The sequence below is a fragment of the Leucoraja erinacea genome, chromosome 5, assembly GCF_028641065.1.
Source record: "Leucoraja erinacea ecotype New England chromosome 5, Leri_hhj_1, whole genome shotgun sequence".
In the NCBI taxonomy this organism is placed as follows: Eukaryota; Metazoa; Chordata; class Chondrichthyes; order Rajiformes; family Rajidae; genus Leucoraja; species Leucoraja erinaceus.
In genome coordinates this window covers 37,548,728-37,837,085 of record NC_073381.1, presented here as the reverse complement: position 1 = coordinate 37,837,085, position 288,358 = coordinate 37,548,728, and positions in this window count along the sequence as shown.

Here is a 288,358-nt window from a genome sequence, read left to right as displayed (position 1 = left end):
CAGGATGCTGCAGTCTTTGATCCAGTTGTAGGATCCTAATTGCTCTCTTTTTAATTTATCCAAACAACTTTGGACTGTTATAAGAATACAAGGAACAGGCCCTGAAGCTTATTCCACCATTTAATAAGATCATAATCAATTCCGTGTTGGCCTCTGCAATGCTTTACCACTCACCCAATATTCTGTGACTCCCTCGCAGTGTAAGTGCCTGTTAATCTCAGTTTGGAATAAATTCAATGATTGCCTCCACAGTTTTCAGGGATAGAGAATTCCATAGATTATTGAAACAAAGAGAGCTCTACTTCAACTCCATCTGAGATTTGGAGAGCCCTGATTTTGATGCTACACCCCTAATCTATCTATATTTATCTATACATAACTAAAACTCTGATCTTGTGCTTTTCCAGTTTGCACGGTCTTTCTATTTGTGCAAAAACAGTACACGATAGCGCTACGATTTTTCATCAGCTCACTCACCATTCTCCTTTGCTGCAAGTGCACCAAGTTTCGTTCCGATCGGTAGTATATTGTAAAAGTAACAAGGTTTAAACGTCATAAAAAAACGTGCGTGTGCAGAACGATCCCCTCTCCTGCCAGTCAGCGTCGTACGGACTGATCGCTTCTCCTGTCACTCCCCCGGACGGTCCGCCCCTTCGTGCGCCATCGCATCTTGATTGGAGCTCTTACTGGACACAATTTTCGGAGAGACCGGAAGCAGCCTGGCCCGGAAAGAAGTCACCGATGTCACCAAACGGAAAGCAGAGAGTCTGATCCTGGCAGAGGAGAGCGACCAGCGCCCGCTGTGATTCCAAAATGTACCGCCATCATAATGCCCCGCCACTACAGCCCCTCCCCTTCTGGTCCCTCTCGCTGGCTACTTCCCCCCTCCCCCGTGATACCCCCCCTCTCCCCCCATGGCTCTTCCCCCGTCTTTTCTCCGAGTTCTCTCCCCCCCCCCCTCCCCCTGTTCCCGCCGCTGGTTCCATCCCTCCCTCAACCCCGGCTCTCCAACGCCCACGGACCATGCAGTTTATCCGAGTTTTGAAATTTTCGTTGATCACAAAATTTTTCACCACTGAGCGTGAGAAATTTCTGATAAGCGTGAGGCCGTGAGAGTTTGCTTGAGGGCGTGAGTCTCACGCTCAAAGCGTGAGAGTTGGCAGCCCTGGAACATTGCACTTTGCAGCAAGCTGGTCCCGGTCTGGGCACTGCTTATGTTCACATTAGAAATGTATTTTTTGTGAACAATTTCTCTTTGTTTGTTCACCTTCCTTTGATCATCCATTAATGTATCAATGAATTGTGCCTTTTATACATACACAAACAAAATAAGTTGTATCAATTAACTTGCATCATGACACCATGCTGCCTCCCACCAGAGTATTGTTATTTATTATTGCAATAGTAAAAATGTACAATCTGGTCCACTCTGGGTCACAGATACCTTTATTGCAGGCACCTCAAGGCACATAAGAGAACTGCCTATGCTATTACTGCAAAATTATTTAAAATTACTGGAAGGATAACTGAACCAAGGTAGCCTAATCTCCAAAATATCCACAGTGAGGTTCTGGTTGCACACTATTATTCCCACAGGGCAGGACACATTGTTCATCTGCCCAATACATGATTCTAATCCAAGCTCTGTTGCAGGTAGAGATTCCCAAGTGGCAAATAATAAATTCACGGATGCACTCCAAGATTCCTCAAAGGAAAACATGCAGCATTGCCACTGACTCTTGGGAAATCTCTGGTCCAAATATTTCTTAAAAAGCAGGAGCAATTGAGATGGGAAAAATATGAAAAATAACCGCAGATGCTGGAAATCTAAAATATTAACATGTATCAGAAAATCACAGATGCCCTAGCTAAGCAGTAGAAGGAATAAATCACCTCACAAACTGCCCACACATGCAGTTGCTACGCACCTCCTAGCCTATGTGTGGAATAGTCAGCAATTCCCACATTAGAATAGAATAGAATAGAATGCAATTTATTGTCATTCAAACCTAGGTTTGAACAAAATATCATTTCTACAGCCTTGTTAGTTGCCACAGAATTCACTACACATTGCAAACAAGCCACAGTCGATCCCAAGAGGCTTAAAAATATAAATGCTTGATGTCAGACACCCTACACATCTATAATGCAGCTTGCTCATTTCAAACAATTGGCCAATCCTCCCATCCGGATCCAGAATGTTAATATTGGGGCCACATTTTTATGAATTGCTCTCACGAGCCCCCTGTTGTGTTCACAGCCCTTACTTTGGTACTCGTGGCTATCTCTGTCAGCTCACCTGTTACGAGTCACCTAGCAAGAACTTGAGGTGGGTGGAACCAGCCCACCACGGACATGACAAATTTCCATCCTGTTGTGGAGCTAAAATCAGCTTTGCCTAAAGTAGATGGAGTGATCTGATTAAACTGAGGGATATGGATCAAATGCAGGCAAACATGACTAGCTTGCAATGGCATCTTGGTCGGCATGAACAAGATGGGTTGAAGGTCCTGTTTCCATGGTGTATGACTCTATGGCTCTGAACTGGTTTTAAATGACGTCCAAAACTTTTAATGTTTCTGTCTTTCTCTTTTATTTCTGTCTCCATCTCATTTAACTTGAGAAATACTGGTTTTGAACTCTCAATTTCACGCTACATTGATAATATCACCATCAATCCAAAGCAAAATTGCAAATATAACAAGCATATCAGAGTGCAGTCAATCATATTGATACCATAGATCTGTTAACCGGGACTGAAATCTGGGAGATTTCGACATGGAGTAAAATGCAACATCAGTGGGAAAGGATTACATTTGTACTCATTATGCATTCACAGCAGCAAGAGATGTTGACTAGCAGCACAAAAATGCAACGGATTTTAGCAGACGGAGGTAACACCAAATTCTGAATCTTACTATTCCCACTTCAACTTTGTACAAGTACTATCCAAACATGAAGGATCTGCAGTTTGAAGCATTATTTCTTGATTCTCCCGCCACAGATGCTGTCTGATCTGTTGAATCTTTCCAACAATTTGTTTTTATCTTAGATTTCTGGTATCTTCAGATTGATTTTCAAGTCTTATTCTGCATCCTGATTTTTGACATATGTTGTCAAGTTTTATGCAAATAAAAGACAATTCTATGCTCCTAGTTCTAAATAGCTAAATTTTAATTCTGGATTGGTAATTAATAGATACAGGGTAAATACCATTTAGTACCAAGCTGCGGTCCTAACAATGCTCATGCTGAGATTATGAATGTTCATGACAGATTACTGTCAGTGAAAATTATGATCTAAGTGGTATATACTTGGTTGATTGGCACAGTGTAAAGGCAAGTAGCAAGGTTGATCTTATTATTACTCAAAAATCAAAATGGAATTTGATGCAGATTTGTCACCTCTGGGTTATTTTAGACAATGTTTCTCATTACATAAAGCTAACAATTTTTTTTACACAATTCTTATTTTTTTCTTTAAATCAAACTTATTTTTCATTTTCTTGAACAATTCTACAGGCTATATTTTTTTTACAGTCAAGAAGAATCCAAGGCAAAGTATGTCAAAAAACACTGCACAAGTTTCCACACATAAGGCCTGCAAAGTAATCAATAATATGAATTATATAGCAGTAATATAAATCACTTTCAAATTTGGTTTAACAGATCACAAACTTTTCCATACACTAACTAAATCACAACATAAATAGGAAAGTAAATCATAAACTGAGTTCACAATTTCGATTTCTGTTTCTATACAAGCCCCTGAATATTTTTTTCAAGGTTTATTTCCTAAAGATTAAAATCAGGCTAACAATGAACATTTCTGTCCCTTCCTCTTACCTGCTCAGTGTTAAACAACCAATGAGAGGTGACTAGGGTTACCAACTTTCTCACTCCCAAATATGGGACAAAAGGTCAAAATAAGGGACAAATGCAGACGGCAATTCGTTGACCGACTCGGCCGTGGCTGTGTGAATGATGAGTTGGCCCGGGTGCTGGACTGCACACAAAGCCCAGCCGGTGGGCCAGCTGAAGAGTTTTGGTCTGGGTGCCGGACTTTGTGCGCCGAGTCGGCACCCCATCCAACTCATGAACCGATGATTGACCATGAGAAGGAGGGGTGGTGGTGTTGGCGGTAAGCGAAGGTCGGACAGCTGGCCGGGCTGCCAACTGACCGGGCCACGGGCGAGGCGCTGCTGCTGCTGCACTCCATGGGCTGCATTACGTCGGGACAGGTGAGACGGGGCAGGACGCGGCGTTCTGACCCGACAGTCCCCTCGACCCGTGTAGTAGCAGTCAAATACAGGACAAGGGCAGTCCCGTATGGAACAAGCCAATTTAGCCTAATATACAGGATGTCCAGGCTAAAATGGGACAGTGGGAAACCCTAGAGGTGACTGCAAGATATCTCCAATGAGACCTTCTGGATGACCGAAGAACTACAAGCCTTGTGTAGGAAGGAACTGCAAATGTTAGTTCAAACCAAAGAAAGACACAAAATTCTTGAGTCACTCAGCGGGCCAGGCAGTATCTCTGGAGAGAAGGAATGGGTGAAGTTTCGAGTTGACACCCTTCTTCAGCCAAGCCTTCTCCCACATGCCTTGTTCCTCTCTGCACATTCAACTGAACAATGCCACATGACCCACAAGGTTGTCATGTGATCTCACTGATTGTGATAGGTTGCAAATAGCCCTCATTTTGATCAATTAGCAAGTATAGTCTTTGGGCTGCATCATTTTATTCATTTTAATTTACTGTGATGAATTGTGATACAAGACAATTTCTTACCTTACATTATAATTAAAAAAAAAATCCAATAAAGCAATTCCACCCCAAATGCCAAATATGATGTACATGCAGTAAGCACTTATCACACTAATTTTCCCAGTTGAAATGTAGATTAATGTATTTATGCAAATATATTTCTCTTACATATATCTTCAAAAGAAATGGATGTTTTAAAGCTTGGTTTTCAATTTAAACAACAGTATTTGAGGTCTATTTTTTACATATATCCTAACTCGTTATTTTTTTACCTTTTGAAGCAATGGAATTATTTTATTTTGTCATGTTTGATGAGACTCAAGTACAAAAGATGAAGAACATGTGCTAATCAGTATAAGGCACATGGCTTTAATAAGAAAAAAAAACAATAACAAAAACTTTTCATTTGTGAAATTCAGTAAAAAATGAAAATGCAGAAGAACATTTGCAATAGGCAAAAACAAAACTAGAACATGGAACAGTACAGCAGGAAAACAGGCCCTTCATCCCACAATGTCCCTGCTGAACGTAATGCCAGGTTAAACTAATCCCTTCTGCCTGTACATGTTCTACATCCCTTCATACCTAAGAGCATCTTAAATGCCACTATCTATTTGATTCTACCATCACCCCCACAGCACATTCCAAGCAGCCACCATTCTTTGTGTAAAAACTGGCTCCACACAGTAGCGCAGCGGTAGAGATGCTGCCTTGCAGAGCCAGAGACCCAGGTTCGATCCGGACTACAGGTGTTGTCTGTATGAGGTTTTGTACATTCTCCCCGTGAGTTTTCCCTGAGTGCTCCAGTTTCCTCCCACACTCCACAGACCTACATATTTGTAGGTTAATTGAGTTCTGTAAATTATAAATTGTCCCTAATGTGTAGGTTAGTGCTAGTATGTAGGGTGATCGCTGGTCGGTATTGACCCGGATGGCCAAAGAGCCTGCTTCCACGGTATATCTCTAAAATATCTCTTTTACATTTTTTCTCCTCGCACCTTAAAGCAATGCCCTCCAGTCTTTGATATTTCTAGCCTGGGAAAAAGGTTCTAACTATTTACCCTATCTTTGTCTCTCATAATTGTATATGCTTCTATCAGGAATTGTGGGAGGCAGAGCTGGTGCTCTCCACTGATCTGAATAAAAGTGCTTTAATAATTTAAGAATATTTTCATGTAGCGATTTACTGCAAAAATACTTCCAACTCTTTCTAATTTATGAATTAGGTAAACTTAATAGCAATCAATTTTTTACAGATTTTTTAAACATTCTCTGATGGTGTTTGTAATGCTTAGAAATATTGATGTGTTTTTAATGGGTTTTAGCTTTTAATTTATTTTCAAGTTTTAAATACCCCAGAAAGTTGTGATGCTCTCAAAGATTAAATTGGCAGCATGTCCGAGTATGCCTCAGCTGAACAAAATCCAGGCAATGGTGTCAGAGTCATAGAGATATACAGCGTGGAAACAGGCCCTTCGGCCCAACTTGCCCACACCGACCAACATGACCCATCTACACTAATCTCACCTGACTGAGTTTGGCCCATATTCTTGTAAATCTGTCCTATGCAGGTTGTGGGAACCCATCCAGGTTACCGAGGAAGTGTCTTGATATCAATAACCCCATGGTCATGCAGGAGAGCAATTTTCTGACACTAGTACCAGGTGACAATTGTACCAGGTACAAGGATTAAATAATAATACGATGCAATTTCTAGATTTCATGAAACAGAAGCTGAAAAATGAAATATGCAGACCAAGCAGCATCTGCAGAGGGAGATTTCATAAAATCTTTGCATCAGAAATGAAGAACCAAACGTGCTATACTTTTCAATTAGTTTTTAGTACGGTGATGTCTCTAGCTTGTCTATCTTCCAATTGCCCTAGAAAATATAATGATTAGCCACCATTTTAAATCTGTGGAATTATCTGGACTAAAATGGTGAAATGGAACAAAACATTTCTCAAATTAAAATTACAATTGATGGACATCACTAAGCAAGAACTTTATTTTGTTCTGTGTAATGTACAGACGTAGGTTTTCCTGAAGAATAACAGGGCATGCTACAATTCCAAGGAAACAGCAGATTGATAAACCGTGATCTGAGAGAAAACAAAATACCTCAACTTTTGTGACAGGATAACAACAAAAAAACATTTAAAGATAGCAAGACCTGGTAGCTAATCAAGAAATGATCGTGCAACTGATTAATCACCAACACCAGTGGTCAATAGGGATAAAAAATGGGAAGTATGAAAAATGGGACTGTGGCAGTTGAATCTGTAGTCGGAGGACGAGCGCATGTCAATGCAAGAAAGTATGTTCAACACAAACTGACCATCTGAAGAAATACAACATGAACAGAAGGTTTACGTGATTTGATTTATGTGGGTAGAATGGATAAAATACACCAGCTCTAACCAGTCTTGCAAATAATGAGTCAGTTGCAGATTTATTTAAACAGGGATGAGTTTGAAAAATAACAAATGCTTTTTTAAAATCAGGACTAGATTTTACATAGCAACAGATGTCTTACAATCTTGTAACTTTGATGAAAACATATATCTTCTGGTACATTCTCTCTAAGAGCTGATATACTTTAGCATTGCGTTTACATAGAACTTGGATATATAACAGCACATCTTAGGAGCAAGGCCTTTGGCTCAGAATGTCTCTGCCAAACTTGATGCCAAATTAATCTAGTCCCTTCTGCTTGAACATGATCAATATCCTTCCATTTTCTGCAGATTCATGCACCTGTCTAAAGGCCTCTTGAATGCCACAATCATATCTACTTCCAAAACTATCCCTAGCAGCAAGACCCAGGCATCTACCACTCTCTTCCAGAAAAGCTGTCCCAACACAGCTCATTTAAAATGTTCCCTCTTACCTTAAAGTTATGGCCTCTAATCTTAGACATTTCTGCCATTGGAAAAAGGTTCTCTGTCTACCCTATCTATGGGTCATCATTTTATAAACTTTCATCAGGTCTCCTTGGTGAATACCAATGCAAAGCACCCATTACGTGTCTCGCCTACATCCTCTGACACCAACGCAACTTCATCCCTGAGTGCTCCTACTCTCTCCCTAGTTAATCGTTAATTTTTAATATATGTGCAAAATGCTTCGGCTTTCTCTTTAATCTGATTTTCCAATAACATTTCATGGCCTCTTCAGGATGTCATAATCACCCACTTGAGTTCTTTCTTGCTTTCTTTATGTTCCTCAAAGCTCCGGTCTGATTTCATCTTTCTAAAACTTACATGGGCTTTCTTTTTCATTTTTAACTAAATTTACAACCTTTCTCATCACTCAAAATTCCCTTATCTTGCCATCATTGTCTCTCCTCCTTACTGGAAACATGCCAGTCGTGAACTCTGATCAGCTGGCCTTTAATCAACTTCCACAGGTCAGATGTGGCCTTCATCAGTATCAGCGGCTCCCAATTTACACTCCCCGTCCCTGCTGAATAATGTTGCAATTTGTCCTTTGTCTGAACAACTCCTCCCCCCTCCCCCTCCCCCGAACCTGCCAAGGTCCAAACTAAACTTTATTTATACCCATCACACAAATATTTTGTTACATGGCTCAGCAACAAAAATGTGTTTGATAATGCTCCATTACATTATCTTGGACCATTACCGCTACCTTGCACTACTATTATTACCATATTGAAGGCTTTATAACTACTAAAAGTCCCAAAGGGTGTTTACTTTAGGCAGTATGTCTACTTTTATTTTCCATTATTACCGATCTTAGTGTAGTGCAGATGTTAGTATGTACCAGAGATAGACACAAAGTACTGGAGTAACTTAGCTTTTTTTTAAATTGAGGACCAGCTTGCCTGACCCATTGAGTTACTCCACCATTTTGTGTTTATCTTAAAACATATGGAGCTGTGATCACTGTTCCCATACCACTGTGCCAATGAAATGCCAGTCTCCTGGCCTCGCTCATTGCCCAATACAAAGTCCAATATGGTCTCTCCTCTAGATGAAATCTCTACTTACTGTTTCAAGAAAGCCTCTTTGATACACCTAACAAATGGCACCCCTTCCAAGCCCTGTTGCATTAAGAATATCTCAGTAAGTATTGGGGAAGCTTGTCACCCAATATGACAACCCTGTTGTTTTTACATCTTTCCCCAGTCTGTTTGCATATCTGTTTCAATGAATATAATATGTACTGTCATCATGTGATATTAACAATGAAAAAAAATGGAAGACTTTGAACACTTACAATGATTTCTTTACTTGCATTCTTGCAATTGAAATTACAAGGAGTCTTCATGCCAGTAATAACAACAGCAATGTTAGTGAGACTTTGATCTACTAAAAAGCTGCCATGGAAAAGATTATACGCTGCTGACAATCTCCACCGCAAAGAGATAAAGTCATGTATTATAATATCCTGATCTTCTGCAACATTGACTGCATGCTTAATGTCTAGTAAATACCCTGACTGAGTTTGAATTAGTTGATTTAATCTGCAGTAGATAAAACCGCATTGAATGCATATGCATGTCCTCCATTTTCAGCAGTAGAATCACAATAGTTCAATTGACAGAGATTAGTTATACTGTAAAAACCTACATAATTTCTAGCTCTACTGGGTTAAGGTTAGCCCACCTGATGTGGTCTCATACATACAACTTTTAACCGTTTGAACTCATAATTTTGAGATTATGAATGAAGTAACATATTGTAGAGGAATCCTGCTGGCGCAGGCAGGTATTGGACCCGGCATTCAGAAGCCGCGGTCACGTGACTCGGGAGGGGCTGCTGTTTTCGCCCGGTTTCGCTTTCGCACCACAGTTGTTTGCTGACCACCGTTGTGGTCAGACGTGTTTGCAGAGACCTGTATCCCAAGGAATTCATCGGAATATTCAATTTCTACCACCGATTCAACCCGTCGGCAGCCGCCATCATGCGGCCGTTGTTCCAATGTCTGGCAGGCAAGCCTAAGGACCTGGTTTGGTCCAAGGAGGCAGGAGTAGCTTTCGAGGGGGCTAAGACCATGCTGGCCAACGCCACCATGCTGGTACACCCTAGGGTATCGGCCCTCATGGCTCTCACCATGGACGCATCGGACGTCGCGGTGGGTGCTGTCCTCGAACAGAGGGTATGTAACCGCTGGCGTTTTTCAGCAGGCAGCTGTGGGCCCTGGAGATCAAGTACAGCTCTTTCGACCCGGAGCTCCTCGCACTTTACCTAACGATCCAACATTTCCGTTATTTCCTAGCGGGCCGCGAGTTTACCACATTCATGGACCACGAGCCGCTCACGTTCGCTTTGACTAAGGTGTCCGATCCCTGGTCTGCCAGCCAACAGCGGCACCTCACCTACATATCCGAGTTCACTTCTGACATTCGGCATGTAGCGGGGAAGCTGAACGTTGTGATCAACACGCTATCCCGTCCGGCGGTCTCTGAGGCTTCTGCTTTAAACCTAGGTGTGGATTATACGGAGCTAGCAGCAGCCGAACGGGCCGATGCCGGCATGGGGGATTACCGCAATGCTGAATCAGGCCTCAAGCTGGCTGAGGTTCCTTGTGGCGCTGCAGGTGGACGAGTCATTTGCGATGTCTCAACGGGTAAAGCCCGTCCGATTGTCCCGATTGCCTAGAGGCGTCGGATTTTCTACACCATCCACAGGCTAGCTCACCCGTCCATCTGTGCCACCTCTGCCCTGGTTGCTTCCAAGTTTGTCTGGCACGAGTTATGAAAGTAGGTCGCGGCTTGGGCCCGCGCTTGTATCCCCCGTCAGACTTCCAATGTGCAGAGGCATGTGCGTCCGCCCGTGCAGGACTTTGCTGTTCCAGACAGCAGGTTCCTGCACATCCATGTTGACCTGGTGGGTCCCTTGCCGTGTTCGCGTGGGGCCACTCACTTACTAACTATCGTGGATAGGTTCATCAGGTGGGCCGAGGCAATACCGTTAACTGATACCTCTGCTGAGGCTTGTGCCCACGCTATTGGCTCCAATTAGATCGCTCGTTTCGAGGACCCTTCAGATATTACTACCAATCGTGGGGCCCAGTTCACGTCCTCCCTGTGGTGTACGGTGCGAAGTTGCACCAGACAACCGCATATCATCCAGAGTCGAACGGTTTAGTTGAGCGTTTTCACAGACATCTTAAGTCGGTGTTGAAGGCCCGGCTCACCGGCCCTGATTGGGTTGACAAGTTGACCTGGGTTCTCCTAGGCTTCAGAACTACCTAAGGAGGACCTCAAAGCCTCCTCGGCCAAGCTGGTTTATGGCTCGGTTTTGCAGGCACCTGGGGATTTTCTGCTCGCCACCCGTGATCAGGAGGTTTCGGTTTCGGCGGTGGTAGCTGACCTTCACGAGTGGGCGCGTGCGTTGGTCCCGGTTCCCACTTCCTGACACGGGTCGTCCGCGGTGCATGTGCCTACTATGTTACGGGATTGTGCTTATGTTTTCCTTCGTAGGGATGCTCACCGCTCGCCGTTGCAGGGTGTACGAAGTTCCTTACAGGGTACTAGAGACTGGTACCTCGACGTTCGCATTGGATATGGGTGGTAGGGAGGAGTTTGTCTCCGTCAGCCGCCTTAAGCCAGCTCACGTCAACAAGGATAGCCCGGTGGCATAGAGTGCATGGCAAACTGGCAGTTTTGCCGCACTCTGCACCAGTTACCTCCGGTTATGTTTCACCGGTCCCCTCTGTTACGTCCCTCCCTCATTCGCATTTGTCACGTCCCTCCGGTTCTGTTTTGCTGGTCCCGAATGTTATGCTCGCCCCGTCACCTCGGACTACACGTTTTGGTCTAACCGTCCGGTTACCCGTGCTTTTCCATACCGCGGATTCTGGGGGGGGGGCATGTAGTGGCGCCTGCTGGCGCACGCAGGTATCGAACCCGGCATTCGGAAGCCGCAGTCACGTGATTCGGGAGGGGCTGCTGTTTTTGCGCGGTTTCGCTTTCGCGCCACAGTTGTTTGTTGACCACCGTTGTGGTCAGACGTGTTTGCAGAGACCTGTATCCCAAGGAGTGATTGTCTTATTAAATCAGTTCAGAAAACATGGTTGTCGCCTTTGCATCTGCAAAAATATGAACATAATCAAACAAAATGTCAACGACAGATAAGATAATTACATTGCATTCAAATATGCACTTTTTTTTGTTTGTCCCAAAAGTTCCCTCTCCTGTGCTTTGATATATATTGAGCCATAGAATTTTGCATGCCAGTCACATGTGATAATATAAATCCATCTTTAATCACCTACTTTTGAGGTGACTTGTAGTCAATAGAAGCCTGACCTCTTGTGTATTTCCTATTGCCGCTACAATTACTTTACATAACTTAGGTTCAATTTAAACTATTCTGAATTCAATTCAATTACTGGTCACAGGTCTCTTGTCGATTGAGTAAATCAACACAATCAATTGAGGCCTATTCACAATGCAAGATGAAGACCGTTTTCCGGCAAGTCCACTTGCTGTCGGATGCTCAGTGGCAACGATTCCTCAATTGCTCTGTTGATTAACTGTTTTAAGGAACAATTTAAGTTCTGAGTTATGTTGATAAATTTGTGCAAAACAGGGACAGAAAGTCCCCAAGCTAAATCAATTTGACGTTCAATGTTCTCTGTCTTTGTTATCATCCATTGAATCGCACCAGTGATTAAAATACTGTGATCGTTTTATTATTTTATTTGATAATGTCCATGTGGTGCTTGATTCCGAACCTTTATTATCCACTCCCTCTAGTTCTGTTCATAACAACTCACACCTCTGATTTTGTGAATGTTGTGATCGTTGGTCTACATACTGACAAGGTTATTAATATTTTGTCCATGTTCTCACTCCCTAACTGCTCCCAATGACCATATAACCTTGTTTACAGAGCTCCATGCTCACCATTCTTCCACCCGATCCACATCATCACATCCGCTCCCCCCCCCCCCCCCCCCCCCCCCCCCCCCCCCCAACCTTCTTTTGTCTCCTTTTCAGCTGTGATGAATGATCTCGGACCTGAAACATGAACTGGTTCTCTTCCCATTGATTCAACCAGACCCGCCGCATCTGCTCCCAGGATGAGACGTTACACACCAGGGCATCGGAAATGTCCTCGTTCTTCAGGGAACGGAGATTCCCCTCCGCCACCATAGATGAGGCCCACACCAGGGTCTCATCCATACCCCGCAACACTGCTCCCTCTCCCCATCCCCGCACTCGCAATAAGGGCAGATTCCCCCTAGTCCTCACCTTTCACCCCACCAGCCGGGAAATACAACAATTAATCCTCGCCATTTCCGCCACCTCCAACGTGACCCCACCACTCGCCACATCTTCCCATCTCCCCCTATGTCTGCCTTCCACAAAGACCGCTCCCTCCGCAACTCCCTTGTCAATTCATCCCTTCCCTTCCCTCCCGTACCATCCCCTCCCCGGGCACTTTCCGTTGCAACCACAAGAAATGCAACACCTGTCCCTTCACCTTCCCCCTCGACTCCATTCAAGGACCCAAGCAGTCGTTCCAGGTGCAACAAAGGTTCACCTGTATCTTCTCCAACCTCATCTACTGCATCCGCTGCTCTAGATGTCAGCTGATTTACATCAGGGAGACTAAGCGGAGGTTGGGCGATCGTTTCGCCGAACACCTCCGCTCAATCCGCAATAACCTACCTGAACTCCCGGTGGCTCAGCACTTCAACTCCCCCTCCCATTCCGACTCCGACCTCTCTGTCCTGGGTCTCCTCCATTGCCAGAGTGAGCAACACCGGAAATTGGAGGAACAGCACCTCATATTCCGCCTGGGTTGCTTGCGTCCGGATGGCATGAACGCTGAATTCTCCCAGTTTTGCTAGCCCTTGCTGTCTCCTCCCCTTCCTTAACCCTCGAGCTGTCTCCTCCCATCCCCCCGCCCTCGGGCTCCTCCTCCTCCCTTTTTCCTTCCTTCTCCCCCCCCACCCCCCATCAGTCTGAAGAAGGGTTTTGGCCCGAAATGTCGCCTATTTCCTTTGCTCCATAGATGCTGCTGCACCCGCTGAGTTTCTCCAGCATTTTTGTGTACCTGCTGGGATATTTTCTGGAACATTATACACAGAAACATCGTCTAGCTACTTTTTTTGATTTGTCATATAATTTTACAAATGCTTTATAGATATTTATAAGGCTCATCATAGTGCAGACTTGCAGCTTCTGTGAGTTAATCCATCACAGTCACCTACAAAGCTGCCTCATGACAACATTATCTAAAACCATAACCTTGGTTTCCACGTGTGTATGCTGGTGAAACCCAGTTCTGTCTCATCACGTTCTGCTTGAACCCTCCATTATCAATATACTTTCAGATATCCAGTATGGACAGATGGAAACTTTCTCCAACTAAATATTGGTAAAGCCAAAGCTACCTTTAGTCTCCATTGCACACATCATGGACTCAATCTGGACCGGCGCGACATTAACCGCCTCAACTTCTCCACTCTTCTGTCTCACACCAATCTCTCCCCCCCCGAACGTTCAGCCATCGACTCACTCCGCAACAACCCAGACTGGGTTATCAAATCCGCCGACAAGGGAGGTGCCGTGGTAATCTTGTGCGTCGATCTATACAAAGCTTAGGCCACGCGCCATCTCTCGGACACCTGGCCACCATCTCTAGCATCATCTCACGCGCACCAGGCCACCATCTCTCGCACCATCACTGACTTCATCCACTCCGGCTGCCTGCCCCCCAAGCCTCCAACCTCATCGTTCACCAGCCCCGCACGGCCCTATTTTACCTTCTCCCTAAAATCCATAAACCTGACTGTCCTGGTAGACCCATTGTCTCTGCCTTTTCGTGCCCTACCAAACTTATTTCCACATACCTCGAATCCATCCTGTCCCCCCTGGTTAAATCCCTCCCGACCTATGTTCAAGACACCTCCGTCATCTTCGGGCATTCCATTCCATCTAGGCCCCCATCCCCTCATCTTCACCATGGACGTCCATTCACTCTACACCTCCATCCCCCACCAGGATGGTCTCAAAGCCCTTCGGTTCTTCCTCGACCGGAGAACCAACCAATACCCGTCCACTGATGCTCTCCCCCGCATAGTCACAAGTTATTGAGCTGGTCCTTACCCTCAATAACTTTTTGTTTGACTTCTCCCATTTTCTCCAAATACGAGGCGTAGCTATGCGCATGGGCCCCAGCCATGCCTGCCTCTTGGTAGGGTACGTCGAACAATCCTTGTTCAATACATACCAGGGCCCCATCCCTGACCTCTACCTCCGCTACATCGACAATTACTTTGGTGCCACCTCCTGCACCCACACACAACTGACTGACTTCATCCGCTTCACCACTAACTCCCATCCGGTACTCAAATACACCTGGACCATTTCCGACACTTCCCTACCATTTCTTGACTTCACTATCTCCATCGCAGGTGATAGACTTCTGACCAACATCCAGTATATACTCACTGATCCCCATGGCTATCTAGACTACACTTCATCCCACCCTGCTTCCTGTAAGGACTCCATCCCCTACTCCCAATTCCTCCGTCTATGCCGCATCTGCACCCAGGATGAGGTGTTCCACACCAGGACATCGGAAATGTCCTCATTCTTCAGGGAACGGGGGTTCCCTCCCCTACTATAGATGAGGCTCTCACCAGGGTCTCTTCCATACCCCGTAACACTGCTCTCTCTCCCCAGCCCCCCACTCGTAACAAGGGTAGAGACCCCCTAGTCCTCACCTTTCACCCCACTAGCCATCCCATACACCAAATATGACCGGGACCGCCATTCCGGGCTCCGATTTTTAGTGGACACTGGGGCTAAGCTCAGCATCTTACCTCCTTCCGGGGTCGATACCCATGCTGGTAAGTGTGGCCCCACCCTGACCACCATCAATGGCGGCCCAATCCACACGTATAGTACTCGCACCATTTCCCTCGTCTTCGACTCTAGCTGTTACTCGTGGCCGTTCACGACCGGTGATGTCTCCCAGCCACTGCCAGGTGCCGATTTTTTACGGGCCTTTTCTCTCCTGGTTGTCGTTGGGCATGCGTCACCGCGTCCCGCGGTTTCCTCCAGCCCGCGTCTCGGATCGGTGTTGGATGCAGATGGTGTGTACGCAGATGGTGTTTCCGGAGATCCTGATCCCTCAGTTTCACTTGGCCGCCCCTAAACATGGGATTGTCCATCACATCCTTACCACCGGCCCTCCGCTTCATGCACAGGTGCGCAGGCTCCCACTCGACAAGCTGCGTTTGGCTATGGAGGAGTTTCAGCGGATGGAGGATATGGGTATTGTGTGGCGCTCCATCAGCCCATGAGCCTCCCCACTCTATATGGTTTCCAAGTCGTCCGACTGGTGGAGGCCTTGTGGGGACTACCACCGCCTTAACACAGTCACGACCACTGGCCGCTACCCAGTCCCGCACGTCCAGGACTTCATGGCCCATTTGGACGGGGCTACAATATTCTCCAAGGATTATCTGGATCCCCATCCACCCCAATGATGCACCCAAGACCGCCATCATTACCCTGTTCGGCCTGTTTGACAGGTTGAGGATGCTGTTCAGTCTTCAGAATGCCACGCAAGCTTTTCAGTGGCTTATGGACATGGTTAGCCGGGGGTTGGACTTTGTATTAATTTACCTGGATGACATTTTGGTTGCCAGCCGCTCTCGCCAGGAGCACTGTGCGCACCTCCGGGTGCTGTTCCAGCGCCTCTGGGAACACGGGCTCGTTATTAACGCCACCAAGTGCCAGTTAGGTCTCTGCTCCATTTCCTTCCTCGGGCACCATGTCACCCCATAAGGCGCTACCCCTCTCCCCGGCAAGGTAGAGGCGATTCGGCCGCTCACCATTAAAGGGCTCCAGAAGGGTTCGTGGGGTGATTAATTTTTATCATCTTTCTGTGCCAGCGGTGGCCTGGGTCATAAGGCCTTTGTTCCAGTGCCTGACAGCAAGCCACAGGACCCGGTGTAGGACGCCGAGACCACGGCCGCTTTCGACGGTGCGAAGGAGGCGCTGGACTCGCGGGCTGTTGCCCCATCCACCCTCACTGTCGACGCTTCGGATACTGCCGGTGGGGGGGGATCCTCGAGCAGTTTATCGACGGTTGCTGGCAGCCGCTTGCCTTTTTCAGCTGGCACCTGCGTCCCCGTGAGCAGAACTACAGCGCTTTCGACTGTGAGCTTCTGGTTCATTATTTGTCTGTTCGGCATTACCGATATTTCCTGGAGGACCAGCCCTTCACCGCGATTACTGATCACAAGTCCCTAACTTTTGCATTCACGTAGATGTCTGACCCCTGGTCTGCTCGGCAACAGCGGCACCTGGCATTTGTCTCTGAGTTTACCACTAATTTCCAGCACGTGGCGGGCACGCTTAACCAGGTCGCTGATGCCTTATCTCATCCTGCGGTCCATGCCGTGCTGTCCGTGGCCCCAGGCATTGATTATTCTGGGCTGGCTGCTGCGCAACAAGATGGGGATGAGATGATTGCCTATTTCATTGGTGTTGGAAGATGTCCCACTCAGACCCATGGGAGTGACGGTCCTACGTGATGTCTCCACCGGGCAGCCGCAGTCCATCGTCCCTGCGGGTTGACAGTGGCATGTGTTCGACTCCATTCACGGTCTAGCCCACCTTTGCATCCAGCCAACCACTGCGTTTGTGGCGGCCAGGTTCATCAGGCATGACCTCCGCAAGCAGGTTGGGACCTGGGCCAGGGTCTGCATTCCCTGCCAGAAGTTCAATATATGGTTATATGGCATGTACGTGCACCGCTGCAGGATTTTGTTGTCCCTCAACACCGGTTCGAGCACATTCATGTTGACCTGGTGGGTCCTCTGCTGCCGTCCCGAGGTGCCACCCACCTGCTCACGATTGTGGACCGTTTCACGAGGTGGCCCAAGGCCGTTCCGCTTCCTGACACCTCCACCGCAACTTGTGCTGGGGCCCTCACGGCCCACTCGGTAGCACGTTTTGGTGTTCCCGCTGACATCTCTTCGTACCGTGGTGCTCAGTTCACCTCTGCCCTGTGGTCAGCCATGGCTCAGCTGTACGGCGCTCAGCTACATCATGTGACTGCGTACCATCCTCAGGCCAACGGATTGGTTGAGAGGTTTCACCGGCATCTGAAATCCGTATTGAAAGCACAGTTCACGGGCCCGAATTAGGTGGAAGAGTTGCCCTGAGTGTTGCTGGGGATCCACACGGCCCTTAAGGCGGATTTGGACTCGTCTTCTGCAGAGCTGGTGTACGGACGGCTCCCCGCTGCGGGTGCCTGGTGATTTCCTTCCTGTGGCTCAGGGGCCGCAGGAACCCACTTTGTCTGTGCTGGTGCACCTTCGCGAGAAAGTGGGTGGACTGTCTCCTGTTCCGACCTCTCTCCAGGGTGTTGCTGCTTCTTACATTCCGCCTGCGCTCAAGGACAGCCATTTTGTTTTCATCTGCAGAGACTCACACCGGAGTCCACTGCAGCGGCCTTATGAGGGTCCTTTCCGGATGTTACGACCCGGTGTCACGACATTTGTTTTGGATGTCGGAGGCCGAGACAAGCTTGTTTCAGTGCCCCGCCTCAAGTCTGCCCATCTGGATGCCGACAGCCTGGTGTGGTGGCCCAACCCCGGTGTAGAGGTTGTCCACTAGCCATCCTGCTTTCGCCAGTGGCACCTGTTGTGCCTGTTCCGCCTGTTCCCCGTCTCCACTCGGCCTGGCCACCTGATTCGGACTCCAGCTCGTTTCCTTTCCTCTGGTGGGTCTGGGGGGGGGGGGGGGGGGGAGGGGGGGGGGGGGGGGGGGGGGGGGGGGGGGGGGGGGTTGAGTACATAAGCTCAACTAGCCATGCGTTTTTTACGAGTTTTGGTTTTGGTTTTGTGAATAAAAACTATTTCACTCTACCTGCCTGGTCACTTTTACTACCATAATTAAATAGGATCAATGCTCATTCACATGCCTCAGCTATTCAGATGGCTGGACGCCCTGAAGCAGCCTGGGGCCTGACTGGATCAGGCGCTGCTCCAAGAGACAGGGCGAGCGGACCATACATGGCCTGCAGCGGTACAGAGTGGTGGAGGACACCTACCACTTTTCTTGGCCAGCAAGGACAATGGGCCTTTATGGCCAGCTGCACTTAAAGCAATTTGAACTTTGAAAAAGGGTGCCAAAACCTGGTGACTCTTGTACATCATCTCAGTGGACTATTTCTGTACACTCTGTACTTAATCTAGGATTGTGCTTGTGTATAAATACTTTTCTGAACTATATGCAAAAATATATTTCTCTGTACCTCGGTACATGTCACAATAACCATTGCAACAAAGTCATAAAGATCATTGAACTCATGCAGGTAAGGACATCTTGTACACCTTCATAAAGGAAAAAAAATGTTCATGAGATTAGTAGAAATTGGGAAATTGGGTAAACAGCAAAAGTAAAATACTTGTGTTATTGCAGGTACAGTAAGATTAACTTGACATTTCAACAAAATAGTAGTGACACAAGAATGAACAAGTATAGTGACACAAGAATAGTGACACAAGTAATGAACTTAATTCCCACATCATTAATTCTCTGCCTCTTTCTGGCAATACTCTGAAACGGATGTGTACATTGGAGCCACGCTTATCCCCGAGATGAGCTTTGAATCATATATCCAAGGATGTCGTCTTTGAGGGTAGACACAAAATGCTGGAGTAACTCAGCGGGACAGGCAGCACCTTTGGAGAGAAGGAATGGATGACGTTTTGGGTCGAGTCCCTTCTTCAGACCTTTAATCTCCATGCCACTGCTCCTCTCTGCCTCTGCTTGAGTGGATGTTCTACTGGAAGTCTGATCCATGTCTTTGCTATCCCTATAGTTGACTATTTTATCGCAGTCCTATAGCAAAAGGATTTGAGTATAGGAGCAGGGAGGTTCTACTGCAGTTGTACAGGGTCTTGGTGAGACCACACCTCGAGTATTGCGTACAGTTTTGATCTCCTAATCTGAAAGACATTCTTGCCATAGAGGGAGTACAGAGAAGGTTTACCAGACTGATTCCTGGGATGTCAGGACTTTCATATGAAGAAAGACTGGATAAACTCGGTTTGTACTCGCTAGAATTTAGAAGATTGAGGGGGGATCTTATAGAAACTTACAAAATTCTTAAGGGGTTGGACAGGCCAGATGCAGGAAGATTGTTCACGATGTTGGGGAAGTCCAGAACAAGGGGTCATAGTTTAAGGATAAGGGGGAAATCTTTTAGGACCGAGATGAGGAAAACCTTTTTCACACAGAGAGTGGTGAATCTCTGTAATTCTCTGCCGCAGAAGGTAGTTGAGGCCAGTTCATTGGCTATATTTAAGAGGGAGTTAGATGTGGCCTTTGTGGCTAAAGGGATCAGGGGGTATGGAGAGAAGGCAGGAACAGGATACTGAGTTGGATGATCAGCCATGATCATATTGAATGGCGGTGCAGGCTCGAAGGGCCGAATGGCCTACTCCTGCTCCTATTTTCTATGTTTCTATGTCTATGTCCTGGTCAGTCTCCCTCAACCTGGCCTCCTTCATTCTGCCCTACATAACTTGTATTCACTCTGCTGCCTGTCCCCTGCTGACATTGTCCCATTCACCCAATTTGTTTTTGCTTATGGATTACATTGACTCACAGTTAATCATATCTCAGTTTTAAAATTTATTTCCCAGTTTTTAATTCTATCCCTGGCCTCTTCCTTCCCTTTCTCTGCACTCCCTCCAATCCTTAAACTCACATGTCTGTGCTCCTCTAATTCTGGCCTCTGGTCAACCCCTGATTTAATCATCCACCATTGTGAATAGAATTGAGAGTAGTCACAGCATCCAATCCGTTTGAAATCCCCTCTTAAGTCTCACCATCTCCTTTCTTCTTTAAATCCAACCTATATCAAACAGCTTGTCTTCACACAAGTATTTTGTGACATGTTTCAGCAACAAAAATGTGTTTGATAATGCTCCATTACTCTACATTGGTATTACCACATTGAAGACATTACAACTACTAAATGTCCTGAAGGATGTTTACTTTAGGCAGTATGTCTACTTTTATTTTCCGTCGTTAAAAGACAAGCAAAACAAAAACAAATTACAAGCACCCATGCGCTAGACCAGAAAAGCATAAATATCGGTTTAGTTTTAGTTTAGTTTATTATTGTCACGTGTACCAAGGTACAGGGAAAAGCTTTTGTTTGCATGCTATTCAGTCAAAGAAAATACTATATATGATTAGAATCAAGTCACCAACAGTGCACAGATAAAGGATGAAGTGCAAGATGGGAGGCCAAGTCCACACTAGCTGATGAGAGGACCGTTCAGTTGCCTGATAAGAGCTTTGGTTAAACCCCCCAGAGTGTCAATGATGAAACTGGTGGCCCACGGTGATGCAGGTAGTGCAGCTGCTCCACTGCTTCACTAACACAACTATTTTTCTGAATTCTGGCGCTGCTTAAAATTTGCATGTTATCGAAATGTGTTTTTCCAGGATGCACCAATTCCCCCCCGTCCCCCAAAAGACATGTTATTTGTTTGGTTCATTGGCTGCTGTAAATTACTGCCTGGGGTTGATGGGTGGTAAGAGAATATGTGGGTGGGGCATTAATGGTCACATGCGAGAGAGGTTGTTGCAGGAGAATGGTGGGAAATGCAATTGAAAGGTTTTCTCTGACACCCAGGCCTCCTTCTAAGTCATAAAGAAATATGAAACCAATTTATTTTTTTAATTGAGAACGCATTACTCCTGTAATTAAATGCCCACAAACATTATGGCAGCATATTGATTTGAAGCTTTCGGTTTTTGAAAGTGCTATTTCATCTTTACAAGCCACACAAATAAAATCATTATAAATATAAAGCTGAACTGAAACAAAAGTAACTTGCTCTCCTCTTTGATAAAAATGTGGGAAACACTCAGCTGGTCAGGCAGTGATGGGCAGGGGAGAGAGAAATAAGTTCATGTTTTAGGACCTAGTTCTTTCTTTGTTCTGATGGGAGGTCAACAATCTGATGTGCCCATGGCTGAGCACCTGAAGAAACACAATCTAATTCATCGAATGGGATGTGAAAATAGACAAGACAGTTTCCTCCGGGGACACTGTGGGAAGCTAGAAAAACGGGCGGCACGGTGGCGCAGTGGTAGAATTGCTGCCTTACAGCGAATGCAATGCCGGAGACCCAGATTCGATCCCGACTACGGAGTTTGTACATTCTCCCCGTGACCTGCGTGGGTTTTCCGTGAGATCTTCGGTTTCCTCCCACATTCCATAGACATACAGGTTTGTAGGTTAATCGACGGTATAAATGTAAATTGCCCCTAGTGGGTGTAGGATAGCGGGGATCCACGATAGCGGGGATCGATGGTCGGCGCGGACCCAATGGGCCGAAGGGCCTATTTCAACGCTGTATCTCTAACGTAAGCTAAACTAAACTAAATTGCATGTGCCCTGGCTGAGATATACATCATCATGAGACATGGGTGAGGTGCCGGATGACTGTTGGGTGGCTAATGCTGTTCCTCTTTTAAGAAGAGCTGCAAGGAAAAGCCTGAGAACTATAGCCCAGTGAGCCTCACATCTGTGGTAGGCAAGCTACTGAAGAGGATTCTGAGGGATAAGACATACATGCATTCAGATAGATAAGGGTTGATGCGAGGGATAATCAGCGTGGTTTTGTATGGTCATTGTTCTACTATCTGCTCCTCCTCATCTGTAATTACCCATTCCTTGCCAGGCTTTGGCTTGCCCCTCTACTCTTCCAACTTCCACTCCCCACCCCACTGTAATCATTGAAGAAGGGTCCCAACCCGAAAAATCACGTATCCATGTTATCCAGAGATGCTGCCTGACCTGCTGTGTTACTCCAGCACTTGGTGTCTTTTTGGAAAAAAAACAAGATGTTTTTAAACTTGACTGCAGCCATAGCTTGGTGGAAAACTTAATGCAACAGCCAGCAGGATTTCAAGTTTAATACAAAAATTGTCATGTTCTTAGGAATAGCAATATATTGTTTTAACAGTCACTGTGAGCTATGGAATATGTGGTTAATCCCAGGAATGTTTTGTTTAGAGGTGGGTGGATGGTGTTTAACAATGGTGCAGATTAAAAGGCTGGGGCGATACTTTCCTCAACTTCTTGGCTCACGAAAAGGGTTGGGGAACCAGTAAAACTTTCCCACAGGTGTACTTGGCTGTATTTGCTGGAAATCCACAGTAACATATGTAAAATAATTTCCTGAGGCTTAGGAATCCTGGGTGTAACCAATGAGACATTTGTAAAATAATTTCCATTTGTACTAATTACATTTTCTTAGGAAAGCCACTTTCCTGGAAGTTTCCCCAACCTCTTGACTTCTCACCCTTCAGTAAAATGAGTATAGAAGCTGGGATGTAATGTTAAAATTGTACAAGGCATTGGTGAGGCCAATTCTGGAGTATGGTGTACAATTTTGGTTGCCCAATTATAGGAAGGATGTCAACAAAATAGAGAGAGTACAGAGGAGATTTACTAGAATGTTGCCTGGGTTTCAACAACTCAGTTACAGAGATAGGTTGAATAAGTTAGGTCTTTATTCTCTGGAGCGCAGAAGGTTAAAGGGGGACCTGATAGAGGTCTTTAAAATGATGAGAGGGATAGACAGAGTTGATGTGGACAAGCTTTTCCCTTTGAGAATAGGGAAGATTCAAACAAGAGGACATGACTTCAGAATTAAGGGACAGAAGTTTAGGGGTAATATGAGGGGGAACTTCTTTACGCAGAGAGTGGTGGCGGTGTGGAATGAGCTCCCAGTGGAAGTGGTGGAGGCAGGTTCATTGGTATCATTTAAAAATAAATTGGATAGGCATATGGATGAGAAGGGAATGGAGGGTTATGGTATGAGTGCAGGCAGGTGGGGACTAAGGGGAATAAATAAATAAATAAAAATTTGTTCGGCATGGACTTGTAGGGCCGAGATGGCCTGTTTCCGTGCTGTAATTGTTATATGGTTATATGGTTAAAAGGCAAATATATGCGGTTTTAGTCCATTTCCGGAAAAGGTTTGGAATATTTCTCCATTTAACCACCAACGAACCTCCCATTAATTCCATCTGCATCTAAACTATTTTCTTACTTATGTTATAATTTCTTACCGCACCCCAGGCCTCCCATTTCATAGCTTACTCTGTAAAAAAGGGTGCCTGATGGTAAGGGAATACAGAATCAAGAAATATAGTGGACTCTGATGGAATGACGCCAAATTAATACAAACCCCAACCACCCTAAGTAATTATTTTGCATGATTTGGATAAGCATCTAAGAAAATGAGATAATTCAGCAAGTTTATAACGCTAGGAAAGAGATCAAAAAATTGAATAGATTAGGATCTGCTGTATATTGTAAATAAAGAAATAATAGATAGGAGATGAAGGCATACTTGAGCAGTGACTGAAACCTTTGAAGGGCATATGCTGGGCTAAGAACCTCCTGGATTGCACACTCCCTGAGATGGCCACCTGACGGATAAAAATCAATCAGCTTACTAGCTGGATGGCCATCTGGCTGGGTCGTAAGAGGCAGGCACGGTTGAGCTCTAAATGAGCTGTGGCTATGTGTGTTGGTATTAAATACTGGACAGGATGATGATACCTCAGTGGGCACCATACAATGAAAGTCTATGGGCTAAAGAACTGCAATGATGTTGAGGGAGATGGGCTCAGTAAATGCAATAGTCCCAAGGTACTCAATAACTGGGTGGCACAGGAGAGCAGCGGTGGAGTTGCTGCCTTACAGCGTTACAGACCCGGGTTCAATCCTGAATACAGGTGCTGACTGTGCAGAGTTTGTATGTTCTCCCTGTGACCACACAGGTGGTTTCTGGGCGCTCCGGTTCCCTCCCACGTGCCAAAGATGTACAAGTTTGTAGGTCAATTGACTTCTGTAAATTGTCCCTTGTCTGTAGGATAGAACTAGTGTATGGATGATCATTGGTTGGTGTGAACTCGGTGCGCTGAAGGATCTGTTTCCATACTGTATCTCCAAGCTAAATCCAAAAACTAATTACGTAAGTAGAGAGACAGCAGTCATTGACTTGAATCACTTCATGCGTGTTTGGAGGCAAAAAAACCCCAGGCCATAGATAATTGTGAGGAATGGTTATAAATGATAGCCCATATAGGAAACAATGACGTTGAGAGTAGTATGGGTTGGTGTTCTATAGTCACGGAATACAAGGCAGAGGATAAAAAGAAAGCCTCAATATGTAATAACTCTATATCTATGCCACCAGTGCAGGATGGGTATGATATGACAGGGAAAGTGTGCCTGAATAATTGGTTCTCCAAATATTTATCTGGGGGAAATTACAGTTGATCCATGAGGAAAACAATCAGGCAAAGAAACAAAAAAAAGAGGAAATGCCAGAAATACTCAGCAGGCCAGGCATCATCTGTGAAATGTGAAAATAAACAACATTCCATCAGTTTTGTTTCAGATTTTTAGCATCTGCAGTTTATTGCCTTAATCTGAAAACCTTACTGATAGAGTGGTAGTGCTTTAGATTGCCAAAGCAGGCAATGGTCATATGTACACAGTAACAATGAGATTTAAGAAGTTAAATTACTTCAGAATACCAGAATTTAATCATAGTACTATTAATAATAATGTTCATGGAATATATCTAGTAAAACAATAATAATGTCACAGTGATTGCTTTACACGTTGATATCCATGTGTAGTCGACTTAAATTGAAATTCTTTGGGCTGATAAAACATGATGTAAACTAAATGATAATTTAGCTTAATAAAAGAAGACCAAATGTGATGATCAATGGGTGCTGGAGATGTTCTGGTAAAATGTAATCAATAAAGGAAAGGTTAGTACTACTGCGAAGGAAGGAAGTAATTTTGAAAGCGATCACATTATATAGGGATTAGATAATGAGGTCTAGAATAATGAAAGGAGCAAAATGAAGTGGCATATAAAAGGTGAAAATCACATACAATTGCAGAGCAAGGCCAAATGAAGAAAAATGTATTCAATGAATGTTGAACAGTTTATCTTTGAAATTATTTCATGTGTTTATCCTTCACAAGAAATATAACTACTGTAAATCCAAACTGGAATGCAATTGACAAGAATACATGATGGAATCAATCTATAATATTTGTAATTACATTTCTTCCAGTCTAATTTAACAAGGACAGACAGTAAGCCTGTTTACTTGAATGGGGTGTGTAGGAAGGAACTGTAGATGTTAGTTTAAACCAAAGATAGACACAAAATGCTGGAGTAACTCAGCGGGGCTGGCAGCTTTTCTGGAGAGAAGGAATGGGTGACGTTTTAGGTCAAGTTCTTGAGACAAGCCTTCTTCAGACAAGTTCCTTGTTCGACCTGAAATGTCACCCATTCCTTCATTCCAGAGATGCTGCCTGTCCCACTGAGTTACTCCAGCATTTTGTGTCTATCTTACTTGAATGGGGGTAGTGTCCAAGTGATCCCAATGCATTGTTGAGGGGTTGCACTGTCCAATTTCTTGTCTGCCCTCTCAAACCAAAGTGAAATACGTCAAAGAAGATCAACTATTTCAAAGAGCAAGTGCTTTTCCCAGCATACTGGCCAATACCCATTCCTGAATCTTCTAAAAAACAGCTGCTCATCAATCTCATTGGTCCTCCTGAGCTGAGACTACTTACTTTGGACACCATGTTTTTCACATTGATTCTGAATCTCCTCGTATAAAATGGCTTGGAATGAAACTAAGACAAGAAAATTGCTATGCAAATTCAAAGTTTTTTTTTCAAAAGCCTATGGTAGGGTTTTGCCAGGGAACAGCCTGATGCAGGAGAAAAACAGATATTTTGCAGATCTTTAATTTGCCCCTAATAGCAGAAGATGTGGAGGTCAGACACCGGAGAAGCAGAGTCCTCAGGTAAAGGCTTGGGAAAATAAACCATTTGCACGATCCATGAGATGAGACTGGAGAAAAAAGTCAGATCAGAGCTGTGCCAGGCAGATGGAGAATATGAACGGAGATGAAAAAGGCTGCAGAGAGGTCAAGAAGAATACAGACAATCATTCTCTCGTCATATAGGATGCTATTTACAATACTTAGTGCAACAACTTCAACCCAGTAATAAGAAGAAAGCAGACTACTGCCAATTTCTGCTTTTGCTTTAAAATGAACCAGCGGTAACACATTCCAGTGAAAAAAAAAAAAAATTAATTTGGAATCAGGCAAGAAAACACAGATTATTGACCAGTTTTAGCATTTGAAAATTTATTATTAAAATCCATTTAAGTTGTCTAATTATAAGGTTATTTTAGTCAAATATATCTTACTTAAAAATGCCAATTGGAAATTTATCTAAATCATTATATTAATCGGTAAAAATCTACTTTGCTATTAAGCTATACAATCTCTTCTCATGGATGTACTTTAATATGCTCTAAGACGGGAACAAAATAAAATGGTTGGTGTACTGATATATTCATCAACTCTACAGTGCAAAAATGCACAATGTACCCTGTGTGCCAGTTGTGAAATAAAGCACATGCCCTTCAAACAATAGAGTGCAAGTTAATTTGTGCATGAGGACAATTTCCATGCAGGTGATCCATGCCAAACTCTCCAGATGCTGCTGGGAGAAGGCTTATTAGTTGGCATAAATGCTACAAGGCTCTATGTATTTAATGGGTGGATTTAATTATCTTCTTTGCAGTTGTGGACAATAACCAAGAACAATTGAGGGGGGGGGGCAGGGGTATTCAACATAACGCCTAAATAAGCTTGTATTGTTTAACATCATATCTGCACCTAGAAAATTATATTTGACTGCTTTGGGAAATGAAAACTACTCAATTGCAAATTCTACATTGATGTGCAGTCTTACGGGGACTGGAGGGAGAGGGTTTTGTGTCCGGGTTGGTATTCCTACCCTGCACCTGCCCTGGTAAGAGGTAGTGTAAATTGCAATGAGAGCAGGGTAAAAGGTGTTAATTGTGGCTCTTGTTCACGCTCAACAAGTCTCTCCCTCTCCGTTCACCCCTCATTCTCTCTTCCTCCGCTATTAAACTCCCTTCCCTCTGAATCCCCTTCACAAACCTATCTACTATTGTTCCCCTCCTTCTCTCCAACTCGTCACTGACTCCACTCCCCATTCCCTCTCTCCTGTTGCACTCTCCCTCATGCCGCCCAGCTCCGTCTCCCTCCTGTGCTACTTCCCCTCTCCTTCGCTGCCATTCCCAGCCTCATGATCTCCCACCCCGAACCAACACGCTCTGTTCTTACTTTATCTCCTTCCTACTCTCCATATCTAGTCCTGTCTCAAGCTCCTTCTGTCTTAACCTCTCCTACCCAACTCACTGAAATGTTCAAAATTGTTCTGAAGGGTAGATATTTCCCTTGCCAAATATATCTAAAAACAAGGTCATCCCAACAAAAGGAGCCTTCCACTCAAGATAGCAATGAGAATAAATTTGTTGAACCAGGCAGCAGTGAATCTGTGGTGTTCTCTACCTAACTGAGGAGTTCCGTCTCTCAGAGAGGTTCAAATAGTCATAGACTTTTAAATATAAAGATTTAAAAAATGATGTATTTCCTCAGATAGAGACGATGACAAACAGAAGAGGATTGGCAAACATGGCTCCCCTCCTCTCCGGAATAGCTATTGCACTTGACCAGAATGATGAACAGAAATGCGCCTCAAAATGAAACTGAGGTGCCGCAGAGACTTAACAGACTAGCTGACAAATTAACCGTGAATTCTTTGAATACCTCAAGAGCAGGGCGGGTTTATTCTATTAAAACCTGCATCCCTCTTTATGAACCATATCGCTTGTCTCATGCACTTGCAAGGACTAGTGTCCTAACATCAGACTGTGCCACCATTGCAAACCAAGCATGCTTTTGGCACGTGTCTATAATGCAGATAGAACTATGTGTATGAATGTTTCATTATGCTTATTGCATGCTATAAACTATTGATTACAAATCATAATTCATTTGTGTCATATAGCTCACAAAAAAAACATGTACCGCTTGAATTAATTTCTTCTTGATGTTTTGTGAAACTGCAGTTCTGCAAAATAATATTGGCAATGTTTTAAGCAAAACCTATGGTATGATTATTTCAATGTGATCTCAGTCAGAAATCTTCAACATATGGACAATTATTATTGATGTGGGCAGATGGCGTGAGACCGCTTTTCATCTTTAAAACAAATAAGTATGGTGAAGTAAACTGTTATATTTAACAAACATGTGATCTTTTTGTGTAATGATCTTCACAACAGTTAAACAGCCCTGACTGCAAATTATTCCATTCAATGTGTATTAGATTGCAAGTGTGTTAATGCTTATATAACGTGCATGGTTGAAGTTCTTCACACTAATTATGCTGAAAAACCCCACAGGCCTCCCATTTTGTTCCTTCTTCCTCACCCCCTTTCTTCGAAGCTTTAAACTCACTTTAACCTTCATTATTCCCAGTTCCAATGACTTTTAACATTACATCTGTTCCTCTCTCCCCAGATGTTGCCTGACTTGCTGAGTGTTTCCAACATTTTCTGTTTTTATTTCAAATTCCCAGAATTTGCATTATTTCACTGGGGATGTAAGGAATTCAGAATATTCTGAACATATTTGGGCTTTCATGGATGGAAGCCATAGACATTCATAGCGATCTGAACAAAGTCTGAAGAAGGTTCTCGACCCGTAACATTGCCTATTTCCTTCACTCCAAAGATGCTGCCTCACCCGCTGAGTTTCTCCAGCATTTTTGTCTACCTTGAACAAAGGAAACAGTAATGTCACATTTTGCCATTCGAACTGCACAGACATCATTATTATATGCAAGGTTATAGAAATCACAAGTTAGTTCTCAAACCATACTAAAACCTAAAAGGTATCTTTGCTACTGCAATATGGGTTTTTTCAGTCTTGTAAGTAAATACTTAAGGGCATTTTATTTTCTACACAATACTGGCTGCTTTCAGTGATATTACCAGAGCCAGCCACAAGTTTGCAACCATGGCTCATAATTTTCATTTGAATTTTAACTCAAAACACTGCAGTCTCCTTCTTGCATGTCCAAAAATACCATTCTGAATACGAATACTTTCTGGTATAAGTTGCTGTAAGTTTTGTGAATCGACATATCCACCAAATGTGGCCATTTGGCCTGTTTTGCATGTCATTGAGGATGGCATGTGCCTTTAAATTTTAGACTGCTCGTTATATTGTGCGTGGGATTTATGACGTGTTTTTGGGCGTCTTTGGAGCTTAGATGCTTGCGCAGAAGTTTAGTTTTTAGATTAGTTTGGAGAGCCATGGGGAAGGTTAACCCTTCTACCATGTAAGATCATGTAAGATCATGCGGGCCATATGAGAGATCTAAAAGAGATCATGCCAGATCTTGCCAGTGTAACGGAAGAAACTTGGATGTATTTCACTGTTTTCTATCAACAAAGCATTTATTTGTCGAAAGACTGTGTTTTGAAGTCATATCTGAGAAGAAGCTCTGAAGGTCTCTGTGAGTGAGCTTGCATGCGTTTAGAAGACACCCCCTTCAACCATGCTCATCCAAATAGCGGCTAAGGTGATAATTACCTGAAAGATATGATAATCTGCCACTACAATTGGGGAAGACGCCGGGTTTGGCAATGACTGAGCCACCATGATACGAGGCAGAGCTGGAGGTCTCATGCTTATCATGGCGATTATTATTTTCTCCTGTGTGTGGGTGCAGTTCCTCATTGTCTGTGGGGAGGAAGAAGCACTGGTATCTCAGGCTTGCCCCAGCTACTTAGTTTTAGCCTCAGCTGGCTGTCTAGTGCTTCTTCCCAGCAACCCAGTCATGACCACATCGTGGCGCTGGTGGTCTTGGATTTTTCCAGTGTGTCTCGGAAGCACAGCTAGGACAGCTGGGGGGGGCGGGCACAGCTGGGGGGCACTGTGGGGGGCGGGCACAGCTGGGGGGGGGCAAAGCAGCTTATTTGCACAGCTGGAGGGGGGGCACAGCTGGAGGGGGGGCACAGCTGGAGGGGGGGGCACAGTGGAGGGGGGGCACAGTATCAGTGGGGCAAGAAGCTCTGACAGCTGGAGGGGGGGAGGGGGGGGGCACAGCTTGGGGCACAGCTGGAGGAAGACAGCCTTCAAGGGGGGGGGCACAGCTGGAGGGGGGGGGCACAGCTGGAGGGGGGGCACAGCTGAGGGGGGGAACAGCTGGAGGGGGGGCACAGCTGGAGGGGGGGCACAGAGGGGGGGCACAGCTGGTTTGGCACAGCTGGACACAGCTGGAGCACCTGGAGGGGGGCACAGCGGAGGGGGGACAGCTGGAGGGGGGGCACAGCTGGAGGGGGGCATGGCGAGGGGGGCATTGGAGGGGAGGGGGGCACAGCTGGAGTGGGGGGCTCAGTTAGCAGTGGGGGCTCAGCTGGGGGGGCACAGCTGGAGGGGGGGCACAGAGGGAGGGGGCACAGCTGGAGGGAGGGGCACAGCTGGAGGGAGGGGCCAGCTGGACTTAGTTTTGGGGCACAGCTGGAGGGGGGGGGCACAGCTGGAGGGGGGGCACAGCTGGAGGGGGGGGGCACAGCTGGGGGGGGCACAGCTGGGGGGGGGGCACAGCACAGTGGAGGGGGGGAACAGCTGGAGGGGGGGGCCAGCTGGAGGACCACAGCTGGAGGGGGGGGAACAGCTGGAGGGGGGGGGGCACTGGAGGGGGGGGGCAGGCGGGGGGGGCACAGCTGGAGGGGGGGGCACAGCTGGAGGGGGGGGGCACAGCTGGAGGGGGGGGCTGGAGGGGGGGGCACAGCTGGGGGGGGGGGCTGGGGGGGGGGCACAGCTAGCCAGGGAGGGGGCACAGCTGGGGGGGGGGCACAGCTGGAGGGGGGGGGCACAGCTGGAGGGGGGGGGCACAGCTGGAGGGGGGGCACAGCTGGAGGGGGGGGGGGGGCACAGCTGGAGGGGGGGGCACAGCTGGAGGGGGGGGCACAGCTGGGGGGGGGGGCACAGCTGGAGGGGGGGCAACAGCTGGAGGGGGGCACAGCTGGAGGGGGGGGGGCACAGCTGGAGGGGGGGGCACAGCTGGAGGGGGGGGCACAGCTGGAGGGGGGGGCACAGCTGGAGGGGGGGCACAGCTGGAGGGGGGGCACAGCTGGAGGGGGGGCACAGTTAGCAGGGGGGGCACAGCTGGAGGGGGGGCACAGTTGGAGGGGGGCACAGCTGGAGCACAGCTGGGGGGGGGCACAGTTAGGGGGGGCAGGGGGGGGGGGCACAGTTAGCAGGGGGGGGGGGGCACAGCTGGAGGGGGGGCACAGCTGGAGGGGGGGGCACAGCTGGAGGGGGGGGGGCACAGCTGGAGGGGGGGCACACAGTTAGCGGGGGGGGGGGGGGGCACAGTTAGCAGGGGGGGATACATCTAGGGACCTTCTTCTTCTTCTTCTTTTCTTCTTCTTTTTCGAGTTTTACGGCAGCCGGCATCCGCAATGTTGCATTGCTGCCACATTCTGGCTTAATTCCACAGTACTCATGTCTTTATATTGACGGGCCTTCTTTCCCTGCTGCCTGGGTTTTATAAGGAGTTGGTTGACAAGGTTCAGATGGGCCATTCTGATGACAGTTAATTGGACCCAGCTATTACCAATGATGTTGAGGGTTGGCCTCTCCTTGCCTGTCAGCCTAATGATGGGGATCAGAATGGCATCTCAGGGAGAAGGCATTGCCACATGGGTTAAACGTGAGCAGGTGGGACTAGTGTAGATGGGCCATCTTTGTTGGCTTAGGCAAGCTGTGCCAAGGGGCTGGTTTCAGTGTTGCATATGGAGGAAATAATACATTTTTTCTTCCCATTTACATCCAATTTTCCAATAATCTGATGACAATGTCTCTCTAAATGCTACCATGCTACTCTGTTTGCCACTGAATCTGTGAAGTACTTAAGTCACCACAAATGAAAAAGATTGCAAGATGTAAATATTGGGGGTAACTCTGATTGTTTTTTTTATCGCTCCTGACTTTCCACTGGGTGGCGCTTTGATGGCAGCCTCGCCTACAGTCTGTCTGTCCTTTTCGTTATTTTTATTTTTAGTGTGTTTAAAAAGTATGTAATTAATGTTCTCTGGTTTGTTTTATGTGGGGAGTGGGCGGGGGGGGTCGCTGTAAACGTTTTTCAATCTCTTACTTTGCCGGAGATGCGATTGTTGCCCGGATTGTATCTCCGGTCGCTCTGCAGCCAAACATCGTGGAGCTGGAGGCCTTGTTCGGGACTGACTTTGAGCCCCAACGCGGAGCCGATTCCTTGCCTGGGGTCAACACTCCAACCGCAGTCTGCAGATTTTGCCATCGAGGGCTTGCAGTTTCAGGTTGAGACCGACGTCGGGAGCTCCAAAAACCGCGTGACATTCGACTAGCCCCAAACCGGGGTAGATCGCCTGGCGCAGGGAATGCGGAGGAGTCACTGTGGTGGATGTGATGTTAAAATGTATTTTGTGTGTTGTGTTGCTTTTTATTGCTATGACACATGACACAAAACTGGGTGGCAAAGTGATGATACAAAGGTGGGTAGCAGTGTGAACTGTGAGGAGGATGCTATGAGGATGCAGGGAGAATTAAACAAGTTGGGTGAGTGGACGGATGCTTGGCAGATGCAGTTTAATGTGGATAAATGTGAGGTTATCCACTTAGGTGGCAAAAACAGTAAGGCAGATTATTATCTGAATGATGTCAAGTTGGGAAAAGGGATGTACAAGAGATCTGGGAGACCTTGTTTATCACTCGCTGAGTAAGTATACAGGTACAGCAGGCAGTGAAGAAAGCTAATGGCATGTTGGTCTTCAAAACAAGAGGAGTTGAGTATAGGAGCAAAGTGGTACTTCTGCAGTTGTACAGGGCCCTAGTGAGACCACACCTGGAGTATTGTGTGCAGTTTTAGTCTCCAAATTTGAGGAAGGACATTCTTGCTATTGAGGGAGTGCAGCGTAGGTTCATGAGGTTAATTCCCGGGATGGCGGGACTGTCAAATGTGAATAGAATGGAGTGGCTGAGCTTGTATACTCTGGAATTTAGAAGGATGAGAAGGGATCGTATTGAAACATATAAGATTACTAAGGGATTGGACATACTAGAGGCAGGAAACATGATCCCGATGTTGGGGGAGTCCAGAACCAGTGGCCACAGTTTAAGAATAAGAGGTCGGCCATTTAGAACAGAGATGAGGAAAAACTTTTTCACCCAGAGAGTTGTGAATCTGTGGAATTTACTGCCTCAGAAGGCAGTGGAAGCCAATTCTCTGGATGCTTTCAAGAGAGAGTTAGATAGAGCCCTTAAAGATAGTGGAGTCAGTGGATATGGTGAGAAGGCAGGAACGGGGTAGTGAATGTGAATTATCAGCCATGATCACAGTCAATGGCGGAGCTGGCTCGAAGGGCCAAATGGCCTACTCCTGCACCTATTGTCTATTGTATATTGACTGTATGGCAAATGAAATTCTTTGCATGTTGCAAAACATACTCGGTTAATAAAATATGATTATGATTATAACTTTCCTCTTCAATGAAGTTTTATCTTATCCCGCAGACCAGAGCATTTCAGTTGCGTGCAAGTGATAAATGAAATGTAATTTCACTGCCAGTACACTTAATTTGTGAATGGGAATTTTTCTCATCCTGCTCACACAATAAAACCATAGGACCCCAGAAGAAAGATTTGCAGATCATTCAAATGTCTTTTTTTTGCAATATCCCAAACCAACACAGAGGATGGTTATAAGTCTAAACAAATGCGTGAGCACCAACACTCTGTGCCAACTCCAATCTGTTGTTGCGGTTACTTTATTCTATGGTGATCTTTTTTTGGGACTCACTAAGATGCACATCTCCACTCAGTGCAAAAGGATGTTGGATTCTGGTGTTATTGGAAATAAAGGATTTACTTTCTTGTAGCCTTCATCTAGATGCTGCTCACAGTCTGGGGAAGATTATTTCTCTCTGAGGTTTTATGCCTATCTGCACTTTATTACTATCAGTTAGAATCATTATTTTCCTCTGCTTTGCCAAAGAGCTGAATGAGACTCTTGTAAACACAAGGAGAACCTTGACATTTATGAACTGAGAGTGTTCAGGATTGTGTTTAATAATATAAATGCAGTTTAAATTTGATGTAACATGTTTATAAAAGGCTTCCTTTAATTGTTTCAGAAAACCTATCTCTAATTTTGGTGCGCTTTTCTTTTACACTAATACAAAGCATTGCACATTCCACGAGATCAGTCTGAAGAATGGTCTTGACCCAAAACATCACCCATTCTTCACTCCAGAGATGCTGCCTGTTCCGCTGAGTTACTCCAGCATTTTGTGTCTAGATTCCACATGAATTGCATTGCCTTGTGTTTTAATGGTTTTGTGGGCAGTAAGTTAAGATGTTATTTCTTATATAAATTGTTATATTTTCAACCGGGATAAACATGAAGCCAATTAGTGCCCTATTAACATTTAGCGGGGATTAAAGTCTTCAATGCAAAAATCTCACCAGTTTAATCTCCTGCAGAAAGCACATACCCAGCAGATTTTCTATCGCTCAGTAGAAAGTGAAATATTACACAGAAAATCGCTTTTCGTGTTGTTTTTTTTATGTCATGAACAATAGAAGGCTTTCCTACATGTTGTTATGGTGTTATGAACGCATTAAGAAAGCCACACACCTAGATTTTTACACCTAGATTTCTGCTTTCCAAAACTGATGCGAAACCATTAAAACGAAACCCTCCCCCAGCTCAGTTCTGATCTCAAAGGAGAAGGCATGGTGATCTCAGGCTTCCCTTGAGAAGAAGTACTGACGGTCTCAGGCATATCCTGGAGGCTCTGCTTTGGGCTTAAAGAGGTTGTGCTGGCAGTTCCAGTCTTATCCTGGCAGCTCAGCCTTTGTCTTTGTGTGTGGGTGCAGTCCCTTGTTATCTGTGGGCAAGTAAGAGGCTCTGGTGGTGTCAAGCTTGCCTGGGCCACTCAGTCTAGGCATTGGCTGTCTAGGGCTTCTTTGCAAAAACTCAGTCTTGACCACACAATGGCATTGGCAGTCTCAGGATTGTTCCAGTGGCTCGGTCTTTTTCAAACCTGCGCCCCACTCTTGCTGTAATGCCCGGGGGGGTTTATATGGAGTAGGTTGACGAAGTTCAGGTGGGCCATTCTGATGGCAGCTTATTGGACCCAGCTGTTACCAATGATGCTGAGGAATGGCTTTCCTTGGCCCGTCAGCCAGTGATGGGGATCAGAACAGCATCCACGGGAGGGGTGCTATCACTGCAGTTAGTGGCTCAGCTCAGTTAAAGTGCTCTCTCCTGGGCACCACAGTGAGAAGAGGGAGATTAGTATGATGAAGGGGTGAATACTAATACTAATACTCAAATTTTGGAAACATACATCAGTCCCTACTCTTAAGATGTGGATTATAAACATGTCCGAGACGCTACATCTTGAAAATATTAGACTTGCCTTGGCAGAAAAACCAGATCATTTTTCGAAGACATGGACACCCTTCATTGATTTATTACAAGTGTGATGCGTGAGTCTCAAAAGGAAGCACAAAGTCCAGTGCTTTGAGAGGCACCTTTCATTATGTTCCTCCCAGTTGTAGGGAAGACCAAACAAGAGAAAGATGGCACCCAAACCCCTGCCTTTAAACCTTCTGGTTAAGGACCGCCTCCGGACTGAACCACTCCCGGGCCGAGGGGTTTGACAGTATGATGGCGCGACCCTTGGGAGCCGCCACAGGACCCCTCCTCCCCAGAACCCGAGGCACGAAACGCATCGGCGGGCGCACGACCCGGCCGGCCCGCGTGCAGAAGCCAGCAGATTGAGGGGTTGGCGGAGGCATAGGTGGAGGGACAGGTCGAGGGAATGGTCGAGGGACCGGCGGGAGGACAGTTGGAGTGACAGGCGGAGGGAGCCGTGAAAAGGGGGCACCCTCGAGGCTGGTCAATGTCCAAGTTTGCCGGCTTCAACCGGTCAATCGACACAGCCTCCGGCTGGCCCCCCATGTCAAGCACAAAAGTCGTCTGCCCATGTTCCAGCACCCGGAACGGGCCCTCGAACGGCCTCTAGAGTGGCGTCCGGTGGGCATCACAGCGCAGGAAAACGTATGGGCAGTCCCTGAGGGCTGATGGCACATGCGGGCGAAATGTCCCATGGCGGGACGTCGGGACGGGTGCGAGCCTGCCAACTCGCTCAGGAAGGCGCTTTAGGGTGTATGAGGGCGTTCCCTGCTGCCCCGGCGCCGACGGCACGAACTCCCCGGGCACCGTGAGTGGCAACCCGTACACGAGCTCCGCCGATGATGAGGCCAAGTCCTCTTTAGGAGCAGTCCGAATGCCCAGCATGACCCACGGCAACTCGTCCATCCAGTCCGGGCCGGAGAGTCGCGCCTTCAGCGCTGCCTTTAGCTGCCGGTGGAACCTCTCCACCAGACCGTTAGCTTGCGGGTGGTAAGCCGTGGTGTGGTGTAGCCGCACCCCCAGCAAGCGAGCCATGGCTGACCACAGCTCGGAGGTGAACTGTGGCCCCCCCATCTGAGATATGCGCCGGCACCTCGAAGCGAGCAATCCAGTGCGCGGACAATGCACGAGCGCACGTAGCCGTTGAAGTGTCGGCCACCGGAATGGCCTCCGGCCACCGCGTGAAGCGGTCCACCATTGTGAGAAGGTGGGTGATACCCCGTGATGGCGGGAGAGGCCCCCCAATGTCTATGTGGAGATGGTCGAATCGCCGGTGAGGTAGACCAAACTCCTGGAGAGGCGCACGGACATGGCGCTGGATTTTCGCCATCTGGCACGGAATGCAGGTGCGAGCCCAATTGCCAACCTGCTTGCGCAGACCGTGCCACATGAAACGAGCGGCCACTAGTGCCGTTGTCGCCCGAATTGATGGGTGAGACAGTCCGTGGATGACATCAAAAACCCTCCGGCGCCAGGCGGCAGGGACGTTTGGGGCGCGGTTGACCGGACGATACATCGCACAGGATGGTCGCTCCTCCAGGACCGAGAGGGACATCCTCAAGGCGGAGGCCGGAGATGGCAGTCCGGTAGGCGGGCATCTCATCGTCCGTGAGCTGTGCCACTGCCAGAGCAGAATAGTCAATTCCGGGCGCCACCTCAAAAACGGCGTTGATAGCGGGGCGGGACAATGCGTCGGCCACCCGGTTCTCCTTCCCCACGATGTAGCGGATAGATGTTGTATACTCCGATATGTAGGCCAATTGTCGCTGCTGTCGTGCGGACCAGGGGTCGGAAACCTTTGCCAGGGCGAAAGTGAGCGGCTTGTGGTCTGTGTAGGCAGTGAACGGGCGGCCCTCCAGGAAGTAGCGGAAGTGGTGCACTGCCAGGTACAGAGCCAGGAGCTCGCGATCGAACGCGCTGTATTTCCTCTGCGCGCGGTTGAGGTGCCGGCTGAAGAAGGCCAGGGGCCGCCAACCTCCGCCCGTCAGTTGCTCCAGCACAGCACCAACCGCCGACTCCGAGGCGTCCACCGTGAGAACAGTCGGGGCATCTTCCAGCAGTACGGCTCGAGTCAGGGCCTCCTTCGTGCTGCCAATTGCAGCCACTGCCTCGTGGGTCCATTCAACGGCTTTGTTCTGCCCACCCGCCAGGAGTTGATACAGAGGCCGCATGATGTGGGCTGCGGATGGCACGAAACGGTGGTAAAACGCCACCATACCGACAAACTCCTGCTAGCCGCGCACCGTGCGTGGGCGGGGAAACCGACGGATGGCGTCGACCCTGTCAGGCAGGGTAACCGCGCCTTGCGCAGTCACGCGGTGGCTGAGGAAGTCAATCTCGGTCACCCCAAAACGGCACTTTTCGAGGTTGATGGCCAAACCATGTTCGCTGAGCCGCTGACAGAGCTGCCGAAGGTGGGCACAGTGCTCCTGCTGCGAGCGGCTGGCCACCAGGATGTCGTCCAGGTACACAAATACGAAATCGAGGTCGCGACAAACCCCGTCCATCAGGCGTTGAAAAGCCTGTGCGGCGTTCTTGAGGCCGAACGGCATCCGCGTGAACTCATAAAGCCCGAATGGCGTGATGATAGCCGTCTTGGGTACATCATCCGGGTGGACCGGGATCTGGTTATAACCCCGTACCAGATCCACTTTTGAAAATATTGTGGCCCCAGCCAAATGGGCGGTGAAGTCCTGGATGTGGGGTACGGGGTATCGATCCGCTGTTGTTGCGGCATTCAGCCGTCGGTAATCCCCGCAAGCCCCCGCTTGCCTTAGGGACCATGCGGACGATCCCCAAGACCTCCATCATGTGGAATTCCTGCCGTGCCAGACGCAGTTTATCTGGCGGCAGTAGGCGCGCTCGTGCGTGGAGAGGTGGGCCGGAAGTCTGGATAAAATGTACCACTCCGTGACTGGGGGTCGATGACCGAAACTGTGGTGTCAGGATGTCCGGGAACGCGGCCAAGATCCGCGCAAAGCGGGAGTCCACGGACGACAGGGGCCGTCCCACCAGCTGATCCAAATGCAGCATGATCGGCTCCATCGTAGTGGCGTTGAGCAAGCGCTGACGCCTGACGTCCACCAGGAGGGAATGCGCCCGGAGGAAGTCGGCCCCGAGCAATGGCTGGGAGACATCAGCAATGGTAAACCGCCACGAGAAATGGCAGGAGCCGAAAACGATCGGGACCATGCGCACTCCATACGTGCCGATGGGGCTGCCATTCGCCGCTTACCGGAACGAATGTCGGCCAGCGAAGGGGGCAGGACGCCGAGCTCCACTCCAGTATCAACGAGGAAGTGGGTCCCGGAGCGCCGATCCCAGGCGAAGAGGCGGTGAATTTGGCCGGCCACCGCGGGGACTATTGGCAGCCGGCCAGGGCATTTCCCGGGAACGGCGGCATTGTCGGCCAGCGAGCGCTGATGGAAAGGCACGCAGAGCTCGCTACTTGGATTTGCCTGCTCAGGGCCTGCACCGCGCTGGACGCCGATCCAGGCGAAAGGGCGGGCGGTGCATTTGGCCGCTCACACGGGGGGACTATTGGCGCCGGGGAATGCCAGGACGGCTCCAGATCGCATTGGGGGCTGGCGGCATTGTGCTGCAGCACCCCAGCCGCGCTGATGGAAATAGCACCAGCCAGGCCCAGGTGTTGGTGTTACTTGTGCGCTTGCCTGGTCCCTGCTGGTGTGCCTGCAGCACCCCAGCGCTGAGGAAATGCAGGTGCAGTACCCCTCACTGCCACTGGGGGTAATCGAGCAGGCCGTCGGGCTGGAACTCACACCTTCCACAGCTCCCCCGCTCCCCCGCCCCACCAGAGGAAATCGGGAGCTGCCGGGGTGACGTCATCGGCGCGCCTGCCTACGGCCAGCGCATTGACGTCATCAGGGTGTGTCAGCCTCAGCGCGACCCCGTCTCTGCTGACAGCCAGCGCGCTGACGTCATCAGGGCACGCCATCCACAGCGCGTCGGCGCGCCTCCCGAGGGCCCTGAGGTCAGCAAAGGAGGCGTCTGTGAGCTGCAGACGAATATAGGCCGGCAGCAGATGCAGGTATGTGTACTCGAACAACAGGCACGGCGTGTGCCCATCCAGTAGAGCCACCATCTCCTTTAGGAGGCTAGATGGCCGTCGGTCGCCTAGGCCCTCCATATGCAGGATCCTAGCAGCACGCTCCATCCTGCTTAGGCCATAAATCTGGAGCAGGAGCTCCTTAAGGCCAAGATATTTATCAGTGTCCGGGGGGGCTGTGAGGAAGCCCGTGACCTCTTCAACCGTGTCCTGGTCGAGGGCCCCCACCAGGTAATAGAAGCGGGTGGCATCGACCATGATGCCCCGCAGGTTGAACTGGGCCTCCGCCTGCTGGAACCAGATGAGCATCCGGGTGGTCCAGAAGTTGGGCAGTTTCAACAAGACCGCGTCCAGAGACAGGACCGGGCCGGCCTGTGAGGAGGTAGGGCTTTCTCTTCTCTCCATGATGATGCCAATGGAGCGTCGGGGGTCACCAATGTGGTGCGTGGGTCTCAAAAGGAAGCACGAAGTCCAGTGTTTTGAGAGGCACCTTTTATTATGTTCCTCCCGGTTGTAGGGAAGACCAAACAAGAGAAAGATGGCACCCAAACCCCTTCCTTTAACCCTCTGGTTAAGGACCGCCTCCGGACTGAACCACTCCCGGGCCGAGGGTTTCGACAGTATGATGGCGCGACCCTTGGGAGCCACCACACAAGGATAGTATGGCACAACACAAATTTGGATTTAAATCTAATTACGGTGAGGTGGGTGGGGAGGGATGTGAGGCAGGTATATATCCACTTTTTTCTTTCTTTCTCTTTTTGTCCTTCTATTGTTTTAATTTTTTCTATTCCTCTCTTCGTTCTTTCATGTATTCACTCTTTGGCTACACCACTTTGGTAGTCTAGGGGTTCTATCTTTGCACATTTCACTTTTTCTCTTTCTTGCTTTTTCTTCTTTCTTTACTTCCAACTATAGCTAAAATGTTAAAATTAAATCTGTACAATAACTGTATAATAGTATATGCCGTTGGTTCTATTTTTTGTACATTTGCTTTTAACAAATAAAAATATTTAAAACAAAGAACAAAAAAAGATTCTTCATGGAGGCTGCACTGAGCTTTAGTCCACCCTCCGCATGTACTCCACAGTGCAGAGATATTGGTGATCTTTCTCCTGCTGTCTGCATACAAAAGCAACACACAGGTTTTAGTGAAGATAAAATCAGTGACCCACAAGAGACTCTTTACATGATGCATATTTGACTTCCTCTGTAATTTTCTCCATGTTTAATTGTAGGTGAACAATGATCACAACCAGTTGCTGCATTTCTGTTGCTATGTCAGGATAATATATCGTTCATCTTGATAACGTCATAATGAACACAGAGTACAATGAGGCAATGATATCCACACTGGAGTGCATCACAGCTGGAAATGCCTGCTCCACTTTCCTGAAGGTGCTTACCCTTTAAAACATGCATAAAATGCATTGGCGTATAAAACAAGAAAAAAAGGATTCAACGTCAAAGCTGAAGTGTGCAATAATGGCTCATTTTATTGAAGAGCTCTATGTTTTTTCTCTTTCAGTCCCAGTATTTTATAGGAACAATTACAATGGAGTTATTTTATATCTAAATGAGAATCATGATGCAAATGAGTTAACAAGGGAAGAGAAAGGAAGCGGGTGTATTGCATGGCTACTGAAGTTTGCAGTTAAATTACTCTAATGAGTTCCCTGGTGATATAACTGTGCCTGTGATAGTGGAAAAAAGCATTGGCAAGGAAAACATCGATCTCAATTAAAGATAAAAGTTACACCTTCTGGAATATAACTTGTCAAGCTATCTTCTCTCTTGCTGCAGACTTTCAACTGAACAATTATTATTTTAAATGAGTATTGAATAAGGGAAGTTCAATAACGTAACTGAGGCACCAAATGGCAAAACTGTGCAGTTTACAAAGTAGGAACAATGCAAGGCAAGTCAAATTGAGTTTATTTTTCATGTGCACAAGTACAGTGAGGTACAGGTATAATGAAAAGCTTGCCTGCAGCAGTATCACAGGCACATAGGCTCAGACAACACACAGAACATAAGTTATATGTAAAATTATACATAAATTGTCCAAAACTGCGAAAAGAAAGACTGCAAAACAAGATGCTTGTGTGAAACATAATAAAAACAAATACATGGTAATGCAAGAGATGGTCCATAGTGTTCCATTGCTGAGGTATAATTAGACTGTGGTTCAAAAACCTGCTAGTTGTAGAAAAGTACCTCCTGCCTGATGGTAGCTGTTAGAATGGCCTTTGATGTTGAGAATCCATGATGATGGATGGCTCCTTGTTAAGGCAGCGCCTCGTGTAGATGCCTTTGATGAGTTCTTCATTAGGATGGAGAGTGACGTAGTTAATTCAGAAACAAGGGTTCTGAACTTAAAGAAAAGTAACTTTGAGGGTATGCGACGTGAATTGGCCAAAATAGACTGGCAATTGATTCTTAAAGGGTTGACAGTGGAAATACAATGGATGGCATTTAAAGACTACATGGATGAACTACAACAATTGTTCATCCCAGTTTGGCAAAATAATAAATCAGGGAAGGTAGTGCATCCGTGGATAAAAAGGGAAATCAGGGATAGTATCAAAATAAAAGATGAAGCATACAAATTAGCCAGTAAAAACAGCCTACCAGACTGGGAGAAATTCAGTCCAGCAGAGGAGGACAAATGGCTTAATTAGGAAAGGAAAAATAGATTATGAAAGAAAACTGGCAGGGAACATAAAAACTGACTGCAAAAGTTTTTTATAGATATGTGAAGAGAAAAAGATTAGTTAAAACAAATGAAGGTCCCTTGCAGTCAGAAACAGGTGAATTGATCATGGGGAACAAGGACATGGCAGACCAATTGAATAACTACTTTGGTTCTGTCTTCACTAAGGAAGACATAAATAATCTGCTGGAAATAGCAGGGAACCGGGGGTCAAATGAGATGGAGGAACTGAGTGAAATCCAGGTTAGTGGTGTTAGGTAAATTGAATGGATTAAAGACCTATAAATACCCAGGGCCAGATAGGGTGCATCCCAGAGTGCTTAAGGAAGTAGCCCCAGAAATCGTGGATGCATTAGTGATAATTTTTCAAAACTCTTCAGATTCTGGAGTAGTTAATGAGGATTGGAGGGTAGCTAATGTAACCCCAGTTTTTAAAAAGGGAGGGAGAGAGAAAACGTGGAATTACAGACCAGTTAGTCTAACATTGGTAGTGGGGAAAATGCTAGTCAGTTATTAAAGATGGGATAGCAGCACATTTGGAAAGTGGTGAAATCATTGGACAAAGTCAGCATGGATTTATGAAAGGTAAATCATGTCTGACAAATCTTATAGAATTTTTCGAGGATGTAACTTGTAGTGGATGTGTTATATCTGGACTTTCAGAAGGCTTTTGATAAGGTCCCACATAAGAGATTAGTATGCAAACTTAAAGCACAGGGTATTGGAGGTTCATTATTGATGTGGATAGAGAACTGGCTGGCAGACAGGAAGCAAAGTGTAGGAGTAAACGGGTCCTTTTTAGGATGGCTGGCAGTGACTAGTGGGGTACTGCAAGGCTCAGTGCTGGGACCCCAGCTATTTACAATATATATTCATGATTTGGACGAAGGAGTTGAATGCAACATCTCCAAGTTTGTGGATGACACGTAGCTGGGGGGCAGTGTTAGCTGTGAGGAGGATGCTAGGAGGCTGCAAGGTGACTTGGATAGGTGGGGTGAGTGGGCAAATGCATGGCAGATGCAGTATAATGTGGATAAATGTGAGGTTATCCACTTTGGTGGCAAGAAGAGGGAAGTAGACAATTATCTGAATGGTGGCCGATTAGGAAAAGGGGAGATGCAACGAGACATGGGTGTCATGGTACACCAGTCATTGAAAGTAGGCATGTAGGTGCAGCAGGCAATGAAGAAAGCGAATGGTATGTTAACATTCATAGCAAAAGGATTTGGGTATAGGAGCAGGGAGGTTTTGCTGCAATTGTACAGGGCCTTGGTGAGACCACACCTGGAGTATTATGTACAGTTTTGGTCTCCTACTCTGAGGAAATACATTCTTGCCTTAGAGGGAGTACAGAGAAGGTTCACCAGACTGGTTCCTGGGATGGCAGGACTTTCACATGAAGAAAGACTGGTTTGACTCGGCTTGTACTCACTAGAATTTAGAAGATTGAGAAACTTACAAAATTCTTAAGGGGTTGGACAGGCTAGATGCTGGAAGATTGTTCCCGATGTTGGGGAAGTCCAGAACAAGGAGTCATAGTTTAAGGATAAGGGGGACGTCTTTTAGGACCGAGATAAGAAAAATATTTTTAACACAGAGAGTGGTGAATCTCCGGAAATCTCTGCCACAGAAGGTAGTTGACGCCAGTTCATTGGCTATATTTAAGAGGGAGTTAGATGTGGCCCTTGTGGCCAGAGGGATCAGGGGGTATGGAGAGAAGGCAGGTACAGGATACTGAGTTGGATGATCAGCCATGATCATATTGAATGGCGGTGCAGGCTCGAAGGGCCGAATGGCCTACTCCTGCACCTATTTTCTATGTTTATATGTTTCTATGATGCTGGGGAAGGCTCTGTCTATGATGGACAGGGCTGTGTCCACCATTCCCTGCAGCCTTGAGTTCCTGTGTGATGGAGTCACCATACCATGCCATCGTATAACCAAACAATTTTATTTGTATAGTCTCCTTTTTTCTTTCCATATTCATTCTCTCCTGATACACACAATATCTCTGGAAAGAGTGTAGGAAGGAACTGCAGATGCTGTTTTAAACCAAAGATAGACACAAAAAGCTGGAGTAAGTCAATGGGTCAGACAGCATCTCTGGAGAAATTGAATAGGTGATGTTCAAAGGGTCATCACCTATTCCTTTTCTCAAGAAATGTTGTCTGACCTGCTGAGTTACTCCAGGTTTTTGTGTGTATATCTCTGGAAAGGTTCACTTTACTTCCAATGCCTTCAGATGTGCCAAAACCGTAATTTAAATGCCAATGACCTTGATGACTCAGAAGCTTCTTAATTTATATGTACATTCAGCTGAACAGCACTAATAATTCTGTAAATCTCTTCAGTGGATACGTTGATCGAGGGATTAGGGTACACAGTCAGAACCTTTTTCCAGGGGTGAAAATTTCAAAGACAAGGGGACACAGCTTTAAGTTGAGAGAGCCAAAGTCTAAAGGCAATGTGCGGGGCATGGGTTTTCCACAGAGAGTGGTGGGTGCCTAGAACGTGCTGCCAGGGGTGGTGATGGAAGCAGATATAATTATAGCATTCAGGCTTTTGGATAGGCACACAGTTATGCAGGGAATAGACGGACATTGATCACGCGCAGGCAGTGGAGTTCGGATCTGGGTTCATGTTGAGGTTGGAGTTGCTATGCGCCATAACCAACCTATGAAAGGTTGGAAACCATAGACGCTAGTGCCCCCAGTCGGTAGTCATTGAGGCATTGCACCTTACTATTCTTGGGCACCATTATGATTGATGCCCCTTTAATGCAGGTAGTAACCTCAGACCTCAGTAATGAGAGGTTGAAGATGTCCGCAAAAACTCCAGGCAGTTAGTCTGCACTGGAAATAAATGACAAGGTATCAAAACCAGGAAGTTGCATAAATTATGAACTGAATGCCTTGCCTTACTTTTTGTTTCTTATTGTTAATTTACATTAATTGAAAATTGTGCAAGTCAGCAAATTCACAGACAATGCACCAAAACACTTTAAAGCACAAAGGCAGGAACAAAAACAAAGAATGCCGGAAGCACTTGGCAGGTTAGGCAACATCACCAGGTATCTTTTGGATCAAGGATTCCACAACAGAACTGGGAAAGTGAAAAGACTAAAGTGTTGTAAAAGAGGAGGTGAAGAAAACTGAGGAAATATCTGTGATATCATGTGGACCACAATCCTTTCACGGGAGCAATTACTTTAACAACCAGCAATTGAAACGCTATGCAAACAAATTGAAATATGACAGAGTAAAGCAAAACCACAACCACATTTGTGGGGAAAAATGTTTACCTGAAATTTAGTTTAGCTCTCTATTATTATGTTCCAACTGCTAGATTTTAAATAATTGCTACTTTGATCATTTTGCCCGCATCATATCACAGGCAGATTGGACAGTTGCAAATGATTATTTGTTAGTTAATAAAGATGGCGAGAGAAAACAGAGAATTTGAGAGGGAGAAGGTTAAATCAGAAGTGTCAGTTTTGCAGTTGAACAAAGGGGACTATGAAGGCATGAGAGAGGAGCTGGCAAAGATCAACTTAGCAGGAATGATGGTGGAACAGCAATGGCAGGAATTTCTGGGAAGAATCCAGAAGTTGCTGGATTATTTCATTCTAAAGAGGAAGAAAGTTTCTAAGGAGAGTGAGAGGCAACTGTGGCTGACAAGAGAAGTTAGGGATGGAATAAAACTAAAAGAAAAGGTGTATAGCATGGCAAAGTAGCAGGAAACCAGAGGATTGGGAAACTTTCAAAGGACAACAGAAGGTAACAAAAAGGGCAATACGGGGTGAAAAGATGAAGTACGAGGGTAAGCTGGCCAAGAATATAAAGAAGAATAGTAAAAGCTTATTTAGGTATGTTAAGAGAAAAAGATTAGTAAAGACAAATGTGGGTCCCTTGAAGGCAAAAACAGGTTTTAGAATTAGAATTAGATCCTTTATTTGTCATTCAGACCTTACGGTCTGAATGAAATGTCGTTACCTGCAGCCATACATATAATAATAAACAACAGAACAGACAGTGAACACAAATTAACATCCACCACAGTGAGCCCACCAAACACCTCCTCACTGTGATGGAGGCAAAAATCTTAGGGCTGCTGTCTCTTCCCTCCTCTTCTCCCTCTGCGCTGAGGCGATACCCCACCGGGCGATGGTAAATCATTCCCGCGGCTCACCGAGCTCCGCAAACGGGCCAGTTCAAACTCCGCGACCCGGGGGTGGTCGAAGCTGCCGCCCTCCAGTCCAGCGGACGCAGCTGTTGACGATGTCGTCCACTGGCCCGCGGCCGAACCCCGGACTCAGGCCGCCGCCACCAGAACGCCGTCTCAGCCACCAGAGCACCGTTCCAGCCCCGAGCCGGGTCGCCCTCACGTGAGTGCCGTTCCACCCTCGAGCCAGGCCGCCCTCACGGGAGCGTTTCAGCCCCGCGCCAGGCCGCCCTCACGGGAGCGCCGTTACCCTCGAACCAGGCCACCCTCACAGGAGCGTTTCAGCCCCTCACGGGAGCGCCGTTACCCTCGAGCTGGGCCGCCCTCACGGGAGCGCCGTTACCCTCGAGCCAGGCCGCCCTTACGGAAGCACCGTTACCCTCGAGCCGGGCCGCCCTCACCGGAGCGTCTCAGCCCCTCACGGGAGTGCCATTAACCTCGAGCCAGGCCGCCCTTACGGGAGCACAATTACCCTCGAGCCGGGCCGCCCTCACCGGAGGAAATTAGTGGGCAAAATTAGAGCACATGGTATTGGGGGTGGGGTATTGACATGGAAACAGAACTGATTGGCAGACAGGAAACAAAGAGGGAATAAACGGGTCCCTGTCGGAATGGCAGGCAGTGGCGAGTGGAGTGCCACAAGGCTCAGTACTGGGGTTGCAATAATATATATTAATGATTTAGACGATGGGATTAAATTTGCAAATTTGCAGATGACTCAAAGCTGGGTGGCAGTGTGAACTGCAAAGAGGATGCTGGGAGGTTGCAGGGTGACTTGGACAGGTTGAGTGAGTGGGCAGATGCATGGCAGATGCAGTATAATATAGACAAATGTGAAGTTATCCACTTTGGCGGCAAGAACAAGGAGGCAGATTATTATCTCAATAGTGTCAGATTAGGAAAAAGGAAAGTGCAATGAGACCTGGGTGTCCTTGTACACAAGTAAACATGCAGTATTGTGTGCAGATTTGGTCTCCTAATTTGAGGAAGGACATTCTTGCTATTGAGGCAATGCAGCGTAGGTTCATTAGGTTAATACCTGGGACGGCGGGACTGTCAAATGAGGAAAGATTGGAAAGACAGGCTTGTATTCACTGGAATTTAGAAGGATGAGAGGGTATCTTATAGAACGTATAAAATTATAAAAGGATTGAAAAAGCTAGATGCAGGGAAAATGTTCCCAATGTTGGGGGAGTCTAGAACCAGGTGCCACAGTCTTAGAATAAAGGGGAAGCCATTTAAAATTGAGATGAGAAAAAATGTTTTCACCCAGAGAATTGTGAATTTGTTGAATTCTCTGCCACAGTAGGCAGCAGTAGGCAGTAGATGCCAATTCACTGGATGAATTTAAAAGAGAGTTAGATAGAGCTCTAGGGACTAGCGGAATAAAAGGATATGGGGAGAAGGCAGGCACGGGTTATTGAATGTGGATGATCAGCCATGATCACAATGAATGGCTCGAAGGGCCGAATGGCCTCCTCCTGCACCTATTTTCTACGTTTCACATGTTGGTTAGGGGGGGGGGGGGGGGGAGGGGAATCAGGGAATATAGAAACATAGAAACATAGAAATTAGGTGCAGGAGTAGACCATTCGGCCCTTCGAGCCTGCACCACCATTCAATATGATCATGGCTGATCATCCAACTCAGTATCCCGTACCTGCCTTCTCTCCATACCCCCTGATCCCCTTAGCCACATGGGCCACATCTAACTCCCTCTTAAATATAGCCAATGAACTGGCCTCAACTACCCTCTGTGGCAGAGAGTTCCAGAGATTCACCACTCTCTGCGTGAAAAAAGTTCTTCTCATCTCGGTTTTAAAGGATTTCCCCTTTATCCTTAAGCTGTGACCCCTTGTCCTGGACTTCCCTAACATCGGGAACAATCTTCCTGCATCTAGCCTGTCCAACCCCTTAAGAATTTTGTAAGTTTCTATAAGATCCCCTCTCAATCTTCTAAATTCTAGAGAGTATAAACCAAATCTATCCAGTCTTTCTTCATAAGACAGTCCTGACATCCCAGGAATCAGTCTGCAGGAGTTTGCAGGAACTTTGCAGTGGTTGGTATGCAAAATTACTTGTGGAATTGTGGTTACGTACTGGCCTGTATTAAAAATCAGTTAGAAAATTAAGATTAAGAATAAATTGATTTTTTTAAGAATGCCTGATGGTGACGTCAGGATAAGTATGTGGGCGATATACAATGTATATCAATGACTTGGTACAGTATAATATAACTCAGTGTGAAGTTATACATTTCGGTAGGGAATCAGTTAAATGACGATGGGAAATGTTGATTTGCGAAGAGATCTGGGACCCTTGTACATTGAAAGCAAACATGCAGGTGTAGCATCAGCTAAGAAGGCAAATGATACATTGGCCAGTGTTGCAAGATGATTAGCTTACAGGAGTTTGGATATCTTACTACAATTATGCAGGACATTAATACCATACCTGGAATATTGCATACATTTGTAGACTACTAACCTGAGGAAATGCAGTGAAGCTTTACCAGACTGATTCTTGGGACTGTAGCGTAACTGTAGTTTAGTTTAGTTTAGAGATTCTGTGCGGAAACAGACCACTTCGTCTGCACCAACTAACGATCACCCATACACTAGTCCTACTCTACACACTTGGTGTAATGTACAGAAGCCAATTAACCTCCAAACCCACATGTCTTTAGGATGGGGGAGGAAACTGGAGCATCTGGATAAAATCCACATGGTCACAGGTAGAACGCAAAAGCTCCATATAGACAGCATCCGTTGTCAGGATTGAACCTGGGTCTCTGGCACTGTAAGGCAGCAGCTCTGCCAATGCGCCAGTGTGTTGCCCAATGAACAATTAGATTTGCTGGAGATTTGAAGAATGGGAGCTTATTGAGACATATACATCTCATTGGGCTCGGAAGAAGGATATTTTCCCTGGCTGTGGAGTCAAAGGGTCACAATTTCAAGATATGGGGTAAGGCATTTGTTTTAAGATAAGGTGAAATGTCTTCCCTCTAGAAGAAGTCGGAATGTTCCCCAAAACATCACCCATAATACTGCCTTATTTGCTGGGCAGTTTTAGCGTTTTACGTTGAGGTTGCAGATGTCCATGAATTACATTTCTCTTGCATCAAACACAGCGAATAGAGCCGCAAAGGATAGCAACAGGTGTTCTTGAAGGAAGGAAGTTAGTCTGACAGACACACACAAATTAGTATGGGTTCTCATTGTCCAAGTGATAACAAAAATCAGTGCGGGTCTAATTATCTTGAGTTCTCATCCTCCTTAATGCCTTAAATTTGCTTCTAATAGTTCTAACAAACCTCCCAATATCACTAGAATCTGGATATTACAAGTGCTGTTTCACTTTTGGTATAAAGAGCAGATGCAGAGCACAGAAGTGAGTCTCTTAGCCTCTGAGCCTGCACTAGCTCCTTGGAAAAAGCTGCTCAGTTTAAGCCCATCCCTTCCCATATTCAACGTTCAAGGTTTCAAGGTCAGTTGATTGTCACATGTACCAATTAAGGTACAATGAAATTTGAGTTACCATACAGCATACTAAGTGAAAAGCAACAAGACACACAGACACATAAAATAAAAGTTAACATATACATCCACCACAGCGGCTCCCCACATTCCTCACTGCGATGGAAGGCAATAACGTCCAATCTTCTCCCTCTTTATTCCAATTAAGACCAATACTGCAACAAACCAACAATGTGAAACAGAATCTATAAAACTCACTGCCTGCTGCATCAGGGAAATGTCCTCAAGCAACATAACAGTAAACCCATGAATATGAAGATCTAGACAGCTATACACTCCAGCCGTGTGCAATATTAGCCTCAGGCATTGATGTTGTTGGATATGTTTTTTACAGTAAATTGTGGATTTTAAGTTATTTTCTAAGTTTGAAATCATAGTTTCCAAATGTGTGGATACACATTCCAGGACCATCGGCCATCCAAATGACTCCAGTGATACAGAAAATGCTGGAAATTATGAGGGAAATTGTGGAATTGTGGATTTGTAATATGTACAGTATAACCCAAGAACATATATACAGAGAAACATGATGGGAAAAGAGGCCAACATAGTGAAGGCAACTTACAGGTCATGTTAGGAGAGGTAATTGATAGATTTAGAAGATGTTTAGACTATAAGGCATAGCTGGTAGGAATGAAGATAAACATAGGATGTTGTAAATCATTTTAAGGGAAATAAATCTAAATTTGTGAAAAGAAAGGTTCTTTATTATATCAATTTGTCAAACAAATAGGAGCATGTTTTTTTTAAATTAATTAAGAGGAAACAAATTGAAAGTCACTTTAAAGGAGATAAAACAAGGATGAATGATTACAAGGAAACAATGAATTAATCACTCATGAATTATTTCAAAAATGTAATATCCACATGTAATTGTTAACACACAATATACGAGGCTGTGGCTGTTGTGAACCTTTGAAACAATTTAAGGCTCTAATTGTGTTTCCCAGTGTGTGCTGTTAAGGCCCTTGAATAAATTGACTTGTTTGAGAAACTCACCACTGCACTATGAGATGCTCTTAGTGCCTGCCCCATCTATGTTCCGTTTCCAAGATGGCTGCCGGAAGGGAAAGTGAACGCTGGCGCGATTAGCTGCCGCTGCTCTCTCTTTGAATTGTGTATTGTTGATGTCTTTACTATTTTTTTATTTTTATTTTTTTGTTGTTATTTTTTTTTTGTTTTGTTTCATTCTGCTTACATGTTTTGTAATCTGTTTACTAAATTTTGTAAGGTGTCCTTGAGAGGCCTTGAAAGGCACCCATAAGTATAATGTATTATTATTATTATTATTATTATTATTATTATTTATGCCATAATTGAGGGGGCAATTGGGCCCCATGTGAAAGTCAGAGTATAGGTTAAGTACACAATCCCCTCCAACAACCAGTGAAATAAATATCTTTAAATTGTCATTTCCACCAGTGTAATATCAACAGCTACTCAACATATGCAATGCATAGACAGCAGTGCCTGTGTGCTGCTGTCCAATGGGTGGCATGTTGACCTTTGTATTTCCACAGGCAGAATACCAGTATAGAATCGTGCAATTATGGTGTTTGATGTTTGGCCCATTATTCCCTTGCTGGTTCTCTGGCAGAGTTATCCAACTAGTTCTACTTCCCAATTCTTTTCCCACTGTGTTGTAGTTTATTTTTGCCTTTAATTATTTGTCCTATTTTATAATGTCACTCTTGACGGCACTTTCCATTTTGCAATGGCACACTATTTTAGGTGATAGACACGAATGTGCTGGAGGAACTCAGCGGGACAGCAACATCTCTGGAGAGGAATGGATGACATTTTGGTTCTAGACCCTTCTTCAGTCTGAATGGGGAATACCACATATGTCTCCATGCATTTGAATGATAACCAATAATTACTACAGGAGGTATGAGGAACTCAAGATGCTGATTTACAGAAACAGACTCAAATTGCTGGAGTAACATCTCTGGAGAACATGGATAAATGACATTTCAGATTAGAACAAAGCACATGTCTCTCCGTTAACCCTATCTACTGCTACTGCATTTGGTGTTGGCTAATGCCTGTTGGATCTCCTGGTTGCTAATCACTTTAACTCCACTGCCCTTTCCCATTATTGACCTTTCTGTCCTCGGCCTCTTCCATTGCCAGGGTAACTCCATGTGCCAGATAACAACTGTGGAGTGAATGGATTGGCAATTTTCCGATCCAGACTTTTTACCATACTTTATTTTTTGACCTTCTTTGCATGCAGATGTTCATTGTGCCTTAAATACCTTTGGCTTCTATTTTGTTGGTAGGCCTATGATTTTCTATGTTATTATACACTCCTTGAAAGTCTATATATGTTATTAATGATACTCCCCATTACTCTTTATAGATTCAAGCAAATTAGTCAAATTGGATTTATTCAGAACAAAATCCTGCTCATTTATTAAGACAATACCTCTACGAATGCTGTTTCATTAAAAAAACAGATATTAATTATTTTATGATGCCATTCATTTCATCTGGAGGACTAAACCTTCCTCTAAAGTGAGTGCTGAGTTGCTGAAGAGTGAGAAATGCAATCTGCCGTGATGAGTATTCTCTCAAAGACATGGAAATCAGCACAAGGCAGCGCCTTTACCACCTCAGGCAATGTAACCAATAAGAGGATCCTCCAGTGCTTCTACGCATTGGAAAGCATCTTGTCGGGACATTACCATCTGATCCATCAAGGACAAGACTCTGCTGAAACTATGGGAACTTCACTCGCCCACCTACAAAACATGCAACTCAGCAATGATTGCAGTAATGTAAGGTGACAAACCAACCATGAAACCATCTATCTCAACGTTCAGAGTTTAGAGGGAAGGGTATGCCATTCCAATGCAACGTGAATTATCGGCACCCAACACACAATTTACCGAAGAGATGTGTAGGAAGAAACTGCAGATGCTGGTTTAAACCGAAGAGTAACTGAGCGGGACAGCCAGCATCTCTGAAGAAAAGGCATGGGTGTCATTTTGCATCAATAGACAATAGACAATAGGTGCAGGAGTAGCCCATTCGGCCCTTCAAGCCAGCACCGCCATTCAATGTGATCATGGCTGATCATCCCCAATCAGTACCCCATTCCTGCCTTCTCCCCATATCCCCTGACCGCTATTTTTAAGAGCCCTATCTAACTCTCTTTCGAAAGCATCCAGATAATTGCCCTCCACTGCCTTCTGAGGCAGAGAATTCCACAGATTCACAACTCTGTGGGTGAAAAGGTTTTTTCTCATCTCTGTTCTAAATGGCCAATCCTTTATTCTTAAACTGTGGCACCTGGTTCTGGACCCCCAACATAGGGAACATGTTTACTGCCTCTAGCCTGTGAAATCCCTTAATAATCTGATATGTTTCAATATGATCCCCTCTCATCCTAAATTCCAGAGTATACAAGCCCAGCCATTCTATTCTATCAACATCCTCCTGCCATCCTGGGAATTAACCTCGTGAACCTATGCTGCACTCCCTCTATAGCAAGAATATCCTTCCTCAAATTTGGAGACCAAAACTGTACACAATACTCCAGGTGTGGTCTCACCAAGGCCCTGTACAACTGTAGAAGGACCTCTTTGCTCCTATACTCAACTCCTCTTGTTATGAAGGCCAACATGCCATTAACTTTCTTCACTGCCTGCTGTACCTGCATGCTTACTTTCAGTGACTGATGAACAAGGACCTCCAGATCTTGTTGAACTTCCCTTTTTCCCAGCTTGACACCATTCAGATAATAATCTGCCTTTCCGTTTTAGACACCAAAGTGGATAACCTCACATTTATCCGCATTAAACTGCATCTGCCATGCATCTGCCCACTCACCCAACCTGTCTAGGTCACCCTGCATCCTCATAGCATCCCTCTCACTGTTCACACTACCACCCAGCTTTGTGTCATCTGCAAATTTGCTAAAGTTACTTTTAATCCCTTCATCTAAATCATTAATGTATATTGTAAATAGATGCAGTCCCAGCCACGAGCCTTGCGGTACACCACTAATTACTGCCTGCCATTCTGAAAGGGATCCGTTGATCCCTACTCTTTGTTTCCTGTCTGCCAACCAATTTTCTATCCCTGTCAATACCCTACCCCCAATACTATGTGCTCTAATTCTGCCCACTAATTTCCTAAGTGCAACCTTATCAAAGGCTTTCTGAAAGTCCAGGTACACTACATCCACTGGGTCTCCCTTGTCCATTTTCCTAGTCACATCGTCAAAAAATTCCAGAAGATTAGTCAAGCATGATTTGTCCTTCGTAAATCCATGCTGACTCAGACCAATCCTGTTACTGCCATAAAAATGTGCCGCTATTTCATCTTTTATAATTGACTTCAGCATCTTCCCCACCACTGATGTCAGGCTAACTGGTCTATAATTCCCTTTCTCTCTCCCGCCTTTCATTAAAAGTGGGATAACATTAGCTACTCTGCAATCCACAGGAACTAATTCTGAATCTACAGAACATTGGAAAATGATCACGAATGCATCCACAATTTCTAGAGCCATTTACTTCAGTAGCCTGGAATGCAGAACATCAGGCCCTGGGGATTTATCAGCCTTCAGTCCCATCAGTCTACCCAACACCATTTCCTGCCTAATGTAATTTCCTTCAGTTCCTCCGTCACCCTAGGTCCTCTGGCCACTAGCACATCTGGGAGATTGTTTGTGTCTTCCTTAGTGAAGATAGATCCAAAGTACTTGTCCAACTCGTCTGCCATTTCCTTGTTCACCAAAATAAATTCACCTGTTTCTGTCTTCAAAGGTCCACCTTTGGTCTTAAGTCATTTATTCCTCTTTACATACCTAAAGAAGCTTTAACTATCCTCCTTTATATTCGTGGCTAGCTTACCTTCGTACCTCATCTTTTCTCCCCGTATTGCCTTTTTAGTTATTTCTGTTGCTCTTTAAAACTTTCCCAATCTCTGACTTCCTGCTCATCTTTGCTATGTTGCACTTCTTCTCTTTTATTTTTATACTGTCCTTGACTTCCTTTGTAAGCCACGGTCACCACTTACTCCCCTTAGATTCTTTCTTCCTCTTTGGAATGAACTGGTCCTGCACCTTCTGTATTATTCCCAGAAATACCTGCCATTGTTGTTCCACTGTCATCCCTGCTAGAGTATCATTCCAGTCAACTTTGGACAGCTCCTCCCTCATGCCTCCATAGTCCCCTTTGTTCAACTATGATACTGACACTTCCAATTTTACTTCGGAGTCACGTGAGTGACTACGTGAAGAACTCGCTCAGCACGCATGCGCGGCACTACGCCAACATTGCAACAGTGGCAACAGCGGGAGTCAGGCGCTCCCGCTGCAATTTAAAAGACGGACCGTCAGGTAAGTTGAACTGAGGTCGGCTTTACTTGCGAAAGGAGAGCCGTCTGATTTTTCTTTCAGAATGAGTATTCCAAAGAAAAGGCTCTCAAAGAAATCTGTCCCCCGTTCGACTCCACCAGAGGAGCGTTCCATCAGGGGGGGGCAGCAACAGGCGGTAGGAACGCTTACCGAGCGCCCCGCTAGCGCCTGAGCAGCAGGCTGGAGGTAAAGCTACCAGGAAAAGCATCCGGCTGGTGGTTTCCGACACGTCGCATGGGGACGTCTCTCCACCCAGGCGGGGGAGAGACAGCCGCCTGAGCCGCGTGGAGCGGCTCCTGGAGCAAGTGCTCCAGCGAGGTGCGCCTTGGGAGGGGCGCTCTCGCAGGGGGAGGTCAGGCACTCCCTCCACAGTGCCTTGTGCACTGTCCATTGCTTCTTCCTTACCCGAGGGTAGCTTTGGTGACCAGGGCAGGGCTGGTCAAGAAGAGGGGACGATGGCTGAAGATCTCGGGAGTATGCAAGGGGTGCAGGAACAGGAAGAGCTGCTTGGTGTAGTGGACACCAATCTGGGGGCACGTTGGGGCAAACATCCGACACCACGAGCTAAAACTGCAGCGGATCCTCAGGCTACTGACGTCAGCCATCACTTCGTTTGCTCATTCCGTGGACAACACCGAGATGACCACCATTCAACAGGATACTCTCGCGTTGTTGTGTAAGTCAGGACCTCATTGACATCCCATATATGGGTGTACCTCGGTCTCGGGGGGGTTGGTATTGTAAATGCCTTTCATTAATTTTACCACCAGCGGGTGAGATCCCATGGCCTGTTGTCCTGATGCTAGTGTTAATTCAGACAGGGCACTGCTTGCTGTGTTGATGGCACTGTAGCTGAGTCCTTCTTCGTAGTGAAGTTTGGCCAGGAATTCCAGTACGCTGGTGACTGATGCAGTTGTGTAGGTGGTCCCTGTATCCAGGCAGTACTTCTCCCATTTTTTAATGCTGGTCAAGTACTGTTTTTTAGTGGATGTTCGGAGGGATGCTGACATGGTGTTGATGGTTTGTTCTGACAATTCCAGTCCCAGAAACGGTCTATTCAGAATCTGCAACCCAGGAGTTTGATTTTTTCATGGCACTGGTGGCTTATGCCCGACACTGGGTGTTTTAATAGTTCTGGGTCACTGGGAAATATCATCGGAGTTCCAACAACCATGTCATGGAGTATCGGGAACCATGATAGGCATCCCATGACTGCGTAGGCCAGTCGGGTACTATCAAAATACCTGAAGCAGAGTCAATTTGCATTTTGCATAGTACCCGACTAATGAGACAGAAGGGAGGAAATGCATAGAAGAAGAAATTTCCCCAATCCAGCTCGAACGCATCTACCGCCGCTGCCTCAGGGTCTGGTTCCCAAGCGACATCCATAGGTGCCTGGTGATTTAGCCTTGATGCGAATAAATCGATATCTGGCGTGCCGTATTGCTTGACAATTTTTGCAAATATTTTGGGGTTTAACATCCATTCGATGTTGTCATTAAATTTACGTGACCTGGTGTCTGCCACTGTATTTAGCTTACCTGGTAGGTAAGTTGCTGATAGCCAAATATGTCTTTTGACACACCATTGCCACATTGTGTTAACCAACTTGTCGCATGAAAAACGATTTTATGCCGCCCATATGGTTAATGTAGGCCAGAACCGTAGTATTATCTATTTGTAACCGAACATGCAAGTGATGCATATTTGATGCATATGCTTTTAAACCATAGAAGATACCCAACATCTCTAGATAATTTATGCCCAGTGTAAGTAATAATGATGACTCAGGGTTAGTCCATCTACCACCTGTGCTGGATATGGCGTTAGTTGCTCCCCAGCCTTGAGCACTGGCATCTGTTTGGATAATTAACGTAGGGTTAGTGACGATAATAGGGCTGAAACTATGCCAAACGTTTTTTGCCCACCACTGATATTGCCCACCGCTGATAGTTCTGATATTGCTTCAGTGGGTAATTTCATGACACGATCATAATGACCTGCATGTCGTTTTAGTGCCTGTATCTTGGCTCTTTGTAAGTTTTGATAGTGAAAAGGTCCGAATTGCGTAGCCGGAAATGCTGCTACCATTTTCCCAATTACACTTGCTACTTGTCGAATAGTTGGTCGTTCGTTGACCATTAGATTGTTGCATGATTGTGCCAATGCAACTGTTTTGTCTCTTGGCAAAGTTACAGTCATGTGGACTGAATTAATTGAGAAGCCCAAATAGTCCACAAATACGTGCCCTCCGCTCCCACCCTCAATAATATGGGTCAAATTCATAAACTGATGTCTCCTTGTCTTTACTATGTTTACTTCAATAACTGTGTCTATCTGTGATTCCACACCGCTGCTTTGAAGTATGCCGCGCATGCGTGCTGAGCGGGCTCTTCATGTAATCCCCCATCGTAACTCCCCATAAAATACAGATCAAACTTCAAACTGGTAAGTCCTCGTTTAATCTTACTATTTTCCCTTCTCCCTCTCAAATTGTAGATTAAAACTTATCATATTATGGTCACTACCTCCTAATGGCTCATTTACCTCGAGTTCCCTTATCAAATCCGGTTCATTACACAACACTAAATCCAGAATTGCCTTCTCCCTGGTAGGCTCCAGTACAAGCTGCTCTAAGAATCCATCTCGGAGGCACTCCACAAACTCCCTTTCTTGTGGTCCAGTACCAACCTGAATTTCCCTGTCTACTTGCATGTTGAAATCTCCCATAACAACCGTAGCATAACCTTTGCGACATGCCAATTTTAACTCCCACACCCCAGAGGTGTGCAGGTTTGTAAATTAATTGGCTTGGGTAAAAATTGTAAATTGTCCCTAGTGTGCAGGATAATGTTAGTGTATGGGGTGATCATTGGTGTGCGTGGACTTGGTGGTCTGAAGGGCCTGCTTCCACACTGTCTCTCTAAACTCTCAAGCGATTTAATAGTGCTGTTCCAAAGTTAGAGATTCTGATTAGGTAATAAGAAACAACTTCCGTAGGCAGATATGTTAGATATGACAGGGCATTAAGTCAAGGTAATGAAAGCACTTTGGCAATTGGTGTGGTATCAGTCTCAAAGCCCAGTGATGGAACAGTTTAGCTCTGTGCAGCCTCTGACAAAAAACCCATTGTGACGTGACATTCAACATTTTCTCAGCTAGGGTGAGTTGATGAAAAGACTATGATATGGTTTATTCTCTGCCCTGTACGATGAATAATACATGACGAAGTGAACTGTATCACAGTTGACATTTCAACATGAATATAGGTGGCTGCCCGGCTGATGTAATATACAGCACAGAAGAAGAATATTGTAAACTTTATTGTAAACTGACAGCAGAAAGCTCTCTTGTAACCAACGGCATGCACAGAGGCAGACAACATGAAGGGTAGGAATGAGGAAAGCAGCAACCACACAAAAATGTAGGCATGTCAGAGGTGCACAGTGGCACAGCTTGTACGACTGTTCCCTTATAGCTTCATGACCCTGGTCCATCCCTGACCATGGGTACTGATCGGGAACAGTTTCTTCCCAGCTGTTATCAGACAACTGAATCATCCTACCATAACCAGAGAGCAGTGCTGAACTAATATCTACCTCGGACACCCTCGGACTATCCTTGATCAGACTTCGCTGGCTTTATTTTGCACTAAACCTTATTGCCTTATCATGTATCTATACACTGTAAATGGATCGATTATAGTCTTTCTGCTGACTGATTAGTACACAACAAAAGCTTTTCACTGTACCTCGATACATGTGACAATAAACTAAACTGAACTAAACTGAACTGTTTACATCCCCCCCTGTGGTTTACATTCTCCTCCTGAGATCATGTAGCTTTCCTCTGGGTGTTTTTAATTTCTGGCATATGTCAAATGATGTTCAAGCTATAAATTAACTGGCCACTGTAAAGTTCCCCCAGTGTGAGTGGGAAACATTGAGGAGTTAATGAGAATGTTAAGTGAATAAAATGGGATTAGTGTGAATGTACGCTTTATGGAAGGCATAGACTAAGTCGGTGAAGGAAATGTTTCTGTGCTGTATGCCTCTCTGATCTCATAAGGAATAGGGAAACTATTCATGCCCTTTAGATTTTTATTGGGTGTGATTTAAAGAGTTGCTGCAATATGGCTTCAAGACAAGAGAATTGAGTTGAGAAGGATAAATAGATCAGCCAGGATTAAATGGCAGAGTAGACTCAATGGGCCAAATGGCCGAATTCTGCTCCAATGTCTTATATCTTATTGCATATGTAGATGTCCATTATAATAGCTTTGCACTTCTGATGTGGATGTCCATTATAATATATTTGCTCTTCTTCTCTCTCCACAGATGCTGCTTAACCTGTTGAGTATTTCCAGCATTCTCACATTTTATTTCAGATATCCAACACTTTGGTTGTAGTCCTTTGTTTACTGTTGCCAACAATAGGCTGAAAGGAAGTCAACATGTTACTAGCCAGCAAGAATGTATACTGAACTATTACAGGTAGTGATGCCATTGGTTACCTCTGGAAGTGCTGCAGGTTTTGGCAGAGGTCCTTTAAGCAAAGGGAATAGATTGTAATTGTGAAGACATGAAATCTGAGGAAATGTTGGCCTGGGTCTTTGCTAGGATGGCATGCTGAGATTTGTGGACCTTGCTGATATTGCAATTGCAGGAGTGGCTCAAATGGCTCAATATTTCTGTTGTTTCTTCTTTATTAGTCTCGAATCTGCGATGAAATATTGTGCCTGAGGTGCTTTTAGAACAATTAATGTAATTGATACAGAAAATTGGAGCGCGTAGGTTGTGAGTTCGCTATTCTGAGCCAGACTTAATGTTAATGTTTATATTTCAAAGTGAAATTGAATAAAATCAGTTTTCCATTTAATTCAATTTTCAAAATGTGGCTATTACATTTTCAAAATGGGAGAATGCCAAAAACATAATAGTGCATCCGTATCAGCTTAAAAATTCACCAGCATCCATAGACTCAGAGTGAGTAATTGCACAGCACCAATTTTAGTTGCCTGAGAATGTAACAAATGCACAAGGGTCATGACGACATGTTACAGGATATATATTGCATTCTTGCCTTTGGGGGCTGAACTATAGTGGAATTTGGAAAGGGCAATACCCGATAGACCCAAGAGTGGGGGTGAGCCTTGGGCAAAGGGAGGGTGCAGTTGCAGAGAAGGGAGACCTGGTGGTCAGTCTGTCAGTTTGGGACCTGGGAGATGATTGAAGTGCACAGTGGTCAATGTCTCAGGGTCTGGGAATTAGAAATTAGTGCCTGGTTATGGTTTTCCGAGGTAAATATCATTAATATCTAAGTACGATGAAAATATTCAAATTAATGAATGAGTGATACTTTATTGTCACAATTAAATGCTTTGTTTTACATACAACCTAGGCAATACACAAATATTCACATTATATTCCGGAACTCTGAATGCGTATGTTTATTAGGAAGAATTAAAATAGCAAGCATGTTGAAGAGAGGCATATGTATTTAATATGCTTTTATTTTATTGTTAACTTCATCTGCCAACTTATGTGCAGGGATTTTATGTTTAATTACCTGTGATATTTCTAGGGTAAGTGAAGCCATTAAATTTAAACACAGATGGCATTGTATTTCATAGCATTAAGTTATACTCTACATTATTAATGATAACTTCCCAAAATTTAAAATAAAATATTATGTGATTTCAGTTTGATTCCAGACAATGCCCCCTTATTACTTTACCACATGGACTTTGCTTGAGCTAGGTGGGAGCTCACATTGATAAAATGCCTCATCATCCTAGACAGCCTATGTATAGGTTAAAGTCGGCATTTGTATAAACAAGCTGCAAGAGATGAAGAAGATCGAAAAACAAAAGGCAAAAATCAACACAGGTCAAAAGGACAGTGTAATAATACGAATGAGCAGAATCAATATGGATTAATGAAAGGAAAATAATATTTGATGAACCTACTGTTTTTTGAGAATTATCTTGTGGTGTAAATGAGAAGGAACCAGTGGATTTGATGCAATGGGATTTTCAGAGGTTTTGGTAAGGTCTCATACAGGATGTTCATGAACAGGATGAGAACAAATTAAATTGGAGATAATATTCTAATCTGAATGTAGAGGCGGTTATAGATAGAAAGCAAAGGAGAGGAATCAATGGGTCATTCTCATGTAGGCAGGTTGCCACTGGAGAGATAGATATCCCATGGTCAATGCTTCGTTCTCAACTACTTATAATCCAGATCAGTAACCTTGTCTGAGGGAACCAAATGTCCTACTGTTAAGTTTACTGAGAATTCAAAACTATCTGGGAATGAAGAGTTGGGAAGTTGAGTATGTGGACGGCAACATGGCAGATGAAGTATAATATAGATATATATGAAGTAATCTGGTTTGGTGAATAATGTGGAACATTTTAAAAATGGTGAGAGATTCAGAAATGTTGGTGATCTGGTTGTCCTTGTTCACAAGACAGTGGAATCTAACATGCTGGTGCAGCAGGCAATTAGGAAAGCAAGTGCCATGTTAGACTTTAACCGCATGATAATTTAATTACAAGAATACAATGTCTTATTAGAATTATAAATACTCTTGTGAGTCCACATTATTTAGAGGGACATAGGAAGTTGATGGTATGGATATGGACTAAACACAAGTAAATATGACTGGCTTGGGTAGACATTGTGGTTGACATGGACAAGATGGGTTGAAAGGCCTGTTGCTGCCAACCCGAAATGTTGCCTGTCCAGTTCCTTCCCAGATGTTGCCTAACCAACTGAGTTATTCCATCATGTTGTATTTTGCTCAAGATTCCAGTATCTGCAGTACGTTGAGCACCTATCCTGTTTTAGATGAATACATCATTCCAGGGATAATTCCCCTGCCATTTGTCAAAATACTCCCATGGGATCTTTTGTATCTGCCTGAGAGAGCAGATGGATTCTCAATTCGACGCTGCATCTGAAAGATAACAATATAAACCGTGCTTCAATGTTGCACTGGAATATTAACTCTTTTGCCTGAGAGCCACAATGTTTCTTGAGCCCACAACCTCTAGGTTGAAGTGGGAGGATGTTACCACCTGAATTAATGCTGACTCCATATATGGCAAATTCCACGGACAATTTTGAATGACAATTAATGATTATTAAACCAAGATTAAGAAAACCATTATTGTAAAAATTGCACGCTGCATTTAATATAGAAAGTCTCAGTGTAATCTGGAACTGCTTTCATCTGACCTCGCTTCAGGCTGAAAAAAAAATGTCTGTGAAAATATTCTATGCTGAAAATTATTTAATCGACTGCCAAGTTAAGTGATTATATAAATCAACAAATATATTGAATTAGAACGAAACAAATTACAGTCTGGAAAGACATAATGCAGGCAATTTTCATTTATGGGACAATCTTCATTTACAGAGAAATACTGCAGCACATTATGATGAGTTGGTTGGAGTTTGAGCTTAAATGAAATTGGAAGTCAATAGATACAGTGGCTTCATTTTGCCCGGCTGCAATCATCGCCTGCATCTACTTCTATTTCAGTCAAATGATGAGATTTCAATGGAGTCATTAATGATTACTTCTGTAAATGTACTTGGGAAAGGACACAGAAGATTGTCTGCATGATCTTAAAATGCTAGCATACCGCAATTTTGCTTTCCTCCATGAATATTAATTTAACAGCACCCTTTATTCCAGTTAACTGCAATAAATCAGATTTTTCTTCTCCACTCCCAAATTGCAATCAGTCTGAACCAGGGTCCCAACCAGAAACGTCACCTATAATTGTTCTCCAGAAATGCTGCCTGACCTCTTGAGTTACTCAAAACCAGCATTTTGTCTTTTCTTAAAAATAACATGTTTAAATTGTAAGGTGTTGGTAGCAAGATGGAGCGATGTGGTGGGGTGAGTATCTTCAATTTCAGATAAAGGCAAAATCTAGAACAAACTATTACCATTTTCAAATCTACCCCTTAGGTGAAATGACATGAAAATGGCACCCTATTGAAGCTTGTTGGTTGAAGAGAGAAGATCTTGTGAGATTCTCACTCTCCCACAGTCAGCAATTCAAACATGAGCTACCATGAGGTAGATGAAGAAATCTAGTCCAGAGTATCATGGTCCAGGGTCCAGCCATTGGATTTCTATGGATTCAGAAGCGATAGTCTTACAATCAGTAAAAATAAGTGTTTGAGAACATCTTGTGTATTGTGTATTATTTATGTAGGTCCAGATGTATTTATTTGATAAATATATTTACACAATAGTTATTTGTGCTTTCATTATTTAGTAGATTAAATACTATTACCTTGTGCACGTTTTCACCTGAGAGCAGAGCTGTATTATTTGGCAACCTTATTTATTTTAATTATTAAATGAGTTATTGTTACAAATACAGTTAAGGGTTACCTGAGATACATGTTGAAAACACATCACAGAGATAGCACTGCTGAGACCGTGGGTTTTAGTAGGACAGCTGTTTCAAGCACATAATTCAAACACTGAGATTTTTGTATGTGCTTTATCTGAGTGTTTTTCTTTCTCTGTTTAGCTTGGTTTATGAAATATATTACAGACCACATCTTATGTTGATTGCCAGCACATTGGAAACAATTGACTGAATAAAGCAATTCCCTAAGTTAATTTGATATTTGGCAGTCTGATGGAAGCTATGCTTGTTCCCACTCAGAGGTCTTGGCAGTCCAGATGGTCTGGGAGGCTGGGGCAATGATTGTGCAACAGATCTTTTCAACGCAGTAAACCTTTTCAGTTGAAAAATGTTTGCATGCAGATCCATGTAATACAAATGATTTCTGCATCATTTTTGCATTGTGTAATTATATTTTTTAAATTGAAGGAATGCTACTTGTCTTGCCTCCAGAGCACTCGTTTATATGGAGTAAGGACTGAGGCTGATTTTCATACACTTTTGCGTAGTTTAGTTTAGATATCACATCCTGGAGTTAGAAGTGTTGCTGCCCCAAACTTTGAGTTCCTTTGCTTATTTGTTCATTGGTCTGAACAAAGAGCCAGAAATGGGCAAACAAAATGTAGGAAAGGCATTTTCCTACAAAAGAGAAAATAGGGAAAATAAGTGACTTGCTAAAAATAAGCCCATGGTATAGGAAAGATAAATGAGAAAAATAAAGAATTTCATATGAATATGCAGGTTATAGACAGAAGATACACAAAAAGCAGACGGAGGCTAAAGAAAGATCTTGACACAAAATGTCACCCGTTCCTGCTCCCCAGGGATGCTGCTAAGTTACTTCAGCTGTTTGTGTCTGTCCGGTTAAAACCAGCATCTGCAGGTCCTTCTAACACAGGGTATAGAGGTATATGGATTACATACAGGCAGAGGGGATCAATTGAACTTGTATCATGTTTGGCATGGACATTGCGGGCAAAGGTCCTTTTCCTGTGCTGTGCTGCTCTATGTTCTGATGTCCCACAATTTTTAGGAATAAATAGGAATAATGCTGGAGATCTCAGCTGGTCACGTGAATGAGAAACAGATAGCGTTTTGAATCAATTACTATTCCCAGTGTTAGAAACATAGAAACATAGAAAATAGGTGCAGGAGTAGGCCATTCGGCCCTTCGAGCCTGCTCCGCCATTCAATATGATCATGGCTGATCATCCAACTCAGTATCCCGTTCCTGCCTTCTCTCCATACCCCCTGATCCCTTTAGCCACAAGTGCCACATCTAACTCCCTCTTAAATATAGCTAATGAACTGGCCTCAACTACCTTCTGTGGCAGAGAATTCCAGAGATTCATCACTCTCTGTGTGAAAAATGTTTTTCTCATCTCGGTCCTAAAAGATTACCCCCTTATCCTTAAACTGTGACCCCGTGTTCTGGACTTCCCCAATATCGGGAACAATCTTCCTGCATCTAGCCTGTCCAACCCCTTAAGGATTTTGTAAGTTTCTATAAGATCCCCCCTCAATCTTCGAAATTCTAGCGAGTACAAGCCAAGTCTATCCAGTCTTTCTTTATATTAAAGTCCTGACATCCCAGGAATCAGTCTGGTGAACCTTCTCTGTACTGCCTCTATGGCAAGAATGTCTTTCCTCAGATTAGGAGACCAAAACTGTATGCAATACTGCAGGTGTGGTCTCATCAAGACCCTGTACAACTGCAGTAGAACCTCCCTGCTCCTATACTCAAATCCTTTTGCTATGATGTTGAAGTTGATGAAGTTGATTAATTCGGGTGTCAGAAGTTATGGGCAGGAGGACAGGGTTAGGAGGGAGAGATAGATCATCCATGATTGAATGGCAGTATAGAGTTGATGGGCTGAATGGCCTAATTCTACTCCTATCACTTATGAGCTAATGGTCTTAAGAACATTCATAATTTATTGTTTACTGCAGTGTAGTTCCAGCATTTTATGTTTTTACTTAATTTAGTTAAAACACTTCTTGTACATTCGCCGAACGGCGTAGAAAATTACCCAAGGATATAATTTACAAAAGGCAGGATTATATCCAATCTGGCCAATTTTTATCGCAGCCGAACAACTCTGCAGATAGAAGCAGAAATTGCTGGAAATGCTCACTGATCAGGCATCATCCATTGGACGGAAAGACGAGCTTGCTTCAGATTGATGAAAGTTATCCACCTGAAATGTTTCTCTGTCCATATATGTTGCCTGGTCTGCTGAGCATTTTAAACATTTTTGGCTTCCGCAATCTGCTGCTTTCTGCCTTTGCATGGGAGGTTAGAGAATGGGTATCCTCCTCCGAGGTACCTACTGCTTGATTCCCCCTAAGGCTTCTCACTATTTACTTCGTACAAGTCCTCAATGTAATGGAATACTCCCAATGTGCTTGCCAGTCTGGCTCTCAAGTTTCACATTTTCTGTCCGTTGGTTATAATGTTTCTGCCTTCCTTGATAGTTAGAGTCCCTGTTTAGGTTGACTATCTAACCCGCTGTCAATAAAGCTGGATCAAAGGACACCTCTGCTGCAGGTGAACTACTTGACAGTCAATCTTGTTTTCTGTTTATCTCTCAATTGGAAGCACTGCAATAAATTGGAACCTGTTGAGAAAACCAGGAGACAGAAGGTTAATTCCCAGCATCCCATGAAAAATGTGTTTGATGCAAATCCTGCTCTCTTTTAGGAAAATGAAACAATATCAAAATGGTCTTAAAATTGGCCATTGAACTTTCTTAATGTGCGCTTTCATAAATGAGTAGTTACCAGGCAACTGCGTGCATTCAACCACATATTGTGAATTTGTGGCCATCTTTGATCATTTCTGTCCTTTACCACAATAATCAGTTATAATATCACCATCATATGAATCTAACCTCAACCTTAATTCAGTGCTAATGCGCTGAACAGTTACTTGCCTGCACTCAAGGCGTTAAAGCTTTTTTGTAGATAATTAAGGAAGTGGCTGCGCTGTGAAACGGCTGCGGCTCGCCTGCAGTCTGTCTGTTTTTACTTTTTTGTGTTGTTTTTTTTGTCTTGTTCAGTTAAACTTTTGGTTATTAGGTTGTGTTATGTGTGTGGGGGGGGGGGGGGGGGGGTGAAACAGGGCTTTCTGTCTCTCCCTTCGGGGGAATGCGACTTCTCTTGTCGTATCCCCCTTCTCTTCCCCGTCTGAGCTGAGGCCTAATGGCGGAGCTGGCGTCCTCCAACCTGCGACCGACCTCGAGGATCCGGAGGTAGAGCCAGCCAGGACTTACCAACGCGAGGCTGGCCGTCTTCGAGCTGCGGCGGCGTTCAGGCAGCGGCACGACTCGGCGCTCCGGTGAGGGCGGACGGCGCGGGGCTGAGACACTCCTGTGTGGGCGGCCCGGCTCCTGGCTGGAAGGTGCTCCCATGGGGACGGCCCGGTGAGACGCTCCCGGGCTGGAAGGCGCTCCCGTGTGGGCGGCCTGGTGCAGGGCTAACACGCTCCCGTGTGGGCGGCCCAGTGCGGGGCTGGAAGGCACTCCTGTGTGGGCGGCCCGGCTCCTGGCTGGAAGACGCTCCCGTGAGGACGGCCCGGCTCCCGGCTGGAAGACGCTCCCGTGTGGGCGGCCCGGTGCGGGGCTGAGACGCTCCCGTGGGGGCGGCCCGGCCCGATGCGGGGCGGAGACGGTGCTCCGGTGGCTGAGGCGGCGTTCTGGCAGCGGCGACCTGAATCCGGGGCTCGGCCGCGGGCCAGTGGATGACATCGTAGGGAGCTCGCTGGTCACAGGTTGATGCCTGTTTTCCGGAGCTCCCGTGGTAACAGCTGCGTCCGCTGGACTGGAGTGCGGCAGCTTTGACCACCCCCAGGCCGCTGAGCTTGAACCGCGGGACTGACTTACCATCGCCCGGTGGGGTATTGCCTCAGCCCAGAGGGAGAAGAGGAGGGAAGAGACAGCAACCCTAAGACTTTTGCCTCCATCACAGTGAGGAGGTGCTTGGTGAACTCACTGTGGTGGATGTTAATTTGTGTTTATTGTGTGTTGTTTATTATTACATGTATGGCTGCAGGCAACAACATTTCGTTCAGACCGAAAGGTCTGAATGACAAATAAAGGATTCAATTCAATTCAATAGCCCTTGAAACTTTGGTTAATTATTTATTGGCGCCTTTGTGTTTAAAAAATATTTAAAAACCTGATTTACTTTGAGATAGACACAAAAAGCTATAGTAGCTCAGGCAGCATTTCTGGAGAGAAGGAATCAGTGACGCTTTAGGTCGAGCCCCTTCTTCAGACTAGCCTTTTGTGTCTATCTTTGGTTTAAACCAGCATCTGCAGTTCTTTCCTACTGTTTGGAGATTCTGCTGAGAAGGTCTCCAAAAGACTGTCTCCTTCTCTTGATCAATAGACTTTTATATCAGCCAGCTTCAACCTCCGAGTGGCTGAATTCACGTGAACCAGACAATTAAAACCTCATTAACCAAGGCCATAGCAGGGACAGGAAAGACATGGGTTGATTTACTGCCAGCAGTCCTGATGAGATTATTGCCGCTCCAGACCACACAATGGTTCTCAGCCCCTCTGAACTATTGCCAGGGTAAGCAATGTGTCTCCCTTATGGAATCATCATGGGTTGCGGTGAACAATACAATGCAATACAATACAATACTACACAATAATACATTATTAGCAAAGTATGTTTTGCAACATACGAGGAATTTAATTTGCCAAGTCAGTCATACAAATAAAAAGCAACAGACACACAAAATACATGTTTACATAAACATCCACCACAAGCTACTCCTCCACATTCCTCACTGTGATGGAAGGCAAAAAAAAGTTCAATCTCTTCCCTTCTTTGGCCTTCTGCGGCCGGGGGACTCGAGCCTTCCGTTGACGGGACAATCTTATTCCCGTAGCCGGCGGCATCCGGGCCCTCCGCGTCGAGGCGATCACTCCTGCATCTCTATATTTATCCTATATTTATCCTGAACCAGGATAAATATAGAAATAAAATTACTTGGTATCTGAAAGATCTTTGTAACTTAAAATTTTGAGGACTGAGCAAAACTGCAGCAACACATCGCTGATCAGAAGGAGCCAGAGGAAAAGATGGTAGTGTTCTCACAGCCGGGTAATCTGGAAGATGCCATCCCCAGGTGGACAAGGCCATTGTTGATGCTACTGACAACATACACTTGTGTGGTCCGTGTGCAGACCCGACAAAGTAGCCAGTGGAATCAATGGACTCACGTTAAACATTATATTCCTCTCACCAACACAGACAGACTAAGGGACCGAGTCCATTAGTTTGGTTCTATGAGTTAGATATTTAGTGGGATACATCAGATTAGAAAATAACTGAAAATTTATGTGAAGAGATCTGAGTTATGGCAAAGGCAACAGGTTCCACAATCCTGAAGACCAGGCAGACCAAGCAAAGAGGAGAAATGTGCACAGAGTGTTGGAAGGCAGTCATTCCAGCCTGGTTGGGAGGCAACACTGAATGAGCTGGGCTCTTTCAGTGGTAGGACCACCTAGCAACAGGACATACAGGGTGAGGGTGAGGGGGGTGGGGGGGACATTGGGGTGAGTTCCCCAAAGCCATTCACACAGATCATGACTACGGGCGCTATCTGTACGGAGTGTGTATGTTCTCCCCGTCACCTGGGTGGGTTTTCTCCGAGATCTTCGGTTTCCTCCCACATTTCAAAGACGTACAGGTTTGTAAGTTAATTGGCTTGATTAATTGGATTGATAAAAATGTAAAAATTGTCCAGTATAAAATTATCCAACCCTGGTGGACTCTTCAGAAGGTACAAGGTACAAGATCACCCCCAAACTATTGCAAACAGTTCAAGGGGACCTATTGAGAAAATTATGATTATTCTGACCCTGACAAGCCTCTGTTACGACTGTGAACCTGAGACAACATTAATTGACTTATTATTGCCTACACAGTAAGCACTGATAGCTAAACTGATAGTTTCAAAGTGAAGGAAGACAGGATACGCTACATATACCACAATGGGTTAGCGGTATGTTATGAATGACATAACCACCAGTTTTAAAGACTGGTGGAAATCATCAAGAGGGTAAATGTGTCCAAGAAGAGGACGTGATCAAATGCCTGAACCAATATTTGATGGGAATCATTGCAAGAAGTCTGTAGATACCCAGTTAGGAATGATGGGTAGTTTAAATGTAGGTCTATACTGAGAAACGGTAGCCTAGTAATTGGTGAGGGGATGCCTTGTGAAAGGTGTTTTGCTACTCTGCTTGGAAATCCCTAAAGGTTTGGCCACTCCAGGATGATTTTTGTCCAGGGTTCATAAGGGAGGGTGGGTTAAGGAATAATCAGCTGCAGCCTCTGAGCGGTTTAGTTCTCAGTGGCAACACTACCTATAACTTTAATGCATCATTTATTCTACTGGTAGGGGTGGAAACACAACAAGTTGGTTTGACTTGCAGTTGAACCTGCAACCATCCAGGTGAGTAGTGAGGCCTTGAGCAGAGTGAGTAAGGGAGCCAACAGTATTTGCCTCCATCCTTCTTGTAGTCTGTGCTGAGTTAATTGGTCCAATTGAACATTTGAGCAGTAATAGAAACAAGAGGGTAAAGGCAATAATGCTTTATCTTATTGCCAATAGTGAAACATTGGAAAATTATATCTTAATTACAACTAGAAGTAAAATTTCAAGTTAAAAGAAAAAACTTCACTTCAAGAATTCCTTTTATTCCTCTTCAACCAACAATTTGGCAATCCTACTTCTCACATGTGTAAACATATCCTTCAGAAGATGGCATTGTGGTCCCCAAGCAAAATAAAAACAGTGAACAATTTCAATAAAATTCTGTGAATGTGCCAATTTCCTGTAGCGCCATTTTTAGAAGTCTTCATCATTAGGGACTAATTATTTTATCTGCCAGGTTGAGTGTAATGATTATTTAGCAAATGCTCTTCTTATAATCACAAATCCTAGTCAATCAATTGAAGAACTTTCACTTTGGGCACCAGTTTAAATTTGGGTGAAACCATCTCAACCCTGTTAATTGGAATTGGACTGTTTCCGGGTTTGACTGTGATTGAAAAACACCAGATGTAAGTTGCTAAAACATTTAATTTTGCAATCGCGCCTGGACCCATGTTACTGTCATTATCATTTGCTTGATGCGCTTCTGCAAATGTATCTCTGTTTCTATGGCAACATCTCCAGCTAAATTGGTAACATTTCTAAATTGGTAACAGCTCTTTACTCCTGAAGCCAGGATTTATCCAGCATTCTTGCCTGTGCCACATAAATGCGTTATTCCCTGGTATTCATTGTTAAATTTATTCAAATCGGCAGAACAGATGATATTGTCATTATCACACTGTTATCTGCAGGAACTTGCTGTTCACAGATTTATTTTATTGGCTAGTTAATGCATCCGGACAACACAAGCCTGTGAACGAGGCCTTTTTAACTCCTAACTATAAATAGAGTCGATATTTGAAGTATCTCTGTCTTCTCAAACTAGGCTCCTCTTGGAAGCTGCTGGATTTGCATCCTTCACAATTTGGTGCTTCCCAAGGCTTTGGAGCAGCTTGACAGCTCGAGTGTGTGAACTGGCCGGGCCCCTAGCTAGAGCCATCAGACTGATTTAGCAAACAGCTCACATAATTTGCACTCATTCTGAATGGAAGATCACAATTGCCCCTCTTCAGGAAATTGAGACAGGCTAACTAATAAACTGAACTCACATGTAAAGTAGCACTGGACTCATTAGATTTTGTTGAATGGAGAGAAATGTAAAATAACCACAGAGCCCAGCTTGTTTCTAGTCCTGCCCTCTGTTGTTCGTTTAAGGGATGAAGTTAATTACGATTGGGGTGTTCAAAGAAAATAAACATTTCTGGCTCTAGAAAACCAGCATTTAAATTTTAAACAAAAATTGAAAGTGCTGGAAGGACTCAGCAGAACAAGCAGCATTGATAGGGAGAGAAACAGAGCCATTTTTTCAGATTAAGGATCCACTATCGGATCAGTTCAGTCAATTCTGTTTGTCTCCCCACAGAAAATCTGCTGAATTCCTCCGGTACTTTGTTTTCGTTTCAGGTTTCCAGCATCTGCCATAATTTGCTCCGATTTAAATGTTAGACTTGGATCAAAAGCATACTAATTGCTCTTTTATATTTTTATTGAGATGAATAAATATAGCTAGACAATTATACTGGATATTTACAAGGTAATTCTAGTTTCCAATACTAACAGCTTTCTAATCTTACAGCAGTTTTAAGCAGATAATGAACTCAATAAAAAACATAGACTCATATTGCATTATATTTTTCATGGCCTCGGGTTATCTCAACACATTTTTTTTCCCCAGTGAAGTACTTTTAAGGTGTAGTCATCTATTGTGTTGTTGGAAACTCAACAGCCAATTATGGACAGCAAGCATTCACAAACAACAATGCAATAATGGGCAAATAATTTGTTTCTATGCTGTTGATTGTCTCTGTAAGTGACACTATCATGGGCCATTTAACTTAGTGCAGATTTTTTTTTTCATTTTCATTTTTTTCTGCAGTTTGCCTGCCTCATTTCATGGAGTTTTTGAGAAAACAAACTAAGATCAACAGATTATCCCATTGTAATATCAACAGCCTAAATGGACTCCTTTACTGAAGAAAAAGGCGCAACGTGCTGGAGTAACTCATTGGGTTATGTAGCATGTCTGGAGAACACGGGTGGGTGATGGTACAGGCTGGGACACTTCTTCAGACTGACTGAAAAAATTATCCATCACCCATCCATGCTCCCCAGAGATGCTGCCTGGCCCACTGAGTTATTCTAGCACGTTGTGTCTTTTTTCATTAACCAGCATTTGCAATTCCTTGTGTTTAGATTTTCATTGTATTGGAATGTGAGAAGTCTCCATTTCAAAATAATATTGGTTTTATTTTTATGTTACAAAACCTTCTAATTACTAATCACGCTGATGATATGCTGTAACTACTGATGTCTACTCTTCTTTCTCTCCCCATATCTGTTTATTGTATCATGGTTGGTTTTTAATATCATATGACTGTGGTAAAAGTGGATTGTATCTGCCCATTTCCTAATAAAACTGAACATTTGACCAAAAATGTGAATAAATATGGAAAGATCACAAAAAGCAAAGTGTTTAACTCGGACTTTAATGTGGGGATTCTTATTTTCCTTCAAAGACCAGGATTAAGATTTGGAAAGATGTGTGCAGAAAAGATTATGGTGGATTGTATGATGATAACAGAGCAAAGTGGGCTTTTCTCTGTAAATGTCTAACAAAAGAGAATAAAGTATGTTATATTTGTTTAAGATACCACCACGTTCTCCATAACCCACCATCCCTGTGTTCTCCACAAAATACAAAGGCAGTGGAGCCCATGCCAGTGGATATTTTTAAGGCAGAGATAGATAGATTCTTGATTAGTATGGGTGCCAGTGGTAATTGGAAGATGGCAGGAGGATGTGGTTAGGAGGGAGAGATAGATCAGCCATGATGGAATGGTGGAGTAGACTTGATGGGCCGAATGTCCTAATTCTGCTTCTATCACCTATGACCTTATGAACCCTGTCACCCGTCTCACCATCCCAAACCTCCATCGACCTATCACTTCCCTACTGTGCACTACCACAATTCACCAAAAGGCTTTTCAAAATAAAATAGGTTAACTTTGGGACACAAAAAGAAGGCAACAGTACGAGACTGCTAAGTAGTCATAATTTGCCAATGATGAGCCTTGTTTGAATCCTGGCGCACTACTGTGGCACACTAGCCTGCCAAATGACACCACCCACACTTGTCCCCTCCTCCCCTCTCAATGGAGTGAGTTGGAATTTGTATCTGTTTCTGGTAAAGAGGTTAATCCACTTGATGGTGTGTGAAAAAGTATATCTTTTTCAAATTTGTATAGAAATCCATTTAGAAACATTTCATTCAGTGAGTTATTGATTTGTATTTTCCAGTCTGCTAAATAAAATATATTTAGTGATGTGAAACAGTGGTATCCATGGGGATGTAATGTGCTTTGACATATCCTTTCTTTAGTGCTCAGGTGACATTTTGGAGGCATAGAGATTTTCAACTGCTTTTTATTTACTCCTTTGGCGAGTTTTCTCATAAATAATTGGTATAACTGTTTACTCTGGCTTTCTTTTCCTTAAATTATTGTTGTCAGGCTGTCCATTTTAATAAATAGGGATAATCAATCACTTTTGTATCTGGGAATGTGCACCAAGTAGCAAATTTCGAAGAATTTCAAGAGCTCTCCCAACCAGAAATAACGTTCGACTTCTTCACCCATCTCTCAACAAACTTTAGACATGCACTATCGGTGAGTAGGAACATGAGTTAAAATGTTATCCTTGTGGGTTCTGATGAAAGACCATTTCCTTGCAACATTAACTTTGCTTCTTGCTTGGGTGGCGCGATGGCACAGTGGTAGAGTTGCCGCCTTACAGCACTTTCAGTGCCAGAGACCAATGTTCGATCCTGACTACGGGTGCTGTCTGTATGGAGTTTGTATGTTCTCCCCGTGACCATGTGGGTTTTTTCCAAGATCTTCGGTTTCCTCCCACACTCCAAAGGCGCACAGATATGTAGGTAAATTGGCTTGGTAAATGTAAAAATTGTCCCTAGTGTGTGCAGGAGTGTGTTAAAATGCGGGAATTGCTGTTCGACGTGGACCTGGTGGGCCGAAGGGCCTGTTTCTGTGCTGTATCTCTAAACTAAAATCTCTCTCTAAACTAAACTTTACAGATGCTTCTGACCTGCTATTTCCACATTTCTCTATTTTGATTATTGTTTAGAGTCTCTGTAGATTAATTTCATTAATCACCGAGAACTAGCCATTGCTTCTGCCAACTTTCTATGCCATTCTTTATTCCGTTAATAACAGTGAATGTAATGGCAATTTCAAACTTTTCTAATGTCCAACTTTCCGTTGCCATGAACTTACACAGACAATAAAAAAAGGATCCTCCAGTCATTATTTCCTGTTTAATTGATTCTTTATTGAAGTAGTTGTACAAACAAAGAGATGATTCATACCAGGTATTCCTTATTCTCATACAAGCTGTAACCTTCCGTTCTCTCTCATCTGGTAAGAACTGTGAACTCTCTCTCCCTTGCCTGGTCTGATCTGGTCACTCCCTGTGACTACGCAATATGTAACGCCCTACAAAGCATCAAGAGCCTGCCCTCAAGTGTTCAAAATAATTCTGCAAGAAATGTCTAGACAAAATGATAATATATGCCAACAGTAGCTAGCCTAAACCTAAATGACTCCTACAGTGAATATAGTAAGTCCATGATTCAAATAAAACTGAACGCTGCCATTACTGTTATTGGATTTAATTTTTTAGATAACAAATGATAACAATGTTTGATGACATTTCTTGAATTAAGTAACCAAGAATAAGTGATAACGGTTGCTCTCTTAAAAAAGGGACAACGTGCATTGTGGTTTTAGCCTTTGCAAGTATTGGCTTATTAACCCTGATGCATATCCAAATTGTATTAGATGACTGCAGGCTGCCTTCAGGCGTTCTGTGATAATGACACATTTTTCATTTCACGTGTCCTGAAATATTCAGATTTCTTGTAGACCACAATCAAAATGTGGAAATTACATTTTTAAAGAATTGAATTTGTGAAACATGTTTCACGTTCTTGGCAAATGACAAACTGTTTCAAAGCTAATGAATTACTTTCAGAATCCGAGTCCGTTGAATAGAAACTGTAAGGTATCAATTTTTATTGTGATTAATCTCCTGCCTCATTATTGAATAATCACATGGTCCTCAAATACCTAAACTGATCTGGGATGGGACAATATTAGGTAGCCTAGCTAGGGACATTACCGGACAGAAGAAGTGATCATTGGTGAGTTCATGGTAAGATGGTGCTGCATTGCATCATGAAAGTGAAGGCAGGTCTAGCAACACACTTGTTTTCTTGTGATCTCGATAAGTTTTAAATTGCTTTTTGTTTAATAGTTAGATTTAGCTCTGTAAAGAATGCTCCTGGAATCATTGGAACCGTTTATTTGTTTGTTAAACCAATCCCTCATTATTTTGTTGCAAACATATAAAAAAAAGCATTAAAAAGTAGCCCATCTGTTCTGAGGAAGGAATCTGGAGATTTTAAGAAAATTGCAAATGTTTTTAATAATAATATTATAACAATAATAATACCATTAGCTCAACAGCCTTTCATAATCGAAAGGGACGGTTGAAAATTAGGTCAGGCTATTAAAGATAACATTTGAAGGTTATGTTTATAGAGGCATTAATTAGATTATAGTGTTTTGATTGCAAGTAATAGTTAGTTTAAAAAAGATAAGCATCATGTGTTCATAAACCAGGTTCGCTGCAAGAGAACTGATCATAAGATGAGAGAAGTCAGGCCGAGACAATGTCAGAATTTATAATATTGAGAGGAAGTAGTTGAGTTGAGGCAGGTACAATTACAATCCAGGTTAGCCGGGAAGTGGTGTTAGGTAAATTGAAGGGATTAAAGGCCGATAAATCCCCAGGCCCAGATAGGCTGCATCCCAGAGTACTTAAGGAAGTAGCCCCAGAAATAGTGGATGCATTAGTGATAATTTTTCAAAACTCTTTAGATTCTGGAGTAGTTCCTGAGTATTGGAGGGTAGCTAATGTAACACCACTTTTTAAGAAGGGAGGGAGAGAGAAAACGGGGAATTACAGACCAGTTAGTCTAACGTCGGTAGTGGGGAAACTGCTAGAATCAGTAATTAAAGATGGGATAGCAGCACATTTGGAAAGTGGTGAAATCATTGGACAAAGTCAGCATGGATTTATGAAGGGTAAATCATGTCTGATGAATCTTATAGAATTTTTCGAGGATGTAACTAGTAGAGTGGATAAGGGAGAACCAGTGGATGTGTTATATCTGGACTTTCAGAAGTCTTTTGACAAGGTCCCACATAAGAGATTAGTATACAAACTTAAAGCACACGGTATTGGGGGTTCAGTATTGATGTGGTTAGAGAACTGGCTGGCAGACAGGAAGCAAAGATTAGGAGTAAACGGGTCCTTTTCACAATGGCAGGCAGTGACTAGTGGGGTACCGCAAGGCTCAGTTCTGGGACCCCAGCTATTTACGATATATATTAATGATTTGGACGAGGGAATTGAATGCAACATCTCCAAGTTTGCGGATGACACGAAGCTGGGGGGCAGTGTTAGCTGTGAGGAGGATGCTAGGAGGCTGCAAGGTGACTTGAATAGGCTGGGTGAGTGGGCAAATGTATGGCAGATGCAGTATAATGTGGATAAATGTGAGGTTATCCACTTTGGTGGCAAAAACAGGAAAGTAGATTATTATCTGAATGGTGGCCGATTAGGAAAGGGGGAGATGCAACGAGACCTGGGTGTCATGGTACACCAGTCATGCACGTGCAGCAGGCAGTGAAGAAGGCGAATGGTATGTTGGCATTCATAACAAAAGGATTTGAGTATAGGAGCAGGGAGGTTCTACTGCAGTTGTACAGGGTCTTGGTGAGACCACACCTGGAGTATTGCACACAGTTTTGGTCTCCTAATCTGAGGAAAGACATTCTTGCCATAGAGGGAGTACAGAGAAGGTTCACCAGACTGATTCGTGGGATGTCAGGACTTTCATATGAAGAAAGACTGGATAGACTCGGTTTGTACTCTCTAGAATTTAGAAGATTGAGGGGGGATCTTATAGAAACTTACAAAATTCTTAAGGGGTTGGACAGGCTAGATGCAGGAAGATTGTTCCCGATGTTGGGGAAGTCCAGGACAAGGGGTCACAGTTTAAGGATAAAGGGGAAATCTTTTAGGACCGAGATGAGGAAACCTTTTTTCACACAGAGAGTGGTGAATCTCTGGAATTCTCTCCCGTAGAAGGTCAGTTCATTGGCTATATTTAAGAGGGAGTTAGATGTGGCCCTTGTGGCTAAAGGGATCAGGGGGTATGGAGAGAAGGCAGGTACAGGATATTGAGTTGGATGATCAGCCATGATCATATTGAATGGCGGTGCAGGCTTGAAGGGCCGAATGGCCTACTCCTGCACCTAATTTCTATGTTTCTATGTTTCTAAAATATATTTGAATAGTTAAATGGATAGGAAAGGTTTTGAGGGGTATGGGCTAAACATGGGCAAATGGGATTATCTTAGATGGGATATTTCAGCCTAGCTGAGTTGGGCTGAAGTGCCTGTTCTTGTGCTGTAGAACACTATGCGTATATAACTCTTGAATGAAAATATAGAGGAGTTGGATGAAAATATAGTGGTTGGTTAGTAAATTTGCAGATAGTGAAGAAGGCTGTCAAAGGACATAGCAAGATATGGTTCAATTATCAATATGGTGGAGAAATGGCAGATGGATTATATTCTGGGCAAGTAGTGGAGGGTTGTTTTTCTAATTGGAGGTCTGTGACCCTTGTAGTGCCACAGGGTTCAGTGCTGGGTCCGCTACTGTTTGCTATATACATTAACATTTTGAGTGAAAACATAGTTAACAATGTTAGTAAATTTGTTGATCACACGAAAATAGTGGACAGTGAGGAAAGTTATCTAAGTTTACAACAAGATGTAGATCAGTTGGGAAGGTGGGCCGAGGTATGGCAAATGGAATTTAACTGATAAGGGTGAGGTATTGCACTTTGGTTGTTACACCAGGGCAGGACTTACACAGTAATTGGCAGAGCCCTGGAGAGTGCTCCAAAACAGAGAGATCTGATAGTACAGGTGCATGGTTCCTTACAGAGTTGTGAGTTAGATGGACATGTGGTGAAGAAGGCATTTGGCACACTTTCTTTTATTGGGAAGGGTACTGAGTACAAAAAATTGGGATAGCATGATGCAATTTTACAAGGAGTACTGTGTGCAGTTTTGCACAGAGATTGGTGAGTGCCTGGAACATGCTGCCAGGGTAGTGGTCGATGCAGAGATAATAGTGGCATTTAAGAGACTTTTGAATAGGCATACACATATGCTGTGAATGAGGCAATATGGATTATACACAAATAAATAACAGTTGTTCTTGACATTATATTTGGTACACATATTGTGGGCCGAAGGGCCTGTTCTCGTGCTCAACTGTTCAATATTCTATATTTATCACATTTAAGTTACTTAAAGTCATTAATATTAATTGAAATAAAAGAGGAAAAAACATTCACTGTATCTTATTTTCCATGCAGAATGGCAACCCCATTTAAAGGGGGTCATGACTGCTTAGAAAAGCTAAATTAATATATTCTTTTTTTTCAATAACTATCTGTATTTCGATTACCAGAAAGATTAAGTGGTGCTTTTTAAACAAAGGGACGTGATTATCCAGAAGCACCCTGAATTGGCAGTGAAGTTTCTGTGGGAAGTGAAGGATCGGAAGCATTTTTTAATTTCTAAGCTTCAATGAGCAGGAGTAAATATCATGAGGTGACCTACATTTTGCAACAAGCTGGTTATTCACCTGCAATCCATTGGCTAACCATCAAAGTAAAGCCCCTGTCCCACTTGGGCGACCTAATTGGCGAGTTCTGGCAAATTTTCCCTCAACTCGTACTCTCAGCATGGTCGCCACGAGGTCGTAGGAGGTCTTTGTAACTTACCTTCATGCTCGAGAGTGGTCTCTGCGTACTCAAGGCCTCAAGTAGGTTGCGGCGTTTTTCCAACCTGGTAACAAATGTCTGCAAGTAAAAAAAGGTTGCCGTGGAAAAAATTGATACTTTTTTACTCTTAGGTAGGTCGTAGGTAGGTCGTAGTAGATCGTGATGCTAGTCGTAGGTAGTCGTAGGTAGTCATAGGTACTCAAAAGGTAGTCGAAGGTAACTGGCCCTTGAGGAAATAAAAGGTGAGTAGAAAAAAAAGGTAATATCAGCATGTGACCTCTGTCACTCCAGGACGTGTCATTCATAGCTGGAGTGTTTGGGAGATGGCACCTAAAAGACAGCAGCGTAGAGGCAGGGCACATCCTTCAAAAAAGGTGTTGCCCACCCAGGAGGAGGAGTGGCAGGAGAAGATGCCACTGTCGGAGGAAGTTCTGCATGAGAGCTCCCTGGAGCAGGAGACCAGGGAGGTAGGCAATGTCCCCATCACCACCCCTTCTGCTGTGTCTGACACAGCATCAGAGGCAGATGCCCCATTGGTGAGGGAGGGCTGGAGGAAGATTATGCCATATACCTTCAACAGGCAGCAGGAGGAAGACCTTGTTGAATGGTACCAGCAGAATACCATCCTGTACAATAAAGGCACAGAGGAGTACAGGAACAGGGAAAAGAAGCACCTGATTTCAGTGCCTTCCTCGTATAGCTGTCCTTTTTTTTTCAGCAGGGGGCCCATGTTTGTCTTCAGCTCATTAAATAGCTCAGGTGGTATTCTTGTGCATTTTCTAAAAGCAGCCAAATCCTCCTAATGCAGCACATTTATCAGATTCTCATACTGTCCAAGCCTGAATCTTCTTTGAAAGAGGGGCTTCACCCACTGACCTCTTCTTGTGCTTCATCTTCACCCTTGTTATTTCCCTTCTGCCTTCATGCTGCAGAAGCAAAAGGGCTGCTGCAGACAGCACTAGTACTATTTTTACTGCCCTCCTCCTCATCAGTTCCATCCTTACACGCATGTTTCAGAATGATTTAAAAAAGCACCTGGGAGGCATTTTATAGTGAAGAAAAGAATGCAAACATGACATAATTTTATCATGTGATAATTTTCCACTCGTAGCTAGTTGTAGTTGGTCTTTGATATGGTCGACTGAGGTCGAGGGGGGTCAACCACTATTCGTGGTCCAATTTGCCAGAGACCATCCTCGAGTAAAATGTACTTAGTCAAAGCTAGTCTTCAACATAGTCGAAGGAGGTCGAAGGAGGTCGTAGATATAGTCGTAGGAGGTCGTAGGAGGTTTCTACTTCGGCGAGTCAACACGACCTTGACATTTTTTCAACTCGTCTAAGGACTTCTAAACTCCCGGATTAGGTCGCCCAAGTGGGACAGGTCCTTTACCAAACCCATGTTATTTTCTATTCCCCTATCAACTCTCATTGGGAAACTAGGTTTGTCGGTACATTCGAAAGTTACTAGATTTTTTTAAATAGATCTACATTTACCACAATAATAAAGTCATACATTTTTGTTCTTCTGTACATTTTGTTTTTGTTCTTGTAAGGCAGGACTATCTAAAATATGGTCGGTAGGACACATCAGGCCCATCATGAGATTTTAAGCTCAGATTCGAGTCGGGGAGCGCAGCGGCCTGGGGCTGCTCTTAGTGTTATTAACGGTTAGATCCCTTGAATTGTCAGAGCCGAGACATCACAGGGCCGCTGTGAAGAAGGGTGCAATGGTGTGCGGTGCGGGATTCGGTGGCGGTCAGAATGGGACAGCTGCGGGTTATAACGTGCTATCATTCCTCCTCTCTCTTCCCCCCCCCCATCTCTCTCTCCCCTCTCTCTCTCTCTCTCTCTCTCTCTCTCTCTCTCTCTCTCTCTCTCTCTGTCTCTCTCTCTCTGTCTGTCCTGTCTGCCTTTCTCTCTCTCTCTCTGTCTCTGTCCTCTCTGTCTCTCTCTCTCTCTCTCTCTCTCTCTCTCTCTCTCTCTCTCTCTCTCTCCCTCTCTCTCTCTCTCTCTCCCTCTCCCTCTCTCTCTCCCTCTCCTCTCCTCTCTCTCTACCTGAGAGTTGATGCCCTGCTAGTGTCTTAGGTCCAAAAGAGGATAGAAAGGTCTTCTACATTGAAGGTAAATTGGCATATTAGAGGCAAAATGCACCTTCAATATACAGGTCTCCCCCCACAACTGAAAACAATTGCACTGAAGTGATATATCATCCATTCTGCAGATATGTGGTTATAATCATTTTTTTTCTTCTTAGTTAATACCACATAAGATTTTCTGTAATTTCAGATGTCTACAGCGGGTCCTAAAAATCTAAAGGAATTAAGGATTATTGGAATAATTCAGAAATCATTAGGATAGAAGAACTTGATGGATGGTAGAGCAGGTTTGAAGGGCCGTGGCCTCCTCCCTATTTTTATTTCTGATGCTTAAAATAACAGAAATCAGATTATTTGTTGATAGCTAGAGGATGTTACATTTCCTCTCCAGATTCCAAAAAATTCTCCATTGGACCTGACTATAAATATTTGTCATTACTCCAGCAATCACAGCTGTTGGGTTGTCTATAACGACAGCTAATTAACTGGATAGTGTGGTGTTGAGCATAATTGGGTCGGTTTTGATTAGTGCAATGCTGAGAATATGTGATAAAGAAGCATATTCCTCGAAGCCACTAAAATTTGTGAGCTGCAAAATGAGTACACTTTGTTTTAAAAGGAGGCAAAAATAATTATAGGAGAGTCACACATCAAGCAGCTGACATCTAAAATCATTATATAGGTAAAGAAAGAAAAAAATGCCCTTTGCTGTGCATGTTCCTCGACTATATCCTAAATTGCTAAAAGTAATTGTAAAACTGTCCGTAAACTGCAATTGTCCAATCTGAAGAACAAGCCATTAGCCATCTCACAATTTAAAATATAATTGGTTATAGGCAAAACAATTGAAAGATAAGGACATTATTCCCTCAATTTTTTTTTAAAGTGATGATTTCAACTATTTTACGCACGCTTTTACAGCAATAATAAAAGAAAAACAGGAAGAAATTGCATTTTTATTGCTCTAATTATGTGGAATAAACATTTCAAGGGATTTCATAATGATTTGGGGAAGTGAGCCACAGGGCACAACAGCGTGGAGAATAACCAATAGGTTGGATCTGAAGGCTCCAAGGAGAATCTCAAGGAGAAAAAGAGCCAGAGGGAGACACAAAAGACAGCAGATTCTGGAATCTTGAGTGAAAAACAAAAAGCTGGGGGAACATATCGCCAGACAGCATCTGCGAAGTGTCTAAACCAGAGGAATAGGCTCAATCCAAAAAGCCCAACTATCCATTTCCCATCTCAAATGCTGTCTGACTTTTCTGAGTTCCTCCACCACTTTGTTGTTTTTTTGCAGCTGGAACAGTGCAGATTATGTGTAGATTTACAATGTGAATGGGGCACACCTCAGGAAGAGCAACTGATCAAACATTTGTTGCACCATGTATGTGAGATTTACAAATTTGCAGACGACACCACCGTGACGGGCTGGATATCAAAAAATGACAATACGGGGTACGGGAAGGTGATTGAGAACCTCATAACCTGCTGTCAAGATAACAACCTTACCCTCAATGTCAGTAAGGCAAAGGAGAAAGTGATTGACTTCAGGAAGTGAAGCGATACACCTACCCTGGTATACTTTGACGGTGCTGAAATAGAGATGGTTGAAAGCTTCAAGTTCCTCGGAGTGAATATCACCAGCAACTTGTTCTGGAATAGCCATATCGAAGCAATGGCCAGGAAAGCACACCAAATCCTTAGAAGGTTTAGGAAGTTCCCAACAACTCTCACCAACTTCCACAGAAGCACTGCAGAAAATATTTTACCAGGATGCATCACAGCATGGTTTGGGAACAGCTCGATCCTAGACCACAAGAAATTGCAGAGACTTGTGGACGCAGCCCAGACCATCACACAAACCAACCTCCCTTCCTTTGACTCCATCTACACTTCACACTTTCCTCGTCTCCCTGTCCCATCAGCAAGAGGTATAGAAGTGTGAAGAGGAATACCTCCAGATTCAAGAACAGTTATCTGGCAACTGAACTAGAAAGCTGTCCTGAGCTGCCATCTGCTGACTGGATACAGGGCTTGATTTAGATGTAGAGAGGCCCTAAGCTATTTCACTTGTGTGCCCCCTCCCCTCCCAATCCCCCACCCCCACGACTAGAGGACCATGACTACCCGACAGTGACAGTGTGACACTTAGATCCTACTGTGTGTTGTCATTAAACAGTTGGTTTTAAAATACATATTGGATAGCGGAGCGGGCGTGCCTTACCTGGATCGCCGTTTGAAGCTCTGGAGTGTTGGGCCTGCTGCTTCAACATAATCGAGCTGTGGTTTGCGGAGCTCCCAGCCTCGGGCCATGCTGATTTCTACATCGCGGAGCCCTGGGATCCCTTTGCCGAGGGCCGCCAGCATGAATCTCCGCCCAGAGCCTGTGGACTTCGGGAGCCGCGGTCTCTGGTAGGAAGTGGCCAAGTCGTAAGCCCAAGCCGCTGAGAATGTTCTCCCATTCCAAAGTCGGATGGTGACCCCCAAATGTTATTGTACCAATTGGTGCATGTGACAATAAGTATCTCTTGAATTGAATGTGGAATATTAAGAAATAAAGAAACTACAGATACACTAAGAGCAAAAATGTTTTTTTTCTTGTCTTCTTCATAGCAAAATCATCCAGACGTTCACCAAGATCCGTTTGTCTAAGTTTGTCACTGTCAATGCACAGAATGCTCATTGCAGACAACCTCTCTTGAGATATTGTGGACCTTAATTCTGTGGTTCTGTGGCTTTTGCATGTGCCTCCCACCTAGTGCCTGACAAATATTTATGCTATTTTGAGTGTTTCAAAAATGATTTTAGAACTGCCCAGCTCTTTGTGGATGATGATAAGAAGATATAAATTTCATTGATTATTCCAAAACAGTTCACTGCATCAAGGCAGCAAGCAGCAACCGAACGGCCCACCAAATTTAATGAGTGAGCAGCGCATGGAATAAATCTTGCAAATTTGTTTTTTTCGACGATTTTTTGCTACATACCCTTGTACCTACCAGCCATGTTGGCAGCATTGTCATAAGACTGCCCTCGGAAGAAGAGCTCCAAATCGCGGCGGGCGCGGAACTCATTGAGGTGGGGACGGAGGGGGACAAAGGTGAGGCCTTTGCTGCGGACAGACCGTTCGGTATCTGAGAGGGGGAGGTCAGGGGGGATGGTGAACACACGGCAGGGATGGGGGTTGGGGCCAGAGGTGAGTGGTCTGAGGCTGAGGCGATGTCTGGTGGGGGGCTGGGGGGTGGTCAGGGAGTACGGGGGTATGAGTACTGTAGTGTGGGTGGGGAAGAGCTGAGGTCACATAGTTTGAGGGGGAGGGGAAGACCCAGTGGATCAGCCACTGAGGTTACCAGTGTTGGGGGGGGGGGGACTAGCACTAGGACACAGCGCAGTCAAACCCAGGGAAGTGGGAGTCTGCAGCATGGAAACTTCAGGCCCGGTGCTGAGTCCAGGCTGCAGGTAAGGCGACGGCTGTGGGCTGTGGGCTGCTGGAGGGCGGTGGAGTGGCGAGGGTCAGCGGGCAAAGTATGGGAGGTCTCGGTGGGCGGGAAACCAACCCCATCAGAGATTGTGAGCAGGGTTAACTATAGAAAGGAACATTCCGCCTATCGTAGCGGGTGGCTGCTCGTTCCCACCCACCCTTTACCCTGCCCAGAGCCTTATCTCTTCTCCCCTGAAGCAGGCAGGTCGGGCACAGTCGGAGCTGGTTCTGACATTGGTAAACTTGCAGCCGCGTACCGACTCGAACACTCCTGACTGTTGAAAGGACAAGGCTCAGAAAATATGAATATGTTAAAAGTTTTATACACCTTGGTGGAACGGGCCGAGGCCCCCCTAGATCTCGAGGCCCTAAGCTTATACGTAAATCCAGCCCTGACTGGATATCACACAACAAAAAAGCTTTTCACTGTACCTCAGTACATGTGACAGTAAACTAAACTAAATTAAACTGAACTAACATGGGTGGCAGCTGGGAAATAGAATAAGTTTGTGGCCCATTTACGTAGAAACAGGCAAAAATGTTTGATATCCTAGCTTTATTCCAGGAACCGAGGTTTCTGTAAACAAAGTGTGAGAACAGAGAGAGAGAGAGAAAGATAAAACGTGGAAAATAGAACAGTATGGTACAGGAACAGGCCCATCGGCCCACAAGGTCCGTGCAGTACTACTTGTGTTACCACTTTCAGGGAGCTATGGTCTTGTACCCTAAGATCCCTCTGAACATCAATACAGGATGATCAGCCATGATCACATTGAATGGCGGTGCTGGCACGAAGGGCCGAATGGCCTACTACTGCACCTATTGTCTATTGTCTATACTGTTAAGGATCTTGCCATTAACTATATACTTCACTCTTAATTTCGACCTGCCAACCTGCAACACCTCACACTTATCCCACTGTATACTTTGACAGCCTTCCTCACTGCAACTCCACCTATTGAGGTGTCTTCTGCAAACGTATTAACTAACCCATCTACACTTTGAGTTGTACGAGTTGTTTAGAAATATCACAAACATCAGAGGTTCCTGCACAAATCTCTGCAGATGAAATGTGCAAGAAGAAACTGCAGATGCTGGTTTAAACTGAAGATAGACACAAAAAGCTGGAGTGACTCAGCGGGACAGGCAGCATCTCTGGCCAAAAGGAATGGGTGACGTTTCGGGTCGAGACCCTTCCTCAAACTGGTTAGAAAAAAGGGAAATGAGAGATATACCAGGGGCGCCGCACGATTGGCGGCCTCGCCAACAGTCTGTCTGAAGAAATGCAGTTGTAGGCATTTTCATGACTTTTTTACATGGGTTAATCACAAAGATTATAAGATTAATGGGATGAAAGAAAGGAAGTACTGGGGAACTGGTGCATGGTGAGGGTGCTTGCCTTGATTGTCCATGCCAAACGTCATGCCAAGCTAAACTAATCTCTTTTGCTTGCACTGTGATCTATATCTCTCCCTTCCTCCCTGGGCGGCATGGTGTTGTAGCAGTAGAGTTGTTGCCTTACAGCGCTCGCAGCGCCGGGGACCAGTGTTTGTTCCCCACTACTGTCTGTACTGTCTGTCTGTACGGAGTTTGTACATTTTCCCCATGACCGCGACGGTTTTCTCCAATATCTTCAGTTTTATCCCACACTCCAAAGACGTACAGGTATGTAGGTTAATTGGTTTGGTGTTTGTGTAAATCGTCCCTCGTGTGTCTAGGATAGTATTAGTGTGCGGTGATCGCTGGACAGTGTGGACTCGGTGGACTGAAGGGCCCGTTTCCGCGCTGTATCTCTCAAATAAACGAAACCATCCATGTGCTGCTTAAAACGTCTCTTAACTGTTATATCTGCTTCAAACACTATGCCTGGCAGTGCGTTCCAGGCACCATGCACTCTGTGTAAAAAAACTTGCTCTGCTCATCTCCTTTAAACGTTGCCCCTAACCATTTCCACTCTGGGAAAAGGTTTCTATCTATGTCTTTCATAATTTTATATACTGTTATTCGGTCTCCCTTCAGCCCAGGCAGGGAAATCGCTATCAAAATATGGAGGGGACCAGGGGACAGGGGGGGACACAATTTATTGGCGGTCGTGCGCGCATGCGCACACTCACACACACACGCGAGGCTTCGGAGGCTTCAGCCGTGGGCCCTGTGAACGGTAATTTCAGCTCAATCCAGTGCTAAATGCAGCTCAACTCTGCCTGTCTCGCTGGGTTAATCTACAGCCCTGCCTGGACTGACGGGATACCAGTCCGGAGCTGTGGAGCTAGCACTGCTTCTCCACGCTGGCTGTAAACCTGGGCCATATTTCCCGTAAGTCCAGGCAGGGCTGTAGGTTAACCTGGCGGGACAGGCAGAGTTGAGCTAGGTTTCGCGCTGCTTCTCTGCGCTGGCTGTGGGCCTGGGGCACCGCTCCCATCTGAGTCTCGACGTCTCTGGACACCCCCGGGAGTGGGGAGGGGGGCTCACGGGTGGGGTCGGGGATGGTCCAGTGGCGGTTAGGCAGCGATTGCAGCGCCAAGAGCCGGGATCGATCCTGGCTGCGGATGAGATGCAAGTCTGTGTCCAGGGCTGCCGAGAATGTTTTTTGATTGTGACCCTGTGACCTGGGCACATCTCCCTCCTCCAATCACTGCGCTCTATCCTCAGTCCAACTCCCCCTACGTCTGCCTCTGACCGACACGCCCCTCCTCCAATCATCGCATGGAATCATTATATCCTGCCCCCATTGCCTGCTGACCTACGTCTCTCTCATCCAATCGGCACCCTCGATCATCAGTCCCACCCCCCCTGTCTCGCGGAAAGCGGAGATTTCACTGGGTTTTAATATCAGGATTACAAAAAATGGGGGGATCATTCCGCACATCTCAAAACGGGGGGGGGGGGGGGGGGGGGGGAGGGAACATGTCCCCACTGCCCCCCCCCCCCCCCCCCCCCCCCCAGGATTTCCGCTCCTGCCTCAGCCTCCGAAGCTCCAAAGAATCCAATCCCATTTTGTCCTGTAGCTAATACCCCTCTAATCCAGGCAGTAATCCTCTTCTGCATTCTCTCCAAGGCCTCCACAGACTTCCTGTAATGTGGCGATGAGAACTGCATATAATACTTCAAATGTGGGCCAACCAAAATCCTCTAATGCTGCAACATGACTCCCTGACTCTTATACTCAATGCTCTGTCCATTGAAGGCATGCATACCATATGCCTACTTCACTTCCCAACCTGAAATTGTTGGCTTTAAAAACAAAATTGGCCTTTCCAGTAACCAAGGCAAGCTAAGGAAGTATCATTAAGAGATAGCACAGTCAGGATACTTATAGATCTGATTAATAGTCTTTAATGGAGTATAAATGTATACTTAAAATCTGCTTGAAGCTAGCTCAGTACAAGATCTGAGTGCACTTTAAAACATGAATGTCAGACAATAATCACATTAAATAAACATTTAAATGCCACAGCCAGTGATGTATATTTATGTTATATGATTAAGGAGAATGTAAAATCGTATAGCTTTTGAAACTGTGTGATGAGGGTCTTTATAGATTTAATGATTGCTGAATGGGTTCAAATCTTTAAAAAGATGAAGCCCATGCACTGCTTTCAAACTAAGTGATTTTATTCATTCGGTAAGAACTAAAGGTGAACAAAAATGGATTGAAAATTGACCAAAAAATTCCTATCTTAAGATGTAAGTAATCGAGTGTCAGTTTTCAAATAGGCAGTAAACTGGAAAAATATTCTAATCTAATGCAATAGTGAAACAGGTGTGAATGCTTTAAACTTAGAAATGAATGGTTTAACAAATAAGCAAAGTAGTCAAGAAAGTGTTCAATCTTCTCTCATTCTCCAAATTTCCAGTTCCTTAATTCTGGTCTCCTGACCTCCCGTTCTCTGGCCTGAAAGATTCTCTTCCATTTTACTCATTGTTGTCAACAATCCCTCAGTTGCCTTAATCCCACATCTTGGAATTCCTTTCAGAAACCCTTTGAGTTCTCTACCTCTCTCTTCTAAATTCAGGTCTTCCTCAACCAACACCAATTGACCAAACTGTTGCCCATCCTTTCTGATATTTCATTAGTATTTCAGCTCACAGTTCTCCCTGCACATCTGTAAAGCTCTTTGAGATTTCTTGTTACGTTAAATTTGCAGTAGGAGTATATGTTGTGTAGTCATAGAAAGATACAATCCCTTTTTCCCATTGAATCCATGCTGACCATCAACCACTCATTTGCACAAATTCTATATTAATTCCACTTTGTTATTCTCCCCAGCTTCCTCATCTATTCTCTTCAAATTCAACCACTCAACCTTGCCCACTGGGGTAGGAAAGCAGAGCACACAGATGGAATTCAAGTGAAGCAAAGCCTAAGGTTCATAGTCTTCGTAGAGACTCAGGATGTGAAAGGAAAGTGAATATAATCCATGAAATTACCAAGTATAGGGCAAGAACTGTATCAAATGAACACATTTTGTGTAGTGCATTCTTAAATGCTGCTGCTGGATTGCCTTACCTATTAAAGACAATATATCTATTCATGCAGCTGTATTACCACTGATTGCACATGTCCGCCTCTCTCTGCTAATGCAATGCTATTCTCTTCAGAGTATTCTGCTTGTCCATTCATCCCACTTGTCCCTCAGCACTTGGGGCATTCGTGGAATCTGATCTGAAGAGGTCTCTGTGGCCCGGAGTAATATTCCTGACATTTTCAGCTCGATACATTTCTTTACCAGTCACCTCCTAGCAAGCTTGATGTTACAACTAGCCTCTTTCTGCCCGTGTCCTTATTTTCATCAAGTGAGGGTTTGTGCTGTTACCTTTTAAAGCTTCAACAAAGCACTTAAGAGTCAAGTGTGTTTCATATTATATGTACTCAAACAGAACAATTAAATTGTTAGCTCAAATTCTTCCTTTCAGCATCATAATTAGATACCCATCAGAATATCAAATAATCAATAGCTATCTTCTGCTCGAAACAACTCTCTACATTACTTTGGAATAGTGAAAAGTAATTAGACAAGACATTTCTATGTGTTTTATTTTCTCTTCATGATCTCTACACCTCTTGTTGCAAACATAGACCCCAACTGTGTGAATTATTGTTTTCCATGTTCATTTATTTCATCTGCAAAATTATCATAAAATAAATAATGAATGGCCATAAAATAAAAATGAATAACACACTGCACAACATTATAAACCCTTGAAAAGCAGGTTATGCCTCTGCATTCACAGCTTTTCTGTTCCATTGCTAATTTATTATTATATTGATTCAACATTATATTAAACACATGCAATTATTTGCAGGATTTGTACCACACTATTATTTAAGCAGCTGATTTTATATTGTTTACAAGCTTATCCAACCTGAAAGCCATCTTTATCGTGGGAAGAAAAATGAAGTGCTTATTGAACGTGGATATAGGCAGCAACTGCCCTAAGGTTAACAACGCCACATAATTATGGTAGTATTTAAGCTGACAATCTTCCCTTTCACTGTGACTTGAGTTATGTTAATCTGAAAGGTTTTTACAACAGCATGATTGCAACAGTCAACTGCAATTTCCCATTTCAAGGCTGAAATAGGAACAGAAACCCTCTAACTGACATATGGAAGAATGGAAGACAATAAAGGATTTTGTAGGTGTGTTACAGCATCAGGAACTTTATTGTTACTGTATTGTGATTTGGCATGTTTAATGAGCTCAGGAGTACAAAAGATAAATCTGCAGCAATACCACTAAAAATATGTGTCCCGTTACATAATTTTTACAGTCTCACAGCAAAATCTGTCGGGAGACTGGTCATGCGGGGAAAAACTAAGCAAGGCAGCAGAATTACCTGGGCAGGTAAGAGGGCCCAAATCCCAAGCATACAATAAAACTGACATTTCCAAGAATTTTGAAGTATAGGACTGTTCTGTAGTTTTGCAGATTCCTAGTTGAACAAAAATAGAAAACAAAGCAATAGATTCTAGAGTCTGTTGTGACTATTGAACCAAATCACTCAGAGGCTGAAGCTGTTTGATATAAAAGTCTTTGTTTGTAAAGAGAAGCTGACGTTCTCTTGGACAGTTCACAGTAGAATTTCCTCCAAACTCAAAGTACATTGAGTTACATATGTTTTAAACACAAAGAAAACAATAAAATATTAACCTTTCTTCAGTCTGAAAATGGGTCTCTACCCGAAATGTCACCTATTCCTTTTCTCCAGAGATGCTGCCTGACCTGCTGAGTTACTCCAACATCTTGCGTCTATCTTCGGTGTAAAGTCAAGTCAAGTCAAGTCAAGTTTATTCGTCACATACACATACGAGATGTGCAGTGAAATGAAAAGTGGCAATGCTCGCGGACTTTGTGCAAAAAAACAAACAAACAAACAACCAAACAAATTACAAACCGAATGGAACAGAATCACATATTCTTTTACATATTAAATATTGTGGGCGGAAGGAAAATGGGGAAAAAAAACAGCAATTTAAAAAAAAGCAGTAGAGTGGTACAGTAAAGTTAGTCCCAGGTGAGATAGGAGTTTACAGTCCTAATGGTCTCTGGGAGGAAACTCCTTCTCAACCTCTCCGTTCTCACAGCATGGCAACGGAGGCATTTTCCTGAAAGTAGCAGCTGGGACAGTCCATTGCAGGGATGGAAGGGGTTTCTCATGATCTTATTGGCTCTGGAGTTGCACCTCCTGATGTATAGTTCCTGCAGAGGGACGAGTGAAGTTCCCATAGTGCGTTTGGGCGAACGCACTACTCTCTGCAGAGCCTTCTTGTCCTGGGCAGAGCAATTCCCAAACCAGATGGTAATATTTCTGGACAAGATGCTTTCCACAGCCGCTGAGTAGAAGCACTGGAAGATCCTCGGAGACACTCCGAATTTCCTCAATTGCCTGAGGTGGTAAAGGCGCTGCCTTGCCTTATTCACGAGTGCTGCAGCGTGTGATGTCCATGTCATATCCTCAGAGATGTGGACTCGCAGGTATTTAAAACAGCTCACCCTATCCACAGTATCCCCATTTATCCTCAATGGTGTGTATGTCCTCGGATGATGTGCCCTCCTAAAGTCCACGATCAGCTCCTTAGTTTTTTTGATGTTCAAGAGGAGTTCTGCAGTTCCTACCTACACAATAAATTTTACTTCGGAGTCACGTGAGTGATTCCGTGAAGAAGCCCGTCCCAGGATGCATTGCGGCATTACGTTTCAGCAGGCCAAGCGGCAGCGCGGGAGACAGGGCTCCCGCAGAAACGAGAAAAGCTAAAGTTTAGGTAAGTACTTACCTTTACTTTACAGCCTTTGCGTCTGCTTGTTCCCTGCAGGGCAAGCAAGCCGCCCCTTGGACTCCTGGAGGAGTTTTTCCGTTGTCGGGAGGGGAGGAAGACGCAACTAGGACGGACCATGGTGCGGGTGCTGGTAAGCTGTCCTCAGGGGCGACATCGGCGCAGGGCTAGCACTGCGCTGGGGTTCCCCTCAGTCCTCCCTCGCCCTCAAGGACTGTCCAGGTGAGGCAGGCAGGCGGGCGGGAGGAGGCTTCCGACTTTTGCGGAGCCGTTAAGGGGACCCACGGAGCAGTGCTGGCGTGGAGTGCGCTGCAGCCCGAGTGCAGCAGCCCGAGGAGAGAGAGAGAGGGAGAGGGAGGACCGCTAATCAGCGCCCCGCTCCCGACTCTGTACCAAGCCCGTCAGCATCAGCTGCGGGCTGGGAGGGAAATGCTGCACCTGCCCGACGAAACGACGTCTTTGGGCAGCAACAGGCGGTAGGACCGCTTAGGGGGCGGTCCACAAACCCGACACCGGGACCTAGCCAGCCCGCTAGCGCCTGAGCAACGGGCTGGATGTGTGTAAAACCCGGCGGTGGAGCCAACATCGGACTGGGAAGTCTCTCCACCCAGGAGGAGGAGAGACTGCCGCCTGAACTACAGGAGCAGCTCTTGGGCATTCCAAAGGTAAGTTTGCAGTTGTGTTTTTATTACATAGTTCAGGAACACAACGCAAAACTCGCAAAGAGGTACTGCCCCGCTCCAACTATACCAGCGGGGCAGCAACCGGCGGCAGCGTCGCTCGCAGAGCGTTTTCGCTATCCCTGAGACCGAGCCAAGCCAGTCTCGCCAGAGCCTACACGGCGGACTGGGAAAGGGGCTAGGAAGCCAAACGGCCGGTCGTCTCCGACTCGTCGGAGGGGGGAAATGTCCACCCCAAAGCGGGGGAGAGACAGCCGCCTAAGCTGCATCCAGCAGCTATTGGAGGGGATGGTCTACCGAGAGCAGCAGCGCTCTCGGACAGACAGGACAGGCGCCCCCTCCATGGTGCTGAGTCCGGCACCTCCCTTTGCGACCTCGGACCAGGAATGGGAGGTTAGCATTGGTGACCAGGGGCAGGCTGGTCTGAGTATGGGGCAGGCGGAAGGAGCCGAAAGAGAGCAGGGTGTGCAGGAAGAGCTGCTAGGGGTTGTAAGCCGCTTTGTCGCTACCCCACGGGTTGGAGCTCCGCTGGAGCCAAGGATGGCTGCCAGCATAAATCATCTCTCCAACAAACCTCTGCAGGGACAGATTCGGAGACAGGAGGTCAAACTACAGCGCATACTTCGCCTCCTCACGGCGGCTATAACAGCCTATGCGCGGGGAGTCGAGACCGTAGAGATGACCACTCACCAACAGGATGTCCTGGCACTCATGTGCACGACACAATATGAGTTGAATAACCTAAGAAGAGACAACATCAAGCCGGCCCTCAATCCTAAATTTGCAGGTTTATGCAAAACTCCATCAGTAGAGACCGACTCATTCTTATTTGGGAAGGACTTGAACAAACAGCTCAAAGAGATGGAGGAGGCGTCCAAGACCTTTAGCCTCATGAGGGCACCACCGGCAGTGAACATACCAAAGCTCTTCATTCCACCCAGGGGGCAGCACACCACTGTATCTACCAGTCGGCGGCCCGAACATCCGACTGGTCAAAGCTGTGGGCCGCACTATCCCCAGAGACCTTTTTTAGGTCAGGGCCTGCAGCGGACCCCCTGGAAAATGCGCCTCCCCCCAACATCGCCAGCACGTCGACAGGGAAGAACACTCAAAAAGAAAAAATCACAACCCCGCCAATAACCATGGAGGTAGGTGGGTCTGGTTCCTACCAGCATATAGAGCGCTTTCTTGGACTATCTTGGCTTTCATATTAATTCAGTCCACGTAACTATAATGTTGCCAAGAGACAACATAGTTGAATTGGCACAAACAAGGGACAAATTAATGGTCAAACTACCAACTACTCGACAAATAACAGAGTAATTGGGGGAAAATGATACCATTTTCTGTCTACATGATTCAGATGTTAGTATCAAGAACAACATATAGGTTGTCATTGAGCATCTCATGAAGTTACCGACTGAAATAATATCAGAAAGACAGTGGTGGGGTTACCACTTACACTGGGCATTAAGTATCTAAAAAATGCTCGGGTGAAATTCATGAGTTTAAGCACTTGCATGTATGGGTATAAATAGACTACACTATGGAGGTGGCCTATATTAACCATATGGCAGCATAAAGTCGGTATCATATGACAAGTTGGTCAAAACAATTTGGCAATGGTATATCCATAGAGGTATTGGACTATCAACAACTTACCTGCCTGGTAAGCAAAATACAGTGACAGACACCAGGTCACAAAAAATTAAGGACAACATCAAGTAGATGTTTTCATATAAAGTTTAACAAAACTATCAAGATATACGATGCATTTCATTGTCTCTGTACTGCACACTGACAATGACAATTAAAATGGAATGTGAATCTGATATCGATTATTTGCATCAATGCTATATCACCAGGGGCTCGGGGATGTCCTATGTATGTCGCGGGGGGAAACCAGACCCTGGGGCAGTGGAATCCTCATATATATAAAAAATTTTCTCTGGGACAGATAGTTCCAGCAGAAAGCTTGTCAGCTATATATATTAACTTTTCTGACCTATAGGTCATGTTGTCATTCAACAATATATTTATAATATTGATAGACAAATGCGTTCATGTTGCATTGGTGAAATTAATTCTATGTATTTTTTCCCTTCTGCCTCACCAATCGAGAACAACGCACAGTACAAAAGGATTCTGTTTCAGAACTTACGCTATGACATGATTGTTGGAACTTGCATGGAGTTTTCCCAGTACCCAGGATTATTAACAATCGGAGCCGGGCACAAATCAACTGTGCCATGAGAAAATAAGCTCCTGAGCTGCAGATTCTGCGCAAGCCTCTGGGACTGGGATTGTTATACTGAACAATCAACACCATGTCAGCATCCTTTTGAACATTCACTGGACTACAACACTTGTCCAGCATCAACAGAAGTGCTGCAAGGATACAGGGAAAACCTACTCATCCGATACAGGTACTACAAACTGGAATTCCTGGAGAACCGTCATCACGATGAAGGATTCGGCTACAGTGCCATCAACACAGCTAGAATTGCCCTGACTGTTCTTTTCAAAAACAGCTACAGGACAACAGGTATGGGTTACTGGCTGGGGGTAAATTTGAAGGGTATTAAACTCTAAAGCCCTAGACCAAGTACACCCATATGTTGGGATGTCACAATGGTTAACCATACTTCAGGGGATACTCACCAGCCAGAGCCCTAAACCTGAACCTTCTATGCACTAAAAACATATGTTGAAGGCACACTGAGCAGCACAGAGGGTCCAGTCACTACTCCTATTTCAACTGGACACCATGCTCACAGCTTCAGACCAGATCTCTATCATTTGTCCAGGGAATGGTCAAACCAGACCAGGAATACCTTATCCAGTCATAAAATCCGGGCTTACCCGCCAGAAAACACGGTAATGTACCAAGACCCTTTTTTACCTTACATAGACACAACCTAATTATGCGAGGGAGATGAAAAGCCTTGTGGGTTGGTCACAAAAAACCTTGTGGTCGGGTAACAAGCCTTTTTGAAATGGCTCAAGCAGGTTAAAGCTCCTGGGATAAAACTAACATGTCAAAGTTGTCATCCCACAGGAGAAGCTTCCACGTCAACGGCAAAAGAATGGACGTACCTATAAACCACATCCTGGCTCCAGCAGAATAGTGGGGGTAAAACGTTCAGAGAAATAATTTATTATAAACTGTTGACAAAACCTGTTTTTTCATTTGCAGGAAAGATTCCAATCTGCAAATATTCAAATTAGCCAAAGGGAGCATTTAAATTTCTTCAGTGTCTATTGTAAAATACCATTGGGTTTTCTATAACAGAATCATTGGTTGGTTACGATACACACTTCCTCCCTCAAAGACTTCGGCAGTGAGTGTAGTATAACTGTTACACGGTTTGCAATCACAGAGCTTTGAAATCTTCATGGAATCACTCACGTGACTCCGAAGTAAAATAGTAAGATTAAACGAGAACTTACCAGTTTGAAGTTTGATCTGTATTTTATGAGGAGTTACGATGAGGGTTTACGTGCCCTCCGCTCCCACCCTCATTACATGGATCAAACTGATAATTGATGTCTCTTTGTTCTTTACTATGTTACTTCAAATACTTGTGTCTATCTGTGATTCCACACCGCTGCTTTGAAGTATGCCGCAACGCGTCCTGGGACGGGCTTCTTCACGTAAACCCTCATCGTAACTCCTCATAAAATACAGATCAAACTTCAAACTGGTAAGTTCTCGTTTAATCTTACTATTATTAACCACAGTTTTGATGACTTCTGAATATTCAAAGACGGGTCCCGACCCGAAACGTCACCCATCCTTTTTCTCCAGAGATGCTGCCTGACCTGCTGAATTACTCCAGCATTTTGTTTCTACCTTTCTCCCCCCACCCCCCATTCCCTCCCCGTGCCCACTTGGTCTTCCACCTGTTTCTCTGTTTCTCTGAACCTATCCACGTTCTCCCGAGATGCTACCTTTCCTGCTGAGTTACTCCAGCACTTTTGTGTATTAACCAGCAGCTACAGATATTTGTTTCTGCCTATGACTGTACTAGATGTGCCAAGAGACAAGATGTCTGGTCTGGAAGCTACCTTCATCTCTATCACAGTGGTGTGAAGTAACAAGCTGAAGATTTCTGGCTTGATGTAGGTCCATTACCATATGCCGTTGTTTTACACTTGGCTGATACATACATGAACAGACAGTCTGTCTGTTTGCAATGCACAGTAGAGCAGATATTCTGAAGACAGGTTCTTGTTTTGAATTAATAGCTGTTACTTCCATATAATTTTATAACCCCTGAATAATCCCTACCAAGTCAAATGTAAAAATTGGAAATTGAAAGCATTACTGAAGCACACTATTAGCAGATTGCAGGCACTCAGTGGCAGTTTGTCTGAAAGTTATTAATTAAAAACACTGTAAAGACTCATTTTAATAGCTTGCTGCTTATGACAGCATCATAATAATTCTACTCGCATTCTGAAAAAGAATGAGATGAAATGTGAGTGATATCAAGGCTAACAGAAGCTACATTTTTACTATTATACTAGAGGAGTATAGCAAGGACAATGTAGATCCTGCAAAAATAATTGTGGGAATTTATAACACGTAAAAAGAAGAGAATGGCAGATGGTTGAGTAATCACCTTAAGTCAGTCTTCTCAGTGGAGAAAGGGAATAATGTTCCTGACATTCTACATAAACTGATAATGAGTCTAAGTATGAAATTCACAAAAGTATACTTATACATGAAACAGTGCTGAAAAATATAAGTGCTAAAGAGAGTGGTTTCCACACCGGGGCCTTAAACTCAGCAGATGAGGAAATTGCAAAAGTTTTAGTCATTATTCTGCAATGTCCTTCCTAGTCAGAAATTGTCCCTTTAGTTTATAATATCGCTAATACAACTCCATTACTTAAGGTGCAAGAGGGAACCCCAGGAAATTATAGGCCTGTTAGCTTAACATCTGGTGTAGACATGTTATTGGAATTTATAATTAAGGCCAGAGTGAAAAGAGCACTTATAGAAAATTGAGCTAATTAGAGAGAGCCAAGATGGATTTGAAATGGATAGGTCACGTCTAACAAACCAAATTAATTTTTTGAGGAAGTAATAAAGTCATGTACAAGGCAGTTTCTATAAATATGGTTTATCATGTACTTCAAGATGGCATTTAGGGAAATGTCTTGATGGTTAGTCAAATTAAATCTTCTGGGAGTTAAAACAAATTATTGATTTTGTTGAATGTTTATAAAAGCAGCAGATTACAGGAGTGGAGATGTACTCCACATGGATCAGTAGTGGAGTAGTGCATCCATTATTGACTGGATTTCTTAATGACTTAGAAAATGCAATAGAAAACAATTGATCTCAGATGACACAAAGCTTGATAGGTACTGTGGGTTATGAATTTAAAATGCAAATACAAATGCTAGATTAAACATGTATGCAAAAATGTCTGATGGATGCCAGTACAAGGAAGTATAAGGTCAAACATTCTGGACCAAGAGAAGAGGAATCCAAAAACATTTGTTTTCAAATAGAGGAAAAGCAGAGATTTAAATTATCTTAGAACTATGAGCCCGCTGAGCACTGAAATGGAGTGGTCAGTGCAAAAGAGTAATGAAAATAGCAAATGGAAAGTTAGCTTTTGTAATGGGATAGTTAGGATATAAGGATGTGGACATTTACAATGCCAATCGGAAACCTTGATTAGATTGGATCTGGAGTACTGAGTACTGTCTGAATGTTGTACTTTTGAAGGATATATTGGCCTTGGAAGCAATGCAGCACAGATGTAACACAAAAATAATTTGAAATCCAATATTAATAGATATTTTACCAGCCAAGGTATATAAAGTAAAGTAAGGTGGATGGATAGCTCAGCCATGGCCTTATTGGGAGAGAAGGTGCGAGGGGCTGTAAATCCCATTCCTTTTCCACTATTCCTGAAGCGCAATCAGATCACAACCATGATTACACATGATTATGCACCACCAACCTTAGTAGAAATACTTAATAACAACATGGTTTGATGAAGCCAAGAAAGGAACAAGTAAAATCCTGAATGTGGTCAAACAGAAAGAAATCTGAGTATAATGTAACTTTTGGCTATCACTAGCTACAGATTGTGTTTAGAAGAATGCCTCAATGTCTCCACAATCATGTGACTGTTAGTAGTGTCATTACCTATTCCTTGGCTCTCATTAGGCATTGTAAACTGAAAAGCCTTTCTTCTCATTGTCCCTGAATATAAAAGCTTGCTCACAGGCAGTGAATTGGTGAATTTATTTTGTTGACTGGTGGAAGACAATTTCACCAGGGCAACAGTGCTCTACCACTACTCTATAACCCATTTCATGTAAGCATTGAGAATGAGATACTTAGCAATGATCTTCCTTCCTATTTTTCCTCTTTGTGTGCACTTCCTAATCTCTCACACCAAAAGAAAGGAAGCAAATCTGTGATGTCTTGGTGTCCACTGAAGGTGTCTGAAATACTGTTTTGATTTCCTTTTTAACCAGGTTTGTTTAGTTCTAGTTTAAAAGACCCTGGGAAGTTCTGGAAGATATTGAAAACTATTCCAGAAGCTCCCTGAAAATTGATAGACAATTTTGGCTGTTGATTCTGCTTGATGTGGTCATTTAACTGGCTCATATCAATGCATGTGATCAATGCATTATGAATCAATGTGAGAAGAACTATTTACATTTTGCAAATAAATAATTATCTATTGGAAAATTGATGCTCTTGCTTCTGTGAAGGCCAATGCAGTCAATTCACTTTATTGAGGGGCCTCATGGCCATTTCGCCATAACCTTTGCAAGAGATCAATGGTGGTTTGGCTAATTTCCTGGGTGATCTAACAATATGTTTGCTCTGCAGGAGAATAACTCTGGTAATTTAGATGATATCCTGATGTGGTTATCAGAAAGCAGAGATTGCATTTGAAATGCTACTGGTATTTAAACATAGATGGTGATAAAGTGGAGTACTACACATATGGATATCTCTTACACAATCGCAGTTAAAATGCACATTTTGTAATTATTGCACTTTGCATTCCACTGTCATTAACTTCAAGCCAGCAAAATGGCTTATATGCACACTGCATCATATAGCGGAAGGACTCCTCATGTGAATCAACAAAAGGCAAAAGTTCCCTCATGAAGCATTATCATGCCATGTTGACAGTGTAAAATGGGAATAAGAGAGGAGACACCGGAAAATAGTTATTCCGCCACCCTATTCAATAAACAATAAACAATAGACAATAGGAGCAGGAGTGAGCCATTCGGCCATTCGAGCTAGCACTGCCATTCAATATGTTCATGGCTGATCATCCATAATCAGTACCCCATTCCTGCCTTCTCCCCATATCCCCTCACTCTGCTATCTTTAAGAGCCCTATCCAGCTCTCTTATGATAGCATCCAGAGAGCAGGCCTCCACCACCCTCTGGGGCAGAGAATTCCAAAGTCTCACAACTCTCTGTATGAAAAAGTGTTTCCTCATCTCCATTCTAAATGGCTTACACCTTATTCTTAAACTGTGGCCCCTGGTTCTGGACTCCGCCAACATCGGGAATATGTTTCCTGCCTCTAGCGTGACCAAACCCTTAATAATCCTATATATGTTTCAATAAGACCCCCTCTCATCCTAAATTCCAGAGTATACAAGCCCAGTCACTCCATTCTCTCAGCATATGACAGTCCCGCCATCCCGGGAATTAACCTTGTGAACCTAAGCTGCACTCCCTCAATAGCAAGAATGTCCTTCCTCAAATTTGGAGACCCAAACTGCACACAATACTCCAGGTGTGGTCTCACGAGGGCCCTGTACAACTGCAGAAGGACCTCTTTGCTCCCATACTCCCCCATATCAACTCCTGTTTGTCAGCTATAAAAACCTGGATGCAACATAATTTCCTCAAACTCAACAGCGATAAGACAGAATTCCTCCTCATAGGCTCCAAAGCCACGCTCAGCAAAATATATAACCCCACTCTCACCATCGACGGCACCACTGTCTCCGCAGGCCCGCAACCTTGGCGTGATCTTTGATTCCACCCTCTCCCTTGAGCCTCACATCCGTCATGTCATTAAAACCTCCTTCTTTCATCTCCGCAACATCGCCGAACTCAGACCCTCTCTCACACCTCCCGCTGCTGAAAGACTCATCCATGCCTTCATCTCCTCCCGACTGGACTACAGCAACTCACTTCTCCTTGGCATCAACTCCACCTACATCAACCGACTCCAACTGGTCCAGAACACAGCCGCCCGACTCATCACCCACACCAAATCCTGGCATCACATCACTCCAGTCCTCAAACAACTTCACTGGCTTCCCATCTCCCACCGGATCAACTACAAAATTCTGATCCTCACCTACAAAGCCCTCCACCATCTGGCCCCCCCATTAGTCACTGCTTGCCATTCTGAAAGGGACCCGTTAATCCCTACTGTTTTTTTTCCTGTCTGCCAACCAATTTTCTATCCATGTCAGTTTACCCTCAATATCATATGCCCTAATTTAGCCCACAAATGCTTTCTGGAAGTCCATGTACACTACATCCACTGGCTATCACTTGTCCATGTTCCTAGTTACATCCTCAAAACATTCCAGAAGATGAGTGAAGCATAATTTCACCTTCGTAAATCCATGCTGACTTGGACAGATCCTGTTACTGCTATCCAAATGTGCCACCATTTCATATTTTACAATTGATTCCAGCATCTTCCCCACCACTGATGTCAGTCTAATTGGTCTATAATTCCCTATTTTCTCTCTCCTGCCTTTCTTAAAAAGTTGGATAAAATTAACTACCTTCCAATCCACATGAACTGATCCTGAATCTACAGAACATTGAAAAAAGATCAACAATGCATCCACAATTTCTAGAGCCACTTCCTTAAGTACCCTGGGATGCAGGAAGATTGTCAGTGTCCTCCTCAGTGAAGATGCATCTAAAGTACCCGTTCAACTCATCTGCCATTTCCTTGTTCCCCATAATAAATTTACCCTTATCAGTCTTCAAGGGTCCAACTTTGGTCTAAACCAATTTTTTCCTCTTCACATACCTAAAGAAGCTTTTACTATCCTCCTTTAGATTCATGGCTAGCTTACCTTCATACCTCATCTTATCTCCCCATCTTGCCTTTTTAGTTATCATTGCCTAGGTATGTTGCAAAACTTACCTTCAGCGGCGCTGCAGTTCTGTCTGTGCCCGTGTGCGCGACTTTGGCGCCTTTGAGAGGGGGCGGGTTTAAAACGCTGTTTTCTCTAGGCTATTGAAATCGAGGTTGTTCAAATTGCTTAGTTGCTGACGAAAAATCGCTGCGACATTCGTTCGCTGCAGTTATTTTTAAACGAAGTTGGGGGACTAGGCAAGGTAGGCTGTTTATTTTTACATTAAAAAGTGCTTCTTAAGATCCCTTTATTCAAAATTTTAAGTTGCGAGAATGTGAATTGGGGGCCCATCCGAACCGGCAGTATTTTTCATGCCGACATGGGCATCAAATCCACCGCAATCGCGTTCCACAAAATCCCACTTGCAAGCTGATTTAAATGGCCATTAATTTACAGCAAGTAAACACTAAATTCCTTCCATTTGGCCTATAAATTAATGACAATGAGATTTAAAAATCATGTTTTATTGTGAATTCTTGTGTGAATGTTCTTTGGACAATTAGGCTATTTAAAAATGTAAATCTTTTCTTAAGGAATGGATAGATGTTTAGATCTAGTAATTGAATTTTGGAATTAGCTACAATTTCAGGTCATCCAAGTAAGATTGTTTAATATTTGTTTCAGAATGCTTCAATCTACAATAACTGAAAATGTCTTTCAGTTCTCTTAATTTTTAATAAAGTTATGGACATTTAACTGTCCTTGATCAAAACGTTTGTGTTAAGTCAATGGAAAAGCAATAGGGAACAAGATGCTAATTTCCGAGTATGAAAATGGCCATAACCTTTTAATACTTTATATGAAAGTGAATTAGGTGTCAAATTAAACTTCTTTTTATGCTTTATCTGGTGGGATAAATTGCAGACTTGATTTTTAAAATCTCAAAATTTTGTAACATTGCTACATTGTCTATTTTAGTTGCCGTCTTAATTGCTCTTTAAACATTACCCAATCATCTGGCTTCCCACTCAACGTTGCACTGTTGTACTTCTTTTATTTTTATACTGTCCCTGACTTTTATTGTGGATAAATTAAAGATATTTCGATCATTCTGTCATTCAGTGTTTGCTTTCATTTGGCAGGAAGATAAAGTACCATTATATGAATGGGAAATGAATCCTATAACTGAATGATATCATGAGGAATCTATTTCAATATTTATATTAAAACAGAATTATATTTTTGTGCAAGGATGTTCTAACAGTAGAAAGTCTGCAATGCACAACAGAAAGAGGAACAATGCACTGAAACCTGCCTAGTTTCTCAACTATTGCTATGGATATTTGATTTGGGCAAGAATCATGAATTTAAAATGAAACCATGCCTGTGTATTCTCAAATAAACTCACACTTAAACATTTTTACCAATTCAATTTAATGGTCAAGATGTTATGGATTAGTATTTATTCCAGACCTGCTCCTATGACAGCATGAATGTTTTACTTTATAAAGTAACTTCAGTCATATACAGCACTGAAGTTGCTTGTCCCTTTTACACCAAGCAGAAGTTGGAAAAACTATCCCTGCTTCATCAGAGGCTGATATCTATTTTGTTCATGTAACGTAGATTAACAATGACTGGCTTGGTTTGAATAGTTTTTAAAAGACTTATGTACAGGAGGAGACAGACTGGAAAATGTCCTTCATTAGAGCTTTACTGGCAGCATTATATTGAGCAGTTTCCTAGAAAGACTCATTGCCATGACCACTGATCCATGGCTGTAATTGATGCAGGAAATAATTCCTGATACGATACAAAAAGAAAAGGCAGAATTAATGATTTTCATTGGTTTCATTATACAGGTGCACAACCTTTTATCCGAAAGCCTTGGGACCAGACACTTTTCGTAATTCAGAATTTTTCGGCTTTCGGAATGGAAGATTTTTAGCGTAGATTTTAACGGCTGGCTCAGTGGTAGAGTGCTCGGCTCATATCCGCAAGGTCGCGAGTTTGTGCCTCGATCCCGGCAGTTGCTCGATCGCGAGTTTGAGTCTTCAATGTAGTTTTTTCTTGCAGAATAGGAGAGAATAGGAAGGGTTAGGCTGGGATCATTCTCTGTGAGATGATCTTAGTGCGGGAGACAAGTGTAGGAGAGGTGTACTGACTGTGTGGGCAGAACTTTGGAAGTGATTGCCCACCATTCTCAAAAGCCGCTGTGTCTCCCTGTCCCTCCAACTCCAGAGGAATCCGCTGCCCGATGCGCCGCTACGGCGACAAGTGGCAGTTCGCCCACAGCCCGAGCTGCGCCCCCTCATCCGCAACCCGGGTTCCTCTGGAGTTGGAGCGGGGCTGGGCTAGAGTTGCTGCTGGCTGTGAGTCTCTGGGATCTCCGTGCTTGCAGTCTGTGTCCCGTTGGTCCTGACGTCTCCGGTCACCCCCCTGGAATGGAGCTGAGACTGGGAACTGTACCGCCCTTGCCCCCTCCCTCTGCAACTGCAAACAACTCCACAGTTCCCAGTCTCAGCTCCTGTACAGGGGGGTGGCCGGAGACGTCACAGCCCGAGCTGCGCCCCCTCATCCGCAACCTCAAGACCAAGACGCACCTTGCACACCATCAGCTTCGGTCCCTACGGGGAGCGTGTTCCTCTGGAATTGGAACGGGGCTGGACTGCTGCTGGCTGTGGGTCTCTGGGTTCTCCGTGCTTGCAGTGGGCCTGGGGCCGGTGTCCCGTTGGTCCTGACGTCTCCGGTGATTGGCACTAGCTCCGCCTTGAAGACAGTGCAAAACCCCCGCGCCGGTGCAATGAGCGGGGAGCTGGAGAGGGGAGGGAAGGGGTCACACACATGGCCGGGAAGCAGAGGGGTGTAGGTGGGGTGAAACTTAAGGGAGCGACAATCTGCTGCTCCCTGCCCGCTGAGTTAAAAAGTTCTCATGCAAGACTCACGATACACAGTGTATCGTGAGTCTACCGTGGGAACTTTTTAACTCAGCGGGCAGGCAGCAGCAGATTGTCAATTATTAACCCTCCCGCGCAATATACCCTCACCTTCTCTTTTATGAATGGGGATTTAGTTCCCCTTTCTCCGAGGACCGACCGGAGATTCCGCTGTCACCTCTGCGGGCCGCCCTCGGTGAACGTTTTCAAGGACCTTTCTTCAAGGACTGAAAAAATGTCGCTATTCGGAGGTTTTCGTTATTTGGAACTTCGGATAAAAGGTTGTGCACCTGTATCTGGAACTCCAACTTCAATTCACCTCAATATAACACTGGCTGAATAGTGACACAGTGGTAGGAACTGCGAGAGTGCTTACAGTGCCAGAGACCCGGGTTCGATCCTGATTACGGATGCTGTCTGCATGGAGTTTGTTCGTTCTTCCCCTGATCTGCGTGGGTTTTCTCTGGGTGCTCCGGTTTCCTCCCACACTCCAAAGACGATCAGGTTTGTAAGATAATTACTTGCTAAAATTGTAAATTGTTGCTAGTGTTTGTAGGATAGTGTTAATATGCGGTGATCGCTGGTAAGTGCGGACTCGGTGAGCCGAAGGGCCTGTTTCTGCGCTGTATATCTAAAGTAAACTAAAATTCATCATTAATTTTAGTAAGTTCATCCATTTCCATGGTAATTTTGTTAATAATTATAGTAGCAACAATACCATTAATGGATTTTATATTTATTTTCTTGTCGATATTTTACTATGCAATATTGTTTGGTTTTCTTCCGAGGATGAAAGACGGGAACTGATCACATATACGTTCACTGAATATCCCCAATAGGTTAGTTGGACAATATGTATTACTTATTAAATCAAGACACAAAGTGTAAGAATTAATCCTGTTGTCCACTTAGATGACACGCAGCAAATCATCAAATACTGTATACTGTATACCACCGGATTGCACTTCGATGGCAGCCTCGCCTACAGTCTGTCTGTCCTTTTCGTCATTTTTTTGTTATTTTTAGTGTGTTGGTGTTAATGTTCTCTGGTTTGTTTTATGTGGTGGGTGGGGGAGGGGGTCGGCGGAAACATTTTTCAACTTTTTCAAACTTTTTTCAATCTCTTTCCTTGCCAGAGATGCGATTGTTTTCCGGGTCTTATCTCCAGTTGCTCTGTGGCCTAACATCGTGGAGCTGGAGCCTTGGTTTGGACTGACTTTGAGCCCCACCGCGGGGACGTGGACTTACCATCGGAGCCGATTCCTTGCCTAGGATCAAAGCTCCAACCGCGGTCTGCGAACTATAACATCAAGGAGCTCGCAGTCTCAGGTTGAGACCGAGTCGGGAAGCTCCAAAAGCCGCATGACGTTCGACTAGCCCCGACCCGAGGTAGATCGCCCGGCGCGGGGGAGCTGAGATAATCCCCCGATGCAGGAGCTTGATCACCCCGATGAGGATGGCCGCCGTCGGCTATGGGAGTAAGATTGTCCCGTCAATGGAAGGCTCGAGGCCCCCGACCGCTGGGGGACAAAGAAGGGAGGAGATTGAATTTTTTTTCGCTTTACATCACAGTGAGGAATGTGGAGGAGTCACTGTGGTGGATGTTTATGTTAAAATGTATTTTGTGTGTTCTGTTGCATTTTATTAGTATGGCTGTATGGCAAAAAAAATCCTTGTATGTTGCAAAACATACATGGCTAATAAAGTATTATTATGATTATGTTTAACTCAGAGAAAAAGTAGTGGTCTGCCTCTGGAAACTCCTTTAATTCAGTAAGGCTGAATGATTGAACTGTAATCTTAATGAACGATTCACCTCCTCTGAAATAGAGATCAAGCAAGTGCAGCTCAGGCTTTTAACGCAAGATAACTATTCACAGGCAGCAGAAGGATTATGTGAAGGGGAGAGTATGATAGTTATCATTAGATACATGGAGCCTCCTGTGGTGGTATTCTTCTTGAAAACATTCATGATGGAATTTACTACAATGGTCCTATTCAGAGTTCAGTCAGTGTAATTAGGAAAGTTACTTAGAGCTCATTTCAGATGGTAATGTAATCAAGTACATTATTCATCACTCTGTTCAAACACATTTTGTGGAAATATTGATAGGTACTTGGATTTAAATCGAGGCTAGCTGAAGGCAATTAACCTAAAGGCCATCATGAATTTATTCCACTGGTCATTTTAAATGTTATATAGGAATTAATGTTTTTCCATTAGTTCAAATAGTCATATCCAATTTTATGCTTTCATTGAAAATATTCTCATTTCATGAAAAATGATTTCATCTTGGAGTGGAATCCTTTGGGAAACAATTCCACTGGGTCTAACCATTAATCATGTATAAATTGTGGCATTAAAGCTTGGAGATTTTATTGCCGGCTACCATTCTGGTATAAATCAGTGATTGTGGGACCTTGGTCCATGTAATTATGTACCATGTTTCATTTTCCTCTGCAAAATTCTCTTCACAAGTAATTTATTCTTTATGTATCAGTCTAGAATTTTGTGAAATGCAGGCTTTTCTTTCATCTTGCTCTGTTTCTGACCTTTGCTGACCTAATACATGCTGTATTTTGTGGCTAACCAATCATTATCAGTTGTAGTCATCCTATAACACCAGCCTAATTATCCCAAAGTCCTTGGGTTTCATTGGTATGCACTGTTCTGCTCCACCACCAATGTGCCTCCCACAGCTAGCCAAACCTATATGACAAATTAAGCGATAAAAGGACACAAGTACTGGAATAACTCAACAGGTCAAGCAGCATCTCTGAAGAACATGGATTGGTGATGTTTTGGGTTGATTCCCTTCTGCAGACTGAACTGATTGTATGCATGTAGTACACTTCATTTGAGATGATCTATCATCTTCAGCAACCCATTCAGTACTGAGTGAGTTCAATAGAATATAGTCAGCAGACTATTGATTAATATTAATACTCGTTGTTTTCAACAACCACAAAAGCCTTTGACTTCATCAGTAGGGAATACCTTCCTGAAATCTGGTTCGGTACAAATTTGGTTAGATGTCTCCATTTTTCCTTTGCTCCGTGGTATCATACAAACCATGAAACTAACCAACAGGTTTACAACAGATCAATCTTGGTGAATTGCAGTGATACTGTCTTGAAAAACCACTCAAATTCACTGGAAGAATAACAAAACCAATGCCAACAGCCCACTAAACTTGTGTCCTCTTATTTTACCTACTCTGGGTAAAATAGCCTGTGCATTCACCCTATCATTTCCCCTCGTGATCATATCCATGTCTATAAGATCACCCCTCGGCCTCCTATAATAATTATGTTATACTTCATTGCGGAGAAAATTATTGCCCTCCTTGATACACAAGTAAAAAGGTTTGGTTTGGTCTATTGAATCAGAAAAGCTGTATTCAGCCCTTTGTTACTGGTACATCATCAAATACAGTTTTGGGTAATTTCAGATCTTAGACCACAATTGTGAACTATAGGTTTAATGCATTTGCAAAGCCATATATATTTTTTTTGTGTGCTTTGGTGTGCTGAATAATGGCATCACAGAGAAAGAATAATCTAAAAAACATCTGCCGAGGAAGTGGAAGGATCAGTAGTTCAGCTATATATAGACTGACCAGGCCTCGGACTGAAGTATTTTAAGGGTGCAGTTTTCAGTTTCAACTCAAGAGAGCTGGAATTTAACTGTAGTTGGTAAATTTCAATCTCACTCAGGTTTACACTTTTGCGTGTTGTGCTCCTTTTATTAAAATTCAGAATTATTTTTCCTTGTAGCTGAAGCACCAATTCATGTAAGTAAACAAAAACACTAATTGGATTTACCACAGCTTTGGCAGTGGATCTATTATTGAAATATTGCTCTACATTATCTAAACACCAAATGACAGGCTCTCAATTGTAATTGATGTTATCTGAGTATTCCTAATTTTAATTTCTGCACCCTTTGATTAAGCCCTGGTTAATTAATTCTCAAGGCCCTTGTACTCCCACAACTAGCATATGACAGTATGAGGGTGTTTCAAGGTTGGCTGAAAATTGAAGAATACTTCAATAAATTACTGTACATGCAAAGTAAAAATTGATTTAATTACATAAATATAGGTGTCATTTCCTCTTATTAATTGACAACCATCATACTTTTGCCAAATGCTGTATTTTGAATATCGCTTGGTCATAAATTCTCATTTTATATTTGTATTTTACGTTGCTTATACGACTCAGTCCACTGTGGAAAAATGAAGCAAACATTTTTATTTTGCATTCTGATGCTCTTCTATACACTTGCACATTGTGCTGATCAACAACAATTATATAGTATTTAAAAAAATATATAATGGTACAGGAATGGCTAATAATAATTAGAGAACAATTGATGTTATCATCATAATCACAGAAGATTATGTTACCATCATAATCACAGAATTTATACTTAAATTCTGGAAAAACGATCCCACACCAACGATAAAAATGTGGATTTCAATATGTCCGAAATGTTACACCTGGAAGACATGAGATTCCTCTTTGCAGGCAAATCAGACCATTTCCAAAAGATTTGGTCTCCATTTATTGACTTATTACAATTATAGGGTGCAACATAACTTTGAAAATAAATGGTTTCAGGACCTGGCAAGGGGTGTAAAGATACGAAGTAGGTATATCCCTTTTATCTTATTTTACTTTCTTATATCTTCTGTTCTCTATTTTTCTCTTTCTTTGTCTTTGTTTTTTTTTAATCTCTTCTTCGTGTTTTACGTTTCTACGGGTCTCTCTTGATCACTCTTTCACGCACTTACTATTCTATCTAACTCTCTCTACTTTCCATCTTTTTAAAGTTTAAAATAACAAGTAGTACAGGAAATGTATTATGTTATTTTTAGCTTATATCACTGTAATGTACATTACTTCTAATAAATAAAATATTAAAAAAAATAATAATAATTACAGAAGAAAGAATGGACGCGATAGCAGTATTTTTGTAATTATGCAACTGTCTGGTTCTTGAACTGACCTCCACAACCCTAATCCCACCTCAACAATGGAACACTACCAACCACCTCTTTCACTACCATGGAATTGTTTTCAAATTGTGTATATTTGCACTAATGTCTCATTTTGTTTGCACAGTCTTTTTGTTTAATGCATAATTTTGTGTATAATTGATGATTAATTTATGTTTTTGTGTGTTCTTTAGGTCCATGTGCCTGTAATGCTGCCACAACAAGTTTTTCATTATACCTGTACCTCACGGTATATGCCCATATGACAATAAACAATTAACCTTCATATTGAAAATCATTTTGTATTTATTTTTTTAGAAAGGGTATTTGTTACATCCTCCTATATGAAAGATGTGATAGCACAGGGGAGAGTAGGTTGCTGAGTACCTCTGCAATCAGCTAGGACCACTTTTGTTTTCTATTCCTGTAAATAATTTGTATGTAATTTCAATGGGAATGATTATAACATTGATTTGTGACCCAAATAAAGAGGGTTATGATAAATTGCATAGAAGGATACAATAAATAGCCAGCAAAAATTGCACAGTTGCCTTAAGGAGCTGCATAAAGGCTTGACTTGCGAACCCTTAAAGATTTTGGACAATGGCCTGTAAGGTAAGTGTTTCATTAATAAATGGAAATTGGTGCTCCAAGGCCTAAATAAAACCCCATTGGCATTTGTATTTACTTCTGTGCCGTCTGCTACTTAACCAGGTACAGCTGCTGGGAAGGACAAACTGCATTGTACAATATGAGGAGGCTTTCTTCCAAAATGCCATTCTGGCTAAGGAGGTCACTCCTACACCATATTTGCCTCTCCCATGGTGTAGGACAATGCTTTATTTTCAAAATGGATGTGAAATTGACTGATGGAGGAAAGAATGCTAAAATATGACTAGTAATCATCAGGAGAGGTAACATTTCCAATTTATTCTTTTTGCAAATCAGCCATTATTAGTTTTTGATCAGTCTGCAAATAAATAAACAATCTAACAATATTTCCAATAAACAAACTGTGATGATTATGTAGAAAAACAACAGCATATTGAAGTTATGATACCAAAGAGACTAAAAAGCCTTGAAAAGTCATCAACATCATGTCATGAGGAAATAAAAAATATTGTTTCTACTTTCAACAAACTGGTAAACATATTTGAAATTCTTCTGAACATGTTAATACTAAATTTGAAGAAATGACATAATTGATTTATGCTGGGAAATGATTCCAAGGCAAATTTGTGCTCCTTCGAGTTATTTCTACATTTCCAAAATGTTATGTAATTGTTCATTTCTACACGTTGACTGATTTTGTTTAGTTTGCAAGGTTTTATAGTGTAAGTGGTGCCATTTCGTAGGACTTAATTGCCTCTATATAATCCAAAAAACATTGTCCAAATGGAGTACAAAATAGTTGCCAGAAGGCAATAATGGCTTCACTGATGTCATCATAATTAGTGCTTTGCCATTTTATAAATATTTCACAAAGTAATTATCCCTTTTTCAACAGATTTACTCATCAATTCCAGATTCTCTTTGTAAATTAAAATTCAACCAACCTATGTTTCAGCTGATTTGTTTTTTTACAGATGAGTTCATCACTAAACATTCTGCTCAAAGGAAAACTGAATAGCTTATTAAATTAAAACAAGTTTGAGTTTAGTTTATTGTCATGTACATCGAGGTGCAGTGGGAAGCTATTGATGCGTGCTAACCAGTCAGCTGAAAGACAATACATAATTATAATCGAGCCAAGCACAGTGTGCAGATACATGATAAAGGGAATAAAGTGAATACTGCTTAGTGCAAGATAAAGTCCTGTAAAGTCTAATCAAAGGTAGTCCGAGGGTCTCCAAATGAAGTAGAGGGTAGAATAGGTTTAGAAAGAGGTACAGCATGAAAACCTTTCATATGGATATCTAAACATTGTACTAATCAGAATCAGAATCTACATGTACTTCGTATTTCACGCTGTAACATGAAGACTTTATTTTTCCTGATGCAGGGGACTAAATTGATTGCTTGGCTTGCATGCCTAAAAAACTGCTGCCGAAACTAATTTAAAACTTTCCTATCCCCTATCTCCTACCCCTCGACACAAATTCGATATGACCCCGACAACTCTCACCAACGTCTACAGATGCGCCATAGAACACATCTTATCAGGATGCATCACAGCATGGTTTGAGGACAGCTCCATTCCAGACCGCAATAAATTGCAGAGAATTGTGGATGTAGCCCAGATCATCACACAAACCAACCCCCTTGCATTGACTCTATTTATACTTCACGCCTCAGCAAGGCCACCAGCAAAATCAAAAACTGCCAACACTGTTTTCAGGTCATGGAATCTTGACAGCATTAACCGTTTGACCTGAGTGAAGTAGCACAGTGGTTAACTTACTAGATTGGCAGTCAGAATTCTGGACCATTAATTTGGTGGAACTTAACTTAAATAATGCCATTTGTCTGGACTGAAGAAGGAAACCTGCTCCCAGCTAGAGAATTAAAAAAACAGCCCAACTGTCCCAGAAATTATCTAATTCATTGGCATCATCCAGAAAAAGAAACTGCTGACTTTATATGTGACACTTGACCAACCAATATGGTTGACTCCTAACTCCCTCTTAAGTTTTAGGATAATTAAGGAATATGTTGGTATTGTCAGTGGCATCAATGCCCAGGAAAGCAGAAAAAAGGTGCCACTGCAAAATTTGGGCCAATGTTTTGCTTTTTTGCTTTTCAAAATAGCCCCTCCCTTTTATTCAAATGTATTACACAAAATATTTACTGAAAAAGACTTTAAAATGGAAGTATTGCGTTTGAATTTTCTTTGCCCTAAAAAAAAGCTCACTCTTATTAATCAGTTTCATATTTTAGATTTCAGGCAGACTCTTTCTAGCTATTGATGTCATCAGATAATCTGATGCATGTTTAACACAGATGAAAGTGTGTGCACTTATGGAGTGTGTCTTGCCTAAATAATACATGACATGGCATCTGTGGTTCACACCATTTGTGTGCAAAGGAGTTGCATGATCTTCAGATATTTATACATTCATACAGTGTTGTTTCCTGAGCTGATTACATATGTTATTGTTATCTCCTGGATTGGCCATGATTTTAAAAGAGAACGGGAATGTTGCAACCACACAACAGCACCTATTTGACAGGAGACACAAGGAACAGCAGATGCTGGGAACTTGAGTATAGTACAGAGTGCTGGAATAACTCAGCAGGTCAGATGGCATTTGGGGAAAGAATGGACAGGTGATGCTTCGGGTTGGGATGTTTCATGAGTCTGACTCAAAATGTCGCCTATCCATTCCTACCACAAATGATGGTGTCTGAAAAAAAAAAGATATTGTGGATCATCCAATTGAAATCATTAATGTAGGCATTTAGCTGCATTCCCTCAGTGAATATGGACAACATGGATAATCTCAATGAAAATGTCAATTTTCTGCAGTATTGAAAATGATAGGAAGCTGATTCTTATTTATCCATTCCATTCTTGCCCAAAATGACAATTACTGAATTCCCCCACAAGATACATTGGTAACAGTACATAAGATAGGGTAGTAGAATTGTGCTCTTAGCTTTCTTGCTCTTCATATAAACTGGAGGCTATAAATTGTAATTAAATGTAACAATTGGCTGTTGACTTTAAGCCCAATGATAGCTGCAGTCGATCATTATTGTGCAGTAATTGTTACGGCTAATTAAATACATTAATTTTGGATTTCCTACGTGCAATGTGACTGAATATTGGCACCACTGCACAAGTGGAACATATATCCTTTGAGCAAGGCTCCATGGTGTGAGTGAATGATCAGTAAATTTACTCTTCGGATGCAAGGATTACACATATAGTCCTTTGGTGTCCCTCAAAACTTGGATAGCATTGCTGCACTGGCTACAGTGTGTGAGCTCTGTCGGTTTAAATTGAGCAGCTACATAACAATGTCTTAAGGTTAATAGACACAAAACGCTGGAGTAAGTCATCGGGTCAGACAGCATCTCTGGAGAAAAGGAATATGTGACGTATCTCTTGTAGCAACCGCAAGAGATGCTACACTTGTCGCTTTACCTCCCCCCTCGTCTCCATTCAAGGACCCAAGCAGTTGTTCCAGGTGTGACAGAGGTTCACCTGCACCTCCTCCAACCTCATCTATTGTATCTGCTGCTCTAGATGTCAGCTGATCTATATCGGTGAGACCAAGCTTAGGCGTGGCGATCGTTTCGCCGAACACCTCCGCTCGGTCCGCACTAACCAACCTGACCTCCCCCGGTGGCTCAGCACTTCAACTCCCCCTCCCATTCCGTATCCGACCTCTCTGTCCTGGGCCTCCTCTACGCACAGAGTGAGCAACACCGGAAATTGGAGGAACAGCACCTCATATTCCGCTTGGGGAGTCTGCATCCTGGTGGCATGAACATTGATTTCTCACAATTCTGTTAGTCCTTGCTGTCTCCTCCCCTTCCTACCTCAGCCCTCGGGCTCCTCCTCCTCCTTTTCCCTTTCTTCTCCCCGCCTCCCTCCACCCCCTATCAGTCTGAAGAAGGGTTGCCTATCTCCTTCGCTCCATAGATGCTGCTGCACCCTCTGAGTTTCTCCAGCATTTTTGTGTACCAGTGACGTATCAAGTTGAGACCCTTCTTCGGATTGATTCACCACCAACTTCAGGAAGATCACTGTCACATCTAAAATGTGGCCATCAAGTCACAAAACATCTCAATTATTCTTCATATGGCTCTTTTTGGCCTCTGTGTGGAGTTTGCACATTTTCCCTGGGAGAAAACTGACAAACAGGAGAGAAAATAGGTTGTGTTTAAGAAGGAACTGCAGATGCTGGAAAATCGAAGGTACACAGAAATGCTGGAGAAACTCAGCGGGTGCAGCAGCATCAATGGAGCAAAGGAAATAGGCAACGTTTCGGGCCGAAACCCTTCTTCAGACTGGTGGGGGGGGGGGGGTGGGGGGGGGGGGGGGAAGAAAGAAAAAAAAGGAGAAGGAGCCCGAAGGCTGAGGGATGGGAGGAGACAGTAAGGACTAACAAAATTGGGAGAATTCAATATTCATGCTCCCAGGATGCAGACTCCCCAAGTGGAATATGAGGTGCTGTTCCTCCAATTTACGGTGTTGCTCACTCTGGCCATGGAGGAGACCCAGGACAGAGAGGTCGGATACGGAGTGGGAGGGGGAGTTGAAGTGCTGAGCCACCGGGAGGTCAGGTTAATTATTGCAACTCAATTTTATTGAGAAAATAGGTTATTTGGCTACTGTATATTTACCCGTGTGTTGATGAGTAGTAGAAGTAGTAGAATTAAATTGCCTGTCTGAAGAAGGGTTCTGACCCAAAATGCCACCCATCCTTTATTTTCCAGAGATGCTGCATGAACTCCAGTACTTTGTGTATATCATCGGTCTAAACCAGCATCTGCAGTTCCTGTCTACAAATATATTGGAGGGTCTGATTCCATGCTGTGTCTCTCCATGGCTCAAATTTTTTTATGAGTCCATAACAGGAGAGGGACCCTAAAGCCCCTGTCCCACTTTCACGACCTAATTCGCGACCTCTTAGGACCTTAAACGACCTAAAAAAAAATCAGTTGTGGGAACCTACGACCTCCTACGACCTTCCACGATTATGTGTATGACTTCCTACAACTGTTGAAGACCTCCCACGACTAAGTTGAAGACCTCCCACGACTATGGAGAAGACCTCCTTCGACTATGTTGAAGACTGGCTTCGACCATGTACGTTTTACTGCTGTTTGCCCTTTTGCTTCAGCAGTCTTTTAAGAAAGGCAGAATGGGAAAAGCAAGGGTGAAGAGGAAGCACAAGAAGAGGTCTCAATGGGTGAATGGAGATGATGTGATGGACAGTCCCAGTACACCAGATGATTGGAAGAGAGTGGCGCTGGGCTTTGACAAAAGTTGGAACTTTAAGCACACATGTGGGGCAGTGGATGGCAAGCATGTCATTCTTGTCCCTGTCCCCGTATCCCTCATTTTCCTTTTCATACAGGATGGCATTCTTCTGGAACCATTCCTCAAGGTCCCCCTCCTGCTGCCTGGTGAAGGTGTATGGCATATCCTTCCTCCAGCCCTCCCTCACCACCAATGGGGCATCTGCCTCTGATGCTGTGTCAGACACAGGAGAAAATGCGTTTTTTTTTTTTTTTAGGGTTGTGCCCTCCCCCTGTGCTGCTGCCTTTTTGGTGCTGTCTCTAAATCACAAGTCTCCTCTCCAAAAAAACTCTCCAGCTATGAATGAACAAGCCTTGGAGTGACAGAGGTGACGTTCTGCTGTTTAAATAGCCTTTTTTTTCTACTGACCTTTTTTTCACCTCAGAGCTATTACCTTCGACTGCCTCCGACCACCTACAACTACCTACGACTAGCATCACGACCTACTACGACCCACCTATTACCTACCTAGAAGTAAAAAGTATTGATTTTTCCCATGCAGCCCTTTTTTTTACTCGTGGACATTTTTTATCAGGCTAGAAAAAATAGCCGCGACCTACTTGATGCCACGAGTACCTACGACCTACCTACGACCTACCTACGACCTGCCTACGACCTCGTGGCGACCATGCTGCGAGTATGAGTCAACGGCAAACTCGGCAGAGGTCATGAATTATGTCGTGAAAGTAGGACAGGGGCTTAACTTGTTTAAAAGTGAACTTGCACCCCATGTTTTAAGACCTCACAGAAAATACCATTTTGTCCTCTGAGCTCCTTTCAAATGTACTTATGAACTAAGACTGTTTCACCATTTAGCAGATTATATGTGGCTGTCAGAACCATATCCAGAAGTAGATCAAGAACATCATCCTACCTCCTTATCATTATTTATGTGCAATCCAATTTTAGGCAGATGTTTTCTGTGTGAGCAAGGAAAACATTTTCAGGCTACCTGCCGACAACAGTATCTATCATTTTAACAGCCTGGTGAAACAGCTATGTAAAAATAATAGATATTCTAGCTTGTTCTGTGTGAAAAAGATGTCCTTGTGCAGTTTACATTGATCTTAATTGAATAGCAGTATACATGATTTTCCTTTATGGACTTTGTTGAACATTTCTGATGAATTCCTGAATTCATTTTCTATGTCATACATTTTCAACTGCAGTTTAACATGTTTTGGCAAAGCAGGTGTCGACATTTGTTTATTGCAATATTCCTGAAATATGCTTAGTACTTCTCTTTCAGATTGTCAGCTGCATCTGAAGTAAAAAGAGATGTCATAGTGCTTCATGGTGCACATTAGCATCACAATGTGCCAATGACTCCTGCCAGATTGTTCCAGTGCAGAGCTGAACAAAAATAAATAGGACCAGCTTTCCTATTTCTGTGTCAACATTAATAGGTTGACAAGTCATATGTACAGGTTGCACTAAAGGAAATTGCATGTGGAGAGGAACGTGTATTTTTTGCACAATTTCGTAACAATGAGTCAGCTAATAATTTTGAAGTAAGCTCCAGTGACCCTGCTTTAATCGGGACGTCTGATGCTCATTCTACCTATGACCATATGGGTTTCCTCTGGGTGCCCGACTTTACTACAATGTTCTAATGGTAGATTAATCAGCCATTGTCAATTACCCCCTGTATATGGGTAAATGGTAAAACGTGAGGTGCAGCGGTGGAATTACTACCTCAGCGACAGAGACCCAGGTTCAATCCTGATGTCTGAACAGTGTGTTTGTACATTCTACCCATGACCTTTGTGGGTTTTCTCCGAGATCTTCGGTTTCCTCCCACACTCCAAAGACGTACAGGTTTGTAGGCTACTTAGCTTGGTATAATGTAAATTGTTCCCAGTGTGTAGGGTAGTGTTAATGTGCGGGGATTGCTAGTCGGTGCGGACTCGGTGGGCCAAAGGGCCTGTTACTGCACTGTAGCTCTAAACTAAACTACACTGGGATCAGTGTAAATGAGATTTTGGTGGTAGGCCGAAGGAACTGTTTTCATGCTGTAAATTCTATGATTCCACTCCCAATAGTCTGATGAATGCTCTGTTATCCCATCTAATCAGGCATTTTAAAGATAGTGATCATAACTTTGTTAGATTTTGGAAAGCAATGTAAAAAGTATAAATAGATGTGGCCAAAAAATTTCAAATTGAGTAAGCCCCATTTTATCAGCAAGATACAAACTGGAAATAGTTGCTTCAATATAGGAGCAGAAGGAGACGGCTAAGAAAAAGTCAATAAAACTAAAATTCAGAAATAGAGAACAATCTATAAGGTGCAAGCATTCTTTGAGAGTGCCCCAAAGAGAATTTTTGCTCTATATTTTTTCCATAGTTTTGAAAATAAATGTGTTGTTTTGTTTTACTTCATTAGCTCTAATATGGAATTTAATTTTCTGTTATGACAATCTGGGCAAAATTTAATGGAGACTGTGAATAATACTTGGTGATGAATAGGGCCAGGATTTTGCCATAAATGCCATAATTGCCTTTTCATGCCTTTTTTTGATGATTTCATCATGATAATGCTTTTTTTATGATCGAGTGCATAAATCAGCCTTTTTTTGCCGTTTTGCTAAAAGGTCGTGCTATTTTCTCTAGTTGTACTGTGATCACAATTACATTTTCTATGTTAACACGTTAATATGAATGTTATTATTAATGTGTTAACATAGTATAACTTACACAAAAAATTCCACCACCGGGGTGAAACCGGGGGCGCCACCATCGGTCGTTCATTCATCGCTGGTTCAGTTTTCTCCAAGATCTATTTAAGGAAGAACTTCAGATGCTGGAAAATTGAAGGCAGACAAAAAATGCTGGAGAAACTTAGTGGGTGAGACAGCATGTATGGAGAGAAGAAATAGACAATGTTTTGGGTTGAGACTCTTCTTCAGATTGATGTGGGGGGCAGGAAAAAGAAAGGAAGAGGTGGAGACAGTAGGATTAGAAGGAGAGCTGGGATGGTGGAAGGGAGGATGGAGAAGACAGGGGCTATCGAAAATTAGAAAGGCCAATATTGATACCGCTGAGGTGTAGGCTATCCAAGTGATATACCCAAGCTTGTCTCCTCACTACATTCACTGCTGGCTCCAGTCGCAAATCTGAGTTTGAGTGATCTGTGCAAGGCATTCATTGATGCTGGAATTCCAATGTGGAAATTGGAAAATAAATCTCTCAGAGGTTTTTTAGAGAAATACAAAGAGGAACCTATACCAAGTGAGTCATCATTATGGAAACATTTTGTTGACAGCAAATTCAACATTGTTTGGCAGAAAATTAGAGATGAAGTTGCATGCAACATAATATGGCTCTCAATAGGTGAGACAACCGATGCTGTGGGGAGATATGTTGCTAATGTGGTCATTGGTACATTGGAGGCAGCCAACCATCAAAGGAATAGTTGTTGACATCAGAAGTATTGGAGAAGTCAAACAGCTCAACTATTACTCAGTTTTTTACATCTTCACTTGCTGTACTTTGGCCAGAAGGTATAAAACACGAGAATGTTCTTCCTTTTGCGACTGATGCATCTTTGTACATTAAGTAAGCTGTTCGTGCCTTTAAATTTTATTCCCCAAAATGTTGCATTTGACATGCTTAGCTCAAGAACTTCATAGAATTGCCAAGCACACACGTAGCTTGTTTCCAAATGCCGATCACATAATTACCAATGTCAAGAAATGTCCTCAAAGCACTGTCATGTGTGCAGTTGTTCAAGGAAATGGCACCCGAGATTCCACTACCTCCTTAGCCCATTTTGACTAGGCTCTTTACTGTACATGGTTCTTTGCTGTACTCTACAATGCTGCAAATTAGAAAAGATAAAATAAATCATCAACTGTTTTGAAGAAGAATTTGCTCCAGTCAGGATGGTCAGTGAAATCATGCAGAAAAAGTCCCTCTACCGCAATCTTGTGTTTATTGCTTCCAATTTTGCCTACTTCCCACAAGCTATCACTTCCCTTGAGAAACGTGGCAAAACCTTAGCGAATAACATGTAGGTTTTCACCAAAGGACAATATTCGTAAAGTTTGTGGTGATGTAGGTAAAGACACACAAGGAAAATGTGAGAGTGATTTTAGCTAACAAAGATCTTGAAGAAATGCAAGACATAGCTAAAGTACTCAAAGGTCGTTGTAATGCCAAGATATCGACATGAGTCTGTAGCTTATTTCGGGTATGCACCAGTAACCTCAGCTGAGGTAGAAATAAGTTTTTCACAACTGAAGCATATTCTGTCTGACAATGACGTCATAGTTTAACACCAGATAATATGAAAAAAATGCTAGTAATTATGTGCAACCCGGCAACTTTGGTCATTTAATGTAGTATACTTTTATATTATAATTTTTAACCATATTTTGGTGGTGGAAATACATGCCTTTTTTTTGTCAATAAATGCCCTTTTCGTGCCTTCTTTTTAATTTTATTATGCCTTTTTGCCTGCCTATTTCAGAGTTTTTTAGTGCCTAAATATCCTGGCTCTAGTGATGAGAGAGGTGAGTAGTTCATTCAGAATGGACTGGAAATAAGAATGATTCTCAGTTTCCACTGTATGTTCACTGCATTTGTTTTATCACCGATGCAGTTATTTTAGAAATTATTAATCCCTGGCCTCCGTTATATCCCCAATGTGTGCTCACCCTTAATCATCTCTCTTTCGAGTCCTTCCTTACTCCATCTGAAGAAAGGTCCTGACCTAAAATGCCAGTTGTCCATTCTATCCACGGATGTTGCCTGACGCACTGAGTTCTTCAATCATTTTGATTTTCCAATATTTGCAGTTGCCTTTGTCTCCCCATTATGTTTGTTTACATATCCCGTTAAGAACAATCAGATTTGCTACATCATATTTATATTCTGTTCTTTCTTCTCATTTATGTTCTACAAGTTTGTTTCATGTGATAATCTTTATTGGCTTGTATCCATTTCATGCATAATTGATTCATAAAATCCCTCATAGATACAGAAATCTATCAACTGCACAAAGTCGACGATTGGTCTGGAAATGAATAAGTTAATATTTTTTATGATATAATTTGGTCAAATTTTTGTACCATTAGATTTTGTGAACAAAGGTTTATAAATGTCAATACAAAGTCAAGGTGCGGCAAACCTCGTTTTCATTACTTATCGTGACTCAATAACTGACAGACATATATTTGTTAACAGCTTAATGTTTCAGAGGTACTGATTTGATTTGTAATACAGATCCACCACCGATTTTCTGACAGCCTTGGTTCCAGAGTCTTGCCGTATTATCTGTTTTGCCACAACAACAGAGATCACGGCCTCGGGGGAAGGGGGGGGGGGCTGAGATATCGGCCAGCAAAGTTTGTTTTGGAAGTCGGCTGTGGGAACGGATCTACTGGCTCTGGCCAGGCCAGAGTTCCAAAGCCCCAGCCGCAGATGGCAAATTCAACCTGCCAATTGGCTGAGAAATGCAGCTTTGAGAACAGATCTGCCGCTCCGGCCAGGTGAGAGTTCCAGAGCCTCGGCCTTGGAAGTCCCGATGAGGTTGAGATTGGCTGCCTCACCCGATCTAGGCGCCACATTTGCAGGGGGACTTTCGGAAGGCATTTCAAGTGCGCTCACATAATTTTATCTGGATTAGAGGTAGAAAATCCGTAGTGGATCTGTATTCAATGACCCACAAAACCCATGAAAGCTGTAAGGTTCCCGAATGCCCCATTTAAGATTTCATACACACCTGACTGATCATAATTCACAAGTTACCCATGTGTTCCATCTGATTATGTGAGGCATACTGTACATAGTCCCCCCATTTCAGTGCACCATAATGTTTGGGACACATGACGACACAGGTGTTTGTAATCGCTCAGGTGTGTTTAATTGCCTCCTTAATGCAGGTATAAGAGAGCTCTCAGCCCTTGTCTTTCCTCCAGTCTTTCCATCACCTTTGGAAACTTTTATTGCTGTTGATCAACATAAGGACCAAAGTTGTGTTAATGAATGACAAATAAGCCATTATGAGACTGAGAAACAAGAATAAAACTGTTATTCAAACCTTAGGCTTACCAAAATCAACTGTTTGGAACATCATTAAGAAGAAAGAGAGCGCTGGTGAACTTACTAATCGCAAAGTGACTGGCTGGCCGAGGAAGACCTCTGCAGCTGATGACAGAAGAATTCTCTCTATAATAAAGATGAGGTTCAGGACCTTTCTTCAGATGGAGTAAGGAAGGACTCGAAAGAGAGGTGATTAAGGGTGAGCACACATTGGGGATATAATGTCTCACCCACTTGTGATAAATGTCAGTCACAAGAAGCTACCATAGCGCACTCTTGTTTTTTGTATAAAAATCCAAACATTCTGGAACGAAATATTTGAAATCTTCACAAAATTCATTAAAATAAAACTTGTACCAAGAGCAGAATGGATCATTTTTGGAATATCGGAAGGTAACCCCGAACTAAACGTGTTTCAAAAGAACTTACTTAATTACGAGCTAATAATGGGAAAAAAGCTTATGCTCAAATTCTGGAAAAACGCTCCAATACCAACAATAAAAATGTGGATTTCAAACATGTTCGAAACATTACACCTGGAAGAGATGAGACTCCTCCTAGCAGGCAAAGCAGACCACTTCCAAAAGACGTGGTCTGCATTTATGGAACTATTACAAGCATAAGGTGTAATAGTAATTTAAAAAATAAATGGTACCAGGATTTGGTAACGGGGGGTAAAAAAAAACACGGTTGGTATATGCCTTTTTGCCGAGTCTTGTGTTATATAATAGAGCGATTGTTTCTCCTTTTTTTTCTTCTCTTTCTAGGGTCTATTTCCTTTCTTTACTTCCTTCTCTAACTTCTTCTCTAAGGAGCTTTCTTTTCCCAACACTTTCCTGCACCTTCACGATTCTTGCTCACTTTCCTTACTTCTTTTATTTCTACCTTTTTTAAAGCTCGAAAAATGAAGTGGTACAACAAATGTAATAAGATATATGTGATGTGTATTACTGTAATTTACTGTACTTCTAATAAAAATAAATTAAAATAAATAACTAAATAAATAAATGCAGAAAAATCCCCAAACACCTGTCCGACAGATCAGAAACACTATTCAGGGGTCAGGTGTGGATTTGTCAATGACTGTCTGCAGAAGACTTCATGAACAGAAATACAGGGGCTACACTGCAAGATGCAAACCCCTGGTTACCCGCAGAAATAGGAAGGCCAAGTTACAGTTTGCCAAGAAGTACCTAAAAGAGCAACCACAGTTTTGGAAAAAGTTCTTTTGAACAGATGAAACAAAGATTAACATATCAGAGTGATGACAAAAGCAAAATATTGAGGAGAGAAGGAACTGCCCAAGATCCAAAGCATACTGGAGACTGCAAGGTGACTTGGATAGGCTGGGTGAGTGGGCAAATGTTTGGCAGATGCAGTATAATGTGGATAAATGTGAGGTTATCCATTTTGGTGGCAAAAACGGGAAAGCAGACTATTATCTAAATGGTGGCCGACTAGGAAAAGGGGAGATGCAGCGAGACCTGGGTGTCATGGTACACCAGTCATTGAAAGTAGGCATGCAGGTGCAGCAGGCAGTGAAGAAAGTGAATGGTATGTTAGCTTTCATAGCGAAAGGATTTGAGTGTAGGAGCAGGGAGGTTCTACTGCAGTTGTACAGGGTCTTGGTGAGACCACACCTGGAGTATTGCGTACAGTTTTGGTCTCCAAATCTGAGGAAGGTCATTATTGCCATAGAGGGAGTGCAGAGAAGGTTCACCAGACTGATTCCTGGGATGTCAGGACTGTCTTATGAAGAAAGACTGGATAGACTTGGTTTATACTCTCTAGAATTTAGGAGATTGAGAGGGTATCTTATAGAGACTTACAACATTCTTAAGGGGTTGGACAGGCTAGATGCAGGAAGATTGCTCCCGATGTTGGGGAAGTCCAGGACAAGGGGTCACAGCTTAAGGATAAGGGGGAAATCCTTTAAAACCGAGATGAGAAGAACCTTTTTCACACAGAGAGTGGTGAATCTCTGGAACTCTCTGCCTCAGAGGGTAGTCGAGGCCAGTTCATTGGCTATATTTAAGAGGGAGTTAGATGTGGCCCTTGTGGCTAAGGGGATCAGAGGGTATGGAGAGGAGGCAGGTACGGGATACTGAGTTGGATGATCAGCCATGATCATATTGAATGGCGGTGCAGGCTCGAAGGGCCGAATGGCCTACTCCTGCACCTAATTTCTATGTTTCTATGTTTCTATGTTTCATACCACATGATCTGTGAAACATGGTGGTGGGGGTGTTATAGCCTGGGCATGTATGGCTGCTGAAGATGCTGGCTCACTTATCTTCAGTTGCTGATGGTAGTAGCATAATGAATTCTGAAGTGTACGGACACATCCTATCTGCTCAAGTTCAAAGGAATGCCTCAAAATTCATTAGCCGGAGGTTCATTCAACAGCAAGATAATGATCCCAAACATACTGCTAAAGTAACAAAGGAGTTTTTCAAAGCTAAAAAATGGTAAATTCATGCGTGGCGAAGTCAATCACCCGATTTGAACCCAATTGAGCATGCCTTTTATATGCTGAAGAGAAAATTGAAGGGGACTACCTCCCAAAACAAGCATAAGCTAAAGATGGCTGCAATACAGACCTGGCAGAGCATCACCAGAGAAGACACCCAGCAACTGGTGATGCCCATGAATCGCAGACTTTAAGCAGTCATTGCATGCAAAGATATGCAACAAAATACTAAACATGACTACTTTCATTTGCATGACTTTGCTGTCCCAAACATTATGGTGCCCTGAAATGGGGGGACTATTTATAAACACCGCTTTAATTTCTACATGGTGAAACCAAAATGTATAAAAATTGCCTTTATTAATGTGCACTTCAACCACATGTGATTTTTTTCTATTACAAATTGCAAATTGTGGAGTACAGAGGCAAATAAATAAAATGATGGGTCTTTGTCCAAAACATTATGGAGGGCACTGTAGAACTATATTTTTCCAGTCACATTTCTTGGAATTAACCTTCTTCCCTTAACAGGCATTCAAATCAGTGTAATTTTGTAAATCAATATGCTTGCAGGCTAGAAATAGACGGAGAATTTCACCAACACCCGCATGACCGCGTGGGGGGTGTATCCGGCGTATACAAAACCATAAATAGGGGGTAATATAAAGACCAGCTGCACTGACTGTGCATAAATCTCCTGGTGCAAGTTGGATGCATCCTTGTTTGCTGTGAACACACTGAAAGAGCCCTCACTATAATTTCCCAAACATCTCTAGGTTCAGGGTTAGGGCCTCTGAAAATGTCTGAAAAATTGCAGTTTTTTTAAACTCACTCAAAAAATTGATAAATCAGTAAGAACAGGACAGTCAGTTAAGCATTAGTAGTGGAGAAAGTGATATTGGGCAGAATTATCAGTTACTTGGAGAAGTATGGATTGATTAGAGAAAACCTGCTTATAATTTGTTAAACGTAAATCATGTCTAACTACATTTTTTCATGAACTGAGAAAATTGATGACAGGAATGCAGTTAATGTGATATTATGCATTTCCAAACAACATTTCCTATCATGCCGCAAAAGGCTTATCATCAAGATTAAGTCACAATAGTATGGGTATTGTGGCTCGAAGGGACTGGTTTCCAGATGGCTAGTATGGACATTGTGGGCCGAATGGATTTTTGGGCTGGCAGCTCAGTCACTCAGGCCTGGTGGGCTGGCAGCTCAGTCACTCAGGCCTGGTGGGCTGGCAGCTCATTCACTCAGGCCTGGTGGGCTGGCAGCTCATTCACTCAGGCCTGGTGGGCTGGCAGCTCCAGCGGGACTTGCTCCGGGAGATGGGGCAAGCCCGCCAAGGGAGTGCAAGCACACCCGCCACAGTGCATTACCAAGCACTGGCCATCGCATCTCCCTCAGCAGAGGGGAGCGTTGGCGACCAGGGCTGGGCTGGTCAAGAACAGTGGTCATTGGCTGAAGATCACAGCAGTATGCTGGGGGTGCAGGAACAGGAAGAGCTGCTGGGAGTGGTAAACCGCTACGCCATAACACCGCGAGCAGGACAGCTGTTACAGCCCAAACTGGCGGCTAGCATTGACTACCTGTCCTTTAATCCACTCCAAGAACAGGTAGTCAATGAGGCGATGGATCTATACACGCCTCCAGAAAACTGTATATCGCTCAATGTACCAGCTGTCAATAGCCAAATCTGGGGATACATTGGGCTGGGTATCCGAACCCAAGAACTAAAACTACAAAAAATACTAAAGCTCCTGACGTCAGCTATAACCTCATAAGCTCGTTCCGTGGACGGTGTCGATATGACGAATAACCAACAAGACACCCTGGCTCTGCTGTGTAACACACAGTATGAAATCAATAACCTCTGGAAAGAAGCCATAAGACCTGCCCTCAACCCTAAATTTGCAGGGCTGTGCAAAACGCCGACCTCACAACCACAAATCTTGCTATTTGGCAAAGATCTACCAAAGCAGGTAAAAGATCTGGACGAGGAGTCCAAAGCACTTGGACTCATGAGGGCAGGCCCCGGAACGAGCAAGACCATGCAACCCAGACGGCAGCACCCCTACGCATCCACCAGTAGGCATCCTCAACATCGTATTGGTGAAAGCATGGGGCCGCATATCATCCCCGGAAGTCTTTTTTAGGACAGGGCCCAGAGCGGGCCCCATGGAAGATGCGCCACCCACACAGCACCACCTCGACAGATGAAGAGCTGGAAGTCCAAGAAATGAATATTCTACCAGTAACAATGGAGGTAGGTGGGTCTGCATCCTTCCAGAACATAAAAGGTGCAGGGCCTTTACTAACAGGGGGGGAAATTACACCTGTTTTTGGAAGCATGGAGGACTATCACTCTTGACAATTATATACTACAAAGTATTCAAGGATACAAAATTGAATTTATTCAAAAAAGTATGCCACCAGTTCAGCATGCACCCCACAGGGAGTTTACCTTCTCACAAAAAGAAAAATGCGAGGGACAAGCAGAACTGGTGAGACTACATACAAAGGGGATCATAGAAAAATCAAAACATGACCCTTCGGCATTCGTATAAAAATATCTTTATATTCCGGATACCTTTATAGTCCGGAAGTGGCGGCGCTGGGAACGGCTGCGGCTCGCCTGCAGTCCGTTTGTCTTTTACTTTTTTGTGTTGTTTTTTTTCGTTTTGTCTAGTTATGTTTTTGGTTTTTAGGCTGTGTTTATGTGGGGAGGGGGGTGGGGGGTGAAACGGGGGCTGCTGTCACTCCCTTCGGGGGAATACGACCTTTTTGTCGTATGCCCCTTCTTCGCCTCCGTCTACGCTGAGGCCTAGCGGAGCCGGCGACCTCGGGACTCTGGGGGCAGCTGGCAGGACTCATCCTGGGCTCGCTCCCGGCCCAGCCCGGGATGGAACGGTGCTCCCGTGAGAGCGGCATGGTGAGGGGCTGGAGTGGCCCAGCCTGAGGGAGGAACGGCACTCCCGAGTGGAGGAAACGGCACTCCCGCTGGAGTGGCCCAGCCCGAGGGAGGAACGGCACTCCCGCTGGAGTGGCCCAGCCCGAGGGAGGAACGGCACTCCCGTCGGAGTGGCCCAGCCCGAGGGAGGAACGGCACTCCCGCTGGAGTGGCCCAGCCCGAGGGAGGAACGGCACTCCCGTCGGAGTGGCCCAGCCCGAGGGAGGAACGGCACTCCCGCTGGAGTGGCCCAGCCCGAGGGAGGAACGGCACTCCCGCTGGAGTGGCCCAGCCCGAGGGTGGAACGGTACTCACGTGAGGGCGATCCGGTCCGGGGGCTGGGACGGTGCTCCGGTGGCTGGGACGACGTTCTGGTGGCGGTGTCCAGAGTCCTGGGTTCAGCCGCGGGCCGGCGGCTGCGTGTGCTGGACTGGAGGTGCGGCGGCTTCGACCACCCCGGGCCGCAGTGTTTGAACCGGCCCGTTCGCGGGTTTCGGTGAGCTGCGGGACTGTTTGTACCATCGCCCGGTGGGGAATTGCCTCAGCGCAGAGGGAGAAGAGGGAAGAGACTGCAGCCCTAAGATTTTTGCCTCCACCACAGTGAGGAGGTGTTTGGAGGACTCATTGTGGTGGATGTTAATTTGTGTTTATTGTTGTTTATTATTGTATCATTGTATGTATGACTGCAGGCACGAAATTTCGTTCAGACCGTAAGGTCTGAATGACAATAAAGGAAATTCAATTCAATTCAATTCAATTCAATCTTTACTAAGACCAAAAAAGATGGCGGATGTCGTATCATCATTGACTTAACGACATTGAATACTTTTGTCAAGTATATACATTTCAAAATGGAAACATTTGATTTCCAAAAGATACTTTATGGCATGCGTCGACTTAAAAGATGCATACTATTCAGTACCCATTCATAAGGATCATCGTAGATACCTAAAGTTTAACTGGATCGGGCAACAATGGCAGTACAAATTGTTGCCTAATGATCTAACATCAGCCCCAAGACTATTTACCAAGATATTAAAACAGCCCTGGCAATGTTAAGAAAACAAAAACATATTGTCATGGCATATCTTGATGATATTTTTATAATAGGCAAAACCCTGGAATCAGCAGTATTAGCTACTAAACATTTATTTGAAACTCTGGGATTTGTCATACATCCAGATAAATCTAAGTTGACGCCATCCACACAATGGACTATCTGGGATTCACAATTAACTCAGTCCACATGTCTGTAACATTGCCAAAAGAAAAAGCAGCAGAATTGGAGCAAGCCTGCAACAAATTAATGATTACCAATCAACCAACCATTCGACAAGTGGCAAGTAATTGGGAAATTAGTAGCAGCATTTCCAGCTACCCAGCTTGGACCTTTGCATTACCAAAACTTACAAAGAGCAAAGGTGCAAGTGTTAAAACAGCATGCAGGTAATTTGACCGAACCATGAAATTACCAACTAAAGCAATATCAGAATTACAATGATGGAAAGAGAACATTTGGCATAGTCCCAGTCAATAATCCAACATTTACGATACAAATGGATACTAGTGCTCAAGGCTGGGGAGCAACTAATACTATATCTAGTACGGGTGGTAGATGGAATACTCAAGAATCATCACTACTACAGACACTGGGTATAAACTAGTTGGAAATGTTGGGTGCGTTTTATGGGTTAAAAGCTTACTGTTCAACTATGCACCATTTGCATGTCCGCTTACAAATTGACAATACCACAGTGGTGGCCTACATTAATCACATGGGCGGGATAAAATCGATATCATGTGATAATCTGGTCAACACAATCTGGCAATGGTGTGTCGACAGACATATTTGGCTATCAGCAACTTACCTACCAGGTAAGCTAAATACAGTGGCAGACACCAGGTCACGCAAATTCAATGATAACACCGAATGGATGTTAAACCCCAAAACATTTGCTGAAATTACAAAGCAATATGGAACACCAGATATCGATCTCTTTTCATCCCGACTGAATCACCAGGTATCAACATATGTCGCTTGGGAACCAGACGCTGAGGCAGCAGCGATGGACGCATTCTCGCTGAACTGGGGAAAACTATTTTTCTATGCCTTTCCCACCTTCTGCCTCATCAGTCGGGTACTATGCAAAATACAGATGGACTCTGCTTCAGGTATTTTGGTAGTACCCGACTGGCCTACACAGCCATGGTTCCCAATGGTCCTTGACATGGTCACTGAACCACCCATGACCATTCCCAGCAAACTAGATCTATTGATCCACCCTGTCACAGGCGAGAGTCACCCATGCCATGACAGAATAAATCTGTTGGGTTGCAGATTTTAAAAAGACCATTATTGGACCTGGGATTGTCAAATAGGACCGTGGACATGATGACAGCATCTTACTGACTTTCCACCAAGAAACAATATCTCTCCAGCATCAGAAAATGGGAAGCATTCTGTTCAAGAACAGGGACAACATACAGAACAGCAACCATAACTAACGTACTGGAGTTACTGTCCAGCCTTCACCACGATGAAGGTCTGAGTTATAGTATAATCAATTGTGCTAGGAATGCACTGTCAGCCTATCTGGAGCAGGCACCAGGACCCCAGTCCATAGGGTCTCATCCACTGGTGGCCAAATTAATGAAAGGCATCTTCAATACCAACCCCCCTAGACATAGGTACACCCAGATCTGGGACGTCAGTGTCGTCCTGACATACCTAAGGGGATGGTCACCAGCCAGATCCCTCACTCTGGAACAGCTTACCCTGAAAACGTCAGTGCTGATGGCTTTAGTCTCAGCCCAAAGGGTCCAGTCCCTACACCTACTCAGACTGGACAACATGGTCATAACAACTGACCAAGTTACTTTTACTATCCGGGAGCTGGTAAAACAGAGCAGAACAGGAACTTCAGGACTAATTATGGAATTCCGGGCGTACCCACCTGACCCCCGTTTATGTGTCATGACACATCTACTACAATACCTCAACACAACCAAAGATCCCTGAGGGAGAGAAAAGGCACTATGGGTCAGCTACAAAAAGCCACATGGTCGGGTGTCGGTACAAACCATCTCTAGATGGCTCAGACAGGTATTGGGAGCTGCTGGGGTGGATACTGACATTTACACCTCACTCCACCAGGGCAGCATCTACATCGGTGGCTAAACATAGAAACATAGAAATTAGGTGCAGGAGTAGGCCATTCGGCCCTTCGAGCCTGCACCGCCATTCAACATGATCAATATGAACGTGCCATTGGACCACATCCTGGCAACAGCGAGGTGGTCCACGGAAAGAACTTTCCAAACGTTCTACAATAAGCCGATTGTTAAACCTGTATCATTTGCAGAGAAGATTTTAGACTCTGCAAATATATAATGTAAGCCCGGGGGAGCGTTATTTTCTTTGTTATTGTTTAAAATAAATATTGTTATTGTTTTATAAAACAGATTCATGTTTAATTACGATAACATACTTCCTCCCTTGGATGACTTCGGCAGTGAGTGAAGCATGGACTGTTACAAGGTTTGAAATCACAGAGCTTTAAAATCTTCACGTAGTCACTCACGTGACTCCGAAGTAAAATAGTAAGATTAAACGAGAACTTACCAGTTTGAAGTTTGATCTTTATTTTATGAGGAATTATGATGAGGGATTACGTGCCCTCCACTCCCACCCTCAATTATAAAGACCAACTGGTATCTTAGTTCTCCTTATCTTTACTATGTTTATTTCAATTACTGTGTTTTTTCTGTGATTCCACACCGCTGCTTTGACGAATGTCGCGCATGCGTGCTGGCGTGATAAAGATCAAACTTCAAGCTGGTGAGTTCTCGTTTAATCTTACTATTCTCTGCCACAAAAATGCAGTGGCGCCAATTCACTGGATGTATTCAAGAGAGAGGTAGATATAGCTCTTAGTGCTAACAGAATCCAGGGATATGGGAAGAAAGCAGGAATGGGTTATTGATTCTGGATGATCAGCATGATCATATTGAATGGCGATGCTGACTCAAAGGACCAAATGGCCTACTCCTGCACCTGCTTTCTATGTTTCTATATGATATAGAAAGAATGTGATTGGCAAAAGAACATGAGCATTTTGTTTTCACACAATAAAGGTTTAGGGTGTGGAAATCATTGGTATTGGATGCAGATTCAAAAAAGGCCTGGATGCATGTCTGAAAGAAAATAAATTTTGTACTATGGATTAAAGGTCGGTAAATTATACAGGCTGAATTGCCTTAATGGAACAGGTTAATGTCATGCTTCAATACTTTTATCTCAGCAGCTATTTTATAGCATGTTTCATATTACCTGATGGAGATGAATTTACAAGCAGTTATCTGTATATAGTTTATCATGCTTGGAAAGCAACTAGCCTAATAATAAAATGAATTATGTTATTTTGCTACTGTTGCCTTTGCCATTATTGACCACGGATAACTTTTTAATATGATTTTATGAAAATCTGCACTCAGCAATTGACATGAGCTGACATTATTTTGCAACAGATATTAAATCTGTCTACAGGAGTTTGATATTCTGTTGGATATGGTAGCATAATTAATGCAATAATAATAATAATAATAATCCAGAGGCCTGGAGATGAGCTTGAATTCCAAAAAGATAGTTGGAGAATATCAATTCAGCTAATTAAATAAGTTTGGAATGAAAAAAAGATGGCATTTGCAGTGTGATGATGTAACAGTGTGATAATGTAAGGATTTGAGTATAGGAGCAGGGAGGTTCTACTACAGTTCAAGAGTCAATTTAATTTAATTGTCATTTGGACCCCTGGAGGTCCAAACGAAATGCCGTTTCTGCAGCCATACATTACACACAAATAGACCCCAGACACAACATAATTACATTTTACATAAACATCCATCACATAGCTGTGATGGAAGGCCAAAAAAACTTATCTCTCCACTGCACTCTCCCCCCCCCGATGTCAGAGTCAAAGTCAAAGCCCCCGGCTGGCGATGGCGATTGTCCCGCGGCCATTAAAGCCACGCCGGGTGGTGCGAGGTCGCACACCGGGTCTTGGTGTTGGAGCCCCCGGTGTGCGCTCGCAAAGTCCCGCGGCCATTCCAGCCGCGTGGGGCAGTGGTGTCAGGCCCCGCTCCAGGAGCTCTTCAACCCCGCAACACGGGCGGGAGAATTCGCCGTTGCAGGAGCCCCGAAAAGCGGTCTCCCTCCAGGGATCCGCGGGCTCCTGGTGCCGCCGTCCGCAGACCCGCAGTAGCAGCCTCCGCATCGGCAGCAGCAGCAGCGGCAGCAGCAGCAGCAGCAGCGGCAGCAGCAGCAGCAGCAGCAGCAGCGGCAGCAGCAGCAGCAGCGGCAGCGCTCCTCCACCGCTCCACCCGCTCCGGTCTCGGCCAGCTCCGCGACGGCAACGGTGAGTCGGCACCAGAGTCCCCGGCTTCTTCCCGTTGGAGGCCGCTCCTCGTTGCGGCCTCAACGACAACTGAGACCCGACGAGAAAAGGTCGGGTCTCCAGTGCAGGGAGAGATTCAAAAGTTCCCCCCCCCCTCCCACCCCACCCCCATCCCCCCAAACACACACCCCAACATAAAATAACAAAAACTACATAAAAACACAGACAAAAAATAATAAAACGCGGACAGGCTGCAGAGGCCGCTGCTGGCCAGAGCCGCGCCGCCTACCGTTGTACAGGGTACCGCCGCCCAGTTGTACAGGGTCTTGGTGAGACCACACCTGGAGTATTGCGTACAGTTTTGGTCTCCTAATCTGAGGAAGGACACTATTGCCATAGAGGGAGTGCAGAGAAGGTTCACCAGACTGATTCCTGGGATGTCAGGACTGTCTTATGAAGAAAGACTGGATAGACTTGGTTTATACTCTCTAGAATTTAGGAGATTGAGAGGGGATTTTATAGAAACTGACAAAATTCTTAAAGGGTTGGACAGGCTAGATGCAGAAAGATTGCTCCCGATGTTGGGGAAGTCCAGGACAAGGGGTCACGGCTTAAGGATAAGGGGGAAATCCTTTAAAACCGAGATGAGAAGAACCTTTTTCACACAGTGAGTGGTGAAGCTCTGGAACTCTCTGCCACAGAGGATAGTTGAGGCCAGTTCATTGGCTATATTTAAGAGGGAGTTGGATGTGGCCCTTGTGGCTAAGGGGATCAGGGGGTATGGAGAGAAGGCAGGTACGGGATACTGAGTTGGATGATCAGCCATGATAATATTGAATGGCGTTGCAGGCTCGAAGGGCCGAATGGCCTACTCCTGCACCTAATTTCTATGTTTCTATGTTTCTAACTACTGAACTGTCAGGAAGAGGCATTTAGCTGACATGGCTTTAAAGATGGAACTTACTTTCCTGAGAACAAAAGCAGTGTGGGTGAATCTAATGGCCTCTGGAATGTTATAGTAAGTCATTTAGTTCTATCAAACAGGTACAAGGAACCTCAATAATAGAGCCATTCAGCACTCATCAAAGGTTCTGCGTTGAAGTAGAATAAGAAGTCACATGTCCCCATATGAAATTTTGGATTGTGCCAAAATTGGGAATGTTCCTTAGTACCATCATCATATGAAAGTCACAAGTGGTTGAATGAATCTTTACTTTCCTGAATGAGTATTGCTCCAACCGAACCCAACCAGCCCTGCCACAGACTCAAATCTTCAGACAATCATTCAACCAGTCACTTGATATGGCTTTCCTCACCAGCCAGCCAGATTCAAGGTGTCAGTGCAATGGCGTATTGTCAAATGGAGGTGGCCATGGGGATTCTTAACATTGACTCCAAGCCTGAAGAAGTCTTAAGGCATCAGTTCTGACTTCAGTTCCCCATTGAGTATCAGCACCCAACTACCAATATCTGCAGATGTTGTATTCTAGAAATAAATTGTCAAACTCAGGAATTGTTGACATTACACATATAAATGCTACAAGACCAGGTCAGGGAAGGGGTATTTATTCCAGTAAGTGACTGATCTCTCGAATCATCTTCATCACCATCAAGGCACAAAGCAGTAGTGCAGTGGATTACTCTCCTCTTGCTCGAATGAGTCCCAGCAATGGGCGGTACAGTGGCGTAGCTGTAGAGTTGCTGCCTTACAGCGTTTGCAGCACAGGAGACCCGGGTTCAATTTGGACTACTGGTGCTGTCTGTACGGAGTTTGTACGTTCTCCCCGTGACTGCATGGGTTTTCTCCGAAATCTTCGGCTTCCTCCCACACTCCAAAGACGTACAGGTTTGTAGGTTAATTGGCTTGGTGTATGTGTAAATTGTCCCTAGTGTGTGTAGGATAGTGTTAATGGGCGGGGATCGCTGTTCAGTGCCGACTCGGTGGGCCGAAGGGCCTGTTTCCATAAACTAAACTTGTGCCTCTAAACTAAACTAAACTAAAAATACCCTTCTTTAACATCTCCTCCTCTCAAAATCTTCAGGACCAAGTAATTTGAGGATGCATCGTAACAACTTGCAATGCCTCTCCAAGTGGTGCACCACTTTGATATGAAAATATAAATTCTGTTCAATCTTTGTTGCTGGCTCAAGTTCTTAGAGTTATTGATCCAATGAGTATCTTCACCAGAAGGACAGCAGTCATTCAAGAAGATGGTTCATTCCAAACTTCTCAAAGGCTATTAGTGATGGGTGGTAAACAGAGGCTTTGCTCACGTCTTATGAATGAAGAAAACAAATATTCAGCTACAGCACCATATGTTTCTGCAAGGATGTAAAGCATGTAAATGTTCTAAAGTGGTGTTTAATTATTTCTGATCATAATTTTTGCAACCTTCTTTAGCAATTTTTATGATTATGTTACATCATCTTAATTACCCCCATCTAACTTCATGCCGAAACAATATTGTTGGGTGCTATGTTAGACTTTTAAAATATCAATGAAAATGGTGCGTTCCCACAGTCAAAATGAAGTCAAAGCAATTATTGGAAGCTTCACAGATGGTATGTGTACCTGCATTTTTTCCTCTTGTTTAGTTAAATTTTTGGTTATTAGGTTGTGTTATGTGTGGGAGGGGTGGGGGGGCTGAAACAAGGATTTCTGTCTCTCCCTTCCGGGGAATGCGACTTTTTCTTGTTGTATCGCCTTTCTCTGCCTCCGTCTGCGCTGAGGCCTAATGGCGGAGCTGGCGGCCTCCAACCTGCGACCGACCTCGAGGCTCCGGAGATAGAGCCAGCCAGGACTCACCAACGCGAGGCTGGCCGTATTCGAGCTGTGGCGGCGTTCGGGCAGCGGCACGACTCGGCCCGGCGCGGGGCTGAGACTGTGCTGGCTGAGACGCTCCGGTGGCAGCAACACGACTCAGCGCTCTGGTGAGGGTGGCCCGGCGCGGGGCTGAGACGCGGCACGACTCGAGGCTGGGACGGCGCTCCCGTGGGGGCGTCCCGGCTCGGAGCTGGGACGGCACTCCGGTGGCTGAGGCGGCCCAGCGCAGGCGTGAGGCGGTGTTCTAGTGGCTGTGGCGGCCCAGCGTGGGACTGAGACGGTGCTCCGGTAGCTGTGGCGGCCCGGCGTGGGGCTGAGATGGTGCTCCGGTAGCTGAGGCGGCGTTCTGGCAACGGCGACCTGAAACCGGGGCTTGGCCGCGGGCCAGTGGACGACATCGTCGGGAGCTCGCAGGTCACAGGCTGGTGCCTGTTTTCCGGAACTCCCGCGGCAACAGCTGCGTCCGCTGGACTGGAGGGCCACGGGACTGACTTACCATCGTCCGGTGGGGTATTGCCTCAGCGCAGAAGAGGAGGGAAGTGACAGTAACCCTAAGATTTTTGCCTCCATCACAGTGAGGAGGTGCCTGGTGAATTCACTGTGGTGGATGTTAATTTGTGTTTATTGTGTGTTTTATTGTTTATTATTACATGTATGGCCGCAGGCAACGACATTTCGTTCAGAACGAAAGGTCTGAATGACAAATAAAGGATCTAAATCTAAGTCTAAGTCTAAGTCTAAAGTGTCAGGGGATCCAATCAAAGAGTCATTAAGTTTAGTTTAGTTTAGTTTAGAGCTACAGCACGGAAACAGGCTCTCCGGCCCACCGAGTCTGCGCTGACCAGCGATCTCCAAACGCTAACATTGTCCTCCACACACTTGGGACAATTTACATCTATACCAAGCCAATTAGCGTACAAACCTGTAAGTCTTTGGAGTGCGGGAGAACCGGAGCTTCCCGGAGAAAACCCATACAGGATACAGGGAGAAGGTACAAACTCTGTGCGGACAGCACCCGTAGTCATGATGGAACCTGGGTCTCTGGCGCTGTAAGGCAGTAACTCTACCGCTGCACCTCTGTGCTGCCCATATGAATGCCAGGCTTTGTGAAATCCCCTTTTATAATGTTATTTTGCTTAATGCTCAATGTGCACCTATGCACTCCAATGCAATACACAGTATTGAGATTATCTGAGGTCTACTCATGTTTTGCAGTACTACAGATGGCTTACCATAGCTATTTCACATTAATAAATTGTTCTCTTTACAAAGATGTAGAAAACTCCCAAATGTGTGGGTCATTCTGGGCAAGCCTTCATAAGATTTCAGCTACAGGCAATCAGTTTATCTAGAATAGAATATTTTCTTTATTGTCATTGTAACATGAACCATGTACAACGAAATTTAAAAATGTCAGCCAGTCAGTGCACCATTCAAACATTTCTAAAAGCTAACGATACATACAAGATAAAATATTAAAAGATAAACAACTAAAATAAATATCACGAAAATAGCACGCATAAACACCCAACCATCCATCCTTCTGTCGATTTCACAGTGTACCACAGTCCCTTAGTATGTCTCGCCCCTGCGTTCCTTGGCGGCTACATTTAGTGCTTTTATAGCAGTGGGGTAAAAACTGTTTTTTAGTCTGTTCGTCCTTGTCCTTGTAGATCTGTACCGTCTGCCTGACGGCAACAGTTCAAACAGGGAGTGTCCGGGGTGGGAAATGTCCTTTATGATACTCTGGGATTTTTTGGTGCAGCGGGAACTGTGTAAGTCCTCCAAGGTAAGGAGAGGGCAGCCGACAATCCTCTGGGCGTTGTCAATGTGCCCTCAATCTTATGTTTGAATGCAAGTTGTGTACAGTCCTCCTTGAGTAAATAAGATTTATTGACCGCAGAAAATATTTGCTTTGCTCAATCAATTCATTGTTCCATACTCATGGCATGCATTTTGTGCTGTGTTATGTCGTAATGTCTTGGGACATGTTCCGTGGATTGTCACCTTGTCGTGGTGGAGAAACTTGAGTGGTCCTGATATCCTGAGAACGATGCTGTCTGGAGCTATGCTCCTGGTAGGGTCACCCATGGCGATAAGGTCGAGGGGGAGGTCTCTGACAAAGAGCAATCCAACCAAGACCTCAACGGTGGAATAGGAGGAGGATGATTGCTGAATTTAGTGGAGCATCACAATAGCTGGGAAGGCGGATGAAGGCTGCAGCAGAAAAGGGTCCCCTGTCAACCTGGATTCCATGCAACTGGATTCTGACCCAGATCTATCACAGACCGTGTGGTGGCTGTCTGTGCACCAGTCTCCCCACGTTAAACAAAGTCACGCACAGGCGTCCTCCATGGGAGGACAGTCAAGATGAATGTCTTGGGATGGTTGTGTTATGGGAAGTACTCATTATATTTTGTTCATTTCATTCTTGGAATGTCTGCTTAAATCATATTACAGCAAAGCAATTTACTTTGAGAGCATGGATACTCGTTCTCGATGTCAAACTAAAATGTTGTTCCATTTCTACTGCCCTTTTCTTTGTTACTGTCATTATTTTATTCAATACCTGCAAAAGGTAAAGCTGGATTGGCGTTTAGTGTTACATTGTCACTTTCTCCATTCAATGTTCCGTTTGTATGTTGTTCTGAACATATTGCTGTATCAATAATTGCAAATGCACTATGTTTTCTGTCATGATCTCGAATACATTTGCATCTTTTCAGATCCACTCTTCTTGCTTTTTTTCTCCCCACCCCTGCAATCAGTCTGAGGAAGGGTTACTACCTGAAACATCACCTATTCATGTTCTTCAGGGATGCTGCCTGACCTGCTAAGTTACTCCAGTATTTTGTGTCCTTCCACCTTTTCCAAATCTAATTTATTCTAAAATGCGTCTTCAGTAGACTTACATTTGTCATTTGTTAGTATTGATCAATTATTTCCCGTGTTCTTTTTATAAATTAAAATATGTAATGCAGTATAATTCATCAATGAATTATTTTGAACATGGAGCTGTAATTCCACACCCTATTATAATTTTACACATTGATTGCATCTGTATTCCAACAAAATATTACTATATATCAATTTGAGATACCGACGCAAAACTAGAAATAAAAATGTATAATGAATATATATTACTTTGCGATATGCACATTAATTATTACAGTTTTTCATCCTTAAACCTCCCTGCTTTACAATAAGTCTAATTGATCACCACATGGAAGGTTGGTTAAGAAGGTTAAATTGTTGGGTATTAATGGTGGAGTAGCAAGATGGATTCAACAGTGGCTGAATGGGAGATGCCAGAGAGTAATGGTGTTTGTCAGGTTGGAGGCCGGTGACTAATGGGGTGCCTCAGGGATCTGTGTTGGGTCCACTACCTGAATTGTGTGGAAAATTGGATTAGTAAGTATGCAGATGACACTGAGATAGGTGGTGTTGTGGATAATGAAGTAGATTATCAAAGTCTACAGAGAGATTTAGACCATTTGGAAGAGTGGGCTGAAAGATGGTAGCTGCAGTTTAATGCTGATAAGTGTGAGGTGCTACATCTTGGCAGGACAAATCAAAATAGGACGCACATGGTAAATGGTAGCGAATTTAGGTATGCAGTTGAACAGAGGGATCTAGGAATAACTGTGCATAGTTCCCTGAAGGTGGAATCTCATGTAGATAGGGTGGTAAAGAAAGCTTTTGGTGTGCTGGCCTTTATAAATCAGAGCATTGAGTATAGAAGTTGTGATGTAATGTTAAAATTGTACAAGGCATTGGTGAGGCCAATTCTGGAGTATGGTGTCCAATTGTGGTCGCCAAATTATAGGAAAGATGTCAACAAAATAGAGAGAGTACAGAGGAGATTTACTAGAATGTTGCCTGGGTTTCAGCAACTAAGTTACAGAGAACGGTTGAACAAGTTAGGTCTTTATTCTTTGGAGCGCAGAAGGTTAAGGGGGAACTTGATAGAGGTCTTTAAAATGATGAGAGGGATAGACAGAGTTGATGTGGACAAGCTTTTCCCTTTGAGAATAGCGAAGATTCAAACAAGAGGACATGACTTCAGAATTAAGGGACAGAGGTTTAGGGGTAACATGAGGGGGAACTTCTTTACTCAGAGAGTGGTAGCTGTGTGGAATGAGCTTCCAGTGGAAGTGGTGGAGACAGGTTCGATTTTATCATTTAAAAATAAATTGGATACGTATATGGACGGGAAAGGAATGGAGGGTTATGGTCTGAGTGCAGGTAGATGGGACTAGGGGAGAATAAGCATTTGGCACGGACTAGAAGGGCCGAGATGGCCTGTTTCCGTGCTGTAATTGTCATATGGTTATATGGTTATATGGTTGTATGGAGAGGTATTAATACTGATAAGACCAATGACAAAATCCAAGAAAATATTGAATTAATTTAAATTTTCCTCCATGATTTTTTATTTGGTGCTGATTTTATTTTATTGTTTTGTGCTTTTTTAAGAAAGCATAATGTTTCAACAAAGAGAGAGCAGGAATACAGACTTTTAGGGTGTAATAGACAGGAAAGACCCATGCAATTTATTACTAATTTAGATATTCTGACCGGAGGTCTGATACCTGTAGAGTTCCACAGTAGTCTGTGCTGGGACCTCTTTTTGTGAGATATATAAATGACCTATACTTAGATCGATTGGCGAGTAAGTTTGTTGAAAACACCAAAATCAGAGGAGTTGCAGACTGCAAGGAAGATTGTCAGAAGATACTGCGGGACACAGATCAGCTGTAGGAATGGTAGGAAATGACAGATGCAGTTTATCCTGAGCAAGCGTGAGGTTGTTCACTTTGGGAGGTTGAATGTAAGGAGAGAGTATACTGTTAATGGCAAGACCCTTATTGATGCGCAGAGGGATCTTGGAGTACAAGTTCATAGCTCACTAAAGGTGGCAGCACAAGTAGATAGGGTGGTAAAGAAAGCATATGGTATGCTTGCCTTCATTGCTACTGGAATTGAGTATTAGATTGAGGAAGTCTTTATGCTGCTCTAAAGGAGTTTGGTTAGGCTGCATTTGGATTATTGCATGCAGTTCTGGTCGCGTCAATACAGGAAAGATGTGGAAGCTTTGGAAGGCAGAAGAGATTTACTAGAATGTTCCCTCGATTAAAGAGTTTGAGCTACAGGGAGAGGTTGGACAGAAACATAGAAACATATAAATTAGGTGCAGGAGTAGGCCATTCGGCCCTTCGACAGACTTGGTTGGTTTTCTCTGGAATGTTGGAGATTGAAGGGAGACCTTCTTCTTTTTATCGAGTCCACACACAAGATTGGTTGTTCATCCAGAGCTGAACACACTTCTCGGCATCTGCATATAATTGTGTCTGCCTTGCGCTTCTTGTGCTTCTTGTGCGTGGTGGTGGAAAGATTGGTGGAAACAGGGCCATGACGTGAACGCTCTTTCCCTGACCCCGAGGGGAGACCTGATAGAAGTATATATGGGAGGCATAGACAGGATAGGCAGTCAGAATCTTTCTCCCAGGGTGGAAATGTCCAACACTAGAGGACATAGCTATAAAGTGAGAGGGGGAATATATAATGGGGCTGTTACACACAGAGGGTGGTCAGGGCCTGGAATACATTGCCAGGGGCAGTGGTGGAGGCAGATATGATAGTGGTATTAACGAAGCTTTTAGATAGGCACATGGATTTGGAGGAAATGCAGGGATATGGATCAATTGCAGGCAGATGAGATTGGTTACACTAGGCATCATGATTGGCACAAACATTGTGGGCTGAAGGGCTTGTTACTGTGCTATACAATTCTATTGTTCAGTGTTCTATGTTAACTTCCATCATGCTCTCAAATTAACAGACTATCTCTGACACCCCTATCCCCTTTCTTGATTTCTCTGTCACAGGGAACAGACCATCTACTGTTGTCTACAACAAACCCACTGACAACTGCAGTTACCTCGACTGCATCTCCATCCAGCTTGCCTCTTGCAACCCTTACTCTTAATTTCTCCACCTCAGCCTCCTGTTCTCTTGGGATGTGTCTTTCCACTCTAGGATATCTGAGGTCCTTTTTCTTTTGTAAACCTGGATTTCCCCCCTTGCTGTTGTGGATTGAGTGCTCACTAACATCTCCTCTATTTCCCACACTCCTGCTTGTGCTCCCTCTCCTCATAGACAGCACAATGTTAGCGTTCATCTGGTCCTCATCTTTCACTCCACCAGCTTCTACATTCAATGTATCATTCTCTGACATCTCTACCACCTTCAACATGATCCTACCAGTAGTCACATCCTCCTGTCCCCACCCTTTTCTGCTTTCAGCAGAGAGCACTTTCACCTGCAACACCTTGATTCACTCATCCCTACCAGCCCAACCTGCCCTCTCTCCAAGCACTTTCCTTGGCAACCAGAGGAGATGTAACATGATGTCCCCACATCACACCTCCCCTCTCACATCCATCCAGGGTGCCCAGCAGTCCTTCCAGGTGAGAAATCGGTTCACACGCACCTCGCCCAAACTCGACAGTTGCATTCTATGCTCCTGATGTGGCCTCCTTTATATTGTCGAGAGCAAGCATAGACTTGAACCAATGCATTCGACACCGCACTCTCTCTGCCAAGATCTGCTGGAGCTCCTGGTTGCTAACCATTTCAACTCCCTTTCCCATTCCTATACCGACTGCTCAGCCCTAGGTCAAGGAATAATAGTGCAGAAACAATGCCCCCAAATCTATGCAGTTTATAGCTTATTTGGAGGTTGTAGTGCTCAGTAGCCTAATGGTTGTAGAGAGAAAGTTTTTCCAGAACCTGTACAGTAACCTTGGACTCCTCCACTGATGGGGTAAGTGCTGGCAGACAGAACAGGTGTGCATATAGTTTGTGAGTTGACCTGCAAGGCTCTTGCTCTTGCTCAAGGCATGTGCTCTTGACATCAGATTCCCAGTTCCATCCTGAATGCCCCTTCTTTATTTGGAGTCCGCATGAGCCAGAAATGCCCAAGAGTTCATGGGGACGTTGCACTTCTTCCAGAAAGTGTTAAGTGCTTCCTGAAAACCTTCCTCCGTCCACCTGAAAATCACTTCCCATGGCAGAGCTCAGAACTGGCTGTCATTTGTGGCTCTCTGGTGATCAGCATGTGAGCAAAGTTGCTTGTCCAACCTGGCAGACTCTGTGAACATTGTTAACCATTCTACCCAGCCTCGATTGTTCATTGGAGTTAATGGTGTATTGGCAATTCATCGGAATGCACTGCAATTAACGAATTTCATCTCCATAGAACATAGAATTGTACAGCACAGGAACAGGCCCTTTGGCCCACAATGTCGATGCCGACCATTTATCTGCACCAGTTTATCAGACAAACGATTATCCGCCTGCACATGACCTAAATATCTCTATTCCCTGCATATCCATGTGCCTCTTAAATGCCAATATTGTATCTGTACCCACCACCACAACACCTGGCGTGTTCCAACTACCCACTACCCTCTATGTAAAAAAACTTTCCCCACACATCTCCTTTTAATTTTCCCCTTCTCTCCTTAAAGCTATTCACTCAAGTATTTGATGTTTCCATCTTTGGAAAAAAGGTTTTGAATTTCTACTCTCTTATCTAGTGGGCAGCTAGATAAAGGTAGTAAGTATTGAACCAAGAACTAAACCATAAAATATACCTTTTTAATCCATGGATAGAAATCACATTTCTGATTCTAGATTGGTTTAAAATAATAATTTACCCCAATCCCCTCTGTGAATAAGTGGCACAACATCAGTGATTTCAAAACACTTAATAGCATTGAATTTCATTACTGGAGGTATTTTCAACACAACAAAACAAAAAAATGCTAATACTTAATGACATTCACTTCAGTTACTTGTTTATTTCAGCCTCCTAATCAATGACATAATGACGGTGTGAGATTGATCTAGTGCAGCTTAATGTGTGCTCACACACAGAGTAGAATGAATTAACACAACCTTAAAGATTAAAACTGTTGGTGGAGAATTTCTGGCGTACGATTTATTGGAAAATCAATAGAAAGTTTGAAATACATTTGATGAATTAAAATTAAACATGAAAATCGATATTTAATGAAAATGTAAAACTGAAGTAAAGTTATGGGGCAAAAAAAATAATACGAAATACAATATTGTCATGAGTCAACGCTGTCTGAAGTGTGGCTGAAAATAAATTATGACTACATTGGAAAATTTGCTTGAACATTCGTGCCATTGCAATGGTACTGAATTCCAAAGGAATTGCAGAAGTTGCTGCTCCTTCAGAGATAGTGGAGATGCACAGTTATTCAAGGTATGTTTAGAGCTAAAATAATATCCAATGACCTTTCTGAACACGACATGAAATCTTTTCCACAAATGCTTCTGCAAAACTAATTAAGTACAGATCATCCAGAAAACTCTACTTGACATTCAAATGTTGAAAACCCCCTGGTTCATTTTGTGTCAAGGGCATGTCATATGTTTATATAGAGGAAATATTAGAACCAGTCGTTGATTGATGCACAGGATATGATTTATCTGGACAATATAAAGGTTATGCTTCACTGACTATCTTTTCAGCAAATAGTTGCTAAATTCCCATAAAATTCATATCAACCCTTTGCTGTTCAGGATTGATATGAAGGATTATGCTTCATGACTGAACCCTTTCACACATTTCAGAAAAGATTCACTCAGTTCACTGTGAAAGCAGCATTCAATGTGAGATTTCATTTTTGATGGTGCACTGTTGATTTTTTTGGTAGCTTCGAATTCTATTGGGAATGCATGGATAGGACGTCAATAATTAGGATGTTATTAAAGGACAAAGAAATAAAGCGCTGGGGGAAATCAGTGCATCAAGCAGCACCTGTGGAGGTAATGGACAAACGATGTTTTGGGTAGAGACTCTTCTTGAGATTGCTGGAATGGGGTGGAGGAAACTGGAAAAGAGCATTGGTGGGGATGGGGTGGAGGGTGAGGGGAAAGCTTGGGAAGTGATAGGTAGACACAGGTGAGAGGAGGAATAAGTGACAGAGGTTAGAGGTGAAAAGAAGACAAAAAGATTCCAGATAAGGAAAGAATCTCCTTTGCAAAGTCAGAGGGAGGGATAGTGGTGAGCTATGAATAGACTATCTAAAGACGCCTAGAAAACCACTGACTCTCACAGCTACACCTTCTCGCTATATCTTTCTAACTGTAATTATACTTATTCAGATTCATAATGAACAAGTCAATTGTTTTTGTCATTACTTTGCCATTACCGTCCATGCCAAACCTCAAAAACAAACAATTTCTTCAGGAGGACACATTGCTTTGTAGCAAGATCACAAAGAGATGCAAAAAGCCAAGAACACAATTCATCCACTCATTTTGGGATGACAGAGGAATGTCTAACAATGGAACTTAGATGCAAATTTTATTGGTGAAGTCGACCCTTTGCACATTTATAAATTAATTATACATAGCAGTGTAATATGAAAAATTGAAAGCAAACCGATTACTCAATTTTTCACTTAATTTCCCACTTTCAGTTGGTGTTGCTGAACTTCACAGTCTATTTATTTCCTTCTGGAAATCATTAATTTCCTCTGATATTAGTTACATTTTTCAGAAGATCTTTAAGTTAATGAAAATTGCTGTAAGCCGAAGGGGCTGCCTCTTATCTTTCGATAAGGCAGTTTTCAGCCTTCAGAGCTCAATATTGATTTTAACTTTTTCAGATCATAAATGCTGCTCCCATTTTATCAGGCAGTGACTGTTGATAACAAGCCGGTTGTTATCATGTGCCATTCTCCAAAACCAACCTCGCATTTTCTTTGTCCTATTTATGCCCCTTTATGTTTGTACTATCATCAATATGGCATTTGATCTATTTAGCTTTCCAACCCATCACAAACCTATATTTTTAATGATCATAAAGGCACAGCACAGACATAGGCCCTTCGGCTTACCATATTCATGCCGTCCATCAAGCAAGTCATTAAAACTAATTCTACGCTGATCTTATTTTATTTTCCCCAGGTTCTATCGTCCATGCATTCAGGACAATTTACTATAGGCAATTAAACCGTAAATCTGCATGTCTTTGGGATGTCGGTGAAAATCAAAGCACCTGGAGGAAACTCAGTCCCAGGGGGAACATGCAAACTCCAGTCAGACTGTGCCCAGAGTCAGGACTGAAGCCAGGTTGCTGGAGCTGTGTGGCAGCAGTTCCACCAGTTGGGCCACTGTGCCGACATTGCGTTCCTGGCCTCATTTGTTTCTTTATCCCTTCTCCTCTTTTCCCTGCCATAGAGCTCATTTAAAGGCTGTCATATCTCCAAACTTTTCCACTTCCGATAGAAACATAGAAACATAGAAATTAGGTGCAGAAGTAGGCCATTCGGCCCTTCGAGCCTGCACCGCCATTCTATATGATCATGGCTGATCATCCAACTCAGTATCCTGTACCTGCCCTCTCTCCATACCCCCTGATCCTTTTAGCCACAAGGGCCATGATGTCCGAACATGTCAGATAAGATCAAGTTGACCATACTCTGCTGCCAGCGGTCTCAGCACTAGGCTGAGCGAGATGTGAAGGCCAGTCTCGCTGGGACATAGGTTGTAGAGGCTATGTTCCAGGTCATCATGGCAGGTTTAGATGGGAGGCAGATCTGGAAGTAGACTTTTGCCCTACAACAACGTCCAAAATATATATTCTAAACTATTCAGAAGGATGCCATGGTGGCACAGCTGGTAGAGCCACTACTTTACAATGCCAGAGACACAGGTTCAGATTCAGATTCAGATTCAGATTCAATTTAATTGTCATTGTCAGTGTACAGTACAGAGACAACGAAATGCAGTTAGCATCTCCCTGGAAGAGCGACATAGAATATGAATTCAATCCTGACCGCGGGTGCTGCATATGTCATGTTTGCTTGTTCTCCTTGTGACCACATGGATTTCCTCGGAGTGCTCCGGTTTTCTCCCACATCCCAAAGATGTGTAGGTTTGTAGTTAAAATGACTTCTGCTTTAAAATTGTCCCTAATGCATCAAGAAATAGATGCAAAAGTGGGATAATATAGAACTAGTGTGTACGGGTGATCAATGGTTGGCATGGATTCAGTGGACCATGCTGTATCTTTAAATTAAACTAAACTAAACTAGGCTGTTAAAATTGAACGAGACAGTTAATAAATTAAATACTATTAAAATATTTTTTAAACAAATGTATACATTTAACTAAAACATTAGACATATAAAATAATTGAAAACAGATTTAGGAGTTTGCTTCCTAATTCTGTGATTGAGAATCAGCATTAAAGTGAAGCAGATTTCAAATCCTAACCAAGGTGGACTGGCACAGGCTCAGAACAGCATTTCCCTAGTTTCAATGCTGAAGAATACATGTAAGACTGGGCGCTGACCGTGGATGGTGTTCGGAGTCCGGCAGTGGAGCATAGTGAGAGATGCCACACCTCCTCTCACTAAGTAAGCCTTGGACTTACAGTGGCTCAGTGTAAATCTGAGCTTCCTTGGCATGTTGCTGGTGGCTTCACAACCAGGAGGATTCACCACATTGACTCTGTTTCCATTTCCATAAGCTCTATCTGGCCTGCTGAATGTTCCTATCATCTTCTTTTTACTGCATAAGTTGCATTTTACTAGGAACAGTGACACCAGAGATTATTCATGTGACATTGACATTTATTTGATGATTACAGGGTAACTGCTGCAAAGGAAACAATTACTCTAGAGCTTAGACATAAAGTGCAGAAACAGTCCCTTCAGCCCACTGATCCCTGCGTCGACTTGCGAATACCCCATGCACTAGCATGATCCTACACACTAGGGATAATTTACCATTTTTATTAAAGCCAATTAACTTAGAAACGTGTTCGTCTTGAGAGTGTGGAAGGAAACCAGAGCGACCGGAGGATACCCTTGCGGTCATGGGCAGAACTTACAGACAGCTTCCATTGTCAGAGTTCAAGCCTGGGTTGCTGGTGTTGTAAGGCAGCAACTCTACTGTGCCATTATACCACCCTGGTTCTTGGTTTCATGGTTAATGAAAATTTGAATAATGCTAATTCCGATGACATCAGATCACTGCTTGTTTTTAATTTATATCTGACAACTTTATATTGACTTTAACATAATGTAAATTTGGAAAGAGCATAAATCAGTGGTTGTATCCAATTCTGTCAGCTGCCAGATAGTTACCTATTGGGCGCGTTAGTTCAAAATTATCCTCCTACACTGATCCTGTGACCTTCCATTATTTACATTTTTTGGCAGAGCCGTAGATTCACTTGAAATAAATTGGTTAGTAACTGCGGTAAATGTGTGAGAATCTCATTTAGATAGAGCCAGAAGTTATTCAGTTGTCCATGAATACTGACAACAGTCATTTATCATCACAAATCGTTATCATCAGAAAAATAAAGCAAACTTGCTTCACTGTGGTCAACCAATCAGTGGATCATCCAATATATTAGGTGTCTCCATTGCAGGCACTAGTCACATAATTAATTTAAAGTCAACAGCCAACTCTTTATTTTACTCCGAAACAAATTAGGTAGTTAACCTCATTGTATAAATACTAGGAAACACTTAAAGTGATGTTTCCTTGACAACAAAGAGTAAAGATTCATTGCTAGTGCAACTTCAAGAAAAGCACTTCTAAAAATAAATGTGCTTATTTGCATTTGGGTACAGCAAGTTCATTTGAACGTCACTCATATCTGCTTAGCTCCTATATCATGTAACATTTACATCACATTTTACCTCAGTGATCACCAGAAGTATCATTAATCTCAATAAGGCTTAAAGAGCCATTGTTCAGATCCTGCAGCTGTTGCAGTGGGCTGCTAATTTTGGCTGCAGTGGCATTGACTCTGAGCAAATGGATAACAAATCAACAACAAAGTGATTTATATAAAGGAGTTTTGCCTTCATTTCCTGTCTTTATCACGTTTCATTATCTAAAGAAGGGTGACAGTTTAATTATAGCCAAGATTCAACGAGTGTAGATGAGGCTGTTACTCAGTAAAATGTGGTTACTAGGGATATTGCCTTGAAGTAGGTTTATTGTCTAGATGTTTATCCCTGGTTGCAGCACAGACCATGGCATACGTTGGAGGCAGAATAAAATAGAACTACATGGAACATTTAATGCTTCCGAATAGGATGAATTTCTAGGCAGATATGTTAAAAATAGGTCATTGTGGGCTCCACCTTTCTTTGATCATTGCTGTTTTTCGTATATCTTTCATTCATTTGTTCTGTACCTTTTCATGTCACTTATTTCCAACTCCCCTAACTCTCAGTCCAAAACGTAACCTATTCCTTGTCTCCAGTGATGCTGCCTGATCCGATGAGCTACTCCATCTTTTTGTGCCTATCTTCTGTTCAAAATGGTGCCAGGTTGATAATGTGAGTGAAAACAAGGCTGCATTTATAAAGCCCAGAGAGGAAGTGAGAAAGGAGATAAAGGCAAAGGGAGAATAGGAGGAGATGCAGTTATAAAACAGAACACAAAAGTTCTCTTTGTTCCATGCCAGCAGCAAATGAAAAGAAAAACTCGATTCAGAATAATAATTTCTATACTGAAGTCATTTACTCTCACTGGAAATGCATGTCCCCAAATCTCTTTGTTGTCCAGGTGGCAGATCTCACATAAAAGTACAGTATATCTAAGCCAGAGCATAACCTTGCGTCATTCCACTGCCATATCATAGTAAGTGGTGGAATGCTCTCTACAAATATCCAACTTCTGCCATCCAGTGAGACTTACACTCACTGCAAGACTCAGGCATCAAACAGAGAAAATCATCCCTCAGTATTCTGTACTGTCATCAATCAGCTAGCCTTGCATTCAATATTTACTTTTCCTTCATCTCCTATGTGTAACTGCAGAAATATCTCCTAACTGAAATGCAGAAGAGTGCTCCTCAAGGTATTGCTGAGTACTGACTGGTAAAAATGGTAAGCTCCCGTTCCTGATACTAAACACAAAATGGTGATGTAACTGCATCAGTCAAACCAGAGAGAAATTACATAGATACATAGATACATGGAAAATAGGTGCAGGAGTAGCCCTCTCATTCACCCCTTTGAGCGAGCACCGCCATTCAATGTGATCATGGCTGATCTTCCTTCCACAAATCCTGTACCTATTTCAATCAATACCGATATATCTCCCTAAAATTAAAAGAAAAAACAACTCGATTCTCTGATCACAAACTTTATTTGGGATTATAAAACACACAGAATCCATAAACCACATCTATGTAAACCCAAATAAACTGGCGGATTGGCTCTCCCCAATTTTTTGTACTATTACTGGGCAACGAATATTAAAAACGTAATCTATTGGATGGCCAACACATGCCAACAGGTAAAATGGTTAATAATGGAGAGAGAAGATTGTTCGCCTTTTAATATAGGCGCGATTCTTCTCTCTCCAATAAATCTGAAGAAAACAGTATATGAGAAAAATCCGATTATCCATAATACCCTACGAATCTGGAAGCAAGTGAAGTCAAATCTTTAACTGAGAAATTTATCTCTTCTCTCACCAATCGCCAATAAACCCTCATTTATGCCGTCTATTTTAGACAAGACGTTCACATACGGAAAGATTAGGAATTAAAAAATGGGAGATCTTTATGAGACGGGAACTCTTCTCTCATTTCAATAATTACAGTCGAAATATCATCTGAAAGGTAGCCAATACTTCAGATAACTTCAAATACGAGACTATCTGAGTCAATATATGGTTCCAGACATACTAGACGAATGCATGAGTAGAAACTCGGATTCAAATAGGTTAATATCGTATCTTTATAATACCCTTTTAAATATACAAACCCCATCGTCAGAAGTAATTAGATGAGCTTGTGAAGATGAACTCGGCCTAACAATTTTAAAAGACAAATGGCAGGAAATTCTTCTATATATACACAACTGTTCTCTTAACATTAGGCATTTGCTAATACAATTTAAAATACTGCAGGCCTGTACAAAGCTTTTCAAAAAGGGGAGTGGCATGACAGGATTACAATAAACTTAATGTGAAATAATGTGTGCGCTGCGCACATCACAAGTGCGAAGCGTGAAGTCCCTCAATGCCGGGGTCCAGTGCCCGCTTAAGGGCCCTGGAAGCTCAGGGGTTTCAGATACCTGATAGTTTTAGATGGTTTTCTGATCCATTCTGAGCCTTGTTTTGGATCATTTTTGCAACAAATTTATGACCAATATTTCAGAAATTAACAGGAATTTGAGGCAGCTTTTTCACACAAAGGGTGCTGGGTGTATGTAACGAGCTGCCAGAGGAGGTAGTTAAGGCTGGGGGGCGAAGATGAAGGGGGCGCGGGCCCAGCGGGCGGGGGGAATGAAGGTGGCGTGGCGTGGGGGTGGCCCCATGTGGGGGGGTGGCGTGGGCCCAGCGGGGGTGGCGTGGGCCCAGCGGGGAGTGGCGTGGGCCCAGCTGGGGTGGCGTGGACCCAGCAGGGGTGGCGTGAGCCCAGCAGGGATGGCGTAGACCCAGCGGGTGTCAGTGGGGGTGGCGTGGGCCCAGCGGGTGTGGCGTGTTCCCAGTGGGGGTCAGCGAGGATGGCGTGGACTCAGCGGGGGTCAGCGGGGGTGGCATGGGCCCAGCAGGGGTGGCGTGAGCCCAGCGGGGATGGCGTAGGGCCAGCGGGGGTCAGCGGGGGGTGGCGTGGACCAAGCGGGGGTGGTGTGGGTGCAGCAGGGGTCAGCGAGGGTGGCATGGACCCAGCAGGGGTCAGCAGGGGTGGCATGGGCCCAGCGGGGGTGGCGTGGGCCCAGCGGGGGTGGCGTGGGCCCAGTGGGGGTGGTGTGGGCTCAGCGGGGGTGGCATGGGCTCAGCGGGGGTGGCATGGGGGTGGCGTGGGCCCAGTGGGGGTGGCATGGGCTCAGCGGGGGTGGCATTAGCCCAGCTGGGGTGGCCTGGGCCCAGCGGGGTCAGGTGGTGGGGTGGAAGATGGCTTGGGCCCTGGCGGCAAGGGGGGAGGCGAGGGGAGCGGGCTCCGCCGCAGCGGCGACTGGTGTTGGGGTTACAGCCATTGGGTTCAGATTCAGCCACTCCCGCCCGGGGACGAGAGAACTGGCCATTTCCAAAGTGGAAACGTTGATTTTTTAATGTAATGTAATTTTTTTTTTTGGGTGACTTTTTTCTTAAGGGAAAAAAAGGGGGGTGCGGTCGCACCCAACGCACCCCCCCCCTTCGGACGGCCATGTACTGCACAGACTTTATTATTCAAAGTCTAAACTGAATAAGATCTTCCCAAAGGTTTCTCCTATTTGTGATAAATGTCTCCTTCAGGAAGCAACTATAACCCATTCTTTTGCCTCTTGTTTAAAGTTACATCATTTCTAAGGAGGTTAGCTCTAGGAGCACAATTAAATGTGTGCCCTATCTCCAGGCTACTGTTGCGGGCCTGTAGATATAGTGACTCTCATTAGGGTCTTTTTACCATTACAATTTCTCAGTTCTATCCACAATGACTCGACATCTTCTGATTCTATGTTACCCATCACAAGGGACTGAATTTCATTCCTTACCAACAGAGCCACTGCCCACCTGTCTGTCGTTTCGATAGGACGTTAGATAAACTAGTTCATTACCAAGGGAATTTTAATTCAGTTAATTCATTAAAATGTAATTGAAACACATCAGTAATAGTGACCATAAAACAATTGGAGTGTTGTAAAATCCCATTGAGCTCATCATGTCTATTCAGGAAGAACGTCTTTGTATCAAGATGCACAGAAGCCTGATTGACTTTTAACTGCCTCTTGAGAAGGCAAGAAAAGATATTCCAAAGACAATAAATGCTGGTCTAGCCGGTAATGCCTGCATCCTCTGAAAGAATGAAAGAAAAAGTCTTAAATTATTTCTAAAGTCTATAGTATTTTGATTTTGCACATTAACTGGTGTCAGCCTTGCCTTTATTTGGTAGAACTTTTGTGTCCAAGGCCAGGTTACAGATTCAAATGTGTACAAAGGAACTGCAGATGCTGGTTTACACAGAAGATAGACACAAAAATGCTGGAGTAACTCAGCAGGACAGTCAGCATGACTGGAGAGAAGGAATGGGTGACGTGCAAATCCCAATCTGGACGTTTGCTCACCTAATCTAATTGAAAATTGCACTCTATTGAGTTTTTAAACATTTTTAAATGAGTCGATAAACCAAGCAGAAAGCGTCTTAGTGCAATTTGAGAAAAAAATCCCTGGTCATCAATGTCCTTATGCAATATGAATGGCAGTAGTATAGGTCCGATGACTCGGGTTAAACCCTAATCTTATTTACTCCTCATGTGTAGAGTTTGCATGTCCTTCATGACCATATGTATTTCTTTGAGTGCTCTGATCTATTTATTTGTACACAAACACACATGGTCATGATGAACATGCAAATTCTGGTTAGCAATGGCTAACCCTGAACAGAATCCGCACCCTCCATGCAAGAACAGCCCATCACCTGCATGTGGAGGATGACAGACAGCCCTGCTCGTGACATCCAGACCAGACCATCCCACACATCATGAATGACTGCTCACTGAGGCTTTCCCTGCTGGCATCAAAACCATCCACCCAGTAACTAATGCTGTCCTGGCCTGGATGTCTATCCTTGATCTACAACTTTAGGCTGTGCATGCAACATGCAAGAAGAAGTGCTCTGATTTCTTCCTACATCTTAAAAACATGCACGGTTGGAGGTTAATTGTTGCTATGGAATCAGGATAGATTTATTGGACATGTGAGAGAAGGTGGGTTAGAGGTAAAGAATGGGATATTTTTAAGGCAGAAATAGATAGATTCTTGATTGATAAGGGTGTCAGGGGTTATTGGGAGAAGGCAGGAGAATGGGGTTGAGAGGGAAACATAGATCAGTTATTATTGAATAGCGTCAACATAATGGGCTAGATGGCCTAATTCTGCTCCTATAGCATATGAACTTATGAATATTGGAGACCTATCTTCTAGATTTTCCTTCCTGAAGCTCCACTATGTTTTGAGACATTCCATACAACTCTTTTCTTCAGACCTTTGGTTAGATAGATAGATATAATTTATTGCCACACAACCAGGGTCGGTGGAAATTTGGGTTGTCACCAACAGTACAATAATAAAGAACACGCAACCACAATAAAACTGTAACACAAACATCCACCACAGCATTCATCACTGTGGTGGAAGGCACAAAATTTGGCCAGTCCTCCTCCATTTCCCCCCCGTCGACAGGACCAGAGTCCAGAGTCAGTCCAGGATCGGCTCTTCCTCACCGGAGACCGCGGCTTTAACATGGTGTAGGCCGATCGGTCGAGATTTAAAGACTCCGCCGCAGCCAGAAGCACCGTAGACTGCAGGGCCGGCGGTCGAAGCTCCCCTCCAGTGGTGATGGTGAGTCCATGCCGGACCTGTGGGTAGAAGTTGGCCGCGGGACGGCAGTGATGGCTTCTTCTTCCCCCGGGTCCCCCACGAGGGATCCTGGGCTGTAGACGCCGCGCCAGCTGGAACTCTGAAGACCGCGGCTTCAGGCTGCCGGCAGCCCCGGGCCAGCGAAACGGAGCGCTCCCCTGTAGCGAGCCCCAGCGAGGGCGGTGAGCCATCACCCGCTCCACAACGAGAGTCCACACTGCGCCCGCCGCTGAAGCCCCCGGGCATGTCGCCGGGAAAGGCCACACCGATCCTTGATGTTAGGCCACGGGGGAGGCGACCTGAAAAAACTCGCCTCTCCATGGAGGAGGTGACCGAAGCTGTTTCCCCCTTACCCCCCCACACCACCCCCCACACAAAAAACACGAAGGAACATTAAATACATACTTTAAAACATACTAAAAAATAAAAAAAGTTAAGAAAACTGACGCGCTGCTGACATGGCTGCTGCCACAGCAGCGCCCCCTACACAACCCAAATATCTCCTTACGTGAGACCCTTGTGATGTTCTTCACTACTCTGATGTGAAGAGTCTGTCTGAATTCCTAGTAAAGGTCTTCAGTGGTTTTTGAAGATGCTTACATTTTGTCAATACCTAATCATACCTCAGGAGAGTGGAGCATTTGGCTCTGAAGGAATCAAAGTTCTGCTGAATCACTTTGCATATCCTATGCATTGTGTACCTATTATATTTTTATCCATTCAATTGAACAATCAAGATTCCTCATAAGCATAGACCCGAGTAGAAGAGTGTGCAATGCTTTGATATTGTAGGAATGATGTCCAATGCAGAGGATGAGAATAAGACAAATTGTTTTGTGCTTTCTGTAATCAACCACCTCTGTATCTGACACAATACACAGAATTTTAGCGTTTTTAAAAAAATATCTTGTATCCTATCTTTCCTGCAGAACGTTTGCAATAAAATAAATAGTGCTGAAAATTATTCTTATCCTGAAAACTTTATGAAAAAGATCCTAATACAATCAGTCTGAAGATGGGTCCCGATGGAAAATATCGATCGGACCCCTCCAAGATGCTGCTAACCTATTGAGTTGCTCCAGAACTTTGTGTTTTGCTCCCTAATTTACTAGAATGTTGCCTGGGTTTCAGCAACTAAGTTACAGAGAAAGGTTGAACAAGTTAGGGCTTTATTCTTTGGAGCGCAGAAGGTTAAGGGGGGACCTGATAGAGGTCTTTAAAATGATGAGAGGGATAGACAGAGTTGATGTGGACAAGCTTTTCCCTTTGAGAATAGGGAAGATTCAAACAAGAGGACATGACTTCAGAATTAAGGGACAGAAGTTTAGGGGTAATATGAGGGGGAACTTCTTTACGCAGAGAGTGGTAGCGGTGTGGAATGAGCTCCCAGTGGAAGTGGTGGAGGCAGGTTCATTGGTATCATTTAAAAATAAATTGGATAGGCATATGGATGAGAAGGGAATGGAGGGTTATGGTATGAGTGCAGGCAGGTGGGACTAAGGGGAAAAAATTTGTTCGGCATGGACTTGTAGGGCCAAGATGGCCTGTTTCCGTGCTGTAATTGTTATATGGTTATATGGTTATATGGTTAATATAAGTGTCCTTTGAATTATGTCTATTATTCTGCTGGACCACCATTAACAGGCATCTCAAGGCACAGGAAATGTACAAAAAATGCTAGTATCATCTTCCAGACCAACATTGGGAGTACCGAGGCCCCGTTTAGACTTATTTGAATATATTTGGCCAAATCCTTTACAAACTCAGCACCAGACTTGGAAAACACTCTTTTCCAATCTCACACAGAGGCTTCAGCAAATAAATTTATGGAAGGTTTTGTAAGGGCGGTGTAGGTGGCATTTTCTCCAGGCCCTTGAATGCTTGCTGTGCGCAGTCCAGCAAAATTATAAACACAACTTTTCACTAGGGACATTTTTTTATAAGGCAGCGAAAGGGACGGACCATCTCACAAATTATCCACCTGTCCAGCCCATCCACCACCTCCGAGCCCATCTGTACCTCGTACATTGGTCTCATTAGCTCCCTTAGAGCTCAAAACTAATGTGGAAGCCAGTCATTCTCACTTTCCAAGGATTGCCCGGGAATAAGTTAATTTTGCAATAATAACTGCGGAACACATGATCATGCCAATGTGTATGCTCTGTAGAAGCACCAATCCACCCTTCCTCATTTACTTCCATCAATAAATTCTCCATTCCTCCCTCTTTTGTACATTTATCTCATCTGTCTTTAAATGCTTCTTAGTTGGCTCCACACATCTTTGCAGTACCAAGATAGCTTCCTGTTTCTCCTTTGGTCTCTGTTGAATATATTAGTATTAAAGAACATTGTCTACCCAGGCCGTCCACTGAATTAGTCCAGCACTTCGTGTTTCGCTCAAGATTCCAGAATCTGCAGTTAGTTTTGTTTCTATGTTCATAACTATGTTATATTTATGAGCAAAAGGACACAAAGTCTGGAGTAACTCAGTGGGTCAGGCAGCATCTGTGGAGAACATGGACATGTAACATTTCGGGTCGGGCATCTGTGGAGGGAACGGACAGATGTTGTGTGTAGGGACATTGCTCAGCCAAAGAAGGGTCCCATCCCAAAACGTTACCCATCCATATTCTCCAGAGATGCTGCCTGATGCACTGAGTTACTCAAGCAGTGCGACGCCTTTTGTGTAAAGTAGCATCTGCAATTTTTTTGTTTCTCCTCTTATATTGATGAGTTCCTAGTTCAGATCATTCCCACATATGGAAACATATTCACCGTGTCTATTCTATAATATTAACCATCAGAATCAGGTCACTGCTCTCATGTACTTTGACAAAAAGAAGTACTCAGTCTGTTCACTCTTTCCTGACAGATACAATTACCCAGCACTGCTTTCATTTCAGTCAACCATTGTCCTTTAACCTCCACTTGAACAGCAAAAAATGGTCAATGTTTTTCGACTGTCAAGTTCCTGTATAAGTATAACATAACTTTGCGCCTGTTCAATTCAATTCATGAAGAAATAATCCCCAGTGCTTTGTTTTTGTAATGGCTATTTTAATCTTGTGTCATTGGTTTTTAACAAATTCTCCCCCAGATTATTCTGCTCCACTGTTCGCCTCAGACATGAGGAAATATACTTTGGTGACTAATGTGAAATGGATATTGAATGATTAGAGCTGGAGCAAACACGACAATATTTTATAATTAAAAATCAGCACAATATTTGTGTGCTGTCTGCAGTACACAGAACGTGGAATTAAACATATATTGTTATCGACAGAACTGCTTTTGGGAGCTATTAATTTCAGCAACTTGTATCATTTTTGTAATTTAAACACTGAACTTAACCTGCTATTTAATTTATATAATTTTGAAGATTTCAACTGCTCTGGTGTTATCTCAAAGCATGTGGGATTTTCTTAGTTAATCGTCCACAAATAATCTTTATACTGCTGGGCATGGATCAGTGTACAAATTGATGCATCATTTGTATCATTGCTGATATAATAGATTATTAATGTTCTTTAATCCCTTTGGTTTGTGATACATTTTCCAGGCAGAAATGCTCCTGTCTCATTTCATCAGGGAACTGCGATAAGATAATCAGGCAGTCTTTCATGATACTTCTTCAGATTGTTTTGTATTAAGATACTTGGAGCCTAATTGGGATCTGCAATGAAAATGTTTATCAGATTGCTCCAATTTATGTCAGTATTGATTTACTTATATTTGGAAATGAATTGCCTGAATATCATTTGTAAATGGCACTTATTCTACATCACAGGCAAACTTTCTGCAGGATTAGTGAACATGCCGAGATAACTTCATTAGTTTTTGCTTAGCATTGCTGATGTTATTAAACAAGGTTATCTGACAAAAAGTTCACTACAAAAGCAAACTGTGTAATGTTACAGTTACTTAAACATCTGTATTACCTTGCTGTTTTAATTTGAGCAAAAATAAAACAAAAATGAAGCCGATTAAACAGGAGAGTCTAAACCACAGAAATTATTTGTGTGTTATAATGCTGGTCCAGAATTTAACACATTTATAATAAGATGTGCAAGTGAGCAAAATGACATTTTCTAAACAGCACAATACAGCAAAATAAAACATCTTGAAAATGTTAAAAGAATTACTGGAGCTCAGGATTATTTACTTTTAAATATTGAAAATCCTCTGAACAATAACCTTACTTTATATGTTGGTAAAATACAAGAAGCCAAAACATTTATAAAACTCCTGTAATGTTTAGGAAGGAACTGCAGATGCCAGTTTACACCAAAGATAAACCCAAAATGCTGGAGTAACTCAGCGGGACAGGCAGCATCCCTGGAGAGAAGGAATGGGTGACGTTTCGGGTCAAGACCCTTCTTCTGACTGAGAGTCGGGGAGAGGGAAACTAGCAATATGGAAGGAACAGGTGTGAAAACGACAGACCAATGCAGACGATGATCAAGGAAATGTAGAATGGTTCATTGTTGGCTGAGGGGAAGGTGACAACGAGGCATATAAACAATAATATTAATCAGGACAGTGAAACTAGCCAGTGAACTAGGGTGGGGGAGGGATGGAGAGAAAGGGAAAACAAGGGCTACTTGAAGTTAGAGAAATCAGTTAATTATTATATTCACATCTGCTTGCTAAACTTAACAAAGGCTTGCATGCACATTTTCACAGAATTCCTAAGGGCCTGTCCCACTTGGTGATTTTTTCGGCGACTGCTGGCATCATTCACTGACATATCAGGTCACTGAAAAAGTCACGGCGTGATGTGACGTGATGAGGCTTGACGCGGCGTGATGCCGTATTGACGTGTGGTGTTTTTTCAAGTGTTGCAACATTTGTTTTGTCGCCGCTGGATTTTGAAATGTTCAAAATCTTTTGGCGACACTGATATGACGCTGGCAGTCGTTGAAAAAAATCGGCAAGTGGGACAGGCCCTTTAGATTAATAAAATTGTGTATACATACACAAGAGTGTACACAGGATGAAGGGCAAGCAATAAAGCCCCTCAAGCCTGCTCGAGATGAAAATATGACCGATCGGATTTCAACCTTGGTTCAATTTTCTTATCTATTCATTGTAATGTTTCAACTCCTTGCTTATCAAACATCTATCCATTTCTGCATTTAAAATATTCAGATACAGTTTCTGCCAACATTTGACGAAAGGAGTCCCAGAGATTACAAGCTTCTGCGAGAAATAACTTTGCTTCATCGCTATGATGAATGGGTGACCACTTCATTGAAACAGTGACCACTCTGATTAGATTCTCCCATTAAGAAACTTATTCTCCACATCCACCATCATGTTCATATATTTTTCACACATGTTCCCTTACACTCCTCTGAATTCCTGAAATATACAAGCATATCCTGTCTAATTGTTCCTCACAAGACAACCCAGCCATTCCAAATATTATTCTTGTAGACCAAAGAATCATCCACACTGTCTGTTCCCACATAAAGATAAAGTTTGGATTTTGATTGATTTTATTCTTGTATGTGGGAGAAAGACGGATTCATTTTACTGGGAGCGGTCTGCATACGCTTCTGACTGTGTAAGTTATGCCATGTATGTACACATTCATGGAGAAGGCACAGCTTCTTCAGCCAATTCATAGACACATGAGACAATGAGCTGATCAGGTGCAGATTAACTTGTGGCTAACCATTTACAACATCATTAACCCTGCATGATAGGCATGTGTGAAATCTCAATGGCTTGATGGTTTCATACACACATCACATACCCTAAGCTTTTTCTGCTGCTACCATTGTGCTAGCTCTGATTCCTCCCTACAAATGAATCCATAGGTTATTTGTTATAGTTCCTTACTTACTTACTGCCTATTATGCCTCCTGGCATGTAGGGTGGCAACAAAGGTCCTCCACTCAGTAGTGTTGATTCCTTCAGTTGCTGTTTCCATAACATATTTGTTTTACGAGACAGGGTTGTTAGCCCTGTGCTCAACCTCCAACCTGGATCGCACTTCGTCTCGCCTCTACCCTTCAACCTGTCCAGCATGGGAGACCATAACAGGAGAGAAATCTCCCGCTGGCATAGCTCTAGGGGTCACTGAGACACTCAAGCTCCCCGACCACGACAAGGTATTTCTTATAGGTTATAAGTTATTCCTTCAGTCTGAAGAAGGGTCTCAACCCGAAACATCACCCATTCCTTCTCTCCAGAGATGCCTGTGCCGCTGAGTTACTCCAACATTTTGTGTCTAACATAGGTTAACTATAAACCAGCATCTGCAGTCTTTGTTTTGACATTCGTGCAAGTTGCTTGTTCATTAGTTTTCTCATGCTACTCAAATGCTACTGTATGCTACTGTTGTTTCTAATGCTACTACATAGATAGGTGCACCTTTTGTTGTACTAGATGGGCAGCGCAGTAGTGCAGTTGCCTCACAGCACCAGAAATCTGGATTCCATCCTGATCAGTGCCCAGATCAGGGTACTGTCTGTGAGTTTGCTCGATCTCCCTGCGATCAAGAGGGTTTCTTCTCATATCTATAGATGTGTGGGATTGTAAGTTACCTCTTGTGTGTAGGGAGTGGATACTGAAGTTGGGTTAGCATAGAACTAATGTGAGCTGGAGGTCGATGGTTGCCGTGCACTTGGTGGACCAAAGGCCCTGTTTCCATGCTGTATTTTTCAATCTATCAATAGATTTTCTATAACAACATCCTCAAGAGATCCACTGTTCCACCCTGCAGTCATTTGATGGATTTTCAGCTTAATGGAGACACAAGACTCTGTAATGCTGAAATCTTGAGAATTTTTGCTTTTCAAAAACATACTACTGAAATAATTAATTGTGTCAAGCAGTAGTTGTGGATTGAATTGGACAGACATCATTTAGGGTCGAAAAGAAGGGTCCGAAGAAACCCTTGACCCAAAACTCAATTTCTCCACACAAATGCTGAGATGACAGTTCCTCCAGCAGTTTGTTTTTTTGGTTTCACAACTTAGCTATTCCTCAGCCTCAACTGCAATCCTAGATGAAGAAATGTATAGATAGATGTGCTGTTATTACTCAGGTTAACATTGTGTCATTTTTTATTTATCTCTTTCCCTGTCATGTACCAGCAAGTCATTTGCCTAGTTTCACTGAAAAAGTTTAAATACAAAGTACAAAATCCACCATCACTAACAAGATACAGCAGCTGCTGCTGCCTTTTAGTTTTCATGTTAATGCCTTGTGCTAATTATTTTATTTTCTACAAATCATCACTTCAATCATGTAAATCTTTGGCTGAACTGCTACCAACACATCAACATCCTTTCTTAACAGTAGAGAACTACACAGTACATGGTATTGCATATACACTCAACTGTGCCCTACATAACTGAAGCATAACTAACCTGCTTTCATATTTAATTTCCCAGCAGTGAACAATAACTTTCTTAATTTCTTACTGTGCCTTCATAGAAACATAGAAAATAGGTGCAGGAGGAGGCCATTCGGCCCTTCGAGCCAACACTGCCATTCATTATGATCATGGCTGATCATTCACAATCAGTACCCCGTGCATGCCTTCTCCCCATACCCCTTGATTCCGCTACCCCCAAGAGCTCTATCTAACTCTCTTATAAATTCATCCAGTGGCCTCCACTGCCTTCCGTGACAGAGAATTCCACAAATTCACAATCTCTGTTTTAAATGGCCTCCCCTTTATTCTTAGACTGTGGTCCCAACATTGGGAACATTTTTCCTGCATCTAGCTTGTCCAGTCCTTTTATTATTTTATGTCTTCATATTAGTCTTTTGCAAAGTACACACCAGGTCACAAGTATCTCTCTGCTCCTCAGAGTTCTGTCATCTCTCACACTTTAGATAAAAGTATTATTTTTCATTTTTTCCAGATAAAATGAACCATTTCCCATTTTTCTACTTTGTATCCCATTTGCCAGATCTTTACCAATTCACTTAACCAAATGCTTTCTCTTTGCAACATCCTTTCATACCTCTTACAGTTTAAACTTCATACATATATTGTATCATTGGAATTTAACAACCATACCTTCAAAGTCATTATGTAAGTTTAAACAAATATTGAGGCCCAAGCACACCATTCATATATTTTGCCAATTTTAGAGTCAATTTTATTCCGATTTTTACTTTTCTGCCAGCTAACAATCCGTAATCCATGCCAATATGTTAATCCTACACTATATGCTTATATTTTCCTTTGATGAGCAACCTTATCAAATTATTTCTGAAAATCCACGTACAGCACATCTACCGGTTCCCCTTGATCCACAGCACGTTACTTCTTCAAAGAACTTCAAATGATGGGTCATGCGTGCTTTCTTTTCACAAAGTCCTCCTGACTTTGCCTGATGTTCATTACTTTTTCTAAGTGAATGATATGATGTATGTCATTAATACTAGCTTCTAAAATGTTCCCCATGCCAAATGTTAAAATATTTGACCTGTTGTTTCCTGTTTTATCTCCAGAGCCACCAGTATGGCAAAGTCATAGCTTTCTCCTCAGGTCAAGAACAATTAGGGATCGACAATAAATACTGACATTGGCAGTGAATTACACCTCATGCAAGAAGAGCATGAAGACCGTGTGCATATTGAGATGTGTAAGTGGGAGAAAGAACCAAACTACTGATCTGAATGGTGGTCTGTTCATCATGTAACTCTTGATACTGGGGATGGGGCTAGTTTCCTGCAATTTTGTTTTAATAGGTGCAGGAAGAGGCCATTCGGCCCTTCGAGCCAGCACCGCCATTCATTGTGATCATGGCTGATCGCCCCCAATCAATAACCCAAGCCTGCCTTCTCCCCATATCCCTCGATTCCACTAGCCCCTAGAGCTCTGTCTAATGCTCTCTTAAATCCATCCAGTTACTTGGCCTCCACTGCCCTCTGTGGCAGGGAATACCACAAATTCACAACTCTCTGGGTGAAAAAGTTTTTTCTCACCGCAGTCTTAAATGGCTTCCCCTTTATTCTAAGACAGTGGCCCCTGGTTCTGGACTCGCCCAACATTGGGAACATTTTTCCTGCATCTAGCTAGCCAAATCCTTTTATAATTTTATATGTTTCTATAAGATCGCCCCTCATCCTTCTAAACTCCAGTGAATACAAGCCTTGTCTTTTCTATCTTTCCTCATATGACAGTCCCGCCATCACAGGGATCAATCTCGTGAACCCACTCTGCACTGCCTCAATCACATGGATGTCCTTCCTCAAGTTGTCCTCAGATATATCTGATCAGGCCCCAGAAATTTGTCTAACTTCAAACACGACAGTACCTTCAGTACTTCCTTGACAGTAACCCTGATGTAGATGACAAACAGTAATGGGCCAAGCATCGAACGCTGTGGCACACCACTAATCACAGGCCTCTTTTCTGAGAAGCAACTTTCCACCTTCACCCTCTGCTTCCTTCCTTGGAGCCAATTTGCTATCCATTCAGCTATCTCTTCTTGGATGCCATGAGATCCAACCTTCCAGAGCAGCCTACCATGCGGCATCTTGTCGAACGCCTTACTAAAGTCCATGTACACAACATCCACAGCTCTGCCTTCATCAACCTTTTTGCTCACGTCTTCAAAAAAATCAATCAGATTTATGACACAACCTCCCCACATACAAAACCATGCTGACTGTCCCTAACCAGCCCTTTCCCATCCAAATGCCTGTGTATCCTATCCCTCAGAATACTCTCCAGTAACTTACCAACTACTGATGTTAAGCTCACCGGCCTATAGGCCCCAGCATTTTCCCTGCAGCCCTTCTTGAAAAGAGGCATAACATATCGACTGGGAGAAATGGCAGTTTCTGCGCTCAAAATGTCTATGATTAAAAAAAATGAACCATAAACTAACGTTCCAAATTTTATAAAAGCGGATTTCATTACCTTGGTTGTGAATCTGTTACTGAATAAAAGTTGTTCCAACACAGCAAAAGTTCACTCATCCCTCCTCCATGCTTCAGAATGAAGGAGGAAAAGAATTGTATTCCCTAATATAACTTGAGCAAGACGCAGTGTTGGAGGAACTCAGCTGGTCAGGCAGCATCTGTGGAGGGAATGGAATAGGCTCTTTCCTCCACAGTTCATGAGTTAGCCAGCTGAAGAGGGAATCCAAAGTTTAAATGGCCATGTGAAGGGAATCGTCAGCTGTGATACTTAGAATCATCATCAACAGACGCGCAGATTCTGAGTCCTGAAGGGTCCTGACCTGAAGGGTCACCTATCCATTCCCTCCACATATGCTGCTTGATCTGCTGAGTTACACCAGCACTTTGTGATTTGCTCAAGATTCCAGTATCTGCATTGGTTCTCCCTAATGCATTACGATTTGGAAAGTGCATTTTATGTAATATCAGTCTTTCATGACTACAGATCTCATATGAGAAACGTTGTTTTTAATCTATAGAAGATAGCATAGATTTAGTCATTAGCCTATTCCAATGGTTTAGTTTAGTTCAGAGATACAGCATGGAAATAGTTTCTTTGAGTCTATGCTGACTGTTAATCACCCATTCACACACTAGTTTTATACTCTCCCTAGACACTGGGCAGCAAGGTGGCTTAGTGGTAGAGCTACTGCCTTACAGCGCCAGAGACCTGGGTTGGATCCTGACTACGATTGCTTGTCTATACAGAGTTTATACATTCTCCCCATGACCTGCGTTGGTTTTCTCCGAGATCTTCAGTTACCTCCCACACTCTAAAGACTTTCTCTTAAAAAAACTTAAAAACTTAAAATATTGCTCAGACCATTTTCAATCTTTTTACAAAAGGGAAACTTTAAAAAGGAAAGGAACATAAATGTATCAAATATAAAAACTTTAAACATTTCCAAACACTTCTAAAAATTTGATTTTCCAGTTTTTTTTTAATGTATTAGTTAAATTACATTTATCCATTTAAGTTGATAAACAACATAAACAGTTAAAGATCTGCAACATTTCAGGTCAAACCAAATTAACAAACCTTGGAGATTTTAAATATTTTCAAACGATCCCTAAGAAACTTAAAATTAATTACCCAACCTAAGGTGTTTTTACATACACAAAACTCTTTGCTGTTGGAGATAATTGCTTTCCATTCAAATCAAAGGAAACATACTCATTATGGGGATGTTGTTGACTGCTCTGATTCAGGGAAGTATACCCAGCTAATAATAATAATAATACATTTTATTTATGGGTGCCTTTCAAGAGTCTCAAGGACACCTTACAAAAATTTAGCAGGTAGAGGAAAAACATGTAAGGGGAATGAAATAAATAGTAGAGACATGACTAGTACACAAAGCAAAGACATAATTCAATTCAAAACACAATATGAGGCAATTAATGCACAGATGAAAAGGGAGGGGGACGTGGGGCTAAGGATAGGCAAAGGTGAAGAGATGGGTCTTGAGGTGGGACTGGAAGATGGTGAGGGACACGGAATTGTGGATCAGTTGGGGGAGGGAGTTCCAGAGCCTGGGAGCTGCCCTGGAGAAGGCTCTGTCCCCAAAACTGCGGAGGTTGGACTTGTGGATGGAGAGGAGACTGGCTGTTGTGGATCTGAGGGACTGTGAGGGTTGGTAGGGGGAGAGGAGGTCAGTGAGATATGGGGGGGGGGGGGGGGGGGGGGCAAATGGTGGAGGGCTTTGTAGGTGAGGATAAGGATTTTGTAGGTGATCCGGTGGGAGATGGGAAGCCAGTGAAGTTGTTTGAGGACTGGAGTGATGTGATGCCAGGATTTGGTGTGGGTGATGAGTCGGGCGGCTGCGTTCTGGACCAGTTGGAGTCGGTTGATGTAGGTGGAGCTGATGCCAAGGAGAAGTGAGTTGCAATAGTCCAGTCGGGAGGAGATGTGTGCATTATATCTGCAATGGCTCAATAGTTAATCAGCCTCCAGTAAGCTCACCCATGTCTCATACCGATCTCCTTCTGCAACAAGGCTTTAATCCAGAACAAGTCACAGGCCAATCATGAGGTCTACAAAACACTGTATCTGCCTTAAATTACTTCTGAAAACTGGTCCAAAACTGGTGGCAGCTGCATTATTTCGCATTTGTCCTTCACAGATCATTGACTGTGAGGCAGTTGATCCTCCAGAGGACTGTGTGCTCTATGTTCCTGTAAATTACACCAAAGAGTGATATTAGTTTAAAGATTCTCAGGTTATTGGTTGGCTAACCTTGTTGATTATGGTAATTCCCATTCAATCTTTCTGGACTTTAGGGTTAAATCCAGTTTCCATGTGACCAATGTACAGCTGTGCCTGAAATCCTGCTGACCTAGTAATTGAAGAACTTTAATCCAGGAGATACAATATCTGCTGGGTCCCTAATGAATGCTCGATTATTTCTATCCTTAGGGATTTCCCTATCCAGCAGATCAACATATTACCATACATCCCAGATACATTTAAAGAGGTACCTCTGATATTAGGATACCCAATGTTAAATTATCTCTTTTAGATGCATTCTGATAGTCACCCTTGCAGTTAACTGGGAAGACTGAGTAGGCAAGCCAGCTATCACTTGTTACTTGTTGGCTCAAAGGGCCGAATTACCTAATCCTGCACCTATTGTCGATGTATTTATGTACCCATAGAGAGTTAATATGATTTTCTGGTTTAAAAACTTATCTGCACTAAACTACAGTTGGGAAATTACCCATCTAAGATGGCAAATAAACTAAGCAGTCGATGTTCGTTGACATTCGCTTCAGACTCCAGAGGTAAAATTCAATATACGAATCCAATTTTACAACCCACTTGTATTCTGCCCAAATGCTTTCCATAAAAACAAAAATTGACAATGTCTCACGAGCATGCAAACAGCTTATTTGAAGAAATGGTTGATAGTCCAAGTCTTTTCATTCGAACTTTTCCTATGGAGATTTCTATCCATCCTGTTATTTTCAAATTAATAAATCAAAGTAGCTTGGTAATTGATATAATTACAGTTATTGGGAGTGTTGCCTCCTACACTGTGAAAATGAAACCTTCAGATGTAAAGTTTTATTTAATTTCTGCTGACTTTTCCCTGACAACATCAAGTTATATTACAACAGAACAAATTAAATAAATGTCTTATTTAAGATTTAATGGCTGCATTGAAGTTAGATTCAAAAAACCCATTACATCTTATATAACACAAAACCACGAACAGGAGGAGTAAAAGTGCATAGAGGATTTATAAATAAATTCCTCAAGGAGCATCCAAATGCTCGACCAGCTGTGTTAATTACTACACTGAGAACCTTCTAAATTCCCTGGCCTGAGCTTGGGGTGTTTCTACTGTATGTTTCTCCATTCTGGTGCGTGTTAGCAACTTAATGAATTTAGAATACTACCATTCTTCCCTGGAGTCATCAGCAAATATTTCAGATTTACAAGGGGAGAGGATTTCCATGAGGATCTGATATGCACCTTATTCTTTAGGATTTAGATTATTTCAGTTATTAATTCTTCGGTAAAATTAACATTTTTCTGCAGTGCATAGAGGTATAATAACAATTAGCTCCTCTTCCAGCAGAGCAGCAATACCACAACATTAATTCCAGAGGAAAGGGACCTTTAAGCATGTATTTGGTGCTGCACCAAATAATTAAAATATTGAAAGCATAGAGTAACTTACAGTAGAAGATTGCAAATTTAATGATTAAGGGAAAACAGCTGAGTCTTGATTTTTAAAAGCCTCAGGCACAACTATAATGAATCCTGTTCATTAAGCTGCCTCTTCCATACCTAGCAATCTAATTTTATCTTTAATCCCTTAAGGTCCAATTGGATGGACAGTAGTACACTTTCACAAGATGGTCTCTCATCTGCTGCCTTTCATGTTTCAATTTGAAGTGTATTAAAATACCAGGATTCTGCTTTATATGTTAAGTCTGCATTTACCCTATTTTAAATGCCTTCTCCTTTGTTCTCGGTGAATTTCCCTGCGCCCATATTCTTAATCAAAGAATATTTTAACGCGCTATTCAAATCACAATTTTGTTAAGAATTTATTTTCGCTGTTCACTCTTCAATTTATAAATGCTCTAATGTAATAATGCACAATTACTTTTGTGGGAACCTTCATACAAATAACTTTTGAGGTTAGTCCTCCGTTGCCTATTGGAAAGTTCATGTTCTTGTAGCAGAATTAGGCTATTCAGCTCATCGTCTACTCAGCCGTTCAATCATGGTTGATCAATCTTTCCTTCTCAACCCCATTCTCCTATAACTTTATACGCTACAGCTATGAATGCTTCATTTGCACATGGCCATGTACAAACTTTATAGATTTGTACCACCAAAACAAAGATGCAGTTTAATAGTAAGATTAAACAAGAACTTACCAGTTTGAAGTTTGATCTTACATAGAAACATAGAAACATAGAAATTAGGTGCAGGAGTAGGCCATTCGGCCCTTCGAGCCTGCACCACCATTCAATATGATCATGGCTGATCATCCAACTCAGTATCCCGTATCTGCCTTCTCTCCATACCCTCTGATCCCCTTAGCCACAAGGGCCACATCTAACTCCCTCTTAAATATAGCCAATGAACTGGCCTCGACTACCCTCTGCGGCAGAGAGTTCCAGAGATTCACCACTCTCTGTGTGAAAAAAGTTCTTCTCATCCCGGTTTTAAAGGATTTCCCCCTTATCCTTCAGCTGTGACCCCTTGTCCTGGACTTCCCCAACATCGGGAGCAATCTTCCTGCATCTAGCCTGTCCAACCCCTTAAGAATTTTGTAAGTTTCTATAAGATCCCCTCTCAATCTCCTAAATTCTAGAGAGTATAAACCAAGTCTATCCAGTCTTTCTTCATAAGACAGTCCTGACATCCCAGGAATCAGTCTGGTGAACCTTCTCTGCACTCCCTCTATGGCAATAATGTCCTTCCTCAGATTTGGAGACCAAAACTGTACGCAATACTCCAGGTGTGGTCTCACCAAGACCCTGTACAACTGCAGTAGAACCTCCCTGCTCCTATACTCAAATCCTTTTGCTATGAAAGCTAACATACCATTCACTTTCTTCACTGCCTGCTGCACCTGCATGCCTACTTTCAATGACTGGTGTACCATGCCACCCAGGTCTCGCGTGCATCTCCCCTTTTCCTAGTCGGCCACCATTGAGATAATAGTCTGCTTTCCTGTTTTTGCCACCAAAATGGATAACCTCACATTTATCCACATTATACTGCATCTGCCAAACATTTGCCCACTCACCCAGCCTATCCAAGTCACCTTGCAGTCTCCTAGCATCCTCCTCACAGCTAACACTGCCCCCCCAGCTTAGTGTCATCCGCAAACTTGGAGATATTGCCTTCAATTCCCTCATCCAGATCATTAACATATATTGTAAATAGCTGGGGTCCCAGCACTGAGCCTTGCGGCACCCCACTAGTCACTGCCTGCCATTGTGAAAAGGACCCGTTTACTCCTACTCTTTTCTTCCTGTTTGCCAGCCAGTTCTCTATCCACATCAATACTGAACCCCCAATGCCGTGTGCTTTAAGTTTGTATACTAATCTCTTATGTGGGACCTTGTCGAAAGCCTTCTGGAAGTCCAGATACACCACATCCACTGGTTCTCCCCTATCCACGCTATTAGTTACATCCTCGAAAAATTCTATAAGATTCGTCAGACATGATTTACCTTTCATAAATCCATGCTGACTTTGTCCAATGATTTCACCACTTTCCAAATGTGCTGCTATCCCATCTTTAATAACTGACTCTAGCAGTTTCCCCACTACCGATGTTAGACTAACTGGTCTGTAATTCCCCGTTTTCTCTCTCCCTCCCTTCTTAAAAAGTGGGGTTATGTTTGCTACCCGCCAATCCTCAGGAACTACTCCAGAATCTAAAGAGTTTTGAAAGATTATTACTAATGCATCCACTATTTCTGGAGCTACTTCCTTAAGTACTCTGGGATGCAGCCCACCTGGCCCTGGGGATTTATTGGCCTTTAATCCATTCAATTTACCCAACACCACTTCCCGGATAACCTGGATTTCACTCAATTCCTCCAACTCCTTTGACCCGTGGTCCCCTGCTATTTCCGGCAGATTATTTATGTCTTCCTTAGTGAAGACGGAACCAAAGTAGTTATTCAATTGGTCCGCCATATCCTTGTTCCCCATGATCAACTCACCTGTTTCTGACTGCAAGGGACCTACATTTGTTTTAACTAATCTCTTTCTTTTCACATATCTATAAAAACTTTTGCAGTCAGTTTTTATGTTCCCTGCCAGTTTTCTTTCATAATCTATTTTTCCTTTCCTAAATAAGCCCTTTGTCCTCCTCTGCTGGTTGATCTTGATTTTATGAGGAGTTACGATGAGCAATTACGTGAAGAAGGGCCATCCATCTGCGTGCACGTCAATCTTCAAAGCAGCGGTGTTAAATCACAGATAACAAGAAGACCTGAGAATAGTAAGATTGTGAAGAAACTAGAACTTCCAGATGACCTTGATAGTATGAGGGTGGGAGTGCTGGGCACGTAATCGCTCATCGTAACTCCTCATAAAATCAAGATCAAACTTCAAACTGTTAAGTTCTCGTTTAATCTTACTATTTCACTTTGGAGTCACGTGAGTGACTACGTGAAGATTTCAAAGCTCTGTGATTTGACGCCGGTTACAAATCGAGGCGTCACACACTGAATGGATTGACCATGGATGAGTGTAATCATTAAAGCAGTCAGACATTACGTAATTAAGTAAAGACACTGATGCTTTAAACGAAAGAAAAAGTTAAAAAAAAATAGTTACCCCTCCCAACCTTGGGGGGAAACTAGGGAACAGAACTTAAAATGGTACGTGCAAACACCCCCGGTCCGGTTATGGGTTTGTTATAAAACTGGTGGACCGTTCGTTCATTTGTCCATCCTACAGCTGCTAGGAAGTCGTCAAGGGGCACATCCATAGCTCTTGCTGCCGACGTAGATGCAGCCCTGGTGGAGTGAGATTTAATGATATGAATGTTCACTCCTGCTACCGCCATTACCTCCTTTGACCATCTGGAGATGGTTTGAGTTGACACCTTCTGATGTGTTTTTTTATGGCTGATGAGGACCGATTGTTCTGAGCCTCTGAGGTTCTCTGTAACTCTAAGATAGTGGTGTTAGTATGTTACCACACACACAACCGTTGGTCCTCTGGATATGCCAAGAACTGGATCTTCATCCCTGGCATTTCTGGCCTGCTCTGTTTTATCAGGTTCCTGATTACGAATGTTATGTTGTTCATATTGGTGGTCATGTAGTCCAATTGTAGCTTTTGCAGTGTCTGGACTATTTGTGCTGTTAGTAGTGTAGTGGCCATTTGGCCTATTTTGCATGTCATTGTGGATGGCATGTTCCTTTAAATTTTAGCCAGCCCGTTATAATGTGGGTGGGATTTTATGACGTGTCTTGGGGCGTGTTTATGCAGCTTAACTGCTTGCGTGTTAGTTTAGTTGGGAATTCGTTTTGGACAGGAGAGGGAGAAGGTTTATCCTTCGACCATGTCATGTCGAGCCACATGTCGAGCCAGCATGTCAAGCCTCATGTGAAGAAGAAGACACGAGGAGTTTTCTAGTATCTGAAGCAATGCGCTGGAGTTCGAAGAAGATTGCTGGAACAAGTCGGAAAACCTTGGATGTATCTTACTGTTTTATATCTACAATAAAGAAAATATTCATTGAAAGACTGTGTGCTGAAGCTTTATGAAAGTAGAAGCTCTGAAAGTCTCTGAGGCAGCTTGCATGCGTACCGAAGATATTCCCCTTATCCCCTCTCGCCCAATTAGTGGCTAGGGAGTTAATTTCCTGAAAGATCTGAAAAATCTGCCGCTATATTAAGTCGAAGGATACCTCCGGCAGGGGGTAATTGCCAGTCCCAGAGATTGGGACAGAAGAAGATAAGTAAAAGCGAACCTCCGGCGGGGGTAAATACCAGTCCCTGAGATAGGGACAGAAGATCGAAGTGCGAAGGCTAAGACCTAGGAGAGGTGCGGCCAGAGCAGGACGAAGGCTAAGACCTAGGAGAGGTGCAGCCAAAGAAGATTGGTTCCAATCGTGGAACTGAAGAAGATCTCGGCCAGGAAGAGCCTTGAGGTCTATCAACAGCATCGGAACGCATCGGAAGACGTATCACTGAATTGTGAGTACGAATTGATTATTACCTTTTGAATTAAAATTACGGTTTTAATTGAAAGAATTCTGTAACAGAGCTCAACAAGCTGTTTTCTCCAGCGTGTCTGGGAAAGGCAGACCGACCTTGGATTGTTTTGAATCAAAGAGATAAAGGAGCATTCCATTGGAATTAGCATCATTTATTTTGCACCTGGAATTAGAGAGAGGTTCTCTACATTATCAGTATGTTTTAGTTTTGGAAGAAATTGTTGATAATAACAAAGTCACTCAGAAGCAGAGACTTTTTTCGACTAATTTAAAGACTTGGCAATCTGCCAAGACCTCTTTTAAATCATGAAGGAAGATGAGGGCAGAGCTATGCCAGAAGAGCCACTAGGTGGTGAAGAAAGACCAGCCAGACAACTTAAACTCACTGAGAAAGGTCGAAGTCATGTTCTCAAGGAGGCTGAATTGGATAGGAACAAGTTGGGGAAGAAGATTAGAAAGCTGTTTGAAAGTGTGAAGACACTCATGGAATCAGAAGAGAACCAGGACAAGGTGGAAGAGAAATTACGCCTGATAAGTAGCCTTAACCATGAGCTGAAAGAGAAGCAGGACATACTGCTGGAGGCAGAGCGTTCTCAAGAGGAGCGTGAAAGACATTTTAAGTGGGATTGTGAAAATACGGAGTATTATGATGAATCCAAAGAAGTTGTAGAAGGATGGTTAGAGCAAGTTAGCAAAAGTAAAGGTAGCAGAAAAGAAGATACTAAGCCAGAAGAAGAAGGTGATGAAATAGAACCGGGAGATAGTATCTCAAATGTATCTTCACAAAGATCAGGCCGTAAATCTGGTAGCTTAGCCAGTTCGGTTTCGAGGGCTTCTGCTCGTTTGGGAGCAAAGGCTGAGTTAGCAGCGCTCTCAATAGAAGCGGATGCTATGAAGAAAAAACATGAGATGGCCCGACAGCAAGATGAGATGACCGACAGCAAGAAGAGATGATGCAACAGATGAGAAATGGCGCGCGATGTCAGGAACAACTGGAATTAGATACAAAGTTGAAGGTGGCTAAAGCCAGAAGGGACATACTGGAAAGTGAAGGGTCTAGATGCAGCTCTAGATCATCAAAGGCGATAAGCTCTAGACAGAGAGCCAGACCTGCTCAGAGTGAATTGGCAGTTGAATCGATTCCACGGTCAAAGTCCACAGGATACCTTGGATTGGAAAACCTAAATAGGTTGAGTGAACCTTCAGCTCAGCAAATGGGTGCTAGACCGAAACTAGCTACTATAAGAACATCCGTACAAACTCGAGAAGGACCAGTGGACCAAGGAGAAGGGAGCCAGGTTGGTATATTGGCACTGCTGCATAAGCAATCTGAATTCAACGAGATTATAGCTCGACGAAATAAATCTCTCATTTTGCCACCAGTTGAAATTCCTACATATGCTGGAGATCCTTTAGAATATGAAACTTTCGTGAGGGCACTGGAAGAGGTATTAGAGAAGAAAGTTGAGGATGAAGAAGAGCGCTTACGGTTTCTGGTGAAGTACACACAAGGAAAGGTGAAAGGGCTTGTGGAAAGTTGTCAGATGGAGCCAGGCAACCAGGGCTATAAAAAGGCGAGAAGATTATTGAAGGAACGTTTTGGTGATGAACAGAGGATTGCGAATGCATACATTGAAAGGGCCCATGATTGGAGAGAAATCAAGCCAGAAGATGTGGATAAATTGAGTGAATATGCAATATTTCTGAGAAGATGTTGCAGCTCGATGAAAAATCTTGGCTATATGGAGGAAATTAATCTTTCAAGTAATATGAGAATCATCATTAGCAAGTTGCCCAGAAGAATGAGAGAAAAGTGGAGAGATAGGGCTGGTAAATTACGTGATAAGAGCAAACAAGTAGCCAGGCTACCAGACCTGGTGGAATATTTAGAAAGAGAAGTACGGTACATGTCAGATTCATGCAGCGGGATTATTGAAGAAGCCAAGTCACTTGCAATTTATAAGGGTTCTACCTATGTCAAAACTAAACAAAAGACAGGGCCTAAGAAAAGCAATTTTGCTACCAATATAATACCTGAGAAGGTGTTGGGTGGTGCCAAAGAGGATGCACCGACCAGAAAGAATGAATTCTGTCCATTTTGTGATGAAGTAGGTCACACCATAAGATGGTGTCGTAAATTTAAGGAAAAGAAATATGAAAAAAAGATGGACTTTTTTAAAAGGAATGGAATCTGCTATGGATGTTTAAAGAAGGGGCACATGGTAAAAGACTGTAAGTGTCCAATAGTTTGTGACAAATGTAAGCAGAATCATCCTGATGTGCTTCATACTGTAAAGAAAGAGCCAGATCATACTGAGCAGAAAAAGGAGTCAGCGGATGTAAATGCTATCACCTCGCCTCAAGTAACTGCACATATTGGGGCCGGAGAGAAAGCATGCATTTTCTCTATTTTACCAGTACAAGTGAGAAATAGGGAAACTAATGTAGTGTTGCAAACATATGCATTTCTGGATCATGGGAGTTCAGCTACTTTTTGCACAGAGAATTTGATGAGAAGGTTGGACATTACTGGAGAGAAAGTTAAAATTCAAATGCGTACCATGAATAAAGAAAAGGATTACCAGAGTTATTATATAACAAATATGGAGATATCCAGTTTGGATGAAGATAATTTTATTCCAATTTCAGAGGTTTTCACACATGAAACAATGCCTGTTGGTCGTCAAAATGTACCCAGATGTGAAGACTTACAGCAATGGCCTTACCTGAAAGAAGTCAAAATAACAAAGATAAATTCTGATATTGACTTACTTATTGGAACGAATGCCCTGAGAGCATTAGAACCTGTACAGATAATTAGGAGCCAAGGGGATGGACCGTATGCTATGAAGACCCTACTAGGATGGGTTATTTATGGCTCCTTGGGTAAGAATAAGGAAAGCACCAGCAAAATGAATTGCCGTGCTGTTGCTGTTAACCAAATATCTACAGGTAAATTGGAAAAGCTGTTAATGAAGCAATATAATCATGACTTCAATGAAAGTACCAGCCAAGAACATGAAGAAATGTCTAGAGAAGAATTGAAATTCTTAGATATTATGAACCATTCAGTTAAGATGAAAAATGGACATTATTGTTTGGATTTACCTTTCAAGAAGGAAAGTGTTAATTTACCAAATAATCGCTATATGGCTGAACAGCGTATTCATGGTTTGAAACGTAAATTTGTTAAGAACACGAAATTCCAAGAGGAATATACATCCTTCTTACAGAATATGATTAATAATGATTATGCTGAAAGGATACCAATGAATCAACTATATCGAGATGATGGAGAGATCTGGTATATTCCACACCATGGGGTGTACCACTCGAAGAAAGGGACATTGAGGGTGGTCTTTGACTGCGCGGCAGTCTTTAAAGGGACATCACTTAACAGTGAATTACTGCAAGGTCCAGACCTTACTAACTCGCTCCTTGGAGTTCTCATCAAATTTAGGCAAGAACCGATAGCTTTGATGGCTGATATCAGAGCAATGTTTTATCAAGTGAAAGTAACTGGTAAACATATTGATTATCTGCGATTCTTATGGTGGCCTGAAGGGGATGTGCAGCAAGACCTTGTTGATTACCGAATGAAAGTACATCTTTTCGGAGCAGTGTCATCTCCAAGTTGTGCGAATTTCGCTTTGAGGAAAACCGCAGAGGATAATACAGATTATTTCCCAGAGGAGGTAATTTCCACTTTGAAAAATAATTTTTATGTGGACGATTGCCTAAAATCCGTATCTACCGAGTTAGAGGCAATTCAAATAGTGAAGCACCTAACCTCTCTCTGCAATAAGGGAGGATTTGTACTTACCAAGTGGGTCAGCAACAGTCGTGCTGTTTTGGAAAGCATTCCACCAGATGACAGAGCCGAAGAAACCAAGGTGATGGATTTAGACAAAGACAACTTGCCAATGGAAAGGGCACTGGGACTGCACTGGTGTGTGGAAACGGATGTGTTTAAGTTTAAATTGTCAATTCAGGAACGACCATGCACAAGAAGGGGTATCTTATCTGTGATTGGTTCAGTATATGATCCTTTGGGATTTCTGGCACCATTTACACTGCTAGCCAAGTTAATTTTACAGAATCTGTGTCGAGAAAAACTTGGTTGGGATGAGAGTATAACTCAAACATCCTCGCACAGTTGGACAGAATGGTTAAAAGACCTCCAAAAAATGTCAACGTTTAAGGTAGATCGGTGTATAAAGCCTAAAACCATTGGTAATATCGGAAATGCGCAACTGCATCACTTTTCGGATGCCAGCGAAAGTGGTTATGGGACTGTTTCATACTTAAGACTACAAGATGTAAACAAAAGAGTGCATGTTGCATTCGTAATGGGAAAAACCAGAGTAGCACCATTGAAGCAAATGACGATTCCCAGAATGGAACTTACAGCAGCAGTCTTAGCTGTGAAAATTGACATAATGCTGAAAAAGGAACTGCAATTTCAACTGGAAGAATCTACCTTCTGGACCGATAGTACTACGGTTTTGAAATACATTAACAATGAAAGCAAACGTTTTATGACATTTGTTGCAAATAGAGTTTCCTTTGTACTAGGAGCTACTAATGTTTCTCAATGGAGATATGTTAATACAAAGGAAAATCCTGCGGATGAAGCCTCTAGGGGACAAACAGCAAATTGCTTTCTTAATAACAAGAGATGGATCAATGGGCCAAAGTTTCTTAGTAAGCCAAGTAGAGAATGGCCAAAACTTGAACTCGGATTTGAAATCTCTACAACAGATCCGGAAATTAAACAAAACATTTCGGTGAATGTGATTGAAAAAAACTCATATGACACCGTGAATAGTTTAATAACCCACTTTTCATCATGGAATAAATTGAGAACATCGGTAGCCTGGTTTCTTAAAATAAAAACAATGTTTGAAAATTAATAAGACCAATAACTAAGTTGTGCTTGCTTCTAGAAGGCGAAAGCGAAGATGGAAGAGTCGAGAAAGAATTGTGATTGCAGATATATAGTGCATGCTATTTATTCCTCATTAGTAAAGTGGTTAGTATCCATGCCTAGCACGCGGGAGATCGCGGTTTGATTTCCTGACAAGGGAGCCACAGGGTTTTATTCCCTGATATTTTGATTTTGATGTATGTTAAGCCTTAATGGCCACTTTTTTGATGTTATTTGGTAATTGCCTCATTATGTATTCGGAACAATTAGGGGCCGGTATGTAGTGGCCATTTGGCCTATTTTGCATGTCATTGTGGATGGCATGTTCCTTTAAATTTTAGCCAGCCCGTTATAATGTGGGTGGGATTTTATGACGTGTCTTGGGGCGTGTTTATGCAGCTTAACTGCTTGCGTGTTAGTTTAGTTGGGGATTCGTTTTGGACAGGAGAGGGAGAAGGTTTATCCTTCGACCATGTCATGTCACATGTCAAGCGACATGTCGAGCCATGTTAAGCATGTCTAGCCTCATGTGAAGAAGGAGACACGAGGAGTTTTCTAGTATCTGAAGCAATGCGCTGGAGTTCGAAGAAGATTGCTGGAACAAGTCGGAAAACCTTGGATGTATCTTACTGTTTTATATCTACAATAAAGAAAATATTCATTAAAAGACTGTGTGCTGAAGCTTTATGAAAGTAGAAGCTCTGAAAGTCTCGGAGGCAGCTTGCATGCGTACCGAAGATATTCCCCTTATCCCCTCTCGTCCAATTAGTGGCTAGGGAGTTAATTTCCTGAAAGATCTGAAAAATCTGCCGCTATAAGTAGTGCCATCAGCATACCACCTTCAGGGTTAGTTTTTAGAATGATGAGGCCATAGGCGGTCCCCACTGTCGAAGTAGGGTTAGTACCACGCTCACATCCCATGTGTCCATGTACCTTGGCCTTGGAGGTGTTAAATTGTAAATTCCCTTCATAAATTTTGTTGTAAAGGGGTGCGTTCCTATCGACCGGTGCCCTGCTTCCAGCATCAGATAGGAGGAGAGTGCCCCTCTGGCCCCTATTGATTGCACTATAACTTTATTTATAGTTAAGGTACAGAGTTGATAGGAACTCCAAGACATCCGTTATCCGAACTGTGTTGTATTTGTTCGGACAGTCCTATGCCTTGAAATGGCCTCCTCAGAATCTGCAGCCCAACAAGTTAATACGTTCATGTAGTGGATGATTGCTCCCTGTAACTGGGTTCACTAGGAGTTCCCTGCTCTTGGGTACAGCCATAACTGGCTGGACTATAATTCCCCAAAATTTTGGGGACCAGGCTTGAGTCGGCCAATCTGGCACTACCAATATGCCTGTAGCTTAGTCTTGCTTGATTTTGGTCAAGCATCGGTTTGTGAGACAAATTGGCGGAAAGCATACATAAACATTCCGCCCCAATTGAGGGAGAAAGTATCCACTGCCTTTGCTCCTGGATCCAGCTCGCAGGACATATCTGGGTAACTGATGGTTTAGTCTAGATGCAAACGGATCAATATCTGGTATGCCAAATCGTATAGTTATTTCATTAAATACTGTCCGATTCAACATCCATTCTGTGTTATCATTAAACATTCGTGAGCTAGCATCTGTCACTGTGTTATATCTACGTGGTAGGTAGACCGCCACAACCCAAATATCCCTCTCGATACACCTGTGCCAAATGAGGTTTGACAATCTGTTGCAAGATACAGATTTTACACCACCCTTGTGATCGATATATGCCACATATATGTGGTGTTATCAATCTGAATTTGAACAAGCACAAGTTGCATGTTGTTACAGAAAACCTTGAGCCCATATTGCGCCCCCAACAATTCTAGGTAATTGATTCCATGTGTTGGGGAATTACAGACTCCTGCTCATTCCATCTGCCCCCACAGCTCTTGACTGTGTTTGTTGCTCCCCATCCTTAGCCGCTTGCATCGGTTTGAAGAACCACCGATGGCTTTCGAGCAAGATTTCCCTTGAGCTGTCTCACGTTCGTTATCCACCATAGTAATTCAACAATGGCCTCTGCTGGCAATCCATAGGTTTGCCAATTTGGCCTGCATGGAATCTGAGTGTTTGTTCCTTTGCTCGCTGTAAATTCTGGTAAGGCCCGTAACGTACTGCTGGCAATGCAGCTACTATTTGCCAATTACACTCGCTGTTTAGCCGATAGATGGTTTGTATTTGACCATCATGTCATAGCAGGCTTAATCAAATCTTGTTGTTTGCCCCTAGGCAAAGTCACCAACATATTTACTGTGTTTGATAGTAAATCCTAGGTAATCAATTACCCTTGTAGGTGTCAATTTTGATTTAACTGGATGGATGAGGTAACCAAGTCTTTCAAACAGGGTTTTGGTTTGCTTTGACTGATGCTTCTGCCAATTCTTGGTGACTCCAAAAATGAAAATGTCATCCAAATATGCCATGGTTCTGAGACCTTAGTAGACCCAGAATTGGTTTCAGTAGTTTAGTCAATAGTCTAGGAGCTGATGTCAACCCATTTGGCAGAGCCATGTATTGCCATAATTGACCCATTCAGTTAAACTTCAAATATCTCCTGCTCTTTGTGAATAGACACTGAATAGTATGCATCTTTGAGGTCGATGCATGCCATGAGACCATTTTTGGAAACCAACTGAGTTGCTGTTCCAATATTGTCCATTTTGAAATGTTTATATTGCACATATGTTTTTTGAGTTCAGTAAGATCCAGAATGATGCGAACCCTCCATCATTTCTCTCTTTTGAGAAATATATTGGATATATATTGGTGAGGTTCTGTATGTGACCTCTCAATGACATTTTTGTCAGGTAAAGTTCCAATTTCCTCCTGTATCTCCATAGTTTCTTGTTGAAAGAACACCAATGTGCGAAATTTTGTGGGTGGTGATGAATTCAAAATGAACTAAATTTTGAACCCTCCTATACTGTGCAATACAAACGGATCCATTGTGACCCAACACCATTCTTTCAAAATATACTTTAACCTTCCTCCCACCAGTATGTGAGGCTTGTCTGGGGTGTTCCCTAAGGAACTGGTTTGACTTACCTCTGACGTTACTGGCGGTATGGCGCTGGTTTTCGTTCGCGAGATTTTGGAGGTTGAACTGGTGGTTGTTCTCTCCTCATCCTCGCTGTGGGCCGGCTGGGGCCTGCCCCTAAAAAGACCTTGACTCCGGTGTGGGTCTTCCTCCAGTGCCTGGCCCTCTAGGCGTAAAACGCCGAGAGCTGTAAGGATGCATCCTTGGCGATGAACCCTTTTGGGTAACCTGACCTCTGGTTATTAGGTGGATCGTTCTTGCCTCGTTGTCCAGATCCCGTACCTGTCTCGGCAGGTCTTCCCCGAACAGGTAGTTTGCGGGCTGGACATTGCTGGCTTTACACAGGACAGCGAACTTCGAGTTAATCGATGGTTTGATTGCATTCTTTCGAATACAATTTCTCTCAAAGTGGGCATTACACAATAGTGCCATTGTGTCCTGTTCTCTGTCAGTGAGGAGTCCTCCTTCCACTCCTCCTGCAAATGATGTGATCCCAGAACCCGGTAGGTTTAATACCTTCTGGAATGTTACTTCTTGTTTCGGATGATAGGTCCAATCTGTTCCCAGATGACATGGTTCATTGCTTGGACTTTCAGGGAAGCACAGTAGCTGGTGTGGGGTACCTGTTCATCGTTCCTTCCATGGCCAGGCCTTAAAGTTGATGGGATGCTAGGCAATTGATATTATTAGCTAGATCTTCATCCAGGGAAGCACCCAGTGATGTTGTGATAGCAAACCTGGATGATTGCAGAGGTACTTCTTCTTACTTACTTACTTACTTCTGCTTGTCCCTGGGAAGGTTCCCCCCATGTGCTTTTGTACTCTGATTCAGAGTGGTTTCTTCCATATGTACTTCCCCCTCCAATGGGGAAGACATTGTGCTGCCCCATATGCGAGGCTCCTGGCACGGTCTGCTGTGGAGACCTGTGCTGATACTGCTCCCTCATTCGGAGCAGATCATTGTGGAGCAACTTCTCCATAAGTTGCTCCATGTGGGAGAGTCGTACTCGGATGCTCTCCGTTGAGGGCGGGTATCCCTTTTCCCCGGACTAATCCGAGTCAACGGGTCTGTCAGACTTGCGGGTGGTTTTACATCCCGCCGGGGACCACCACGGAGTTCTCCTCCCGCACCAAGTCTGCTGCTGCCGGTTTTGATGCCGGCGGTAATGTCGGGGACAAGACCGTCGCCCGCTACGGGGAATGCTGCGGTCTTCGGCAGCCGACTTCCCCGCGGACCATCTCCTCGACATCTGGGCTCTGAAATTACAAACTGCTTCAATCCCGAAAAGAACACAGGTAAGTAATTCAACTTTCCTTACTTGCCACTTGTTTTTTGAAAATCCCGACGGCTGGGAGGACGCAGTGCCTCTGCCAGTCCGCTGTGCGCGTTGCATTCAGACATAATGACGCGCACACAGACGAACGGCCCTTCTTCACGTAGTCACTCACGTGACTCCGAAGTAAAATTATTGCAACCTTAGCATTCACCATTCACCAATCTAGATAATAAACTTCCTGTTCATGCAGCTTAAGTAACATCAGGAAATAGTTAAATGATGACTGAAGTCTGCTGGAAACGAATGGCAAAAGTACCGAACATGGAAATTGCTCAGGCATCAGTATGGAAGCTTTTACTCCCTTCTTTTCTGATTTGTTGGACTGGCTAGGAAGCGGCAATCATACAAAACAAAAGTGTTTGCCATGAATGATTCATAACAATGAAATGCTAAATGAAACTGCTAATACCGAGTTAATTCGGACTAAACCCATTTAGTGGTTTGATGTCTCTACATATGGTATATATATACATTAAATAATGTGACCAAGTTACATTTTTCCAATGATAAATAATTCACTGCAGTACACAAATGGATTTCTCCTCATCCTTCACCATTTCCTGAATTAAGCTGAACATTTTTCTTGCTCAGACATTCGCATAACTCTACCAGTTAGAATCGCAGCGTGTAATTTTCACTCTCACCCTAGCATAACCAGGGCTGTAATGGTCAGTGAGGCTGAATCAAGGTTCACCCTCTGCACATGATAGGTACTTGAGCAGATATAATTAATACACCATGGATCTCAGGATCCCAAGACAAAGACAGACTGGTTGAAAAAGAAAACAGAGTGACATTTATTAAGGATTTTATTTAGTTTGGAAGATTTAGAAAAAAGTTTGCAAGCAATTACTATCTATTTTCGGACTGAGAGTCTATTTATTTGAAATACTTGGAGAAATAGTTCATAGTATGTATTTTACATAGGAGCAGAACAGAGGTCTTGGTATTAAAAGTGCAAAGAGTGGTATTGAGGATGAAGCCACTTTATGCATGTATTCTGTCCTTCAGTGAAATCAGCAATGGTAATGAGAAGCAAAACCTGGTGATACAAATGAAATAATCCTGCTGTGATTTGTGCTTCAGGGTTAATTTGGACATTGAGCACTTTTAATTTGCAGTAAGAAGCCACTCAGGTTTTGTTGTTAACAAGTGTGCAATCATCGCACTTGATTCCAATTCAATCAATTGCATGGATTTGATCTTGAAATATTCAAATTCATTCCCATTGACTCATAAAAACAGATATTAAACATGTCAGAGGTTAAACTAAAAGTCCATTTACAAGATCCAGATTTCAACCTCAATTTATAATGCAATTTCTTATCTTTTTGCATTACCTTTGCTTAAGGGTATTAAAATTACTTGCTTCAAGATTAGAAATTAAAGCAAGTTAATATTTTGACATCTAGTATTTTCCATTATTTCACTACATTGGGTCAGGCATGAAAATTATTGCCACTGATTCTACACTTCGCCCAGTATCATTCAGAGTAGTAACCAAGGTGATTGTAAATTGTCAGGTGTGCTTTGTGGATGCTGTTGTTTGAGAGGACGTTAAATGAATGAGGAGGGTATTATTCAGTCAGGCTTATTATGTCAAAAGTTTTGGGGCAGACAGGAGAAAAACATCGAGAGTGTCGACTGGCCTACAGGCAATATGTTACACACTGAAGCGCTGATTCCATTTAAAGTTAATTACTGAGAGAATGAGAAAAAGAAATGCCACCCACATTAAAATAGAGAAAAGGGTAATGTCATTTATATGGAATGCAAATCAAGTTCCCTCCTTGTCAGGTAGTCTAAGCCTCAATGCCTTTGGGACTTATGACCCAGATATAATGCACTTTTGCATAAATGCAATCTTTCCTTTACATCACATTGATATAACTCGTTAATTAGGGAGAGCCACTGATCTGACAGCACCAGGAAACCTTGCATTAAAATGACAGCACCTGCAGTATCTAGCCTTGCCATATTGTGGATTCACAACTGCTACTTGAACAGTGGAAACATTGCAAACCTAATTTTAGAATCACTTTTAAATGTTTCTATGCCAAGTCTCATATTTGTTGCTCATTAACAATAAACATTTAAAGAACTTTTGGATGCCAGTAACATTTGTTTACTATAACGTCAGTCATAAAGCTGGAAATTCAGTCAGGTAACACAATATTTTTGTATGATACACAAATAGCCTCAATCTAAATCCAGTTTTGGTCTTTGTGCATAACTTTGCATAGTTTCTGAAATTAATTCTGGATTTTCAATCCATCCACATGGATTTTACACAAATGAAGGAAAGACTAGCAGGATGATTTAGCATCACTTGCATAACATTAAATTGGGCATCTAAGGCTTGTGAATGATGCAGACCGCTCTCATAGAAGGCCTACTTCTGTATCATTCACAGGCTCAAGTATTCCTACAACAAGGGTGGAGAATCAAAGACATTGATATTCTGCCGTTAGGGTGGCAAGGTGGTGCCAGTGCCAGAGACACGGTTTTGATCCTGACTATGGGTGCTAACTGTACAGAGTTTTACGTTCTCCCTGTGACTGTGGGCTTTCCCCGGGTGCTACAGTTTCCTCACACAATCTAAAGATGTACAGGTTTGTAGGTTAATTGGCTTTGTTAAAATTGTAAATTGTCGCCGCTGTCTACAATAGTGCTAGTGTATTGGGATTGCTGGTCGGCATTGACTTGGTGGCCTGAAGGGCCTGCATCCGCATAGTATCTCTAAACTAAACTAGAGGTCTACTAATATATATATATTTTTCTTGCTGTATACGGCCACACAGGCAAAACCAATCACCTCATTGCCATTGTTAATGAGGCCTTTCACTATCACATTTCCCTCTGTCTAGCACCTGATCGTATCCTGACCCCCCAACCATCACCTTCATATTGTGTGTCCACAACCCCATGATTCAATTATGTATCTGACCCAACCTGATTGAGCAGGAGACGTGGATAAAACAAACTCTCATGCTTACCTTGCCAATCAATTAAACTAAAATTTCTCTCAGAGAACACGATATTTGTGAGTAGCACACAAAGCGCCTTAACCAATTCTGATATTTTTAAAGAATTTATCTACTCTCATTACAATACAAAATGTAAATTAAGTGTAGATGCTTTTAGTAGATGGTAAATGTAGATGGTTGGCTTAATCGCACAACGTTTTTGATAATAACAAATTAGCTTGCAAACTGTGCTCATCGTTCAAACCTAGGCCTAAATTCCTCTCTGCTCCTTTGCTGCCAGATCAGGCAAGATAGCAAAGAATTTCATCAGATTCAGAGCAGTGGGAAGGTGTTAATAGATTTCTCTCAGTCCTGAACTCAGTTTTGACCCTTACCCCCACCTCATTCTATTCCCATTCCCCAAAACGCCCAATTTTACCCAGTCCCAAAGCTTCATGTAAATTCCTATGGGAGCCATTCAGTTCCATTGACCTTCTGTTGCCCCATCTACTACCACCTTCCATCACTATGTGGAGTAACATGCAGGTTTCCTTTCTGTCCCACTAAATTACTCTTGCCTACATCTTCAAGAATGCATTCCCGTGCCTTTAAGGTATTTCAGCCAATTCCTGTCTGTGGCAGACATGTGTCTGTACACCAGTTGTTGCATTAATCAAAGCTGTCACCAAGGTCTTACTACATGAAAAGGATCTTGCTACATCTTAATTTTATATGAACCCTAACTCAAGGAAAGGACTTGGCTTGCAGCACTATTTCACAGACCAGTCAGAACTCTGCCCTGAAATAGGAAATCCAACCCACAAAATCTTATCTACATTACAAGTAGCAAAAGCGTAGATAATGCCATTAACATTCACTGTGTAATCTGTGTTTTTTTCATGTCAATTAATTTCAGTGCTTAAATAATTCAATACAGCCCATCAAGCTTAATGCAGATAAGTAATGCTTGTTCACAATTTACTTTGAACATTCTAATGTGCATTTCGGCATGCAAAAACCATTTTAATTAACAACTAATTGTTGAAATACAGCATCATTTCCATCTATTGGTCATAATTTTTAAATTATTTAATTCTACTAACCTCAAGAAAATCTCTTTATTTTGAAATGTTAGTTAAAAACTTGGATGTGTTCTTATTTCCATGGTGTTTTCACAGATTTGTCCAGGAATCAGAAACAGTAATTCAATTGCACACTGTCTTTTTTTCTTTTCTGCGATGTAAATTAATTGATCATTTTCAGAGCATGTTTTCCAGCTCATTTCAGCTCACTCCAGAAATTTAAACAGGCATTTCCTTTTGGGAGGTTACACAAAAAAGCTGGAGAAACTCAGCGGGTGCAGCAGCATCTATGGAGCGAAGGAAATAGGCAACGTTTCGGGCCGAAACCCTTCTTCAGACTGATCGGGGGCGGGGACAAGAAAGGACAAAGGAGGAGGAGCCCGAAGGCTGGGGGATGGGAGGAGACAGCAGGGGGACTGAGGAGGGGGAGGAGACAGCAAGGACTAACAAAATTGGGAGAATTCGATGTTCATGCCCCCGGGATGCAGACTCCCCAAACGGAATATGAGGTGCTGTTCCTCCAATTTCCGGTGCTGCTCGCTGTGGCCATGGAGGAGACCCAGGACAGAGAGGTCGGAGACGGAGTGGGAGGGGGAGTTGAAGTGCTGAGCCACCGGGAGGTCAGCTTGGTTATTGCGGACCGAGCGGAGGTGTTCGGCGAAACGATCGCCCAACCTCCGCTTGGTCTCACCGATATAGATCTGCTGACATCTAGAGCAGCGGACGCAATAGATGAGGTTGGAAGAGATGCAGGTAAACCTCTGTCGCACCTGGAACGATTGCTTGGGTCCTTGAACGGAGTCGAGGGGGGAGGTAAAGGGACAAGTGTTGCATCTCTTGCGGTTGCAAGGGAAAGTGCCCGGGGAGGGGGTGGTACGAGAGGGAAGGGAAGAATTGACAAGGGAGTTATGGAGGGAGCGGTCTTTGCGGAAGGCAGATATGGGGGGAAGATGTGGGCGAGTGGTGGGGTCACGTTGGAGGTGGCGAAACTGACGGAGGATTACTTTTTGTATGTGATGGGAGGAGTCGAACGTGAAGTTATTGAGGGTAAGGACCAGCTCCGCTAGGCGGAGGAGAGTGTCAGTGGCTGGGTATAGGTTGCTTCTCTGGTCGAGGAAGAACCGGAGGGCTATGAGACCATCGTGGTGGGGTATGGAGGTGTAGAGTGATTGGACGTCCATGGTGAAGATGAGGGGGTGAGGGCCTAGAGAATTGAATGCGCAGAGACGACGGAGAGTGTCTGAGGTGTCTTGAACATAGGTAGGGAGGGATTTAACCAAGGGTGATAGGATGGAGTCAAGGTATTTGGAAATGAGTTCGGTGGGGCACGAACAGGCAGAGACAATGGGTCTTCCGGGACAGTCAGGTTTGTGGATTTTAGGGAGAAGGTAAAATCGGGCTGTGCGGGGCTGGGGAACGATGAGGTTGGAGGCTCGGTCGGGTAGGGCATTGGAGTGGATGAAGTTGGTGATGGTGCTGGAGATGGTGGCCTGGTGCTCGTCAGTGGGGTCATGGTCCAGGGGTAAGTAGGAGGAGGTGTCCGAGAGTTGGCGCGTGGCCTCAGCTTTGTAGAGATCGGCGCGCCAGACTACCACGGCACCTCCCTTGTCAGCGGGTTTGATAACCAAATCTGGGTTGTTGCGGAGTGAGTCGATGGCAGAACGTTCATGTGGTGAGAGATTGGAGTGAGACAGGGGAGTGGAGAAGTTGAGGCGGTTGATGTCGTGACGGCAGTTATTGATAAAAAGTTCTAAAGCCAGAAATTGGCCACGAGGGGGGTTCCACGAGGAGGGGGTGCGTTGGAGACGGGAAAAGGGGTCATCAGTGATGGGCGAGGACTCCTTCCCATGGAAAACCCAATTCCTTTTGGGAATTGGGTTTTCACCAACATGTGTGCAACAAATTACACCATTCCTTCCACAAATTATATCATTAGTGTTTTTATAGAAACATTTGAGAAACAGATTAAAACAGTTGAAGCTTCTCTGTAAAACCTGGGCACATGGCATTGAATAGCGCCAATAATTCGCCATTCATAACTCAGCCGTTGCGGATCTTTGTCCACAGTGCTGCTACTCACACCAACATTTAGTTATAACTTTTGCCATCTGCTGAAGAGCGGACAGCCCGCTCAATCTGAAATAACAGAGACTTCCTGGGCCATTCTGCTATTTGAATACTTCAAATGTATTTGATGCAGATGCTGGTCTGATGTTCCCAAGGGGTGTTTAGAGCTGCGAAATAAGCACTGCGGGAAAATTGGGAAATGTAAAAATGATCCAGTTTGCAGGCAATATATGTTTGAAGAATTTACAGGGACATGAACTCTTTGGCAGATCTCTGAAAGATGGGCTAACCAGAGACTAAGGTTTGCAAAGCAGTCATCAGTAAACTGCTGTGGAGAGACCCCCCAGGCTTGTATTCACGCTTGGATTGTTTTGCTGGTCAGGACAAAATCACCTTCACACAGTTCCTGGTTAATAGTTCATTCCAGCAAACCACAGCTGATCTACGTCTTATTTAACAATTTGCAGCTCACATCAGCACGAGGGAGGTTACTGATGCTTCACGCTCATGGTAAGAAAGCTTCATTGACTTCTCCCTCAGCACGGAAGATGAGGCTATACAAGCATGTGTAAATGCCACCGCTGTGGACTTCCTGAAGTACATCTTTGGGTTTCCTTTCAGTACCCAGGCTGTTCAAGAATAACTAGATTCTCCCAGTCACCTCCTTCTCCTTCTTGGGAGGCCTGAGTGACCTTGAGAGAAGGTGACCACCTCGAGGCCTTAGACTGGCATTCAGGGACCTTGCATGAAACCTTCATCTTTAGATAGCCTACCTTGTCTTCCATATTCAGGGATGGATCGTGAGGCATGAGGACTATTATCTCTCTCTTTGACCTGTAATTCCTGTCCATGATTCAGTGTAGTACATAAAGTGCCAGAGTAATGGGGCTGTCCCACTTGCGTGACCTTGGCACGCAAATTACGCGACCTCATGGTCGCGTTGAGCCGAGACAGTCCTGCGAAGGTCGGGCACGATTCCATACGTACGCACAGCCGTCTGGAGCGGATGACGTCATTTGAAGATGGACACAAAGCTGGAGTAACTCAGCAGGACTGGCAGCATCTCTGGAGAGAAGCAATGGGTGACGTTTCATGTTGAGACTTCTTCAGTCTGAAAAGAAGGGTCTTGACCCGAAGCGTCAACCATTGCTTCTCTCCAGAGATGCTGCCGGTCCCGCTGAGTTACTCCTGCATTTTGTGTCTATCTTCAATTTTCTTGACCCGGCTCTGGGAGTAGAAGTGGGGCGGATCCGAACCTCAACAGCCATGAGCCCCAGGCCAAGTTCGGCGATCGTTTGCCTGCTTGTACTGCTATTGAAGGTGAGACGTTGTGTCGCGCCAGGGTCTTGGGCCTGTCCCACTTTGGCCGTCAGTTCTGCGACAGGCTGTTGGTGCGCAAAGATTTCATTCATTACAAAAATTTCGTAGCCCTGCGTGATGTCGCGCACAACTACATACCCCTCCGCACTTCTAAGTGGGACCGGCCCCGCACAGCTATACGATGCCCATGCACCTCAACGCGACCACGAGGTTGTGTAATTTGTGTGCCAAGGACACTTAAGTGGGACAGGCCCTTAACTCAGTGAGTTAGGCATCAGAGATGCTGCCTGACCCACTGAGTTACTCCAGCACTTTGTGTTCTATGCAGGATTCAACCATCTTGTCTCTACATGAATCACTATCTCCAGCTGAGCATTGTAGAATAGAATGCCTTTTATTGTCATTCAAACAACTTGGTTTGAACGAAATTGCATTTTCTACAGTTTTTACATTACAAAAAACCCAAGACCCACACTTAACACAGTTTACATAAACATCCATCACAGTGAGTCTCCAACACCTCCTCACCGTGATGGAAGGCAAAAGCCTTATCTCTTCCCTTAGTTCTTCACCAGCGGTCCAGCAGTCCAACTGCAGCGTCTAGGCGACTGGGGCTCCGATGTTAAAGCCCCCGGCGGACGATGGTAAGTCCTGTGGCCATTAAGCCGTGCCGGGCGATGTTAGGCCCCGGCTCTGTGTTATACTTGTTATACACAAGTATAGCATCAAGGGCAAAAGCAGAGACTACCATTGACCTCTCCAGGATGAAGTTCTGCAGTCAGGAGGCATATTTCAGGAACAGATTCACATAAGCTACTGTTTGCTGTACCCTTCAAGTCTACTTAGCTGAAGAATCTGTGCATTCATGGCTGACATAAAGTTGTTGATCTTTCTATGCCTCGTTCATCATCTTTCCATCATGGGTTTTCTGCTGAACCTCTGCCTTCAGGTACCAGAGGAGCTATTTCTCATCCCTTACGCGACGCTGGCGTTTCCAATCCAAGAATGCCTTGATTTTGCAGTTAATCAGATCCTTGATCATCAAAATAATATTGTTTCTAATTGGCAGAGAAGCTATTAGAAATGGCCAGGGGGAATGCAACATCACAGAAGTAGATTTGTAGAAATGTTTAAAATGCTATGTTACAAAATGAATAAAAAGTCACATACCATACTACAAATTACTGAACTGACTAGCTGTAATTGAAATTTCACCACATTCCATTAGTCAATGGTCTCACAGATGGAACTGACTAGTTAGCCCTTTCCTTATTAGCATTGATAGCAGTTTGAATTTGATGCACAAGATCACTGAATACCTTGAACAAGGTGTCTGATAAGCATCAGGAGGTGATTTGGAGCAGTCTATCATCTATCCATATGATTGTTAAATCATCACATTATACTTATTAGATACCTGGTTGTATATGATCAACTGTTAATATTAGTCAGCTGGTGATGAACTGGAGAAAGGTATACAGATATTTCCCTTTGCTCTCTAGAGAAGCTGCCTGGATTCTTCAATATATCGTTTCCCTTAACAGAAGCTAAGAGTTACTTCACAAGTTATTAGTTATGGTTTACTTCAGTACAATCCATTCCTTATGGCAATGTTTAGGTTGATGCTGATGCTATAGAGCCAAGTTGAAGTCTACTGCACACTAAAACTATAATAAGTTACCTTTGGTAACAATATTCATTTAATCAAGGTTGTCCTGATTTTGTAGGGAACAACACTTTTTTTCTGGAGAGAGCAAATGAAATACATCTATATATCTATAAAACTCTGGGGCCATCCGACCGACTGCCGTCCGGCGCCCTTCCTGCCTTTCAATTCGCGCCCGATACTCGCAGATGTCCAATCGGAATGGCCGATGCTCGCAGATGTCCAATCGGAATGGATCCATTTGCATGTACTGCTGCCTGCTGCATTTCTTCCTTTGATTCATTGCCACGCCCAATCCAGACGCTCAATCTCCGAGATCTTTTCCATTTTGGTAGAGATTTCGCTTTTCTTTCTAAGTATCTGCTCCTCATTACATTTCGTCGTGTTGAAGTGCACGTTTTTAATCAAATCCTTCTCCCCCCCCCCTCCACACCCCAAGTATTTCAAAATTAACTGGCTTCTCCATTTACATGTCAGCTTCCAACACACTTCGAAACAAAGTTGCAAGACAGGAACACTCTGAACTTTTCACTGCTGCAGCAGGCAGGGGAGGTGCCATTGGATTTTTTTTTTAAATCCACTGCTGAGGGAGGCAGGGCAGTGCTGGAATCTTACTTTTGGGAACGGCTTCAGTTCCATTGGAGGAGACGGGTGCATGGTGGAATATTGGGTTGGGGTATCACACCATTGGGGGAGCAGAGCCAACGGGTCTGCACTTGGTCTAGTTTCATATAGATTTACCATTTAAGATGCAAACATTGACTAAACAATAATCTAACTTGTTTGCTATGTTACAGATTTCAGGTGGTGGTTCACAATTGTTTTTAATTATGGGTTTGCCATGTTTCCAATTACTCAGTGAAAGCAAGTGAGCTATTGTTTATTATCTTTCTTATTGATCATTGCTGTTTCAGCACAAGCATTCATTACATTGACAATTATTGCTGAGTTTTAAGTTGAACCACGGTCATACATATATTTTGCCATACAAATATGTAGAAACAAGGAAATGCAGATGCCAGATACCAATAAAAGACCCAAAAGGCAGGAGTACCTCAACATCAGGCAGCATCCCTTGAAAACGTGGATAGGTGACATTTCTAGTCGGGACCCTTTTTTAGACATATCCTTCCTGATGATCAAAATGCTGGATCCAAAAAGCCTCATTTTTGCCCATTTCCTGTCACTTCTGGCTTTACATTTAAATTATTTTCTTTCCTTATCTGACACCCTATTGTCTTCTTTTCATTTCTAACCTGTGTTCGCCCATTGCCAATCAGTCCCCTCACCTATACCCATTTAGAATTTGCTAGGCTTTGTCCTGCCCACAACTCTTTAACAGTGCTTTCCCCCAAATACTACAATAAATTTGAAGATGGGTTCCAACCTGAAACGTCCCCTGTTCATATCCTCCACAGATGTTGCCTGACCCACTGAGTTACTCCAGCAGTTTGTGTTATGCTGTATCCAAAGATGGTCAATGTGCCAAAATGACAACAGCACCATTTTCTGTCGTTTTTCCTGCTACTCCAGCAATAGAGCCGAGTACTTCTGATCACATTCTGTGTTGGGTTAGATGTATAGCTGAAGCAGGCATTTCCATGCATGAGTCACCTTAATGTGCCCCGTGCTTTCCATCATCGGGCAAATACTCAATGACATTATCATCTAAGCAATTCCCATTTCCGCCCTCACAGAAGTAAATAGGGCAGGCTTGCCAAGTTATGGCTATTGTGGAACTGTCTCATTAGAACTAGGAGTAGCTCTTAATGAAACACGTTTGAGCAGTTTCAGAAGTGAGTTAGGTGTCAAATTAAACTTAGTTTAATGCTTTATCTGATGGGATAATTTGCAGACTTGATTTTTAAAATCTCAAAATGTTGTAACATTGCTAATATTTATCTGCTAAGATAGTTATTCCATATGTTTCAAAAGCGATACCATTGAGAACACTCCTTGTTGATTCGGGGATCTCGGAAGATGAAATGGACCAAAGGTGCGCAAATGGGATTACATTAGATGGAGCATCTCGGTTGGCATAGGTAGTTTGGGTCACAGGACCTGTTTCCATGTTATGTGATTGGCCTCATCAAAGAGGTTGTTCCCAGAAAATTTCAGCAATGTAATATCCCCCCTGAATTCACTGAGTGGAAGCTCAGTTGGCAAACTCAAACTTTCCAAGGCTGTCATCACTCAGATATGTGAAACGCTCCTTGAAGATACTTGGCCACACTCGCATATCTGAACCTTTTGTCACCATGAGGTTAAGGTCATGCTGGCTGTCAACTTCTTTTGTCATGACAGATCTCTGCAATTTCTCCTAATTTGTTGTTCACCACAGCATCAAAAAGGCCCCTTAGACATTGTAATCATGGAAAACTGATTTAATCTACCTTGCTATCAATGAGGAGCAGGTGGCAGCTTGGACACAGCAATTTTACAGCATTTATGTTTTTTTTATGAGTATAGGCACCAATGAATGTGCTCTCATGCTTGTTGCATTTCCCTTTAATAAACAATAATTAAATGAAAAGGCAAAATTTCCGCTCCATGCATGTCTTTGACTTAAATATTCGTAAATTGGACTGACATTGATCCTGAGGAAGAGGCTCAAACTGAAATGTCACCTAACTATGTTCTCTAGAGATGCTATCTCCAGCACTTTGTGACCATTGCTGAGAGCATTAGCTGCCTCAGCGGCATTGTGCTGCATCCAGGGCACTTTCTGCAGCACACAGCATTCTAGAGAAGTACTGCCACTATATCTGGCTTATTTCCCATGTAAACTTGAATGATTGTAGATTGTTGTGGAAATTACAAGAATCGTTTACATAAGTGCGAGTTTATGCAAGTCACCTTTTGCATAAATCAGGGGGTGTCTGTACTCCCCTCTCACCCCCACAGCACGAGTGTGGCTTCACTTTTTAACAACCTTCAAAAAAGTGACCATCTTGTAAAGGGCGGCACGGTTGGGCAGCGATAGAGTTGCTGTTATAACTCCGGAGACCTGGGTTTGATCCTGACTATGGGTGCTGTCTGTACGGAGTTTATACATTCTCCCCGTGACCGCGATGGTTTTCTCCGAGATCTTCGGTTTTATCCCGCACTCCCGAGACGTACAGGTTTGTAGGTTAATTGGCTTGGTATTTGTGTAAATTGTCCCTAGTGTGTGTTGGATGGTGTTAGTGTGTTGAGATCGCTGGTCAACGTGGACGCAGTGGGCTGAAGGGCCTGTTTTCCGTGCTGTATCTCGAAACTAAGTATGTCTTTGGCGGAAGCATGCAATCACAGGAAAAGCTTGTAAACCCCATACCATCAGCACCAGACATACTTTCCCATTCCAAGCTGGAAACTTTCAAATTTACACACATGATGATTCACCCAGTTAATCTATTTCTATTCATTTGTAGCCTCCTTGCCTGGTCTTCACAATTTACTTTCTAACCTACCTTTGTGGCATCTGAAAATTTAGCAATCATGATAGCAATGCTCACATCCAAGTCATTTACGTAAATTGCAAAATGTCAATTTTGTTGCATGTCCCAACCAAAAAAAGAACAGTTTCCTGTTTCCAGCCAATCTTAGCCATGCCGATAACATTCTACACCATGAGATTTTAATCTTTGATGCAGCACCTTATCAAATGACTTCTGAAAATCTAAGAAATTGTCCTACACCCACAGCATATACAACATTTTGAGAAGCCTGATTTCCCATAAACAAATCCATCTTTGCCTGCTTGCCTTGAATTTTTCACAGTGCCTGTTCTCAGGACTTCAGTAATTTTTTTAATGCTTTCCCTTAGGCAGATGTTAAATTAACTGGTCAGCAGATTCCCAGTTTCAGACTGGCTACCTTTTTTTTGAAAAAGAAGATACATTTAAAAAATCAAATTAAACCTCCCCTAAAATTTGGGAGTTTTGTAAAATTTAAATTGGCACATTAACTGTTACGGAGCCCATTTGTTTTTAAACCCATGGGTGAAAGCCAACAGAGCTTGAGGACTTGTCAGTACATAGCTTCAATCATTTGCTCAGTATCGTTGCTCTGATGATTGGATTTTTCCTGAGTTCTTCCCTATTTTAAAACCTCCAGTTATTTCTGGGATTTAACCAGAGTCATCAAGAGTGAATGCTTTCAGCCATCGTCCATCTCTTTATTCCCCATCGTTAGTGCACAAAACTTGCTTTTAACAGCGATTCTGCATGGAACTGCTGACGTTTCCAAAAACGCTCTGACCTGTCAATTTGAAGAACATTTCTACCAGGACTCTTGTGCTGAGATGACAATATCCCCCTCACTCTCCATGTAGTCTGTGTCGTTTCTGTGATTGCTTTTTGACAATTCAACCTTTTCCATACTCAGAGCTGCTGTAACCAGTGTTTCTGTTGGTATTCTATTATTACACATACATTACCTGCAGCTAAAGATTAAAATTAACATTTCCAAGCTCCTATCAGATGCACAGCATGCCTATTCTAACAGTTTTTTTTAATTTTACATGAGCAATTAAAAAAAAATCAAAACCTGAGATAAAAGCCATTAAAAATTTCACATCTCTAAAATGAGAAATCAGTAAACTCGTAGTAGAAGGAAATAACTTGTCCTTTGGGCTTGCACTGCTACAGTAGGATCATCATTAAAATTCGACATCCACTACACTTCAGCCTCAACATCCATCCTTTGATTCCAAAGTAATCGTTATAAAGCTGGAATGTAGTCAATTAATGTGCAATGTAGGTAAAGGTAAAGAACTAAGATTTACAGGCATCTGCATGAAGAAATCTCAGCCTGATGTTTCTGATTTCACTTCCTGAGATTACATTACAGATTGTGCAAAATGGAACTGCAGATGCTGGTATATACCAAAGATAGACGCAAAATGCTTGGGTAACACAATGGGTCAGGTGACTTCTCTGGAGAAAAAGGATGGGTGACGCTTCGGGTCGTGAACCTTCCTCAGACTCTTTATAGATTGCACCAACAAAAGCACAAATCCTTGAAATACTCAGAAGTCTGGGTGGTGCCCAAGGGTAAAGAAACAGAGTTAACATTTCTGGTCAATAACCTTTTGTTGGTAATGCAAATGCGTTTTAAGTTGCAGTGAGGGAGAGCAAATGGAATATCTGTGAACAAGTGCAGACTAAAGCAGTCGGGATGACAATGATTTAAAATGCTGAAAGTTAGTGAAAAAAACAAAACAATGATTTAAAATGCTGAAAGTTAGTGAAAAAAACAAAACAAATTGTAACTGAAAAAGTATTATGATCTGAGAGGCAGTGTTCCCAGGAAGAAGATAATGGGAAAGGAAGAGGTAAGGGCCTGTCCCGCTTGGGCGACATATGGGCGGCTGCAGAGCGTCAGTGACGCCCATAAAACCGTCAAGTTGCACGACATACACGCTGACGTATGCTGTCATGCGGGTGATGCCCGGTTAGGGTTGAAGCTGTAAAATATTCTTCCTTCAATACATGGATTTTAAACCATAATATATTACAATTAATACAATAAAATCAAATGTGCAAATGAAAAGATGTCTGAGTCAGTCAGTTTTATTTATAGATGTATTGGTCTGCTTCCAGATCCGATCACCGTCTCTCTAACTTTTCACAGGGATAGATTCAGTGAGTGTAGACAGAACTCCGTTCTCCCTTCTTCCCCCCTCCCACCCCATCCCTCCTTCTCCACTCCTCCTGCCCTCCTCTCCTCCCCTCTTCCCCCTTCTTCTCTTCCCACCTTTTCCTCCCCGCTCCACTCTTCTCCCTCTTATCTACTACCGCTTCCCCTCACATCCCCTTCTCCCCCTCTCCCTCCCTTCTCCCATTCTACACCCCTTCCCCCCCCCCCCCCCCTTTCCCCGACGTCCCCTCATTTGTGGACACAGCCTGCGATCAGCTATTCCCCGCACACTATCCACACACTATCCCACAATTTATACAAACCTGTGTGCTTTTGGAGTGCAGGCGGAAACCCAAACCGTAACACTAATCCTAGCCCTAGCCCAAACCCTAACCCTAACCCTAACCCTAAAGGGGCTGTCCCACTGCAGCGACCTAATCTACTAGTTTAGAAGAGTTTGCCCTCGACTCAAACTCGCAGCAGGGTTGACACATGGTCCTAGGAGGTCCTATGAGGTCACTGGAACTCTCCTTCATGCTCGAGGGAAGTTCCTGCATACTCGCGACCTCAGTTTGGTCGAGGAACATTTTCCAGCACGTTGAAACATTTTCCGCGAGTAAAAATTGGTCGGCATGGTCCTTTTGAACGCGTAGTGCAGTGGAGTGGGGTTGTTATGTAGTTATAGGTAGTCGAGGCCAGCCGTAGGCAATCTCCTTTGCTGACTGGGCATTTTAATTGGCTCATTGGAGTTTGCAGGAACAAGGAAAACCGACCGGTAATTTAAAATGCCCGCTAAACTTTATTATGTTGTCTGGCTTCTTTAAAGTGTCTCCACTCCTTCTGCCCACCTTCTCTCCCCCTCTCTCTCCCCTTCTCTCCCCCCCTGCTCTCTAAAGGACTTACTGTACACTGTGCAGCCGACTTTTGCCTTCCTACTCATCGCAGGTGTCAATTTCAGGCAGCACACCCCCGCTTTCCCTGGCCCCCGCCGATATGTTTGTGTGTGTATGTGTATGCACGGTCGGTCGATCCAGCTCGCGGTTTCATCGCTGACGGTGAATCCAGCTCGAGGTTTTTCAGGCGAGTGACCTCGAGCTTGAAGGTCGAAGACAGTTGCTGATAGGTCGCGTCAGCGGGACAGGCCCTTAACCCTAGCCCTAACCCTAGCTTCTGCCTGCTCCACATGGGAACTAAACTGTTGGCCACGAGTTGTTAGTGGGATCTAGCAGTCACAGGCTGGGTCCACAAATGTGGGGGTCCCCTTCTCCTCCCTCGTAGCTTGTGTGGGATAGTGTGCGGGGGATCGTTGGTTGCAGGCTGGGTCCACAAATGGGGACGCGTTGGAGAAAGTGGGGGGCGGGGGTTGGGGGAAAATGGGAAAATGGAGTAGAGGGGGAGAAGGGGATGTGAGGGGAGGCAGTAGTGGATAACGGGTAGAAGAGTGGAGCAGGGAGAAGGGAAGAAGTGGGGGGAAGGGAAGAATGGGGGGGAGGGAGGGGAGAAGGGTAGGGGGGGGGAGTGGAGAAAGAGGCATGGGGGTGGGAGAGGGGAAGAGGGGAGAGGGGAGTTCAGTCTACACTCACTGAATCCATCCCTGTGAAAAGTTATAGAGATAGTGATCGGATCTGGAAGCGGACCAATACATCTATAAATAAAACTGAACGACTTCAACATCTTTTCATTAGCACAATTGATTTTATTGTGTTCATTTTAATATATTAATATTTAAAATCCATGCATTGAAGGAAGAATATTTTACAGCCCATCTGTGGTCCCTAACCCCAACCCTAACCCTAACCCTAACCGGGTGTCACCCACAGGACAGCATACTCCAGCGTGTGACAGGGCGCATAACATGATGAGACACCCAAATGTCGCCCCTGGATTTTGAACTTTCCAAAATCCTGGGGCGACAGGGAAGCACCGTGTGTTACCGTGCGTCACTGCATGCGTCACCACGATCACCACGCGTCACGCCCGTGACATGACCCGACCACGACACGAGATGGTCGGGTTTTAGGCTGTTGCCTAAATGTCGCCCAAGTGGCCCTGTAAAATAAAGCTGTGTTGCATCTAACAGTAATCCAAAGCTAAGTACTGCAAATACTGAAAATCTGAAATAAAAGCAGAAAAGGTTCGAGATTCTCAGCAGATTAGGAGAGAGAAACATGCTGGATATTTTGAGTCTATGAGCTTTCATGCAGGCTAGATGTAATACCAAAACTCTTACCTCCTGCTTTCCCACAGCTGTCGAGAATAAGAATCACTAATACAAGTCCATGTTCAGGTTTTTAATTTCTGTTGTTGGGAGGAGGTGAAGCTCAATCTCCAAAACTGTGTCTACACACCCTGATTGTACTTGACAGGGCATTATTGTCTGTTTTTTTACCAGACCTGTCATTTCTCTCCGCATCTCTGCAGAGATTAAATGTTTTGGGACTAAATCGACGATTCCTTTTATAATGACTCCACAAGAGCCATTTACCTCAGGAGAGCAGTTCATTGCTGTTTACCTTCCATTAAAGGCCAACTATGTCAAATATTTACTGCTCTGCTTCTTTGTATGCTCAGAAAAAATCATGACATACATTAACAATTAAGTCTTTATTATAAGTTCATAAATTGTAAGAGCTGAATTAGGCCATTTGACCCATCAAGTCTACTCCGCCATTCAATTATGGTTGATCTATCTTTCCCTCTCAAACCGATTCTCCTGCCTTCTCTACAACCTCTGACACCGCGCTAATCAGGAATCTATCAATCTCTCTGCACCTTAAAAATATCCATTGACTTGGCCTCCACGGCCGTCTGTGGCAATGATCACTACCATCGGACTAAATAAATTCCTCCTCATCTCCTTTCTAAAGGTACATCCTTTTATTCCGAGGCTATGGCATCTGGTCCTAGACTCTCCCACTTGTGGTCACATCCTCTTATATCCAATACATCGGTGCCTTCAATGCTCAGTACGCTCTATTGCTGATCTTCACCACTAATGGCCATGCATGCTACTACAGTACAAAGGCTGTTATAATGCTAAGGCCTCCTCTGAAGATGTAAAGTTAACTTCAAGAGCACATTCCAGTCGGCCGTTTGTCCTTCATTTGTATTGCTGATTCTGCCAGTTCAGCTACAAAAATCGGGTGTGACTTTGGCGAGGCAGAAATATCCATTTGTTTAACTATGTTTTTACATGATGATATGCAACATGAAATGATAACAAACCCATTGTCTTTCTTGACATGGCTGCCCAGCATTAACACAATCGACTTTATGGCGGATATACAGAAACATCCACCCGCATCTACATCAATGTTTAGACGTAGGGCCTCTGGAACTGTCAATACCTCACTGCATATTTAGCCATTAACCATGCCAGCAATATTTTCACATATTATAGTTGTCAAATTTGCCTGTGGTTCCTGATGATGAAATCACACTCCATGAAATTGACCGGAGCAGAATTGTCTGCCCGCAGCAGTTTTGATTGGCAATCATTAAAAAAGTGGAGTCTTAAAATTAATCTGTTGGATAATAACTGTGTATATAAAAATAAAAAGGTTTGGATTTATACAGCAGGTTTTATGACCTCAGCTCTTATCGGCAATGAAGTACTTTATCATCGTGCTTTAATATAAGATGCACTTAGTGAATACATTTATCCGAGATATCTCTCGATTCCTTCAGAGGATTTAACTCATTTGTTTTAAATTAATCTTAGCTTCAATTATTTCCTTGTGTTTACTTCTAGTGCCCCACTATTAACCTAGTATATTGCAACCCATAGTTATCAACCTTTGTTTTTCTCAGTAAAGAATTAAAATTTGGGTCAATGTGCAAACATCAGCACAATAAGTCTCTGGTTTACTGATTCCACCATCTGTCTGCCTGCCGATCAGTGGTGACCTCAGTAGAGCTGTCGTTCAGATCTTTACAATTAATCTATGTCTCAGCCATTTCAATCTTGAAAGTCTCCAATCATTTCCAGCCTCAGCAATATCCCCCATCTCCCTGTAACAATTCCCAGTCTGGTAAAAATATGTGTGGCAAATATTTCAAAGTCTTCATCTTCATTCCAGACTAAAAACTGATCCATGTTGCAGGCCTGTTACTCAATATCCAAAGAAGGCACATTCTGAGTTCATCTGAAATATATAAACAGTTTCTTCACCATTAATTAATTGCTGAAAAGACAACTGAGTAGATATGATAATGAAAATCAATAAAACACAAAGGCTGAAAATCTGAATTAAAATCAGAAAATGATGGAAATGTTCCTCAGACAGCATCAGCAAAAAGAGAAACAGACTTAAGGGCCTGTCTCACTTTTCAGCCGACTACCTGCGATCTTCAAGCCTGAAAAAACCGCAAACTGGAACGGCAACCATCAGAGTGGAACACACACACACACACAAAAACACATCGCAAAGGCGGGGGCCAGGGAAAGCGGGGGAGCGCTGTCGGAAATTCACACGGTGCAAAGCCAAGGCGATACAGACACACACTGCGATGAACAGGAAGGTTAAAGACGCTAGCACAGTGTACGGTAAGTCTTTTAAAAGAGCGGCGAGGGGGGAGGGAGAAGGGGGAGAAGGGGGTTGAAGGGGAGGGGGGAGAAGGAGTGGATGCACTTTTAAAAAGCCAGACAACGTTTTAATAAGCTAGAGATATTCAGCTGTGAAGTTTAGCGGGCATTTAACATTACCGGTCAGTTTTTCGTGGTTCTGAAAACTCGTGCTTACGTTTTTTTCCCCCAATGAGCCAATGAAAATGCCCGGACAGCAAAGGAGATAAACTACCTATGGCTACATCAACTACCTACAACGACATGGTGACCCCACTACGACTTCACCCACGACTACAAAAGTATCGATTTTCTTCATGGCGACCAATTTTTGGTCGCAGAAAAATTTTCAACATGTTGAAAAATTAGCTGCGACCATACTGAGGCCACAACTAGTTTCCAGAATGTGGGAACTCCTCTCGACCATGAAGAGAGACCACCAGCGAACATATGGCAACCATGTGGCGATCATGAGGCGAGCGCAGAGTCTCCTGCACTTGCCTAAAAAGTCGCCTAAATGGAACAGCCCTTGAACATTATAGGTTGGAGACTTCATCAAAACTAGGAAGGAAGAAGTCAGATGAACTTCAGATGCTAGTTTATACTAAAGACAGTCACAAAATGCTGGAGAAATTCAGCGGGTCAAGCAGCATCTCGGGAGAAAATGGACTTTAGATTTCAGTGACACTGCGGAAAAGGCGCTTCGGCCCACCGAGTCCGCGCCAACCAGTGACCTCCCCTAAACTAGCACTATCCCACACACTAGGGACAATTTACAATTTACAGAAGGCAATTAACCTACAAATTTATTGTCCGTCCAGTTCCCCCCACAGAAACTGCCTGACCCCCTGAGTTCCTGTATCGGTTTGTTTCTTTGCTCAAGATTCCAGCATCAGCAATACCTTGTCTCCACATTTTACTACAGAAACATTACTACAGTACCTGCTTTGACCCCATGATATTTTGTCTCACAATACCCCCAATCCCTTGATCCCATCAAGCCCAGCATTTACAATTGCTTCCCACTCCTAAACAAAACTCCTTCAGCCCTGACAGCTGGGTTGTGTTCAATACCTGTTTGTTGATTGCAACTCACCTCAGCTGTAATGATATGGCTCATGGATGAATTTTGTCCTGTCCTTTGATCCTTCTGTTTCACCATGCCTTTGATTTAAATGTTCATTAATATGTACATTTATGGTGTTCAGCTTTGCTTCTATGTAGATATGTTTGCAAAAGGCTTTGAGTGAATCAAATCTTAATACTACTATAATAGAATGTGGAAGTGGTGCTGATATATCTGAAGATCATTTAAAAACTAGCTTTGTAAATAATGTAGTGTTTGCACATATGCTAAGTGGTGTACAATCCTGCTGATGCATTGTCTAAAACTTGTCAATGAGGAGCAGCCATAAACCTATATGTTTGCTGTCCTTTTAATACTTTCTGCATTATTTCCATATATCAGCAAAGTACATGAGACTACCCTATTACAGAGGAAGCAACATGTGGAAACATTTAGTGGGCAACACAGTAGCACAGCTGGTGGATTTGGTACAGCTACCTCACAGCGACAAATACAGTTATCATAGCATCAAGTTATTTGTCATCTCTGCAATCTCCACCAGCCATACCCGCCCGAGTACGCTAAAGCTATTTCTACCCTAAACTTTGACGGGAATATGGAGATAAAGTTTTTATCAGATCAGCTCTGACCTGACTTAATAGTGGAGGCAGTTCGAGAGGCTGAGTGACCTACTCCTGCAAATAATTTATACGCTGATATGGATGCAAGGAATTCTATGTTCCACTAGCATAACTCAAAATGAAGACCATTAAGATACAGGCTTCTTTCTATTATGCACTCTTTACACCCTGTGGCAGCAACATGCATATGGTCAGATCCACCCAACACCAACCAGGTTGAAGAAGAAGCAGGTAGAAAAAAATGCTGGAGAAACTCAGCGGGTGAGGCAGCATCTGTGGAGCGAAGGAAATAGGCAACGTTTTGGGTCGAAACCCTGCTGCTGAGTTTCTCCAGCATTTTTGTCTACCTTCGATTTTCCAGCCTCTGCAGTTCCTTCTTAAACATGAAGAGGAAGCAGTCCTGGTTTGATCATAGATGCTTAATAATGCAAAATCATTGCTAAAAATAGTAATATTAGGGTTATAGGGATTTTACCATACCCTGAACAATGTGGAAGAAAACATCTTGCCATATGTTATCTTTAGAATCATGAACTTGTTTATTACAATTTCCTGCAAAGAAATAACAGGTATGTCTCTCCAGTGGAGATATTAGTGTTTCTGATATCTATATATAACACCGTTGGGTAATAAGGTATTCCACTTTCTGCAAACAGTTGAGAACAGCTATTCTGGAAACATATATATTTCATCAGAGATGAGTAGAGCCCATTTCTCTTAATGTCCTGTAAGCAGAACAAGTACTAAAGCAATATATTGGGGATGCTGAAAATTTCAAAGATCAAAACTGAGGGAGGGAGATCACGAACAACAGCAGCTGAGGGAATTGCACTGGGATTTGCCAGAACCATTGATGTTCAGGCCTTTAAAACACTGTAGGTCTTGGACCACCACCCATGCACTGTGGAACGTGGACGTTTACAATATACTGGCAAGGTCGGAAGGCCAAATCTGCCATTTCACTCAGAATTCCATTTCACTCAGAATCGCTGCAGAATTCCACATGGAACCATCTCCACAGCCAAATCTTGCTAGGAATATTGCTTAGATCTCATGGTAGTTTAAATCTAGCACAGGATTCACATTGGTGGGGGCGCTGCACATTGGTGGGGGTGCTGCAATCAGCAGTGTGTTAGTTTTATCAACTTTTTAAATTTTTTTTAGTATGTTTTAAAGTATGTTTTTAATGTTTCTTTGTGTGTTTTGTGTGGGGGATGGTGTGGGGGGGGGGTGAGGGGGAAACCGTTTTGGCCGTCTCCTCCATGGAGAGGTGACTTTTTCCAGGTCGCCTCCCCCGTGGCCTAACAGCAAGGATCGGCGCGGTCTTTCCCGGAGACGCGTTCGGGGCTTCAGCGGCGGGCGCAGTGTGGACTCTCGGTGTGGAGCGGGTGAGCCCTCACTGGGGTTCGCTGGAGGGGAGCGCTCAGTTTCGCTGGCCCGGGGCAGCTGGCAGCCTGAAGCCGCGCGCGGTCTGCACAGCTCCAGTTGGCGCGGCGTCTACAGCCCGGGATCCCTCATGGGGGACCCACGGGAAGAAGAAGCCATCACTGCCGGCCCGCGGCCAACTTCTATCGCGGGCGCGGTGGCGACTTACCATCACCCCTGGAGGGGAGCTTCGACCGCCGGCCCTGTGGTCTGTGGTGCTTCTGGCTGCGGCGCGGCGGGAACTTTAAACTTTAAATCTCGACCGCTTGCTTGCAGCCTACACCAACTTCAAGCCGCGGTCTCCGGTGGGGAAGAGCCGATCCTGGACTTACCTGGATTTGTACCTTGTCCTTTTACCATCTGGACGGCCGCAGCAACGGCTGCGCAAGGTTGAGGTCCCGACCACGGGGGAAAATGGAGGAGGACTGGCCAAATTGTGTGCCTTCCACCACAGTGATGAATGCTGTGGTGGATGTTGATGTTAATTTTTTATTGTGTTTTTGTGTGTGTTCTTTATCATTGTATCGCTGCTGACATATTCATTTCACTTGCACTTTATGTGCAATGTGACAAATAAACCGTATTGTATTGTATTGTATTGTATTGTATTGTATTGTATTGTATTGTATTGTATTGTATTGTATTGTATTGTATAAGACCTCTTTGACCTCAATGAAGACTGCAGCACAAATGTGAACATAGAACATAGACGATAGAAAAGTACAGCACAGGAACAGACTCTCTGGCCCATAATGTCTGTGCTGAACATGTGCCACGATAAACTAATGTCAGCTGCCTACACATGAACCACATCCCTCCATATTCATGTACGAATGAATGAATAGAATGCAACTTTATGTTCACATGTACCTAGATACAGTAACATTCTTTAATTACTTTTCCAAAATAATTTTACTCTACAGATTGCTTTTAGGTATTTATAAAAGCTATATAAGAGAATGACAGTTTGATTTGTCTTGTTTACTCAGACAAGAGTGAGGTGCCTCATGTTGGGAGGTCAAATGCAAGATGAAATTCGACAGTAAACAACTAGAGCCTTGGACAATTCCATGGATCTTGGCCGGCATGTCCATGGAACCATGGAAATGGATGATGTGGTAAAGAAAGCATATGGCATGCTTCTCTTCATCAGTCGGTGCACTGAGAACAAAATTCAGGAAGTCTTATTGCATCTAAATTAAACTTTGGTTAGATCACATCTGAGCTATTGTTGGTCACCACGCCCTAATCCAAATGTGGCCTAACCAAATGACTGTCTTCAATGACCAAAATGTGATCTGCAATTCAGGTCATCATAATAAAGGAAGGATATGGAGGCTTTGGAAAGGGTGCAGAAGAATTTTATGGAATCTTGCTTGGAATGGACTGTATCAGCTACAAAAAGTGGTTGAACAAATCTAGACTGTTTTGCCTGGAGTATTGTAGGCTGAGGGACAACCTAGTTGAAGTATATAAAACTATGAGAGGCATAAATAGAGTAAATAGTCAGTCTTTTTCCCCAGAGTGGAAAAGTCAAAATCTAGAAGGTGAAAGATGAAATGTTTAGGTGAAAGATGAAATGTTTGAAGGAGATTAACAGGGCAACTTAGCAGAGTAGTAGGCGCTTGCAATGTGCTGGTGGGGAGGTAGTAGAAACAGATGCAATAGTGATATTTAAGAGGCTGTTAGTAAATTTGTGACCTGCCAGAAAATTGAAAGATAAAGAACATGTGCAGGCATATGGAATTAGTTTAGATTGGCATTGCGGTCAGTGCAAACACAATGGACCGGAAGGCATGACCAACTACTGTATTATTCTGTATTACAAGTCTTAAAAATATGATTACCAAACATATATTCATCCTAAAAGCAACACTGTTAGTTCAGTTTTATCGCAAGTAAAGTTTGCTGCAAACTATCAAATTAAAACAGTCATCTTTCAATATAAAGGAAATCTTGTGACACTTGCACTTAAGTTAAAACATTGCCAACATTTCAATATGCTCTGCAAAAGTTGAAAGCAGTTCAGCCTTTACCTCAAAACTAATATCACGTTATATTACTGTAATATGTTTCATGAAGCCTTCAACGTACAACTGCAGGCAATGTCCTACCCACCAGCACGTGCAAGAAATATGAAAGTAGAAAGAACATGTACTAATATTTTTTTTAAATGCTCTGCCTTCTGGAAAAGCCAGATTAATTATAATTGTAAATATCATGCTGATAAAACAACCCCTGGTGTAAACAGAGATTGTTTTCAGAAATTTAAAAAAAGGCCCTCGTTTTTCATTTTTTACACGGCCACAAAGCAGTGATATAAATCATATTGGAAGGTTAGATTACATCATTCACACATGAATCAGTGTTGAAAAATAGCTTGTGGCTCCTGTCACTCTTACAACAAAAACAAGGCCAGAGAGTTCTGATGGATACAATGTTCCTCTTGCATACAAATTCTCAGCAAACGTCTTTGCAGAAACATCCATTAGAAGCCCCAAAGGACCTGTATCTGGGGGAAGAGAACTGTGGTGTAAGGTGTGTAAGAGAAGATCAGAATCATAATCATACTTTATAAGCAAAGTATGCTTTGCAACATACGAGGAATTTCATTTGCCATACAGTCATACCATTAAAAAGCAACAGAACACACACAATACATTTTAACATAAACATCCACCACAGTGACTTTTCCACATTCCTTACTGTGTGGGAAGGTGAAAAAAAAAGTTAAAACTCTTCCCTTCTTTGTTGTCCCACGGTCAGGGGCCTCGAGCCTTCTGTTGACGGGGTGATCTTGGCTCCCTTAGCTGGTGGTCGGGTTACATAGAAACATAGAAAATAGGTGCAGGAGTAGGCCATTCGGCCCATCGAGCCTGCACCGCCATTCAATATGATCATGGCTAATCATCCAACTCAGTATCCTGTACCTGCCTTCTCTCCATACCCCCTGATCCCTTTAGCCACAAGGGCCACATCAAACTCCCTCTTAAATATAGCCAATGAACTGGCCTCAACTACCTCCTGTGGCAGAGAATTCCAGAGATTCACCGCTCTCTGTGTGAAAAATGTTTTCCTCATCTCGGTCCTAAAAGATTTCCCCCTTATCCTTAAACTGTGACCCCTTGTTCTGGACTTCCCCAACATCGGGAACAATCTTCCTGCATCTAGCCTGTCCAACCCCTTAAGAATTTTGTAAGTTTCTATAAGATCGCCCCTCAATCTTTTAAATTCTAGAGAGTACAAAACGAGTCTATCCAATCTTTCTTCATATGAAAGTCCTGACATCCCAGGAATCAGTCTGGTGAGCCTTCTCTGTACTCCCACTATGGCAAGAATGTCTTTCCTCAGATTAGGAGACCAAAACTGTACGCAATACTCCAGATGTGGTCTCACCAAGACCCTGTACAACTGCAGTAGAACCTCCCTGCTCCTATACTCAAATCCTTTTGCTATGAATGCTAACATACCATTCGCCTTCTTCACTGCCTGCTGCACCTGCATGCCTACTTTTAATAACTGGTGTACCATGACACCCAGGTCTCGTTGCATCTCCCCCTTTCCTAATCGGCCACCATTCAGATAATAGTTCTCTGCATCGGGGCGATCAAGCACCTGCGCCTGGCGATCTGACCCCGGGTCAGGGCTAGTCAAAACCTTATACGTCATTTGGAGCTTCCTGACATTGGTTCTACCCGAGACTGCAAGCTCCTCGATGGTGAAATCCGCAGGCCATGGCTGGAGCATCGATCCTAGGCAAGGGATCGGCTCCTATGGTAAGTCCACGTCCCCGTGGTGAGGCTCAAAGAAGGTTCTCTCTTCACTCATAGCCAGATCCCACAACCACAAATCTTTTATATTTTTAAATTTTGAGGTGGTAGAGTGCTCACACTTAACACTGAATGAGCTCTTCCCTAACCTTTCTGACTTTGGCCTTGGGGCCTTCATCCGCAACCACCTTCTGGACATTTTGACCAGCAGACCTCATTCAGTTAGAACATTTCCTCCACCCAGATCATCAACACTGGTGTCGCTCAGGGTTGTGTATTTCATTCCCTTGTTCTACTCCCTGCACACCCAGTTCAATGCCTACTCCATCTTTAAGTTTGCTGATGATGGCATTGTTGACAGCCGATCTACATGATGAGATGAAATACAGGAAATAGATCAAGAAGTTATTATTTTGTCGTAACAATAACCCCGTTATTAATGTCAGCAAGCCCAAAGAGTTGTTGACCCAAGGTAGGAAGGGAATGAACACAACCATGTTCTCATCAATGGGCCTGCTGTAGAGATTGTCAAGTTTCCAGGCATTCATATGACCAGGAACAAAATTAAAGATAGGAAGCGCTGAAGCAACTCAGAGGGTCAGGCAGCATCTTTGGAGAACATGGATAGATAACTTTTTGGGTAAGAACCCTTCTACTGTTTGAAGATGAGTCCTGTCATAAAATGTCACTTATGTTTGCAAGAGGTGCTGTCTATCCCACTAAATTAGTCCAGCACGTTGTGTCTTTTTTCTGTAAACCATCTTTCATGTTTCTCCACCAGCAACCTATCCTGGATCCTTCACAATGATGCAGAGATCTAGGAAACAAAAAAGTGTACTTACCTACTTAAGCATCTGAGAAGATTTGACATGCCCACAAGGATTCTCGCAAACTTCAACGGTAGAAAGAATCCTGTACTATAACAGTCATCTGAGAGTTGCTCTACTCCCTCTGTTGTTCAATCAGGACTTTAGTGTGTTCCTCATACATGACCTCTAATTTTTCAAATACCACCAGAATGCACCTTTTCCATTGTAAGCTGTTATGGGCTAGAGATTCCCATGACTCATTGGGGAAATAACACATCTTCAAGAATCCTCTGAGCACATCCTTAAATCATTTTCTCTGTCTGTTCTGGTAATGTCTTCCCACAAAAGAGCTGAGAATACTGTGTCCGTTTCATTTGTCTGGGGTTGGCCACATAAGCAATGTGGTCAATACTGTTGGTTAAATTTATGGATTCAACAATAGTCAATTATGTATAATATAGCCACGGGTAACTAAGGCTTCCATACCATGGATATCACTGTGGATAAAACAATGAGATTGTTGCTGTGTTATCCTTCCAGTGGATAGAAAAGATTTTGTGGAAGCAGAATTTTTCCAGTGCTTTGCATTGTTGTTTTCTTCAAGTAATTTGTGTTTCTGCAGGTTATAGGAAGACAGGGATCACTGCCACTAAGTAGACCATGATTTTGTGGCAGGTCTGAGGTGCCGATCTTGAAATACCATTTTCTTCAATCGACAAAAGGCTGTGCTGATGCATCGGAAACAATGATGAATTCATTTGCTCCCTTTTAATACTCTCGGGTCCCGTTTTGTTAATATTTACCAAATTAAAGACACTATAAAATGGAGAATCTCTGCATTTGTCAGAATTGCTTAACCGTTGTCAGTGGAAAATTACAGGCTGTGGATGGCACCGACCAGTCTGAGCCTCAGATCGATTTGCAGGATGGTGAAAGATCCAGGTGTTCTCCTCATTTCCCCCTAATTAATAATATGCAGTAAAACTCTGTAAATAAACTAATATTCATTGATATGATTGGATTGCTGCAAACGAATTGTAAATAATGTAAATAATGTTGCAAGACAGTTACCCGGCTGTTTGTTGATTGGCCAAAGTGTAAAGCCCTAGCAGAATTGTTTTGTTTTCGAGGGTAAATGTTGCATTATTCAGTTGACTAGCTTCCTTCCAAAAGCTTCTGTGAGAAACATTGATTTAGACTCTCTGTAATTGGATTGGGGAACTGTCAATAATATATTGATGTATTGATATGTTTGATTGGATTGTAAGGGGACCACCCCTATGTAGTTCGGCCCCTCAAGGTTCGTGGACCTATAAAAGGTAGCCCCATTTTGGATCGGCGTCGATCTTCCGGGCTGCAACGTCGACCCATCCTCGAGGCCTACCGGGCCTGGAGCGGCGTTTCCTGTCGGGGACAGCCCAGAACCTCAGCTTCGGCGGTGGCACAGCGCTGGAGTGCTATCGTGGAGCGGAGCGGGTGATGCCTTGCCCGGGTCGCCGTGCTGGAACTCCGGTGAACTGAGACCACCGAGTAAAACATCGCGGCGCTGCGGGACTGTGAACGTTTCACCAGGAGCCTGGGATCTCTCGGCGAGATCACCAGTGGGGGAGCTCCATCGAGCGCGGCCTGTTGGCTTCGGAAGCCGCGGTCTCCAGTTAGGAAGCGGACGCTCCAGGTATCCCAAGCCGCTGAGAAGGTTCTCCCAATGCCGGAGGTTCCATCACCCGGCGAGAATGGCCTGGAACATTGGGCCTCCGTAGCGGCGACTGCGGAGGCCTCAATTGGCCCGACTATGGGTGGACAAGGGGATGGGGACTGGACTTTGTGCCTTCCCTCATAATGGGAACCATTGTGGGGGGATGTTTTTTATGTTTATTGTTCAATTCTTTAATGTTGTGTCTTATCTTTATCTGTGTGCTGCATGGTAAGACAAAGTTCACTATACCAATTGGTGTACGTGTCAAATAAATGCCCTTTGTCCTTTGTTCTTTTGTCCTTTGTCCTTTGCCAAAATGACGAGGAGCGTGCCTGGTTATTTCTGCACAGTGCATGTTTACACTATTGAGAGCACCAAGCCTTAATCTGGCAACTCAGATGCTAGTTCAAATGGATACCATGGGGGATTCCAGCACTGAAATCACAGAGGCTGCACATAATAAAACTGCCAAGGATGCTACAGCTGGAATGGGCATGATTTAAAGTGAAATATGATGATTGGTGCAAACTTTACATACATTGAGATGCTTTGTGGAGAACATTATCCCAAAATTAACTATCCTTGTTCTCCTTTGGAAATAATTGCATCAGTTTATTTTAATTAAAAAAGAACATTTGCAGTGGCTCAGCTAATAGAGCTGCAGCCTAGCAGCATCAGAGACCCAGGCTTAATCCACAGGGATGGACTGAAGAACAGACAAGATAACTGTTATGTTCATAAAGTTAGAAAGCACAGTGGGTGTTGTTTTCTATGCAACCACTATGTGCTGATATGAAGTTTATCTCTCTACTCATTTTAATGTCAGCAAAACATAATAGTTTTATATAAATATAGAGAGAGCAATCTGATAGCTTTGGGTATGGGAAGTGTGTAAATATATATATCTCTTTACTTCCCATGCCCAAAACTACTAGATTGCCATATATATACTGTATATATAGAGAGAATAGTGAAATACTTTGATAGAATGGATCCGGAGAGGATGTTTCCATTAGTGGGAGAGTCTAGGACTAGAAGTCATAGCTTCAGAATTAATGAATGTTCTTTTAGGAGGGAGATGAGGAGAAATGTATTTAGTCAGAGGGTGGTGAATCTGTGGAATTCTTTGCCACAGAAGGCCAAATCAGTGAATATTGGCCAAATCAGTAGATATTTTTAAGGCAGAGATAGACAGATTCTTGATTTGTACGGGTGTCAGAGTTATGAGGAGAAGGCAAGAAAATGGCGTTAGGAGGGAGAGATAGATCAGCCACGATTGAATGATGGAGTAGACTTGATGCGCCGAACAGCCTAACACTTATGACCTTATACCTTATATATCTATATATCTATCTATCTATATCTATATTACTAAAAGTCTGTTCACAGCCATCTGTGCTGCAATTTCCGATAGAACGTCGCAACCTACGACCGTCATTTTTGGCCACCTTGCTCAGAGCCCCCCTCCGCCGCATGTGTGCCGAGGATTTTTCCCGTCGATTAAAAATGTCAGAGATATTAATGTTTTTACAAAATTCCCCATTCTCTCTGCTGCCCCCGCTGGAGGCAGGGGGGAGGGGCTATAAAACCAGGAAGTGGTGTGCCTCACTCACTCTTCAAGATGGAGGAAGGCAGAGGGTCACGTTTCTCTGAGCTGTGAATAACACTGAACACATGTCTACTCAAATGTAAGTGTGCTTAGTGGCTCTAAAATGCTTGCAGAATGTGTCTATTAGTTCTAAAGCTTGCAAAAAATGTCTATTGGTTCTAAAGCTTGCAAAATATGTCTATTGGTTCTAAAGCTTGCAAAAAATGTCTATTGGTTCTAAAGCTTGCAAAAAATGTATATTGGTTCTAAAGCTTGCAAAAAGTGTCTCTATTGGTTCTAAAGCTTGCAAAAAATGTCTATTGGTTCTAAAGCTTGTAAAAAATGTCTATTGGTTCTAAAGCTTGCAAAAAAAAAAATTAAAGCTTGCAAAAAATGTCTATTTGGTTCTAAAGCTTACAAAAAAAAATGTCTCTATTGGTTCTAAAGCTTGCAAAAAAAGTCTCTATTGGTTCTAAAGCTTGCAAAAAATGTCTCTATTGGTTCTAAAGCTTGCAAAAAGTGTCTATTGGTTCTAAAGCTTGCAAAAAATGTCTTGCAAAAAAAAATGTCTATTGGTTATAAAGCTTGCAAAAAAAATGTCTAATGGTTCTAAAATGATTCATACTAGCACTCCAGAAAGCCTCACCCCTCCCCCCCCTCCCCCCTCTCTCCTCCCCCCTCTCTCCTCTCTCCTCCTCCCCCCTCTCTCCTCTCTCCTCCCCTGGTTGGCTTGGCTTGGGTGTGTCTTGAAATTGAAAGGCACTACTTACTGCAAATGGTGGCATGAAATTGAAAGGCACTACTTACTGCAAATGGTGGCTTGGGAGCTTTGGCTTGAAGTTGAAAGGAACTATTACTGCAAATGGTGGCTTGGTTGCTTTGGCTTGGAGTTGAAAGACACCACTTACTGCAAATGATGGCTTGGGTGTGGCTTGAAGTTGAAAGACACCACTTACTGCAAATGGTGGTATGAAGTTGAAAGGCACTACTTACAGCAAATGGTGGATTGGTTGCTTTGGCTTGAAGTTGAAAGGCACTACTTACTGCAAATGGTGGCTTGGGTGTGGCTTGGTTGAAAGGCACTGCTTACTGCAAATGGTGGCTTGGCCAGAAGTTGAAAGGCACTGCTTACTGCAAATTGTGGCTTGAAGTTGAAAGGCACTACTTACTGCAAATGGTGTCATGAAGTTGAAAGACACTACTTACTGCAAATGGTGGCTTGGGAGCTTTGGCTTGAAGTTGAAAGGCACTACTTACTGCAACTGGTGGCTTGGGTGTGGCTTGAAGTTGAAAGACACCACTTACTGCAAATGGTGGCATGAAGTTGAAAGGCACTACTTACTGCAAATGGTGGCTTGGGTGTTTTGGCTTGAAGTTGAAAGCACTACTTACTGCAAATGGTGGCTTGGGAGCTTTGGCTTGAAGTTGAAAGACACCACTTACTGCAAATGGTGGCATAAGTTGAAAGGCACTACTTCCTGCAAATGATGGCTTGGGTGTGGCTTGAAGTTGAAAGACACTACTTACTGTAAATGGGGGGCGTGGGTGCATTGGCTTGAAGTTGAAAGGCACTACTTACTGCAAATTGTGGCTTGAAGTTGAAAGGCACTAACTGCAAATGGTGGCATGAAGTTGAAAGACACCACTTACTGCAAATGATGGCTTAGGTTGGGTGTGGCTTGGGTGTGGCTTGAAGCTGAAAGACATCACACTGCAAATGGTGGCTTGGGAGCTTTGAAGTTGAAAGGCACTACTTACTGCAAATGATGGCTTGGGTGTGGCTTGGTTGAAAGACACCACTTACTGCAAATGATGGCATGAAGTTGAAAGGCACTACTTACTGCAAATGGTGGCTTGGGAGCTTTGACTTGAAGTTGAAAGGCACTACTTACTGCAAATGGAGGCTTGGGAGCTTTAGCTTGAAGTTGAAAGGCACCTTACTGCGAATGGTGGCTTGGTTGCTTTGGCTTGAAGTTGAAAGGCACTACTTACTGCAAATGGTAGCTTGGGTGTGGCTTGAAGTTGAAAGACACCACTTACTGCAAATGGTGGCAAAGACACCACTTACTGCAAATGGTGGCTTGGGTGCTCTGGCTTGAAGTTAAAAGGCACTACTGTAAATGCACTTACTTCCTGTTTGCACTGGATATTGATTTTAGATAAAACGCTACCACTTACGGCTGTGATTTTTGGCCATCCTGCTCGGTCCCCCTCCGCTGAGCAGATGCAGGGAATTCTTCCCATCAATGAAAAATAAAAGTGTTATTAGTTTAAAAAAAAAAGTTGAGAATCTCTCTCCTGTCAATCACTCCATGAAAGCCACACCTTTTCCAGTTGGGGGGGGTGGGGGGTGGAGGGGTTCTAAAACCCTGAAGTGTGGGTGTAGCTCAGTCTCTGCAAGATGGAGGAGGGAGAGGTCACGATTCGCTGTCTTTAGTGGCTTTGCACCCTACTTCAAATGGTATGAAACTGCACTTTCAAGCAGGGTATAAGGCCACATTTGGAGGCCTTGCACCCTGCTAGAAGTGGTAAGAAACTGCACTTGAAATTGGTGGCCTTATACCCTGCTTGAAATAGAATTTCAAGGATTAACCGCAAGTCAACTACCAGCCCACCAGCCGTGAGTGAGTGAGTTGCCAGCACAACAGGCTTGATTGACTGAGACGCCAGCCCAAGAATCCATTTGGCGCACAATTTGCATACTAGCTCTCTGGAAACCAGTCCCTTCAGCCCACAACACCCATACTAGTGCTCCAGAATGCCCCCCCCCCCCCAACTGGCCACCAATATTAGAATTGGTGGAGAGGTGGAATATTGCGTTGGATGACCAGCCCTCCTGTGTGATGCTCAACCCAACGGGTCCCACTTAGTCTAGTAATTGATATAATTAGCATGCGGGACGACACTATAATATTCCAACCTTCATCTAAAAGGCTGGTGCCACTGCCACTGTGAAATCTTAATGGAAAAGAACGTTGAATAAAGACTTTTGATCTGTTGATTCCTTGTGTCTAAGAGCGTAATCACGTTTGTATACCCCAAGTACGTGAACTTTTCCTGTAAAGTTTTCCAAAGGTATTCTTTCTGTAAGCAATCAGCCAAGTTTGGTTCTATAGGGATACTGTATATTCTCTCCATTTCCATGGATATCATGTGACAATTTGGTCAACACAATCTGGCAATGGTGTGTCGATAGACATATTTGGCTATCAGCAACTTACCTACCAGGTAAGCTAAATACAGTGGCAGACACCAGGTCACTCAAGTTCAATGATAACACCGAATGGATGTTAAACCCTAAAGTATTTGCTGAAATTACAAACCAGATATCGATCTCTTTGCATCTCGACTGAATCACCAGGTACCGATGTATGTCGCTTGGGAACCAGACCCTGAGGCAGCAGAGATAGATGCATTTGCGCTGGACTGGGGGAACTATTTTTTCTATGCCTTTCCCCCCTTCTGCCTCATCAGTCAGGTACTACTCAAAATACAGATGGACTCTACTTCAGGCATTTTGGTAGTACCCGGCTGGCCTACACATCCATGGTTCCAAGTGCTCCTTGACAGGGTCATTGAAACTCCAATGACCATTCCCAGCGGACCAGATCTACTGATTCACCTAGTGTCAGGCGTAAGTCATCCATGCCATGACAAAATTAACCTACTGGGTTGCAGATTCTGAAAAGACCATTGCTGGGCCTGGGATTATCTAACAGGACCATGAACACGATGACAGCGTCCCACCGTATATCCACCAGGAAACAATACCTCTCGAGCATAAGGAAGTGGGAAATATACTGCTCGAAAACAGGGACAACATACTCATCAACCACCGTAACTAATGTACTGGAGTTCCTGGCCGGCCTTCACCATAATGAAGGACTGAGCTATAGCGCCATCAATAGCACCAGAAGTGCTCTGTCAGCCTACTTAAAGCAGGCACCAGGCCAACAGGCCATAGGGTCTCATCCGCTGGTGATCAAACTAATGAGAGGGATCTTCAATTCAAACCCCCCAAGACCTAGGTACACCAAGATATGGGATGTCAGTGTTGTCCTGACATACCTAAAGGGATGGTCACCAGCCAGATCCCTCACTCTGGAACAGCTAACCCTGAAAACTGTCATGCTGATGGCGCTAGTCTCAGCACAAAGGGTCCAGTCCCTCCACTTACTCAGACTGGACAACATGGTTATAACACCAGACCGTATTACATTTACTATTCAGAAGCTGGTAAAGCAGAGCAGGCCAGGGACTTCAGGCCTTGTTATGGATTTCCAGGCGTACCCACCTGACCACCGGTTATGAGTCATGACTCATTTTCTGGTTTACATCAACACAACAAGAGATTCCCGAGGGAGAGAAAAGGCCCCATGGGTCAGCCACAAGAACCCTCATGGTCGGGTGTCGAGCCAAACCATCTCCAGATGGCTCAAGCAGGTACTGGGAGCTACTGGAGTGGATACTGATGTTTACACATCTCACTCCACCAGGGCAGCATCCACATCGGCGGCTAAAAGGATGGCGTGCCATTAGATCACATCCTGGCTACACCGAGGTGGTCCATGGAGAAAACATTCCAAACGTTCTACGACAAACCATTAGCAGAACCTGTTTTATTTGCAGAAAGAATTTTAGACTCTGCAAACATATAATTTAAGCCCGGGGGGAGCATTATTTTCTTTTTGTTATTGTTCAAATAAATACCATTATTGTTTCACAAACAGATTCGTGGTTGATTATGATAACATACTTCCTCCCTTGGATGACTTCGGCAGCGGCTGAAGTATGAACTATTACACGGTTTGAAATCACAGAGCTTTAAAATCTTCACGTAGTCACTCACGTGACTCCGAAATAAAATAGTAAGATTAAACGAGAACTTACCAGTTTGAAGTTTGATCTGTATTTTATGAGGAGTTACGATGAGGGATTACGTGCCCTCCGCTCCTGCCCTCAATTATAGCGATCAACTGGTAACTTAGTTCTCCTTGTCTTTACTATGTTTATATCCGTGATTCCACACCGCTGCTTTGATGTATGTCGCGCATGCGTGCTGGACGGGTTCTTCACGTAATCCCTCATTGTAACTCCTCATAAAATACAGATCAAACTTCAAACTGGTAAGTTCTCGTTTAATCTTACTACTCTTTGACTCCCCTTTAGATATGTCTTCAGAATATAATAGTGACAAGAACAATTATAATACAAACAATTATAAAATGATTATAAATGCTGATTTTGATTTATTTATTTTGCAAATCGTTTTGCACCACCTTTCTAATAAAGTATTTCTAAAATGTATCTGCAATTAAACCTTAGTTAAGAGATTGTTTACAGGCCTAAATTTAAACACCTGCCTAAATTGTGATTGTGACAAACTCAGTGTCTTTAGTAATCAGTAGTTGATGAAACGAAGATGTGAAGAAACAAATGCTGCACAAATTTGCCCGAGAGGACGGTGCTTTGAAAACATTCTCCAGTAATGACCTTATCTGTCGACGTTTCACCAAAAACCAAATAGGCACATTAAGTATGACAAATTGTGACTGCCCTTTCCTCGGCATTGATTGCAACATCCAGACCAAGGATTAAATACATCAGCTCAAAATGTTCCTGACCTTTGGAAAAGCAGGCACTGAGGAATAGATACAGTATGAGGTCCACATGACTGGCGGATAGGTGTGAAAAAGGAAGTGGTGGATTTGTGACTTTACACCACACAGCTATTTTACCATTGCTGTTTCTTTGGGTAATTGATACCCCCATCTGACAATGGAGAAATGTATGCAAATAAGGGTTCTACCATTTGATTAAACATAAGGTTTAACAGTCTACCTTGTGGCATGAATGCTTCTAGAGTACTGCTTAATGAGCCTTCCAAAGAGCCTTCCCATAATTTGAGGAAGGACATTCTTGCTATTGAGGGAGTGCAGTGTAGGTTTACAAGGTTAATTCACGGGATGGCAGGACTGTCATATGCTGAGAGAATGGAGCAGCTGGGCTTGTACACTCTGGAGTTCAGAAGGATGAGAGGATATCTTATTGAAACATATAAGATTGTTAAGGGCTTGGACACACTAGAGGCAGGAAACATGTTCCCGTTGTTGGGGAGTCCAGAACCAGGGGCCACAGTTTAAGAATAAGGAGTAAGCCATTCAGAACGGAGATGAGGAGACATTTTTTCTCACAGAGTGGTGAGTCTGTGGAATTCTCTGCCTCGGAGGGCGGTGGATGCAGCTTCTCTGGATGCTTTCAAGAGAGAGCTAGATAGGGCTCTTATAAATGGCGGAGTCAGGGGATATGGGGAGACGGCAGGAACGGGGTACTGCTTGGGGCTCAAAGGGCCCGAATGGCCTACTCCAGCACCTATTGTCTATTGAGTGGTAACTCTGGAGGAGCTGCAGAGATCCACAGCTCAGGTGGGAGAATCTGTCCACAGGACAACTATTAGTTGTGCACTCCACAAATCGGGCCTTTATGGAAGAGTGGCAAGAAGAAAGCCAATGTTGAAAAAAAGCCATAAGAAGTCCAGTTTACAATTTGCCACAAGCCATGTGGGGGACACAGCAAACATGTGGAGGAAGGTGCTCTGGTCAGATGAGACCAAAATTGACATTTTTGGCCTAAATGCAAAATACTATGTGTGGCGGAAAACTAACACTGCACATCACCCTGAACACACTTTCCCCACTGTGAAACATGGTGGTGACAGCATCATGCTGTGGGGATGTTTTTCTTCAGCAGGGACAGGGAAGCTGGTCAGAGTTGATGAGAAGATGGATGGAGCCAAATACATGGCAATCTTGGAAGAAAACCTGTTAGAGCCTGCAAAAGACTTGAGACTGGGGCGGAGGTTCACCTTCCAGCAGGCCAACGACCCTAAACATACAGCCAGTGCTACAATGGAATGGTTTAGATCAAAGCATATTCATGTGTTAGAATGGCCCAGTCAAAATCCAGACCTAAATCCAATTGAGAATCTCTGGCAAGACTTGAAAATTGCTGTTCACAGACGCTCTCCATCCAATCTGACTGAGCATGAGCTATTTTGCAAAGAAGAATGGGCAAAAATTTCAGTCTCTAGATGTGCAAAGCTGGTAGAGACATACCCCAAAAGACTTGCAGCATATATACCGATGATGTACTACTGTACATCACAAAACCACAAATTAGTATACCAAACATATTAAATTTAATTGAGGACTTTAGATCCTTCTCAGGATATAGAATAAATTGGAACAAAAGTGAAATTATGTCGATAAAACCAAAAGACTCAACACATCTCCGGAAATTTCCCTTTAAAATAGCTACAGAAAAATTCAAATATTTGGGAATTGAAATTACTAGAAATTACCAGGATATGTTTAAAGCCAATCATAATCCCTTACTCAAGAAATTGAATAATCTGATTAAATTCTGGAAAACACTTCCGATGTCCTTAATAGGCAGAATAAATGCTATTAAAATGATTTTCTTACCACAAATCCTATACCTATTTCAATCAATACCTATATATCTCCCAAAAAAGTTTTTCAAAAAATTGGACTCGGACATTACAAATTTTATATGGGATTATAGAATACTATAGAATACAAATAGCACACCTTAATAAACGAAAAGAGTTGGGGGGTCTAGCGCTCCCTAATTTTATGTATTATAATTGGGCAGTAAATATTAAAAATATGATTCATCTGCTGGACAATTCTGCCCAGCAGGCGGATTGGATGGTAATGGAAAAAGGGGACTGCTCCCCGAGTAATATAGGAGCGACTATCCTCTCACTAATAAATTTGAATAATAAAAATTATAATAAAAATCCAATTATACATAACACAATTAGAACATGGAAACAAATAAAACAGAATTTAAAATTAAGAAACCTATCTCTTTTAATACCAATAGTCAATAATCCATCGTTTAAACCATCAATTATAGACAAATCATTTATACAATGGGAAAGAATGGGAATCAAAACGCTCGAAGATCTGTATGAATTGGGGAAATTACTATCATTTCAACAACTACAACTGAAATATAATTTGAAAAATAATCAATATTTTAAATATCTTCAAATTCGTGATTATCTGAAAAAATACACAATAGACTATCATAATATGCCTTCCGACTTATTGGATGAAGCAATGAAGACAAAGGCGGAATCAGCTAATCTAATATCGTACCTATATAATATCATTTTAAATATAGAAATACCCACAACAGATGGAATTAGAAGAGATTGGGAACAAGAATTAGCTATAAAAATTTCAAAAGAGAGCTGGGATAATCATTTACTACAGGTGCATAAATGTTCGATCAACGTACGACATACGCTCATCCAATTCAAAACATTACATAGATTATATTATTCAAAAACTAAAATAAATAAACTCTTCCCTAATGTCTCACCCATCTGTGATAAATGCCTGTGTCAAGAAGCTACCATAGCGCACTCTTTTGTTTTTTGTACAAAAATCCAAAAATTCTGGTATGAAATATTCGATATTTTTTCAAAATTAATCAAAATAAAACTGGTACCAAAACCAGAATGGATTATTTTTGGAATATCGGAAGGTAACCCTGAACTAAACGTGTTTCAGAAGAATTTATTTAATTACGGGCTAATAATGGGAAAAAAGCTTATACTTAAATTCTGGAAAAATGCGCCCACACCAACAATAAAAATGTGGATATCAAATATGTTTGAAACATTATATCTGGAAGAGATGAGATTCCTCTTAGCAGGTAAAGCAGACCAATTCCAAAAGACGTGGTCTATGTTTCTGGACCTATTACAAGTATGAGGTGCAATAGTAATTTTTTTAAAAATAAATAAATAAATAAATGGTATCAGGACCTGGTAACGGGAGGTAAAACAACGAAAACAGACTTGGTTGGTAGTCCTCTTTCTGCGGAGTTTAATGTTATAATAGAGCGATTGTTCCTATTTTCTTTTTCTTTCTTTTCTAGGGTCTACTTTCTCACTTAACTTCCTTCTCTAACTTCTTTTCTAAGGGGCTTTCTTTTCCCAACACTTCACGACTCTTGCGCACTTTCTTTACTTTCTTTACTTCTATCTTTTTCTTAAAGCTCAAAAAAATAATGAAGCGGTACAAAAAAAATGTATTAAGATATATGTGTTGTGTAGTATTGTAATTTACCGTACTTCTAATAAAAATAAAATTAAAAAAAAAAAGACTTACAGCTGTAATTGCAGCGAAAGGTGGTTCTACAAAGTATTGACTCAAGGGGGCTGAATACTTTTGCACGCCACACTTTTCAGTTTTTAATTTGTAAAAAAATTTGAAAACCATGTATCATTTTCCTTCCACTTCACAATTATGCGCCACTTTGTGTTGGTCTATCACATAAAATCCCAATAAAATACATTTACGTTTGTGGTTGTAACGTGACAAAATGTGGAAAAGTTCAAGGGGTATGAATACTTTTGCAAGCCACTGTAGGTAACTTCATCTTAATACGTGACTCAAGACTGAGGGAGAAAGGGCTGAGAAGCTTTCTGTTAAACTAGTGGGTGTAGCTACAAAGAATGACTCATAACATGAGTGACACTGATCTACATCCTCCCTCTTAAGGAATTAAATGCCAGTACAAAACCATTGACTAAATAAGGCATGCATAGCAATTGATAATAAGCTGGAGGAAAGTCAAACATAGCCCGGGTACTTCACGGTGGGCTTGCAAACATGACCAGCACGTGTGCGATAAAAACCATCTTAGTTTTTCCCGACCATTGGACACAGGTGACCGAGATTAAACCAGCATTCCCAGTGATGAAACAGGGGACTGCAGCGCAGGCGGATGGGGTGTTTCCACTGGCAAAGCAGCCGCTCCCGAAGTGGGTTCTTGTGCTGGTGTAGGCAGATTAATGCCGCTGGGCACGGACAGCAGTACACATGTACGGTCTGGACAATACGGACCTGGAGTCGGCTCATTCGCAGGCAGGATATGTTGTCTGTTACACCTGTAGGTGCCGCCATCGGCATTGATCAGATATGAGTGTGGCTCAGAAGCAGTTCCAGAAATTACACCAATACGGTCATGACCTCTGTCAATTTGCTAACGAACCACCTGCCCCTTGGTTAATGGTGGCAGTGGCCTACTTGTTATATCACTGTTTTTGAATGTCACGCATTTGTTGTAACCTGGATTGGACCTCCGATGGTGGAACCACCTGTGGGATCAATGCCTGATGCCTGATCCGCCACAGGCACCGTGGCTCGGGTCTGCCTTGACAATAAACGTTGAGCGGGTGAACCCAAAATGGGGATGTGGGAGATGTTGCGTAGGTTTAGCAGATCCAGGTACATGTCAAAATTAGCTCTGTATGATCATTCCATGATTTGTTTGGAACTCTTGACAGCCCGCTCAGCTAGTCCATTCGACTGTGGATATTCAGGGCTGCTGGTGATGTGGCGAAAACCCCAGCATGCAGAAAACTCCTTGAAGTGTTGGCTGGTAAATTGACTGCTGTTATCAGATATCAGTATGCACGGAGCTCCGTGGTCTGCAAAATGGCGAGTAAGCTTTGAAATTACCCCGCGAGAATCAATGTCAAACCACCCAGAATACGAATCGACAAGCACCAGATACTGCTTGCCATGCCATTCAAATATGTCAGTTGCCATTGGAGACCACGGGAGAGCAGGAGCCTGATGTGAAAGAAGTGATTGCTTTTGTTGATGAGGTGCCAAGCGGTTACACACTGCACAGGACACCACATTCTCAGTAATAGTGGAAGTGGTGGAGGCAGGTTCATTGGTATCATTTAAAAATAAATTGGATAGGCATATGGATGAGAAGGGAATGGAGGGTTATGGTATGAGTGCAGGCAGGTGGGACTAAGGGGAAAAAAAATTTGTTCGGCACGGACTTGTAGGGCCGAGATGGCCTGTTTCCGTGCTGTAATTGTTATATGTTATATGTTAATATATTTGGCCGTAAAACATGTTTCTTGCCCGTAGGACGGTGGCTTCAGCGTCTGGGTGCCTACATGGACAACGTCAAAATACTTGCTGTGCAGCGAAACAGAGGACACAGCCTTATGTCCTTTTACAATAATGCCATCCTGCACACTGGCTCATCACGGATGGCAAAGAAAGGGCAAACTGGCAGCGGAATGTTGTAGTGTTTGTCTGGCCAGAGGCGAGCGACCGTAAGGTACTTTCAGCAGCAGTGTGGGCAACAGGATGAGGGAATAAAGGACACAATCATTACGATAAAGTCATCATCCGGTGAGGATGGACCCTCACAGGCCTTCCCGGGTGCACACGAGAGTGTCAGCCGGGTGCTTATCCTTACCATGTTTTTAGGTCAGAACAATGTCATATTTTTTACAGCTGTAAACCGGCTGTAAAGCATGAATCAGTTTGTTAATATGCTTAGAGAGTGTCCAACTTTAAGTTTCTGGGCACACACATCGCAGAGGACCTCACATTGTCCATCAACACCGCTGCGCTGGTCAAGAAGGCACAGCAACGACTGTTCTTCCTGAGAACATTGAAAAAGACTGGTCTGCCCCAACAGCTGCTGACAACCTTCTACTGCTGCACCACAGAGAGCACAGTGTGGCATCTCTGTGTGGTATCTTAGCTGCACGGTGGAGAGGAGAGCTATTCAGCGCCTCGTTTACAGACGCAAAAGATTATTGGGACAGAGCTACCAGCCTTGGGGGGCATCTACTACACACGGTGCCTCAGGAAGGCCGTCAGCATCCACAAAGACTCCTCACACCCTTGTGATGGACTGTTCGAACTCCTAACTTCCGGCAGATGTTACAAGGCCTTCTAGGCCCACACCTCCAGACTCAGGAACAGCTTCATCCCCAGAGCTATCGCTGCTCTGAACCGGCCCTGCTGAGTCCCCCCCACCCCCATGAACTGTCTCCCTCGGATGGTCACGTCGCACAGACACATTTGCACTTTAGACTGTTTTGACTGTTTTACTGTTTTACTGTTCTTTTTATAAATCATGTTTCTCGGGGTATCTAAATCTACATTTTATTCGTTGTTTAAGTTATGACATCGGATGGAAGCTGCATATCAATTCTCGTTGTATGTGCAATGCCAATAAAATTTATTATTATTTTATTATTATTATTATTATTATTATTAATAAGAGGGGTGGGGTGTTAAATGGGATAGTCAATGAGTTAAAGGGAAAGAAAGGGATGGTTAATGACCCCAGAATTAATGATAAAGGGAGCTCACAAAGGGATAGGAGAGTATGGCCAAGTGTAATAGGGATCGAAGTGAAAGGTGAGATGCGTAAGGAATTAAACGTATTGTATATGAATGCGCGAAGTATACGAAGTAAAGTAGATGAGCTTGAGGCTCAGTTAAAGGTTGGTGGATACGACATTGTGGGGATTACAGAGTTGTGGCTGCAGGAGGATCGGGCCTGGGAACTTAATAGTCAGGGTTATACATCCTATAGGAAGGACAGGCAGGTGGGCAGAGGAGGGCGGGGGGGGGGTAGCTCTGCTGGTGAGGGATGGAATTCAGTCCCTTGCGAGGGAAGACATAGGGACTGACGAGGTAGAGTCACTGTGGATTGAGTTGAGGAATTGTAAAGACAAGAAGACACTAATTGATGTTATCTAGAGACCCGCAAATAGTAGCCCGGATGTAGGGTGTAAGTTGCAGCAGGTGTTAAAACCAGCATGTAACAAAAGTAATGCCACTGTGGTGATGGGGGATTTCAATATGCAGATAGATTGTGAAAATCAGGTTGGTTCAGGACCCCAAGAAAGAGAGTTTGTAGAATGCCTCCGAGATAGATTCTTGGAGCAGCTTGTAATGGAGCCGATTCTACTACTCACCTGTATTCTAGTGATGATCACACTATCAACTCTGCGTGTATTTGGGATGTAGGAGGAAACCAAAGCCCTGGGGGAACCCCATTCAGTCACAAGGAGAAATAGTCAGGAGGACAGGATTGAACCCAGTTCTCTGGCACTGTAAGGCAATAGCTCTACCTGCTGCACCAACCTGCTGCCATATTTGGGATATGAGAGGAAACAAGAGCACCTGGGGAAAATGCATACTGTCACATGTAGAACATGTCAACTTCAGACAAAGACATAACCCAAGGTCAGGATTGAACCCATTTCACTAAAGATGAGAGGCAGTGGCTGTGCTAACTGAACCGCTGTGCTTCCCTTTTGATGTAATGAATGAAATGACTATATTACTATATTATTGGACTAGTTGGTGAAAAGCTGACATCCTATCTGACCTGTCAACGGAATTAGAGAGATGCCAATGTATCTCTTTCAAGCCAATCCTGTCTGAGTTTACAGAAAGAATATACTTAGAGAAACCTTACAGGAAAAGCTCTTGTACCTGAGGTGTACACATACGAGTGTGCCCTTTAGCACAGGGAATCACCTCCACTAATGTTTTTACACATCTTTCTTATCCACAGTGGCAGTATGCTATCCTTATATATGATGGTGTAGAGAATATGTTGTCATTCAGTTCACTCAATTGCTCTCACAGTATAAACGCCACTGGGGATAAACCTGTTGTGTGTGGCTGACATTCAAAAAGCAGAGCGAGATACTTCATATTAGCCCATACAGTGGTTGCAAAGGAAACAACATCCACTATGATTTCTAACTTTATGAATATAACTGTTGCCTAATATGTTGTTTTGTTTTTCTGGCCATCCCACCTTGTTGCTTGTGAGTTTATTCCCTATAGGTAGAAAACCAGAAATTCAGAACCCTTAATTCACAAAATGGGAAACGTGTGTTTTATCCAGAAGCCTTCATTGCCCAAGTTGTGCTATTCCTGTTGTGTTTCTTCAGATCATCCCTGGAGCACATTCTTGTCAATCTGCCACTGGTATGTAAGCACTGGAAAGAAAACCAGGACAGATCATTCACAGTTTTCTGATTTATCGTTGATGGAAGCTGAGGATATGACTGCCAGCACAACATCAGAAAACCCACAGCCAGGAGCTGCCTTTTCTACGGAAGTACGCATCTCGTATTTCAAATAATTTTATTTTTCCTCACTCTGTATTATTTTATTGAATAAAAGACAATAGGAAATATTAGTTTGCTGCTATAACAGCTGTATCTGGATATCCATTCCTGTCAGTCATGCTAAATTTACTTGACTGCACATTGTATTGAATTGGCCTCCAAAATTCATCCCATTTATTAAAAAAAAAACATCTTTGGAATGTGGGAATCTTGAACATTCAGTTCAGTTTAGTGTATTGTCATGTTTACCGATGTACTCTGATAAGCTTTGCGAACCAGTCAGCAGAAAGACAATACATGACTGCAGTCCAACCATTGTACAGTTGCTCCTTGACCTACGATGGGGTTATGTTCTGATAAAGCCATCATAAATTGAAAATATCGCACGTCGAAAATGCATTTAATACAATCCAATCACGTGACTGGAAGTGACGCGTGGCTCGCTGCCGTTGCCGAGCGTTTGCAGTATCGTAAGTTGAAGCATCGTAAATCGGGGAGCATCTGTATAGATATATGATAAGGGAATAACGGTCAGTGTAAGGTAAAGGCAGCAACGTCTGATCAAGGATAGTCTGTCATCAAAGGGGAGAGATAGTTCAACACTGCTCTCTGGTTAAATGAATGGCAGATGCTGGTTTACACACAAAGATAGACAAATGCTGGAATAATTCAGCAGGTTAGGCAGCATTTATAGACATGTTTATCTAATCCTATCTTGGATTGGCAGTGAATTGCTTTTCAAGAAAAGTCAAGAGTGTTTTATTGTCATATGTCCAGAAATAGAACAATGAGATTATTACTTACAGCAGCACAACAGAGACGTTTGATGTATAAATACATTTGAGGTATAAATAAAATACAAAAATAAAATGGAGGTATACAAAAATATTTAAGGAAGGAAAGGAGACATAATGAGACCACAGTGAAACAGGTTAAATAGGCAAAATACCTATTTGCAAATAGTGTAAAATGTAGGAAAATGGTAGACTATAAATAACTTGATCTTCAAGTTCATTGATTATATACAGGAAAGAGATCAAGAACCTTGTGTCAAGGCAACAACCTAGCCTTGAAGTCACAGAAGGGATGGTCATTCATCCAATAAAATAAGGAATTGAACACAACCCTGTCCTCATCTACAGAGCTGCTGAGAGATGGTCGACAGTTTCAAGTTCCAAGATATCTCTACCACCAGCAACTTAACCTAGTCCCTTCACAATGATGTGATGATCAAGAAAGCACATCAGCATATTTAATTTCTGGAGCAACTGCAAAGATTCGGCAAGTCCATAAATATACTCTTAAAGTTCTACTGATATCCCATGGAAAGTATTCTGATAGTATGTGTCTGAGACTCGTGAAGCAACTTTTCTACTCTGAAGTGCTCAAATCTGCAGAGAATGGTGAACACAGCCCAGTCAAAGACACTAATCACTTCCTACCATCCAGTCAAGCTTCACGATATACTGCATCAGGAAGGCTGAACGCATTGTCAATGATCAACCTGGCCATTCCCTTTTCTCTATTCAACCTCCTGGGAAAAAAGTATGAAAGCTCAGGGTTCAAATTTAAGAACAACTTCTCTATTGCTAATATCTCAAACAGTGATGAGATGGGCTACAGCAAGGCGAAGGAGAGCAGTAATATAGTGTCAAGACAACAATCTCTCCCACAATGTCAGCAAGAAGGTGACTAATTCTTGGCTTCAGGAAATTAGATTGTGTGCATGCCCCACTCAGCATCTATAGTGGCAAAGTGGGGATGGTCAAGGGCTGCTAGTGCCTAGGTGTAAATATCACCGATTTGTTCTGGACAAGCATGTTGAAGCTGCGGCCAGGAAAGCACACCAACACCTTAACTTCTTCAGAAGACAAAGGAGGTTTAGCACGTTTCCAATGACCCTTACCAACTTCTTCAGGTGCCCCATAGAAAGTATCTTAATCTGTTGCATCACAGTTTGGCAACAGCTCTGCCGAAGAGTGCAATGAATTGCAGTGCTGTAAATGCATCCTAGTCCATCACACAATCCAGCAATTGAAGATCTATTAGACCAATACCTGGAACTGGAACAAAAATAAACTGCAGATACAGGTTTATACAAAAAATAGACAAAATGCGGGAGTAACTCAGTGGATGGGGCAGCATCTCTGAAGAAAATGGATAGGCAATGTTACGGGTCGACACCCTACTTCCGAAGACCATTCAGCATTTTGTGTCTTATGAGGAAAAGCTGGACAGGCTAAATTTGTATCTTCTGGAGTTTGGATGATCATTAGGAGACTTGATTGAAGCATGAAATCTTGAAGGTTCTTGGCAGTGTGAATGTAGGAAGGAAGTTTTGTTTTACTTGTGGAAGAATATAAAACTAGGGGAATACAGGACTGCTTATAAATAAGTGGCCACTCATTTAAAGCAGAGATTATGTTAATTTTCTTTTCGCTGAGAGGTTTGCAGAGGAGTGGAACATTTCTCGAAAAGCCAGCGGAAGCAGCACATTTAAATAATTGTAAGACAGAGATAGATTGATATTTGATGATATAAGAAGGGTTACCATGGGCAAATTGGAATGCAGAACTGAGGCCACAGTCAGTTTGATCGTGATCTTATTTAATGATGGAGACCAAGTAGCCTACCCCTGTTCATAATTAATGTATTACATTTTTTGCATTGCACTAGTTTGATCTTAATTCGATATTGTCAATCTACTTAGAATAATTTAACACCAATAACATATAAATTTGTAGCTAAATCATCTGCAGTATTATTCATACCCATGTGTAGCAACATCTTGACTAACGAGTAGAGAATTATAATTCTAAGATTTTTTCTGGTGCAGCAGATTAACAAGCAAAGAGGAAGGTAATTGACTTAAAATATTTTCCCTCAATTATTTTTATAATTTCACATTTTTTAATTATTTACTTTACAATTAAAAAGTTCAGCTCTCTGTGGCATGTTTAAAAATGGGCATTCTCATGTCCATCACATGTCCAGTTGCCGTAGATTGGTACAGGAGAAAAGCAGGCCCTTCAGCCCACCATGTCCATGGCACCTGTTGTACCCAATTAACCTGCAATTAATCCATAGTCTTCAGTGCCTTGGTGACGATGAAGAAAAGGGCAAGTTCAGGCCTGAGGAAACTACTGTAGGCGATTCTGGCTGAGGAGACAGGGTCAGCAGGGTTTGGCTCAAGGAATGGAATGGTGTTACGGACCGCAGCTGCTCTCTCCCTCTCAAACATTTGTATTGGAGCCAATGTTTTTTCATGGTCCATCTTCTGCAATATCAACTTCACAAATCCAATCATGTTCTTATCTATCCTCCAACAGTGTTAAATGGTGAAAAAAATTCTCAGCAGTAGTTTTCATTACTGCAAAACAACAAAATAAAAAAACAAGTTTCTTTGATATCTGACAAGCCAAAACATTGAAAAAAATCTTCACCATTTGTGCTGCATTTTCAATCGGTATTGTAAATAGTCTGCACTATTTGATATGTCCTTCCATATCTGAATTCCTCTGGCTAACCATCTAGTGAGATACTGTCGATTGGTTATTGCATGTGAACCAATCATAGAAGAGTACCATCATTAACCCCACCTTACTGTATGCTTTATATTAACACCCACTTCCTACACTAAGTAGTCTTGGAACCGGTAGTGATGAACTAACAACTAACAACCTGCTGTACCAGTATACTATGTGCTACAATTAAAGATGACTTTAAACTCCAGACCTGTGTAACAATAATCATTTACATGGTGTCAAACAGTGGGAAGTAACCCACTGCGTCTGTATATCAGGTTTTATTTGTGTTTTATCAGTTTTATTTGTATCACCATGGCTCACTCGTGCTGCAAACCAGCACAGCTCATCTTCAATTCAGACATCGGGGAACGATGGAGGCTATTCGAGATCGATTATGAACACTATGTCAACATCGTCCATCGTAATGAACCAGATGCTGTCAAAGCTTCGCTTCTACTAAACTTGGCGGGACCTGAGGCTCTGATGAGAACGCAGACTTTTGACTTTGCTCTAGCGATTCTCGATGCCAACGATCAGGTAGTTGTACCTGCTGTGACTGTGCATGGCCCAATGTCTTACTGCATACATTTCTGGAACTATGCGACCTACCCTCAAACCATATCTTAGAAAGAGCAAAATTATTCGCGAGACACCAGCTTCCCGATGAGTCTGTTGAAAGATTTATTTGTGATTTGAAATATATGGCTCAGCGATGCCGCTTCGGGGTTATGTCCAACAAATTAATCAGGGACAAACTTGTCAGTGGCATGACTGATCAAAAGCTAAAGACTGAGTTGCTGCGGAATGCTGACTTAACCCTTGAACAAGCTGTGCATGCCTGCCATATGTCTGAGATTGTGGCTCCACTTAGTGACCAGTTTGACACTCAGAAAAAGAGTATAAATTTGACCGGTTTCAACAAACAATCAAAACCGACAGCTAACAGAAGATTTATGAACGAACCGCCGTAAATGATTAACCGGGGATTTATCAATGAGCCACCGCAAAGATGTCCGAATTGTAACTATTTCAACAACAAGGGACGCATGTTCTGTCCAGCGTACGGCAAGCCATGTAATTACTGCAAGAAGATGAATCACTTCAGCGTTGCCTGCAGGTCCTGTGGGAACAGAACTTCCAGCTCAGCGTCTAATCTGCACCTGTTGCAACAAGACCAAACATTTCCAGACGCACAGGACCAGCTCAAAGCTGCCCACAAGGACAATCCAATTAGCACATATGAGGAGTCCACTGTGCATACACTCCTCCACTCAGCTGGTAAGCTTTTGGATCCGTCTGTATCGATGTTAATTAATAACAAGCCTGTGAATGCCAAATTGGATACTGGGGCCCGCATGAATGTAATGTCTCTGCATGTCTACAACAAGATAAAAAATAATGAGAACTTGACTAGAGACAGCACTGCCTTACATGCTTATGGGGGGGGGGGGGGGGGGGGGAGGTCTTGGTAGAACTACCTTTAAATGTGTGCTGCAAAACACCACAAGAAATCTGACTTTCTATATTTAAAAATCAGACTCTGTGACTCTTCTGGGCATCTGGGCATCCACCATGGACTGGGTCTCCACCATGGTTGTCACATATAAGAAAGACAAAAACGAGCTACGCTTGTGCATTGATCAAAAAGACTTGAACACTGCCATCAAGCGCCCGCACTATTCAATGAGAACCGTCGAGGATGTCGCTGCACAAATCGGGCGCTCAACAGTTTTTTCTGTACAAGATTCAAAAAGCACGTTCTGGCAGATACCTGTGGATGACGAGTCATCAAACCTCACCACGTTTGCCACAGAATTTGGCAAATTCAAATTTCTTAGAATGCCATTCGGCATCAACTTTGCCAGTGAGGTTTTTCAAAGAACTATGGAACAACTGTTCGAACGACTCCCATGTGCCATCAACATAGATGACATCCTGGTTTATGGCAAGGACATAGCGGAGCACGACAACAACCTTAAGCTCATTCTGGACAGGGCACGTGAAATCAAGCTAAAATTCAACCAGAAGAAATACAAGTTCCGGGTTCCCGAGGCCACCTACGTCGGACACTTGTTCACTTCTGATGGTCTTAAGAAAACTGTTGCCATCAGAGAATGCCAGCCCCTACCGACGTGCTAAGCCTACAACAATTTCTGGGTATGGTGAACTATCTAGGAAAGTTCATACCGAATCTCAGCAAACTAAGTTCACCACTGAGACAACTCACCCGCAAGGCCACTGAGTGGACCTGGTACCAGCAGCATCAACAGGTATTCGATTTTTTTTTAGAATCCAGCTGGCCAGCGCTCCCACCCTGACATACTTTGATTTGAAGCGTCCTGTCACGATAACTTGCGATGCCTCACAATACGGGCTGGGCGCAGCCTGCCTTCAAACATCTGCCGATGGGACTGTACCACCTGTATCTTATGCCTCCCGCACCATGACGGACACCAAACAGTGGTATTTCTAGTTCGAGAAAGATCTACTAGCTCTGGTCTATGCTTGCTCCAAATTCAATGACTTAGTCTTGGGGGATACCGAATTCTTAAGGGGTTGGACAGGCTTGCAGGAAGATCTTAGGGAAGTCCAGGACAAGGGGTACAGTTTAAGGACAAGGGGGAAATCGAAAAACTGAGACTTTTTCACACAAGAGTGGTGAATCTCTGGTAACCTCTCCTGAAAGGCAAATTGGCTATATTTAAGACGGAGTTACCCTGGACGGGGACAGGGGGTGCAGAGAAGCGGGATACTGAGTTGGATGAGCCATGCTCCAGTGGTTCGACTTCTCCTGCACCTATTTCGTTTCTATGTTTCTAAAAACAGGAAACAGACCACCAACCCCTGCTCGTTGCTGACACTATACTCGACTCAGCCATGATGATGCAGCTCCAGTGGTTCGATCAAATCGTTTACAAAAAAGGAAAGGACATGCTCGTTGCTGACACTCTCTCCCATGCAACACGTGCATCAAGTGAATGACATCCCTATGAACGTGATGAGCTTACGGTTCTCAAGATCGACTTCGTTCCCACGGAACACCTGCGTCGCCTGGCTGAACACACAGCCGCTGATGGCACTCTACAGCTACTCTCATCCATAATCACAAGAGGCTGGCCAGATAGACAATCCAGCACACGACTGGAGGTGCAGCCGTTCTTCCTAGTCGGCGATGAGCTGGTAATACAGGACCGTGTCATAGTTAAAGGTCACAAAGTCGTAATCCCTTCATCCTTACAAGACGAATACTACAAAGAGGCACACAACGGTCACCCAGGTACTGAGGCCACGTTGGCCCATGCACAGAGCATGTTCTACTGGCCCGGTATGGCCAAGTACATATGCAACAGAACAGCTTCCTGTCCCATCTGCAACAGTTTGGCACCACACCAACAGAAACAGCCTCTGCTACAACAACCCCCACCAGCACTGCCTTGGACATCGCAGGCAGCGGGCATTTTCGAATGGCACGGTAAACACTACCTAGTCCTAGTTGACTCCGACTCCAACTGGTTCGAACTCGATTTACTGCCCACCATCACATCTGAAATGGTCATTCAAAAGCTACAGACACACTTTTCCGTATTCGGCGCACCAGTCCGCCTGCAAACTGACAACGGAAGACAATTTACCAGTCATGCATTCAAACACTTTGCCAACTGATGGAACTTCCACCATGTCACAAGCAGCCCTGAATACCCTCAAAGTAACGGGCTCGCTGAACAGGCCGTCAGGAGCGCAAAACAACTCATGAAACGCTCCCACCTGGCCAAGTCAGATGTGTATCTCGACCTTTTAAACCTCAGAAACATCTCCAAAGACAGGGTCCTAGGCTCACCTGCCCAACGCCTGACGTCTCGGGCAACATGACCTCCGATACCAATTGCCCAGCGGAAACTGGTGCCACAGGTATTTAAACCACCAGAACCGCATCCAGGAGAAACACAACATCCAGAAACGATCCTATGACAAGTCCAGTAAACCACTGAAGCCGCTGCTGCAGGGTCAAGTCGTCCTTTTGCAGACTACTGTGGGATATTCCCATCTGGGTTTCGTTGTCTAAGGAACCCCGCTCCTACCTTGTCAACGTCGATGGTGCCCTGTACAGACGGAGCCGGCAACACTTGCTGCTTGTTAAAGAACCTTGTCCACCACCAGCCGATCCTTTTGCTCCACCTCTACTGTGCAAACCATCTGCTGCTGCTGCCATCACTAGTCCCAGCATGTCCCTTTATCCGCCACGACTGGCGACCCCGTCTAACAACAACATTACCTCTCCCGCATGCTCACTCTACCGGTCGCCTTAATTGTCCCCAGCTGCTTTTTCCCTTCCGGGCTTACTGCCTCCCTCCCCCACTAATTTTACTTGTATGGAGGGAGAGGGGTTGGCCCGTATGCGTTCGGGCCGTATTATTAGACCGCCTGAAAGATACGGCGAGTATGTTTAAATTTATGCATCTTACCTGTGCTTAACTATATTCGCTCTTTACGGGGAAGGATGTAGATTGGTTATTGCATGTGAACCAATCATAGTAGAGTAGCATCATTAACCCCACCTTACTGTATGCTTTATATTAACACCCACTTCCTACACTAAGTAGCCTTGGAAGCGGTAGTGATGAACTAACAACTAGCAACCTTCTGTGCCGCTATACTATGTGTTACAATCAAATATGCCTTTAAACTCCAGACCTGTGTACCAATAATCATTTACAGATACTAAAATTTCGCTTTCTTACTGAATAACTCCGGTGCTGAAAGATTTTTTTTATTTTTTTTATTTAATTTATTAGAAGTGAGTACAATGCATTGGTACAAAAATTGTGTTAACATATTACATTCTCTGTACAACTTCCTTTTTTTTTAAAGAGAGAAGTGAGAAAAGAGAGAAGAAAAAGAGGTTGTGAAAAGTGAAGAATAGACTAGTGAGCGTGAGTGAAAAACAGATAAAGAAAAAGTGAAAAAAAGGAATGTGAAGAAGGAAAGCAGGAGGGAGATTATTCAGTCGCCACAAGGAGATGATTTTTTTATATTCTAAATCATCTTTCACCCATACCTGAAACTTTTATTTTTCATGATACTATGTCACCACATGAATCCAAGAAATCAATAAATGGGAACCAACTCCTTATGAATTGGTCTTGTTTGTCTATTAGGAGGAGTCTCATTTCTTCCAAATGTGCTGTGTCCAGCATTTTACTAATCCACATTTTAAATATTGGTATATTAGCATTTTTCCAAAATGTAAGTATGTTTTTTTGCTGTTATTAACCCATAATTGAAAAATGAGTTTTGGTGTGTATTTAATTTGTTCCCATCTCCACTTACTCCAAATATAATCATATCAGTATTAGGTTCCATTTTTGTCTTAAAGAGCTTTGAGAATATATCAAATATGTCACACCAAAATTTATAGTTTTATACAAGAGACAAATTTGTGCGTAATATTGGCATTTTGAGAAAGACATTTATCACAAATGGGAGAAATTTGGATAACATTTATTCAACCTAGTTTTGGAATAATATAATCTATGTAATATTTTAAATTGAATTAAATTATGTCTAGCGTTGATCGAACATTTATGTATATGTAACAAATATTTTTCCCATGTTTCTTTTGAGATTTTTATCATTAATTCTTTTTCCCAATCTTCTCTAATTGCCTCTGTTGATGGTAATTCTATGTTTAAAATACTGTTATACAAGTATGATATTAATTTTGTTGACTCCGCATTGATATTCATTACTTCTTCCAGTGGGTCTAAAATTATACTTTGGAATCTTGGCATATATTTTTTCATAAAGTCACATACCTGTAGGTATTTAAAATATTGATTGTATTCAATTTAAATTTTGATTTTAGTTGTTGGAATGAAAATAATTTTCCCAATTCATACAAGTCACCTACCTTTTTAATTCCCACTCTTTCCCATTGTTTATATGTTTTATCCATACCAGATGATTTAAATACTGAGTTATTCACTATTGGTGTTAGCACTGATAAGTTTCTTAATTTTAAAGTTGATTTTATTTGTTTCCAGATTCGTATTGTATTTTGTATAAATGGTGCTGAAAGATTTTGACCAATTATATGAGACTTTGACTTTTTAGTGTGAATTGATGAGACAGGATGCGTTATGTTTTGGCAGAAATTGACCTTTATCTGCCCTCTCAATTGCTTAAGGTTACATTTTGAAGAGTAAGCGTGTATCTTTGACAACAGGAAGTGTAGTCTCTGGGTAATATCTGCTCAGTTTTATGCTGTATTAAGTGCCGTCCAGAACCACTAAAAGTACCTCACAACTTCAAGTCAATTAGATTCCTCTCTGCTTGTTAATTATAATTTCCGCACATCAGTTTGTTCTCTCTACGAGATCAATAATTTAAACTTCAGACTTCTAAGTGTACTCCTTCACAATATCAAACATCTGGCTTTATCGTTATATCCATGTTCGATACCAACAACAATTAGTTTACTTTGGTTTAGAGATACAGTGCAGATACAGGGTCTTCGGCCCAACAAATCCACACTGACCAGCAGTCCCTGCACACTAACACTATCCTACACACTGGAGACAATGTAATTTTACACCAAACCAAGCAACCTACAAACCTGTATGTCTTTGGAGTGTTGGAGGAAACCAAAGATCTCAGAGAAAACCCATGCAGGTCACAGGGAGAACGTACAAACTCCATACAGACAGCACCCATAATTAGGATTGAACCCTGGTCTCTGGCTCTGTAAGGCAGCTCTACCGCTGTGCCGTCCATATTCTGTTGATTTTTCCCTCAAATTTCTAATGAGAATATATCTTTATGATGTCCTTGTATCAGTGTGTGCTGTTCCTGTAATGGAGCCTGGTGTTCCTGTACCAGAGCACGCTGTCCCTGCATGTGCACATGCTGTCCCTGCATGTGCATGAGCTGTCCCTGCATGTGCACATGTGCTGTCCCTGCATGTGCATGAGCTGTCCCTGTATGTGCACATGTGCTGTCCCTGCATGTGCGCGTGCTGTCCCTGCATGTGCATGAGCTGTCCCTGCATGTGTGTGCGCTGTCCATGCATGTGCGCGAGCTGTCCTTGCATGTGTGTGCGCTGTCCCTGCATGTGCGCCATGCTGTCCCTGCAATGCATGAGCTGTTCCCTGCATGTGTGCACATGCCGTCCCTGTATGTGTTACGCTCGTTGTCCCTGCATGTGTGTGCGCTGTCCCTGCATTGTGCGTGCTGTCCCTGCATGTGCACGAGCTGTCCCTGCATTGCGCGAGCTGTCCCTGCATGTGTGCGCTGTTCCTGCATGTTGCACACGTTGTCCCTTCATGTGTGCGCTGTCCCTGCATATGTGCGTGCTGTCCCTGCATGTGCACAAGCTGTCCCTGCATTTCGCGAGCTGTCCCTGCATCTGTGCACGCACTGACCCTGCTTGTTGCGCGCGCTTTCCTGCATCCGTGTGCGCTGTCCCTGCATGTGTGGGCGCACTGTCCCTGCATCTGTGCGAGCTGTTCCTGCATGTGCACGAGCTGTCCCTGCTTGTGCATGCTTCTGTGTTGGGCAGGGAGATCATGTGATATGGCTGCTCTGAATGTAATTATTTCACAAGCTTTGAGTCATGATAAATCTTAAAACCTGAATGCCTAATTAGTTCATTTTCTTTCTTGTAAATAAACCTTTCCCTCTGTTGGATTTATTTACTATATCTCAGCGTTTTCTGAAGATTTGGCTAAGTGGATTATGAAATTGTATTGAAAAACAGTGATGACTCTCACGTATAAGTTGTAGGTGATTTTGCTGCACCTAAACTGATTTCACTGTTTTCATGTGCACAGGATCTCATTTGTTGAAGGTTTTCCTTGTGCACCAATGTGAACGCTGACCATAACAAGAGACAGTGGCTTTAAAATATCATTGGTCAAGGCAAACATTGCTTTGAACAGAAGTGGGATACCATGGTGTCCTGACTAATAACATTGGGAGTCTGGTATGTATGACTAGGTTTGAAAACCATTCAAATTGTATATGGAATAAATGGGCATGTTTAGTTTAGTTACAGTACGGAAACAGGCCCTTCAGTCCACCGATTCTGCGCTGACCAGCAATCCCCGCACACTAAAACTATTATAAATTCCAAGTTAAAGAATCAGACCTAGGGTAAGAAAATTACTGAGTTCATTGTTTCATTAAATAACTTATCCTCACTGGGAGATTTGCTCCCATTTTGGATCTTGCATTTGGTGGTAAATTTGCTATCATTGCAATGGTCATCATTTTCCATAGTCTGTCAGTTTTGAACAGTTTGAACAGCCAGGTGCTGCTATTGCCTAAATTAAGGTCTCATTTTGACAGCCTACAGATCTAAAATCCGAGAGACGGAACACAACAATTGAAGAGGCAATTTAAAATGAAAAATGAAAGGAAAACTTCATAGTTTGACAGTTTGTTAGACAATTAAACATTGAGATGTATAGCATCTATGTCACCAGCAACAATGGCAGCAAATAGACAAAGACTTGAGTGAAAATGTTAATTAACAACTAGAGACTTGACAGGTGAAGTGATACTGCCACAAACTGTTCATTAATAAGTGAAAATGCTTCTCAAGCAGATTCCGAATTACAGACATTTGGATGAATGGGTTGCGTCATTTGCAAGATCGACATCAGGAAAATGTATCAATTGTTATAGCAAACCATAAAAATGGGACAACTTTAATGAGAACGTGCTGGTTGAGACTGGTCAACTATACTGTCTTCCTTATAAATCCATTGGAAAAATATTTTCAGCAACAATGTTTTATAGAAACATAGAAATTAGGTGCAGGAGTAGGCCATTCGGCCCTTCCAGCCTGCACCGCCATTCAATATGATCATGGCTGATCATCCAACTCAGTATCCTGTACCTGCCTTCTCTCCATACCCCCTGATCCCCTTAGCCACAAGGGCCACATCTAACTCCCTCTTAAATATAGCCAATGAACTGGCCTCAACTACCCTCTGTGGCAGAGAGTTCCAGAGATTCACCACTCTCTGTGTGAAAAAAGTTCTTCTCATCTCGGTTTTAAAGGATTTCCCCCTTATCCTTAAGCTGTAACCCCTTGTCCTGGACTTCCCTAACATCGGGAACAATCTTCCTGCATCTAGCCTGTCCAACCCCTTAAGAATTTTGTAAGTTTCTATAAGATCCCCTCTCAATCTCCTAAATTCTAGAGAGTATAAAGTATATGTTCTAACCTTGACATATTTATAGAAAAAAATAATGATGGTATGTTCAAATACAGTTGCAGTGGCAAAACAGGGTACAAGGCACATATTTGCAATAGATCAGCATCAAAGCTGGTCTGCTGCAGACCCATATTAGCCACACATGTTGTAAAGAGTCAAGCTGAGAAGGAACTGGTCTGGCAAAACCAAACTGCTCAAATAGTGAAAAAGAACAAAGTGTGCCGGCTGGACTAAGAATAGTTGTGCTTAGGCCAGACAAAATTGTACAGTACCTTGCATAAGTGAAACTGCAAAGTCACAATAAATTAAAATGCAGATGAATCGTGTTTGCTATGCACTTTCACCAAGTGTCTGCGCAGAATTACAAGTTTCAAAGACATGCACAAAATTGAATTTCAACCACCAATTATTGACAAAATTAGTCAGTAGTACCTGTCCATCAACTCTCATAAGGGCACAAATCATGCATAATATTAATCAACAGAATGAAGTCTGTGCCCATGATTTCTTTGATCATTGGCTTCATCAGAATCATCGGTTGAATGTTATGTACAGTGAAACCCTCTGGCCTGAGAGAAGTTTGCAAGAAATCTCACAAACATAATGTGATGTCAAGAAAACCAAATACATGTTTTTACCACAAGAAAAATCTTGGTTTGAAATATCATATCAATGGCCTATAAACATTCAAGGAAAAGGTAGAAACCATTATATAACCCTAAGATTATTGCCGAGTTCAGGTTGTTTCTCGGGATAGTGCATAATTGGGCATGCTTTAATAGTACCCAGGCCATTACATTATGAAAATGCACGAGAAAACAATGCAGAGCAAGGAACATCAAAATGCATATGTCGTATGTAAGAAAAATTGATGTGAAACTTTCCTTTCTCTGTAAAATACCGCAACTGAGTTGAAGTTGGAAGGTGATGTTTAGGGCCATGGTTGAGATGCAGTGGTCAGAATGAGCAAGATAAATATTTTCTTTTGTATTTTCCAAGGAGTGAGCACAATCATGCACATTTGAGAAGAACGCATTTTAAATACATTTGGGAATGGAGAAATTCCTTCAGATTCAAACACAGATTAAAATTCAGCTCAGTTTAATGTCATATACACCAGGGTGCAATGCAATTTCATGCTCACATGAAGTCCACAGAGTAAACCGTATATATGCAGTAATGATAAATACAACAATAAATACAATAATGGGTGCAAAACTAAATAGTGCAAGATTCACGTTTCGGGTCGAGACCCTTCTTCAATCAAAGAGATGATTAAAGTGGTATAAAAGTTTAATTTTATTTGTAATCAAAGAGATGATTGGTTCAGTAGTTTGACAGCATTTACCACCTGGATTCGTTACCCAAGGAAACGATCATTGCTGGCAATATTATGTCCCAAATCAGTGATATTAAATCTGGCCACATTATGGTTGAATGAATGGGCAACGCTTCTGACATGGTATGACACTACAACTGTGTGTAGGAGTTCCAAACATTATGGATATTCTGTCCCAGCTCCTGTGATATCTCATGGTGACAGTCATTAAAGGATTTTGTTCTTTGCTTTTTTTCTCCCCATGTTTATATGGTGATTATTTTGGACAATGAGCATGTAGAGTACCTGCTTTATAACCATTTTATAGTTATTCACGTTTTCATTAGGATTTAAAAAATTAACACATAAATTGTTTGTTTTTTGTAAATAAGCTTCTTCCTCTTTTACATGTACATTTGCTCTGTCTTGATGCATACTGAGGCATTAAACTAATCAAAGCAGTTTTTTTTGGATTGATTCCAAAGATCCCAATAAAGTGGTATACAACTTTAATTTTATTTGCAATCTTTAGCATAACTACCTGATTCTCTTGTCCGTATTGCTCTAAGAAAGGATATTGATCCCCACTTCTCATCTAGTTAATTTCTACTAATTTATGATGGCACTTTGATGTGTAATAGCTTCATTGGATGTGATCGTTTATTTGAAAAGCAAAACACTTGATCTTTATACTCCAAACTCCTGTGGCAAATTCTCATGTTCCAGGTGTGGTCATTGTTACACATTTACAAAGCCGGTACCACTTGATTTTTCTGTCCAATAGAGGAACAGGGCGTAGACACAAAGAGAACATGAAATCCAGGCATGTAGCTGCACTGAAGAATTGAGTTTGTTTAGTTTATTGTTCGTGTACCGAGATAGAGTAAAAAGCTTTTGTTGCATGCTAACCAGTCAGCAGAAAAACAATACACAATTGCAATCAGTATACAGATACATGATCAAAGGAATAATTAAAATAATGTTTAGAGCAAGATAAATCCGTGAAAGTCTGATCAAATATAGTCAGAGGGTCTCCAATGAGGTAGATAGTAGTTCAGGACAGCTCTCTAGTTGTGGTAGGATGGTTCCGTTGCGTGATAGCCAAAGTGAAGAAACTGTCCCTGTATCTGGAGGTGTGTGTTTTCACACTTCTATACCTTTTGCCTGATGGAAGAGGGGAAAAAGAGGGAGTGACCAGAGTGCAACTAGTCCTCAATTATGCTGGTGACCTCAATTATGTTGGTTTGTGTGATGGTCTGGGCTGCGTCCACAATTCTCTGCAATTTCTTGCCGTCTTAGATGGAGCTGTTCCCAAACCATGCTGTGGTGCATCACAAATTATTATATTACTGGTACTTGCTCATTAGCTTTTATTTCAGACTTTAAGAAATAAATTTGACTAACAATCTATGGACAAAAATGGAAGCTTTTGATCTCAAGTTCAATGGCTTGCATTGGTAGCTCCAAATTTGATGAAGCTTCCAAACTGAATTAAACCAAGATGTTTGAAAACCGTCTTTCTTAAGTAGAAGAGTCAATATTGTCTGGAGCCTCCTGCATCCACCAGGGAGACCATCCCACTAATGTGGCTGCAGATGTGAAGAGAGCACACAGGAAAGATGGTAGATCAGGCAAAGGAATGCATGGAGAGATGCAAACTGCTAGAGTAACGCAGCAGGTCAGGCAACATCAGGCAGCATAGCAGTAGAGTTTCTGCCTCAGAGCCAGAGACCCGGGACCAATCCTGACTAAGGGTGCTATCTGTACCGAGTTGGTATGTCCACCCTGTGAATTTTCTCCAAGATCTTTGGTTTCCTCCTGCACTCCAAAGACGTATAGATTTGTTGGTTCATTGGCTTGATATAAATGTAAATTGTCTCCAGTGTTTGTAGGATAGTGTTAGTGCGCGGGGATCGCTGGTTGGTGTGCCAAAGAGCCTGTTTCCACGCTGTATCTCTCAACTAAACATCCCTGGAAAACATTGATAGGTGACCCTTCAGACTGATTTTGTGTTATGGGGAAGAAAGCTGTAAGAGGGAAGGGGGTAGGACAGATAACGTCCTAACACAGGCGAGAAGGGTTTTTGACAGTCAGATGGTTGGACAGCGGCCAGATATGAAAAAAAAAGAATGTGAGAGACAAAAGGATTGAAGATTTGCAAGATTTGCAAGTGAAAACAGCAGAAGGAATATAGGGGGAGGGGGAATGAGGGGAAGGGGAAAAATAGGTACCTGCCCAGGTGGGTCACAACAGAGGGGATGCAAGAAATGAAGATGTGAGGGAGAAGAGGAAGAAAGAAGAGGATGATTTGTTAAAATTTACCAAAACTAGGAGAATTCAATGTTAATTCTGTTGGGTTGTAAGCTATCCAAGTGGAATATGAAGTGCTGCTCCTTCAGTGTGCATGTGGCCTCACTCTGGCAGTGGAGGCGGCCCTGGACAGAAAGGTCTTTATGGGAATAGGAAGGGAAATTAAAATGGATAGCAACCAGGAGATTCATTAGGCATTGGCAGAACAAGTGTAAGTGTTCGGCAAAATGGTCCCTGAATCTACTCTTGGTCTTGCTGCCACCTATTATGAATTTTACGTGTAACTTATGTATCATTTGTGTGTTGGTCTACTGTGAAACTGCTGAAAGCAAGATTTTTTAAAAATTGCAACTCTGCCTTGCTGTCCTCGTGCATATAATAATAAACCTGAACATGAACTTGCAGAGCAAATAATGGGCACTGTGTCAAAAACAGATATTGCTGAAAACTCAGGTCAGGCAATATCGGTAGGCAGAGAAACAGGGTTAACTTTTCATGTCATCATGTTAACCTTCATCAGCACAGCGTCACTGTGGTGTGACTAGTCTCTCTCATTAGCCATGTTTTCTTGTCAGCATTTTTTTGGCTTGCATTTGCTCCCGATCTCTATTTTCCAATTAGGCTGACGTTGCTATAATTGGAAAGGAATGATTTATTTCCAGGCGAGGATTCAGTGTTACCTGAAGTCTACACAGCCCATGTTAACGTATACAGTTAACAGTTGCCCATGCCTTTCCAGGTAGCACATCTTCTGATAGGGTGAGAGCTCTCATGAGTTACTGGCATCTGGCTGGAAAACATACACTGTGGGCAATGGAACAATGGAAGGTCAGCTTGACACATAGATCTGGCAGCGCAGCAGACTTGATGCTGAGTGAAATAGCTTGGTTTTAGGTTTAGAGATACAGCATGGAAACAGCTCCTTCCACACATAATTCACACTGACCATTGATCACCTGTTTGAAGTTCTATGTTATTCCACATGCACATCCACTCCATACTCATTAGGAGCATTTTTTTTCTATAAAACCTGCATATCTTTGGGATGTGGGAGAAAACCAGAGCACCCAGATGGAACCTATGTGGCAACAGAGAGAACGTGTAAACTCCACACACACCATCTGAGGTCAGCATCGAACCAGTGTATCTGGCGCTGTGAAGCTGCAGTTCTACCAGCTGTCATTCTTGACCCATGAAGTGCAGCATTGTTCAATGTTTCTGGAATTGTAGCGAACTTTAACCATAAACTTGTTGTGTTCTGCAGATATCCGAGCACCTTTCTTACATTAGGAATGAACCTCTCTGTAGCCCACTAGCATATTCTTGCAGTCCCATAATCAATTTCCTGCTAATTTTACAGGAACAATGGGGAAGTGATAACTACTCAATGAAAATGCGGATTGCCAACCAACAGTGGTGGCTTTCTATTTAACAGTCCAAGACAAAGAGGTGGCAAGGTGTTGCTGTGGAGACAAAGGATTACTGATGCTGCAAACCACTGGAGTAACTCAGCAGGTCAGGTCGCATCTATGGAGAAAAGGTGATTTCTGCAGCCACACCTATTCCGTTTCTCCAGCTATGCTGCTTGACCTGCTGAGTAACTCCAGAATTTTGTGTCCATCTTCAGTGTAAACCAGAATCTGCAGTTCCATCCTACACAAATGTTTTGCTATGTTTGGGCAAAGACTGCCTCTGCATGTGACCTGTGCTTAAAGAATAAAGTCTGTAAGTGAATTTCACAGCTACACGATATATCCTGTCAGAGGGCATCACTTCATTACCATCTGCACCTTCTTCCTCCACTGTCATTCCCCTTAGGCTGGTATACAGTGGGCAGAAACTGATGGTCAGTTTAGACAACAATGATGTGCGAGACCCTTTCCAAAGGCTTCTGCAGGAGATCTCACACATTTTGTTAGCATTCTTTTTATTTCCTTATGTTGCCCATTGCCTCCCTACACTTCTTGATCAGTTGGGGGGGGGGGGGGGGGGAAGGAGAAGGAGGGAGGGGGAGGAGGGAGGGAGAGGAGGGAGAGGGAGGTGGGGAGGAGAAGGGAGAGGGGGAGGAGGGAGGGGGAGGAGGGGGAGGAGGAGGGGGAGGAGAATGAGAGGGAGGAGGAGGAGGGAGGAGGAGGAGGGGGAGGAGAGGGGAGGAGAATGAGAGGGAGGAGGAGGGGGAGGATGAGGAGGAAGAGGAGGATGATGATGATGATGATGATGATGATGATGATGATGATGATGATGATGATGATGATGATGATGACGAGGACTGGTTTCTCCAAGCTTGTCAGCCAGTCAAAGGGATCAGAGTGTCACAGCCATCACCACACTCTGTAAAAAATACTTGCTCCACAAATCTCCTTTAAATTTTTTAACTTTGCCCCTCTTACCTTAAAGCTATGCACTCTGGTATTAGATGTTTCTGGGAAATGCTGAGGAAAAAATATATATATTTAAAGGTTTATATATAGAAACTAACATGTGATGTACAGTAATTTTTTTAAGTAATTTTCACTGAGCTCTTCTCCAGGTTAATTCCCATCAAATCTGTGGATAATTAATATTGTAATATCATGAAAGTGAAGGGCTTTTCATTTTTGTTCAGACTGAGATGCCTGTGTGTGTGTGGCCACAGAATAGTAATTACTATCCATAAATTCATAATGAAGCCATGATATAGGTATTGCATGTAGATTTCTGTGGGTCACCCCACAAGCAAGACAGCACACAGTTCGAAGCTGGATTGTGCAATATGCATTGCTGGGGAGTTGCAACCACTTTCTAATTATCGTCATAGAGTCAAACAGTGTGGAAACAGGCCCTTCGGCTCAACTTGCCCACACTGACCAACATGTCCCATCTACACTAGTTCCACCTGTCTGCGTTTGGCCCATATCCCTCAAAACCTGTCCTATCCATGTACCGGTCTATTTATTTATTACAATTGTTTTAACAATTCCACGATTGCACAGCATATACATGCACCATTGCAATTTAACCATATAACCATATAACAATTACAGCACGGAAACAGGCCATCTCGGCCCTACAAGTCCGTGCCGAACATTTAATTACTATACAAATGCCATTAAATCAAATTTTACAACGTTAGTTCTTCCTATAATCAGTTTGCATGCCAGCTTCTCAACTCAGCATGATTTCACATTGTTAGAGCTCTATTCTTGAAAAACGGTTAGCTTTCCCTTTAATGTCAAAAGGCTGAGACATTAATGAACAGAAAATTATAAGTAGCATTTTATGCTTTGCAGAATTGGTTCTAAGTGGGCATTCTCAGAGCTGGATGTGATAATTTGTGAAATTTGTCCTGAAATGAAGCTTCAAGCCCTCTCTCCAGTGAATTCATGATTTAGATAGTGTAATTTCATATCTTTGGAAAATTGTCGCAATAAATTTTAGCAATGGTTCCAAAATAAACAATTTTGTAGCATCATTACAGATTTACAGTAAATTTAACTTTAACGATGTTTTGCATTTCTATTTCCAGTTCTCTCTACTAGTCTGATCACCCTCCTGAGTGGATGATGTGAGCATTCTCTCATTCAATCTACCATTAATTTTCCTAAAGCTGGTCTAATTGATTTGAGTTTGCAACGGTTTCTCTCATTTCCTCTGATGTTGATTCTTGTGTTTCTAATTTCACCGTAAAGAAAATTATGTAGCTAAGTTCCAAAGTAATAAAACAGGTCCCAGCATCATCAGCTGAGTTCATGCTGCCCAGTTTTGTTTTTATTCCAAACTTACAGTGTAATTTCTGGTACTTCTGTTTGCATGGACAATATTTTTAACTAGTATGACATTTTGCTCATTTAATAATAATCCATTAAAACTCAATGGTTGCCAACATCTAGTTAATAGCTACTTAAACTTTCAGTTATCAAATTCTACGATCTTGAGTTCGCCAAGCAGCTTCATGAAATAAATTAACCTAGGTCTTGAAGAGCAGTTAATTGAAATGGTCAAGTTATCCATATATAAACTTCCATAGAGTTTAAAATATATTTTGATATGTCATTATATGTATTGTGTTGCTGATTTTGTGTAAATCTCAACATATATCTAATTGACCTGGTACTCCTTCAATTTTCTAAATGTATAATTGTTCAGAGCATATGATAAAAAGATCTGGTTGCTTGTTGATGAAGAACATATCCAGAAACCCTAAATTTGATATTCTTAATGTTCTCACCATTTTAGGGCAATTAGGGCTGGACGATAAATTCTGAAATTGCTCACAATGTCCACATTCTGGAAAGGATTTTTCAATTGAAAATCCTTAAAGCATTGAATTATCTACAAATATTTGATACATATCCAGTACAGTACTTATAAGATACTTGCTCTAATTTTACAAATTATTTGAACGTCTGAGATGCTGATACTGTCACAAGTATGGTAGATGACTATTGTGGCTTGACAAAGCACATTTCGGGCTGAAACCCTCCTTCAGTCTGAAGAAAGGTTTTGGCACGAAACGTTGCCTATTTCTTCGCTCCATAGATGCTGCTGCACCCGCTGAGTTTCTCCAGCATTTTTGCGTTCCTTCTGGTGTAATTCATTTTTTGTGTATGGGGGCTACAAAGTAATATTTTAATTCGCTTGTTGCAATGATACAATTTATTTGTTGTCATTTGAACCTCATTGAGGTTCAAATAAAATTTGGTTTCTGCAGTCATACAAAGCCCCCGGCGGGCGATGGTAAATAAGTCCCGTGGCTATTAAAGCCGCGCCGGGCAATGCAAGGCCGTGCTCCGGGTCTTGATCTTGTAGCCCCTGGCGGGTGCTAGCAAGTCCCGTGGCAATTTGAAGCCGCGCCGGGCGATGTAAGGCCCCGCTCCAGGTCATCCTCAACCCCAGAACTCGGGCGGAGAAGTTGCGGAAGCTCCAAAAAGCGGTCTCCCACCAGGGACCCGCGGGCTCCCAGTGTCATGGTGTTATATGCAAAGTATTGCATATAAGTGGAATAGGTTTACACAACTAAATATATCCAAAATCCTTTATTCCACTGTCTCCACTATTTCAGAGAAATTGAGGTAGGTTTCTTGCCGATCCTGGGGCATGGAGTTAAGGAGGTGGGCGAGGGAGGGGTGAAGGTGAACAGTGACAGTAATAGTGGTGGCACAGTGGTGCAACAGTAGAGTTGCTGCCTCACAGCGCCAGAGACCTGGGTTTGATCTTGTCTATCGGTGCTGTCTGCATGGAGTTTGCATGTTCTCCCTGTGACCATGTGGGTTTTCTCCATGTGTTCCAGTTTCCTCCCACATTCCAAAGATGTGCAGGTTTGTAGTAAAATGGCCCAGGCATACAGGAAGTGTACGAGTTATCATTCGTCGGCACAGACACGGTGGGCTGAAGGGCCTGTTTCCACAATACGTGTCTAAACTGAACTTGATAGGTGATAGTGGACATCAGGAAGGGGCTGTGAGGCTCAGATTCAGTTCCAAAAAGCATTTTCATGGAAAATGTATTGATAGTTTAGTAATTTGACATTCATACATATTAAGCAGCTCAAATACTTTGAAGGAGTGGTGTTAAAACATCATCAACACCTAGTTAGAACAAGTTAAACATTCTGTGCCTGTAAATTGTAAAGCTAAATTTAAGGCACACTTCTAAAAGATGAGTAGATTGTATATCGACGGGGTCACATGCTATTTAGAATCATCAAAGTGGTGTAGTCTGAAATATGTACAAAAAAACACAAAGTTCTGGAATAACTCAGCGGGTTAAGCAGCCGAATCGTGACCTATTCCTGTCTTCCAGTTACTCCAGCGCTCATATTTTTGTTTTATAAATCAGCATCTGCAGATCCTCATGTATCACCTGAAATGTGAATTATCTTGCCTTGCCTTCCTAGCTCACCATTTAAATCTAGTTCCTTTGGTTCCTGATCAATATGGTTTAAGTTTTTTTAAATGGCAGGAAGCATAACGAGCCTATCGTTGAGAATTAATCAATGTGAGCATGAGAAATCTCAGAAAAAATAGAGACAATAGATAATGTTAGTAAGGGAAGATAGTTAAAATAATGATTGGCCATTATAGCGAGACACGTGTTGTTAAAAATGTAATCTTTATTGAGTTAAACAGCTCACGTGCGACTGGGGAGGGTTCTCCCAAAGTTCTATGTATATAACAGGGCACACCCCAAAACCACATCACGTCTTCTTCCCACCAAACCTAGTCACATGACCCCGCCAGTCCTACGGCTGATGGTTCGACCAATAAGTGGCCTAACCACCGGGTGGCGCCACACCATAATCTTTTAGAAAATAATTTGAGGACAATGTTGTGATTATTGTGCATGAAGACAGAGCAAACCAACCCCAGTAGAAACAAGCAACTGTAGATGCTGGTTTACACAAAAGGGTACAAGAGTGAGGAAACAAGCAACTGTAGATGCTGGTTTACACAAACCAACCCCAGTAGAAACAAGCAACTGTAGATGCTGGTTTACACAAAAGGGTACAAGAGTGTGGGAGTAACTCACTGAGGTCAGGCAGCATCTCTGGAAAATATGGATAGATGCCATTTTGGGTCGGGACCCTTTTGGGGAGGGGAACTTCTTCAAAGTAGCCATAAATTAGGAGATTTTACAGTGGAGCAGTCAAAATGTAGAAACATGGAACTGCAGATTTACACAAATGGACACAAGGCGCTAGGGTAATTCAGCGGGTCGGGCAGCATCGCTGGAAAACATGGAGCGGTGAAGTTTTGTGCTGAGCCACTTCTGCCCAGTAATGCTCCAAGAATGACTCTTCCATGCTTTCTGGGGTAATCTCCTGCAGTGAGTGCCATCATTTGATTTCATAGAATCCAATTGTGTTATTTTAGCTATACTTTGTACTTCAACATCATTCTGTTTCACATTGATTTCAACACCATCCTAACATTGTCAAAAGAACAATATAATACTCCTTAAACATCAGGCTCAGAGTTCGGTATTCCGACTGCGCAAGCCCAGGTCATAGGTCACTGGCTATAAACATTCTCGGTAGCTGTGCAACTGCGTTGTGAGCAGGCTTGCGTTTCGTCTGTGGTTGGGTTGGGGCCTGGGTCTTCGGCACTGCGGGCGCTGTTGAGTTGCTGCTGGGCCGTCCCCGTCCCCTCCCGGGTGTCCAGTCCATGTCCGGGGGCTGCCGGAGGTCTCCGGGGTGGCCCTGGGCTGGCGGGACGGTGGCGGCCCCGGACGTGCAGCCGGCGCAGAGGGTGGAGTCGAAGATTCAGAACATCCTCGAGAGGAGAAGGTACACTACATCCACTGGCTCTCGCTTGTCCATTTTCCTAGTTATATCATCCAAAAATTACTGGAGGTTAGTCAAGCATGAGTTCCCCTTCATAAATCCATGCTGACTCGGGCCGATCCTGTTACTGTTATCCAAATGTGCGGCTATCTCATCTTTTATAACTGACTCCAGCATCTTCCCCACCACCGATGTCAGGCTAACTGGTCTATAATTCCCCGTTTTCTCTCCCACCTTTCTTAAAAAGTGGGATAACATTAGCTACCCTCCAATCCAATGATTTGGATGAAGGGATTCAAAGTAACATTAGCAAATTTGCAGATGACACAAAGTTGGGTGGCAGTGTGAACTGTGAGGAGAATGCTATGAGAATGCAGGCTGACTTGGACAGGTTGGGGGAGTGGGCAGATGCATGGCAGATGAAGTTTAATACGGATAAATGTGAGGTTATCCACATTGGTATAAAAAACAGGAAGGCAGATTACTATCTAAATGACGTCAAGGATGAGAGGGTATCTTATTGAAACATATAAGATTGTTAAGGGTACACAAAAATGCTGGAGAAACTCAGCGGGTGCAGCAGCATCTATGGAGCGAAGGAAATAGGAAACGTTTCGGGCCGAAACCCTTCTTCAGACTCCTTCTTAAACACAAGATTGTTAAGGGTCTGGACACACTAGAGGCAGAAAACATGTTACCGATGTTGGGGGAGTCCAGAACCAGGGGCCACAGTTTAAGAATAAGGGGTAAGCCATTTAGAATGGAGACAAGGAAACACTTTTTCTCACAGTGAGTTGTGAGTCTGTGGAATTCTCTGCCTCAGAGGGCGGTGGAGGCAGGTTCTCTGGATGCTTTCAAGAGAGAGCTAGATAGGGCTCTTAAAGATAGCAGAGTCAGGGGATATGGGGAGAAGGCAGGAACGAGGTACTGATTGGGGATGATCAGCCATGATCACATTGAATGGTGGTGCTGGGTCGAAGGGCCAAATGGTCTACTCCTGCACCTATTGTCTATTGTCTATTGAGGCGTGGGTCCATCGTTCTCTCTTTGTTGAAGGAGTTTACTTCAGAAGCATGGAAGAGTCATCCTTTGCATATTACGGGACCTTTCTATTGGTTTTCTCAGTCTTTATGGACTCAAGCAGGCATATAATACTAACTAGGGCACATGCTGGCCAAGTACTAAAGACTCACAGGTTTATTATAAAAGGAGAACACTGGAAAATCTTAGTGAGTCACTCCGCATCTGTGGAAAAGGAAATGGAGTTAACGTTTCAGGTTACAAGCCTGACCTGATGGGTATTGTTAGAATTTACTGTTTTTATTTTAGATTTACAGGAGCTGCGGATTTTTGTTTCTCACCTTCAGGTTTATCAAATGGACCAGTGGAAATTGCAGTTGACGACAGCACTATTAGTGACGTAATGTTTAAGAAGGAACTGCAGTTGCTGTAAAATAGGTTGACAAAAATGCTGGAGAAACTCAGAAGAAGGGTCTCGACCAGAAACATTGCCTATTTCCTCTGCTCCATATATGCTGCCTCACCAGCTGAGTTTCTCCAGCATTTTTGTCTACCTGCACTTTTAATGACGTTCTCCACAATAAATTGTTTAATGATGTACTGTCACCAGGACTGAACATGCTAAGTAATTTCATTATAATCAGAATATTTCACTGTACCTTAGTTGGTTAAGTGACAATAAACGCGAACTGGAACTTGAACTTGAGATAGTGTCACCATTCCTCTGAGCACCATGGTTGCAAATGAGCTCATTAGCGGTGGATTTACACTGCCATTACATGTGACTGCTGAATCCTGTCCCCATTATTTAAAAAAAATTACATCAGTTATCTTCCTCACTATTGGGATGGACATTGATTTTCTCTGCAAGTTGTCAATACTATGTATTTCAGACATCAGAAGACCTGAGTAGAACAGATACCAAACTGAATATTTTATTAGTTCATTCATTGGTTATTAAAAGTAGCAAATGTAGCACACCTATTTTCTGGATAATTAATTTCCCCACAATTCTATTTACATTATGGATCAAACGTCCACAACCATCTCTGGCCAGAAGTGCCAGGTGGGTGACCCATCTCCACGTCCTCCTACGAACCCGAAGCCAGTGTCCAGTCAATTTCATTAAGTCACCATTATATTGAGAAACAGCTAAGATCGTAGATACAGTGATGGTAATGAGAACCAGGCAACATGCCAGCTGTCCTACTGAATAAAAATATACCCCGTAAGTAGAGTATCAGGTCCAAAAGACATATTTTTTACCCTATACAAACAATAAGGGTATTTTTGAATGAAACCCCTTATATCCTAGATCAAGTTGAGCCTATAGCTGCCTAACCTACAGTCAACTGGTGTGCCCATAGCCAAGCCGAAAGCTCATAGCCTCTCAGCAAGCTGTTCCAGTACAGGCAGAACACTGGTATTGACTCAACAATGTGTTAAATTCCCCAGCTATATGTCCTGTTCCAATCTCACTTACAGATTATCATCCTATCAGTTTACTCTCAAATTTCAGCTTCGTGATCGAAGCTGTCATAAGATCATAAGTGATAGGAGCAGAATTATGCCATTCAGCCCATCTAGTGTGCTCTGCCATTCAATCATGCCTGATCTATCACTCCTAACCCCATTCTCCTGCCTTCTGCCCATAACCCTGACATCCATACTAATCAATAATGTATCTATGTCTGCCTTAAGGGCCTGTCCCACTATACGAGTTTATCCAAGAGCTTTCCCGAGTTTAAAAAAAAATCAAACGCGTGGTAAGTACGTAGAATGTACCTAGCAGGTACGTCAGAGTTTGAGACCTCTCTTAGCGGCTCGTAATGCTAACAGCAGGTGCTCAGGAAATGCAGTAAGCTTGTGAAGTTTTTCAGCACTGTGAAAAATGTCCACGAGAGCCCCGAGTGCCTAAGAATGGCTATTACCGTAATGCTCCGAGTTCGAATCAGGGGAAACTCGGGAGAACTCTTGAATTACCTCGTACAGTGGGACAGGCCCTTTTAAGAGTATCCATTGACTTGGCCTCCACAGCCTTCCGTGGCAAAGAATTCCACAGATTCACCACCCTCTGACTAAAAATCAACAGCAATATCAAGCAATGCTCACTCATGACCTGCGCATGCATGGCCATTTGGGTTTCATTAGGATTACTCAGCTGCACATCTCTTTATTGTTTATGGTTCAAACATGGATCAAAGTGCTAACATTTAGAGGTGAGGTGAGAGTGATTGTCCCAAATTTAGGACAGCATTTGATTCAGCGTGGGATCAAATAGACCTGATAGAACTGGAATACAACTGAAATACTCAATTCTTGCCAGGATGTGTAGAACTCTAACAACTCATAGGAAGCTCAACTTTATCTAGGACCATGCAGCCAACTTGTTTGGCATTCTGTCTACTACGCTCCCATTCATTCTATTCTTCATCAGTGTGCAATATCTGCAGTGCGTACTTTCTGCAAAGTTTATGGCAGTTACTTATCCAGGTTATTGGGTAAGTAACATATTGGACATAGAAACATAGAAAATAAGTGCAGGAGTAGGCTATTCGGCCCTTCGAGCCTGCACCACCATTCAATATGATCATGGCTGATCATCCAACTCAGTATCCTGTTCCTGCCTTCTCTCCATACCCCCTGATCCCTTTAGCCACAAGGGCCACATCTAACTCCCTCTTAAATATAGCCAATGAACTGGCCTCAACTACCTTCTGCGGCAGACAATTCCAGAGATTCACCACTCTCTGTGTGAAAAAAGTTTTCCTCATCTCGGTCCTAAAAGATTTCCCCCTTATCCTTAAACTATGACCCCTTGTTCTGGACCTTGTGTAACATACAGGACCTTGTGTTGGGAAATGAGCCTTGCCAAGTGACTGGTGTTACCGTGAAAGAGCATTTTGAGGATAGTGATCACTTAACACAACTCCATAAGCATTAAGATTGATTTGAACTGGGAGATGGCTATACCTTGGAGGAACATACTATATTGGAGCAAGGCGAACTACAATGTTATTAGACAAGAGGAAGGAGGGTACACAGGGAGCAGTTGTTATTGGGTAAGGTCGGATCTGACATGTGGGAGTCATTTAAGGGGCAGTTGATTGAAGTTCAGAACCGGCATGTTACAATAAGGAAGGATAAGGATAGCAAACCCGGGATGGACAAAGTGGTTATCATTTTAGTCAAAAAAAGGAAGTGCATGCAAGGTCAAGGTAGACAAAATGCTGGAGAAACTCAGCGGGTGAGGGAGCATCTATGGAGCGAAGGAAATAGGCAACGTTTCGGGCCGAAACCCTTCTTCAGACCAAGCATCAAGATTGTTTTATTTTCATATGTCCCCGAGAGAACAATGACATTTTTACTTGGAGCAGCACAACAGTATATGTAAACATAGTACTCTGTAAACAGTATAATAAATGAGGAAACAATGTTCAGTGTGTGACAGGCAGAATCTGTGGATGGAAATGGACAATTTTACAGGTTCAACCCTTCTTCAGACCAAAGAAGTGGCCTGACACGTAAATGTTGTCTGTCTGTTATGCTCCACAGATGCTGACTGACCCAAATAAATCATCCAACAGTTTCTTTTTTTTTGCTCAAGATTTCTCCATCTGCATTGTCTTATGTCTCCATTAAGCAGATCAGGATTGATATAATAACTACTTCAACTCCTCATTCCCATCTACTCACAGTTGTATGTCACCTCTTAGTTTATCACATATCAATTTACCTCCACCATTTTCTGCCACTACTGTTTGAGTTCCAATGACTCACAACCGTTTAAATGGGAATAATATGCTTGATCTCTTTTGTTGCAATCTCTTATTTTAAAACATTGAAACAGATTTGCAGATTTCTGATTTCTCTGCTATAATATTTGTACACCACTTTGTGTTTTTTAATATCTAGGATGTACTTGCTTTCTACTTCCACTATAAGTGTTCCCTTTGGTCTGAGGGTAATAAACTCAGTTTAAAAGAAAATAACAATATGCTGAAAACCCCAAGTCAGGAAACTGGAGAGGAAATGTATTTTAAATGTTTTCTGCACAATCTGCAAATTGGCCTGGCAAATAGATAAAAGCAACATGCAGAGGAGTTTAAATATACTCCTGGTGTCTACTGGAACATTGTGGGCACTTTCTGGGATTGGGACTTGTGAGACAGCTGCATGCAGTGAAACTGAGGAGCACGTTCCTTCCTGGCACTCAAGTGTATGTGCCCAAAGAACAGGCATCTAAAGCATACTGAAGGCTGTGGTCGACAGGTTGATTGCTCTCTGCAACCCCCAGAGCACCAGGCTACAAATAAACAAGTGGACTTTATGTCAGTTGCCATAGCAATGCTCATGACCACATTGCAAAAGCCCATATTTCCCCGCATGAAAGCGTGCTGCAAGGTATTATAAACGGCTACCGCTAACGTGAGAAACTGCTATTATATTGACAGCAAGCAGCACCAATGGAAAACTTTGTAATCTCATCCAAGGTGAGATGAATTGGGCGCAGTTCGCCACACCTTATCAAGAAGCTAATTACTTGTGCCTTAAGAATATTTTAGCAATCCATCTCTCCCACCCCTTAAGAAGGGGACACAAAGTGCTAGAGGAACTCAGCAGGTCATACAGCATCTCTGGAGAACATGGATAAGTGACGTTTTGGGTCGGGATCTTTCTTCAAACTGGCAGTTCAGAATGGGAGTTTCAAAGACTTACTACTCTGAGTAAAAAAATAATAATCTTAACCTAACCCTACTTGTAATCTCTGGTCTGCAGTTCTTCAGATAATCATCAGTGAAGGTCTCCTTGCAGCTCAGCTAATTTTTTCAGAGTTCTGTTACTGCACATTGAAATACAGAGACAAGGTGATTGGAAACAAAAAAATAAAATGCAGGGTAGAGCTGGAGATCAGATATGGGCTGATGTAATGAGCTGCACTTTGAAATCAAGTCCCTCAGCTCTACATCAACAGAACTGGAGTGGATGGGTGAACAGGCAACATAGGTGGTGGGTTTGGGCAATGGGCTGAATTCAGTGGGATCTGACCCATTGGGCAGTGAGCTGAATTCAGAGGGATCTGGTTCCAGGGCAGTGTGATGAATTCAGTGGGATCTGTTCTATTGGGCAGTGGGATAAATTCAGTGGGATCTGGCCCTTAAGACAGTGAGATTAATTCAGTGAGATATGGCGCACTGTGTTTATCTCCCCTCCCATCCCATGTTTCCATTTCACATTTACCAAAAGATGAAATTTAGAATTTACCAGATTGGAGGATTGTGTGAGATGCAACAGGAATGTGTGTGAGGGAAACTTTTGTGTGAGAATTGTGTGAAAGGTGTATGATCCAAGAGTAACAGGAGAGTTGCCACCAAGTCAAGCATGTTGAATTCATCTCTTTTCCATCTCTTGATCCAGCCAAAACTTGAGCCACTGCTAGTTTCCACTATCACCTGACATCACTCTTCTCCTGAGCTTGTATCCCTCCATGCCTCCAGTTATTCCTGATTTTAGCATTTGCATGATATCTCAATCTGGACTCTCTCCAATCCTTAATATTCCTGGATTCTATCTTTTCTTGACTCCCAATGTTGATTTTCTATTGATCTCAGTCTCTCCTGATGACAGCCCTCACCTGTCCCTGACCTTTAAATTACTATTTCCCATTTCCCTACCTATTATTCTCCTCACCACTGTCAAGGTTAAGATTTTCCGATGACAGATTTAACCATTGCTGAATAATCCACTTTAAGAATATACTGAATTTAACTCTAGGCTTTCATATGTATCAAAAGAAAAATAATATTATTGAACTGACATTCGGAACCAAAGAAGAACTATGTGCAAGTTTTAGCAAAGATAGTTTTATTCCACTAAATAAAAACATATATTTTTTAAGGTAAATGACCTTTCAAGTTGCTATAAGTAGGAGGTATTCTTCAGATGAGTTTGGATACAAATTTTGCTTGACGTTTCTGGTGATGATTTAAACATTATCAGAAAGTTATTGTTATTGTTATTTATTTATTAAATCATTGAAAACATTAGCGATGCAGTGATGCTGGTTTCTGACGGACAAAATAATTTAAACATTATCAGAAAAGATTGGGTGATATAAAGCCATCCAATAAAGGAGAACCTCAGGAAGTTCAGATCAAATCTGATTTCAGATGCTTCACAGCACCTGCAGACACAGAAATAAGAGATAATTATGTTATTCTTTTTTATATGTTGAACTTATTTGAATCATTGCTCCTGGGGACCTTCAACTCTTCCACATGACCGGCTCTAGTTGTAAGTTTCTGGAGGGAGTCACATGTTACGTTCTGGAGATTAATGTGCAATAAACCAGAAATGACCTACAGTATTATTCCAATTAACAATTAAAATCAGTCGAGCCATTCTAGTATAGAATATTTCCACCGCTTTATTAATAATTGAAGGTATCTTTCTTTATATTTCTGACGAATCTCCATTGTAATAAGAAGAGAGATGAACTATTCAATCCACGGTAGATTCAAACCAGGGAGAATATAACAATTTATATGCTGACTGTAGTTATGTCAGTGTTGGTTACTTTGTGAAAGCTAATGTAAAAACCCTGTTGAGAATTGCTACTTTGATGAGTTTGTGGCATGATCAGACTGCTTTTGGCTAACACACATATGTAATTTAGTTCTAAACATGTCCTTTAACATTTAAGGTGCATTCTGTTTTTCTCTCCACACATGTTCAAGAAATCAAGTGACTGTGAGTGTTTAATTTTCATATATGCCAGCAATAAAAGGATGAATTTCTTAGCTGCTGCTGCATAACAGGCCCTTAACATAACATAACTATATAAAAACAAATAATATAATCAATTAATAACAGTAATACTTAGTAACTATAATAGTGCAAACCTAAAGTCCATAGTGCAACCAAAAACACAATCCATATAAGTGCGGCACAGTGGCGCAGTGGTAGAGTTGCTGCCTTACAGCACTGGAGACCTAAGTTCGATCCTGACTATGGGTGCTATCTGTATGAAGTATTGTACGTTCTCCTTGTGACTACCTGGGTTTTTCTCAGGTGCTCTGGTTTCCAAAGACGTGCAGGTTTGTAGGTTAATTGGCTTTTGTAAATTGTCCCTAGTGTGTTGGATACAAAACCTGGATAACATAGAGTTAGTGTATGGATTATTGTGGTCAGTGTGGAGTTGGTGGGCCGAAGAGCCAGTTTCCATGCTGTATCTCTAAACTAAACATCATAGTTGCTGAGGTAGTGGCTAGTGTTGTGAGTGTTCAAGATTCTGTTGGTTGCTGGCAAGAAGCTGTTCTTGAATCTTGTGGTGACAGTGTTCAGGTGCCTGTACCTTTTTCCTGATGGTGGCAGCATAAAGAGAGTGTGGCCAGTGTGATGTGGATCTTTGATGATATGGGTGACCTTTTGACTTTTCATTCCTGAAGTCAACAATCTGATCCTTCGTAATGTTGAGAGCAGATTATCAGATTATCAATCTCCATCCTGCACTTTACAACTCATCATTAATAATGATTTGACCAAAAGTAGAGGTATCATCAGTGTATTTGAAGATGGCATTGGAGTTGATGGCGTAACACCATCATGGGTATAGAGAGAGTAGACCCCCTGGAGGATATAGGGCTGACAACACAGCCTTGAGGCACTCCAGTGTTGATAGTTATCAAAGAGTAAAGCATGCGACACGAGCATGCGACAAGCGCGACAAAACCGGAAGCGGGGGCCGCGTGGAGGTCGAGTGATCCCCGTACAGGGCCGGTCCCACCAGCATGAGCCTGCATGCAGCGAGCGTGACCAAACCAGAAGCGGGGACCGTGCGGATGTCGAGTGAGTGACGTGAAGTTCGAGCGAAGTCCGCGGGAAGTTTGCGCGTGACGTACGGCGTCAAGATGCTGCGTACGGCATCGAGACGCTGCGCACGCCCGTCGAGGTGGTACTTATGGCGCCGAGGCGGCTGTGGGCCGGCAGGCCGTTGCCGCTCGGAATTTTTGAACATGGTCAGTTTTTCGGAGCCCCGCGCGATGCCGGGACCAGCTCAGCACAACTCCATACGGCTCTGGCGATCGAAGTGGGACCGGCCCCGCGAGGCCGTACGGCTCAAGCGACCACGTTAGGTCACGCTTGCCGCATGGAGTCGCATGCTCCTGGGACAGGCCCCTAAGTGCTGTTTCCAATTTGTACTAATTGTGGTCTGCTAATGACGAAGTCAAGGATCCAATTACACAGGGATGAGCAAAGACTGCATTTTCTGAGTTTGATGATGTTTGGAGGGGATGGTGATGTTCGATGCCAAACTATAGTTGATGATCAACTGCCTGTGGTTCTTAAGCCCCTGTCCCACTTGGGTGACCTCCACCGTGACCTCTGGCAAGTTTGCCCGTGACCCATAGTCGCGGCAAGGTTGCTACGAGGTCGTAGGAGGTCTTCGACACTTTCCTTCATGGTCGAGAGTGGTCTCCGCATAGTCGAGGCTACTGCTAGGTCGCGGCGTATTTTTCAAAATGTTAAAAAAAATTGACCGCGACAAAAAATATGTCGCCGTGGGAAAAAATTATATTTTTTTAGTCGTAGGTCTAGTCGAAGCCGGTAGTAGTAGGTCGTGTTGCTAGTTGTAGGTAGTCGGAGTTGGTCGAAGGTAGACGACGGTTATAGCATCGGAATGAAAAAAAGTTCAGTGGACAAAAATAGTAATTTAAACAGCAGAACGTCACCTCTTTCACACCAAGGCATGTTCATTCATAGCTGGAGAGTTTTTTGGAGATGGCACCAAAAAGGCAGCAGCACAGGGGGAGGGCACAACCCTAAAAAAACCTGCCATGCAGGTGTTGCCCACCCAGGAGGAGGAGTGGCAGGAGGTGATGCCACAGGAGATGATGGTACAAGAGGAGGTAGCCCTTCATGAGAGACCCCTGGAGAAGGAGACCAGGGTGGTAGTATATATCCTCACCACCACCCTATCCTTCACTGCCTCATTTGAAGGCAGCAAAGCAGCCCTTTCTCCTGTGCCTGACACAGCATCAGAGGCAGATGCCCCATTGGTGGCGGGGGAGGGCTGGAGGAAGGTTATACCCTACACCTTCACCAGGCAGCAGGAGGGGAACCTTGAGGAATGGTTCCAGCAGAATGCGATCCTGTATGAAAAGGAAAATGTGGGGTACAGGGACAGGGACAAGAATGGCATGCTTGCCATCCACTGCCCCACATGTGTGCTTAAAGTTCCATCTTTTGTCAAAGCCCAGCGCCACTCTCTTCCAGTCACCTGGTGTACTGGGACAGTCCATCACATCAGCTCCATTCACCCATTGAGACCTCTTCTTGTGCTTCCTCTTCACCCTTGCTCTTCCCCTTCTGCCTTTCTTAAAAGGCTGCTGAAGCAAAAGGGCTACTGCAAACAGCAGTAGTTGTATTTTTACTAACATTCGCCAAACTAGTTCCTTCCTTGCTTGCATGGTTCAGAATGATTTAAAAAAAAACCTAGGAGGCATTTTTAATGAGGAAAAAATGCAGACATTACATCATTTTATCAGGTGATCATTTGAGCTCTAGACACTCGTCACTGGTCATTGTTGGTTTTTGGCATGGTCCTCTGAGGTGGAAGGGGGTCGTGCTCATTCATGGGCCAATTTGCCAGAGACCACCCTCGAATAAAACGTACCTGGCCAAGGCCAGTCTTCAACATAGTCGAAGGAGGTTGAAGGAGGTCTTCTTCATAGTCGAGAGAGTTCTTCAATATAGTCGTAGGAGATCGAACACATAGTCGTATAACACATAGTAGGAGGTTGTAGGTCACTGCGACCTTGATTTTTTTTTTAGTCGCTTAAGGTCGCCAAAGGTCGCGGTGGAGGTCGCCCAAGTGGGACAGGCCCTTTATTGTCTAAGTGATCTAGTGTAGAGTGGAGAGTCAACAAGACTGCAAACCCTATTGATTTGTTGGGCAGCAGCAGAATAATAGTGTGTCCAAGACCAGACTTATACAGGAGTTGATATGCGACAAAACCAACATCTCACGCTAGTTCTGAAGAAGCAGTTCAGGTCTGAAGAAGGGTTTTGGCCCGAAAAGTTGCCTATTTCCTTCACTCCGAGATGCTGCTGCACCCACTGAGTTTCTCCAGCATTTTTGTGTACCTTCGATTTTCCAGCATCTGCAGTTCCTTCTTAAACATCTCAAAGCAGTTTCTCACCATAGATGTTAATGCCACTGGTTGGTAGTCATTGGGGCATGTAATCTCACTCTTCTTAGGGCACCTGTGTTATTCATGTCCTTTTAATGCAGATGAAGATCTCGTACCTCGGTAATGAAAGGTTGAAGTTGTCTGCAAAATCTCCGACCAATTGCATTAAAACTGTGCCTTTATAACTGCTAAAATAGTCTTGCTACCGCGATAACTAAAGCTGCTAATTTTATTTTTTCTATTTTGCAAGTACAGACACAAACACATTTTTAATGAATTCAACAGAATTATTTTTACAGTAGATTGGAAAAAAAAATCAATAAATGATTTACTGGAAAGAAATTTAAGAATTTTTATAACAGATTAAATAGTCGTAGAGTCACACATTTGCACAATGTGGAAATAAGCATTTTGGCCCATCACATTCATGCCTCCTGTCTATACTGATCCATTTGCCTGCATTAGGATTATATCCTTCTATGCTTTGCATGTTTAAGTAATTTTTCAAATGCCGGTTACAAATATTAATTGCATCTGATTTCACCCATCGTGTGGCAGGAAGTTCCAGATACCAACCACCTTCTGTTTGATAAATATTGCAACTGAACTAAAAGTGTTTAAACTCAGTTGAACCCGTACAGAATATCTCATTAAAAATGCAAGGTAATATAGTAACTATGAAACTGAAAAAATTCCTATGTGCTCCTAAATTAGAAATAAATTGCAAAGGGAAAGTTTGTGGAGAAGTTAATATCCTATAAGCTTATATTATTGCCCAAGTATTTCCTTTCAGCCCCAGGAGTGCCCGTTTAATCTTAAACAAGATGAAAAACTGATATTCCACTCGTGCTAAAAAGGCTGTTATTTTTAATTCAAACGTAAAAAAGCGAACATTTGAAGCTTCACCACAGCTGTCAAAGCAAACTGAAGTTTCCATCATTCAAAAGATTTAACTTTATCTTTCATTTCATGGGTAGGTAGTTAAAGGGACCTAAAAATATCATGAGTCAACAGGGAGATTTTTTATATATGTTCTCTTTCACTGGCTGAGCAATTCAGCCCATCAATCAAGCAGTTGGAAGTTCCTGCCACTTTCTTAGAAAATTAAGGTAATTACACAAAAATTAATATTAATCATACATAATCAAGCATCTGTGTTTCTCTGCAACTACATACAGTTCTAAAATTAGATTTTACAGCTTTTTTGAGAAATTTGCAAGTTAAATGAGCTTCCATTTAATCTTTGTGTAGGTAGATCATTTTAAGATTGATGGGTCATAACCTCATATAAAAAAAGGACTACGTCTAAATGCTTTTGTGGAATTGTGTGTGAATAATTACAATTTAGTTGTCACTGTCATAAGTCAGATTTAATTTGTAGGTAGCAAATTGCTATGCAATGAAGTTTGCTCTATGTTTGGACAATTTCTTATCATTCATCTTATTTTCCAAGATTAAGTAAAAGCATAACAAGTTTTGTAACATTAGGTGGCAAAACTATGATTTTGTTTTTTTCAATTAAAAAAATCTTCTCTTCAACTATCTGGTTTGTTCAAGTTGACAAATAAAATATTTCAGACACAAAATCCTTCAAGAATTAAATGTTTTATGATGTATGATGATGGAATGCTTAAAGGTATGCATGCATCAGACTCGTTCCTCCCCCAGGACCCAGTTAATCTCCTGCGAAGTTCAATAAATTGGGTGCTTACCTTATTACTCAGGCTGGCTTACAGCAATCATTTCTCCCAGCAGTGCATTAATACAAACCTATTCTTCACATCTGTTTGAATCTCCTCATAAATGCTCATTCCTTCTGTAGGTATTTGTTACCAAAGAATTTCTGACAAGTTTTCTTGCTTGGCAAGGCAAGAATAATCAAACACAGTATTAAATTATGCCATCCACCACTTGGATGTGTTCTTCAATGGTCCATTGATTGTTCAGTGAAACCCCATATCACTTCATAACAGCTCCATGTCTTTCCTTTTTGGGAAATTTGTACAGCTACTTTAGGAATCAATCCAGAAGCAAAAATGACAATGCAGCAATAGGAGTTGCTGCCTTAGAGCGCCAGAAACTGAGGTTCGATCCTGACTATGGCTGCTGTCTCCATGCAGTTTGTACGTTCTCCCCATGACTGCATTGGTTTTTCTGCAGGTGCTCCAGTTTCCTCCCACACTCCAAAGATGTACAGGTTTGTAGGTTAGTTGACTTCAGGAAATTGTAAATTGTCCCTCGTGTGCAGGATAATGCTAGTGTATGGGGTGATCACTGGTCGGTACGGACTCAGTGGTCTGGAGGGTCTGTTTTCACACTGTGTGACTAAAGCTATTTTAAGAACTAGAAAGCAGAAGCAAAGAAATGGGTTTGAAAAAGACAGTACAAGCAATTAGCCAATGAATAAAGAAGGACTGATAACAATAGCCAAACTGGTTGGTTAAAGACAAAAGAAGAAAGCTCATTATAAACATTTTAATCAATTTTATTTGAATACTGGCATGCTTTACATGGTAACAAAATATAAGGCCTAGAATATCTTTTGTGTCCTACAATTAGAAACACTGACACAAACATGACTGGGTATTTATTACACAGTTCATCCAGAAAATCAAATTGTTTCAGGCCTTTTTTTAACTTGGCTTGTTACACGCAGACATGCCTGGCTATATGCATTAGTGGCAGTGCATGCCTGGATGCCATTTACATCACATTCATTTGCAATTCCTACATAAATGAAAGGCATGAGCCACTGATGTAGTAATAACCTTTACAACATATAAAGATAGGCACAACATGCTGGAGCAACTCAGCGGGTCGGGCAGCATCTCTGGAGAAAAGGAATATGTGATGTTTCGTATTGAGACTCTTTTTCAGACTGAGAGTTAGGGGAGAGGCAACTAGAGTTATGAAAAGGTACAGAACAACTCAGAGCTGGCACCGAAGGCTCATGAAAGGTGGAGCCCACAATGGTCCATTGTTGGTTGTGGAAGAGGTGATAATGAAGGGATATGGACAGTGAAACTAACAAGATGACTAGGGTGGAGGAGGTACGGAGAGAGAGGGAATGCAAGAGTTACTTGAAATTTGAGAAATCAATATTCATACCATTGGGTTATAAACTGCCCAAGCGAAATATGAAGTGCTGTTCCTCCATTTGTGTGTGGCCTCACTCTTCATAACATATGTGTGGCTTACTCCATCCTTACCATCTTACTGAATTCCCAAGACTGTGAGGCCCCATGCATGGTGTGCTTTTATGTCTTCCTCCTTTTAAATTATTATTTGTCAATTGCTGTAGGTCTCTTTAGCGCCCCACTAGTCCAATTGCTAGTCCTACCCATAACCCAATCACACACCCGATCCCCATCACAGCCTCCTCGCTGTGACACCCCTGAGTGAATTTCAGGTCTGATTCCCTGACTCCATGCCTCCCTGCCATTCCAAGGCATCTCAGCAGTAACTATTAAAGGGCTTTCTCACGGTGCGACCTGAAGCAAGACTTAACAAGAGTTTAACATGGTGGGAACCTTCTGCGATAGCAGTACGGCATTCGTGGACCACCGAGGACCTCCGTGGCGCTAACGGCAGGTAGTCGTGTAACTTTGTAAGGTCGGGAGAAAATTCAAACATTTTTGAATTTCTCCAAGAGTGACTTGAGCAGCGTTGCAACATTGTATGAACGCAGATGCCAGTGCGATATCCGTGCGATATCCGTAATGACTTGCGGGTACCGTGGGAACTCCTGCGAACGGTAAACCCGGAAGCTTGACAGAGGGGACATAAGGTGAGTATAAAAGAGGGTCTCAATATCGCCAATGGACCATGTGTCCATCGAGGACGTCCCACCTAATTGTCATTGTTTGAGAATCTTTTTCACAGTAAAACGACTTGCAGAGATGCCTCTCTGAAAAGCGCAAAGAAAGGGGTCAAAGAAAGTCAGAAAGTTTTTAGCCATGCAGGTAAATGAGGAGGAAACTCAGCAAGAGAGACAGGTGGAGAGGCAAGAGGAGATGCCAGAGATACCACTGCCTGTGGGCTCCTTGGAGCACGGAGAGGGTGATCAAGGTGGATTTGAGATTGCCTCCCCAGTAGCTGTTGCCTCCCGAATATCCTCAGCAGACGATAACATAAAGGTAAGATGGTAGAAGGTAAGGCCATAACTTCAACAGGAAACAAGAGGGGGAACTGGTGGAGTGGTACCAATGCAATGAGATTCTCTATGACAAATCCAGAGAGGATTATAGAAATAGGGAGAGAAAGTGCAACCTGCTGGAGACGAAGGCTGCAGAGTATCCCCGGTGCTCATGTGAGTATCTATAACAATATATTAGTTTATGTACAGGAGAACAATTTAATGTTATCCATGATTTAAAAACATACAATGCTACAGATGTAAAAGTGCTGTTTTTGCAGTTACCTTTAATTTATCTTATAAGTCTGTCTGTTCCCTGCAGCTGCAATGTAAAAGTAGTGGCAAACAGACAAGCAATGAAAATAACAACCAGCCTGTACTCGAACCAACTTTGTATAGGCATGTCTGCAAATGAGCCAATTCTACGAACGGAGGATATTTATATAGTGTGTGAAAAAAAGTGACATAATTTGTGCCACGTGATTAACTACACTACAGTCCACGATGGTCATTCACGATTAACGGGAAAGATCGGGAGATGGACAAGTCACTCGCACAAATGACAGAATTGCCGAGTACCGTGGGAACTCTTTATCTACCCCCCCTTATATCGTGCGGAACTCGTGCTGGACCACGACCACTTCACTCTGGTGACATCTTGCGTCAGGTCGCACCGTGAGAACCAGCCATTACTCTGCAATCCCTGCCCTTGCTGAGCTCTGGAATCAGATCTACAGTGATGGTAGAGCAATGATCTCTTCCTTCCTTTAGACTCAATTTAGACTCTGTTGTGCATGACAACCTGGACCACAAAAAAACGACTCTGATTGTGGTACATGTGTGTGCTCTGTGAATGTGATGTGAGCATAATCAATGGTGGCTTACAATATATTGTAATTTTGGCAACGTTCTATTCTGAAGGAGATCTATTGGAAAAGAGTATGTCTAAAATATTTATCCATACCACTCTAAGGTGGAACATTCGAGCAATCCTAATGTAAATATTTATAATATGTAAATAATGTAAATATTTTAAATCTATCACAAATATTATTTGTGATAAATTTGCATAAATATCACAATATAAATTTATGTAAATAAATATTCCTAATGTAATATCTTATATAAGATTGTTACAACTCTTATGCAACTGAATGTAGGGTTTGCCTGAATTGCATTTGTCCATATCTCTGTGTAGTTCGAAAATTGAAGGAAACAGGTGCATGTGTTCAAGCAACTTTCTGCATCTCTCTGTGACTCTAATTATTAATGGACACAGAGCTGGAACAAGTAAAACACAAATAGTCATTGATGTTACAAAATGGCGACCAGGGTGGGATGATTGGACCTCCCATGGAGGCTACAAGTAAAGCTAAAGGACTTGCCTGTGAATAAAGATTGCAGAGCCGAGTTATTGAAAATAATATTAAAGTTGGAAATAACCAACCTTTCTATAGAATGCATGTGATTATTATAGTCATAAAACCATAGAGTCTTACAGCGTGGAAACAGATCCTTCAGCCCAACTTGCACATGCCAACCAACATGTCCCATTTGCATTTGGCCCATATCCCTCTATCAATGTACCTGTCTAAATATTTCTTAAATGTTGCAATAGTACCTGCGTCAACTACCTCCTCCAGCAACTCATTCCACACACCCACCACCCTTTGTATGAAAAGATTATCCCTGAGATTCCTATTAAATCGTTCCCTCCTCAACTTAAACCTGTGTCCTCTGGTTCTTGATTCCCCCACTGGGCAAGAGAATCTGTGCATCTACCTGATCTATTCGTCTCATGATTTTACTTCGGAGTCACGTGAGTGACTACGTGAAGAACCCGCCAGGATGCATGCATGTCATATCGCTTCACGCATTGCGAAACGACAGACGGGGTGGAACGACGTTCCCCCGCAGCGGTAAATTTGAAACCGCGACCGACTGGTAAGTGACTTACTCTGCGGTCATTTTTTGTTTCCCGCACTGTTTTTACAGGGGGAAACTGGACAAAAATAGAATCCACAAGGGCTGCGTCTAAAGCTGGCTGGGGAGGACCGCGGAGTTGCGGGCAGCCAGCAGCAGCTGAAGGCACCAGCATCACCATGAATGGGATCAGCTGTGCCTGACATAGCACCCGCGCCGGCCAGATCAACACCATGGCTGGGCGGGAAGGCAACACAGATCAGAACCTTTGACTCTGACAAGTTGAAATGGCAAGCGGGGGGGAGCATTCCCCTGCAGCGGCAAGTTTTTAAAACCAAGACCGACAGGTAAGGGAATTACTGTGGTCGTGTTTGTTTCCCGTGTCTGTTTCTTACAGGGTGAAAATATGGACAGGGGTCCACAAGGGCTGCACTGGCTGGGAAAAACCGTGGAGTTGCGGGCAGCCAGCAGCAGCTAAAGGCACCAGCATCACTATGTGGGATCAGCTATGCCCGACTTGGCACCCGCACCGGCCAGATCAACACCATGGCCGGGCGGGAAGACTACACAGACAGAGCCATTGATCAGCTGTGCCCGACGGCTGACAAGTCGAACTGCAAAGAAATGCCGCGGGGACCAGTGTTACTGGGGCCAAATGGAGCGGCTTATGGAGCACATGATCCACTGTGACAGACTCTGGGAGATGGAGTCTAGTCACAATGGGTAGATAATACACCCATGGCAGCACCTTATCAGGGCAGCACAGTGCATCTCCCTCGACAGAGGAGAGTACTGGGAGCCAATTCTGGGCTGGCTCTGAAGAGGGGTTTTGCTGAAGGAAGAAATCAGTGTGCAGGGGGTGCAAGAACAAGGAAACCTCCTGGAAAAGGAGTCCAAGTTTGTACATCTAAAAACAACTACAGGAACATGGCTGTAATAGACACTACTGCCAAATATTTGGCACCGGTAAATGGGTATCCCTCAAAAATTTCCCACGGTGAACAGTTACATCTGAAAACACATTGGAACGGGAGTCAGAAGGCAGGATGTTTAGCTAAGACGCTGTGGCATTATTCTGCAATACGGAGTATGATATTAATAGTCTCAGGAGAACGCCATCCGCCCAGCTTTAAACCCTAAGTTTGCAGAGCTGTGCAGACCTGGAAGGATTAAACCATCAATATTACTACTTGGGGGCAACCTGTCAAAACAGGTAAAAGAGCAATAATGAGGCCAATACCCTGGGGCTCATAAAGGCGGCAACAGGCAGGATCTCCTACACATGACAACAGCACCTCCACGCACCCACCAGCAGGAAGACACACAGAAGCTGGTGAAAGCTCAAAGGCTGGGCTACAGGACAGAGGTCTTTTAGGCCTGGCCCAGACTGACCTTCCTGGAAGATGTGCAACCCCAAATCCAAAAACCGACGCCACAACCTCTACGGCGACTGCAAGGAAGAAAACAAACTTTCCACTGGTCACCATGGAGGTAGGGGGGTCTGGTCTCTTCAAAAAAACAGGATGTGTAAATAACACAAATTGGTGTGTAGATTACATTTTTTTGGGAGGCATGGAGTGCAATAACTACTAACACTTATGTCTACCTAGTGTTCAGGGATATACAATTGAATTTGTGCACAATATTTCCCAGTTCAGCATGTACCGAACTGAATGTTCGTGCCTTCATGATAAGAAAGACTGGAAGCTCATGCTGAACTGGAGAGCCGAGATGCTAGGGAATCAAGGGGAAATCCCAACACGACTCTTTGGAATTCGTGTCAATATCTTTACGAAAAACAAAAAGATGTGGTTACCAATCATTCAGGTCTGACAAACCTGAATACATTGTGCAGTAAATTCATTCGAAATTGGAAACCTTTGTTACTGCTAAACAATTGATTCCATAGGCTACTTTATGGATTGCATCCATTAAAATATGCTTACTATACGGTGCCTATGCGGAAGGATTATAGACGTTATTAATTCTAAGCTAACACCTTCCACCACTAAGGACTTCTTGGGGTTCACCTTTGACTTAGTCCACATGTGGGTAACTTATCAAAGGAAGGTACAGACTTAACTGAGGACAACAACCTAATTGACATCAGTAAACCACCTATTCGACTGGTAGCAAGGGTAATTGGCAATACTGTGGCCTTTGCAGCCACACTGTTTGACCTTTGTATTAACAATAATTACAAGGACAAAGGTATAAGCACTTAAAATCAATACTGGTCATGTGTAGAGACCAATGAGGCTACCAATCTAAGCAATCACGGAATTACAATGATAGGGGAAATATTGGGCATTGTTCAAACCCTATCATTATCAGCAAACATTCAGTGGTGCTACAAACTGATGCCAGTGTTCATGGTTGGCATGTTACTAACCCCATCTCTAGTTGTGGATATAGATGGGATGTACAAGAAGCATCATTGTTTCAGATACATGTCATAAACTACTTGGAAATTTTGGGTGCGTTCTATGGACTAAAATCATGCTGTTCAGAAATGCATCACTTGCATGTTAGACTACAGATTGATAACACCACCATGGTGACATATACTAACTACATGGGTAGAATTAAATCGGTATCATGTGATAATCCGGCTAACACAATTTGGCAATGGTGTATTCAGAAAAACATTTGAATATCACCTAGTTACCTACCAAGTAACCTCAAATATAGTGGCAGACACCAGGTCACGCAAATTCATGACAAACATCAAATGGATGTTGGACCGCAAAGTGTTTGCTGATATTGTAGCATGATATGAAACACCAGAGATTGATCTGTTGCATTTCGGCTTAATCACCAGTTGCCTATATGTGTTTCTTGGGAATCAGACTGGGGCATCAGCGATGGATGCCTTCTTGCTGCATTGGGTGGGGGGGGATTGTTCTTTCTATGCATTCCCTCCTTTCTGCCTCATCAGTCGGGTATTAGGCAAAATACAACTAAACATGGCTCCCCGTTCCGAAATAACCAGATTGTTGGTTCATCCCGTAACGGGCGGGAAAAATCATCCCTACCATAATAGGACAAAAGTGTTCGTCAGCAGAATCTTAAGTAACCATTTCCGGACCTGGGACTAATGAACCGAACAATGAACATATACAGCGGCTCACACGCAGTCCACGAAGAAACTATATCGGGTCCACATCAGGAAGTGGGAAATATTGTTCTAGGAACAACATCACTACTGTACAACGAACATAACTCTGTTCTGAAATTCCTGGCTAGCCTCCACTATGATGAGGGGCTCAGTTTAGTGCCACAAACTGCGCCAGTAGTGCCTTTTCAGTATTCTGGGGCAAGGATCAGAGCGTCATTCTGTCGGGTCTCATGACGGGAATTTTTAATATTATCCCCAAGGACTAGTTTCCCTTATATGGTATATAAGTATAGTCCAACATTACTGAGGAATTTGTCACCAGCTACAGCTCTGTCCCTGCATAGACTTGCACATGACATGGTCATACTTATGGCCTGGTCTCAGCACACAGAATTCAGTCTTTACATAAATTAAGGCTGGATAGTAACACCTCTTCTACGAGTAAAATAACTTTTTACATCCACGAATGAGTTTAACAGAACAGACCGGGATCGTCAGGCCTCATATCGAGTTCAGTGCATACCCAATAGATGATTGCCTATGCATTATGAGACATTTGTTCTTATACATAGAGAACTCTAAACAGCACAGAGGCAATAAGATGTGACATTGCAGAATCAAAATTAGATCTGTATCATGATTACCCCATAAGACAGGGGCTATAATTGTTGTTAATAGTTCATCATGGAATTTCAATGTCGGATTCATGTTTGAATACGTTAACACGATTCCTCCCTTAGTCAATTAAGGTAGACATGAGGCATGGACTCGTTTTCACGGCATGAAATCACAGAGCTTTGAAATCTTCACAAAGTCACTCACGTGACTCCGAAGTAAAATAGTAAGATTAAACGAGAACTTACCAGTTCGAAGTTTGATCGTTATTTGATGAGGAGTAACGTTGAGGGATTACATGCCCTCCGCTCCCACCCTCGATCATAAAGTTCAACTGGTATCCTTTTTTCTCTAATCTTACTATGTTCAGGTCATTACTGATATCTGTGATTTCACACCGCTGCTTTGAAGAATGACACGCATGTGTCCTATCTAGCTCTCTCTTGAAAGCATCCAGATAACCTGCCTCCACCACCCTCTGAGGCAGAGAATTCCACAGACTCACCAGACTAATCCCTCAACATTACTCCTCATAAAATAACGATCAAACTTCGAACTGGTAAGTACTCGTTTAATCTTACTATTTTGTACACCTCTATAAGTTCACCCCTCATCATCCTATGCTCTGGGGAATAGAGTCGTAAACCTTATTGTTGGAAGGGAATTGATAGCATCTCAGTACTCATATGGGGTCCAACAAAATAAAATGAGGTGAAACATGCTGGGTTCATTATGTAAATAATCGAAGAAATGTACATATTGAAGAATTGAGATCCATTTCTCATGTCATGGCTTACTCAAAGAATTTGTCTCAGATATTGATTTTCATTTTAGGCTATTTTATAAAACAAATTAGTTGTAGGCATTTTTTAATTTTGCAATAGAGCCCTAGTGAGACCACACCTGGAGTATTGTGTGCAGTTTTGGTCCCCTAATTTGAGGAAGGACATTCTTGCTATTGAAGGAGTGCAGCGTAGGTTTACAAGGTTAATTCCCGGGATGGCGGGACTGTCATATGCTGAGAGAATGGAGCAGCTGGGCTTGTATACTCTGGAGTTTAGAAGGATGAGAGGATATGTCATTGAAACATATAAGATTGTTAAGGGCTTGGACACACTAAAGGCAGGAAACATGTTCCCGATGTTCGGGGAATCCAGAATCAGAGGCCACAGTTTAAGAATAAGAAGTAAGCCATTTAGAACGGAGACGAGGAAACACTTTTTTTCACAGTGAGTGGTGAGTCTGTGGAATTCTCTGCCTCAGAGGGTGGTGGAGGCAGGTTATCTGGATGCTTTCAAGAGAGAGCTAGGTAGGGCTCTTAAAAATAACGGAGCCAGGGTATCTGGGGAGAAGGCAGGAACGGGGTACTGATTGGGGATGATCAGCCATGATCACATTGAATGGCAGTGCTGGTTCAGGGCCAAATGGCCTACTCCTGCACCTATTGTCTATTGTCTATAATTTTATTATACCATTCATTGACAAATGGTGTGCCAAATATCAACAAAAACTGTCAAAGAAACTCTGAGAAAGAAAATATTGTGAGGGAGATCGAGTTTAACGATGAAATATTTAGCAACATTTTTGCTAAGCCACAGAAATATATTACATTCCACAATAAGTGAACCTCCTGTTGAATTATTAATGCTCAGAAGTCTCAGAATGTGGTCCGAGCAAATCTTGGAGGGGAATGAAAGACAGGAAATTGAGATAGAAACAAAATACGACTCAAGTTGTGGAACAAAACAATTCACACAACATGATAGAGTTTGTGCAATAACACTACAAAGTAAACAAGACTCCCAGCGTTGACATGTTAGAGTGATTGTTGAACTCTGCTGTGCACAGGCCTTGTGGAAATAAGGGATAAATCATATAATTTTTGTAAAGTACACACAAGAGAGTATCAAAATGATCATGAGAGTGGTGCCGAAGTTGATCTAATGAAGCCTGAGATTGGAGCAACACAAGATCTAATGATTTGAGTCAAAAAGTGACAGCTTCCTAGCCAAGATGTAGATACAACACCATGGACAAAAGTTCCTTTCCAAACATGAAAGTGATTCTGAAAAATATGAATAGATTAAATTGTGAATGATGTGAAACCCTCTTCATTTTTCACAAAGGCAAAAGCAGCATAGTGTACATAAATACCTGGAATATATGTATGCATGTATGCATCGCTCAGTGCAGGCAGGGAATTGAATAAACAAGTTGCAGATGTTCTCCACATCTCTCCATGATCCTCAATATTAACTGTACTTGCTCCAATTGGAATAACATGTGCGTTTGGATAATAGTTGCAATCTTTTATCCTCAGCCTACAAATCTTCTAGCTATTGACTCTCTCTTGAGGGCAAAGCCTCTTGACTTCTACATCAAAATCATGTATGTCTTATTCTTTTAGATTACAACAAGTGCTGGCCAACTCTTCTGTCTCAGTGGACAAAGCTCATGCCAGGAAACACGCAAGTAAATCTGCACACAGGTAAACATATTCTCCATAATGTACGGAGATCTCACCAAAACCAGTAAAAAATTCAACATGCACCCTTACCTTTGTAAGCCAGTCCATAAAGGGAATAAAAGGCATTGTACTGCCCAAAAACTCAGGGACTACCTTGAACGAAACAAATACTTTGTGTCAAGAAATCCACTCACCACTGCCTTCTCTGGGATAATTAGGGATGAGGAATGAATACTGGCTGTTCCAGTTTTTCTTTGATGCTGAAAATGGACTACATAAACATTTGACTTCCTTATGGCCCACTTCACCTGCATGTTTAATGCCTCATTTTCAAGCATCAGCACACCAAAATCCCTCTGTGCATCATTATTTATTCTCTCCACATACAAAGTGCTATGCGTTACTGATCTCTCTGTCAAAATGAATAAGCATGAGTTTTCCCATATTGTATCACATCTGCCATCTTAGCATTTGCCTGGTCAGCGTATATCCCTTTGTAAACCACTCTCATCTTCCGTGTCATACACCTTCTCACTCAACTATGTTTCTTGGATATATTGTACAATAGCTCACACACTTGATGGTGCCCCGAAAAGCATATTCATTCAGTGATGCACATGAGGGCCAATGAAAGTTATATTCCAGAGCCAACACTGCAAAAATATTTAGCAGACAGAACTCTATGTTATAGGTACAACCTGTATCTTGTTTGTGCTCAAAGCCCTTTTGTTGGTTGGCTTTGTTAGAGTAGGTAAACCGGCAAACTGCAAGTCATCAGGAAGGAGGTCTGAAAACCATGAGCTCCAGGTTCAAGAACAGCTCGGACCCCACAACCATTAGGCGCTTGAATATTACAAAACACCATGAACTATGACCAGCCTTGGTTGACAAAGGATTTAGGGCTTTATGCACTAATATTCTGATTTTTAATTTATTTAATATTTTGTTTATTATATTATCTATGAATACTGGGTTTACTGATCTGTTTTGCTGATGCAAGTAAGAATTTAATAGTTTTATTGTTGGTGCATATGACAATGAAACAATCTTGACTCTATCATTGCTAATGCTATCGCACACTCAAGACCTCATTTGATTTACAAAATATCTTTTCAAAAAATCCAAAAATTAAAGTTGGAATTATCTGCAAAAATGGCAACTGTTCAGCAAAATTTCAATGCTACGGGTCAGCTGATCACAGGCTACTTTCTCGATATAAATTGTAAATTGCTCGTTCTACGCTCCCCCCCCCAGTCTAGTTTCAGTCAAAAACACTGAATCAAGCACTTGAACAACTAATCTTTATTTTAACAAAGCACAATTACAGTTCAACTACTGTTCCTATCCAACGCGGGTTCGATCCTCGTATCTGCCTGATCAACCCGTCTAGGCCTCGCTCAAACAAAGACACTCCAGAAGGTCACGCAGTCCCAAGCGCTCTCCCAGAAGATCGATGCTGGACCTTGTGGCAGCGGACTCTTATATGTACTGGACCTCGAGGGCTGAACCACATGGGGGTGGTCTCTTAATAATCCAATTACAGATATCGATTAACCCCGTACATAACAGACGTTTCCCTAAGCCAATAATACAGCAGCTCAATACATTGTATTCAAACGGGACTTCTCAAGGAAGCCAACTTAGAAACATTTCCCCTGATCTGCAAGAAACCCAGACAAGCCTCAATACCTCATCCAATCAACACTCGGCAAAGTAGAACTCTGCAACATTATTTACAATTATTTACAAAGTGTATGTCTGGTTTGCCATCCAATCCATTCTATGCATTTTGCACATAATTGACAGGGTTTACAGATGTTCTTATTCTTTTCTTGCAACTTGTATCCAGACTCTAAACACACTGGCACCACTCTGCAGCTTGTCACAGTTCTGCAGAGAGCAATTCCAAATTGACCAAATATCCCAGCAGCCCTGAAGCTTTTACACCATTTTGAAATCCTTGCCTCTCCAATTTGGCCCGAATAAACAGAACCACCATTAGACTATCACAGCGCTCAGATCCTCATGGTGTCTATGACATCATGGACTGCCCACAAAGTTCATGCCCTCATAGTCAAACCAGAAGAGAGTTCAGGACCTTATGTACTTCTCATAGAATCCAGGTTCTCATGGACAATGGGAACTTCCACAGATTTCCTATAATATATGCTACTGACTCTACCCACTCTACCTGCATTCTGTCACACTTGACAGAACTAATACAGGGAATGTAGCTTATCCTGTCCAAGACTCTCCCATACCTCTATTGGGGAGGGAGTTCAGGATTTTAGACTCAACAGCAAAGAAGGATTGGTGATTTATTTTCAACTGAGTGTAGTGTGCAAATTGTAGTGGAAACTGCAGATGGTGCTGTTTCATGCATTCCCATGTCCATTTTGGAGTTAGTGGTCAAAGATTTTGGAGATGCTATTTGAGCATCTAGTGCATTTTGTAGATGTGGTGGGAGTGATTGCCCTTGAGATCAAGGCAGCATTTGACCATATGTGGCTTAGAGCAAACTTAGAACTCACAGAGAATAAATAAATGGTTGGAATCATATATTGAAGAGGGATTGTAGTTGTCTGTAGGCAGTAATACCAGCCTGGACCTCACCTCAACTGTAGTCTCAATTATATCTCTTTTTTAGTTAGTTTAGTTTAGAGATATAACTGGGAAACAGGCCCTTCGACCTACTGAGTCTGCACCGACCAGCGATCCCCTCACATTAACACAAGCCTACACACACTAGGGACAATTTACACTTATACCAAGTATACAAATCCAAGCCAATTAACCTAAAAACCTGGACATCTTTGGAGTGTGAGAGGAAACAAAGATCTCAGAAAAAACCCATGCCAAAGACCTCTAAGAAATCCCACAAGGTCATGAGGAGAACATACAAACTCAAACCCAGGTCTCTGCTGCTGCAAGCACTCTACCGCTGTGCCACCGTGCCACCATGTTGCCTGGTTTATCAAATTAAAAGTGACCTTTGATCACCCGTTAATACTAATTCTATGTTATCCTACTGCCTATATTTTAGGGCCAAATTTACAGAGCCCAATTAACCTACAAACCCACACATCTTTGGGATATAAGAGGAAACCAGAATACCTGTTGGAAGCTCACACGGTCACAGAAAGAACGTGCAAACTCCTACAAACACAGTTAAGGTCAGGAACAAGCCTGAGTCTCTACCAGCTGTGCCACTGTGATACACTTATGTTTCTATTATGAAAAGATGAATTTTGACATATTCATCATGTTTCTTTTGGAATTCATGATTTACAGTACCTAAAATAAGAGGTGTAATAATAAATTACAGGTGGAGAAATTCAGGTTGGGAATATTGCTAGAAAGCATAGTCAAAGAGAAAATTAATTATTATTTTAAGAATGAAAGTAAATAAAGATAGCCAGCAAGGATGTGTTAAAGTCAAAATCTTCAGAATTCTTAGTTGAAGTAGTAGAGAAGAATAAAGGTAATGTTAGGTGTTGTAAATCCAGAATTCCAAAAAAAAAAAGAAAAAAATGTCAATAGTCATACTTCCATGATAGAAACAAAAGGGTTGACACAGTGGTGCAGTGGTAAAGCTGCTGCCTCACCGCCGGTGTGGCTGTGTGGAGTTTGCATGTGGAATTTGCATGGCGGCATTCTGGCGTTCTGCCGGCCGACCCGACTTCAGAGACTCGGCCGCGGGCCCAGTGGACGACCTTGTTCGGAGCTCGCAGGTCACAGGTTGGTGACCTGTTTTTCCGGAGTTCCCGCAACAACAGCTTCGGCCACTGGACTGGATGGCGGCAGCTTCGGCAGCTTCGACCACCCCGGGCTGCGGAGTTTGAACCAGCCCGTTCGCGGAGCTCGGATTCAGCTGCGGGACTGACTTACTTACCATCACCCGGCGGGGTCACAACATTGGAAGCCTGGATCGCCTCAGCGCAGAGGGAGAACAAGGAGGGAAGAGACAAAGACTTTTGCCTTCCATCACAGTGAGGAGGTGCCTGGTGAACTCACTGTGGTGGATGTTAAATTTGTGTTTATTGTATGTTTTTGTTATTTTTATTATATGTATGACTGCAAGGCAATGAAATATCGTTCAGACCGAAAGGTCTGAATGACAATAAAGGATACTTAGATACTTTGACTTTGAATTTGACTCTCTGTGACCGTGTGAATTTCTGCCAAGTACTCCGGTTCCCTCTTACATCTCAAAGATGTGCGACTTTGTAGGTTAATTGGTCCCTGTAAAATTGTCCCTAATGTGTAGGGAGTAGGATAACATAGAACTAGTGTTGACGGGTGATCGAAGGTCGGCGTGAACTTGGTGTATTGTAGGTGATGTTTCCTTGTTGTTTCTCCAAACTAAACTAAGCCTTTACAGAGACATCAATATACTGTATAATTGGTTAATGCATAAGAAGCAGACTGCAGTTATGAATGGATTTGTTTTCTTCCTGGAGGTAAGTACACAGTGTGGTTTCATAGGGCTAATCATTAGGAATATGGATTTTCTTCTTAAGATCTAAAATGTTTTTTATAGTTGATACAGAACTTGCCAATATTGTAAATAATAAAGATGTGCCAGCCTTTAGGAGAATATACACAGAGAGACATATTGGAGATGAATCATAATGTGCAAAAGAATGACCTGGAGGCCTTTGGGAAGTGCCACATGAAGAATCATTACAACCAACATTGTACCGAAAGAAGAATACAATACAGGATTATAAGTAATAGCTGAGATGCGGGACTAAAGTTGGAGGTTCTTTCAATGAGACAACAAAGAGGACTGGTGATCAATTTCCCTGTATAAGACTATAATTCTAAGAGCTTTTTATTAATTGCCAGTCAATGCATTTCCATTTCCACTTCCACCCCCAATGCAATATTCCACCACTCACCCAATGCCCCCTACTGCGCAGGCGCGGCTCATTTTCCCCTCAAGCCCCAGAACTCCCCCCTGCTCTTTACCCTCCTTCTTCTTTCACCTCTCCTCCTCCCCCCCACTCCCTCCCTCACCTCTCCCTCACTCTCTTTTCCCCTATCCTCAGTCACCCTCCCCCCATAAACCCTCTACACTCCCTAACCCCCTCTTCTCTCTCTATCTTCCAGCTCCCCCACTCCTCACCTCACCCCTATTGCACTCCCCCACTAAACACAATGTTTAAATAAAAGTCTTCCCCCCTCCCCCACACCTTCCCTCTCCTTGCAACAATGTAACAAATCTCTCATTGCACTGGAACACTGTTGATGGGCAGTTTATGTAAATGAGATCCCATTGTGATGTAGTTATCGGGTGGAACACTGCTCACAGGCAGTTTATGTACATGGGATCTCATTGTGACATCATAGGTGCTAGCTGCCACTGCCACTGCAATTGCAAGTTCAAGTGATTCTTTCTTAAACTGGATTTTGTAAAGTTAAAAATATGAATAACTTGGAAAATATAACATCAATCTGAACAAAACTTTGATTCACCACACCACAGGACAATAGTGAGTAAGTTGTTCCAAAAGTGGTAGCGCTATCATGTACCATTTTGGCGTAGTTCAAGTCATGAATCACACACATGCACAAACACACACACACACACACACACACAGACCTTCACACAGTGAAGATGAGAGTTTAGTAATATGCTAGCCCAAATAGTTCCCGTTGGGCCCCGTTCCCCCAATGCAATTATCCACCACTCACCGTGGGGCGGCATCGGATGAAAGTTGTGGAATCTTTTTTTTGTAAAACTTTGCGGGGTGGCTCCCCGGAGCCAATGAAAGGACTTGACTTGGGTCCCTGAAGCCAATCAATGCTTTCCATGTGGGGGGGGGGGGGGGGGGGGGGGCATCAGAGGAAAGTTCTGGATTCTTCTTTTGCAAAATGCCAATCAATCCTTCCCAAGTGAAAACTCCCACACCCCAGCCTATCCCCTACAAGAAAAGTTGCAGAAATGAAACCTCTCTCCTATTCCACCCCCCACACACACTAATGCCCCCACACACCCTAGTCCCGCCACACACACTAACCCCCTGCACACACTAACCCTCCACACACACTAACCCCCTTACCACACACTAACCCCCCCACACTCACACACACACTAACCCCCCCCCCCCCCATGCATTATCCATATTGTTGAATGGGGGGTGGGTTCTTGGGGAGGTGAGTGTGGGGAGGAGGGCGTGTGGGGGAGGGGAAAGTGTGGGGGAGGGAGGTGTGGGGCGGGTGTGGGGGAAGGGGGTGTTGGGGGAGGGCGGTTTCGGATGGAGGGATGGGTGGGGGGATTGGGTTATGTAGGGGAGGGGGGTGTGGGGTGTTGGGGAGGGGGAGGCGGGTGTCGGTGGTGTGGGGGGAGGGTGTGTTGGGGTGTGTGGGGAGTGGGGGTGTGGGGGATGGGTGGATGGGGGGAGGTGGGGTGTGTGGGGTGTGGGGGAGGGGGGGTGTGGGAGAGGTGCAATGCAAATAGGGGGTGTGGGGGAGGGGGGTGTGGGGAGGGGGATCTGGGGAAGGGGGTGAGGGAATGGGTGGTGTGGGGGAGGGTTTGGGGGGGAAGGGTGTTGGGGAAGGGGGGAGTAGTGGAGGGGTTGGGGGGTTTGTGGGGGAGGTGGGGGGAGGGCGGTGTGAGGGAGGGGTGTGTTGGGGGAGATGGGTGTGTGGGGGAAGGGAAAAGGGGGGAAGGGGAAGGGGGGAAGTGGGTGAAGGGGAAAGTGGTCACCCCACACCTTCAGGTTTCGACCTCACTCAACGGCTCCCAGTCTGGCTCGGGCTTCATTCAATGGCTCCTGGTTCCACTCCGCGGCTCCCTCTCATCATACTGGTTGCTGCAGAAGTAACCTACATGCTGCTTTCTCCCCGCACGGTACTCACTTCCCGCACGTTGCTCACTTCCTGCACGCTTTTCCTTCAGCTTTATTCTCCTAGCTGCCGGTGATTGACAGTGGGTGCCGGAAGGGGCGGCTTTTAAGATACTTAAACCTTCATAACTTTTGTGCTATTCCACCGATCGGAAAAAAACGTTTGCACTTGCAGCACTGGAGAATGGCGAGTAAGGTTGCGAAAAATTGCCATCGGGTACCGTTTTTGCGCATATATAAAAACGCAAACCAGAAGACAAGATGTTAGTTTTATGTATATAGATATAGTAGGCCAAGTGGGACCAGTTGGGGCCCTGTTACACGGGGGGGGCTGGTCCCTGAACACAATATTCCACCACTCACCCATGGCCCCCAACTGTGCAGGCATGGCTGACGGGTTCCCGTTGTGACGCCAGAGACCCCCGTTGTGACGCAGGTCACTGCAACTCTCCCCAAGTGCGCCTCGCCATCCCTATTCCTAACCCTATCCTCCTCCATTCCCCCTCATTCCCAGTGCTTTCTCCCCTGCTTCTTCACCCTCCATTTTCTTTCCCCTTTCCTCCTCCGCTCCCTCCTGCACCTCTCCCTCCTTTTCCATTCCTCTACCCTCAGTCACTCACTCCCTCCCTCCATAACCCCTCTCCCCTCCCTACCACCCTTGATGTTATGATGAGGTGGAAGTTGCTGTGTTTTTGATAGCAATTTCTTTTAATGTAAATTAGATTCCATTGTGATTTCATTGTGAGGTGGAGCAATGCCAACGGGCAGTTTATGTAAATGAGATTCCATTGTGACATCACAACTGTAACTGCAACTTCAAACAATTTTCTCAAACTGGATTTTGTAAAGTTGAAAATATACCATCAATCTGACCCCATAGCCCTCAACTGCGCAGGCGTGGCTGACGGATTCCCAGTGATCCCTGTTGTGATATGAGTCATGTCAACTCTCCCAAACTGCACCTCGCCATCCCTCTTCCTACCACTACCCCCCTCCATTCCCCCATCATCTCACAACACTCCCTCCCTCCTATTCACCCTCCCTCTTCTCTCCCCTCTCCATAGTTAAACATGTAAAATATTACATCAATCTGAACAAATTTGATACACAACATCACAGGACAATGTTGAGTAAGGTGGTCCAAAAATTGTAACGCTATTGTGTACTGTTTTGGCGTAATTCAGAGCATGAATCACAGACAAACATACACGCACACTCATAAACAAACAAGATGAGATTTTTAATAATATGTACTAGACCAAGTGGAACCCTTTGGGTCCCATTCTCCAACGCAATATTCCACCGCTCACCCGTTCCCCCAACGCAAACTCCACCACTCTCCCACAGCCTCCAACTGCGCAGCCGCGGCTCATTTCCCCTCAAACCCAAGCACTCCCAAACCCTCGTCTTCACCCTCCCTCTTCTTTCCCCTCTTCACCCCGTCCCCACTCCCTTTCCCCTACCCTAATTCACTCCCTCCATAAACACTTTTCTCTCCCTACCCCCTCCCCTCCCTCTATGCTCCCCGACTCCTCACCTCTTCCCTATCACATTCCCCAACTAACCACAATGTTTAAATAACATTTCTCTCTCTCCCCTTCCTCACTCCCTCCCTCTCCTTACAAAAATGTAACAAATCTCTCATTGCACTGGGTTATTAGATTAGATTTGTTTATTGTCATTCAGACCTTTCAGTCTGAACAACATTTTGTTTCCCTGCAGTCATACATATAATTTAAAAAATGACAAAAACACACAATCAACACAAATTTAACATCCACCACAGTGAGTTCACCAAACACCTCCTCACTGTGGTGGAAGGCAAAATCTTAAAGTCTCTGTCTCTTCCCTCTTTGTTCTCCCTCTGCGCCGAGGCGACGGTTCAAACTCCGTGGGTGGTCGCTGCCTCCGCCACAGCTCCAGGACCGAGTTGGGTCTCCGCTGCCGCTGCCTCCGCCACAGCTTCGGGGCCGAGTCGGGTCTCCGCTACTGCTGCTGCTGCCTCCGCAGTTAGTATACACTGCTAACTGCCAGTACAGATGGAAGTTTTTTTTTAAAGTGGGGATTTGTAAAGTTAAAAACGTGAATAACTTGTGAAATATCACATCAATCTGAACAAAACTTGATATACGACATTACAGGACAATGATGATTAAGGTGTTTCAAAGATTGTAGCTCTATTATGTACCATTTTGAAGTAATGCAGGTCATGAATCACAGACATATACGCATGCACACTCACAAACAAACAAGATGAGAATTTTAGTAATATATCTATCTTCTATGATATTACTAAAACTCTCATCTTGACCATTTCCGGTCTGCGTTGTAATTAAATTTGCGCAAAAACGCTACCTTATATCGTCAGGATTTTTTGCCACCTTACTCACCGTTCTCCTTTACTCCAAGTCACCAAGTTTGTTCCGATCAGTGGAAGATTACAAAAGTTATGAAGGTTTAAAAAAATTGTGAGAAGAGCGGATTGGTCTTCTCGCCTGTCAATCACCACAAAGGTAACGGCCCTTCCGGCACCCGCTGTCTGGTGGGGAGAATAATACTGAAGCAGACTGCGAGAGGGGGCTATGTTCTGTGAGCGAGAGGCTGTGCTCTTTACAATTCAATCACAGTTATCAATTAACCCCATACATAACAGACATTTCCCTAACCCAATAATACAGTGGCTAATACATTGTTTTTAAACAGTGTTTCTCAGAGGAAGTGAACCTCGCAACATTTACCCTGATATGCAAGAAAACCAGACAAAGCTCAACACCTCATCCAATCAACATTCAGCAAAGTAAAGCTTTGCAACATTATTTACAACTATTTACAAGGTGTATGTCTGGTTTGCAGTCATCCAATCCATTCTATGCATTTTGCAGGTAATTACCAGGATCTGCAGATGTTCCCATTCTCTTCCTACAGATTGGATCTAGGCTCTAGACAAACTGGCACCACTCTGCAGCGTGTTCCAGTTCTACAGAGAGCACTTTCAAATTGGCCAAATAGCCTAGCAGCCCTGAAGCCTTTACTCAATTTTAGAGTCCTAGCCTCTCCAATGTGGCCAGGATTACCAATATGATGAGGGATTGTTCCTTGCTAATTAAGGTAACTATTGCCGGTGATCTGCTTCTCCACAAATATATCTAAAGTGATGGGTTTTTACCAGCTTGGATCAGTCCAAATACAGTTCATCTCAGGCGTTCGAGCATTCAGTGAATTGCAGTGTTCAACTACTTGGTAGAAAGAGGCAGATCCTGTTACTCAGCTCAAACTCGGAGAAATCACCTGCAGTATTGACGATATATTTAATTGAAAAGTTGTTCAAGATGAACCTCTGAATGGTAACTGAGAGAAACATGACTGGGAAGGGGAGATTGGGAAACCATAGGCCAGTTTTCACTTTAGCTTTCAATACTCAAAACACATGGACACAGATAGGTCATAAGGTCATAAGGAATAGGACTAGAATTAGGCCATTCGAACCATCAAGTCTACTCTGCCATTCAATCATGGCTGATCTATCCCTCCTAACCCCATTTTCCTAACTTCTCCCCATAACCTCTGACACCTGTACTAATCAAGAATCTATCTATCTCTGCCTTAAATATATCCACTGACTTGGCCTCCACAGCCTTCTGTGGCAAAGAATTCCACAGAATTGCTACCCTCTGACGAAAGAACCTCTGAATAGGTGACACCAGAGATAGCAAATGCTGAAACCTTGAGCACAAAACCGACTGTTGGAAGAACACATTGGGCAAGGCAGACCTGTGGAGGAAATGAAAAAGGTCTTGACCCGAATCATTGTATGTCCATTTCTCACCATTGATGCTGCAATTTCTCCCATTGACTTCACAATTTCTGATGAGAATGTCAGGGGACACAGTCGGGCCCAATTCCATCATATCCATAAGTTTCAAAGCTGAAATATTTTTGGCCATATGCCAAGTTAAGAAAGGAAAATAGAAGCCTATGTAAGATTCAGAAAGATTAAATCGGGCTGGGACTTTGAGAAACATAAAGCAAGTAGGAAATAAACAGGCAATTAAAAGGACCAAAAGAAGCCATGAAATGTCATTGGTTAGATAGATTAATTAAAATCACAAGGTTTATTTACATTATTGACATTAAACCAATTTTAAGGAGTGGGACAGAAGCGGGTGGAGTTTAATCTTAGCAAGTGTGAGGTTGCACTTTGAGAGGTTGAATATAAGGAGAAAGTTTACAGTTAATGGCAAGACCCTTAAATAAAAATCAAAATGAACAGGTCCATAAGTTGGGAACCATTAATATTTAGTCCAGACAAAGTTTCTTCTTATCTTTCTCAGATGAATATATATTTTGATTCAATATGTTATCAAGATATTGACAAACACTGCCTTTGTTTAATAGCATAAGAGCTCAAGCCTTTTTTGGTGAACAAAGTGGATATTTCAAATTTCAAAGTTGTTTTTGTTTGACATAGTTCATAAGAGTGTGCAATGAGCTGTCAAGTTTGTAGATTAAATGTAAATTTAAATAAATAAAAACTGGATATATCACAGCTTAATCTATCCATGAAGATTTAACATAAATATAACTAAAGTACCAATAAAAAAAGACACAAAGTGGGCCTTGAACAACAGATACAGACGATAAGGTTGGAGGAGGTGCAAGTGAACCTCTGCCAAACCTGAAAGGGTCCCTGGACAGAGTCGAGGGAGGAGGTATAGGGACCGGTGTTGCATCACCTGCGGTTGCAGGGGAAGGTACCTGGGGAGGGGGTGATTTGGGTGGGAAGGGATGAGTTAACCAGGGTGTTGCAGAGGGAACGGTCTCTGCGGAAGGTGCATTTTGGTCTCTGCGGAAGGTGAATCTGAATCTGAGGTGGAAGAGGGTGGAGATGGGAAGATGTGACTAGTGGTGGGAACCCATTGGATGTGGTGGAAATTTCAGACGATTATGTGGTGTATGCAAAGTTTGATGGGGTGAAAGGTAAGGACTATCAAAATGGCGTCAAGTTGGGAAAAGAGGAAGTTCAACAGGATCTGGGGGTCCTTATTCATCAGTCTATGAAAGTAAGCATGCTGGTACAGCAGGCAGTGAAGAAAGAAAATGGTATGTTGGCCTTTATAACAAGAGGAGTCAAGTATAGGAGCAAAGGGGTCCTTCTGCAGTTGTACAGAGCCCTAGTGAGACCACACCTGGAGTATTGTTTGCAGTTTTGGTCCCCAAATTTGAGGAAGGACCTTCTTGCGATTGAGGGAGTGCAGCGTAGATTTACAAGGTTAATTCCCGGGATGGTGGGACTGTCATATGCTGAGAGAATGGAATGGCTGGGCTTGTGCACTCTGGAGTTTAAAAGGATGAGAGGATATCTTATTGAAACATATAAGATTGTTAAGGGTTTGGACACGCTAGAGGCAGGAAACATGTTCCTGATGTTGGGGGAGTCCAGAATCCAGGGGCCACAGTTTAAGAATAAGGGGTAAGCCATTTAGAACAGAGACGAGGAAACACTTTTTCTTACAGAGAGTTGTGCGTCTGTGGAATTCTCTCCCTCAGAGGGCGGTGGAGGCCGGTTCTCTGGATATTTTCAAGAGAGGGCTCTTAAAGATAGCGGAGTCTGGGGATACGGGAGAAGGCAGGAACAGGGTACTGATTGGGGATGATCAGCCATGATCACATTGAATGGCGGTGCTGGCTCGAAGGGCCGAATGGCCTACTCCTGCACCTATTGGCTATTGTATATTGTCTATTGAATAGGGGACTCTGTCTCTCTTACGACTAGGGGAAGGGGGAGCATGAGTGGAGCTGTGGGGTACCGAGGAGACATATGTGAGGGCCTCATCTATGATTGGAGAGGGAAATCCCCACTCCCTATAGAATTAGGACATCTTGGATGTCCTGGTATTGAAGATCTCATCTTGGACGCAGATTCAGATAATATTAATTATACTTGGACTTGTTTGCTGGAAATATAACTTTGGTTTAAAATTGGTTTAATGTCAATAATGTAAATAAACCTTGTGATTTTAATTAATCTATCTAACCAATGACATTCCATGTACCTTAGAACATAATTAAATAGATGGAACTTAGTCCAGAGGCCTCAAACTGAGAGATCACTATTAGGTGAACACTGCCCATTCTCAGTATTGATCAATCTCAAATGGTGTTTTTAAATAATTGCTTCCTATTTGCATAACTTGCTCAAGGCCAAAACAAAATTATGCCAACTCAATATAGTGTATTAGTCTTTGACATACTTTAAACATGATTCTCAGTAATCCACGTCAAAGTAACTGATGTTAAGATGTGACTGAATCCCTTATCAAATGTAATTAACTTAAGAAGTTTGCTTATTCTTATCTTATTCCAAAAAAATCAAGCTATTTATCAAAACTTGTTTTCATCGTTAGCTGCATGACCACCTCTATGCCCACAGTGTGAGTCTTTTCTTTGAACAATACCTCTATCTCCTTATTCCAGATTTGTTTGACTGCCTGTGACATGAGATCTTTGTATGCAGCTCTGGGGAATGAAATAGACACGGGAACACAAAATGCTCCACTTTAATGCATCATTTTCCTGACCTTGCTTACAAATGCTGTTTTTTGTAAAGGTTAACTTTCTGTGTAGCTTTTCATCATAGCTAATAAGAAAGATTAAAATGAAGAATGACATTGAGCCAATGCCCATGGGGTCTTGCAAGATGTATGTTGTTTTCTTCCAAGGTGGTTAAGGGAAATATTTGCACTACAAGACGCATTCAAGGAACTGCAAATATAATAGGGAAGGATTCTAGTGCATCAACATTTCAGGCATAATACAGTGCTCTTACAAAGAATTTTGTGGGAAACCCAATTGCTAAGAACGACTGTGCACTTTTGTATCAACAGCGCCTTTCATATAGGTCAACTTGATCTCTGTGCATGTGAAGCACAGCGACCACAGGGCATGTAGACTAAATCCATTCGGCAGATAATGCACAATTACCGCTGTCTTTGTGATTTTCATCCCAATTTTGCTTTTTTCTGGGGCCTTGCCTGAAGAAGCAAGTCTTATCAAATTTAGTTAGTTTAGTTTTGTTTAGTTTAGTTTAGATTATTATCACATGTACCAAAGCACAGTGAAAAGCTTTTTGTTGTGTGCTATCCAGTCAACTGAAAGACTACACACGATTACAGTCAAGCCACCACACAGTGCAAAGATACAGAATAAAGGGTATAATGTTTAGTGCAAGATAAAGACCGGTAAAGTCCAATTAAAGTTAATCCAAGTATCTTCAATGAGGTACATGGAAGTGCAGGACCGTTCTCCAGTTAGTGATAGGATGGTTCAGTTGCCTGATGACAGCTGGGAAGAAGCTGTCCCTGACTATCTTCACGCCCTCTCACCCTGCCTCCTCCCAGACAACAGTGGTACAGTTCCTTTTGTCCTTACCTTTCAATCCACCATCCTTTTAAAATCTTTTTATTTGTTTTTTTCAAAAGCAAAAACAAAAGAGCAAAAATGTAATGATAAACATAACAGTGATATTGATACATAGGGATCAGGGTTACATTAATGGCAGGTATAACCTAAATATGAGTCCAGTGTCAACATACACATTAAATATAGACCTCCCAGTCTCTAATAAATATAGTTAAGCGTTTATTATATAGAACTTATATGTATAAAAACAAAAAGATAAAACAAAAAGAGAAATAAAAGAAAAAAAATAAAAGAACAAAACCCACGTACACTAAAGAAGAAAAAGAAAAAAAAAGAAAACCAGAATCTGGGCTGCAAAGAGTTTCAGCAATTTAAGTCCTTGTTTGTCA